The sequence below is a fragment of the Plecotus auritus genome (genome assembly GCF_963455305.1).
Source record: "Plecotus auritus genome assembly, chromosome: 8".
NCBI classification, from domain to species: Eukaryota; Metazoa; Chordata; class Mammalia; order Chiroptera; family Vespertilionidae; genus Plecotus; species Plecotus auritus.
In genome coordinates, this window is record NC_137782.1 from 42,251,977 (window position 1) to 42,478,511 (window position 226,535).

At 50.9% G+C, this 226,535-nt stretch overlaps 7 protein-coding genes across 25 annotated transcripts; 2 read left to right on the forward strand and 5 right to left on the reverse strand.

Annotated features, from left to right (window-relative positions):
• Positions 1–220: 220 nt before the first annotated feature.
• Positions 221–14,960, reverse strand: RBFA (ribosome binding factor A). 2 transcript variants are annotated; one of them, XM_080685876.1, is made up of 7 exons: positions 14,732–14,960; positions 10,771–10,813; positions 8,439–8,573; positions 7,699–7,811; positions 4,077–4,161; positions 1,787–1,860; positions 221–1,338 (listed from the first exon to the last, which is right to left on the reverse strand). In XM_080685876.1, the coding sequence occupies exons 1-7, from the start codon at positions 14,890–14,892 to the stop codon at positions 948–950; spliced, it is 1,002 nt and encodes a 333-aa protein (XP_080542002.1). In that variant the 5' UTR covers positions 14,893–14,960; the 3' UTR covers positions 221–947. The 2 variants fall into 2 exon arrangements, with proteins under 2 accessions (XP_080542002.1, XP_080542001.1); XM_080685875.1 differs by having other exon boundaries at positions 8,397–8,573.
• A 2,047-nt stretch (positions 14,961–17,007) lies between these two features.
• LOC308255464 (glyoxylate/hydroxypyruvate reductase B-like) lies at positions 17,008–25,665 on the reverse strand (the record flags this gene model as incomplete). The annotated part of the gene is made up of 5 exons (XM_080682915.1): positions 17,008–17,164; positions 20,522–20,618; positions 21,396–21,574; positions 23,686–23,857; positions 25,284–25,665. The coding sequence occupies 5 exons, from the start codon at positions 25,663–25,665 to the stop codon at positions 17,008–17,010; spliced, it is 987 nt and encodes a 328-aa protein (XP_080539041.1).
• A 6,128-nt stretch (positions 25,666–31,793) lies between these two features.
• Positions 31,794–41,886, forward strand: TXNL4A (thioredoxin like 4A). Of its 5 annotated transcripts, none has more exons than XR_013961346.1 (5): positions 31,801–31,872; positions 32,080–32,252; positions 34,564–34,633; positions 39,508–39,611; positions 41,507–41,886. XR_013961346.1 is itself a non-coding variant. In XM_080682923.1 (4 exons), the coding sequence occupies exons 2-4, from the start codon at positions 32,100–32,102 to the stop codon at positions 41,676–41,678; spliced, it is 429 nt and encodes a 142-aa protein (XP_080539049.1). In that variant the 5' UTR covers positions 31,794–31,872; positions 32,080–32,099; the 3' UTR covers positions 41,679–41,886. The 5 variants fall into 5 exon arrangements, 3 of the variants coding, with proteins under 3 accessions (XP_080539049.1, XP_080539050.1, XP_080539051.1); XR_013961347.1 differs by having other exon boundaries at positions 31,836–31,910; XM_080682923.1 differs by lacking the exon at positions 34,564–34,633 and having other exon boundaries at positions 31,794–31,872.
• Positions 41,887–46,259: 4,373 nt separating this feature from the next.
• Positions 46,260–51,914, reverse strand: HSBP1L1 (heat shock factor binding protein 1 like 1). The gene is made up of 4 exons (XM_080682926.1): positions 51,555–51,914; positions 50,678–50,744; positions 49,713–49,807; positions 46,260–47,726 (listed from the first exon to the last, which is right to left on the reverse strand). Exons 1-4 carry the CDS (start codon positions 51,600–51,602, stop codon positions 47,640–47,642), a joined length of 297 nt encoding a protein of 98 aa, XP_080539052.1. The 5' UTR covers positions 51,603–51,914; the 3' UTR covers positions 46,260–47,639.
• An 8,977-nt stretch (positions 51,915–60,891) lies between these two features.
• SLC66A2 (solute carrier family 66 member 2) lies at positions 60,892–88,179 on the forward strand. Of its 7 annotated transcripts, XM_080682916.1 has the most exons (7): positions 60,892–60,977; positions 61,284–61,603; positions 65,742–65,875; positions 69,973–70,026; positions 77,387–77,603; positions 86,371–86,473; positions 86,795–88,179. In XM_080682916.1, the coding sequence occupies exons 2-7, from the start codon at positions 61,401–61,403 to the stop codon at positions 86,903–86,905; spliced, it is 822 nt and encodes a 273-aa protein (XP_080539042.1). In that variant the 5' UTR covers positions 60,892–60,977; positions 61,284–61,400; the 3' UTR covers positions 86,906–88,179. The 7 variants fall into 7 exon arrangements, with proteins under 7 accessions (XP_080539042.1, XP_080539043.1, XP_080539045.1 ...); XM_080682917.1 differs by having other exon boundaries at positions 86,371–88,179; XM_080682919.1 differs by lacking the exon at positions 69,973–70,026 and having other exon boundaries at positions 60,897–60,977.
• A 1,217-nt stretch (positions 88,180–89,396) lies between these two features.
• KCNG2 (potassium voltage-gated channel modifier subfamily G member 2) lies at positions 89,397–124,575 on the reverse strand. Of its 4 annotated transcripts, none has more exons than XM_080682912.1 (4): positions 124,444–124,505; positions 111,060–111,129; positions 104,337–105,002; positions 89,397–90,553 (listed from the first exon to the last, which is right to left on the reverse strand). In XM_080682912.1, exons 3-4 carry the CDS (start codon positions 104,964–104,966, stop codon positions 89,744–89,746), a joined length of 1,440 nt encoding a protein of 479 aa, XP_080539038.1. In that variant the 5' UTR covers positions 104,967–105,002; positions 111,060–111,129; positions 124,444–124,505; the 3' UTR covers positions 89,397–89,743. The 4 variants fall into 4 exon arrangements, with proteins under 4 accessions (XP_080539038.1, XP_080539037.1, XP_080539039.1 ...); XM_080682913.1 differs by lacking the exon at positions 124,444–124,505 and adding an exon at positions 123,937–124,067 and having other exon boundaries at positions 89,410–90,553; XM_080682911.1 differs by lacking the exon at positions 111,060–111,129 and having other exon boundaries at positions 89,404–90,553; positions 124,444–124,575.
• A 13,038-nt stretch (positions 124,576–137,613) lies between these two features.
• CTDP1 (CTD phosphatase subunit 1) lies at positions 137,614–172,911 on the reverse strand. Of its 5 annotated transcripts, none has more exons than XM_080683702.1 (13): positions 172,840–172,911; positions 167,751–167,834; positions 167,228–167,321; positions 165,465–165,593; positions 162,323–162,473; positions 160,839–160,929; positions 158,929–159,095; positions 157,538–158,500; positions 157,081–157,222; positions 156,183–156,386; positions 149,153–149,315; positions 143,168–143,358; positions 137,614–138,399 (listed from the first exon to the last, which is right to left on the reverse strand). In XM_080683702.1, the coding sequence occupies exons 2-13, from the start codon at positions 167,789–167,791 to the stop codon at positions 138,261–138,263; spliced, it is 2,475 nt and encodes an 824-aa protein (XP_080539828.1). In that variant the 5' UTR covers positions 167,792–167,834; positions 172,840–172,911; the 3' UTR covers positions 137,614–138,260. The 5 variants fall into 5 exon arrangements, 4 of the variants coding, with proteins under 4 accessions (XP_080539828.1, XP_080539827.1, XP_080539830.1 ...); XM_080683701.1 differs by lacking the exon at positions 172,840–172,911 and adding an exon at positions 172,068–172,774; XM_080683704.1 differs by lacking the exon at positions 172,840–172,911 and adding an exon at positions 172,313–172,535.
• Between the last annotated feature and the right edge of the window lie 53,624 nt (positions 172,912–226,535).

Consider the following 226,535-nt stretch of genomic DNA (forward strand, 5'->3'; position numbering starts at 1 on the left):
AGTGCACCTGTCTCTGATTACCTAAATGATTACATAAAAATCATTTTACTTTCCCCAACAGCTCCTTAACTCGTGCCTGAACAATACTCATATGACCTCTTTTCTTTCTCTGAAAGGTCCATAATAGCCATCTTGCACTTAGGAAAACTAGACAGCACTTTACCACCCTACTTGGGGCCATTTTTAAACAGTGAAATCACCATCAAAAGACACAAAATCGTGAAAAATGTGGCACTAAGTGAACCACGAAAAGCAGTTGTTTACAGTATGAGAGAAAACAAGAAGGTAGAGCATTGCCTTGTCTGAATTTAACTAAGATGTGTGCATTGCATGATTCCAATTTTCATCTCTCTGGGCACATCTAAGAATGACTGTGAAAATGCTCCAAGTATTGATTTTGGGGTTACAAATAAATTTTAGTGAACTTTGACAGTGTGGCTCAAATGTTGGATGCTATCCCATGCACGAAAAGGTTGCCAGTTCGATTCCTGGTCAGGGCACATACCTGGGTTGCAGGCTCAATCCCGGTATGGGGTGTCCGGAGGCAGCCAATCAATGTTGCGCTCTCACATCAATGTTTCTCTCTCTTTTTTCCCTCTCTCTCTCTCTCTCCCTTCCTCTCACTGAAAATGAATTTAAAATCTTAAAAAAAAAAAAGAAATTTTAATGAGTAGGCAAATCTAAAAATATGGAGTCCACAAATAATGAGGATCAACCTTATTGTCAACAATCTGAAAGGTTTTTATGCACTTTCCACAGGCCATCTTACTTTCCACAGTACCAGTAAAAGCAGGGCTGAGAGCGATAACTGGTGTAACTCAGCTGCACATCCTACAAAGGCTTTCCTGTGAAAAACTAGAAATGACTGTGCTTCTCAAAGCAGAATTTCCATCAGGTGCAGAGGTGAAGCCTCACACCCACTCCCTTTGTGATCATTAACAGTCACCTCAGTCCTTTCTGTCACGTCCTCTCTCTGCCTTCAGTTCCTGCTCTGCTTCTCGGAGCTCCCACTCCTGTACTGGGGTGAACTCCTCCTGAAGGGCCCTGTCATCATCCAGGTCGTCTTCACTCACCAACCCCCACGGATAGTTCTTGGGGGAGAGATCATCGTCCACACGAGGCTTGGCCTTCTTCCTCCTTTTCATTTGCCTTGTCAGCTCAGCCACCTGCTCTGGCCCCAGCCATGCTGGGCTCTCGCCCCTGAGTCCTTTCTCTTTCCTCTTCTTGTACTCCATGATCTGCTTGTTGAGAGCCTCATGATCAATCCCACACAGACTTGAGTGCACGGCAGGGTCCAGGGCGTCACATGCCGATGGGGCATCTGGGGCCTCAGGGTCCCTGGAAGGGAGAAGCACAGATGAAGCGCCAGAGCAACTTCATGGGAGCTCCTGGGCTAGTGCTTCACCTTCCCACACCCATGGCCTCTGAACTGTCCTAAGGTCTATCTAATGGAAACTGCGGAAGATAGGACAGAGGGGTTTTGGTTTTGGCACTCTGCAGCCCAGGACCACTCAGCCAGCACTCTTGGTGCCTGTGTGTGGCACGGGCCTTGACAATTCTGATGCAGCCATTTGCATGGTCATTAGACACATTTTCATTCCCCCTCCCCCTATTTAAACATGCCCAACACACTAGGCCATATTTGGGGCAATTTCTTGATGCAAACTTAGTTCATTCTATTATTGGTCCAGTGGCACCTCGGCCTCACCAAGTGCCACGGGAGCTGCTGCAGGCCACTCACACCTTGCATCTGCCCGAGAACTGAGCACACGTCCACATGTATCACCTGAAGTCACTTTGTATAAGGTCTTCTTTTTCATCAGGGGGTCCAAAATCAGCAACTGCCAGTAACCGATCCACCTGAAAAAGAACGAGGGCAGTTCAGCAACCACACCCGCAGTGCTGCGTCAGAGCTGCGTGCACCCTACACTGGGCCATAGGCCTTCCGGGTGCACTTACGTCACTTTTTACAGCAATACTTTCCCAAAGACGAGACCATACAATAGCCAGTGCTTTCAAACACCTGTTATTTTAATAATCACATTTTCTTTGATGATGAGCAGTTTTTAAAAACCATTTAAATTTGCAAATGTTAGTCAAATTTACGAAACAACTGGATATTAATTGAATTATATAAGTAACTGCATTGAATTATATAAGTAACTACTGTTTTGTAAAATGCTTGTTTTGCCACAGGATTTGTGCTTGGGGGAAAAGCCGGCCAGCACCAAGTCAGCCTTCCTGGGGCAGTGTCCACTCCGGTGCAAGCCCAGACAGCCTGTCACTCTGGAGCAACAGAAAGCAGTGTCACCCAGGGACACCAATAAAAATTATAAATGTGCAAAGAAGCAGAACCAGGAGTTAAATTAGTGCACAGAAAACACCAGAAATAAGATTGACACAACAAAGACAAACTGGGAGAAAAGACTCCCAACACATGCTCTGACAGGAACTTGGACCAGACATATAACTAGTCTGCACAACCTGAAGATAAGCAGAAATAAAAACAAGCAGGATTGGCCCTGGCCAGTGTGGCTCAGTTGGTTAAGCATCATCCCATGCACCAAAAGGTCACTGGTTCGACTGCTGGTCAGGACACATGCCTGGGTTGTGGGTTGATCCCCGGTCGGGGTATGTATGGAAGGCAACCGGTTGATGTTTCTCTCTGTCTCTCCCCCTCCCTTCATCTCTCTCTCTCTCTGAAATCAATAAGAACATATCCTTGAGTGAGGATTAATAATAATCTCTCTATATAAAAACCTAAGTGACCGTTCGACTGGTAGCTATGATGAGCACTGTCCACCAGGGGGCAGATGCTCAATGCACAAACATGGAAACATGGGACAGCTCTAACCAGTTTGGCTCAGTGGATAGAGCATCGGCCTGTGGACTGAAAGGTCCCAGGTTCAATTCCTATCAAGGGCATGTACCTTGGTTGCGGGCACATCCCCAGTAGGAGGTGTACAGGAGGCAGCTGATCGATGTTTCTCTCTCATTGATGTTGCTAACTCTCTATCCCTCTCCCTTCCTCTCTGTAAAAAAATCAAAAAAATATATTAAAAAAAAAAAAGGAAACATGGTACAGACTGATGAATCTCAGGGAGGGGGAGGGGGAGAGGGCGGGGAGAGATTAACCAAAGATCTTATATGCATACTAGAGGCCTGGTGCACAGATTCATGCACCTGTGGGGTCCCTCGGCCTGGCCTGCGCCCTCTTGCAATCTGGGACCCCTTGGGGGATGTCCGACTGCTGGTTTCAGCCTGATCCCTGCAAGCCAAGCTGAGGGACCCCACTGGTGCACAAATCTGCAACAGTAATAATAATAACAACCATAGGTGGATTGCAATCCAGGAAATGAGAGAAGACGGTAAGCACGGGAGGGTAGCTCTGGCTGCCTCAAGTTTATAAATCAACAACTGGAGATTTGGTTCACTAGTCAAGAGATACAGAGATAAGCATTAAAAAAAAATTAAAGCCCAGGCCTGGATGGTGTTGTTCAGTGGTTGAGCATCAACCTATGAAACAGGAGGTCACGGTTCCATTCCTGGTCAAGGCACATGCCTGGGTTACAGGCTTGATCCCCAGTAGGGGCAGTGCAGGAGGCAGCCGATCAATGATTCTCTCTTATCACTGATGTTTCTATCCCTCTCTCCCTTTCCCTTCCTCTCTGAAATCAATAAAAACATATTTTTAAAAAATTAAAGCCGTAGGCAGGTGGCTCAGTTGGTTGAAGTGTCATCCAGTATACCAAAAGGCTGCGGGTTCAATTCCCAGTCAGAGTGCATAAAGGGGGCAACAGATCGATGTTTATCTCACATCAATGTTTTCTTATCTCCCCCTTCCTCTCTCTCTGAAATCAATAAAAACATATCCTGGAGTGAGGATTAAAAAGAAAAAAATTAGAATCAGAAAATGAAGTTACATCTGGTGGCTCAGGCTGAGAATTAGCATGGGAGTTTGTCTTTTCATTTGTACCCTTTCAAGTATTACTTTGGTAAACTGTAAGCATTATCTTTTTAGAAACCTCACCTATGTAAAAGTTTACTTCATAAAGTCTATGATTTAAAGGCCTCACCTCAGCTAGAGCTGCATGCTGTTTGTCCTGAACAAACACTATTGGTGGCACGTTCCTCAGAGTCTGCTGCGACATCAAAAGATGCCTGGAGAGAGACAGTGCAGGTTAGTGCTGTGGCAGGTGACATTTACAGGAGAGGTGTGAGAGTGCCAGAAACAAAAATATGTGATAATCTCACAAAGACATAAGAAATAAGATTTGCTTATCACATTATTCAAAAATGAAAATGTCAGCCCAGAAAGGTCTTTAGCCAACTGCATATTACAAAAGGGATAAGAAATGCATCACCACCACAACTGTTTTTAATTCTCTAGATGCAATTATTTATTGAGATCCCTGTAAATAAACTGACCTAAACTTAGAGGCCCTCGCCCTAGAGGTTTGGCTCAGTGGATAAAACATCAGCTTGCAGAACGAAGAGTCCTGGGTTTGATTCCGGTCAAAGGCACGTACCTTGGTTGCAGGTTCCGTGCAGGAGGCAACCAATCGATGTGTTTCTCTCACATCAAATGTTTCTCTCTGTCTTTCCCTCTCTCTTTCTAAAAAAAAAAAAAAAAAAAAAAGAAATCAATGGAAAAATATCCTCGGGTGAAGACTAATAAAAAAATAATAAACCTAGATGCCCTCCTGGGCATCACTTTGGCCTTGGCCTTGGCCTCCACGGTTGGTAACTAACTACCTGTCAATGTTTCACCCTCTATCCAATGGACATGCAATGGCAATGACACCAACACAGTCCCCAACCACCCAGATGTCACACAGAAGTGATCTCTGTATTATTCAGTCATGCAACAAGCAGATAAAAGGTAAATAAGGGTGCAAGTATCCAGTGAAAATGTCGCTGTGATGTGTAGTGTATTTACTCAGTGACAGCAGATCTAGGTACATGGTTAGAAAAAAACCTTTACACTAAACCCTGGCTGATCAGAGTTGGGAAAAGGGACATTATGCTTTAACTAAATTTTCTAACTACCTAAAAATCAATTAGAAAACAATACTGTTATCTAAACACTTATTGGAAATTTCTCATTTTCTTGTTTCTGTTAAATGTAAAAATCAAATTAACTGACCATTCTTTAGTACACACCTTTACAGACTCTTAGGGATCACTGTGACAGGTGTCAGGGATCACCATGCAAGAGAGCTACACAGATGATGTGAAAATACCAGCTCCTTGTACAACTCTGACTTCTCAACATCTGCCCCCTTCTCCTGGCAACACAAGATGATATACGGTGAGAGGTGAGAGCCACAGAGAAAGCAGAGGGAAGCAGGAAGGAGGGATTCCAACTCTGAGTGCTGGTTGGTTGGGTTTCTGAACTTTTTTTAAGCCAGAGAAGAAAACTGAATAACTTGTTTACTATCACCCAGCTCACCAGTTCTCAAAACTTCAGGATTCCTTTACACTAAAAACATCACTGAGGACCCCAAAGATCTTTTGCTTATATGAGTTATGTTCATCAATATTTACCATACTAGAAATTAAAATAAAAAAATTAAAAATATGTATTTATTAACTCATTTAAAGTAAACCCACTAGGCTCTGGCCAGTTTGGTTAGAGTCATCTGATAAGTCATGCAGGTTCGATCCCTGGTCAGGGCACATACAAGAATCAACCAATGAATGCATAAGTGGGACAACAAATAGATGTTTCTCTCTTTCTCTCCCTCTCTCTCAAAAGCAATAAATAAAAATAAAGTAAACCCACTAAACATTCACATAGACATTTTTAATGGAAAATAACTGTTATTTTCCAAAAATAATTACTGAAAAAAGTGGCACTGTATTACAGTTGCAAATTTCTTTAATGCCCCGCTTAATGAAAAACAGCTGGATTCTCATACTTGCATCTGCATTCAATCTGTTCTGATGTTATTTTGGTTGAAATATAAGAAGAAAATCTGGCCCCACATAGATTTGTTACTGAAAAATGGAGGACTATATGAACACCCTTAAGAAAAACGTGGATCTTTTTTCATACTAAACAAAAACTCAACACGTGATAGTTTTTTCAAGGTTAGTTGCAATGTGGAATCTGAAACCAATGAACATGCCTCACTGTCACATTAAACTCCCCAGTTTCTCTTGGAATCTGACCTTTCCCTATGGGTGATTCTGTAACCTCACACACTGGTCATCTGGAAACACTGGGTCAGCAAGTGATGCAGGTTTTTGGAAGGTTGACTGACACATTTCACCACACAACACTGCCTTTGTTGGCATCGCCACCAATCTCATCAGTACTTAATAGTACTTATTGGAAAGCTGTCAAACTTGCAGCAGCCGTGATGTTTTCTAAAATTCTGATTTTTACTCCAAAGCCTGAATTTTATCACTGGCAACAGGTATGGTCAGTTGATTTCCCTGAAGTGACAGGTTCACTTGGCCCATTTGCAGAAAGTGTCTGTTAAATACCCAAATCTGAAAAACTGTAGTTGGTTCTCTTGCTCCTTCAAGTGAAAAAGTCTCTACTTCATCACCTGCAGCGTTCTTCCCAGGGACAGCCACCCCAGCTCAGCATACAGCAGGGGCTCCACGCACACTTCCCACCACACACAATACTAAAAAGACAAGTATTCTTGCCTAACCAATGTTGCTCAGTGGTTGACTCATGCACCAAGAGTTCACCATTTGATTCCCAATCAGGGCACATGCCCAGGTTGCGGGCTCGATCCCCAATCAATGTTAATGTTTCTCTCTCATTGATGTTTCTTTCTATCTCTCTCCCTCTTCCCTCCTCTCTCTAAAATCAGTAAAAAATAACATTAAAAAGAAAAGACATGCACCCAAAGGTCAAAATAATATTAGTAACTTTTACTTATCCATCAAGGGAACCCTTATTTCTTTCTTTTTTTTAAATCCTCACCCGAGGGTATTTTTCCGTTGACTTTTAGAGAGAGTGGAAGGGAGAGGGAAAGACAGAGAGAGAGAAACATCGATGTTTCACTGATTGGTTGCCTCCTGCACGCACCCCAGACCGGTCGAGCTTGCAGCCAAGGCATGTGCCCTTGACCAGAATTGAACCCAGGACCCTTCAGCCTATAGGCTAGCACTCACGTGAGCATGTGGGATGAAGCTATGATGACTACAGGTCCTCTGGTGGCTTCAGTGCAAATGTCCACACAGTGAGAAAAGAAAATAACATCTTACTATGAAAATAGTTTTAACCTCATGAATCTCCCAAAAGATATTGGGGTCCCCTAGGGATTGAGGATGACACATTAAGAAACACTTGCCTAGATTATGGCTTATATGAAAATGTAAATTATACTCTGAAGTTGAAGACAATGCTTCCAGCCCTGCCTGGGTAGCTCAGTTGATTGGAATATCATCTGTACACCGAAGGGTTATGGGCTCAATTCCCGGTCAGGGCAACTACCTAGGTTGCAGGTTAGGTCCCCAGTTGGGGTGTGCACAGGAGAGAGATCGATATTTCTCTCTCTCTCTCTAAAATAAGTAAATAAATAAAAACCACCAACAAATCCTCGGGTGAGGAAAAAATAAATTAAAAAAGAAAATGCTTCCAAAATTTCCCTCAAAAGCAAAAATACATCATGAAACAGGCTGAGAAATTCCAGGTGCTGCAAAAGCAAACACACTTGGCAAGCAAAGCATCCTCACCTCATATGTGCTGAGAATCGCTTCAGAGTGACCTGGGTGTGTGCATTCTGCTCAGCAGAGCCAGTTGTCCTCCAGTACACACGGCAGGCGGAGAAGTCTGAGGTCAAAGACACCTGACACCCGCACCCCAGCAAATCCCTTTCAGTTTAAGTGGGTTTTCCGCAAACAATGCACAGGAGATGGAAACTAACGGGACAGCATGTCCACCTCCCCAGAGCTAGTGCTCCAGCTGCACTATCACAAGCCACCATCTCCTGTGCACTCTCAGCTGATGAAGCAGGGCCAGAAACCAAACCCTCACCTCCCCAACCCCAACCACTGAAAACATCTGAACTGCCACTATTCTCCTCACTACTTCCCTTTGGATAAACTCACTCTAAGTGGACAGATGGCATGAAGTCACCTCCTTCTTCTTTACTCTGAGACAAAGGCAGACATATCAACTTCTCATCTGACCCACAGGTCTTTGAATGCTCTATGTCATCAACACTTACTGGGCGTCTGACCACACACTTGGTGCTATCTGGTCAGATACCTCCCTTCCCTGATTTCGTACCACAATCATCCCCTCCATCTGTCTTCAGTACTTAAATGGCCACCCTTAGCATCACTTCTACAACCCAAATTAAAGACCTTGTGAGTAACGGTTAGGCCAGCAATCCTCAGTCCCATTTCTCGGTTTGGCCCCTGCAGTCTACCTTGGACAGCTCCACATTCAAGTCATAGATCTCTTGGCTCACTTCAGGGGTGCACAGCAAATCGCTGAGCGCTTTGTAGAGGAGGCCATTCAGGGCCCTCAGGCGCACGTGGTCTTCCTTCCTGGTTTTCTTTGACGTGCTCTTTGTTAGGAGTTCCAGCTTGGATGGCTTGTAAGTCTGCATTAGGAAGAATAGACACAAAAGGCTAACATTAGATTGTACATTAAACTTGTACTAACTTACAATAAAGGCAGCTGGGAAGAATTTGAACACCTTGATAAACAAGAAACAAATGTTACACTCAACCACCTTAGCTTTAAGATAAGTTTATTTTACAGAGTGGGATCCTTCCAGATTTTACCTAGCATTCCTCCAAGATAAAAATTACTGCCTGGTCCTAACCAGTTTGGCTCAGAGGATAGAGCGTCAGCCTGTGGACTGAAAGGTCCCAGGTTCGATTCCGGTCAAGGGCATGTACCTTGGTTGAGGGCACATCCCAGGTAGGAGGTGTGCAGGAAGCAGCTGATTGATGTTTCTCTCTCATCAATGTTTCTAACTCTATATCCCTCTCCCTTCCTCTCTGTAAAAAATCAATAAAATATATTTAAAAAATAAATAAATAAAATAAAAATTCCTGCCCGGCCGGAATGGCTCAATGGTTGAGCATTGACCTATGAACCAGGAGGTCAGGGTTCAATTCCCAGTCAGGGCACATGCCTGGGTTATGGACTTGATCCCCCAGTGTGGGGTGTGTAGGAGGCAGCCGATCAATGATTCTCTCTCATCATTGATGTTTCTATCTCTCTCTCTCCCTTTCCCTTCCTCTCTGAAATTAATAAAAATGTATTTTAAAGAAAAAATTACTGCCCTGGCTTGTTTGGCTCAGTGGATAGAGCGTTGGCCTCAGGACTGAAGGATCCTGGGTTCAATTCCAGTCAAGGGCACATGCCCAGTTTTCAGGCTCGATCCCAAGTAGGGGGCATGCAGGAGCAGCCGATGATTCTCTCTCATCATTAATGTTTCTATTTCTTTCTCCCTTCCTCTCTGAAATCAATAAAAATACATTTTAAAAAATTACTGCCAGTACATATTTTTCAAGAAAAATTTTTACTGAAATATAATCCACACATTATAAAATCCTCTCTCTTAACATGTACAATTCGGTGGTTTTTAGTATGCACAACTTACTTTTTCCTGTCAGTGTCCCCAGAGTCATTAATTACATAAACTTTTGCAATATATCTATATATATGTGTGTTTTATACACACACATTAAAAACTGAATGGCCCGCCAAAACCAGTTTGGCTCAGTGGATAGAGCGTCGGCCTGCGGACTGAAGGGTCCCGGGTTCGATTCCGGTCAAGGGCATGTGCCTTGGTTGCGGGCACATCTCCAGTGGGAGGTGTGCAGGAGGCAGCTGATCGATGTTTCTCTCTCATCGATGTTTCTGACTCTCTATCCCTCTCCCTTCCTCTCTGTAAAATATCAATAAAATATATTTTTTAAAAAAAACAAAAAACAAAAAAAAACTGAATGGCCCTTGCCAGTTTTGCTCAGTGGATAGTGTCAGCCTGTGGACTGAAGGGTCCCAGGTTTGATTCTAGTCAAGAGCACATGCCCTGGCCCCTGCTGGCCGAAAAGTGGGTCTCATTGCCGCCCCCCGGAATGAGCGTCTATGGAGAGCCAAGACTGTACAGGAGAAAGAGAACTAGGGCGGGGGGCTCAATAAAGTTTGTTTTCCTGCCAAAAAAAAAAAAAAAGAGCACATGCCCTGGTTGTGGACTTGGTTCCCAGTGGGGGGCGTGCAAGAGGCAGCCAATCAATGATTCTCTCTCATCGCTGATGTTTCTCTCTCTCTCTCCCTCTCCCTTCCTCTCTGAAATCAATAAAAATACATTTAAAAATTTGAAACTGAATGAACATTACTATGTCAGAATTTGATCACAGATATGACATTCTGGAAAATTTTAGTGTCAGTAATTTTTTTTTTTAAATATACTTTTATTGATTTCAGAGAGCAAGAGAGAGGGAGAGAGAAACATCAGTGATGAGAGAGAATCATTGATGGGCTGCCTCCTGCACGCCTTACACTGGGGTTCAAGCCTGCAACCCAGGCATATGCCCTGACCAGAATTGAACCCAGGACCGTTCAGTCCACAGGCCAGTGCTCTATCCTCTGAGCCAAACCAGCTAGGGCAGTAATTTTTTTTGAAGGTCCAAATTCCATGTTACCAATTCATCCAGTCCCACCCCTACAGACTCTGTCCTCTCCAATATGGAAATGGAAGTACTGCCAGGCTGGAGCTTTGCTGACTTCTGGAACCTCAAGCCCATCAAGGCTGTGAAGGTGCTCATTGCTGCCACTCTACTTACTATGTGAGATCCCAGGGAAGGGCCTTCATACCAAAACTTCTTTCTATGGAGAGAAAATAAGAATTATGTTAGACACTGATAGCAAATTAGAGAAAAGTTACATATGCTAACTTGAGCTTATGATACCAGAACTGTTTCTAAGGAGCTAAACTTAGACACTGATATTATGAGACTGGGAATCTACTGAATTGACATGGGCTGTGGGGGAGAGAGAGAAGACAGTTTCAATTCAATCTCATAATTTTTTGTAATGTTTTTATTAATTTGAGAGAGAGAGGAATGGAGAGGGCTATATGGAAACATCGATGAGAGAGACATAATTCAGCTGCCTCCTGCATGTCCCCCACTAGGGATCAAGCCCACAACCTGGGCATATGTCCTAACCAAGAATGGAACCAGGATCTCTTGGTTCATGGGTCAGATGCTCAACTGAACCACATCGGCTGGGCTCAACCTCATAATTTTTACTCACTGTCTACTTCTAGTCCCAAAGGTAGAGAAAGAGGGTCTTAACAATACACATCCCCAACTGCACAGGAGCACTGCACTCTACCTGATAAAACTATCTCCAGAAGGTATAGATGAATGACTCTGGGGTTGAACAACTAAGTAAACAGGTGCTTCTCAAAGGTGCAGGGGGAGGTTCCAGATGAGCAAGGAAAGGAAACTAGAAAGGTCCCTGTGATAGTGAATTAGATTTGGAGATTTATATGAACTCAAGTTTCACTTACAACAGATTCAGATGGTGACATACAGAAATGTTCACAGATAGTATATATACATGAGTTAACATAAACTCCTATTTTTTTGCTTTGTCAGCTGAAAGGGCCTAAAATACAGACACCCCAATAGCATGAACATATTCAGCTCTCAATCATGGCTTCTAAGGCCATTATCCATCAAGAGGAACTAGAACTCCTTGGAGAAATGGCTGATTCTAGAACTGAGGCTTCCAGTAGTGCCACAAAGTAAGGAAGTGCTAAAAATAACCGATTGGTGTGCTCAGTGGTTAGAGCATTGGCTGGCAGACCTAAGGGTTGCCATTTGAATTCCTGGTCAAGGGCATGTACCTGGGTTGTAGGACTGATCACCAGCCCATGCGGGAGGCAAGCAATCGATGTGTCCCTCTCACATCGATATTTCTCTCGCTCTCTACCTCTCCCCCACCCTCCCTCCCTTCTACTCTCTCTAAAAATCAATGGAAGAAATATCCTCGAGTGAGGATTACCAAAACCAAAAAAATAAAATCCTATATAATAAAAGGCTAATATGCAAATTGTCCCCACAGGCGGGAGTTCGACTGAATGGGAGACACACACTGACCACCAGGGAGTGGTGGTGGCAGGCAGCCAGGGGAAGGGAGGCCCCAGCCGGCAGCCGCTAGGGACCCTACCCGCGCATGAATTTCATGCACTAGGCCTCTAGGATGAAAATAAAAAATGTAAAAGCCACCACAAACCCCATAATGATGATACCCAGAGGGATATAGGATCCAACTGAAAGAATTCCCAATGGTCAAACTGGAACAAGTTGAGCAAAACAAAGGAGTACTGGATTATAACCTACTAGAGGCCCAGTGCATGAAATTCATGCACTTGGGGGAAGGGGGGGGTCCTTCAGCCGGGCCTGAGCCCTCTCACAGTCCAGGAGTCCTCGTTTGGGGGATGTCCGACTGCTGGCTTAGGGGAGCGGGCCTAAGCCGGAGTCGGACATCCTTAGCGCTACTGCGGAGGCTGGAGAGGCTCCTGCCACTGCTGCTGCACTCACCAGCTGTGAGCCCGGCTTCTGGCTGAGCAGCGCTGCCCCTGTGGGAGTGCACTGACCACCAGGGGGCAGCTCCTGCATTGAGTGTCTGCCCCCTGGTGGTCAGTGCACATCATAGCGACCAGCCATTCTGCTGTTCCGTTGATTTACATATTAGCCTTTTATTATATAGGATAAGCCTGTACTAAGAGGATTCATAAATGTGGAAGAAACGCATCACCCATACAGAATTCCAAATAATTTATGAGCATAACTCCCACTCACCAGTGGGCTGCACATGGTGACTTCCCCCCAAAGATGACAGTATATAATGGGTGGTAAGTACCTTTACAGTGGATACACCTGATAGAACAAGCTCAGTTAGTGATCAAAGCTAAAGTCAACAGTGATAAACCATGTGATAGCATGTGCCCCAGACAGGATGTTATGTAAATGGCCCTTAACCTCTATGGTCTTCCTCCCAAAAACCTATAACCCCAGTATAATCATGAGAAAGACATCACACAAACCACAACAGAGAGGCATCCTAAAAATATCTAACCAGTATTTCTTAAAACTGTCAAGGTCTTGCCGAAACCGGTTTGGCTCAGTGGATAGAGCATCGGCCTGCGGACTGAAGGGTCCCGGGTTCGATTCCAGTCAAGGGCACGTACCTTGGTTGCGGGCACATCCCCAGTAGGGGGTGTGCAGGAGGCAGCTGATCGATGTTTCTCTCTCATCGATGTTTCTAGCTCTCTATCCCTCTTCCTTCCTCTCTGTAAAATATCAATAAAATATATTTAAAAAAAAAACAAAAAACTGTCAAGGTCTTCAAAAACAGGGGCAGTTTAAAAATCTGCCACAGCTGCCCTAGCTCCGTGGTCGGCAAACTGCAGCTCGCGAGCCACATGCGGCTCTTTGGCCCCTTGAGTGTGGCTCTTCCACAAAATATCATGGCCTGGGAGAGTCTATTTTGAAGAAGTGGTGTTAGAAGAAGTTTAAGTTTAAAAAATTTGGCTCTCAAAAGAAATTTCAATCGTTGTACTGTTTATATTTTTGGCTCTGTTGACTAATGAGTTTGCCGACCATTGCCCTAGCTGGTTTGGCTCAGTGGATAGAGCGTTGGCCTGAGGACTGAAGGGTCCCAGGTTCGATTCCAGCCAAGGGCACATGCCAGGTTGCGGGCTCGATCCCCCGTGGGGGGCATGCAGGAGGCAGCCTATCGATGATTCTCTCTCATCATTGATGTTTTTATCTACCTCTCCCTCTCCCTTCCTCTTTGAAATCAATAAAAATATTCTTAAAAAAAAACCAAAAAACTGCCACAGTAAAGAGATGATGATGACCATGTTACCTGGTCCCTGAATGGGATACTGGAACAGAAAAAGGACACTAGATAAAACCTAAGGAAATGTAAATAATGCAAGGATTTTAGTTAATGATAACATGTCAATACTGGTTCATTAATTATAACAAATGTACCAGACTAATAATGTAAGATGTTAAAACAAGGTTATGGTTTTATGGAAACTCTGTACTATCTTTGCTAAATTTTCCATAAATCTAAAACTTTTAAAAAGTAGTCTATTAAAACAAAAAAAAATCTACCACTATATCTAAAAAGTGGTATAGGTATTAACATATTTCATTATCTCTATCTCTTACCATGAAAATCTATCCTGACAAACTTTCACATTTATTTATCAAATTAAGCCCACCCGCAAGGAAAGCATTAATATGGAAAGAAAATATTTCATGTTTTTCTAATTTTCTTCTCTGATGAAACTACTCTTCTGAAAAATGCTACTGGTAACAAGAATCAACATAAACGTATAATATACATAATTTTGCTTCAGACTACTGGCAATTTTTAGGAGACTATTATCTCAACTGTAAAAGAACAAGATAAAAGGTTGGGCAGGAAAAACGCACATGTTAACAAAATGGAATTGCTGGTGATCTTTCAATAATCATTAATTTAACGAGCAAGGCTGCACTTGCTAAAGGGGTGCCATGGACCCCGCCGTCCGCGGAACCCAGAGTAGTAGGCCCCATACCCGCCCCTTGGGCACCGCCGCCCCTCCGTGAATTCCAGCCCCCGCCTTGTGGACCCCCGCCCCATCCCTCCGCGGACCCCAGTCGGGTAGGCACCATCCCGGTTCCCTGCTCCTCCCTACCGTAAGTGAACCGCCCCCATCCCTTACCTCCCATCCCTTACTTGGTTTTCGAGGCAAATTTCTTGAGCAGGTTCTTGCCGCAGGAGACTGGGGAGCCATGAAGGTCTCGGACACCGCCAGGAAGAAGCCCCGCCTTGCGGCCGCCGAGCACCGTCCAGAGCCCCGCAGGGTGTCCCCACAGCCGGCGAGCCGCCACCCACATAGTCCCCGAGAGAGCCCTGGGGAAGAGTACCGTGAGGTGCAGCGACGCGGGACCGGTCGACGTGACGCGGGGCGGGGGCGACGTGACGCGGGGCGGGGCCCCGAGGTCGAGTAGGCGGAACTTGAAGCCGTGGTGCGGGAAACTTGAGGTGGAGCGACTCGGGCGGGGCGGAATGTAAAATGTGGGGTGGGGCTACGTGCACTGGGGAGACGTGCGTGCGGAGTGGGGCGGGGCGACGTGGGCGGGGCAGGGCCTGGAGGACGGGTAGGCGGGATGAGAAGCGGCGGGGCAGGGCGACGCGAGGTGTGGTGACGCGTGTACGGGGCGGAGTGACGTTGGGTGAGGCGTCGCGGGGCTGGGCGACGCGCGAGTAAAGCGGTTGGAGGGCGCGGGACGGGTGACGTGAGGGGCGGGGCCTAGAGAACGGGTGGGCGGGTCTGGAAGTGGCGGGCGGGGCCAGACGGCAAGGTGAATTTTTACCTCTTGGAAGCGCACAAGCCAGAAGACTGCTGGGAGTAGTTTATGTAAACGCACGAACCTAACAAACAAGGTCACATTGCAGCTCCGCTGACACAAAATAGCAAGGGAAGAAAGCAGGCGGGTAAGAGCTATTTGCTTGTGGTTGGGGTATCCTGGAGTGGAGCCCGTCATGTGTCTGCCTGTTTTCACTGCCCCTTCCTTTGCGTATGCCTAATGTTTTCACCAGGTTCAAAAACACTCCAGAAAGGAGGCACACGCCTCCCCAGTTCATCGGCACCGTCATACTTGACCTCCCTGTCTCGCCCGCGTTAGTCGCTGGCTCATGGAGATGCTGCACTGCTTGGTCTTGTCCCCTACTAGTCAGTAAGCCCGCCACAGTGGTGATTTGTTTCCTAAGGTAGCACCAGCTCTTACAACAGGTATGGCACCTAGATGGGGCTCAATGTGTTGTAGGTGGCTTGAACTGCATCAGGTATTAGACTGGTGGGGTCAGACCGGCCCTGGGTTCAGCAACATTGGTACTTGAGTTCTGGCTAGGAAAGAATTCAGAGCCAAGACTTAAACTATAAGAGGACATTTATTTGGAAAATCACAGAGGTAGAAGAAGCAATTTAAACAAGTTCTAGAGGTCAAGGAAGGACCTCTGGGGCTTAGAAGTGAGGAAGGTAAAGGTGTGCACATGGACGGTTGAGGGGGAGGGAAAGGTGCGGGAGTGCTCCCAGGAGGGAGAGCATGTTGAGTCCTCTGTCCTAAGGGTTTAAGGATGGAGTTCTTAGGGGAGGTCTCAGGGGAAGATCTCAATAGAATATTCAACAGCTTTCCAAGCATGTCCTTTCTGGGTCAGGGTCTCCACTGATTGGTCGGCATCAGGAGAGGAGGTCATTAGTCAATGTAGCTGGTCCTGAGGTCAGCCATCGTTAGTTTTGCTGCTTTTCTGGGCCTGGAGATGAACTACAACTAAGGCCTAGATATTACCTCTAGGGAAGAAAGGTCAGGGTTCCAAACCCATGACCAGCCATATGCTAGGGAGCAAAGGTCACTCTGGGGACAAGGTCACCCTGGGGAGGAGGTCCCACCCTGTAGTTGTCCTTTGCTAGGCATCCAGGGCTTTCCGTCCTACTGACCTTCTGTACCTGGCCCATCGTTCTTGCTCTTCTCACGTCTGCCTACTGCCTACCACAAATAGTCATTGCTTGAATGATTGAAAAAACAGATGAACAGTGATTAGAATATGAGGAAGGCTACCTAATCCAAGAAACTCTAGGAATTTAACAAAATGGAAAGCAACAGCCCACTGGAAAATGCACAGACCTAGCCCAGGGTTTTAATCCAAATTCAAGTATTTGCAACTTCTGGATGTTAAACACATAACTGTGCTCAATTTCATTATGAATGATGCTAACTTCCCTCATAGTGCTGCCTTGAGGATGAAGTGAGAATGCAATTAAGACACTTACCAGGCTCTCAATAGATGATCAGTATTGTTACTATTCTAAGTTTTTCAGATAAAATGATAGTAAACCAACTTACGTATTGGACTTGAACATAAATACAACACAGAAAATAATATTTTTCCCATTAGCCATATTATGGGAAAGCCATATTTCATCCCTCTGCATTCTCAGCCCACATAAATCATTTAAGTAGCACTTCATTAGGAATGGGAAGGCAGTTGAGAGAAGCCAGGATACTTCCAACCAAATTTTCCATCATCTGCCATCTGGCTTGATGAGTTGCACTTCCAATGTGAGGTGTCAGAGTGACATTCTTCAACTTCAACAAAGGATGGTCTCTGAAATACAGATGAGGAAGGCAATAGGAAGCTTATAGCATACTCTAAATTACACCTAGGTGTGACCACCATTCATCTAACCCTAGTATGAGGAACCTTACATTTTGTGGTGCAAAACACATATTCTAAATGCATCCAGGCCGTTAGCACATAACAGCACAACATGCATGGTGGATTAAACCCTGGCCCACAAGACAGAATAGGGCATTAGGGTCATAGGTGCTGGTCCAGGGTCATAGGACAAGCAGAATGCACCTTTGATAAGGAGTGGCATCCAGAGGGAAACTAGCAGATTAGAGGGAGTTCTCTCCCAGGAATAAGGCAAAGGAAGAGAGTCAGCCTGGAATTATGAGGTTTTTAGTGAAGTGGATCAGGCAGACTAAACATAACGATGGATAACACTAGAACCCAGCATCAGGAGAGGGCTGTAACCTGACCCACCAGGGCCTCCTGACTATTTTATAGACAGAGGCCACAGTAGCCATGTGACCAATCTAGCTATTGAGGTTCAAGGGGCACACACTTGGGATCTATGGACCCCAGAACCTATGGAAGTTCTTTGGAGGCACTTGTCACGATGACTGCCCCAGTCCCCAGGACTGATCCACTTAAGGCATATCCTGAAGTACAGCTGGCAGGGATAAGAACTCTTCTGAAAACACTTGTCCTCCCCACAGGCAGGCGGTGAGCCCTGCCATCTGACAGCACACGTTAGAAAATACAGAGTGACTGGCTTTATCCTAACTGATTTGGAACCCAGAGATAACTGAATCATGACCAATTGTAACACCTGTCCATAATAATATCTGGGGTAAAGGCCAGAGCCAATTTTTTGTTTGTTTTGCTAATCCTCATCCGAGGATATATTTATTCTATAGATTTTTAGAGAGAGTAGAATAGAGGGAGGGAGGGAGAGAGAGAGAGAGAGAGAAAGAAAAACATTAATGTGAGAGAGACACATTGATTGGTTGTCTCCCACATGTACCTCAACTAGGGCCGGGGATCAAGCCTGCAACCCAGGTTACTGCCCTTAACTAGGAATCAAACCCACAATCCTTCAGTGCATGAGCCGGTGCTCTACCACTGAGTCACACAATCCAGGGTGAGGCCAGAGCCAATTTTGTTGAGAAAGCATAGAAAATACCTCTGTAATTGTTATTGATTTGTTATGTGATGAAATTGAATTATGCCATAACCATATTGTGATATGGTGTAACACTAGCATTGTTGGTAAAATTTAACTACCTCATGCAAATAAGTCATGTGATAATACTGATATTATTGATCAATTGTATTGGGAGGTTGAGTTAAAGCCTCCTCAGAATATGATACCAATGGGAAATGACTGGCCAAAGAAAAACTAGATTTAGCTAAATAGCAGCTAATTTATTCACTGATAGTACCACATAAGTTCATCATAAGTTACAAATAGTGGTAGATCAATGGGCAAACAAACTAGTACAGAAATACAAAAATGCATGTAATGGCTTTATAGGATGGGTTAGTTGTTGCTTAAATCTATCCCTGCCCCAAACTGGCTCTTCCAAATGTTAGGCATAGTCACACTGATACTCTGGCTGTATCTGTCATATAAAAACTATAATAAATGTAGATGCTTCAATAAATATGATCATTTTGCTGTAAGACAGCCTAGGTCAAGGATCAGGGAATGGCCCGTGTAGTAAAGGATTAACTCAGCAAGCAGGCTTAGAGTGCTCAAATCTGCACACTTCGAAGATAGGCTTCTGGGAGATAACCTCTGAACGCTTGAGATATACTGCCTATATGAGTGTCATCTTATTCTTGGGACCTGGAGCACAGCAAGATAGTTTATGCTAACAGTGGTATATGTGGTGAATGCCTGTTTTTGCTCACTTGGTATCCTAGCCCACTCTATCCTGGTCATTGTAACCTCTGGAGAGGCTGGAGACTAAGTAACAAATGTCAGACATGTGGGCACTCCATGCCTATGTGACCCCTTGATACTGAGGCTTGGGCGTGCTGTCAAACACCATTGCTGAAGTAACTATCCATACAACTCCACTGAGAGAGGACAACTGGAAGCTCACGCCTCCTTTCTCCTGGACTCCACCTGATACTCTGGTTACTTTTGCTGATTTTAATCTGTATCCTTTCACTGCAATAAACTGTAAGTGTGAGTATTAAAGTGTTTCTGAGTTCTGTGAGTCTTTCTACCAAATCGTTAAGCCTGAAGATAATCTTGGGGGCTCCTTATACTATTGGTGAATGAATTTTTTCTTTTAAAAATAATCTTGTAGTAAATCCTTGTGTAAGCTAAGAATACTTATGCAGTATGATTAAAAAATCCTAAAAATCCCCTTTTTACAGTAAGCAACAACAAAATGTCTCCCTCCCAAATCAAGGTGAAACCTCAAGTCTGTCTTATACTATAAAGATTAGAAATTAATATGGATGTGTAAAGATTAAACTATTCATAAAATAATTGCTGAATCTCGTAGTCACAAAAATCATTTTACATGGGACACTGGGAGCACCACCTATTGGATTAAATTGAACTTTGGGATATAACCCTGGTAGTTGCCCTGTGACTTGTTAGTGAATCTAATAAAAAGCTCATTTTAGCAGACTACACAGTAGGGGTGATCACATGACTTCTAGGTTTCTGAGTAAGAGGACAGCTGTCTAAAATGTTCATGCTTCTTAATTTATATTGGAATTACTTTTTGTTCTGGATTAGTGGTGCTTAAACATTTGTTCTCAGGATATCTTTGTACTCTTAGAAATTGAGAACCCCAAAGAACATTTGTTTATGTGGGGCCTATCAACATTTACTGTATTATAAGTTAAAACTGGAAAACATTAATACAATAATACAGAAGCACACATTCCTTTAGCTGTCAGAGTGTCATTACATATCCACATGTCATTAATAGTACACTTGTGAAAAAATTTAAGTGGAAAGTAAATCACATTTGACAGCATTACGAATATAGTTTTGACTTCACAGCCCCCCTAAAAGGGTGTCAAGACCACCTTTTCAGAACCTATATAATGCCATTCAGCTGATAGGAATTTGCTTAGTGGATAGATACCAAAGTTGGAGGAATCAATGCGAGCTTAAAGACTAACAGCATCAAGTTTCAAAATAAATGACAGAATCAGGGCTGTAGTCCTAACGGCCTGTATCTTTGGAGGTGTGAAAGAAGAGGCCAGACCATCTGCAGAACTGGACAGGTCCCCAGAGGCCGGTAGGCCCCTCCAGCCAAGACCCTACAGTTCTGTGACAACACAGCTTCAAAAGCCAGGGCAGTGATTGTCAGAGGAACCCCACCCCTCCGTTTGGAAAGGACTGTAGATACTGTCTGGCTTCCTTACCTGGGCAGGGGCTCTGGGTGCGACACATCCAGCGCTGCTGCTCTAATGACTCCAGTCTGAAGAGCTTCCACCAGGGCATCCTGATCAACTAACAGACCTGAGTTAACGACACAAGTCCTCTGCGGTCACCACAGTGAGGCAGTGCTCAGGAAAGACACTCTGGTCACATTAGCTGCTATACCAAACACATCCTGACCCTGTCCAAGGTCTGACAAAGAGACCGTGAACTTCATTCTGCTAATTCCCTGTTGGACACTGTGAGTCTGCCAGGGGCCATGCAGTGTGCTAAGCCCACATCAGCAGAGTTGCACCAAACCCTCCAATAACCGGCAGAGTCGATATCCATTTGACAGGCAAGGAAGCCAAGTCTCCTGGATACCAACTGGCTTATTTCACCACACCACCTCCCCAAGCAGTCCCCAGATACCCGTTTTATACACACACTGAAAAAACTAAACAGCCACAAATGTGACCTATAACTGGCTACAAACACATACAGCACTACAAAAATGTCAAATAACTAAACTAGCACTAAGTTATTTTTTTAAAGTGAAGGCTCAGAAAATTCATCCTCCTACATTTTGCTTAATTACACCTAGAAGATCAAACTGTGATGTCCCCACCCCAAGTAGATGCCTGAACCTGGATTTGAAAACTCCCATACTGCTGTGTTCTCATTCTTTTTGATACTAATTTGAGGTTCAAAAAGATGTGAAGACAAAAATCAGAAACATTTCTAAATAGAAGCTCACCGCCCCACCAGTCTAAGTGGGTTTTTCAGCCACTCGGGAAAGGTTGACTAGAAATGCTGAGAGTCTAGCCTGGGGCTTCCCTCCTGCATGGTTTCCGAGCCACACAGACAGCAGGTGGGTACCTCTGCCAATGTTGACGAGGATGGCTGTAGGTTTCATCAGCCTCAGCTCCCTCCTCCCGATCAGCCGCTGGGTTTGGGGTGTCAGGCTCACGGCCAACATCACAAAGTCTGACCGCTGAAGCAGGTCATCCAGCCTCTCACAGTAAGTGGCCCCAACAGCTTCCTCCTCCTCTGATTTCCTATGAGGAGATCAAGGAAGGGAAATCACATTCTCTAGTGAGAAATTCATCAAGTTGTGTCAGAAAGGACTTTCTGAGGGGAGCGGGGGACTCAGCCCTGGAAACTCCCTGGGCACCTGGCTTCTCAGAGCCGAGCACTCAGTGTCTGCAGGATTTCACATCAGACCCACAGCTCCTTGAGACCAGGACCTTCCTCTCGTGCATCTTTGAACCCCCAGAGTCTGGTATAAGCCTGATTATGTGTCAGACGTGCTTTAAGTCACTGAATGTGGGCAAACACATGGCAGTTTCCAGAAAAACAAACAAAACAAAACAAAACAAAACAAAACAAAACAGGAGAGTGCCTGGGTGTGCTGTCTGTCAAACAGGAGCGAGGACCCAAGGGTCAGATATAGGCAGGATTGTATTTTGACTTCAGTCCAATCTGAATTCCTGCTTTGGCTACCCCAAACAGCTACTTAATTCCTCAACAGAAACGCCAAGCTTCAGGGGGTCACAGCATCCCAGGTAGCCACCACTGCTATACAAATATGAAATATAAAATTATACGAACCTGTCCTAACTTGTCTTAGCTGGGGACAGCTTGAGGAAAGATGAATGGCCAACACACCCAGCTCCCTCCTCAATGACTTGTCCACAGCACTCACCTTGTCCTGGGGAACTCTGGCCTCTGCCTTTGCCCTTTCATCACACTGAAAGTTGTCTCCATTTGTCTTGGTGCAATTCCCAGTCCATTGTGCAAACAGTGATTGAAAAAGAGGATGGGCTTGCCCTGGCTGGTGTGGCTCAGTTGGTTGGGCATCGTCCCATTCGATTGCCAGTTCGATTCCCAGCCAGGGCACATATGCCCAGGTTGCAGGCTTGATCCCCAGAGGGGACATGCAGTGGGCAGCCTATCAGTGTTTCTCTCATCAATGTTTCTCTCTCCCTCTCCCTTCCTTGCTAAAAAAAATATCCAGCCCTAGCCAGTTTGGCTCAGTGGATAGAGTGTCGGCCTGAGAACTGAAAGGTCTCAGGTTCGATTCCGGTCAAGGGCACATGCCAGGTTGTGGGCTTGATCCCCAATGGGGGACTTTCAGGAGGCAGCTGATACATGATTCTTTCTCATCATGGATGTTTTTATCTCTCTCTCCCCCTTCCTTCCTCTCTGAAATCAATAAAATTATATTTTTAAAAATCCATACAAATATTTTAAAATAAATAATATCAACTCCTTAAAAAAGGAAAGAGAAAGGGGATGGACTCTGACATGAAATCTCCCAGCTCACTGTGCCACCATGAATTTCTCATCAGCCAGAATTCCATTCCATGTGGAATTCCAGTCATGGGAAGCCACTGCGAGGTGGTGAACAATGGCCATCCTCTGGCTGATTTGCAGAGGGGACTGAGTATTCAAGAGCAGGCCATCATCTGCCGAAACCGGTTTGGCTCAGTGGATAGAGCATCGGTCTGTGGACTGAAAGGTCCCAGGTTCGATTCCGGTCAAGGGCATGTACCTTGGTTGCGGGCACGTCCCCAGTAGGGGGTGTGCAGGAGGCAGCTGATCGATGTTTCTAACTCTCTATCCCTCTCCCTTCCTTTCTGTAAAAAATCAATAAAATATGTTTTTTTAAAAAAAAAAAAAAGAAAAAAAAGAGCAGGCCATCAGCCCCTTAGGGTATGTGTTGCTGAAGTGAGAGACAACTTGGACTGTTTGGAGGCTTGTTTGAAGACAGCATCAATAGGACTGGGTGTTGGGCTGAATCACGAATGAGAGGGAATGGCTTTCAGATTGAATAAGTGAGTGGGTGAGCATATAGCTCAGTACTAATGGAACCAGTCAAATTGCTCAGGGGGTGTGGACTGCACCTCCCATGATAAAAAATCACTTGAGAAATAATAAAATAACATAGGTGAGTTAAAATCTCTTTCTGGTGAAATTTTTTAATGAAAAGTCACATTTCTAAGTAATCGTAATAATACCACAATCCTTTTCTGGACCATCAATCCCACTTTCTGGAAGAAAGAGTAGGGAGTCTTATGAAAAATGGGGAGTCATACATCCAAGGACATTCAAGGCAGTGATGGTGTAAGTTCTGCTCCGTTCACCTCAGGTTCACTCTGAATCTCACCTGCGTTTCCTGTTGTGGTACAGAATGTTCATTTCAAATGCCCGGGCCCGCTGAGCGACCTTGTAACCAATACTGCCCATGCCGATAATCCCCAGGGTGGACCCCGTCACTTCCTGGCCCAGCCAGTTGGTGGAAAAGTTCTTTGTATCTGGTGAGGTAGCCAACTGGTGACCTAAGAAACATGAGAATACAATGGAGAGTAGAGATGGTACCACACAGAAACCCACAACCCTTCCTGGGACCTTTTGCCAAGGTCACAAGGGTATAGGATGCTGGTGGCAGATCATGGCTGTCATGCATTTTTATGTGACAGCAAACAAATGTTGCTGCAGGGAATCAAGGGGAACAGATGGCAGTGTCCTCATAGCAAAACCAGCACTTCCTGATGGAATGCTTTAAAAGAGAAATTCCTTTCACATCGAGGAAGGATTTCTGGTTAAATTTGGTTTTGGGCCCAGTGGTTGAGCATCGACCTATGAACCAGGAGGTCACAGTTCAATTTCCCGGTCAGGGAACATGCCTGGGTTGCGGGCTCGATCCCCAGTGGGGCTATGCAGGAGACAGCCGATCAGTGATTCTCTCTCATCATTGATGTTTTTAGCTCTCTCTCTGTCTCCCTTCCTCTCTGAAATCAATAAAAAATATTTTAAAAATTGAAAAACTTGGTTGTGGGGTGTGTGTGTGTGTGTGTGTGTGTGTGTGTGTGACTGTATATGTGTGACTATATGTGTATGACTGTGTATATGTGTGATTGTGTGTACATGTGTAACTGTGTGTATGACTGTACATGTGTGAGTGTGTATGGTTGTGTGTACATGTGTGACTTTATATGTTTGTGACTGTGTGTGGGACTGTGAGTATGTTTGGATGACTGCATATGTATGTGTGTGAATCAGCAGTCAGAAACAAAAAGAGACTACATCGTGCTTCTCTCTCTTCAACCCCTTCACAACAAAGCTCCATCAGGAGGCTGGGCAAGTTTTGAGCTGCTACACTGCCTTTCCTGGGGATGCCTCCAGAGATGTCCAGTGTGTGGACAGATGGGATCCTGCCTACTCACATGTAGGCCTTCACTCTTTGGTGGCATGCTGACCAGTCAGTGCATGACCCCCTGGGCATTTCCCAGTGGCCCTGAATTAGCACACGCACACACTTCCCACCTGGTATGTGAGTGAGTAGCATTTGGTAGGGCTGCCACCAGACAGACGGCTGAACTACTTGTGCCTGGGACTGGGCTTGGGCACTAAGTGGGCTGCAAATGACCAGGAGGGGCTCCAAATACCAAGTGCCACCAAGTCCTGGATGTGGTGTTAAAGAAATCTGGGCCAGGAAAGGATTTGAAGTTTGAAGGTAAAATTGTATTTGTCATCTATAATAATAATAAAAGTGTAATATGCTAATTAGACCGGACGACCTTCCGGAAGAAGCCGGGGCTGCGAGGGAAGCCCAAGTCCCGGGTGCCAGAGGGAAGCTGGTGCCGGCAGCCGGGGGAAGGAAGGCCTACTCTTGCACGAATTTGGTGCATCGGGCCTCTAGTGTATTAATAAGTGTCTGCCATCTGATCTCTCAGAAAAACCAGCATCTCCAACATGGTTTACCTTCCACCACTCTCCGTGCTGCCGCCAGCAGTAAGGCCATCCCCATGTCTGCCGTGGGACTGGAAACAGCCTGCGGTGTGCTGGCCACCTTCACGCCAAAGCTGGCGATGAGCTTCAGGTCTAGGTGGTCTAAACCGGCTCCTGCGTTGGCAACAATCTTCAAGGCGGGCAGGCTCTGCAGGAGCTCCTGATCAACAACTGGCTTTCTGTTCCAGATATATACAGCCTGGATTTTTGGACCCACTTGTGTTTTATTTCCCAGGAAGTCTTGCATGGTAATGAGATTAAAGTGTTTCTGCAACTCTCCAACATGGTCTTTACATATACCAGATGGCCCTTCAAATCCAGACACCAAAACGCCTGGTAGGTCCTGATCCCCCATGGCCTGCAGAAAGACAACCATGATTTCTGCTATCAAAATAGAGTCTGTAAGAGAACAACCCATGTGCTCTCCTGCTACTCTTCAGGTTTTCTACATCACAACAAGGCTGCAATTCATTATGAAAGTCAACAGACCCAGAGCTCTGAAAGCACCAGTGTCTCCATCACACCCTCTGAGCTGCCTCCAATGACATCCTCCTGGTAACCATGCATTGGTGTAACCCCAGTCCTGGCGTGTGCTTCTAGTGAAGAGAAATGGCAGAGGGATGTGTTGGGAGATCACTGCCTGTCTCCCCTGCCCCTACGCTGGGAGGCAGCCTGTGCAGAGGCCGTGACTGAGCTTGGAAGCAGATCTAAGAGGCCTGTCAACAACGAGGTGAGCCTTGAGATGATTGCAGCCCTGGTCAATACCTTGTTTAAAGTTTCATGAAAGATCTTGGGCCAGAACCACTCAGGTAAGACACTCCCGGATTTCTGACCTGAACATCTGGTAGATAACAGATGTTTGTTATTTCCAGCCACTAAAATTTAGGATAATTAGTTATGTATGCAGCATTAGCTACTAAAATTGTCTGTGAACAAAAATGGGGTACTATAGCCCTGACCGGTTTGGCTCAGAGGACAGAGCGTCAGCCTGTGGACTGAAGGGTCCCAGGTTCGATTCCGGTCAAGGGCATGTACTTGGTTGCGGGCACATCCCCAGTGGGGGGTGTGCAGGAGGCAGCTGATCGATGTTTCTCTCTCATCGATGTTTCTGACTCTCTATCCCTCTCTCTTCCTCTCTGTGAAAAATCAATAAAATATATTTAAAAAAAAAATGGGGTACTATAGAAAGTAACCTCACAGAGTGATTGGATCATAAATTTCTAACTGGGCAGATCACTGCAGTAGTCATGGGAAGGCTTATAACTTTTTAAGTAAAAGGTTTATCTTTGCCTTACACAAACCCTGTCTATTGTTTTTATGTGTCTAAGTTAGCATACCTTTGAAATGCTAGATTAATCCTATTTTTGAGAACCCCTGAAGTGTGACCACCCTCAAGAGGGGCATGGTTTAGTCAACTCCCCTGTAATCCAATCCCCCACCTGCTTTCTCCCACCTTCACTGAATCTTCCTTACCTCCTTGGTTCCAAATGCAAAAAAGAAACTGAAAACTGTCATTTTTGGGGAGCACTTGAGATCCTGCCTCCAGCAACAGTCAGTTTTGTCTCAAATAAACTCTTGTAAATATTCTCTACAGGTTTGGAAGTTCTTATGTCAACATGACCTTTTTTTTTTTTTTTACTGTGACAATAAAAGATATTTGTTATCTGTCAAATGAATTAAATAGGGTTTTACATTCCTTGTTACTGCTAAAAATAAGATATTTCTGACATTTCATAGCTTTTCTACAGAAGTAAAACCTGTTGTGTTTCAAGAATTGGGTTAATGGAGAAGGAACCAAGATGGCGGCATAGGTAAACACCTGAACTTGCTGTCTCGCACAACCACATCAAAACTACAACTAAAAGAAAAAACGGATATCATCCAGAACCACGGGAAGGCTGGCTGTGTGGAAGTTCTACAACAAGAAGGAAAGAGAAAAGCGCATCTAGACTGGCAGGAGTTGCAGAGGTGAGGAAGAGCGAAGGTATGGAGGCGTGCGGAAATGGGCTGGCAACTGAGTACGCTGTGGTCTTTTTCAATTGGGAGGGAGATACAAACTCCTCACTGCTCTGAATTCCAGTACCGGGCGAGACTCTGGGGACTCAGACTCATACTGGGAGAAACTGGACTGTCTGGCATAGGGCCGGAACACGAGGGTGGCTTTCTCTCAGAGGTGGTCACAGCGTTCATTGTTCCTGCACAGGGCCACGGGACACAGAGACCCAGGGACCTATCTGGGGCAGGGCCAATGGGCAACCATTGCTGTGTGCACCGCCCCATGATTCCCTGAGAACACGCCCCACCCAATTTACAACCCCACCCAAGCTGTGCGCAGAGGCCTTTGCATATGAATGGCTTGGCCTTTTGCAACCTAACCTAACAAACTGCAGCTGGGTCAAAGAATCCCAGAGCTTCCAAAAGAAGGCCTAAGGTTCATCAGCAGCCTGCATTGCTTCACAGCTGTGTCTCATCTGGGCACCTCCAAACCCCAAACTAAGAGGAGGAGTCTGCAGATCTCGCTATAGCTCCTGCTGGGTGGCCTCAGGCAGGGGTTGACTTTGCACCTCCTTGGAGATCCAAGAGCCAGTTCTCCCAGTGGTCAAAGTGAGACCACACCAGACTACACTCTTCACATCCATAAGAGACACACTCAGGGGGCAGACTCAGTGAGCACCAAAGCCCCACTGAAGCAAGTCCTGCCCCATAAGGGTGTTTCCAACACAGCAGTTCTCCCATTGTAGACACAACTGGTCCTCACAGCCAATTGGTCTGGAGGTCAATTCCACCCAGTGATATCAACAGCAATCAAGGCTTAACTACAACAAGACTGTGCACACAGCCCACAAAGGGGTGCACCAAGGGCATCCACCTCAGGTGACTGGGGAGGCTGAGCCACTGGGCCTTATAGGACACCTAGCACACAAAGCCACTCTATCAACACAGGGAAGCAACTAAAATGCGGAGACAAAGAAACATGCCATAAATGAAAGAAATGGAGGAAATCAAAGTACAGGATATAGAGTTCAAAACCACGGTTATAAGTTTACTCAAGAATCTTCTAGAAACCTCTGAGCAATTTAGTGAGACCCTCAAAGATATGAAAAAGGACCAATTAGAAATTAAGCATACACTGACTGAAATAAATAATAATATACAGAGATCCAACAGCAGACTAAAGAATCTCAAGAATCAAGTCAAAGATTTGAAATATGAAGAAGCAAAAAACACCCACCTGGAAAAGAAAAAAGAAAAAAGAATCCAAAAATATGAAGATAGTGTAAGGAGCCTCTGGGACAACTTCAAGCATACCAAAATCCGAATTATGGGGGTGCCAGAAGAAGAGAGAGAGCAAGATTTTGAAAACCTATTTGAAGAAATAATGACAGAAAACTTCCCCTACCTGGTGAAAGAAATAGACTTACAAGTCCAGGAAGTGCAGAGAACCCCAAACAAAAGGAATCCAAAGAGGACCACACCAAGACACATCATCATTAAAATGCCAAAGGCAAAAGACAAAGAGAGAATCTTAAAAGCAGCAAGAGAAAAACAGTTAGTTACCTACAAGAAAGTACCCATACAACTGTCAGCGGATTTCTCAACAGAAACTATGCAGGCCAGATGGGAGTGGCAAGAAATATTCAAAGTGATGAATAGCAAGAAACTACAACCAAGATTACTCTACCCAGCAAAGCTATCATTTAGAATTGAAGGTGAGATAAAGAGCTTCACAGATAAGAAAAAGCTAAAGGAGTTCATCACTGCCAAACCAGTATTATATGAAATGCTGAAAGGTATTCTTTAAGAAGAGGAGGAAGAAGAAAAAGGTAAAGATAAAAATTATGAACAACAAAGTGACAACAAATACACATCTATCAACAAGTGAATCTAAAAATTGAGTGAATAAAAATATGATGAACAGAATAAACTGGTGAATATAATAGAATCAGGGGCATAGAAAGGGAGTGGACTGACAATTCTCAGGGGGAAGGGGGTGTGGGGGGTGCGGGAAGAGGCTGGACAAAAATCGAACACCTATGGATGAGGACAATGGGGTGGGTAAGGGCATAGGGTGGGGTGGGAACCGGGTGGAGGGGAGCTATGGGGAGAAAAAAGAGGAACAACTGTAATAATCTGAACAATAAAGACTTATTAAAAAAAGAATTGAGGTTAATGAATGCATCTTTGGGTCATGACTAAAAATGTTTAACATTTGTTTAAAGCTGGTTTAAAAAATTTTTGGACTTCAAGATAAGAAGATTTTAGTTTACTTTTGCAGAGAGGAAGCATGATTCCTGATCACTTTGTGTGCAACTTTCCATTAGCATTGGTTAAAGAGCAATGATGACATATATCCATCACACCATTATTGTCAGTGGTTTTATGTGGAAAAGACTCAAGATTCTCCAAGTGACTGATGGCTGCTCCAAATAAGAGGGGATGAGATTCCCAGTTGAGAGAAATGGAAGTAACAGTGATGGGAGCACCAGGCAGATGCAGGGCTCACACCTTGGTCTCTTTCTCTTGCACCGGACTTTAACCATCTCCAATCATGGGCCAGAGTCCAGCAAAGGAGCCTGAGATATTTTACTCAACGGACAATTATCTGATCAGCGCATGACTAGATAAGGGGACCCAAAAGATTAAAATATGCTGAACGGTTTACAGATTCCTTGACAATCGGTTTGCTAGTTCAAGATTAATGAAACCTGCACTGTTTGTACCTTTTATGTGAGGTTTCTTGAGTTACCAGGTATCAACAAATCCAATATAACTTAAAACCAATACTATCACAATATATCTCTGCAAAAACAGGCGCTAAGCTCCTAAAACACTGGATTCATGTAAGGGTGTAAACTATGAACTAAAATATGATGTGGGTACCACTAATTTTACCCATTTAAAGCTTAATGTGCCATTGCCTACAGCTTACAAAAATAATAAACACCTGTCCAAATTTACCTCTAAATTCTGGCAGAGTCCCTGAAGCCACCTTCATCCTGCCTCAAATGAGGCAACGTTGCATTTCTCCAGTTAAATGCTTTAGGGTCCTACTATGCAGGTCTGGATGGGTTTAGGATTCAAATGCCTGTCACAGGTGAGGTTTGAGGTTTGGGGTCAAAGCCACGCCCATGCTTCAGAGCTCCACCCAGTCTTCCGGCCTCGCCACAACAAACGAGGGGCACACTTACCTTTTCTTTCTTTCTTTCTTTCTTTCTTTCTTTCTTTCTTTCTTTCTTTCTTTCTTTCTTTCTTTCTTTCTTTTTAAAAATATTTTTATTGATTTTTTTACAGAGAGGAAGGGAGAGGGATAGAGAGCTAGAAACATCAGTCAGCTGCCTCCTGCACATCCCCCACTGGGTGTGCCGGCAACCAAGGTACATGCCCTTAACCGGAATGGAACCCGGGACCCTTCAGTCCGCAGGCTGACGCTCTATCCACTGAGCCAAACCGGTTTCGGCACCTTTTCTTTTTTTAAAAAATATATTTTTATTGATTTCCAAGAGGAAGGGAGATATAGAAACATCAAGGATGAGAATCATTGATTGGCTGCCTCCTGCACGCCACCTACTGGGGATCGAGCCTGCAACCCCAGGCATGCTCCCTTGACCGGAATGGAATCTGGGACCCTTTGGTCCACAGGCCAACGCTCTACCCACTGAGCCAAACCAGCTAGGGCACACATTTACCTTTTCAAAGGACTCAAGATCTCAGGGACGCTCAGGTAGAACCCAGTCTCCCAGGCAGGTTCCTCACAAAGTCAAAGATTACAGTGACTTTCAACCTGCCTAACACACCTTACCCGCGTCTCCGCCCCGCTACGTTTAGCCCAACCCCAGTCCCGCCTCTGCCTGGGAGAACACACACATCCTAAACAAGGGTGCCCATGCAATTTGATGGGGAAGGAATAATCTTTCCAAAACACCATGTGGGACAACTGGATATCCACATGTAAATGAATGAAATTGGACACCTAACAACATACACAACAATTAACTCAAAATTATCATAGATCTAAATGTAAGAATTAAAAGTATAAGACTCTTAAGAGTAAACAGGAGTAAATATTTATGAATTTCGTTTCTTAGATATGACACGAAAAGCACAAGCAACAAAAGAATAATATAGACACATTGGACTTAATCAAAATGTAATACTTTTGTACTGCAAAAGATACCAATAAAAAGTGAAAAGTTAATCCACAGAATGGGAGGAAATATTTTCATATATGTCTGGTAAGTCTTATGCGCGAGTTTTTCTGTTAATGAACTGCTTTTGACAAGTTTATGTCTGGAAAGCATAACTGCAAAATGACTAATTTGGGGCCCCGCAGTGAAGCTCGGCCCGGTCTGACACAGCACAGCCCCTCTGGACCGCGGGGCGGGGCGTCCCGCAGGCAACCAGACTCGAGGCAACTACCTGAGGCCACCCACCAGGCCCCACAGCCCCGGCAAGGACGAGCGCGCGCACGGCGGACGCACGCACGGCGGGCACGCGCACGCGCACGTCAGTGCGTTTGCACGCAGAGGGCAGTCGCTGCGCAGGAGGTCGGGTGTTCGAGGAGGTACGAGCGAGCCGGGTCGGAGAGCGGGGTCCCGGGAGGTAGCTGGGGATCCGGGCTGGGGGCGGGGGTCGGAGCCGGGGGTCCGGGCTGAGGGCGGGGGTCGGGCCGGGGAGGAGGGAAGCAGTGGTCGGTGGGCAGCTCCCCCGCCAGCGCCGCGTGCTGTGACTGAGCCGGAAGCAGCTCGTCCACCGAGTTCCTCTCCCGCAGAGGCCGCTAGAGTCGCCAACATGTCGTACATGCTCCCGCACTTGCACAACGGCTGGCAGGTGGACCAGGCCATCCTTTCGGAAGAAGACCGAGTGGTTGTCATTCGGTTCGGGCACGATTGGGACCCTACGTGCATGAAAATGGACGAGGTTCTGTACTGCATCGCGGAGAAGGTACCGCAGCTTCCGCTCCCGCTGCGCTGCGTGTCAGCTCGGTGTCTGCTTTCTTTTGCTTTGCCAGTTGACAGGAAAATTTAAAAGTGAGGTTAAAAGCTGGATTCCACACTCATTGTTCATGCCTTCAATTTTAATGCGCCAACAAATAAAGAGAAGATGTAGGATTGACCTGGTGATGTGAGGACGAGCTGCCTGAAATTGTACACAATAGGTTATGCCTTTTTCTTCTGGGAGAAGTTTCCATACATTACAAAAAAGTTCATGATCCCTCTCCCTAGATAAATCACTTAATATTTCCTAGTGATAGGGTGTTTTTTCAAAATTTGCATCTATGGTACCAAGAACACAACGTTTTTTCATACTTTGGCAAGTGTTGGAGCTCCTTTTAAATAGCTTAGCTTAAAAGAATTGTCCTTTTTTTGGTATGTTTATTTGTTGTATTTATAAAGCCGAACATGTATGTTAATAGCATAGTAGCTCTTCTTGTCGTTTGTTGTTTTGTTTTATAACAGATAATTTAAATGCAGGGACTTGTTTGCTGACAGTAAGGGTGCAGTTTTAGGGTGTTTCTGTGTAACCAGAGCTTTAATTCTTTTAAAATTTCCTCATGGTGATTTTAAGATAACTTTTAATTTGGATTTTTGCAATTTCAACAATAGGGCAAAAGGCACATATATTACGGTGTTAATGAAATTATTAAGGTCATTTGAAGAGTAAAAGTGGAAACACTGAAACCATCTTTTCTTTTTAAAAAAAATATATTTTATTGATTTTTTTACAGAGAGGAAGGGAGAGGGATAGAGAGAAACATCGATGAGGGAGAAACGTTCATTAGCTGCCTCCTGCACTCCCCTACTGGGGATGTGCCCGCAACCAAGGTACAATGCCCTTGACTGGAATGGAATCTGGGACCCTTCAGTCCGCAGGCCGATGCTCTATCCACTGAGCCAGACCGGTTAGGGCCCATCTTTTCTTTCATGGGAATAGGAGATGGTAATATTGGCTGGGTTAAAATAACACCTTTGAGTGAATAATAACAAGAGTATATACTTTGTATTTAGGAAAGAAAAGCTGATTTTTACTACCTCCTATTTGGATTGAGAGGCAGAGTGATGTAGGGGTTGTGACATTGTGGACCTTAGGGACTGTTCTTCAGTCATCTTATATCTGTCATCATAAGTACCAGTTGGCATACTTACCAAGTGCACTGCAGAAATTCTGATTTTATGTGTCTGGGTGAGGTTCAGAAACGGCTTCTTTGAGAAGCTTCTCTGGGAATTGTGGTGTGACTTTCAGAAACCTCTCAACAGAGGTCTGGGTCCAAGTATGAGTGCTGTACTTGTCAGACATTACAAGGACACTGCGGAGCTTGGGGACGTAGGTGACTGGGGAACCCAGGAGAGCCTTGAACCCAAGCACCTTTCTGATAAGCAAATCATTAGCATGTTGACTTCGAAATAACCTAGGGTGTGTGTTCTGGATTCTAGCTTGCAGGTGGTGGCATAATCACCAGGTGATGTCCAGATCCTGCTGCCCTCAGCGCCAGGCTAGGATGGCTAGAGACGTAAGGGTTGGTTGGCTCTTCATGTCTGAGCAAAACTTAGCAAGATGCTCTTAGCTAGGAGACATATTTTATGTGTTAACATAAGTTTTTAGGGACTTTCACCAGAGTGCTTCTTTTCTAATGCCTTTATGTCAGTTAGAGACCGAATTGCTGTGTCACTAGTGGACATACTCCTCTTGTATTGAACCTGTTAATAAGGGCAGTTTAATTAGGCTCACTTTGATGATTTTTCTTTTTTTTTTTTTTATAATATATTTTATTGATTTTTCACAGAGAGAAAGAGAGAGGGATAGAGAGCTAGAAACATCGATGAGAGAGAAACATCGATCAGCTGCCCCCTGCACACCCCGCACTGGGGATGTGCCCGCAACCAAGGTACATGCCCTTGACCGGAATCGAACCTGGGACTCTTTAGTCCACAGGCCGACGCTCTATCCACTGAGCCAAACTGGTGAGGGCATGACGATTTTTCTTTAGTCTTTAAGTTACCCTTTTTTCTCTTGTCCAAAAATGTGGATTTTTATTTTAATAAACTTTCAATATTGTATTATAATATAGCTATTCAAAATGCAAACTTGAAATGCATTATAAGACTACTAACATTTTACTTTCATCTTAGTATAAGGGCAAAATATGAATTTATAATTCTGGAAGTTCTTTTGGGGAAGCTCAACAGAAATTTTTGAGATTTAAGGTTTTAGCATAAAGAACAATTTAACTCTATTTAAAAATCTCCCTCTGCAGAAATGGCAGATAATGGGAGATCTTCCTCATCTTGTTACGAGCCCTGTTTGGATATCCCAGCTGTTTTAAAGTGAGTAAAAGTTCCTGGGTTGAGGCTGGAATGTGGTGTATTGACTTGATGCTCTGACAGTGCCAACCCCTCCTCGTGCTGGGTTAGTTTTGAGCGATACTGAAACAGAGAGATATGCTTACCGATTTTCAGCTGTCTGGAATTTGGTAGAGTGGTAATAGCAAAATTTCCTGCTTAGCAGCTGATTTTATGCACAGCTTTGAAGAGAGACTGTTTTGTGCCCCTCTGAGCTGTCTGCCATTCTGTAGGAACAGTTTGTCACAGCTCAGTTTCCTAAATTCCACGATAGTTAAGAATAAGTGGGACATTTAATTTTTGTGTTAAAAGCCCATACAAGTAGAGTTTAAAATATGTAGAACCTCAGTGATATTGACTGGTGTTCATACATTCTAGATGAAATTGTATGTAAGGCAAATATATTGATGGAACTTTTTAGGAATGACTATGGGGTCTTTCTGAAGCATCACATATAAAGTAAGTGAACCAGTGGAAGTTGGTGCTCAGTCTGAGAAATCGATAGGAACCAACAGAAGGCATGTTTTTGTATTCACTCTGGATTTGTGTCTCTGCATATAATCACCTTGCAGCAAGCAGCTATGAGAGGCAGGATTGAGCAGTAGTTATGGGCCCAGACTGAGCTGGATTCTGCCACTTACTGCCTGCATGACATTAAATAACTCGTCTGTAAGAAAGGGATACCAGTGCCAGACTCATAGGTGGTTGTGAGGACAGAGTTAACATCAAGTAGTATATTCAGTAATCATTAGCTACCATTATTATTACTATCTCACATCACAAAATTTGCAACAGTTATTGTAAATAGAGCTAATCAAGGCACATAGTTGTTTATTTATTTTAAAATATATATATTTTTATTGACTTCAGAGAGGAAGGGAGGTGGAGAGAGAGAGAAACATCAGTGATGAAAGAGAGTCATTGATCGGCTGCCTCCTGCATGCCTCCAACTGGGGATGGAGCCTGCAACCTGGGCAAATGTCCTGACTGGGAATCCTATGAACCATGAAATCCTGGTTCATAGGTCGATGCTCAGCAGCTGAGCAACACCAGCCAGGCAGGGCACATAGTTTCAGAAAATAAAGTTACCATGTAATCTTTTGATGGATTTGGAATGAATTAAGTAGCAATGTAATAATTACATTGACAGCCCAGAACATTTTTCTGGTGTATTAGATAGGCTCTCAACTTGGGGAGGACCACCATACAAAGGGCCAAGTGGTGGTTGATCACTGACTTGCTGAAGAAAAAGGTGTGCTCCTATAGTGTGTGGGCAACAGAGCTGGAAAGGATATTTACTATTGTTGATGACCAAAAGAATATGTATTTCAAAAATAACTTGATAATAGAAATGAATTTGTACATGCGATTCTTGGTTTAAAAAAATACTACTTAACCAGTTAAGATTACGAATAGTAGGCAAAATGTATTTTAAATACGGCAAATATGTTTATAGTACTGTTTAAAAAGATGGTTCTTGTGAGTAAACGGGAAAAGAACTTGAAAAAAATAAGAAATTCCAGTGGTTAAGTAAACTTCAAAGAAACATACCTTAAAACAGTTCACTGTCGTTTTTTAGGTATATCAGAGACAAAAAGTTAAAAAGGAGTTGAAGTATGGGGTGTGCTGGATGTTGTAATGTTCAGGTGGTAGAGCTGGCATCACCCTGAGGAACGTGGCTGGCATTGTGCAAAGAGCCTGATGAACGAATGTCAGATGGTCCTGCTATTCTCAGTAACTGACCCTTCGGGAGACCGTTGCTGTCATTTATAGCAAAAGTGGAAACAACCACAGTGTCCAGTGATAGGGGAACACTTAGGCCAGGCACAGTGCCAGGTAGGAAACTGACCCCTCACGTGGTCCTCATGACAGCTCCTGAGCAGGTGCTAGCAGTTACCTGTCTGGACTTGGAAATTGGGATTTAAACTGGAACATACACCCTACTGGATGGAATATTATTTGGCCATTAAAAAATGATCTTTATTTAATAACTAGAGGCCTGATGCACGAAATTGGTGCAAGAGTAGGCCTTCCTTCCCTTGGTTGCTGGCACCGGCTTCCCTCTGGCACCCAGAACCCGGGCTTCCCTCGCAGCCCTGGCTTTGTCCAGAAGGACGTCCAGAATGATGTCTGGTCTAATTAGCATATTATGCTTTTATTATTATAGATGTGGGAAAACAGTGATGTCAGCCGGAGAAAAGCAGACTAGAAGGTGTCCTCATCATGCTTTGGGTTGAGAAAGGGAAACATTAACTTTTCACTTTAAAACACTCATAGATTTATTATGACTGTCACGTTTTGTAAATTATATAACTTGTTTGAAAATTACTGGGCTGGATACAAAAGAGTGATTTTTTCATTTCATTTCTATATTTTCCAAGTGAACATTTTTTAAATGGAGAAAAGACCTAGCTTAATTTCAGTTGTATATTAAAAAAATGCACAGGGGTTTTAGTTACCTGTAGATTCATTAATGGATGTGAACTGTTTAGGCCAGTGGTTGCCAACTGGTGGTCTGTGGACCACTGGTGGTCCTTGAAGTCCAAAAGGTTGGCGACCACTGGTTTAGGCGACATAGTTCTCTATGTGGAAGGCATCACGACAATACAGGAATCCAAATCCACGTGAGGAGAAGCTTTGTCAGGTGAGAGCTTTTCCAGAGGAAAACCTGGGAGGGTTCAGAGTGAGGGGCAGCATGCTCACATAGCCACCCACCTGGATGAGCCACGTCTGTGGTGTGGCCCCTTCCTGCCAGTGTTGGGAGAGCCTTCTGTCAGGACCCCATCTCTGAGGAAGGGGGTTAGACCTGACACCTTCTAAGGCAGGTCTGAACTCAGGATTATGGAGTTAAGTCCATATTGTCCAAAACCATGGTTCTTAGTGACAATATGGGTTTCTTGAGTTTGGAAATATAAGTTTATTGTTAAAGTTCATTCATTCAACAAATATGTACTAGTGCCTTGAATGTGTCAGATGTTTGGCTCCGAGGACACATCAGTAAAGACTACAGACGTGTTTTCTGGCCTTATGTGGCTTGAAATTCATCTGAAAAATCCTAATGTGATTTTAGCCTTACTGGCATGGCTCAGTGGTTGACATCGATTTGGTCAGGGTGCATGATTGGGTTGCGGGCCGATGCCCAGTGTGGGGAATGCAGGAGGCAGCCAATCAATGATTCTCTCTCTTTCAAGGGAGAGGGGGAGAGAGGGAGAGAGAGAGAAACATGGATGTGAGAAACATCAACTGACTGCCTCCTGCATGCCCCGTACTAGGGATGAAGCCCAAAACTGGGTATGTGCCCTGACCAGGAATCAAACCGGCAACCTTTTGGTGCCTGAGACAGTGTTCAACTAACTGAGCCACACCAGCCAGGGCTTGAATTATTATTGTTGTACTAGAAGCCCGATGCACGGAAATTCGTGCAAGGGCCTTGGCCCTGGCCCCGGCCCCGGCCCCGCCCCCGCCCCCGCCCCCGCCCCCGCCCGCTGTGGTTATGTCAGGAAGGAAGGATGTCCGGTCTAATTAGCATATTACCCTTTTATTATTATAGATTTATTTGTATTGTAACTGTAAACCTACTTTTGCCCACCCTTGTATTTATAAGGAGCCTTTAAAATGTCATATTCTTTGTTCTAGAAATTCTATTTTAGGAATTTATCCTTAGAAAATAATGAATGTGTGCACAAATTTAAGGGTTAGAATGTTCACAAGGGAATAATGGATATTAATGAAAATGAATTATTTATATTCATGAAAAATCAGAAAGAAAGTAACAGAAGAAAGGTAAAGTAATGGCATAGACATTTGATGAACTAATTATTTAATACAGCCATAAAAGTTGTGTTTTTATAAAGTATATAAGAGAACTCTTGTAATTAAAGCAATGTAGTAAATATTGTGGAATGATCACTATATGAACACATTTTGTTAAAACGGTTTAAAAACATGTATGTGTGTGTGTGTGTAAATATATATATATTTTTATGTGTGTGTGTGTGTGTGTGTGTGTGTATATATATATATATATATATATATATATATATATATTACCAGGAGCCCTGGCAGTGTGACTCAGTTGGAGGAAAAATGGGAAAGAACATACTAAAAATACTTTTGCAGTAGTTAACTTTTTGTTGGGATTGAAGGTGATTTTATTTTTAGTTTTCTAAATCTTCTCTGATGAATTTGCATTTAAAGAAAATTTGTTATATACGATATTATTTGGAGTAGTAGTTTGTTACTATTTACAAGAGTTCAAACCCAAGTACATGGGGAATGTATGGCATTTTGGAAAGCAGTTGTTCAGTGCATGTGATTAAGTATTAGTAAAAGTATACATTTGGAAAAGATTGTATATGTCAGTGGTCGGCAAACCGAGGCTTGCGAGCCGCAGTTTGCCGCTCTGTTGACTAATGAGTTTGTTGACCACTGGGATAGGGGCTTAATCACAAGGAACAACAACAGCCTGTAATTATTGGAATGGAGAGTCTGGGTCAGTGGTCGGCAAACTCATTAGTCAACAGAGCGGCAAACCGTGGCTCGCGAGCCGCAGTTTGCCGACCAATGGTATAGATTATTGCTAGATCAGCATGAATAATATGTCTGGATATTTTTCTGAAGGTTCTTGTAACTTGCTATTCTAAAAAAATGTTAAAGGGAGGTGTAATAGCCAATTATTTGCTAGGTATCCTGAGCTTGTTGAATTATTTTTCTGTGTTAACTCTACTGGGAAAATGTTGGAAGAGCTTGAAAATTGTTCTGTTATACACAGATGATTGTTTTAGTTTTTAATGTGCTTTTACAGAATTAAAAAAATCGATTTTTATTTTAGTTTTTTTTTTAATGTTCTTTACTTTTAGGTTAAAAATTTTGCAGTTAATTATCTCGTGGATATTACAGAAGTACCTGACTTCAACAAAATGTATGAGTTATACGATCCTTGTACTGTCATGTTTTTCTTCAGGTACGTCCTCTTCTCTTAAACTTGTTATTTAAATTGTCCTCTTTATATTTTTATTGATTTCAGAGAGGAAGGGACAAAGAAATAGAAACATCAATAATGAGAGGAATCATTGATTGGCTGCCTCCTGCTCACCCCTCCACTGGGGATTGAGCCCACAGCCCCGGGCATGTGCCCTGACCGGGAATCGAACCAGTGGCCTCTTGTTTCCTGGGTCGATGCTCAACCACTGAGCCATGCTGGCTGGGCTCCTTTTCTCTTAAAGTTGTCGTTTAAATTGAAATTGTTGGTCTGGAAGTTTAATGTGATCAAGATGTCTTTAGATTCTCTAAATTGGAAGGAAGTCGTTACGTAGTCATATCACATACAGATTGTATCACCAGGCAATTAATGTGATCTTTTCAATAATTTTTAAACAGTTCTAGTTTTAGCATTTACTCAGTGATAAATTACCCTTTTGAAGTAACTTTGTCCATAAACCTAGGTGAAGTGTAATTAAATGGAAGACATTCTTCTTTTTTTTTTTTTTAATATATTTTATTGATTTTTTTACAGAGAGGAAGGGAGAAGGATAGAGAGTTAGAAACATCAATGAGAGAGGAACATTGATCAGCTGCCTCCTGCACACCCCCTACCGGGGATGTGCCTGCAACCAAGGTACATGCCCTTGACTGGAATCGAACCTGGGACCCTTCAGTCCACAGGCCGACGCTCTATCCACTGAGCCAAACCAGTCAGGGCTTATTAACATTTAAGGTACCTTTAATCTGTTGATGAAAAATGTCTGTTTTAAAATAACTCAATGTCTATTTTAAAATATGATATCATGACACTATTTAATGTTCTTTGTGATACCTAAGAGGAAAAACCAGTTCTTAATTTATTTGCTTATAACAGAAGATCATTTTATCAGCTAAAACATTCTGTGTGGACTCTAGTCAATGAGTTATTGGCATGAAGAATAGAATTTTCCTAATTGCCTCAGACAAATTTGTATCCACAATGTACGGGGTTTGCTTCAAAGGCAAACGTGGCAATGTACTGTCTGCGTACCCAGGGGTCTGATGCAGGTGCCACATATGTTTGATGGGATTTATGTAATTAAGTTAAGTAACATCATGAGTACAAAAATAACTGTTCTGGAAGGTTAATTAGGAAAGAAATAACCCTTTAATATTGCTATGCTTGCCAAAATTTCATAGTTATTGTTACTACAAAAGTTGGTGGATAGCAGTATTAATGTTCACTTCATAAGTAGAGCCCCTGTTGGTGAGGATGGTCCAGGTGGACTGTGTAGGGTGTGTATTAGCTTCATATTCTGTGGGACAAGTTAGCACAAGTTTTGTGGCTGAAAACACCATTTGTAAGCTCAGGGTTCTGCAGGTCCTAGTCCGGGCAGGTTCTGCAGGTTTCCTTGGGGTCTCGGCTCACCTAGGTAGTTGGCTGAATCCCGTTTTGTGGTCGTGAGCTGAGGCCTCTACTCGCTGGCTGTGGCTAGGGCTCCATCTGCTTCTAGACAGGCAACTTAGTGCATTTCTGGGCAGTGGAAACATGGGGGGGCTCAGACAGACTATGGCAGCTGCCCTGCTGGTTGCCACATGTCGGAGTCAAATCTGAGCCGAGTAACCAGAACTGTAACAATGGGAAACAGACATTTTTCATGGGGTCCCTTGTAGATGCTTTTAAAAAAAAAAAAAAATAGTGACTTTTAGAGAGAGAGAAAAGGGGAGAGAGAGCGAGCGAGAAAAACATTGATTTGTTGTTTCACTTATTCATGCATGTGCACTGACTGGGTATCAAACCTGCAACCTTGGCATACTGGGACAACTCTCTAACCTGAGCTACCCAACCAGGGCCCTTCTAGACGCTCTGATAAGCCTTGCCTATTTTCTCTGTAGGAACAAGCACATCATGATTGACCTGGGCACTGGCAACAACAACAAGATCAACTGGGCCATGGAAGACAAGCAGGAGATGATTGACATCATTGAGACCGTGTACCGGGGCGCCCGCAAAGGCCGTGGCCTGGTCGTGTCCCCGAAGGACTACTCCACGAAGTACCGATACTGAGTGCCTGTCCCCAGGTGTGGGGTTTGCCCAGGGAGTCACTTTCACGTGGAGACGCTGTGGACTCCGAAGCCTTTGAGGAGGAGTCTGGGGAGGGACAGGAGGGCTACACAGCCTCAAGCTGGAGTTGGCTTGGCTACTGTACTTTCATATTCACAAATATCTGTAAATATCTAGCTGAACTAAACAAATACACAATCATGGGAAAGTCCTGATGGTTTATTTTTTTATATGGATTACTGGTTTTGGAAGTAAAAACTTGATTCTTTACCATTGGAGTGAAGTTCAGGGGGTCTGTGGGCTGCTCTGTTTTTTGTGGGGTTTTTTTGTAATACGTTTTTTCAGAGAGAGGAAGGGAGAGGGGGAGAGAGAGAGAGAAACATAATGATGAGAGAGTCATTGATCGGCGGCTGCTGCTTGCATGCCGATCTGGGGATTGAGTCCACGTGCCCTGACTGGGAATCAGACCATGACCTCCTGGTTCATGGGTTGAAGCTCAACCACTGAACCACACTGGCCAGGCTGGGCTGCCCAGTTTTGCACACTTGGCAGTGGAAGCTATGTGTGTCCCGGGGCTGCTGGAACAGAAGACCTCAGCCCAGGGCACTTAGCAGAAATATGTGTCTCACCGGCCTGGAGATGGGACATCTGGGGACCCAGGTGCCTCTTCCCTAACCCTGTCCCCGCCCACCCCAACCTGAGCCTTCATATTCTCCAGGCCTTTTCCCTGAGTTGTGTCTGTGTCCAAGTGTCCCCTTTTTATAAGGACACCAGTCACTGGCTCAGGGCTGCTCGACTTCAGCATGACCTCATCTTAACTAATTACATCTACAACAGTCCTATCTCCACATAAGGTCATTCTGAGGCCTTATGGGGGGAGAAGGGGCACAATTCAACCCACAACAGAATCTAGTGGCTTAAGTTCAGAAGGAATACTGCAAAAATAAAGTGCAATAAAATAATAATTTGGGGGGCCTTCCTTTTAAATACAGAGTAAGCTGCTGCCCTGTCCTGTTTGGCTCCGTGGTTGGAGTGTTGGCCCACAGAACAAAGGGTTGAGGGTTTGATTCCTGGTCAAGGGCACGTATCTCAATTGCAGGTTTGATCCCCAGCTCTGGTTGAAGTGTGTATGGGAGGTAACCAATCAATGTTTCTCTCTCTCTCTCCCCGCCCCCCCTTCCAACTCTGTCTAAAAATCAATGGGGAAAAAGTATTCTTGGGTGAGGATTTTAAAAAAAGTAAGCTGCTTTTTATTCCTCTTGAAATTACATCTAATGTACTTTAAACATACTGTATTCTCCATGGAGTCCATGATCCATGACCCTTCAATCTTTTTTTTTTTTTTTAATATATTTTATTGATATTTTACAGAGAGGAAGGAAGAGGGATAGAGAGTTAGAAACATCGATTAGAGAGAAACATCGATCAGCTGCCTCTTGCACACCCCCTACTGGGGATGTGCCCGCAACCAAGGTACATGCCCTTGACCGGAATCGAACCTGGGACCTTTCAGTCCGCAGGCCGACGCTCTATCCATTGAGCCAAACCGGTTTTGGCAATGACCCTTCAATCTTATCAGTCTCAAGTTTCTCTTCTAATTCTATCCCAGGAGCATGCTGGTGGGTGGTTGGGATCATCCAAGCTTGTGTGAGGAGCACTGGTGCGTGTGTGGGGAGCACACCTGGAACAACTGCCCCCCCCCAAGGGTATTTTTCCATTGATTTTTAGAGAGGGAAAGACGGTGAGAAATACCGATATTGATTGCCTTCTGCACGAGCCCCAATGAGGGCCTAGGCCAGGGAGAAGCTCTTGACCGGAATTGAACCCGGAACCTTTCAGTTCAGGACCTCTCAGTCCACAGGGCAATGCTCTAGCCACTGAACCAAACTGGCTAGGGCCAACTGTAGTTGATTTTGACTTTTAAATGAAGATTTATATGCAGGAATAATGTTATTTTTTACAATAGAGCCTACAACTGACCCCTTTTGGGGGTGATCAGGTTTATTTTACTTTGGCTCAGAAGGAAGGGAATTGATAATTATTTGAAAGCGTTTCTCCATAACTTAAAAAGATCTAATTGCTAACTGCCTCCAGTGGGATGAGAGGTAAGGGCTACCTCGGGAATCAGCAACGCTTCCGGCTCACTGCCTTCTTGGTTTTCATTTAGTTTGGTTTGGAGAGTGTTGCTATCAGAGCCTGTCTGGACTAGACAGATAAACATTCGTCTTCCATAAACACTGTGACTGGAAATGTTGACTTGATACCATTGTAATAACCGCGTTATTACTTAACAGGAAAGGAGTAAAGGGAAGATAGATAATATAGGCATGCCATTTACACAGCTTTGCTAATTTAACACTCTCCAAGTCTGTTCCCACCTATTGATAGGGGAAGGAGATGGACAAAGGCAGTTTACACGCATGCCCAATAAAGTCTGAGTGACTTGGGAAGGTGCCTGTCAGTCAAATTAGTGTCCAGAATAGCCGTGGCCACTATGAGGGCATGAAACCTGAATATTTAAACTTCTGAACAAAGGAAGTTCCCTCTCTGGCCCTTGCTTCTTCTGCATGCCTGTGCTCCTGCCTCTCCTATTGCAGCGGGCACATTCCCCTGCATTCGCCCATGTGCCTAAGCATTGTGGGCTCCACACAGTGGACTGTTGGACTTGAATTAGCCTGATGCTGAACTGGGCCCAGCTACAACATGGATCAGAATCTCTGGACACTGACCTTGCTTTTGGTTTTGCTGAACTCCCAGCTTTACCTTTTCAGAATTAGGTTAAGGGACATGGGACTTTACAACCCAAGGAATATAACTCCATGCAAACACAGCTTTTTACCACATTTCATTCTCCCAGGGGGGCTTCTGAAAATGCTATTTCAGCAGTACTCCAAGAATCCCATGCCCACTAGTGTCTGGGAAATCTGGCCCACAGATTTTCTGGTAACTAAGTGATGCAGCCATTTAGAGAGCAACTTCTGGTCCTACCTGGTTTGGCTCAGTGGCTAAGAGCATCAGCCTGTGGACTGAAGGGTCCCAGGTTCAATTCCAGTCAAGGGCACATGCCTGGGTTGCAAGCTCAATCCCCAGTAGGAGGTGTGTAGGAGATGTTTCTCTCTCTCCCTCTTCCTTCCTCTCTGAAATCAATTAAAAAAAAAATACATATATATATCCTATCTAATAAAAGAGCAATATGCAAATTCACCATACCTCCGCTACACCCACAAGCCATGCCCACCAGCCAATCAGGAGTGAGTATGCAAATTAACCCAACCAAGATGGCTGCGGCCACAGAGGGAGCAGGAGGCTTGGGTTTCCCCGGCAATGGAGGAAGCCAAGCTTTCCACCTGCCCTGGCCGGCCTAGGCCTCCACTCAAGGCTACAAAGTTTCAATTATAGAAGATAAATTAATCCCAACAAAAATGGCTGTGGCCACTGAGCAAGCAGGAAGCTTGGCTCCGCTCAAGGTTAAAGTTTCAATTATAGAAGATAAATAAATCCCAGATACCAGGGCCTCCGCTTGGGTCGCCGGGGGGCGTGTCCAGCCTGCAAATCACCACAGGCCCCTCATCCAGGCTGTCCCACGCCCCAAGGGAACCCCCACGCTGATCTGGGACACCCTTCAGGGCAAACCAGCCGGCCCCCACCCGTTCACCAGGCCTCTATCCTATCTAATCCTATCTAATAAAAGAATAATATGCAAATTGACCATCACTCCAACACACAAGATGGCTGCCTGCATGTGGTCAAAGATGACTGCTGCCATGTGGACATAAGATGGCCGCCATGCCCTAACCGGTTTGGCTCAGTGGATAGAGCAGCCGTGGGCAAACTACGGCCTGCGGGCCGGATCCGGCTGTTCTATCCGGTTCTCTTGCTCTCCCCTCCGCTCCTTTACTTTGAATTTATATTAGTTCACACAAACACTCCATCCATGCTTTTGTTCCAGCCCTCCGGTCCAGTTTAAGAACCCATTGTGGCCCTCGAGTCAAAAAGTTTGCCCACCCCTGGGATAGAGCGTCGGCCTGTGAACTCAGGGGTCCCAGGTTCGATTCCTGTCAAGGATATGTACTGTGGTTGCGGGCACATCCCCAGTGGGGGGTGTGTGGGAGGCGGCTGATCAATGTTTCTCTCTCATCGATGTTTCTAGCTCTCTCTCCCTCTCCCTTCCTCTCTGTAAAAAGTCAGTGAAATATATTTAAAAAAAAAAATATGGCCGCCACAAGATGGCCAGCAGGGGAGGGCAGTTGGGAGGGACCAGGCCTGCAAGGGAGGGCAGTTGTGGGTGATCAGGCCAGCAGGGGAGAGCAGTTGGGGGTGATCAAGCCTGCAGGGGAGGGCAGTTAGGGGTGACCAGGCTGGCAGAGGAGGGAAGTTGGGGGTGACCGGGCCTGTAGGGAAGGGCAGTTGGGGGGGACCCAGGTCTGCAGGCGAGAGCAGTTGGGGGGGACCAGGCCTGCAGGGGAGTGCAGTTAGGGGCAAACAGGCTGGCAGGGGAGCAGTTAGGCATCAATCAGGCTGGCAGGGGAGTGGTTAGGGGGTGATTAGGCTGGCAGGCAGAAGCAGTTAGGGGCAATCAGGAAGGCAGGCAGGCGAGCAGTTGGGAGCCAGCAGTCCTGGATTGTGAGAGGGATGTCCCAGATTGGAGGGGGTGCAGGTTGGGCTGAGGGACACACCCTCCCCCCCCATGCATGAATTTTGTGCACCGAGCCTCTAGTATAAAATAAATAAAAAGCAACTTTTGCTCAGCTGGTCTGGCTCAGTGGTTGAGTGTCAACCCATGGCCCAAAGAGATCACTGGTTCGATTCCTGGTCAGGGCATATGCCCAGGTTGCAGGCTCAATCCCCAGTGGGTGGCATGCATGAGGCAGGCAGTCGATGTTGATGTTACTCTCTTGTCAATGTTTCTATTTCTCCCTATCCCTTCCTCTCTCTCTAAAAAAATCAATTAAAAAACATACACAAAATCAACTTATACCAGAAAACTACTTATGATCTTTAAAAAAAGAGATCTATATAGAATTTAATTCAGAGAAAAATTTCAATCACACAGCTTACGCTTTTCTTGTGTGATTTACAAAATGGTGTGGATGGATGGAGACGTATTCTGCCATTCAGCAAACATCTTTTTTTTTTTTTTATTGATGCTAAGTGAAAGAAGATGGATGCTGAAGTCCTTATATTGTCTGATTCCACTTATAGGAAACATCCAGAAAAGACAAATCTACAGAGATAGAAGGTAGATTAGTGGTTGGCCATGGTGGGAAGAGGTACTTACTGCAAACAGATAGGTTTGGGGTGGGTGGTTGCTGGAAATGTTCTAATATTAGATTGTGGTGAGGTTGTACAACTTTGTGAATGTGTTTAACAATCAATGAATTATGTACTTTATAAAATATGTTTTTATTGATTTTAGAGAGAGGAAGAGAGAGGGATAGAGAGAAGCATCGATGAGAGAGAATCATTGATCGGCTGCCTCCTACATGCCTCCTCTTGGGGATCAAGCTCAGAAACCTGGGCATGTGACCTGGTTCATGGGTCGATGCTCAACCACTGAGCCACACGGGCCAGGCAGCAAACATCTTTTGTTAAGTGTCAGTTACCTTTGGAATTACAATTACATTCTTATCACATTGCCTGTGTTTTTTTTAAATTTCTAATGTTACTAACATGATTTTTTAACTACTAAAATCAGAACTCAAGTTATGTAGATTATAACTCAAAAAGCAGTTTTTATTTGATCACATTTTCAAGTGTAAGTGCAGGTGTAAGAAAAAAGATTGGAAAGAGGTAAAGATTTACTTACATATGAATTAATGTACAGTTAAATAAACTGGAATCTAAGCTTTCAGTGAATGTACCTGTAATTACTAGAACATTTGTATAGGAAAAATTCAGTTTGTAGAAAAACATAATGTTAAGTGACTTTCATTTTAGTCATATGGAGTCAAGGGGGACTCACCATCAAGGTGAGTGAACAGTGTGCTTCGCATCAATTAGCATCGACATTCCATTACCCGGGTCACAGGTGTCCAGAGAGCTCACTCCTGTCTGTGTTGGAGTAAGCATGGGAAAAGTGTTACATTTAATGTGGAAACAGACAAAGAGCCAGATCTTTTAGAATACATAACAGTAGTTTTTAACATTTTGGGTCATGGACTCTCTTCCCAGTCACCACCCTACCCCCAACAGGAACTTAAGTTTAGGGGGTTTGCAGAATCCACTGAAACCCATGGCATGAGGCCTGACCTAGTGCCACCAACAAGCACAGAGTTAGCCAAGCAGATTACAATTTATTTAGGTATTTCTTTTAATGTAAAAGGCATTAACAGCTTTGAGCAAACATTTAGTTACCTGGCCTTCTATTTTGCTGCTTTAAATAATGACTATATGTGCATCCAAAAATGAAGTCTTGCCTGCCCTGGTAAGTGTGGCTCAGTTGGTTGGAACATTGTCCCTTATATTGAAAGGTGGTGGGTTCAATTCCTAGGCAGGGCACATACCTAGGTTACAGGTTTGATCACCAGCCCGGACACCTTTGGGAGGCAACTGATCAATGTTTCTCTCTCTCTCTCTCTCCCCCCCCCCCCCGCCTCCATCTCTATCTCTCTATCCTTTCCTCTCAAATCAATTTAAAAATATAAAAAAGAGTGAAGTCTTGATACTTAACCATTTAATTTGATGCCTCATATTTAGTGGGTTTGACCAAATTTAAAACCCTGCTGGAGTGCAGGTGATGAAGGGAAGGGACAAAGTTCTCAAACAGCCATCCTGTGCCTGGCGGTGTGCCAACTCAGGATCCTGCAGAAATTGGCCCACTGGTCCCTTCTTTCAGGCACTGGCTTATCACCAATTAGCCCTCAGATGTGGTGGGCTTAGCGTTAGCGTCCAGTAGGCCTAGACAGGACTGCTGGGCAGGTGGCCCTGTCTGATGCAACCTTAATAGGGAAAGGTGTATTTTCACCCTACAGGCAGAATTTCAGAGTGCTCATGAGTAGCAGGATATGGTATAACTATCTTTTCTACTGGAATTCCAGATGTAGATACGATAAGTGAACTAGCTCTGATTTAGCAGGATAGCTACAGATAATTTGCCAGATAATTTAGGATGACAATTGTCAAAGAAATGGGAAAACAAGAAAAACAAAGGCATCTAATTATTATATGCTCATATAGTCAGAATACTATGTCAGTAGAACATGCATACATATCTTAATAAAGTTCTGTATCTCCACATACATCACATGGATATAAATTCAGTCTGAAATCTGAAGCTAAGCATTTATTTGCATCTCAAGATTCAGTACAAAATTACACTGGAAAAGAAATGTTTGCATGGTGGGACTGGGTGGGATCCTCCAGACTCTGGCAATGGGTTGAGGGCTTAATGTAACATTTCTTTTTAAATGGTTCCATGAAATATGGTTTCAAACAGAAACTGGTAGTTATAATCTCCAATGTCTAAATCATGATTTGTGTTTTGATTAAAGATTAATTTGAGGGGTGAGGGTCAATAGATACTTGAGTAAAATTCACTATTATATATATATATATATTTTATTGATTTTTTACAGAGAGGAAGGGAAAGGGGGAGAGAGTTAGAAACATCGATGAGAGAGAAACATCGATCAGCTGCCTCCTGCACACCTCCTACTGGGGATGTGCCCGCAACCAAGGTACATGCCCTTGACCGGAATCGAACCTGGGACCCTTGAGTCCGCAGGCCGACACTCTATCCACTGAGCCAAACCAGTTAGGGCAAAATCCACTATTATATTTAAAATTTTTTTAATTCAAATTTTAAATAAAGTGTTTCATTGAAAATGTATACTTTTAAAGGAAGTATGACAGAGTGTTTGAGTTGGTCAATTTAGAAAGGAGCATTTGTGAAAGGCTTGTTATTCCTGAAGGTTTCTCACGTAGTACAGAGGCAGTAATTCCCACAGTGAACAAATATGGGATTGCATTTCTCAAGATGAAAGCAATCACAAGCTCTGCACAAAGTAAACTTATTTAGTTTCCTAATAATGATCTTACCATTTGTTCTTTAATAGCATCGTTGATCCCGGCTTGCACCATTAAGTCATTTACATTCCTCTGCAAGTCCTGGAGGCGGTTTCCCATTTCTTCCAGTTTCATGTTAAGGAGCCCAGAGCCCATGGCCAGAAAGCCCTGCTTCAACCTGCAGCCCAGCTGGGGGTCTGACACACACCCTGGCCATGCAACTTGTAAGACAGCTGGAGGTCAGTGCAGAGACTTTCCTAAGGTTTTTGTAGGATGTCTCTAGCCTCTGAATGTGAGCTCAGCTCTGAAACTTGGCTTCCCTGCGAGGACACAAAATCAGGGATGTGTGTTACTCTGGTATGTTTAACTATGTCTTAACTCTAATGAGGATGTAAATATAATGGAAATGAACTCAGTTTAACTTTATCATGTCTAAGAATCATTTTTTTCCCATCGGTGGGAACCCAGCTACAGAATCAGAAATTGCAAGTTCCATATGCAAATACTTAGTACACAGTTTTTAAGGAGCTCAAGCAGGGCAGATGTTATCCTTGTCTGAATTTGCTCTAACTGGAAACAAACATTCTATTCTAATTGTGTTTGGATTCATGTCTCAACAAAACAGTGAGCTGCTCAAGTTATAAAACCAAACCAAACAGGTAGGGGAGCCAGGTGTAACACCCTGTGTTGGAGGCCTTCCGTGTTCCGTCTGCCGGTTTCTGAATGCGTGTAGAGTATGACATTACCTAGCAGACCGCCGATTTTTATAGGGCTTGGTGGGAAAGCGCCGCTGGGGAGTCATGTGCAGTGTGTCCACATATTTTATTGCCACACAAAATGGCCCGTTTTGCCGGTCAAGCAGGAAGAAATTACCTGACTGGTAATTACATCAGAATGCAAGGAAATCCGAGGTCAACAATTCTCCACTAAAAAGAGATCCCATGATAATTTAATAGTTCAAAGCATCGCAGTATTTGCTATAAGATGGAAAAGGATATTTCTGAGGTTTAATGTTGCAGTCAGAGCTTGAAAATGTTCTTGAAGTTCCTGAAATAGATTTTCTGCCTGAAAAAAATGAACCATAGGGCAACTGACTGTGTTATAACATTTACTCTTGATATGGGGCATTTTAAGCATCATGGACTAGAACCATCCACATATATAGTTGATTTTTGACAAGGAAAGTCTTTTCAACTAGTAGTGAGGGACATTGAGGACCAAGTACATAACTGACTAAGCAGGCCAGCCCCTACCTCGCACCACACACAGAAACTAACCCAACACGTGAGCACCAGGACTACAGTGTCTGGAAGACAACAGGCAACACTTTAGTCACCCTGGGCTCCTCAGAGCCTTCTCACAGGAGCTGACAGCCTGGACACAGGCGGCCTCTGCCCCCTTACTAGGGGTCTTTAGCTGGGATCAGCATGGCAGGAGTGTCTCATAGAAATGCCACCACTGCCAGAAAGGCAGGCCACCTTTAAGATGTGGCTTCATAGTTTGCAAATGAAATCTCAAGGATTAACTCCACAGAGTAGGGAACCTGCAATCTAGAACCTGCATTTCTGTGTGAAGACTGCTGCCAGCTGCCAGCAGCTGTTTCCTTCCTTCAGAGGGTTTTGCCTTTCTGGGGGAAAAGGTTTAAGTACCAACATCTGACAAATTCTTTTAACAAGACGTAGGAATCAGCCTTTAAATGGTGCTTCCTGGTCTCTGCCAACAGGAGAGGGGTGGGGCACTGCAGGGCTTCAGGCGGGTGCTCTGGCTGCCCCCTACAGTAGAGCACCCGCACGTCCCCACCCCCATCCCTGGCCTGGGACGGGGTGGAGCACCGGGAGGGCCTGGAGGGAGGTGGGGGTCGGGGTCCCCACTCACCAGTTCCCGCAGCGTGCCCCCTGGGTCTTCGTGTCCCTGCGCCTCCATGTGGACTCGGGTGGGCCAGCGGTCTAGGCAGTTCAGGTGGCTCTGGTGGGTCAGCGCCGCCGTGATCCTCTCTGGTACCGGCAGTGGTGGCCTCTGGCAGGGCTCTGGCTGCAGAATGAACACCTGAGAGCCTGGACGAGCTGCAGCCGCCAGCAACTTAGGTGCCAGTGAGTGGTGAATTCCTGGGCGGGGCGCGCCTGCCCCAGTGGGAGACGCAGAAGCTGCAGGGCAGGTCCTGGGAGAAGGCCTGGGAGGGTGGTGGCTTCATCCTGAAGGTCATTGTCATCGTCCCTGGGGCGGAGCTGGGACCCTCTGCAGAGACAAGGCCTTTAGTCTGAGTGGTCTCACAGCTCTGGTTTGCTTTTTTTCATCACTTTGGCGATAAAGGTAGCCATAGATCTAGCACGAACAACTCCTCCCCCTCCTCCCCCTCCTCCTCCTCCTCCTCCTCCTCCTTCTCCTCCTCCTCCTCCTTCCCCTCCTCCTCCTCCTCCTCCTTCCCCTCCTCCTCCTCCAATAATAAAATATACACAACATAAAACGTACCATCTTAGCCATTGTCAAGTGCATAGGTCAGTGGCTTTAGGCACAATCGTTGTGCAGCACTCACCACCGTCCACCCACACAGTTCTTTCATCTTCCCAAACTGAACCTCTGTCCCATTAAACACTCACTCACTCTCCCCCAGGCCCTGGCACCCACTGTCTACTCTGTCTTCATGTGAATATACTTAATGCTACTGAACGGTGCACATAAAAATGGCTAGGATGGCCCTGGCCAGTTAGTGGTTAGAGAGCATCAGCCCTCGTACAAAAGGTCCTGGGTGTGATTCTAGGTCTAGGGCAGGTAACTGGGTGCAGGTTTGATCCCTGGCCCAGGTTGGGGCCTGTCAGTAGGCAACTAATTGATGTTTTTCTCTCACATCTATGTTTCTCTCTCCTTCCCTCTCTCTCTAAAAGTCAATGGAACATAAAAACCCCTACCTGAAACCTATATGTTCATGTTGACCAATGTAACCCCAATCAATTTAATAAATATTTTTAAAAGTCAATGGAAAACATATCCTCAGGTGAGGATTAACCAAAAAGTAAAAGTAAAAATAAATGGTTAAGATGATAAATCTGATGTTATGCATATTTTACTACAATATATCTTTTTAAAAGTACATCTTCCCAGCTAACCTTCTAAACCCTAGGCTAAGAATCCCAGTACCCATGATTCCTTCTCCCTCTCCCTTTGTGTTTTAAAATATTTTTCTCAACTAATCTCTCTCGTCAAATGGGAACCTACTCAAAAATTCTCTGATGACCCTGAGACCCAATCTCTACTGGAGAAATAGGATCTGTCATTTTACACCTAGCACCTGGATGGATGGGTTTTCACCTACGCTGCTAGTTAGGCATCAAATTCTTAGTCCTGCACCTGTAGGCGGCAAATTCATTAATATGGAAGTGAGAATCTCTCAACGGACACCCATTTTGTTAAGAATATTAAGTTTCAGGAACTAGGTTCAGGAACTAGGAACTAGGGAAAGTCCTCTAATGCAACTGCCCTTGGAAATCCACACTGTGAGAATGTTAAGGTGTGCTGTGACGCTGCAGAAAGTAAGTGGTGATTCACTGTGCAGGACATAGAGGGGGAGGAAAAGGGTCTGAGTGAGAAGTGCATATTTGTGGAAGCAAAGACACATAACAATAGCAGAAGCAAAATGTGAGACAAAAGAATTATCCCCACTAACAGCATGGAGGTGGGGGGGTGGGCGGAGGGGGGGCTGTTTCTTAGGATGACTGACTGCCTTTATGCCTCAGAAACATAACAGGGTCTGAACCAAAAGAGACTTTCTCAAGGCCGTGGCACCGGACTGCAGTGACGATCTCCAACTGTGGAGCCCTGCTGCCTGTATTGCTTTGGCCATTTTTGTTCTGCTGGTAACGGGAGGCTCCTTTAGTGCAGAAGTGATCCGGCTGGCTTGTAGCATGGTAAAAGCCCCGAATGCCCCTTCCAGGGCTATACAGGGGTTAAATCAAGAGCTGAGCCAGGTCAGGGAGGCAGTTCTAGAGAATCAGGCAGCAGTATATTATTTGCTGTTGCATCATAACCACGGTTGTGAGGACTTTAAAGGAATGTGCTGTTTTAATCTTTCTGACAATTCTCAGTTGATAGAACATATATCCATGATCCTGCATTTGGTGTATTCCATCCCTGGGAACTGCTTTCAAGGCAGAAGCAGATGTGGTCCAGCAGGATGAGACTCTTCATCTAAAACTAATCTCATAGATATGATATTTTAGAAATAGCAGTGGGGGAATGTTAGGGGCAAAAACAGAATATTGGGGACTTAGCTACTGATACGGAATTTTTGGACTGGAACCCGGATTCTTTGTCTGCCAGAATCGAAGATTGTATCCACGGACAGAAAGTGGTATAGCAAAGGTGGAGATTTATTGAGGAATAAGTACAGACTCCCACATGGGGAGAGGGAAAGAGTCCCACAGAATGGACTCGCAAGTAGGGAGGGGGAAAAGGGTTCCACTGAGTTTCTTTCCCCTATGGCTTATAATGGCTGCAGATCCTGGTGCCTTGATATCCCCTCTGATTGGTCACTAGTCCCTTAGACTGGTTACTATAGTAACTCCTGGGCTCAAAGGTCAAACCTCACATGGGACTTGTGAGGTTCTCCCCACACCCCTCCTTCCCTATTGTTTTCCTATTCCCTTTGGGCTTTTTTCTTCTTCTGAATGAATGGCTTCCTTCTCTTTATTTTGTGAATATAGACCTTTAGCTGTTCCCAGCTTCCTCATTCTATGGAAATATACCTTCTGCTGCTCTGCAGCCCTGTGCTTTCCTCCATGGTCCCCTTAATTTCCAAAATTTCTAATACTTCTTAAACCTGTCCTATTTTACCCCCAAAATTCCTATTTCACTATGGTTATGGGAAATATTTATCAGGCTCTGTTAACCATGACTGCCTTGTGTTGGTTAAAGAAAGGACATTCTGACCTGGCTGGGAATTGTACACCCCCAGAACCTGTGAGTCAACCTTGGACCTGGGAGTCAACCTTGGAATCATTCTCATTCAAGAACTGCCTATTATCATGGAAAGATTAACAACCTTGCTCCTCAAACAATGGAGTCCCACCCAGCCTCCTACTTCCCATGCCGGTAATCCCTACTTTCCGATGTAATCTTTGTCCTACCCTATATAAGCAGCTGGCTTATGGGGGGGCTGCAGAGCAGATTTTTGTGAATGACCTGCTGCTCTCCCATACAGCCAACAGTATTGGAATAAATGCTCATATATGATTTTTAAAAAAGTTTAAGAGATTAAAAGTTTAATGTTGATAGATGAGAACATCATAGTGTGACCAAATGTATGAGTGTCCAAGTAGAGTATATGGGGCATTATCCAAGGCGTCCCTTGAGATAAGCTTAACCTTGCAGGTGTTTGAACATTAAGTAGTTGCTAGCGAAGAGACTACTCTAAGCAAGCAGGATTGAGGGTAGGCATTATTATCTGACCTTATATTGATACTAGAGGCCCGGTGCATGAAATTCATGCAGGGGGGGGTGTGGTGTCCCTCAGCCCAGCTTACATCCTCTCCAATCTGGGACCCCTTGGGGGATGTCCAACTGCCGGTTTAGGCCCGATAGGGATTGGGCCTAAACCGGCAGTCGGATCCCTCTTACAACCCAGTACTGCTGGCTCCTAACCACTCGCCTGCCTGCCGGCCTGATTGCCCCTAACTGCTTCTGCCTGCCAGCCTGATTACCCCCTAACCACGCCCCTGCTGGCCTGATTGCCTGATTGACGCCTAACTGCTCCCCTGCCAGCCTGTTTGCCCCCAACTGCCCTCCCCTGCTGGCCTGATTGCCCCCAACTGCCCTCCCCCACTGGCCTGATCACGCCCCCAACTGCCTTCCCCTGCCAGCCAACTTGTGGCGGCCATCTTGTGATGATGTGAGGGCAGCCATCTTGTGGCGGCCATCTTGTGATGACATCATGCATGACACCACCTAGGCTTTTATTATACAGGATAATTAAGACTGCCGGGATTAGAAGTGACATTAAGGGAGAAACCAAGATGGTGGCATAGGTAAGCACCTAAACTGCTGCCCCGCACAACAATTTCAAAACTACAACTAAAAGATAGAACGGACACCATCCAGAACCACAGGAAAGCTGGCTGAGTGGAAATTCTACAACTAGAAGGAAAGAGGAAATCTCACGGAGAAGGAGCGGCAAAGAGCTGAGGTAGGGAGACACGCGCGCACAGAGATGAAGGGCGGCGGAGTGCCTGGCTGGCTTTCTCTGGAGAGGGAAAGAAGCCCCCAACTGCACTGAACCCCAGTTCCGACTGCAGTGAACCTCAGTTCCAGGCGAAACCCTGTGGACCCAGGCTCATACAGGGGGAGTTTGGACTGTCAGAGAGAAAGGCACATGGAGACTTGGAGACTCGGAGACTCAGGGGAGCCGCGGCGGCAGGTGTCTGGAGGTGTGAGTGCACACAAAGACTGACTGTGGAGGTTGCCACGGGCTGTCCCTGGCGGAGGGGAGTCAGAGGCTCCTGACTGCACTGAACCCCAGTTCCGACTGACTGAACCGCAGATCCGGGCGAGCCCCTGGGGACCCACGCTCTTACCGGGGAAATCTGGACTGTAAGGCGGAAACTCGGGAACTGCGGAAGGCAGAGGTCTGGAGACCCGCGCAAGGGCAGGGCTGACGGGAAGCCAAGACTGTCTGCCCCGCCCTGAGACTCCACCCCTTCCAAGCTGAGCACAAAGGCTTTTGCAATCTGGCAAGGCTAATCCTATAAGGCTGTCTCCAGCACCGAAAATCTCCCAGTGTAGACACAGCTGATCCTCACAGCCAACTGGCCTGCAGGTCAGTTCCTCCCAGTGATACCAACAACAACCAAGACTTAACTACAACAAGGCTGTACACACAGTCCACAAAGGGGTGCACCAAGAGTGTCCACCTCAGGTTAACTGGGGAGGCCGACCCACTGGGCCATATAGGAAACCTAGCACACAAAGCTACTCTACCAACTCAGCAAAGCAGTGAAAAATGGGGAGACGAAGAAACAGATCACAAACGAAAGAAATGGAGGAAAACAAATGAATGGATATAGAATTCAAAACCACTGTTATAAGGCTCTTCAAGAATATCCTAGAAAAGGCCGATAAATACAACGAGACCCTCGAAGATATGAAAAAGGACCAACTAGAAATTAAACATACACTGACTGAAATAAAAAATATTATACAGAGACCCAACAGCAAACTAGAGGAATGCAAGAATCAAGTCAAAGATTTGAAATACAAAGAAGCAAAAAACACTCAACCGGAAAAGCAAAAAAAAGAAAAAAGAATTCAAAAAGTTGAAGATAGTGTAAGAAGCCTCTGGGGACAACTTCAAGCGTACCAACATCAGAATTATGGGGGTGCCAGAAGAAGAGAGAGCGCAAGATACTGAAAACCTATTGGAAGAAATAATGACCGAAAACTTCCCCGACCTGGTGAAAGAAATAGACTTACAAGTCCAGAAAGCACACAGAACCCCAAATAAAAGGAATCCAAAGAGGACCACACCAAGACACATGATAATTAAAATGCCAAGAGCAAAAGACAAAGAGAGAATATTAAAAGCAGCAAGAGAAAAAACAGTTAATTACCTACAAGGGAGCACCCATACGACTGTCAGCTGATTTCTCAACAGAAACTATGCAGGCCAGAAGGGAGTGGCAAGAAATATTCAAAGTGATGAACAGCAAGAACCTACAACCAAGACTACTCTACCCAGCAAAGCTATTATTCAGAATGGAAGGTCAGATAAAGAGCTTCACAGATAAGAAAAAGCTAAAGGAGTTCATCACCACCAAACCAGTATTATATGAAATGCTGAAAGGTATTCTTTAAGAAGAGGAAGAAGAAAAAAGTAAAGATAAAAATTATGAACAACAAATACATATCTATCAACAAGTGAACCTAAAAATCAAGTGAATTAAAAATTTGAGGAAGAGAATAAACTGGTGAATATAATAGAATCAGGGACATAGAAAGGGAGTGGACTGATAATTCTCAGGGGGAAAGGGGTATGGGAGGTGCAAGAAGAGACTGGACAAAAGTTGTACACCTATGGATGAGGACAGTGTGGGGGGAGGTAAGGGCAAAGGGTGGGGTGGGAACCGGGTGGTGGGGAGCTATGGGGGGAAAAAGGAGAAACAATTGTAATAATCTGAACAATAAAGATTTATTAAAAAAAAAGACTGCCGGAGGAATTAGGCCACACAAAAATATGCAATTGCAAATCACACAGCACACTTTATTACTCACAAGGTTCCTGGTTCCGTGGGCTCAGACTTAATGGGGTCCCCAGGGAAGAGTGGTATCCTCTGCAGGCAGCGGCAGATCTGTCTTTGGTGGCTGTCCTTCTGGTTGGGTTGAGTCAGCGGGAGGAGGGCAACTGAAGTCTCACGATCAGAGGTTTGGCCGTTCTTCTGCCATCCAGCGTGGAGCAAGGCAGTGTGGAGCGTGGATCAAGAGAGGATGATCGTTTTTAAGCCTGTTCTGACCCACGGCAGTCCAGGTGGCTATCAGTAACATACCTCATCACACAAGTGTTAATCAGAGTACAAGCTGCTTATCAATCACAGTGTCACTCAGAAGGTGTCTATCAGGTTTACAAACATCATTCCTAAGAGTAGCATTCAGCTATGGTCTTATCTATATGGTGCAGCTAGGGCTTGGCCAGAGTGGTCATTCCCTGTGCTTTTTAATATTTCACACAAGTATTTCACACAAAATAATTTTTCTACATTTCCTATAACACTGTTTAATTATTTTCTATTGCTATTACATTGTAACACTCTCTACTTATTTCCTATCATTATCACTATTACTGTGACAATGAGGAAACTGTCCTGTGAAGAGTAAATGTCAGTGGAAGTGCCCCACGCTGGAGTCCATGTGATGGTCTTGTTTCTAAGGCCTTTTATGTAAGATGCTGTTGATCTTAAGATTCACTGTTATGGCTGTAAAAGGGAGAAATACTGTCAATTAAACTATCCTGTTCAATTTTTATTTTATATTCATCAAAAGCTCATTTATAGTTACTGATGTTGGTGAGGGACACCTGGGCTCGTGCTACAACCTCTACTTTTTCGTATGTTTGCAAATTCTCAAATGTTCTGTAATAAAAGAGGGGTTCTTTGGGGATATAGATCTGGGTATATAGACTTGAGTATAGAATTTTTTTTGCTTTTCTTTTTTAAAAAATATATTTTTATTGGATTTCAGAGAGGAAGGGAGAGGGAGAGAGAGATAGAAATATCAATGATGAGAGAGAATCATTGATCTGCTGGGGATCAAGCCCACAGCCCGAGCATGTGCCCTGACAGGGAATCAAGCCATGTCCTCCTTGTTCGTAGGTCGATGCTCAACCACTGAGCCATGCTGGCCGTTCTGCTTTTTATTTTAAAACAGTTGCAATATTTTCATAATTTTAGCTTTCATTTTTAATGCAATATTATCAACTGTTTTTATTTTTCAATTAAATTTATTTAATTTATTTATTTTGAGAGAGAGAGAGAGAGAGAAACATTGAGATCAGTTGCTGCCCTGACCAGGGATTGAACCTACAACCTGGGTATGGTGCCCTGACGGGAATCCAACTCACCACCTTTTGGACAACTCTCCAACCAACTGAGTCACACTGGCCAAGGCTTATTTTTAGACTAATTATTTACATTGCAATTCTGGCCGCATTGAAAGTAATGGCCTTTTTCCTGGAAGCAAATTATTCTGAGTCCTGAGGACTTCCTATATTGGGTTTTGTTTTTTAAAACAGTGGCTCTCAAACCTGGCTACCCCCGAGGCTTCCAAGGCTGCCCAGACTTGAGTGGACTCTGGTGGTGCTCCCTGGTGTGGGTGCCCCTCCCCCCAAAAAACCCTGATGGACTCAGAGTAGCAGGTGGCTGTGGGCTGGCCACCAATTTGCCTATATGTGCCAGGAAAACAGGGTCAGCAGCCTGACCCAGATGCTCCAGTGCCAGAAGGGCAGCCTGTGTCCTTCCTCTAACCTCCAGAATAGAGAGGTTACATAGAGTCTTTACAGCTGGGGGAGGAAGTGGCTAAGTAGGAACACGTCTAGTTTCTCTCCAGCCCAGTCTGGCTTCCTTCTCTGTGTTGTGTTTTTGTTTTCCTATTCATGCCCCGTGCTGTGCGCTCTGTCATTTCTCGTGGACACTGAATTGTGATAACCCAGAAATACACGACGGCTGCCTCAGAGGAGTGAGAGCAACCTGGGTTCTTTCCAGCCCCCCACCCCTCCCCATCACACCAGGCTTGTTGGGGAGCTGCTCTTAGCCAGGCTGTAACTGTTGTTAGGATTTCCCACAAAGCCTACCACGTAGGAAGCAAGCAGCCAGACCTGGGTGGAGGGGAAGATGGGGACCAGGTGTGTGCTCCTGGGGCCACCCGCTCATCCACCAGGCCTTTCCTTCTGGAGTGCTTAGGGTCTGCCGTGGTTGAGGGGAGACCTCACCGGGCTCCTCTACAGACAGAATCCTGGGGTCCCTGAGCCCCACCTGTTCAGGTCCCTGGCGCGCAGGGTTAGCTGGCTTCACACAGGGTTCTCCTGCCCTACCACCCACCTGGGCCCCGGCGCACTCCCAGCACCAGCGTCCTGGGCCCTGGAGCTCACCGTGGTCAGGCACGACTGTGGGGCAGAGCGGGAGCATTAACAGCGTATGTGATGCGGGAACACTGAGAACCCTGGGCGGCTGCGGGCTTTGTCCCTAGAAGAGTGGCCCACTCTACCCGGTGAGACTCCCGAACTTCTGATCCTACTCCGGGGTGTCCCCTGGGTCAGGATGGGGCCCCGACTCCGCCAGAGAATGATCGCGTGGGAGGACCCTGGAGTCACCTGGGGGCCGCTCCCCTGGTCCCCACGAAGGGTGATGTCCCCTGCCGACACACCCCCTATCCCCACTAAAGGGGTCCTCAGGCCACGCGCTGACTGCGGGGCGATGACAGGAGTCCCTCCTCCGCTCCCGGTGGCCGAGCGCCGAGTCTACATGGCCCTCGCCCGGGGACATGTGGGGACCGTCTACGCGGGAACCTGCCCCGGAAAAAGCGGCTCAGCCAGGCAGGCATCTCCTACCGCGGGCCTGGAAGGCGGCCGAGCTGTGTCCGCCCCCACCTTTCCGCTCCGGGTCCGCATCTCCCCGGCCCGATTTGCTCTCTAGGACCCGCCGGCGCCAGTCCCTGCAGCGGTAGGCGGGGCCCTGGTATTGTGACGTCACGAAGAGGCGGAGCTACGGGCTCGGACCGGCCGACTGACGGACGCTGGCCGGACGGGCGGAGCCGGCGCGGCTGGTGAGGCCCCGGGCGGGACCTGTGCTGCGCGTGGGACGGGGCGCGGGGCGGGAGCCACTGGACGGGTCCCCAGGACCGATCCCTCTGAGTTCCTCCAGACCGAGTCCGCCGTTCCCTGGGCCGTGCGTCCGCGCCTTGACCCGCAGCGATGCCTCTGCGCGCGCCCAGGGCGCCCTGAACGCGCGTGTCCGAGGCGGGAGTCGCGCCCCAGCTGGGAGTCCCGCGTGCCTCCGGGTGTCCCTGCGGAGCGCCGCCTCCCTCTGCTCGAGACCCGGCCGCAGTTCTTCCCCTCTTCTCTCCTGCCAGGCTCCGGCGGCGGCCATGTGGGGCTGATAGTCAGCGCGCGTTCCAGGAGTCCGTGGAGCAGAGGGGACGCGGCCAGGTGGACGCCAGCCCGCTGGCGGGGCGGCACGGGTGTTGGCGATGGACGTTCAAGGCTTGGATTGGCTTCTGGTCCCGCTGCACCAGCTGGTTTCCTGGGGGGCGGCTGGAGCCATGGTCTTCGGAGGGGTGGTGCCCTACATCCCGCAGTACCGGGACATCCGGAGGACTCAGAACGCCGAGGGCTTCTCTACCTACGTGTGCCTGGTGCTCCTGGTGGCCAATATTTTACGGATCCTCTTCTGGTAAGTCAGGGCTCTCTTACTGTGGGGCTCCCTGAGAGCTGGCTTCCTCCGAGGAGGCCAGGGGTGGAGGTGTTTGTACTTCGTGAGAGGGAGGTGGTGAAATGGATGAGGTGATTTCCCAGGGAAAATGGTGAGGTCGGAGTGGAGAATCTCACTGTGATCTCAGGTCTTAGTGTTCATGCCTTGTCACTCAGGTGTTTGTCAGTTGCTCAGCCCCAGCTCCCTGACCTCAAGGAATTTGCATGGGGGCCAGGGGAGAGTACACAACAGAGTAAATGAACGCGAGGAACAAAACGCAGTGACCAGTGGGAAGGACATTCGCTGGCCAGTGAAGCCCTCCGGAGGGGACATCTGAGCCTGATGGAGCTGTGCTGGGGCCGCTGTGGGAGGGGCCATCCCCTTCCGCTTTCTCTGTGGTGTGGGGTTTTGTTTATTTTTTGAATAGGAAGTCCACTTTCTGGCTAATACTTCAGAGGCTATTTTTTTTCTTGCTCCTCCCAGCCCAACTTCCTCTTTTTTTTTTTTTATCATTTGCATTTAGTAAGGAACTTGAAGTTAATTTTAATAGTTGCTGAAGCCAGTCATAGTTGGGAGGGTGAATGTTCAGAGGAAATGGGAAGAGGTCTCATAGCTTCATTCTAAGGTTTCCAAATCTGGAACGTTGCCTCCGTCGGGTGGCCCCAGATCCCTCTGTCAGCAGGAAGGCTGCTCAGGGGAGGCCTGGTGCCCAGGCGAGGAGGAGGACTTCAGGCCCCCCTTTTTTTTTTTACTTTTGGTCACTGTTCGAGTAATCATGCTCTTTTGCTAATTGATTTTAAGCCAATCGTATTGAGGTATGATTTTCATGAAATAAAATTGCCATTCCAAATGTACAGTTCGATGAGTTTTAGTGAACACCCCTCCCACCCCAAATCACCATCATAGCGAAGATATGAATGTCCTGAGCCTACAAGTTCTGTCTGCTCTGTGCATCTGTCCAGCCCAGGCCCGGCCTACTCGGATTCACTTTTCCTTGGTGCTAGCTTTGCTCCTGTCTGGGGTTTTTAAAAAGCCGTGAGTCAGACACATCTTGAGTCTGTCACATGCCAAGCCCACTTTTCAGGGAGGAGTAGCAGGGGCTTGTTTTTGTTTAGCACAAGTTGAAAACAGCATTTTGAAGATTTCTCCTTTCCCTTTGCTGAGGGGCCTCGAGGTGGCGGAACACCTTGCTTCCCTTTGCTAAATTGACCTGAAGGCTAAGCTTGAACAGGAGCAGATGAAACATATTGTCTGACACTGTTGTTGACTGAGCGCATTGGACCATGGGACGGGGTGCTGGGAGCCGGGCCCAGGCATGGTGTCAGATGGGGGGCAGTGTGCCCCTTATCGTGGAATAAGTTTTCTCCAACCGTGGCAGGAACTACCAGAGTTGGATTACCTTATGGGAAAATAGTTCCATTTGGAAGTCTTGCCCCTCGGTATGCTTGTCATTCAACACTGCGAAAAGAAAACAGACTATCTAATCTACATCCTAGTACATACCTGGTTTGGAGGAGTCAGAAATTAAACCAGCTTCTTGAAGGCTATCTTGTCAGTGCCTCTGGATGTAACTGGCATTTGATGTGTTTGGACCCCAGTGTTCTCTCTTCACCACAGGGCCTGAGCCTTTGAGAAAGTCTTGAGCTCTCTCCTCATGCTGCATAGGGTGCCTTTATGGAATTCTAACCTTGGTCCACTGGCAAGTCTATTTCTGTACATCCGATTGGTCCTTTCCCGTACAGTCAGCATTCTGAGCTGTCCTGGGTCACTTCAGAGGCCTTGGGTCACTGGCTACCATGTGAACATACACAGCTGCCTGCAGTCAGCATTCTGGAAGGCTGAGGAAACATGTGAGAAGAAGGGAGGGCTGGCAGAGGTGCTGGTCCCTCCTCAAGGAGGGGGTGCGTTGGCCTGGGGGTGCACTTTTCTGCATTTCACACCAGCAGAAGGGCAGGCCTCCATTTACAACTTGTCCTGCACCTCTCTGCCCACCTGAGACCCCACCGCTCTGAGGGCAAAGCAGTTGCTCCCTTATATTCCTCTCACTCCTGTGCCCCTCTCAGGCTTCATGGGTTAGTTAGCGTCCATTTAATTTAGTAGATTTCTTAGGGTTTCCCATGTGCCAGACACTGGGCTAGATGCTTCCGTTGCGCTTTGGTGGCAGCACTGTGTGGGTTGTACCATACACACATAGGTTGTAGGTGGTGGGGCGGGAGAGCACAGGTCAGGGACTGTGGCAGGCTCCAGGCGAGGCAGGAACTGGGTCCACACCAGGACAGTGCTGCAGTTAGCACCACTGGAGGGTGCGTTTCCCAAAGCAGACTGGGACCACAGTCCTCGGAGCTCCAGTCCTCCTGGGAAGACCTGAGAGATTTGTGGTGCCAGGATATGAGTGGCTCTACAGGAGGGGCTGACCACACTATGCAAACCCAGGTTTTTGAAACTTGGGGAACTCCTATGCTCTTATTTCTTACCATCCTTTTGCAAAACTAGCATTCAGCAGATTCTACTCCATAACATGCTGATGTACAGGATTTGGCCTTTGTGGTATTAGAAGTCAGGACAAGGACTAGCTGATATCTTGTACCTAATGTTTTTAGGCTGGTTATTTTGTAGAGATGAGGGGGAAGGAGGGGCCAGGGTGCGTGGATGGTGCTGCAGAGCCTCATGCGTTTATGGAGGTAGTTCTCAAGCCCCATCCCTATTGGATGAAAACACTGTATCAGAGATGCAGTAACATTGTTTTGAAAATACACTAACACTGTATTGAAGATTTAGTAACATTGTATCAGATATATGGTAACATTCTGCTACTAATGGCCATAGCACTCAGGCCACACAGAGAAGTAGAAACACAACTTCTCTTCCACTTGACATATATCTTTTGTTACTTTGAGAGGTAGAGAAGGTGTTCCCTTTAGAAACTTTCGCTTGGACTTGATAGAACATTGCACGTCCTCTGCAATGTGTATTTCCCTGGGGGTGAGACAAGTGTACGCAACAACCAAGGGAGAACTCGCTTCGACTGGCTTCTCTGTAATAGAAGAGGCTGTGCCAACCCACATTCTCTCGGCAGGAGAGACAGTGCTGTTGTGACATACCTGCCAGCACAGACTATTTAAGGAACAAAAAGCATTTAAGGAAGAAAAAGCTTAAGTAATTTCATAAGTAAGAAAGGTATCTTTCTATTTTGTTTAGCTTTAAAAAATTATTAGTGACGTTGAACTTTGTTTCATCTTTATTTTGTCCCTTGTGTATCATTTGTGGAAAGTTGCGCTTTTAGAAATTTTGTCTTGCTCAGCTATCCTACATCCTAAAATCATTTAAGTACTCACCTGTGCTCCATGTCACTCATATTAAATGGTCTCATTTTCACTGTGAACATTGAGTTCGTGTAGGTTTGATTCTTGGTGTGTCGTGTAAGGAGAAGCGCAAACTTGATATTTTCTCTGGTCACTCATTGTTTCTGCTGAACATTTGGAAAATGGAACTGGCCCCAAGTTGCACGTTGTCAGCCTTATAGCTGGAAACGAGCTTGGTGGGAGGGGTCCCTAGTCTGACTTACTTTATGTTGATGCCGCCTGCTCAGTCTAACATGGAACCTTCCCTGTCCCTCGTATTACCTTCACCTATGGGTGCGTGATCCTCTGGATCAACTCAGTAGCCCGTGGGGAACAGTTCTTAGAAATGACTAGAACTCTCCTCCAGCAGCCTTAGGGGTTATATCTGCAGCGTATAGAAGAGAGGGCTTGAGACCATGGCTCACTGAGGCCAGAAGGCCTGGGGCCTGTGGTGCGCAGGAACCAGCCCCTGGCAGACCTCCCGCTTCTGGCTGAGAAAGTCCCTCGGGCCACCCTTTTTCCGCAGCACCTTCTCCTCACCTGGGCGTGGCTCCTCAGCTCTTGCTTGTCTCTCCCCCCAACCCCCCCTCCAGTCAGTGCCCCAGCCCCTCTGCACCCAGCTCCGTCCTGTCCGTCCCACCATCCCACCATGGAGTCTGGAGCCCAGCACTCGGGGCTGCGGGGGAGGTGGCTGTCCGGCCCCGGTGGGACCTGGGCGGGAAGCGTGGACCAGGCCCCTGGCGTGGGCATCCTCCTGAGCCGCGGTGTCTCACCCCCAGGTTTGGAAGGCATTTCGAGTCCCCACTGCTCTGGCAGAGCATCGTCATGATCATCACCATGTTGCTGATGCTGAAGCTGTGCACCGAAGTCCGCGTGGCCAACGAGCTCAACGTCAAACGCCGTTTCTTTGCAGGTGGGTGATCGGCAACGTTGGCTTAAAGCCACTAAAACAACAGAACGTGGCTGTAGGTGGAATGAGAGCCCCTTCAGCTCAGCATCGCCCCAGCAGCTTGTCTCACCCCATGGCACTGTAACTGATGGTGTTTGCAGGATGGGACATGACTTTAGACATCATAATGTGAAACAATCCAAGATGATAATTCCTTCCCTCGAGTGTGGGCGAGCTATTACCTGGTCCGAATGTTCTACTCTTCACTGGGATCTCGCTGCCTGCGGAGCCTGAATGGGACAGAGGCCCGGTCAGCTGGGCTCCCCTCTGGCTGGACCAGGTCAGGAGGACATTTGTGAGAAGGCAGTTTTATCTCTGACTTTATTCTGTGAGGCTTGTGCGCAAAACCATTTCCCCCCAGCCAGGACTTTGTGGTGCAGGTGACTCACCGCCTGGGTGCACGTGCCTGGGCAGCACGGACTGCAGGCTCAGCCCACGCCGCCGCTGGACTCTTTGGCTCTCGGAGCGAAGACTCGCTTCCTGTTTCTGCCTTTTCCTTTGGAGAAGCGCCTTCCAGGCTGGCTGCCTCGTTTGAACGTCAGCCTGGTGGGCTTCTCGTGCACAAGAGGGTTAATGCTTGCTTCTGGGTTTCTTGAAATTACTAGAAGCATGACAGCTCGCACTTAGTTTGGGATGTCTGTGGACTGGGGGTCTTGCTCGTGTTTTTGTTCCTGGTGGTCATCTTTCCCTGTGAGTGGTTCCTCCCCTGGTGTAGCTCCTATTTTGTTTTTTTTTTTAAATGTATTTTTATTGATTTCAGGGAGGAAGGGAGAGGGACAGAGAGAGAAACATCACTGATGAGAGAGAATCATTGATCGGCTGTCTCCGGCATGCCCCCTGCTGGGGATCGAGCCCAAAACCCAGGCATGTGCCCTGACTGGAAATCGAACCATGACCTCCTGGTTCATAAGTCGATGTCCAACCAGTGAGCCACGCCGGCCAGGCTGGCCTTCTCCCATTTGTGCCATTCTCTCCTCTGCAGAGCTGTCCCCATCCCCCTGTTGTGACTCGGTAAGTCACCCCAGAGCCAGTGCTGGCTGTGTAGCTGGTCTTGCCTAGGAAGCAGGGCTCAGTGAACAGGCCCCTAAGGAGGAGAGGCACTGGGCCCCAAGTCTCTCTTGGACAAGGGCTTTCTGCTCCCATGGCTCCTGCCCCTTCTCTCTGTGATCTGTGTCCCTTGGAACCTCATCACCCCCTTGGCACTGACCTCCTGGCTGGCTGCAGAGGGGCAGTGTGGGGTATCTCAGGGCAGCCCAGCCTCACCCAGGAGGGCGGAGAGGCCGTGTGTGCCCAGGCTGTACGCCTCTGCTTCTGGTTCTGAAACCTGAGAGCAGGTTTGTGGCCTTGTCTGGAGTAGTGTGATATGTAGGCTGCCAGATGTAGCAGGTGTGCGTGCCCCCGGGCCATGCGGCCTTTGAGCTTGGACATTGTGTGACCTCGCTGAAATACAGGAGTGCCTCCTCAGCTGTGCACGCTCCCCTTCCCTTGGGCTTTGCCAGCAGGTCTTCACGTTGGCGAGGGTGAGGGCAGCGGGCACCGTGAGCAGGACGCTGTGCCTCGGGGGACCTCCCTTAGAAGGCTTCTTGATGAGTGAGAGGGATGGTGGCCATCTGATCACTCCTCTTGATTTCCAGTGTTCTATGTAGATTCTTCCAAAAGGGATATTTCTGTTCTGTTAACTGGGCTTGAGTTAAAACAGGCTGGAGTCTGACCTGTAACACGTGACCTCCTCTGGTGAGCAGATGGGAACCTGGGAGGTGTCACCTCCTGTGGCGAAGGGGCTTTGCAGATGTGGTTAAGGTGGGGCCTCGGAGGGGCTTGTCTGGGTTGTCGGGTGGGCCCGATGACATCACAGGAGAGGAAAGGGGAAGACCTGGTGGAGATGGATGGACAGATGGACGATGGAGAACTTGACCCTTGCTGGCTTTGAGAGTGGGGGAGGGGTGTGCTCTCGATGGGAATGGCCTTCACTTACAGCCAGCAGGACAGGAGCCCAGTCCTCCAGCCACAAGAAACTGAATTTTGCCAACAAGTTGAATGAGTGGAACCGAGTTTTCAGGAACCTGCATTTTGGGCAGAGCTTCGCAGGGGTGGCCCTGACACTCATTCTCTCTCTCTTTCTCTCTCTCCTTGCTCACATGTCTGGGTGGGTGCTGGCTGTCGCTGGGCCCTCAGTGGGCTCTCTGCTGGATCGTCCGCACGTGGCCTCTTCACGTAGCCTGGGCGTCCACACAACATAGCCCAGGTTTCAAGGGGCGCGTTGGAGAGAACTGGGTAGATACTGTGTCCTTTTAAAGATCTAGTTTTGGAAATCATACAGTGTCCCTTCTGCAGGGGTGTGGCCACACGCCCCCTCAATTGGGGACATGGACAGACACCCCTCCTGGTGGGGAGCAGTGAGGACGGAGGAGACTGTGGGCCTGGTCTGGAGTGGGTTTGGGGCAGATTTGTGGAAGGACAGCATTGTTGAAAACATTTTTAACCTCCGTCTCCTCCAGTCTGTTCCACACAAAGAGGTTTTTCTAAGACACAGATCTGATCATGTTGCTTTCCAGCCAAGAAACCTTAGGTAGCTTGATGCTGTGCAGGGAGGGGTCGAATGTGGGCTGTGCCTCTTCCCACCCTGAACCCCCACGTGCCCCGCACAGTCCTGCCCTGCTGCGCCCTGTTGTTCAGCACGCGCACAGCTCTGCTGGGCTTGAGCTGATCTGGCCTGGACATGGGAAGGGAAAAGACTGTTTGTATCTGAACTGCATGGGAGCTAAGTTGAGTTCTCACTTGTACCCACCCCTTCCCTGCCCTCCCGCCTCCCTTTCAATGGTGAACTTGGTTTAAATAAAAAAATTAGAAGAAAAAGCTGAGGAAATCCACGTGACTCTGGGTCGTCAGAGCCCGGAAGATCCAGGGGGCGGTGCTGGGGAGGGAGGCAGGTGAGGCAAGAGGCCGCAGCCTGTTCGGTGCTGTGAAACCCTCCTCCGCTGTCCCCAAGTCCTGGCAGCTGGGCTGGTGTTTGCTTTTAGCTGTTCACTTGCCAATTTCCATTTTCAGGTGAGTCCACTGCCTGGGGCAGATGACACAACCTTTGATCCACCTCTGCTTTGTGATCACAGTGACTCACTGGAGTCCTGCTCTTCTGTTTAACCACCTCCCACCTGCAGGGACCCCACCGGCTGCCTCTCTGCCCCCGCGGTGTCTTCCAGGGTCTTGGACGGCTGTCCCGGGCAGTGCACAGTCGGGAGGTCTCAGGTGGGAGGGGGCTGTTGGCAGGGGAGGAGCAGGAGCTGGGTGCCTCAGACTGGAATCATCACTCCTCTTTCAGGACCTGCTGGGATGGTCACCTTGGTGGGATGTAACATTTCTCCCTGCTTCTCACCGGCATGTGTTGAACCAGCTCTTGGGGAGTGTCTTCTGAAAACAGCTTTCTCTAGCAGCCCTCTCGATGGCGTTGTGATCCTGGGGCTGTGCGGCGGCCTCCCGCACATTGCTGAGTGTCTGGGGAGCAGAGGCCGAATCTGGTGACGGCAGACGCCACCTCCGACCTTAGCAGGCAAATGAGAGTGGGTGACTTTTCATTTTTGGCCCCAAATTTCCTCCCCCTTTTCCAAGCACTTATTTGGAAAGAGGGTAGGTTCAGAGAAAAATAGTCCAAAGGTAGATTTCCTGATGCACAGACACCCAAATCTATGGTCTTCTTGTCCCAGTGGTTTTATTTATTTATTATTTTTAAAAAAATTTTTAAATATATTTTATTGATATTTCACAGAGAGGAAGGGAGAGGGATAGAGAGCTAGAAACATCGATGAGAGAGAAACATCGATCAGCTGCCTCCCACTGAGGATGTGCCCGCAACCAAGGTACATGCCCTTGACCGGAATCGAACCTGGGACCTTTCAGTCCACAGGCCGACGCTCTATCCACTGAGCCAAACCGGTTTCGGCATTGTCCCAGTGGTTTTAAAAGAAAAGTGCAAAGAGGGCCAGAGACACAGCTGCTTATCTGTGCTAAACCCGTCTGTTTTGTCTTTCCTTCCTTTCTGTTTCTCTCTCTCTTTTTAAATGTAGCTGCAGATAATAAGGACGAGGAAGTCAAAGTGCCCCCCAGGCGGTCATATCTGGGTATGTACCACCCTGCATGAGGCCGCTCACACCCGTGTTTCATCTCATGGCAGCTTTGCCCCGCTCTGTCATGTCTGTCTTCTGTGCTTGCACCCTGACCATGCATGTGACTCATTTTACCAAGTGTGGCCATGACTCCCGTAAACTAACCAGCCCATAGCTGCTGCTGTCAAGCATGAAGCAGTTCCTAGAAGCCTCCGTTTTCTGTGTGTGGGTCTGTGAGAGAGAGAGAAGGAAGGAAGGAAAGAAAAAAAGAAATGATCAGAGCACAAGTTCTGGAGTTCTTTTGTTAAATTTATTCTAAATATTTTATTATTTTTGATGCCATGGTAAATGGATTTGTTTTCTTCACTTCACTTTGGACTGTTCATTGCTCCTTTGTAGAAATAAAATCGATTTTTGCATGTTGATCTTGTGTCCTACAGCTTTGATGAAATCATTTATTAGGTCTCATAGCTTTGTAGTGGATACGTGAGGATTTTCTATATATAAGATCATATCATCTGCAAATAGTTTTACTTCTTCTTTTCCAATCTGAATGCTTTTTATTTCTTTATCTTGCTTAGTTACCCTGGCTAGAAGTGATTTGGGTGGATGCCCTTGTCTTATTCCTGATTTTAGTGACAAAGCATTTAGTCTTTCTCCATTGAGTATGGTGGATTTCACATAGATGCCTTTTATTAGGTTAAGCAAGCACCTTCTGTTCTGAGTTTGTTGAGTGTTTTATCGTAAAAGGATGTTGAAGTTTGTTAAATGCTTTTCTGTATCTGTTGAGATGACCATGTGGTTTTTGTCCTTTATTCTATTATTATACTACTAGTGCCCCAGTACACAGATTCGTGCAGATGGAAAGGAAGTTAATTAGAAGGTGGCCGGTGGGGTGAGATGGGCCAGACACGCCCTGGAGCCAACCACCTGCAGTCCCTCCCTGGCCGGCCGCACCTGGGGCAGCGCCGCAGCTCGAAGGGTGTCTGTGGAGTGAGTGGGTCCCTCCTGCAGATGGGGTCCCTCAGCCTGGCCTGTGGGGATCAGGCCAAAACCAGCATTCCAACATCCCCCGAGGAGTCCTGGATTGCAAGAGGGTGGTTTTCGGGTGACACACCCCGGAATCGGGCTCCCTCCTTTCTGGTTCCAGGGTGTGTCACCCAAGAACCGCTGTTGCCAAGTTACTGCAGCTCGGCAGCTCCTGTGTTGAGCATCTGCCCCCTGGTGGTCATTGCATGTCATAGCTATCGGTTAGACAGTTGCTTAGCCTTTTATAATATATACTAGAGGCCCGATGCATGAAAATTTGTGCAAGAGTAGGCCTTCCTTTCCCCGGCTGCCAGCACTGGCTTCCCTCGGTCACCTGGGACCCGGGCTGGCTTCCCTCCGGTCCCAGCTTCATCAGGAAGGACATCTGGAATGACATCCGGTCTAATTAGCATATTACCCTTTTATTATTATAGATATCGATATTATATTGATTGATTTTTATATGTTGTACCAACCTGGCATTTTTGGGATAAATCCCATCAGATCAAGATGTATAATCTTTTTTAAAAAATTCCTAGATTCTGTTTGCTAGCAATATGTTGAGGATTTCTGTGTCCATGTTCATAAGAGATACTGATCTTTTTTCCTTGTGATGACTTTGGGTTTAGTATCAGGATGGAACTGGTCTTATACAATAAGTGGGGAATGGGAACTATTCCCTCTGCTTCTATTTTTTTTTTTTGAAGAGTTTGTGAAGGATTGGTATCAATTCTTTATTATTAAAAATTTTTAAATTGAAATATGACATATAACATTATGTAAATTTAAGGTGTACATGTAATTTTATACATTTATGTTTCGTGTTATGCTTGTCATCATAGTGATAATTAGCACCTCTATCACATTACATAATTATTTATTTTTAGTGGTTGGAGTAATTCATTTTAGTTTCTAAGCAAGTTTTATGATTATAATACAATATTGCTGTCTGTGTTTACTGTACTATACATTATATCTCCAGGGCTTATTTATTACTCATTGCAAGTTTATCAATTCTTTAAATGCTTGGTGGGTTACCCAGGGAAGCCATCTGGGTCTGGGCTTTTCTTTGTGGGAAGTGTTTAAATTACTAAGGCAATCTATTTATTATAAGTCTATTCAGTTTTTCAGATTTTTCCCCAGTTAGTTTTTAAAAAAATATATATTTTATTGATTTTAGAGAAGAAGGGAGAGGGAGAGATAGAAACATCAATGATGAGAGAGAATCATCGATTGGCTGCCCTCTGCACGCCCCCTTCTGGGGATCGAGCCCGCAACCCAGGCATGTGCCCTTGGCCGGAATCGAACCTGGGACCCTTCAGTCCACAGGCTGACGCTCTATCCACTGAGCCCAACGAGCCAGGGCTCCCCATTTAGTTTTAATAGTGTTTTTTTTCCCCCATTTAACCTGTTATCTAACCTGTTGGATTACAATTGTTCTTAGTGCTCCCTTGTAATTCTTTTTGTTTCTGTGATGTTGGTACTGATGTTTGTTGTTGACGGTAGTAATTTGAGTCTCCTCTCTCATTCTCTGTGTTCTTTTGGTCATCTAGCTATATGCTTGTCAATTTTATTGATTTTTTTCAAAGAACCAACTTTGGTGGTGTTGATTTTCTCAGTTGGTTTTCTGTTCTGACTCCATGCTGATGACATCCAAATACTTAGTGTCTGTTTCTTAAAAGTAGGGACTTGCACTCTGTAACCACACTGAATGTCCGACCAGAGCAGCCGGCGTCCGCTGTGCCCCGGCAGGTTCATGGCTTCTCCTACTTAGGAAAGGGTCCCGTCAAACCCGCCCTTGCACTTCCTCATTTACGGGTCCTGGATTTCCAGATGACCTGGGCAGAGCTCTGGGCTCGGCCGGTCGGTGCCTCATTAACGCTGGACAACACTGCCCAGTGGAGATGCAACGCCCGCCAGGAAGCCAGCCATGTGCGTGGTTTCCAGGTAGCACATTAGAAAAGTGAGAAGAAACTGGTGAATTACTGTTAATTTGCTTTTTACCAAAATACTTTCACGTGACCCTGTAACCACTCTAACAATTATTAACAGGATATTTTCTGTCTTTTCCCCATCAAGCCTTTGAGGTCAGGGGCGTTTTCTGTCCCCAGAGCACGTGTGCCCAGCAGCCTCGTCAGCACTCAGTGCCCTCACGGGTCAGCGCCCTGCGCTCTGCTGGTCGAGTCCGCCAGGGGAGGCAGGCGGCTGTCAGAGGCGCGTCTGGGCCTGGGGTTTGCACACACGAGATGTTTCCCTTAGTTCCAGGTGGGGAGACTTCCCTCGCTGTCACTTTGGAAGGTGATTTTTCAGGTTTCCAGGATCCCGGATGTTTTAGTTAATTTCTGCAGCTGAGGTGACCCTTTGCCAAGACCCTCCAGTGTCCTCCTTTTCCATTGCTGAACTGCCTAACTAGGGGGTTCACCTGTCTCTCCCTGCGGGTTTGAGCATACAGACAAAGGGAGCGTGGGAGTCCTTGCGGTTGACATGTGCCCGGGAGGGGTGGCTTACGTGGGGTCTGCCGTCCTGGCCACCAGGACTCAGGTGTGACGTGGCTTCCTCCTTAACCAGCCTGGGTTCCTCTGTGCCATCACTCTGGGCTTCCCGGTCCCTCTTCCCTGCTGGGCATTCCGTTCGGATTCCCCAGAGAAGTGGACTTGGGTTATTTTTTGCTGCTCCCACCTCAGCACCTGGAATTCCCTGTGGTTTTTATCGGGGTCGGAAGGTAGCTCCCACAGGTGGCTGCATGGCAGGTGTGTGTAGGTCCAGGGTGGGTGTGGGCACGCCTCTGTGAGGATCCAGGCACTCAGGACTGACGGGAGCTCTTTTTCCTCTGCATCCTTAGACTCACAGAGGAGACGTGGGGCAAGTTTCAGGAGGCGGGCTGGCTCACCCTGGCACAGCGGGGCCTTTCTTATCTCGTGTCACAGGTGTGAGCGTCACAGCTACCACAGGAGGCGTGGGGTCATGGGACAGTTATGGGAGGCCCTCTTGGAGCCAGTCCCTGTCCTCCTCCCTGGGGTGTGACCCTGATTAAGAGAGAGCTGCTGGCCATGTGGTTACCAGCTGGCCTGCCCTAATTATTGGTCCCAATCCTGAGAGGCGACTTTGAGCCGAGGACCTGGTGTGGGAGTCCCTCTCTGGTGGCCTTTTCAGGACAGCCCTCAGCACTTGCAGCTTCCCCCTAGTTTTCAGGCTCCTGGGGGCCAGCTGGGCTGGGAGGGCACAGGGACTCGGGGTCCACAGGCAGCTTCTGTGAGAGAGGAGGGGGCTGTGGGTGGCCTGAGCCCTCTGCACTCTCAGTGCCTATAGGGGCACGTGGGGTCTTGTGAGAGCAGGGACGCCCGAGGGGGTTCTTGCTGTGAAAGTGGGGCACATGGAGTCCCCACTGTCTCCAGCGGGTTTTTGTTGTTGCCATGGCCACTGAGAGCTGCCACTGTGGGAGAGCCACGCCTTTTCTGTCAGTGACCAGGGTTGGACCACCGGAGGGATGTCATTCTCTGAGCTGGAAAGACTTTGCCTGAACTGATGGGGACAGGCCACACGGGGGTGCTGGTGGGCTGCCTGGTCTGGAGCCCAGTGGTTGCATAACCTATGTCATCAGTGGGGTTTAAATCCTTAAGTTGTAACGAGGATGAGCCACTGGAAACCACCTGGGAGGCCAGGAGCTCCTGTGGACCGGGTTTTCTTCTGCCCCTGCCTCTCGGAGTGGCTGTGGCTCTGTCGCTCTCGTCAGCTTGGGGTGCATGTCGAGCAGACACACGCTGGCCCTCAGTTGACCAGTACTGACACCCAGCTGCTGCTCTGAGGGATGGGCTTATGCTCCGTGCTGTGTTATCCTCCCTGCCCCTTACACAGCGTCTGGGGGCCCCTCGGTCTGCAGGGTCACACTACTGCCTGGGGCCCAGCACCTGTCTGTGTGGCCCCTTCAGAGAGGCTGAGGTATGTGGGCAAGCATTGCTGTTGAGGGCTGTGTGAGGGTCCCAACCTCCATCTGAATTATGTGACAACACAGCCTCCACAGGGCCCCTGGGGGCGGGGCGGGCGCTGCCATCCTGAGGCTCAGGGCGGTCACACGCCTGGGGGTTGGGGGGCACCGTACACGGACCTCTCATCCTTGGATCTGCACAGGCAGTGCATCAGGGTTCAGGTTCAAATCCTGTGTGTCCCTTTTGGCCAGTGGCTCTGCCTCAGTGTCCCCCATATTTGGGTTGTTGGGGTTCCAGGTGCTGACATAGGAGCCCTCTGGAGAGGGGGCGCCCACCTGCAGATGGGCCTCCCAGATGGAGAGAGACACCGATGGCTCAGCTAAAGGGGCGGGACCGGGGGGCTCAGGAAGGAATGGTCCCCAGCTGTGCCCCTTTCCCACCCCATCCGGGTCTCGGCCCCCAAGGGGCATCAGGCCCAGCCAGCCCTGCCCCGCGGCCTCGTTGTCCATTTAGAGAGGTGGTCAGTGATGGTCTCAGATGGCATCCTGGGGTGGGGGGCCTATTGCCTGACCTTGAGGACCCCACTCTCCCTCTGTTAAAGGAGGGATGAGAGGCTAGGTGTGAGCGGCCTGCCCGATGATGGCACAGGGTCCGAGCCCGCGAGGGGCCGGCCATGGACCCAGGAGCCGGGCGTCTCATCCCCAGCCCACCTGTTCACTATGGGCTGCCACGTGGGGCTGGTTTTGTGCGACATGGCTGTCCCTTTGGGGATGGTCAGAGTAGATGCCCCCATGAGCCCTGGCCCAGGGGTCAGCTCTGCCAGCTGCACTGTCGTCAGGATGAGTGTCTGAGCTTCTGAGGGGACCTCTTCCTTCGTCGGGATGGAACAGTCTCTAATGCCGGAGCCCTTTGGTGTGGACAATCGCTCTGCGCCTTTAATGTCCCAGCTGCTGGGTAATGACAAATGTGTCCCTGAGAACCTTCTCCAACGAGACCTCCTTGTCCTGCTGGGGGTGGTGGAGCAGGCATCCTTAGACATGGGGTCCCAGGGCCCGAGGTCATCCTGAGGAAGAACAGATGCCCTTTCGGAGGCAGGGGAAGGGGGTGCCTTCAGTGAGGGATCCCTTCGCCCATCCTCCCTGCCCTGGAGGCGAGTGTCCGGATGGAAAGCTGTTTTCTCATGTGTAGAAATGGCCCCGCTGGTGTGGCTTGGAGCGTGTGGTTTATGGCGGACGTGGGTTCCACGTGTTTGTGATGCAGTTAGTGGTGAGACAACTTGGGTGTCGTTGGCTCCGTTTCTCCTGTCTCCCGGCTGAGTGCCTCCGGGGGCACATGGTACGTGTGCAGCTTACACGCCCTCTTCCAGCTCTTCCTAGCTTCCGGGACGGCCAGTCCTGGCACCTCCTGTCCTCGCCCACCCGTGCAGCCCTTGCTGGGCCTTTTTGCTGGTGAGGTTCCCTGGCTCCAGACTCTGCAAACCAAAGGGCCGGGTCAGGCTTGGGCGCATCACCCCTCCATTTCCCTGACAGTCCCTGAAGCTGCCTCTGTCCCCAGGACCTGCCACAGCCCATAAACTGAATGTAATTTGTTGATTTCTGTGAGTTCTTACACATTTGGTTTCTGCAGGACACATTTGTCATGCAAACGGTAATATTCTATCCACTCAGGATGTAGTGATAATAATTATATATCTTTGCAGGACCTTTATTATGGGCTGGACACTTTATAGGATTCAGAAGATTAACTACTTTAATCATTAAAACAACCTGAATTGCTCGGTAACATGATTCATCTTCTACATCTAAAGAAATGGAGACACATGATTAATCTAAAGTTGTGGAGGGGAAGAGCGGGTATTCTAACCCAGGAATGAGATTCCAGAGGTTCTGGAGTGACCCTGCACTATACGGATTATCAGTACTATTTTAGGATGAGTTGACAGGTTTAGCATCCTTTATGCTGAGTTAATATCTGTATGAAGTCTTCCTCAGAAGTTCCTTGGTCAAGAGCAGTTGGATCCTCATAGCTCACATTCATCTTCCTCATGGTGATGATGATCTTTTTTTTAAAAAATAATATATTTTTATTGATTTCAGAAAGGAAGGGAGAGGGAGAGAGGGATAGAAACATCAATGATGAGAGAGAATCATTGATCAGGCTACCTCCTGCAAGTCCCACACTGGGGATTGTGCCCGCAACCCAGGCATGTGCCCTGACTGAGAATTGAACCTGTGACCTTCTGGTTCATAGGTTGATGCTCAATCACTGAGCCACGCCGGCAGGGCCTCATGGTGATCTTGACTTCCTCACCTAGTTCACATCTTGCTGTTCACACTGACCTTCATCTCCTCATTCATTTCACATCCTTCCCCTCACACTGACCTTGACCTGAAGTCTGGTTCACATCTCTCTCCCTCTAGACTTCGATCCTCACCACTTCTGGCACTGGAGCAGCTTTGCGGACTACCTGCAGTGTGTCCTGGCCTTCACGGGCATTGCAGGCTACGTCACATACCTGTCCATCGACTCAGCCCTGTTCGTGGAGACCCTGGGCTTCCTGGCCGTGCTGACTGAGGCCATGCTGGGCGTGCCGCAGCTGTACCGCAACCACCGCTACCAGTCCACGGAGGGCATGAGGTGGGTGGGCACATGTCACTGTTGCTGTCCCCGTTGGCACGAGGTGCACATACATTCAGTAAAAGTCAAATGGGTACAAATCTGGTTGCTTTATGTTCAGTTACATTTGTAAAACAGCCAGTTGGAGAGCAGTTTAGGTTTAAACACATTGATCCACTGACCTCTTGATGTGTGAGCATTGTGCTTGTGTACGACAGGTGAGAAGCTGAGACCCTCTCCTGAGTAGGAAACAGGTCACGGGATCGGAGAGCTGCTCCTCCGGCATTGTTGAGCCTGAAGCTTCGGAGTGGGAGGGAGGGCTGAGTGTGGAATAGGGATGGAGGGCAGCAGACTCTGCTTACAGTGGCAGAGGTGTGCGGCCATTGGTGGGGTGTGTCATGAGACGCACTCTCAGGATCCAAGTCCAGAACATGTATTAAATTTACACCAAAGTATTTCATTTGCTTTAGAGCAACTGTAATTGGTATTGCATTTTAAATTTCATTTTCCATTTGCTTGCTAGTGTATAGAAATGCAGTTAATTTGTATGTTTCTTTTGTGTCATTCACCTTGCTGAACTCATTATTTTATGTATGTACTAGAGGCCCAGTGCACGAATTCGTGCACCAGTGGGGTCCCTCAGCCTGGCCTGCGGGATCAGGCCAAAACTGGCTCTCTGACATCCCCCAAGGGGTCCCAGATTGTGAAAGGGCGCATGCCAGGCCGAGGGATCCCACCGGTGCACGATCGGGGCTGGGGAGGGACGCAGGAGGTTGGCCAGCTGAGGAGGGACTGTGGGCGGGCTCCAGGGCATGTCCAGCTCATCTCTCTCAGTCCCGATCGGCCGGACCCCAGCAGCAAGCTAACCTACCTATCCCCTGGTGGTCAGTGCATGTCATAGCTACTGGTCTACTGGTCGACTGTCTGCCCCTGATGGTCAGTGCATGTAAAAGCAACTGATTGACCGGTTGACTGTCCCCTGGTGGTCAGTGCACATCATAGTGAGTGATTGAGCAGCCTTAGCATATCATTAGCATATTATGCTTTGATTGGTTGAACGGCTGACCGGACACTTAGGATATTAGGCTTTTATTATATAGGATGTATGTATATATATATTTATTTATATCCTCACCCAAGGACATGCTTATAATGCTTATTGCTTTTAGAGAGAGAGGAAGGGGAGAGGGAGAGAGAGAAACATATCAATGTGAGAGAGAAATATTCATTGATTGCCTCCCATATATGCCCTGAGTGGGTATCGAACCCACCACCTAGGTATGTGTCCTGATTGGGAATTGAACCCACAATCTTTTGGTGTCTGGGATGATGTTTCAATCAACTGAGCCATCCAGCCAGGGCTGAGCTCATTATTTTTAGGAGTTTTCTTGTAGATCTTGGATTTTCTGTGTAAACAATCTATATATATAAAAGGCTAAGTGACTGGCTGACCGGCTGACCTGCTGGTAGCTATGCTGTGCACTGACCACCAGTGGGCAGATGCTCAGCACAGGAGCTGCCAAGTGACAGCAACTTTGCAGAGTAACCTCTCACACTCTGGGACCCCTCAGGGGATGTCGGAGAGCTGATTTTGGCCTGATCCCCACAGGTCACGCCGAGGGACCCCACCTGCTGGAGGGACCCCGGTCACTCCGCTGATGCCCTTCGAGTCCTGGCACTGCCCCATGTGCAGCTTGCTGGGGAGGTTGGCTCCAGGGCATGTCCGGTCCATCTTGCCCAGTCCCGCCCTGCCGGCCACCTTCTAATTAATTTCCTTTCAATGTGCATGAATCTGTGCACCGAGCCTCTAGTTCAGCCGTGGGCAAACTACGGCCCGCGGGCCGGATCCGGCTTTCCGGTTCTCTTGCTCTCCCCTCCGCTCCTTTACTTTGAATTTATATTAGTTCACACAAACACTCCATCCATGCTTTTGTTCCAGCCCTCTGGTCCAGTTTAAGGACCCATTGTGGCCCTCGAGTCAAAAAGTTTGCCCACCCCTGCTCTAGTTATATATAAATGGGGATGATTTTATATCTACCTTTCTGGTCTGTATGCTTTTTATTTCCTTTTCTTGCCTTATTGCACTAAGTAGAATATCCAGCACTGTGTTTAACAAGAGCAATGATAGTGGGCAAGGTGTTTTTCCCGATCATAAGGAGAAAGCATTCAGTATTTCACCATTAGGTATAATGCTCTGTGTAGAAAGTTCTCTAGTCCTGTTTTTCTGCAAGTTTTTATGTTAAACTAGTGGCCCGGTGCACGAAATTCATGCACATTAAAAGGCTATTAATTAGAGGAAATAATTTAATATTGCTATTTGCCTATTCTCTATAATAGAAGTGTCAGAGATGAAAGAAAATTAGTAAAATGTCTATGAAAACCTTCTTCCTGTCAGAGTCTGGGGCACACCATGGGACCCAGAGTCAAGTTCCCACCCACCCACATGTGCCTCAAAATTGTGTGAGACCCAGACCTGGCCGGCCCCTGCCCCCATTGGGCTAGATCCAGACCTGGCCAGTCCCACCCTTGTCAAGCCCCGCCAGGCAGGGGACATAGCCTCAGGGGGGGACATAGCCAGGATGGGGGGCGTGGCCTGAGGTCCCCCAGCCCAGACCTGGGCGGGGGGCATGCCTTAAGGCCCCCCGTCAAGCCCCGCCAGAGTGGGGGACATGGCCTGAGATCCCCTATCAAGCCCCGCTGGGTGGGGGACATGGCCTGAGGTCCCCCGTCAAGCCCTGCCAGGTGGGGAGGCGCAGCCTCAGGTCCCCCGTCAAGCCCTGCTGGGCAGGGGGGCGCAGCCTCAGGTCGCCTGGCCCGGTACTGGGGTTGGGGGGTGTGGCCTAGGTCCCTCGGCCTGGTGCCTGGGTGGGGGGTGCGGCTTGAAGTCCCCTGTCAAGCCCCACATGGTGGGGATCACGGCCTGAGATCCCCCGGCCTGGCACTGGGGTGGGGGGAACAGCCAGAGGTCCCCTAGCCCACCACCAGGACGGGAAGTGCACCTTGAGGTCCCCTATCAAGCCCTGCCAGGCGGGGGCATGGCCTCAGGTCCCCTGGCCTGGCGCTGGGGCAAGGGGCGAGGCCTGAGGTCCCTGTCAAGCCCCGCTGGGTGGGGGGGCATGGCCTTAGGTCCCCCGGCCTGTTGCTAAGGCGGGAGGCGTGGCCTGAGGTCCCCTGTCTAGCCCCACCAGGTGGGGGGTTAGGTCTGAGGTCCTCTGTCAAGCCCTGCCGGGTGGGGGATGTGGCCTGAGGTCCTCTGTCAAGCCCTATGGGGGTGGGGGAGGGCCTCAGGTCCCTGCTGATTGCTTGTTAAGGCTCCTTATGGGAACTTGGCTTCAGCTGTGGGTGCAGTCATCTTTGTGAGGGAGTGATGGTCAATTAGCATATTCCCTCTTTAGGATGAGTGTTGAATTTTGTCAAATGCCTTTTCTGCATTGATTGATATGATCATGTGATTTTTCTTCTTTAGCTGATCATAATTATATTGATAGTTTTCAAATATTGAGTTAGCCTTGCATTCCTTGAATAAAGTTCCCTTAGTCATGATGTACAAACAAACAAATAATAAATAAATTGCTAATTTCTACTTGCTGATACTTCAAGGATTTTTGTGTCTACATTCATGAGGGATATTGGCCTGTAGTTTTTCTTTTTCTGGTACTTTTTTAGCTTTGTATTAAGAGAACACTATCTTCATAAAATGGATTAGCAAGTATTCTATTTTCTGGAAGAAATATTGCAAAATAGGTGTTAATCTTTTTAAGCGTGTACTCGAATTCTCCGATGAAATCATCAGGACCTGGATATTTCTTTTTGGGGAGGGTTTAAATTATGGATTCAATTTCTTTAAGAGTTACAGGGTTATTCAAATGATCTATTTCATATTGGGTGAGCTGTGGTAGTTTAGACTTGTTGAGGAATTGGTACATTTAGTCCATGTGGTCAAATTTAAATGTGTAGAGTTGGTCATAATATTCCCTTCTTGTCTTGATGTTTGCAGGTATGCCCCCGTTCCATTACTGGTAGTTTATAGAGGTTGGCAAACATAGGTTTATAGTTGTGAATATGTGAAACACAGACTTTATTCTCGTATTATTATTTATTAATTATTGTATTATTTACTTGTATTATTTGTAAACCTACTCCTGCCCACCCCTATATATATTCTCTCTTTCTAGAAGTTTGTCAATTTTATTGGTCTTTTCAAAGAATCAGCTGTTTTGTTGACTTTTCTGTTTTTACATTGCATGGGTATTTGTTCTTATCTTTATTTAATTTATTAATATAAGACTTTCTTTTTCCTAATGTAAGCATTAATGCTATAAATACCCTCTCGGTACTGCTTTAGCTGTGCCTCACAAACTTTGATGTTTTATTTTCATTCATAACTATGCATATGTTTATTTCAAGACTTTCCCTTTGACCTATTGATTATATAGAACTGTGTTGTAAAATATCCATGTGTTTAGAGGTATTTTTGTCTTTCCATTATTTATTTCTAATTTTATTCCATTTTGTTTAGAGAACACACTCTGTATGATTATAATTCTCTTAAATTTATTTTTAATTAATTTTTAAAAATATTCTTATTGATTTCAGAGAAGAAGGGAGAGGGAGAGAGAGAGAGAGAAACATCAGTGATTCTCTATCATTGATTGGCTGCCTCCTGGATGCCCTCTACTGGGTATCAAGCCTGCAGCCCAGGCATGTGCCCTGACAGGGAATCAAACTGTGACCTCCTGGTTCATAGGTCAATGCTCAACCACTGAGCCACGCTATCTGGGCTATTTGCTAAATTTTTATTAGATTATTTGTGTTGATGTTGTTAAGTTCTGATTGCTGCTTTCCTGCTTAGGTTTTCTATCACTTGTTGAGAGAGGGATGTTGAAGTCTCCAACTATAATTGTGGATTTGTCTATTTTTAGTTTTAGTTCTAGTATTTGGTTCACCTTCTAATTAATGAAATTTCCGGAAACCGGCTCACTTGGTCTTGCTCCGCATTGCCCTTGAACCCTGGAGCCAGCAGCTTGGAGTCTTGGCTGCCTGAGAAATGGAACAGGTCTCCCAGGGGCAGGGCCCTGTCTGCCTCACCTCTCTGCCCCCAGGCATATATCTTTATTCCTTCTTGACACATAATAGGCCAGGTGAGTAGAGATGCTCTACACACTTCTTGAGAGAGGGATGTGTGTGGTTAAGGGTGTGCACACACACATACACTACACGCACACACACTACACGCACGCACACACACACACACACACACACACAGTCCAGTCAGCAGCCCAATAAAGTGGAGGGCTGGAATAATTAGAGTTCCACAAAAGCCCTGGAACTCTTTAAAAATTATTGAGATATAACTCATCATACAATCACCCATTTAAAGTATACAATTTAATGGATTTTAGTATTTTCACAGAGTTGTGCAGCCATCCCCACAGTCTTAATTTTAGGACAGTTTCATCACCCCAGGAAGAAACATTGTATCCATTAGAAATCAAGCCTCATTTGCTCCCAAACCTCCCTCCCCCAGCCTAAGCCACCATGATCTGTTCTGGACACTTCATATGATCAGAATCACACCGTGCTCGGTCTTTGTGTCCGCAACCCCCCCACCCCCTCGCCCCCCGTTTGCGTAAGGACGATGTTTCAGTGCTGCAGTCCATTCTGAGGTTGAGTAATATTCCACTGCGTGGATGGACCACACTGTGCTTGTCCATCTTCAGTGATGGGCTTCTGGGTTGTGTCCATTTGCTGGCTGTTGTGAATAATGCTTCTGTGAGCCTTTGTGTACACGTTTTTGTGTGGACAAACGTGTTCCTTTCTCTTGGGATATGCCCAGGAGCGGGACTGCTGGGTCCCATGGTAACTCTGTGTAACATTCATTTGAGGATCTGCCGGACTGTTTTCCACAGTGGCTGTACCGTCTGACATCCCCGCCAGCTCAGCTACGGGTGTGGTTCTGGTCTCCCCGACCCTCACCACCTCATTCCCACTGACGTTTTCATTCTGGCCGTCCCAGTGCGTGGGGCTCATTGTGGTTATGCATTTTTCGTTTGCATTTCCCAAACGACTAAGGATGCCGAGAGCCTTTTCATGTGATTATTGGACATTATGCAACTTTGAAGAAAGGTCTGCTCAGATCCTTTGCCTATTTTAAAAGTTGGCTCTTTGTCTTTTTATTATTGAGTTGTAGAGTTCCTTAGATTTTTCTGCATACTAGAGCCTTGTCAGATACACAATTTGCAGATATTTTCTCTCATCCTGAAGATCATCTTTGCACTTTCTTGACGTTTTCCTTTGCAGCACCCAAGGTTTCAGTCCAAGAGCCCACTGTCTAACCCAGGGTCACACAGACCTCCTTTGGGACATGTGTTGGGCGGATTTTCAGTTTTGGGAGAGCTCTTGATGGGTGGCAAGGAGGGGAAGGCCTAGGCCCCTGGGAGGTGGGCATGAGCCGAAGGCTCCTGTGACGAAGCCGGGACAGGTGCAGGCGTCTGGCTTTCATCTCCTGGGCACTGGTCTGGGAGGCGCTATCTTGTCTGCCGGACAGGCCATGGATGAGGCGAGAGGTATTTTAGGAAGAGTGATCTGGCAGCCCAGCTGAAGAGGCAAAATGGGGGTCAAGAATGAGGTCATGGGAGCAGGGATTAAAATGGTGGGTGGGGGCGGGGAGGGTCAGCTACAGGATCCAGCAGCTGGAGTTGGGGACGTTATGAGGGGAACTAGACAAGAGTCCAGCTCCCAGGTCACCAGCCTGATCTGGGGAAACACATCCTGGGGCCTGGGAGGTGACAGTTTCCCCTCCCACTCCCACTGGCCCCGTCTGCAAGGTTCTCTGTGCCTGGGGTGGGCTTCCCGCACTGTCGGGACCCTGCAGTGGCTGAATTTCCTCCCTGGAGGGGGGCTTCCTTGGGTGGAACTCCCATGCCCAGGACAAGGCCAAACAGAACCGCTTGCAGTGGCCAGGTTCTGGACTTAGTGCCCATTAGGACATCCTTGGCATGCTGAGCAGTGACAGCAGAGCCTCTGAGGCTTGCCCACCCATCCATCCACCCATCCATCCATCCATCCATCCATCCATCCATCCATCCACACTATCACTGAGGGTAAGGGTACATAGCGCCCACATCAGAAAGAGCGGAATGCATGGCTTGGTGAAAGTCCCTGTTGAACAGATTCTCAGGGACCCCGGCAGGAGGAACTTCGTTAATATCTGACTGGCTGCTGTGCCCCTGTCCTTCCTGAGCCCTCGCGTGGGCAGCTGGTCGAGGGGCCTCTGCAAGGCTATTGGGTTCCCACGCAGTGGCTGACGGAGGGCTGAGGCCAGGTGAGGCGTCTGGGCAGCTAAAAATGTCCCTGTGTGTCAGACAGAGCTCAGCCCCAGCGATGACCTCACGTCTGCACTTGCCCGGGTGAGGAGTGCACCTGTGCGTTCAGGGCCCAGAGGCACCACCCGGCACCGGGCAGGCGGCCCCAGGACAGTGACAGGTGGTCCTGGGACCCCTCCAGCTTTGCTCTGCCCCCTCTATCCCTCCTGCCCCTCCAGAAGCACTAGCTGTGAACCGTTAGGCATGTCGCTAAACCTGCCTGTGCCTCAGTTTCCTCTGTGAAAAGGGAGCCATGTAGCTCATGTCATCTTGTTCAGGGCAGTGCTCGGCAGGTATGTGTGAGGGTGCCTGCCTTTTTCCTGGGAGCCTCAGTTCTAGTTGTTGAGCAAACCAGGCCCCAAGCTGCACCTGTCAGGTCTGGCTCAGGTCACAGCATGTCCCCTTTATGGCCCCTGACTGCCTGCCCAGGGCTGCGGCTCTTAGGAGCTGACAGCCCAGCACTTACTTTCATTTGCATTTCTGGGATGAGCTCCCCACCCCTCCCCGATGGTGCCCCAGCATCTGAGTGGCTCCAGTGTGAGCCCAACTTCGCCCAACTTCGGGAAGAGAATTAGAAGCCAGAGGTCGTTGGAGACCTAAGGAGAGAGAAATGCAGATGTGTCTTTGTACTGATGTTTCCAGAACACACTTCCCATAAAACTGAGCATGCTACCTGTGATTGCAGCAGTCAGCACACCTTAGATTGCGAAGGGGTGTAGCAGTGTCTGAGTCCATAAGGGGGAGTGTGTTTCTGTGGAGGAAAGTCCTGCATTAACAGTGTGCAGTGGGGACGGGGTGCTGTGCTCTTGTCCTCCACTTTGATTTCAGTGTGGACAATGCAGATGTGAAGGGTGGGGTGCTGTGCAGGTTCCTCCTGGGTGTCTGACACTGCACCTTTGGGATCGTTCCATCCATGGACTTCCTGCCACAGCTGTAGACCAGGTGCTGGCTGGGGGCTCCAGGGGCCAGGGTAGAGCAGCTCCAGGTAAGAGGGCCGCCCCCTCCCAGCCAGGTTCCCCCTGCAGCTCACAGGGTACAGCCAGACGGGAGTCATGACCTCTGATGCCAGTTCTGCGGGTCCCTGTGGCTGTGAGCCACTCTCCTGAAGTTCTTGGGTGCTGCTGCCCCTGCCAGGCTGGCCCCTGGAGCAGGTGGTGGTCTTCCCTCCCTCGTCTCCCCAGGGGCCCACAGCAGGTGCGTATGCAGCCAGGAAGGATAGACCTTTGTGAGGTTGTGGGCCTCCCCTGTGCCGGCCCAGTCCCTGCCCAGAGGTTGAGGGTCCTCCAGCTGAAGGGCCTTCCTGTTCTTGTGCCCACACACAGAGTGACCTCACAGCGAGGGCGGGAGGGCTGGGAGGGACAGGCTGGGGCCCGGGTGTCCCCTGACCCTGGCTTACCCCCTGACCCTGGCTTATGTCTCTACAGCATTAAGATGGTGCTCATGTGGACAAGTGGTGATACCTTCAAGATGGCATACTTCCTGCTGAACGGTGCCCCCCTGCAGTTCTCCGTGTGCGGCCTGCTGCAGGTGATGGTGGACCTGGCCATCCTGGCGCAGGCCTACGCATTCTCCCGCCACCCCCCGAAGCCTACCCCTCATGCAGTGCACTCCACCAGTGCCAAGGCCCTGTGAGGCAGCCAGGAGGACAAAGACATATGACCACTGGCTGCAGGCACCAGCTGGCCACCTGTCCTGCATGGGCCCCTGGGACGGTGGACAGGTGGGGCCCGAGTGCCGCGTCTGCACTCACTCGCTGGAGAACGGCCTGGCAGGTGTCACCCCTACGGGCGGGGCTGTGGATGTTTTCAAGGTGATGGAAAAGCAGGTCTCGCTCTCACTTGCTCTCAGGGCACCTGCGGAACCTGGGAGACGCTCGCAAACCCGGGAGACGGCGGAGCAGGCCTCCGCAGGACAGGTCGTGGGGAGGCTTCTGTGTCTCAGCCTGGACGTGTCCCGTAAACCCGGGCCCGGGGTGCAGAATGAGAAGCAGCACTGGGAGAGCTTGGGCCCCGGCACCTCAGGGCCCATGGTCAGAACAGCTGAGGATGGACGCGCTGTTGGACGGCACGCGGCGAGGGCACTCTGTGCCAGGATGGGCCGGACACAGAGCGTGTGGCCCGGATCCTGTGTCCACGTGGAAGGGAAGCCACACCAACACACATGACCTACGTCCTGGTCTACCTCGCTGGAGTGGCCTTGCCTGGGCACCTTCAGTGCGGCCTCCTCATAGGACTCGGGACTCAGCCCTTGCCCTGGGCTCAGTAGGGGGCCCAGAGGCCTTGTTGTTACACGGGCCTCCTCCCACTTGGGGCGAGGGGACAAGCCCATGTCCGTGCCAGCTGGGCACTGGCCAGAGCAAGCTCAGGGGTGTCGGAACCAGAGTCTGAGTTCTCTCCATGAGTCCTATAGGGTATGACAGGGTGCGAGTGGCCCATGTAGGCTCCCTGAGGGCCCAGGGCCAAGCGGGCTGTGAGTGGTTTTCCCCCTTTTCCTGGGAAGTGCGCACATCTGCAGCACAGCCTGTGCTGTCCATCTTCCAGGACGGGGACACGCTGAGCAGCCCCACACCGCACACGATGAGCTGGTGGGCCTGAAGTGACCTTCCAGGGTGGTGGGGTGGCCTGGCATGGGCATCCCTGCCCGCCGTCTCCCGTCCACATGGTTCTCCATGTTCGCTACATGTGGCGGTGGTGAGGTCACTGGTCTGACACTAGTCCCCACATTTGTTCCCCTTTCAGTATTACATGAGCATTTCAGCCAGGCCCGTCCTGCACCAGCTCCCAGGCTCCCAAAGGCAAGTGTTCCAGATGCTTCGGTGTGGCTCCCACAGGCATTGTTTTCCCTTCTGCTGGGTGGAGGGGCGCTCTTTTGCATTATCAGCACTGTGGCTGGTGCCAAAGCTCTTGAGGTGTCTGCGGTGCCCGGTGAGAAGCGTTTGAAGCTGTTTCCTCCTCCTGAGTTTTCCTCAAAAACTCCGAATGTTTGAGGATCCTGCTTAGTTCTTTGGCCTGTAAGATGCTTTAAAACACTTATTTTTAAAAAATGAAGGGAGATGTCTGTAGTAGTAGTTGCCTCTAAATTAAAGTATCAATGACTGTAGTGCTGACCAAATGTGCCATGTGTGGGGACGCTCAGGGTTCTTTCCATACAGCGACTTCAAATCAATAAACTGCTAAGGACCAAGCATGGCCTCGTGAATGGAGTCCGTGTGGGGCCCAAGGCACAGTGAATAATTGGTCTTGTGTTCTTATTTCACCTCTGGGGTCTCCAGGGAAGGTCCAGCCCTAAGCCCTGGCCTCTGCCCAGAAATGTCCATGTTCCCTGGGCTGGACTGACACCCCTCATAGCGCCCAGTGCTGGCCCCTATCTTGTGGGACAGGCTCCTCTGGAACAGACCAGCCTCAAGGACAGTGACCTGCAGGATCCAGGGTAGATGCCTGTCTAGGGAGTTGGGCATGTCTGGCTGTGCACACAGGTGGGGCAACAGGTGTCGGGCCAGGTGTCGAATCCACGTGGTCACCCTGGGCGGCTCCATTTCCCCACCTGGTATGAGCGAGCTGTGCAGGAGAGGTGGCACTTTTATTAGCTGGAGTAACATAGCAGGAACATTCTGCAGGAGGCCCCATCCTGGCCCTGGCCCTGCTCCCCACCTCCCCTGGCTCTGGTCTTCCACCAGGGGCTGTGCCCAAAGCTGGAAGGGATGGTGGTGGATGGATGCCCTGCATCAGTGGGGCCTCTTGAGTGATGCAGGTCCTCCTCCGGCAGGGTCTGTGGCAGCGATGTCCCAGGTGTCATGGCTCAACTGGTTAAAATGAAAAAGTGCAAAGCAGCATAATTGGGAGAGTTCCATTCCTCTGTCTCCAGAGGAGAAAAGGTTCACGCCTCCATGAAAACAGGCTTCTAGCACCTGCAGGCCCAGGCCTCCCCTCCTCCCCCTCCACCCCCCGCCTCTCTGAATCTCTTCCAGGGCTGGATCGCCAGAGAAGCGTTCCTATAGGAGTTGACCATCCCAGAGGATAGCACCTGGTCCCCAGGCAGCTGAGATGACAGAGGCGTTTCAGGAGAGAACTGTGTGGGTGGGGGGGTGAGACCTAGGAAGAGGCAGACAGGATAGTGCCAGGGAAAGAGGTCAAAGGTCAGGGCTGGACCCCCAAGGACCTGGGGGGCTGTGAGCCTCAATGGGAGACCTCCGTACCTGTCACATGGCAGGGATGTGGGCTTCTGCAGAGCTGGATGCATGGGGAAGGCCTTCCTCCGCTGGGGCACAGCCCACCTGGGTGAGATGGCAGGAGCAGGAAGGGGCTGTCCCCACTTCCCTAGAAACTCCTCCCCCAGGACTGTGCCCCACTGCACCCCCCTCCACTGCTATTCGGAATGAATAGCAGGGAAGCAGGGAAGGGTTAGGCTGAGGTCTGGGGACAGTGTGACCTTCTGGTATTGCTACAGGCTTGGAAGTTCTAGGACTTCTTGAATTTATTTTTAGCTAGCCATAGAGTCAGAACGCCAAAGGGAAATAAAAGGAAGGAGGACAGGATGGGGTGCCCTCTGGGAAATTTGCTCAAATTTAACATCACCTCTGACTCCTAGGCGAGTTCTAGGCCTCACTGGTCGCAGCAACATGCACTTGGACAGGAGAGAGGCCCTTTAGGGCTTTGGGAGCTGCTGCCCCTAAGGTCGGTTCCTCTCCCTCTGCGCGGTGGGAGGCTAGGGCTGTAGTTCTGTTTCTAAAGCTTGTGACGGGCAGCCTCCTGTGACGGACAGCCGCGGCCGCCCCTGAGCACAGGGTGTCCGCCCAGGTCAGGCTGGCCCTGTGCGCGCCCATGCGAGGTCCGCTTCCGCTGAGTCCCCAGTCTCGCTGGAGCCTTCGGGATCTTGCGAGCTGTCTTCCGTGGCGCTGGCGGAGTGCGTGCTGTCTTCGCGCAGGGCCGGCTCGGGGCTGGCGGTGCGCTGTTGCTGCTCTTTGAGCTCCGAGTAGGAGCGCGAGAAGGTGTGGAAGATGGAGGTGACCGGGAAGGCCATGAGCAGGATACCGCTGAGGATGCTGCTCAGCGCCACCACTTGCCCGGGCACGCTGCGGGGCACCATGTCGCCGTAGCCCACGGTGGTCATGGAGATGACCGCCCACCAGTAGCTGGCCGGCACGCTGGTGAAGTCACGGCGCGCGCCCAGCTCGCGCTCGGCCAGGTGCACGAGCGGGGCGAACAGGGCCATGGCCACGCAGAGGAAGAGCAGCAGCAGCCCGAATTCGCGCGCGCAGCGGCGCACGGTCAGGCCGAGCGAGCGCAGGCCAAGCGAGTGGCGCGCCAGGCGCATCACGTAGAGCACGCGCAGCGCGCGCAGCAGCCGCAGCACCAATCCCGCGCGCTCCAGCAGCTTGTTGCCACCCGCACTCGCGCCTGCCCGCGCCGTGCCGCCCGCCGCGAGGCCCACAAGCAGCGACACGTAGAAGGGCAGGATGGCCAGGATGTCGATGATATTGAGCGGCGTCCGCAGGAAGGCGCACTTGTTCTCGGCCTGCAGCGAGCGCAGCAGGAACTCCAAGGAGAACCAGGCCACGCACACCGTCTCCATCACGAAGAGGTTGTGGCATTTGCGGGAGCACTCGCCCTGGGGAGGAGAGGGACACGTGTTGGGGCAGGGAGGTTCCCCATGATGGAGGGATGTCAAACCCAGCTGCCCTGACTCCTGACCCCAACCCATGCAAGTGTGCTACTGCAGGAGGGCCAGGGGTAGCCAAAAAATGCCCAATTCCTGTAAAAAAGATTTAATGGAAGCCCTAGCCGGTGTGGGTCAGTGGTTAGAGTGCAACACGCGGCCAGCCCCCACCCCCACGAAGGGTCGTGGGTTCAATTCCTGGTCAAGGGCAGGCACCTGGGTTGCAGGTTCGATCCCGCCCAGGTCTGGGAAGCAACCAATCGATGTATCTCTCACATTGATGTTTCTCTCCCTCCCTCCCTCCCTCCCTCCCTTCCACTCTCTCTAAAAATCAATGGAACAAACATCCTCTGGTGAGGATTACCAACAAAAAAAGTTAATTGGGTATTGGCTTCCCACAGGAGCTCAGTTGACCTGATCCCCAGCAAAACTGGTAAAGATAATTAAAAAAAAACAGCCATTTAAAGACCGGAAACAATCCTAAGGGCAAGAAGGAAATGCAACATCTATTCAAGAAAATCTGAAAATCTGTGAAGGAAGGAAAGAGTTTGCTATTCGAACCAAGTGACCCCTTTCCCCCCACCTCTGGGAGGAGACTCCACTCCAGAGACTGCAGCCAAGGGTTCTGGGCTCCAGCTTGGGGGGAGGAGAGAGGTTCAACTGCTCAGCCTGCCCCTGCGTGAGCCCCAGGCCAGTGGGGTGGAGAAGAGGGGCTCAGCTGACACCATGTGCTCTGTGCTGAGTCTCGGGCCCACCTCACACTGGAGGTGAGACCCCCAGGGGCCAGGCCGGGGCCACTTGGCCTCCCTGCGTCTTGTAGTGTCCCCCACCTGGCTCATGACCCTCTGGGCACTGACGACAGACCCTCATGCCTGTCCAGCTTCCCGAGCCCTCTTGGCAGGCGATTAGCCCGGGGGCCACAGTGGTGACCTTCCACCACCCAGAGACAGCAACTTGAGGACCTGCCTGACGCCTTAAACGGAGAACAGGTTGGGGGTCAGCAATCAGTTTTTCAATACCTTGGTACTCAAGGGCACAGAAGTGGTAGGACCCCACACGGCTGCTCCCCAAGTCCTGTCTTGAATCTTCAGGGCCAGACACTGATGTATCACTGGTCTGCAAGGAACTGGGCAAATTGGGCTCCTGAAAACCTCCCTCCGACTGGCACTCAATATTGGGTGATTTGTGTATTGAGCAGAGCCCGGCCTTCCCATTAATGAGCTGTCAGAACCTAATACTTTGGCCTCTGTGTTAATCATTGTCCCTGTGGTGTGCCTGGAAACCCTGGCCACGGACTTGCTTCTGTGGCCTCCAGACACGAGGGTGGGCCGCGGAGCGTCCCACAGCTTCTGTCTCCCAGCTCTTCACTCTAGACCCCTCTGGGCTGGCAGAGGGCTGGGAACTCTCGTGGGGGTGGTGTTGAGTCTCCTAATCCACACCTTGGCATCATCCCTAAACAAGAACCCTTTCTGCATCCCTCCTGAGTTCAGCCAGTGAGCAGGGCTCAGAGGCAGGGTCTCCGTTTCCCTGGCCATGGGGAGGGGCATCTCCCTAGACCTGCACCAGGCCCACTGAGCTCACAGCCATGTGAGACCCGTTGCAGCTTGTTGCTTCTAGGTTTGGGGTGGGTTTTGTTCCAGCAATTTCTGGTGCTTGTTCATCCCCTGAGGGTGGTCAAGTTTTATCCAATATTTAGGGCTGGTTGCCCCATGCTGCCTGGGCCAGTGGGAAGGCTTTTGAGTCCAGTCCTGAGCCTCATGGGGCAGCAGGGAAGGGGGTGGGGGACTCTGAGCTTGAACCTGGGTGAAACACCCCTTGGGGGGCTCTAGTTGGGTGTAAGCTCAGAGAGGTTGAAAGGCATTCGTGATTACCTTGGCTTGGGGCATTGGTGAGAGCAGGGGGCCAGTAACTGGATTCGGGGAAAACCTGGATCCACAAGTTTTCAGTCAAGAGACAGCAGGCCCATGGGAACTGGGACAGACCTGGTTAGAAACCCACTCTCCACCTTGAGGAAGGGCTTAGGAGGGAAGCCGCCATCCTCAGGGACAGTGGGTGATGGGGAGGAGGGTGGATGGAGTCAGCCTCGACACCAGGTCAGAGCAGTGACGTATCTCTGCCGGGACGCCACCTGATCAGGAGCCTGATGACCACAAGGAACCTGTGGTGGTCTCGTGATCGGCAACCCCATACAATACCCCTTGTTGGGCTGACTGTGGGTAAAGCCCCAAATCTCAGCACAGGTGCCCAGCCAGGTTCTGTGTGAGCCCCCATGGGGGGGCTCAACCACTGTGTTTGGGGGGAGGAGGGCACAGACCCTGGGCAATGCAGGAGGAGAGACCCCATGTGCCAACCTGCAGCCAGACCCATCTGGTGGATTTGGGAGGACACAGGCCTGTGGATTCCCTGGTACCCCCTCCTCCAGCCCTTTCCTTAAGGACCAGCTGTGCAGGTTAATTGGAGGTAGCTATTTCTGGACATTTTAACCCAGAAAACAGACCCCGATTTATCATACTTTGACACATCTGGCCTATTTGGCCCAAATCGGGTCAGACATAAATCTCCCTTCAGCTGGCTCACCCGGTTTGAAGCCCCCACCCCCTATTTATTCGCCTGGCTTTCGCTTGTGTTTCACAGACATTTCGGGCTTTGGTGAATCAGGCCTCCGCCAGGTGCCCGCATGAGCTTATCATGGGTTTGAGCACCAGGTGCAGCTGCCCCAACACCCTGGTGGCCCGGCCCTGTCCAGCTGGGCGCCTTCTAAACTCCTCCTGCTCAGCCAGCTCAGCACTGTTTCTGCTCCCCGATCCCTCTGCTCCCATCCAACCGACCACTGGGATGGACAGGGCGACCTGCCGACTACTGCCGGGCCAGCCACTGTTGGGGGCGGGGGCTAGACGGGAGGGCTTGGTCCCAGGTCCTGGGTATTTGGAGAGGACACTGTCTCCAGCAGATGCTTCTGGAGGGAAAGAACGTGGGGCCTTGTGGGCCGTGGCAGGACCTCATTTCCATTCTTTCAGTGGTGGGGCCCGTCACCCCCACACCACCCTTCAGGTCCCCGTGGTGTTCCTCTGAGAACAGGTATGTGCTCATGCCTGCATGAACGCGGGGGACAACACCCTCCCGTCCTCACCAGCTTTCCTGGCAGGGCCTCTGGTCCCCATGCACTGGACACAGCCTTCCCTACAGGCGCCAGCTCCCCGCTGCGAGCACGACTACCACCCTCATCCCGCCTGACCCCTGGCTCCCAGACCTGCTCCCCAGGCTCCCCTGGGCTCCCCCGGCCAACGCTGTGTCCCCAGGGGATTGGGCCCTGGCCTGTGGTGAACATCTGGTCCAACGGGCAAACTTCCCTGCTTGGTGAAAGGCCACAAGACACCGTGCCCTCACAAGTGATCGCCCTGGATCTGGGTGCCCACCTGCAGAGTCTGCACAAGTATCCCCAGTGACTCAGCCCCTGCCTTTGGGTCCCAGCCCTTTTTTTATAATTTGTTTTCTTTCCAGGATCGGAACTGAGCCTCTTCCAATTACTTGTGGCTCAAGAACCAAAAGTCAGCTGCCCCCAAGGAAGCAGCTCACTGAATGTGAGAAGTCTGAGCTAATTACAGACATACTTAGGAGGCCGTGGGAGGGTGGCTGCCCAACAGCGGATGTGTGCGCGTCCCTAACCCTTATGTGGATGGCATCGTCCACTATTACAAAACCCAACCAAACAGCACAATGGCTTGGAATGTTCTCCATGCCCACACGGGGCGGGTGGGCTGGATGAGCGCCAGGAGACCCTGGAGGGCACCGTCCACGCCAGGCAGAGGCGGCCCCGGGGGACGGACCAGGCTGGTTCCAACACCAAGGATGGTGACAGCTGGTCCAAGCCAACTTTTGGAAAAGTGTTTCTGAAACTGTTGTTGGAAGGCATGGCCTCCCGCATGGTATTCACTTGGCACTGTCCCTGTTTTTATTTTCTAGTGAAAATGAACGGAAGCTCAGGGCCAAGGCTTTTCAGTAACTGAGGCTGTGGGGCGGTCACGGCTGACTCTTGGGAGAGGCCTGGCCCCGGCATGCGTCCACCGCCGGCTTTGTTCTCATTTCAGAGCATCAAAAATTCAGTGGCGTGAGCCCTGCCAAGGACAACGCTGGTTCTATTAAACCGGGAGATGGAGGGAGGCCAGTGGGGGGTCCTCTCTGTAAGCCAATCGGCGAGGCACCAGCTGAGCTCCCCGGAGCTGCAGCCTGGTCCGAGGTTCTGGCTCAGAGTTTCATCAAGGACCCCGAGCTTCACAGGCTCCCCTCTTCATCTCGTGCATAATTAATCCCCAAGTTGTTCACATCCTTTTACTGCCTCTGTATTTTCTGGACATTGTCTCCCTCAATCCATCAGGAATGTTGTGTAGCCAGCAAAATGGCTGTGCACTAGACATTGTGCAGATAAATCCTACAGACAGCACCTACTCCTATCGATCCGTTTCCTCTTCATCACTGTGTGCTGATCTGTGTTTAGCCCCCCATTAATACCCAGAAGAAAGTACTGAATTCACTTCACTAACTACGAACTTATAATAATTTGACTTTGAACTGCAGTGAGTTTATTTTTCCCAATTATCTATGGGAAAGGCTCCTGTAGTGCAAACATAAAAGTAGGAATATTCAATCGACTTTAGAGAACAGATTGTTTAAAAATAGCACCAGTCACTTACACAGCAGTAAGGCATGTGCTCTTTCAGTCACCTGTGCTGAAGCAGGCTGTCAATCGCTCTCCTGTCACCACCCTGCGGTTCTGTGCTGTCTCCGGAAAGAAGTAAATACAAGTGCCTTCGAGAGTGTCCCACACTCTCCCACAGCTGACCTAGCTGGTCTTCCATCCGCCCTGTCAGCCCACTCCTGTGGGAGACGTCCTGGACAGGGAACTGGGACCGCCAGCCCCACGGGATCGGGCCCTGCGAAGTGGCTGAGCCGGCCTGATGCTCACGGCTGCAAACCCGTCCTACTGGGCCGTCCATTCCTGCAGGAGTGACCGACTCTAGTCGCTACAGACACAGGTGAACAAGATGATTACAGGTGGCAGTGCCCCCGTGAATGCACGAAGAGGGCGTCCATCTCAGGAGAGAACGGCTCTAAACCACCGAGTTGATTCTGAGTCGCAGAGAACGGCACATTGGCAGCCACTGCTCTCCATTCAGTTCCTTCACTTTGGCCGCATTTCTGTGGGAAAGCGCGGTGCTTCCTCCAGTTCTCAAGACTGTCTGCCAGCGCACACGCACTGCTCCCCACTCCCGGCAGCCTGAGTCCCACCTGCCCCGCAGGGCGGAGCGTTTGCTTTTTGGGGGTTTCTGTCGTGGCTTCTCCATGGGGGCAGAGACGCCCAGGGCTGAGGGGTCCTCTGCTTGGTGCCCAGCCAGGAATTCAGTAACTGCCACACTCAGGCTCCCCTTGGCATGGCAAGGGTGGGCGCTTCCCCAGCCCCCACAACCACGGCATGAAACCGCCAGGGTGCCGACCCCGACACCCAGGCTTTCCGACTAGGTTCTGCAGGAAGTGATTTTTTCCAGGCAAGCAGCGCCTTTCCCTCCACCGCACTGAGCATTGGGCAGCCAGAGGCAGAGGGCACCCCACCAGCCAGTGCCCACGGGCCCACAAGACGAGCCAAGGTTTTCTGTAGGACTCTCAGTGTGGCCAGCTCTGAATGGATGTCCTAAGGGCAAGTTCCTGAGCAAATCCAGCCCTGCAAAGCCTGGCAGGCGGCCGTGGGCACAGCAGGCTTGCTGGCTGCCCCCTCCACGTTCCCCTGGGGAGAATTCTGTTCCAGAACCCTCTCCAGGAGCTCTGCCTCGCTGGTCCAGGCTGTGTGCTTACATTCGTCATTGGTGTCATCACGAATCTCACCGTATGGAGGACAACAGGTATAGTGGCTAAGTGTCCGGGCAGTGACGAAACAGAACCCATACTGGCTGACACCTGCAACCCCACCAGCCACGTATGGGAGGCTCACGAAATCCCTGCTGGGCCCTTGGATCTTGTTTGCTCTTGTGTTCTTCACTGGGGAGGAGATATGCCACAGTAATTTTCAGGCCTGGGAATTTTATTTTTGATTCTGTCAGCATCTACCCTGGGCTCTGCGCCCTGATGCTGCATCTGGGACAACACGCGCCCTCCACAGACCTGTCCCGAGACCAGAAGCTGCCTGCAACTTGGCCTGTCCCAAATTTCTGCTCCGTTTCCAGCAGCTGCTCAGGAATCACCTCTGAAGTGAGGACTTGCTCTCCTGTCCCAGGTCCACTGCCCTGGCTCAGGTCCATGCAGAGCCCTTGGGACACGGCTGGTGCCACGAGTCACAGGAAGTGGTGCACGTTGTGGCCTCCTGTTCTTGAGGACCAGATTCTCAAGTCGGTGACCTCCGAGCACTAACGGAGTGCCGGACACCTGAGCGCAGTGCCTGTGTGTCTGGGGACCCCTGGAGCCTGCCTGCACCTCCTCGTTCCCTTTTCTCAGGAGGATGCCCGAATGCAGAGCATCACCCAGACAATGGAATATTGTGACCTGGATTGAGAGCAGGCCAGAGGCGGAGCTTCCCTCGATGCGGTGACCACGAGCGATTTCCAGTTGGGAGGCTTTTAAAAACGGTTTTCTCCCCGTTTTCGGTAATTTCCCTCAAAGTGTTCAACTCCCGAGCACCTGGTCTGAAGGGGCTCTCATCCGGCTGAGTGGGCTCAGGGCTCCTGTCAGACCCATGTTCAGAGACTCCGCTTTCACCTTCTCCCCCACACTGTTCTGCTCCCTTTGGGTCCCCGGCAGGGCCACTGCGCCGGGAGCTTCCTGAAGGAGTGTGACTGGCTCCCTGTGCCCTCCAGATGGCTGTTGAGGAAAAGCAGGACTCAGGCCTGCTGGGCACACCGGCTCAGTCAGGGAGGCAGCAGGGAGGGAGCCCAGGCCGAGCCTTCCCAGATGCTCTGCTCTGCAGTGGCCTCTGCTCTGCGGAGGCTGTGCCTTCATCCAGAGGCCACAGGGGTGTTGGGAGCTGCCTGCAGCCCAAGGATCCCAAGGCCCCAGGAGGGAGGGTGAGGGAGAGACTCTGCTGCTCTGAGAATCGCCAAGACTTGGGAGCAGCCACGATGTCCCTCAGCAGGGGAATGGATAAATAAACCCTGGCCCTTCCAGACGATGGCATATTGTTCAGCAATAAAAAGAAATGGGCTGTCGAGCCATGAAAAGACCCGAAGGAACCCCAAATGCACATGACTAAGTGGAAGAAGTCAATCTGAAAAGGCTTCGTATTGTATTATGATGGCAACTACCTTCTGGAAAAGGCAAAGTGATGGAGACGGTGAACAGATCAGTGTTTGCCAGGGATTAGGGGAGGAGGGATGAACAGGTGAGCACAGGGGGTGTTTAGGGCGTGAAGCTACTCTGTGTGACACTGTGATGGTGGATACATGACTTTATACATCTGTCTACACCCACAGCTTGTACTCCAGAAGTGACCCTAAAGTAAACCATGGACTGTAGGTGACAAGGATGTCTCTGTGTACTAGTAGATCCATCAGTGTAACAAATTTCCCACGTGGCGTGAGACATGGATAATGGGGAGGCTGTGCAGGTGGGGGTAGGGGGATGTGGGGAATCTTAATACCTTTCTCTCAATTCTGCTGTGACCCTAAAACTGCTCTAAAAAATAGTCTTAGAAAATAGGGGGGGAAAAATCTCATAGCTTCTATTTTAGGCATTTGAGCATAGGTCTTTTATTTTTCAGATAAGCACAAATCCAAAACTCAAATCCCTTATTTTTTTGATGCCAAATTTGTGCAGAAAGTAGAGGGGGAAAATGTTCTGAGCTTCACGTTTATCCCTTGGCACATCGGCTGTTTTCAGCTCCTCTGAGTCCACAGTGGGGTCTCCATGAAAACAGGCAGCAGTTGCTCAGACGTGGGCGCTGATGGCCAGCTGGGGCCTTGGACTATGATTCTGGGCAGCGTGGCAGGGGCACAGGCATCAAGGACGGGGCTGATGCCTCAGAGGACATGGGCACCCCTGCCAGGTGCTTGCCTCCCCTCTCTCAGCAGCAGAAGAGGAAGGCGAGGCGAAAGGACCTGAGCCCAGGCAGTTCTGGCTCCCGACGAGGTCAGGCCATGGCTTGATATTGCCACTGGATTTTGCTGACTCCTGGTGCAGAACTTTGCCAAGAGGGCACTCCCGGACAGGCAGCTTACCCACCACATACTGTATTTAGTTCTCTTGGTTCCGGAAGTCCCAGAGCCCAGGGTCCGCAGATTCGGGGGCTGGTGAGGCTGCTTCCTGGGTCACAGACATGTCTGTTGTGTGTCCTTCCATGGCAGGAGGGGAGCAAGCTCTCTGGGGGCTCTTTAATGGGACTTACAATCCCAGTCATGGGGACTCCAACCTCATGACCAAATCACCTTCCAAAGGCCCGACCTCCTAATACTATCGGGGAGGGGGTTAGGTTTCAATGTACAAATTGGGGCAGCAGAACATTCAGTCCACTCTGGCTGCTCTTTCCCAAGAAATCGGCTCCTAATGCAGAAGCCCCTGCTCACCCAGGGCTCAGCCCACATCCCTGTTTTACGGGCCTGCGTTTAGGGCAGGTGATGACAGGCTTCATGCCACTGCTCTTAGGAGGCCCTTCAGAGGGTGCCCCACAGATCCCCAAATGCCATTTGTTATCTCTCAGGGCCTGGGCTTGAGGGGTGTGTTAGTGAACAGGACTTCCCACCCAAACCACAGACACATGGACCATGAGATAGTGAGGGCAATGGTTAATTTCATGTGTCGACTTGACTGGGCCATGGGTGCCCAGACTTTGGTCAGACATGAGTCTGGGTCTGTCTGGGAGGGTGCCTCTGAGTGAGGTAAATGTCTGAGTTACTAAGCTCCAAGAAAGCCAATCATCCTGCTGGTGTGGGTGGGCCTCGTCCCATCAGTCGAAGAACTGAACAGAACCAAAAGGCTGACCTCCCTTGCATGTGGGCCTCTAGCCCAAGTCCTGGACTGGAACATCTTCTTTGGGTCTTCCTGGGTCTCCAGCCTGCCAACCCCGGGTCTCAGGTGTTCTCAGCCTCCGTCCTGGTGCGAGCCAACACTTTATAAAATGTAAATATACAGGGAGGGGCAAAAGTAGGTTTACAATTGTTTGTACGTAAAATAATACAATACATAATAAAAAATAATACAAGAATAAGTTGTTTCGCCTACTCACAATGTAAACCCTCTTTTGCCCACCCTGTATACATCTCTCCTGTTGGTTCTGTTTTCTGAGAACCTAATACAGCTCAGAGACAGCAAAGCTCTCCCCCAGGAGGAGGCTGGCAAAGCTCGATGTGTGCCCACAGGCAGCAGAAACTTTGTCACCAGCTTCCCATACTGCTGCCAAATGTTCTCAGTGAATTCAATCACTGAAATCCCGGTCGTGAAATCTATAACTAATTATGCAGGACTTGATTTAATCACGTGGGTTTAAAGGAAGAAAATCGACTCACTGAGCCAGACATCAGCTGCAGTGAAAAGGGCTTGAGAGCTTCTGAGCAGCAGCCCCACCCTCAGACCCTGCCGTGGAGGGGCGGTCTCCGAAGGCTGGAGCACACAGCCCGCCCGCCACCCACCAGACCCCGGTCTCAGCACGGGAGCTCAGCATGGTCTCCAGGCAGCATCCCGGCCACCACCACACAGCAGAATCCCCGAGATGTCTACTGGGACACCAGCGTCTGTCCACACCCCCCACTCTTGGAAGGCCTCTCCTCTAGGTCATGCCACAACACCCACAACCGCCTACCCCTGGACTGGCCTTGACCTCTCCTGGCTGTGGAGAGAACGCTAGACCCAATGACTGTGCCATTGTCAACAATTTCACTCCAGACACACATTCTCAGGAGAATCAATACTCGCTTTCAGGCTATTCCACAGTAGGTGGGGTGCTCTGGTCAGACATGCATGCTCACCTGGTGCCCCGTCAAGGTGCCCAGGCCCTGAGCACAGCGTGTTAGCCCTGGCCGTGTGGCAGGCAGAGAAGCGCAGGCTGCAGACCCACTGGAGATGCCACAGAGGCAGTGGGAAGTGGGGGTCTCCCCTCTGGCTTGGGGCTTCTACAGTGACAGGGGCTGGGAGGTTTGGGGCAGCCCTGCCTCGCTGTCCACGGGCCCGGAGGAGCCCCTTCCCACTGAGCCTGGTGTCTGCTCAGTGACAGGGTGACAGACACCACCTCCAGCTCTGACCCCAGGGCCTCCAAGCACGTGGCATCAAAACATCGACTTGTCTGCCGGCTCCAGCCTGGGAGCCAGCGGCAGAAATGTCTCCGGGTATCACTGCTGGGACGGTTTCTCCTGAGAACAAAGCAAGGCTCCCGCTTCGAGGGTTTTGTTGTTAGAAGGTACATTTTTGGGTCAGAAGACCTAGGAGAACTTTCAGTGGATGTTTAGGGTTTTGGTATTTCTACCCCAAGGCCTGGGTCTGGGAACCCCCAAGCTTTTCCTTCCCCAGAAGCCATGAGCATGGCGTGGATGGTCCTGCTGAGGACTGGTGCTGAGGAGGGAGCCCCGCTCACGGTGCTGTGAGGTGAAGACCTTCTCGGACGGGGCAAGGTGGGTCCTGGGTACATGCCTTCCAGGTCCCGCAGGTAGAGGCCACGGCCCTGAGGGTCACATGCAGCTGGGGGACATGGGTGGGGTGGGGACGGGTTGGTGGCCTGCTCCCCTCTCTCTGGCTGGGGGTGCCCTGAGGAAGCACATTTAATTTTGTTGAAGATGCTTTGTTCTTAGTTCTGGGAGCTGTTGGTGACACATGGTGAATGTTTTGCTCAGAGATAATTTAGGATTGAGTGTTCCACAAGTTTTCTGGGCACTGTTCCCGTGCCTTCCCGTTATAGTCGGGCACATTATAGGTCTTCGCTCCTTAGACACTTCACCTTATTTCCAAGTGAAGCCACAGTTATTTCCAGAGACTCTGCAAAGGCCAACTCTGGTGTCACAGCACCGAGTATCCGCTCTAGGTTCCCATGCCCTCAGAGCCCCCAAACAGGAGATGGGACTCTGTGTGGAAGAAGAAACATCTCACGTCTGCTTAGTGTGAGATCATGAGCACAGCACAGGGTGTGTGGGCAGGGCTGCTGACCCAGACAGGGGTCTGGAGGACAAGCAGCAGAAACTGAGCCTTTACATGTCATCACAGCTGTGGGCAGCTCTATAAGCCAGGAAGACATCCATGTCCTGGGCCCTTGACCGTGGCTGTCACCTCCTGTGTCAGGAGGACCGTGCAGGTGGGATGAAGGTAAGGACCCTGAGCTGCAGGGAGTCCTGGCTACAGGGGGCCCAGTGCGGTCACAGGTCCTTCAGTCCGAGGCAGTGATGGAGAAGGACCAGAGTGATGGCTCTGAGGATGGAGGAGGGGCATGGGGACAAGCTGAAAAGGCATGGGGGATTCTCCCTGGAGTCTCCATAGGAACCAGCCCACCAACTCCTGCACCTCAGCTCCCCCAAACCCCAAAACTTGTCCTGACTGTGCAGAGCCAGGCGTTAAGAGGAATGTCCTCAGCACCAGGTCTGGAGCCTTCTATGGAGGCCGGGCCCCCTCAGTGTGGGAGGGGCTCTTTCTAGAAGCCCCTCAGTCCCACCCAGAGCCCTCTGTGCGGGTGAAGTGGTGCCTGGGATTGGCTGTGCTTGCTGCTCTCCAGGACAAGGCCCAGAGCACTTCATGTTCTTCAGGCTGCCTCCATCTCCCAGTCACGCTGGCAGCAGCACTTCACACAACAGCCACTCATGCCAGAGCAATGGACGCGCAGACCTCCCAAGGGCTGTGCCCCGGCCGTACCCATGTTAACAGCAGCATCTTCACAACAGCCAAGAGGAGGAAGCAACCCAGGGTCCCCTGGTGGAAAGGTGGATAAGCCCAATGTGGTCCAATTGCACTGCGGGATGCTGCCCAGGTTAGAAAGGAAGGAGACTCTGACACATGCTACATGGATGAACCGGGAGGATTTCATGCTGAGCGAAATAAGCCAGTCACCGTGGGACAAATACCATAGGATCTAGTTACGTGAGGTGCCTGGAGCGGCCAACATCACAGAGACAGAAAGTGGACGGTGGGTCCCGGGGGCTGGGGAGGGACACTGGGGAGTTGTTTCATGGGGACAGATGGTGGCGGCGGCTGCACACCACTGAGTGTACTGAGTACCACGAAACAGCATGCTTAAATATGGTAAAGTTGGTAAGTTTTGTGTATATTTTATCACACTCATACACACGTTGATGAAACATAAAACGTTTCCTTCCCACGGCAGTGACAACACTTACTTCTGACTCAGCACCTTGGAGGAGCAGTGGCCCAGGTGCTCCATCAAGTCCCCTCACAAGGTCGTGGACGGCACATGTGCTCACCAACACTGGGATAATGCCGTTTAATCTGATGCCTGGACTGGTAAGGCAGCACCCCAGTAGTGTGAAGTGGTGCTTTGAGAAATGGGGAAGGTTAGGGGGACAGACCAGAATGGTGGGCGACTTGAATACATATGCACACCCTAGAGGGATCTGCACGGGCCGGCTTGGCCTCAGTGCTGTCACTGGTTGAAGCAGGCCTAAGGCCTCCTGTTCTCTGACCCTCATCTAAATGGCTTCCATCCTGCATATTGTATGGTGTTATTGCTAATTCGAAAACCGAAATATAAGTGTCTTCTTAGCAGCATAATCCAATACTTGGGCCTGGTTAATGCAACTGGAAACAGACAGGAATCAGACAGGCAAACCGTGAAGGATGCCAAACCAATTTCCTAAAATTTACATTCAAATGTAATCTGCAGTCAGGGATGCCACAACTCATGCTCAAGCCAGATAACAGCTAATGTTCCAGGAGGACATGGGACAACTCCCTTCAGCTCCTCACTGTCTTAATAATGAGTGGACTCCCCGGCATTTGAGGCTCCCATGATGAGCTGCCCTGCCTGAGGTAGGGCTCAATTCAGAGCCAGTACCCAGCTCCTGGCGGGTGGGAGCTGGGGACTGCGGAGGGGTTGGGGCAGGCAGATCCCAAGCCCTGCCCACCGTAAGGAAATGCAGGGTCAGCTTTCAGGACAACACTCAGCAATGTCCTTCAAACACTGGTGCGCCCTCTTCCTGTAACCCACCCACTTGGACAACACACACCCAGGCTTCCCTGCCCATGTCCTGAACAACGCAGCCCTGGGTTCACAGATGCTGACATTTCCACCCATGCTGCCATTCTCAAAGGACAGAAGGGGGATGGGAAGTCCACCCGCTGTGCTCAGAAATGACCCCGGAGGCCTGGGCCGGACAGGGTGTGCAGGAAGCTTGGCCCTCAAAGAGGCCACATCCTTTAAGTCCAGGATGATGGCACATGAGCACACAACTCCCCAGACCTTAAGATACTGAATGTGCTTAGCCCCTTGTTGACCAAGCTCCAGGGCCTGGCTGAATTCTTGGAGATGGCTGTAATGGGAGTGCCTCCCGTCAGCGCACAGCCTAGCAGAGATGTCAGCCTGGGAGAAGGGATCGCCCAGGGCACACTACTGAGCAGGCCAAGGTGGGCCCAGCGCTGTGGGTGCAACCACCAGCGACAGAGGGGTTTCCTAGACCCCGTTCACTCGGCAGAACTCCCTCCACCCAGCTGCCTCCAGGCCCCGGTCCCTGTCCCAGACCCAGACCTAGGCCTTGCCCCCGCTGCCCCATCCTTTGCCAGAGCACCCCAGCCCGGCTCCGGCTCCCAGCCCGGCCTCGGCCCCACTCACCCGCTCCTCCTCCGCGCGGATGTCCGGCATGGTGCTCAGGCAGAGGCCGACCGCCGTGACGGCCACGAAGGCCACAGACACGCAGGCGAAGAGCTTGCCGGCCAGCCCCGAATGCGGGTTGTCCACCACGTCGCGCAGTCGCCGACGGCCGCGCGCCAGACGCCCGTGGGGCGCCAGGGCGCAGCCGGGACTCCCTGGTACTGCGCGCTCCGCCGGCCCCGCGCGCGCCTCGGCCGCCTCCTCCTCCCGGCGGCGCAGTCGGCGCAGGCAGCAGCGCTCCAGCCGCGCCTCGTCGATGCCCCAGTAGGCCAGCTCGTCGCGGAAGGCCAGCGCGCACGGGCCGCGCAGCAACCGCAGCTTGCCGGCGCGCAGCAGCGCCACGATGGCGCGGAAGGCGCACGGGCTGCGGTCGAAGAAGAACTCGTCGCGGCTCACGTCGTAGTCGTCGCACACACGCAGCAGCTCGTCGTGGCCGCGGCAGGCGCTCAGGCGCTCGAGGCGCGCGAGGGGACAGCGTGCCAGCGCGGCCCAGGCCAGGCGCACCCTGCAGCCGCCTACATTGATGATGACGTGCCGGGCGCGGGCCCCGCCGCCACCAGGGGGCTCCGCGGGCCCGGGGAGCAGGGCCATGGCCCCATGCGCAGCGCTGGGGTCAGGAGGCTGGGCCTGCGGAAGGAATATGTTCACGTTAGGGTTGGGGACACCTGACCACGCATGAGACCCCAAGGACTCCCTCTTCGCCCAGTTGGTTCTTCCCTCCTGCATACCTGCCGTCTGCAGGTGGCCCAAACAGAGGACCACAGCCTTTCCTTCAGACCCAGGTTAAGTGGCGGCCTGCCTCAATTTATCTCCTAGACTGAGACTAGCTAACCAGGCTAGCTAGTCTCTAGGAGATCCGCCCTGCAGAGGAAGCCCGCCCTGCAGAGGCTGCCTCAGGAGATCTGGGCGGGGGCCAGACACCAGCTTGTTACCTGATCACCATCCAATAAAGGTCAAGGGGGAAAGAGGGCGGTTTTAAATCTGAAAGAGACTTTACCATCCCAGCCTGGGTGCACGCGGCTTTGACTCCAATTTTCATGTCCCCACGGAGCCCCATACTAAATTGTAGAACAGGCTGGCTGACTCCTCTTGTAGCCAAATCAAATGTGTGCTCTTTACAGGTAGGAATATTTACCAAAATAATCATTAAAAGATCTGGATAATCAGGGGAAAATAAAACATCTCAAATTCCCACAAGGTATTACAGATGAAAGTGCCAACGGTGTGGGGTCTCTCAAACGCATTCATTTCTGCCAGGTAGTAAGTCGTACAACCCTGTGACAGGAGGAGGAGGTTCGGACCTTGTTGGGCTGCACCCTCCGTGAAAGAATGTGTAGGGGAAAATTTATCTACTGCTATAGAAAGGTTTAAGATTTCTCTGCCTGGTTTTAGGTAAAATAGAACCAGAGTATATATATTTGAGAGTATGTGTCTAATTCCTACCTGCGCAATGGGTTTGAGGTTGGAATTTTGGTCTATGAAACTAAAAACTAAGAAATTACCCCCATAAAAAGTAGTCTCAGGTGGGCGACATCTCTGCCGTGTGCATTAGAGCCAAACTCATACGCTGTCTGGAGCAGTGCTTCTCAACCGGGTGACGCTGTCCCCAGAGCTGTTTGGCGAGGCCTAGGCACATACTGATAGTCATGACTGGGTGTGACTTGTGTTTAGAGGGTAGAAACCAGAGTTCTGTTAAAACCCACAGTGTACAGGACAAAGGGCTGGGACCCAGCCCAAAATGTCAACAGTGCCACTGTCTAGAGGGACATGCTCTCAATTCAAGCCTCACAGGATTCCCACAGGTGAAGCCCCAACTAAGATGAATTTACAAACCAAAATTAAAAACAACAACACTCAAGGCAACAACCCACATGGGCAAATATCAGCAGACACATGACTAATAGGAGTAAGCTCCTAGGAACTTGAGATGATCCTAATAAAAGAGTAATATGCAAATTGACCATACCTCCGTTACACCCACAAGCCACACCCACCAGCCAATCAGGAGTGAGTATGCAAATTAACCCAAGCAAGATGGCTGCGGCCACAGAGAGAGCAGGAGGCTTGGGTTTCCCCGGCAATGGAGGAAGCCAAACTTCCTGGCTGGCCCTGGCCTCTGCTCAAGGCTACAAAGTTTCAATTGTAGAAGATAAATAAATTCCAGATACCAGGGCCTCTGCTTGGGTCGCTGGGGTGTGTGGCCAGCCTGCAAACCACCACAGGCCCCTCGCCCAGGCCACCCTATGCCCCAAGGGAACCCCCACCCTGATCTGGGACACCCTTCAGGGCAAACCAGCCGGTCCCCACTTGTACACCAGGCCTCTATCCTATCTAATAAAAGAATAATATGCAAATTGACAGTCACTCCAACACACAAGATGGCCGCCCCCATGTGGTCAAAGATGGCTGTCCCCATGTGGACACAAGATGGCTGCCACAAGATGGCCAGCAGGGAAGGGCAGTTGGAAGGGATCAGGCCTGCAAGGAAGGGCAGTTGGGGGCGATCAAGCCTGCAGAGGAGGGGAGTTAGGGGTGACCAGGCCAGCAGAGGAGGGAAGTTGGGGGCAACCAGGCCTGCAGGGAAGGGCAGTTGGGGGGACCCAGGCCTGCAGGGGAGGGCAGTTAGGGGTAACCAGACCTGCAGGGGAGGGCAATTAGGGGCAATCAGGCTGGCAGGGGAGTGGTTAGGGGGTGATCAGGCTGGCAGGCAGAAGCGGTTAGGGGCAATCAGGAAGGCAGGCAGGCGAGCAGTTGGGAGCCAGCAGTCCTGGATTGTGAGAGGGATGTCCGACTGCCCATTTAGGCCCGATCCCTGTAGGATCGGGCCTAAATGGGCAGTCGGACATCCCTCAAGGGGCCCCAGATTGGAGAGGGTGCAGGCTGGGCTGAGGGACACCCCCACCCCCATGCACGAATCTCGTGCACCGGGCCTCTAGTAGAATTATAAAAAATAAAGATATGACAGAAGGAATTAAAAGCACAGAGGAAAAAAGACATCATGAAATACACGAGGAGGATCTAAATAAGTAACTAAGCTTCTAGAAAGAACAAATACAGCCCGGAGATAAGACCCAGTCCGGAGGTGAGGCTGGGCTTGGGTGGTGCTCTCTCCCAGGTCTCCACAGGAGTCAATAGGAGACAGACATCATGGAAAGGCCACACATGTGGAGGAGAAAGCAAACGTATCTGTTACCAGGAATCCCAGAAGAAGAGGCAACACTCAACCAAGGGAAGAAACGTGTCAGGATTTAGAATTTCCAATGTTAGGGATGGTGCCAGACAGGATGAGGAAAATTCCACGCCTGGTGCATTACAGGGGGAGCCAGCGAGCTTTAATCCCTAAAATAAATGCGTGCAGTGGGACCTGATGGGAAGTAAGACAGCTTTTTTTTTTTTTTTTTTACTGGTGGGGAAAGATGGGTTTGAGTGCTGGCGGCCACAGGCCCTCCTTGGCTGTCTTGGCTGAGCTATTTCCAGCTTGAATCCTCAGAATGCTTGGTTATTGGGGCTGGGACACACTCAGCTGGTCACAGCAGAAGGCCTGGGTCCACTCCTTCCCAAAGCAAATGCCCTCAGAGGCCAGGAGAGGCATCTTCCCCATCACCCTGATGTTTGCATCCTAGAGTCCTGCCTGAGGCAGGCTCACCACCCAGTCCCTGGAGCGGCTGAGCCCACCGCCCACGCAGGCCTAAGGAAACCAGCACCTGGCAGGGAGCCAGTACCCTCAGCACCAGCACCTGCAGCACCAGGGGCTCCCAGAGAACAGAGCAAACAAACAGAGGAAGGAGGCGCCAGTTAGGGATGGCCTTTCCTGGGGAGACTTCGGAGGCAGAGCTGGCAGAGTGAGTGAGTGTGTGTGTGGGTGTGAGTGAGTGTGTGAGTGTGAGCTGCATGCAGGGCTTCCTCGTCTAGGCAAAAGGAGAGAGAGTGAAAAGGGGAACACACAGAATTGGAATGGGATCTCAAGTACCAGAAGGCTAGCCCCCAGTTGAAGAAATACTCTGTAACTGAATTTCCTGTTCTGAATTTAGTCTTAAAAACATTGACTGGAATGGACGAAAACCTCTGTAGTAGAACAGGAAGTTTTAGATTTCAAAAGAAGTGAAGTATTCTTTTCTAGGAGACCCGAATAACCCGTGGAGGGCCCTCTGGGAAAGGCTAGGGGCATCACCACAGGCTCCAGGGTCTGTTTCTCACCTAATCTCAGCTCCCAGGCAGCTTGTGGAGAGAGACCACACAGCCCCCAGCACCAGAGAGGGGGCTGAGAGGAGCAGAGGGTTGCTGGAGGCCCCGCTCAGCTTACCAATGAGCAGAGTGGGGTGGAGGAGAGAGATGGCGGGGAGAGGCAGCCTGCCCCTCACGGCCTTGGACTTCCTAACCTTTGGGGCAGGCGTGGCAGCGGGAGCTGGAGGGAGGTGGGGAGATGGCGGGGAGAAGCTCCCGTCACACACTTGGCCTTGCTTTTGAGGTGAAGCAGCTGAGTCCAAGGACAGTGACAGCAGCTTCGGCTGCCTTCTGAGGGCCTGCCCTGTGGTAGGCCTCTCATGAATCTGTTGTTATTTAATGTGCACATGGACCCTAGGCAGCAATGTGAGAATTTTTTAGGAAAGATCACCAAGAGCAAAGATGTGTCCTTAGAGACCGAGGCTAAGACCATCCACACCCCGTATTCCAATGACCATGTGTGGATGCTAACGTTGGACCGTGAAGAAGGCTGATAGGAAGGAATGGATTCATTTGAAATGTGGTGCTGGAGGTGTGCTCCACAGAGACCCGGGACCAACAGAAAGATGGACAGGTGGGTCCTAGAGAGAATTAAGGCTGAAACATCGCTGGAGGCAAAAATGACAAAACCGAAGCTATCCTACTTTGGACACATCAGAAGAAGGCAGGTTCTTTGGAAAAGACAATAATGCTGGAAAAACAGAAGGCGGCAGGACACAAGGAGACCAAATATGAGATGGATTGACTCCATGAAAGAAGCCACGGGCTGAGTCTATAGGAGCTGAGCAGGGCTGTGAGGACAGGACACTGTGAATGTAACCCATTCATGGGGTCCCCAGGAGTCAACCCAATGGCATGTAACACAGGACCCTAAGAAACAGATTCTGTTGGCTGCATCTTACAGATTGGTAAACCGACGCTCAGAGAGGTTAAACTGGGATTCCATGCCCCGTTATCTTCCTCTCTGCCTCACGGAGGTTAATCCAGGAAATAATATGGCCGAGTCACTGCCTGCATCTACTTTTGCCTGATCAGTTACTATGCGAGGGAGTTTGGTTCAGCCGATTGTTCTTAATAATAATTGTTCTTAATAATTAGAATGGCTGTTCACAAACTGGGTGATGAGTCTTCTTTTTAAAAAATGTATATTCCTGAATGTATTTAAAATTTTTATTTATTGACTGATTTTAGAGAGAAAAAGGGAAAGAGAGAGAGAAACATTGATTTGTTGTTCCACTTATCTATGCATTCATTGGTTGATTCTTGTATGTGCCCTGACCAGGGATTAAACCCATAACCTTGATACATCAGGACAACGCTCTAACCAACTGAGCTACTCAACCAGGGCTGGGTGATGAATCCTAAAGCCGAGCCAAACTGCCCCAAATTACCATCTCAATGGAAAAAAAGAGTTTATCTTGTATATTTTGCTCATTCTCTGTGACGACATCTCTGTAAAGAGTTTACTGCTCAGAGGGGTTGGCACCTCCCTCTCATGGTGGGCCATCGCCTTGCAGAACTGGGACAGTCCTGACAGCTAGCAGAAATCTCCTGAGCGGAGACTGCGATGTGGCCAGGCTGAGCTGTGGTCCTGCTCTGACTCCTCAGTGATGACTGTCACCAGGTCTGGATCTCAACGGGGGTCCATTGTGTCCCCTCCCTGCTGCAGGGGACATGTGGCCCCATCTGCTGACACTGCTTGTCCTGACGAGGGGCTGCCAGCATTGAGTGGACAGGGCACAGGACACCCACTGTAGAGTCATCCAGCCCAGATGTCAGTGTGCTGAGGGTGCCCTGTTCAAACGCATCTGTCTCACTAAGTAAACAACGCAATAAAGAAACCATTCAAGGAAAGAAGTGACAAAATGCTAGATATCCCTTTAGAGGCTGGTAGGCATCAGGAGGCTGTTGGGGGCGCCATTCGCCCCAACCTGCAAGGAGGCGGGTGGGCTGCCACAGCGAGGGCGTCACAGCGATGGGGAAGCTCAGTGGCTTGGTCTCAGCTTCAAGCCCACTGTTCTAAGATGTAAAAGGTTTCGCACTATGGATGATGCAAGATCCTTAATCCAGCACTGCAGCTTTGATACGCTGTTCTCTGCCTCCATTTTGGTTTCAAGCCTTTGCAAATTTGGTCACACTCATTTACCTTTCCCCTCACCTCCTCTCTCCATCAGCCACCCCAGGACCAGAAGTGTTGGTTTGTGGGAAAGGGGCCATGGGACTGGCACAAAGACGATTCCTCACCCCGACCCACTGGCTGGTGTGTTCTTCCTCCAGGTGCTCACTTCACTTTGAAGTTGAAACGCTCGCCCTCGGACATGACACAGGCTCACAAGGAAAAGCGCAGGAAGCAGGCCGTGCGACCATCGATAAGAACATGTGACCTAAGTCAGACATGCTTTTCTTCCACACCCACCAGCACTGGCCGCGGCCGAGAGGTTAAAATGAAGACACACCCACCTCTGCTGGCTGTTTTCACTTCTTACGGTCCTCCCAGGACCAACGTCATATGACGTACAGATAAAATCACCTGTGGGGTAAACAATAAAATAAAATAAAGAGCCAAGGTAAAGAACTACTTTTAAATAAACCATGACTCTGTAGGAGGTTTTCAGAGTCTTAAAATAAAGGTAAGGACTCTTAGGTCATTTCTATAATTTCTTTCTGATTGTTAAACATAGCGCTGTTCAATTATTTTGCTTTGAAATGGACTTATTTTCTATATGTCAAGGTTACAAAGATTACAAAAGACTTCTGGAGTGTATATATGAACAGAACTGAAAACTTGCTAATTAGATCTATTTTTAGCCATGTTGTGGAGAGAAATTGATGATTTCTTTTCAGTTATGATTTATGAGAACCATGTATAATCCCCAAATCTATAAGACACATAGAAATTTGGTAACTAGCCGAAACCGGTTTGGCTCAGTGGATAGAGCGTCGGCCTGTGGACTGAAGGGTCCCGGGTTCGATTCCGGTCAAGGGCATGTACCTTGGTTGCAGGCACATCCCCAGTGGGAGGTGTGCAGGAGGCAGCTGATCGATGTTTCTAGCTCTCTATCCCTCTCCCTTCCTCTCTGTAAAATATCAATAAAATATATTTTTTTAGAAAAAGAAATTTGGTAACTAATAACTTATCTACAAAGCAAGGTGCACACAGCCCAGCTACATATAATAGCTCTAAAGATTTTTTAAATTAAACTTTTAATTTTGAGACTGTAGAGATTCTTGTACCCTTTACGCAGTTTGCCCGATAGTGGTATCTTGCAAACTGCAGCCCAACCTCACAGCCAGGAGGCCACACTGACACGGTCCAGACATGCTGCTGTCCGGTCTAAAACCACGCATCTGGCCTCCATCTCTGTACTCTGTCGATTCAAGAAAGGTATAGAATGGACTCACATGTTATGTACCCTTTCAGGACTGGCTTTTCTCACTCAGCATAATTCTCTGGAGAGTCACCAGGTGCCTGCTGTATCGACACCTCCCCTCCCCGCCCCAATGATGCCTCCAATATGGATGTGCTGGGTTTGCTGAACACTGCACAAGCTGAGGGACAGCTGGGCTATTTCCAGGATTGGGGTATTATGAACAAAGCTGCTACAAACACTTCCATAAAGGGTTTTCTTCCTTCTGGGATAAATGCCCAGTGAAGTAGGAGGTTTTTTTTTTATTTTTGATAAAGTCCAATTTATCATTTCCTCTTTTATTGACTGTACTTTTGGTGTCAAGAATAATTCACCAAGTCAGACATCCCAAAGGTTTTCTACAATTTTACTTCTAAAATGTGCAGTTTTACATTTAACTATAAACCATTTTGAGTTGGTTTTTGTATAAGGTCTGGGACTTAGGATTTTTAGTGTATGAGTGTCTGTCTAATTGTTCCAACACTGTATGTTGAAAAGACTATCTTTCCTTTATGGAATCACCTTTGAACCTTTGTCAAAAATCAGCTGGGCACGTTTGTGGGCATACATGTTCTTTTCTGTTCTAGTGATCTATGTAAAACTCTTTCCACCAATGACACAGTCTTGATAAATATAGCAATATAGCAAGTCCCGAAACTGGGGGGGACTGATTCCTCTGACGTTATTCTTCTTTTCAAAGCAGTTTGACTCCTCCAGTTCCTTTCCGTTTCATACAAATAAACCTTAGAATATTTAGTCTATATTTATAAAAATAATCTCACCGGTCTCCTCACATACAATCCTGTTACAGTGGTCTGGGTCTCCTCACCCACAATCGGGTAGAGTCTGTAGAATCTCAACATGCATACTCTCATGGACTAAGTGTGTCTCTCCGTGCCTGTACTCCAGTATAATACTAGCTGCTAAATCTGTTTTAATGTATAAGTAAGAGAAATATAATTAGTACGTGTGTTTGCAGATGTACTGTTAAACCCATTTTTGTCTGAAGTAACTATTTGCATGTGCAGTTTTGCTTCTAGAGCCCAGAACAGAAATTCCGTCCACCCACCAGCACCAGCTCCCAGCTGCGGGCATGGCCGGTGGGTGATGGAGTCACCCATCTGCTTACTGGTGGGCCCCGCCAGCAGTTTGGAGGAGAGGTGATCCCAGAAGGAGGGTTAACACTCCTGGGAGTTCTGTCCTTCCTTCCAGCAACCCCCAAATCCATACTGAGCGTCTCTCCTATCAGACGGTCTTGGGGACAGTGGATGGACCCTCTGTGTGTCAAGGGACCCCAGGCCTGGGCCCTCAACGGCTTGTCCCGCTCCCATCATTTCTCACATGGCTGTGCATACAACACACACAACAGCTCCTTTATGTCCTCAATAGTCTTAAGACTGGGAAGTTTGAGAGCTGCTGTCCTAAACGACGGAGTCCCCAGCCTTCCCAGCGGTGGGGCCTGAGCCCCTCTGGGCGTGGACAACTTCCCTCCCAAGAAGTCTTGGAACATAAAGGAGAAATTATCATGGATCCAGCGGTCCCTCTCCTGCCCTCTGTGCACCACGAAGAAGGTGGAGGGAGTGCGCCCCTTTGTGACCCCAGTGTCCTGGCCCCTGAGGGGTGGGCTGCACTGAGGAGGGAAGTCTGGAGCAGTGCTACCCAGGATTCCCTTATGTGAGGGTCCCCAGGAGGGGCCCGAGACCTCCCCTGTGTCCCGATGAAAGACCAGCAGGCGCCCTCCCACCCCAGGAAGAACAGGCTGCCCTCCAAGGCACCAAATAGCCCCTCTCAGAGACCTGAACTCCAAGTGAGGGTCTGCCAAAGCAAATGTTCCAGATACTGAGTTTTTACCTTGGAATCATAACAATTCTGAATTGGTCACTTCCTTTCAAATCCGTTTTATTAAGCCAGTGTCCCGCAGGGCTGCGGTGAACGGCAGGCACATTGGAGGTCACGGCACCGCCGTCCCCAGCACAGCTGTGGGACAAGCAGCAGAGCAGCCCGACAGCAGGCTGGTCTCTGCGTAGCCGTGACTTCGGCAGAGATGCAGCCACTGACTTTCTGTCGAAGTCAGTCTTGTGTCGAGGCCTGAAGCAGCTCCCTGCACGTGAAGACCTCCTGCTGCGGAAACCGTCTTTCCATTTGACTGCAGCGTTCTTGACTCACCCACAGAACAGAATCCCTGACACTCCTGCTCCCGGCACGAGGGCACTCCCTCCCGGCGCTGTGCCAGGCTTGGGTGGGAGCAGACCCATCGGTCTGGTGATTTCCTTACAAATCCCCCGCTTCTCCCGCAGGGCCTGCGTCTTCTGCGCGCGTCCTCTTCAAGTCTGGGGCACGATGCCCGTGACGTGGTGCTTGACAGAAAAAGCAAGTACAGCACAGACGTGTGACTGTGTGTGTACACATTGTTTCTCTCTGTGGGCGGGCAGGTGTTTAAAGCAGCTTCCGGATGGAGTAGGTGTGGGCAGTGACATTTTAGGTAATTTCTATGTTTTTGTTACGCTTTTCTCTCCATTTTTTTTAAACAAAGATACAAGTAATTGTAGTATCTATAAAGAATAAAATTATTCTAACTTTAGAGGGGAAATGACATCGTATAGTTTTTATATAATGAGACTGAAGTTCCATGAAATGACAGTATGATAAATGTACCTTTGTGTTAAATCCTTATTGGCTTTAATATCCTGAGAATTAAGCTCCAAGATTCAAATTGATGTCAACCGGCCGTAGGGGAGCTGGTTGAAGCCTCTTTGGCAGGAAGCCTGAACCCTTTCCACACGGGGCAGCTCTCTGAGCAGCAGCCCAGATGGACAGAAGAGATACTTTTGTATCCACACACCAGCCGCCTTTAAAACCAGCGCCAGTAATACTCTGTAACATATTGCTTTGTAAACAAGAAGGCTCAGGATTCTAGGATAAGATTTTCCAGTCACTCAGATGTTTTCCTTTTCCTTTTTGTAACCACATGGTTATATTAAAGAAATGTAACTTTTGAAACAGAAGGAATGTAAAAAATCTGTGAAGTCAGGTAGTGAGAGCGACCCGTGTCCCTGTGTAAGGACAGGTGAGACCTGCCTGTGAAGTGCCGTCCTTCATTCCATACAGTCCTAGGAACCGAACGCAGACTATTTCCACCATGACAACAAAATGCTACTTTTACATTCTGGTGAACACACGTCTCTGAGTCCGCCCTGTCAGGAGACGCTAGCAGGGGTGGGGACACGGGCTTGGGAATGCAGAGGGTCCAGGAGTTTGAGACCCTTCTTACCAATCCCATGTGTCTGGGCAGAAAGAAACGCAGTCTTGAAAGAGCAGCTTCCGGTTAGGCTGAGCTTGTGTGGGAGCTCAGCAGGAACTTGGGTTCATTGGGGAGACAATCTACTTAGAGTGAACCGGGGATCATTTAATTTTTATATAATTTGACTGTAACTGCCAGAGTTCCAAAAATAAATAGTTGTATCACTTGTTTCAGGAACATCTTCTCTTCAGTTCAAATAGTTTCTAACTTGAAATGCATATTTGTTAGGAAAAGCGCGGAGACCTGGCTCAGGGTGATGAGGGGGAAGGAGGGGTGGGGGAGCAGCAGCCTCGGCCGCTCGCCAAGGCCGCATCGTGGGGGAGGACGCTCTTCCTGCCGCACTGCACCCCCTCACCCGCGGCGTCCTCACCCATGGGTCCCGCCTGCAGTTTCCGCCTGCACTTCCGTGGGGATGACAGAGAGCTGCTGTCAAGTCCTCTTTCAGGGTGCCCGTCACGTGGCTCCTGGGTGGGAGAGCAAACTGGTTTGCAGACACTAAATTCCCGCTGGGATGAGCCCGGAGCCTCTGTCCTCGGCCCAGTGACCCGCCCCTCTGACTGACTCACGGTCAGTCTGTCCTTCGGGGTGGTGGCCAGCAGGGTCACGGGGCAGGCACCGCAGGAAGGAGGTGAGGTGGGGACCTGCTTCTGTCCCACAACCTTCTCTCCTGGGAGGACCCACTGTCCTGCCCCCATAGCTTCATGGCACCCTCCCCAGGCCCGGGCCCTTTAAAGGTTCAAAACTGTGAACAAAAGAAGGAGTCTCCCGGGCCAAGGTGGAGGAGATGTGTGGGGAAAGGTGATGGGACCCAGGGCCCTGGGCGGGGAGACTGTGGGCAGCTGTCCTGTGTTCACTGTGGGGTCAGTGGAGTGCTGAGGGGACGACAGACAACAAGACGTCTCAGTGAGCTCAGTGTGACCACTGACATGACACCACTGAACACCTGCTGACCATTCAACCGCGTGTGACGGCCTGTGTGACAGCCGTGATGGCCATGTGACAATTACGTGTGACAGATGCGTGACAACTGCGTTTGAACACTGTGATATGTGTGTCAGCGTGTGTGACAACTGCATGTGACAACATGGCTTTAAGGCCATAAACAGCCGACGAACACTGGAGCTTGGGAGTGCCCACCTGCCTGCATAGGTATTTGCTTTGCTCGAGGGCAGAACCAGCGACTCCTGCACTAGTGAGCGTGTCCTGTGGTCCTGGCTTTCTCCCCACAGAGCCCAGGCCACCTCCCGCTCCCCCAACGTGCCCTCAGAGGTGTGCACGGCTTCACGCAAGCTCAGCCACCCCTCCCAACGTCTTCTCCACAGGCCCAGGAGAATGTCTTTACGGGCGATTTAACGTTCATGAGCAAGAGCAAATGACACATTGTTCATACCATGTGCACGTGCATTAGCATCCGCTTAACTCAACTTTAAAGGGCCCTTCAGCTACTTCTGGAAAGAAAACAGTGAACTGGGATAACCGGAAGGTCTCGTTCCCACGCCATCGGCATGATAAGCAATAATGAGCACAGCACACGACAGAGGAGAGCAGAGGCCACGGACCTGGGGCCCCGCGGCTGGGCCCACGGCAGAGGGAGGAAGGGCCACCCAGTGGGCAGGTAGGAGGCCCCGCCTGGTTCCCACAGGGCAGCTGCTCCGCTGTCTCTCAGGTCTCGGGCACTTCACCCCGCCCCCCCCCGCCCCAAGCTCATTCATGTGTCTGAGCTGGGTGTCCAATGAGGTCTAGAGCTTTTCAGGTGCGGGATAAATGTAAGTGATTCCCAGTATCCCGGTCATCAGACTACAGCTGCGGGCTCTGCCTCGACTTTCTTATCAGCACTTTGGTCCTCCCCAAACCTGTCCCCTGAGCCCCCACAGCGCACCCCACGGAGACAGCTGTCTCACCAGGACCAGTGGGTTAATTCAGCCAAAACGCATCATCATACAAACCCCTGAGATTCAGCCTCTACCAACAGAGGAAGTCTGCACGTGTCCATTCGGCAAAAACCCCACGAGTTACGTCAGCAGCCGGGCACCAGAGGAGGGCCTCCCAGGACGGACATGAACTTCTGTCGGATCCTGTTAGACCTCAGAAGCGAATGTATGGATGTTTCGTATTCTTCTCTACATTAATTTGCTTAAATGAGCCTTAGAAATCCATTGCCATAAAAAATAATGTCTCGTTTATAAAACTAACACATGGGAAGAATGGACAGTTGGACAGTACAACAAAAAGTAAAATAGAAGGAAAAAATACCTTTAATCCCATCACCACTGACAACCACCATCAATGCTGGTCTGTGCGTAGTTTGACTTGCTGGGCCAGGGCACAGGGTGGGGGGAGATGGACAGGGTGGGTGCGGGAGGAAGGGCACCCACATCAGGGAGGCAGGGAGCTGTCCCGGGGCAGAGCTCACACTCAGCTCTGCAGTCTCCATTTCCAAAGTCCTGCTCTCTGCTCCCTCCCATGAAGTCATCAGTAAAACAGGCTTAGCAAGACCAACAATGGGGAGAGTTTGGGGAGTGCACTGTCTGATTGGATGGCATTAGAGTGTATGTGTATGCAAACCTGTGTGTAATTTGTATATAAACATTGACAGTGGTTAGAGCATCAGCTCTCACACCGAAGGGTCTCAGGTTCGATCCCAGTCAAGGGCACATGCCTGGGTTGCAGGCCCAGTTGGGACGAATGCAGGAGGCAACTAACTGATGTATCTCTCTCGCATCTCTCCCCCGCCCCCACACACCTCCCTCCCTCCCTCCCTCCCTCCCTCCCTCCCTCCCTCCCTCCCTCTCTCTAAAAATCAGTAGAAAAAATATTCTCAGATGAGGATGAACAACAACAACAAAAAAAACACTGAAAGAGACAGAAGGAAATACCACGAAAAATTAGGATCCATTACCTTGGCACATAGCACTGCACAAGATTAAAAAAACACACATATGCTTTTCCTTAATTGATATTTCCAAGTCTCCTGTGATGAAAGGCACTTCTCTTATACAGAGGACAAGCTAGCACCGCTGGTTAAAACCACAGCTGTTGCATCTGGAAAACATGACACACTCTCTTTCCACGTGTCCCTGGGGCTGGGCGCTGTTTTTCGCTGGCACATTCCCTTGCTGTGACAGTCTCCTCACAGCTCACACAGGGACCCATGTTTCCTGGCAGGAAGGAGCCCCGAGGAAGCCCCCCATCGTTACAGGTTTCTCAGAAAAACAACACGTCAGGTTTCCCAGAGAGAAAACCCAAGTTGTTTGTCCTGCGTGTTGCCCGCCGGCTCCCACACGTCTGCATTTCCCGAGACTCTCGAATTTTCTACTTCTAATTTGCTGCGTATTAAAGAAGCCAAGGATATATATTTCCTATCATTCCTCATCTAAAAGATGTATTTTTTTTTCTTTTAGTGGAAACAATTTCAAGGAAATTTGTGCACAGTCAGAAACTGTCATTTTCTCGAAGCAACTGTGAACCAGCTAAACACTCCAGAAAGGAGATGAGTGACATCAAATCCCACTTCACCGAGGCTCATGCGAGATGGCTCCGTCCTGTGACTAAGCAGCTAATCCGGATAACGGGCAGTAATTGTAATGCATTTTATTTCACCTAAGCATTTCAGCCCGTTGCATTAATTGCTACGGTGTGAAATGAGATATCCAGATGTAAAACTTGTCCTGCACTCTTTTTCCTGTTATTCTCCAGAGACACTTCCCCCGACACCCAAAAAAGAAAGAAAACAGGAGGGGAATTCTCTTCCTGGCTGTTACCAGCTTCCTTTGACCCCCGTAAATCCAAGGAGATGACCAGAATCTGCTGGGCAGGAAGGCTGCGGCTCAGCAGAGCACACACTTGGATTCTGCCACAGGGGCTGGAGGCAAGACTAAGTTCTCTTGGAAATTTCTAGATCTCGCTAAGCTGAACTCAGAGGGAAGGCGATCTGAGTGCCTCTGCACATACTTAGTGGGGTCCCGGGAGCCTGGGCAGCTGGAGGCAGACCCCCTGTCGCCCACACCCTTCTCAGGCCAGAGAGAACGGAGCCAGGAACGACTCCTTTACAGGAATAAATGCACCTCTTCAAGCTAGAACTTAACCGAAACGGCTGCATGGGTTCAGATTAGCCTGAGGGTTTTGAGGCTCTGCTGGCCCCACAGTTCCAGCCTTTGATTTTCATGTGCTTAGTACTCCTGGAGTCTAAGATAAGACTTGAACGCCACCGTTTAAATACCTGGGATGGTTAAAAATATCCAGGAAGGTCACTGCATTCTGGGAATGCTGCCCGGGGCTTGGTCCACTCCTGCGCTAGGCGGCCGTCCTCACCTAGCCCGGTTGTCCTGTGGGGCTGAGCCCAGGTTGGGGACAGAGGAGGAGTGGCCTGGAGGGTGTGCCAGTGAGGCAAGGGGAGGTACCCCTAAGTCAAGAGATGCCCTGGTTTCCAGGAGGAGAAGTGGAGGAAGCAGAGCACAGGGACCCTCCCTTCCCCCGCCCACAGAGCACAGGGGACCTCAGAGCAGTGCTGGGAGTGGGCCAGTGAGCCCTTGGCCTGTACAGTTTTGCTCTGTGAATTGTCAGGGTCTTTCTGCATTAATTTAATAAAGTGACACAGAAGTCTTCTGAACCATTTGTACATCACACTTCAATTAGTCTTTTTCTGAACACACAATCCAATAAAAATCTTGGGTGGTTGCATTTAGAACTAATGTATCCCTGACTTGTTTTTTTTCAGGTTTATCCTCTGCAAGTCAGAGGTCTGGGGTGGCAGTCAGTCCTCGTCCTACTCAGGAGGAATTAACGGATGTGCGGCAACAGAGCGGCCCATGTCTCATGGGGCCCAGGACATTCACACCTGCCTCACAGGAACACACTCATTGGCTCCGAGGGCACATTAACAACAAGGCCCCCAGTTTGTGTATCGCTGGTCAGTCTGACCTCACCCATCACATGGAGAGGCTGAGCTGGACCATTTATGTGTATTTTTTAAAACTGATTTTAGAGCAGTGGTTTCCAACTTATTTTTGGCCATGCCCCACCTAAGCATCTCTAAAATTCTGATGCCCATCCTGTGACATGTGATTCTTATTATTCAAAAAGTGAACTCCTATTCACACGGAGGAAGCCTAAAAGGCCATTAACTTGGTCTAAACAAGCTTCCAAAGATCATGGCATCCATGAAAGAGAAAAATAAAAGAACGAAGGGACAGTTGAAGTACTGAGGAAGAAATCACTAAGAAATTGTTAAAAATAATAATACTATGAAGTGATATTTAAAAATAGCAAATAGCCAAAACCGGTTTGGCTCAGTGGATAGAGCGTCGGCCTGCGGACTGAAAGGTTCCCAGGTTCGATTCCGGTCAAGGGCACGTAACTTGGTTGCGGGCACATCCCCAGTAGGAGGTGTGCAAGAGGCAGCTGATCGATGTTTCTCTCTCATCGATGTTTCTAACTCTCTATCCCTCTTCCTTCCTCTCTGTAAAAAATCAATAAAATATATTTAAAAAAAAAAAATAAAAATAGCAAATAAAGTTTCAGAACATATAACAGAGAACTGAAATGCATAAATATGTCAAAATATATATTTATGTACTATATATGAAGCCCCTAGAACCATAAGAAATGCAAAAAATTCAGTTAATAACTCATTCTCAAATTGCCCCCCTTAAAAATAAAATTGTCCCCCTGTGGGGCATGTGCCCCACATTGGGAACCAACGTTTAAGAGCGAGAGAGAAACATTGATCAGCTGCCTCCTGCACCCCCCTACTGGGGTTTGAGCCCGAAACCCGAGCATGTGCCCTGACTGGGAATTGAACCTGCAATCTCTTGGTGCCTGGGACAACGCTCAACCAACTGAGCCACACCAGCCAGGGCTGGGCTGTGTATGAATTCCTCCTAGAACTTCTTGACTGAGTGGACCCCGTGGCTTCTGTTTTCACCTGGCATTTGGTTTGGTTGCTCCTCAAAGTTTCTGATTTAGGTTTGTTCTTACAAACAAACCAGCTGGGTAAAGGGAGGCCAAGGAGGGCTGCAGGCACACGCAGGTGAGATCCCAGAGGAGGGGGCTGAAGAGCCACTGGGGCTGCCTGTCTCTCTCTGCTTCACTTCAGCTCACTTTGAGAGAACCGCTGAAGCTCTCAGGAAAGTGCCGGGTGGCAAAGGTGATGTGGCCCAGGTGAACCCTGAGTGGCCCTCACCGTGGTGTGCAGATCACAGTTGAAAGGCAGGTACCATTCAGCCAGCCACGTGGACCAAGTGCCCACATCCGCAACCAGCTCCAGAGGCTGTCCCTTGGTACCCTAAGCTGGCTTGGTACCCTAAGCTGGTGATGAGGTGTGCAATGTGATGGTGAGAGATCTCGCAGCAGTGGGGCCCTAAATTGTTCCTATCCCCCATGAAACTGCCATCAGTACATGCATTCAGATGTTCAGACATGTGTGCCATTCTTCTCAGACCCCCGAGACCCCTATTGTCCTCATCACACAGTTCTTGGGCGCCCCTTCCGTTCATTCTGACCCTCAGCACCCACACACCCTGGCGCTGCCTCCTGCACCCCCCTTCCCTGTCGCCCCCACACATCCGAAATCTGCAGAAGCCAGAACATCCTCCCACCGCACCACTCTCGCCCGCAGTGGTCCTGCCCTCCTGGTGCCTGAGTAAGAGGAGCTTCCTCAGAAGAGCAGCCAAACGCCGGACAGGAAGAGGACCAGGCTGCACAGCCCAGGCTGCCAAAACGCCCGAGAGGCTCAGACCCACCTGCCTGGAAACCCAATATTTTGTCATTTCCTATCCACCTATATGCTCTGTCCGACCTATTAATTACGGCACGCACACCTGTAATTATGGTAATGCAGTGCAAGCCACACACTGGGTAGGAACTCTTTGTTATAAGTCAATTAATCCACCAGTACATATTTCTGAGCATCTGGCTTGCGCGGGACTCTGTGCCAGGCATTGAAAAGAAAAACTGCACAGCCTCCCGCTCCGTACCAGCTAAGAACTTGCTTCCCTCTTTTCCCTCCGTGCTACAAAAACACCCATTTTTTTTCTTAAATTATGGAAATCTCAAGGTATAAAAAAAACTACTGCAAAATGGAATATAGAAATTGAAGAGGAATCAGAACACTATTTGGCACTGGCCTCAGAAAGAATCTGAAAGTTGTTCTCACAATGTGTCCCTACTTAAGGTGCAGATATAACCGTCTTTCCTTGGCAACACTGTATAATCCCGAGTGTGTGCACTGGTCTGCACCCAGCACCCGCAGCCAAGTGGACTTCACCCCCCAATGCGGCGCGCAATGCCTCCAAAATCCACGGTTTAAGAGAAACCAGAGCGATTCCGCCCATCGACTGAGAGGGAATTATGAATGAAGTGGAGCCTTGGAGGCCCGCTGTATATGCTGCACATCCTGGAGATGGCGGGGGGGGGGGGGCGGGGGGCTTCCTTTTGCTTAAACCTGCCTGGAGTCTGTGGGACCTAGCCTACATTTCTCAGCAGAAATGAAAACTCGGCTTGGTCTGCATGCTTCCATGTCCCGGTAGACAGGATGACCTTGGGGAGCTCACTTACGGGACATCCCCCTTTAGCAGCTGCCCCTGAGCAGGGCTGAGGAGGAAACCAGCATGCGGGCACTTGGGGCTCCTCTGAGGCCACCTCCCAGAAAGTCATCTGGATACAGCAACAGCGTCAAAATCCACTCACAGCCACCTGCTCCAAACACTGGCCTTGAGCACAGGCCGCAGGAAGCAGGGGTTTGCAGCCCCAGGAAGGAGAAAGGAGGCTCCGGGGGGAAGAGGATTTCTGTAAAGATCAAGTGGAACCCACCCAACCCAAACTGACTCTGGGCTGTGGTTTTGACAGACGTGACAAAGACGTGAAAAGGGAGTCACAGTCCACGACCGTGGCCCTGCTCCAAGAGCCAGAAGCCAGAACCAGAAACTGAACCTGCTGAACCGAGGCAGGCTGGGAGGGGGCTGCACAAGTTACCCCGAAACCACTGGAGCACAAACACTTGGGGGTGCACAGATGCCACGGATCCCCGGAAATTATGCGGGCTTGGAGGAGTTTCAGGGGTGCAGAGAGAGCCCAACTCACCCTGCCCGTTGTCCCTGCCATCGTGCCAAGATCTGAGACCTACTCAGCCTCGCCCTCCTCGCCCCCGGGGGCCACTGTCCGAAGCCTGGTCTGTTCTCTGCGCCCGCAGCCCCAGCACCGGCTCGGCGGGCCAGTGTGGAAGCCCCTACTCTTTCTTGGCCGGCCAGGCTCAGGCTGCGAGTTTGTAGAATTCGCGGTTCCCTCAGCCTAATTCAGGTCCGCACCCTGGCCAGAGAAGGCAGGGCTGGGAGGGCGCCTTGCGCGTGTGCGCGTGTGTGCATGTGTATGTGTGTGCACGCGCGTGTGTGCGTGTGTACGCATGGGGGCGACGTTCACTACCACAGGGGCGGCAGGAATCGGTGAGGAGCCGGCCCCAGCGCGCGGAGGACTCGCCCACGTTCCGCCTCCTCTTCGCGGAGCCGGTGCGCCCACCAACCCAGCCAGGACGCGCGCCTGGAGAGCCCACGCGGGTACCCCCCACCGACCTTCCCCCCAGGTCCCCTACCCCACGTCGCAGACGCCGCTTTGCCCCTCCTGTCCGTGCTCTCACCTGGGCTTAGGCAGATCCGACGCGGACCGACGGGGCGGCTGCAGGAACCGGTCTGGAGCCGCGGACGCTGGGACCTCCATGAAAGCGCACGGAGTGGCCGGAGCCCGCGCCTCGCTGACGCGGCTGCTTGGGGGCGGCGCCCAGCACAGCCCCAACCCCAGCTCCAGTGACCGGGGTGGAGGGGGTTGGGGGTTGGGGGTTGGAGGGGGGAGGAAGGCTCTTCTAATGTCTCTCCCCAATCTTCTTGCCCCCACCCTACCGCACAGCCCGGTAGAACTGCGGCGCCTGACCATCGCTCTTGGGACAGGTGCCTGAGCCTCCTCCCCCACCACCCCCTCTGCTCAAACCCGGACCCTGCGGTGTAGACCCCCGACCACTTCCACAGCCCACGCTTCACCCCCCCCCCTCCCGGGACCCTGCGGTGTAGACCCTCCCCGCCTCTGACCCTGCTCCGGCCCCAGGACCCTCCGGTGTAGACCCCCGGCCCCATCGCGCGCGCAACTTTACCTCAGGACCAGACTCCGCGGGCTGCCGCTCGGCTAGCCCGGCCGGCGGCCTCTACGGGGCGGAGCGCGGCGTCTCCAGAGCCCGCTGCCCCCGGAGTCCGGCACCGCCCCGCGCGCCGCCCCCGGCCCGGCCCGGCCTCGGTGATCCACTCCGCTGCGGTGGCGCGGCGCCCCCTCGCGCCCGGCCGCGGGTTGCGAGGGCCAGAGGACCCCGGCGCGGCTGCCAGGAGTCCACGAGTCCAAGAGTCCACCGCCGCGTCCACTGGGAGCGAACGCCCGGGGCGCACCGCGCCCACCAACGCGCCAGGCACACGCGCTCCCACACTCAGTGGCGTGGGGGGCACAGAGCCTCCTCTCACACGGCTGAGCAACCCTGGGGAAAGGGCAGCGGAGGGCTCTCCACGTGGCGCTGCCCCAGGGCCCTGGGGAGTCCGCTGGAGGGTCTGGAGACGCTGCCGCCACCAGAGGAGCCTGCTTGGGCCAGCGCTGCCGGGTGGATCCCGATGACCAAGCTCGCTCATTTCATTTACCAGAAGGAAATGTTCTCTGCAGCTTGAGCCTGAACACCCAGGCCCGGAAAGACCGCTTTCTCCATAGAAACACTAATTGAATTTAGAGCTAGAGAGGCCTGGCCATCCCGGCCCTAAAAGGCCACCTCCCTGGGGGCGTTTCTGGGTAGTGTCTGTCCCATGTGCCACCGCCCAGTGGACATATAGGTAGGTGCCCGGGGACTAGGGGAGATTCCCTTCAACACAGAAGCCCTCCACCCGGAGGATCGCTCGCTGACACACACGCAAGCGAGCAAGACACTCCAGGGAAAGCGCTCAGCAGTGGCTGGCACAGTGGGTGCCCAGTCACCGTAGCTTTATTTACCTAGGTTGGGTGTGCATGATTTCTCCGCTAAACAGTCCCCAGTCCCTGACTGTTCTCCCGGGAGGAAATTTCCAGAGCTAACTCCATCCTGGCTGCCTCTTGCAGTCCCTGTACCCTGAATCAAGTCCCTGGGTTGCTGTGACCATGCAGAATGGACCCAGTCCATCCATCAACCCCCAGTCTGGCACCATATCACATTTTCCATAAATCCTGGCTTTTTCGTCACCAAAAAATCTGGAGATCACTGTCTCTACTCGTGCAGTTGCTTTTAGGTTTTTCCTGATCTATAATTTTCAGTTATTTGGTTCTTTAAACTCTAGGTGCAGTATATTACAGTTTGTTCCTATTCAAATATTTTTGTATTTTATTATTTATTTTTAAAATTAAATTTATTGGTGTGACATTGGTTAAAAGGATCATATTGTTCCTATTCGATTTTTGGTGAGCCTGTCAGGAGTTTCAGAATCTTAATCCTACCATGCAACCTAGCAGTGCTTTCTCACCTGGAGCCGTTGAACCACCTGTCAATCTAAGTCATCCATAAAGCCGGTGTTCTCAAAGAAAGGCCACTCCTGGGGCCGGGGTGGCGCTCTCCTCGGATTAGTGTTGACTATCCATCAACCTGCCTTGGGCCAGATGGTCTGTCTCTGTCCGGCTGCTCTAGCAACTCACATTTTCCATTTTGTCTCAGAGGTGTCCATGGAGACAATCAAAAGGCCTTTCTGAAATCGAATATATCCAATCAGGCGTCTGAACTGGGAAGTCCACCAGTGTTACCCCTTCACCCTCCCAAAAAGACAGCCAATGGGATCTGTTTCATGACTTTTTTGTAGCATTGGACTAATATTCAGCCCTTTCTTTCTGAAACAGTGTGGTGTAACCCTGTTGGCCCCGACGGGGGCAAATCCTGGGCCATTACTGAAGTTTTGTGTCTCCTTAACCTCTCTGTGCTTCGGTCTCCTAGTCTATAAAATGGGAATAATAGTAGAACCCACTTCACTGTTTGTTTTCATAATGCAGTGAGTTAATACTAGGACACATTTGGCTCATAGTAAACAAACCAAATACCATAGTTATTTTAGGTGCTTACAAAACAGTAATGATCTAGAATGTTTCAGGAATGACTGAACATGTCTGCAAAACAAGGAGTTTTGAAATATTGAACTCAGGTGACTCTTGGAGAGGTCACCCAGTCCAGCTTCCCACCCAAGGGCTCACCCTGGTCCCTGCAGATGATGCTGTCGGCATTCATATAACCCTAACCCATAACCAAGGGCACACACGCCCAGTGTCTCGGTGATGGATGGGCCCTGCGTGCACATCCTTTTAAATTACTCTTTGTATCTGTGTGCATTCCTCGTCTCTCTAAACCTCTTATTTCCCCTCACTAGGTGCGTCTTACTGCCCCCTTTGCAACTTTGGTTGCTGCATTTCTGGACTTCTGAATGTTTTACTCAACATTTCTGATTGTTGTTGATATCACAGTTACATGGCGTCAGTAAGGGGCTAATGCTGAGGGCCTGGCAGCCATGTGTCCTGGGATCCCAGGCCAGGTCACAGGGAGAGGGCAACCCGGGGACAAGATTGCAGAAGATGGCATTCGTCACTCCCAGGAGACTCTTTATTGCTTCTTCTAAATGGTGTTAAATCCGTGTCTGGTGGCTGCAGCTGCACTGTATGTAGCTTCTATTTTAGGATAGGAGCAAACACTTACACAATGTTTTCTGTATGTAATAAATGGTCATTGTGAAAAATTAGTAAGCTTCCTGTGAAAAATACAAAGGAGAAAATAAGAAACTCCCTCTATCTCCCATTTCCATCATTCAAACTTTTTCACTGTTACTGTTTTGGTACCAAACACTTTGGTCTTTTTATTGTTTATTTTTAAAAAATCTTTTTTGTTGGAAGTATTACATATGTGCCCCTTTCCCCCCACTGACCCCTTCCAGTCCACCCCATGGTTTTTTTTTTAACATAAAAATATGTTTTTGGTTATTTATGTACAAAAATACCATCATACTATATACTGGATTTTTATCACTTAACAAGAAGTGAACATTTTCAACATTTTCCAGGCTCCAACATAATTTTAAATGATTGCATAGAATTCTGTCCTATGGCTAGTTACTGAAACTATTATTTGACACATTTTCTCCAATTTTCACTATTATAATATGCTCTGCCTTGAACACCTTACAGGTGTAGTGTGTGTATCTATATCTATATCTATATCTATATCTATATCTGTATCTATCTATATTTATTTATTTCAGAGAGGAAGGGAAAGGGAGAGAGAGATAGAAACATCAATGATGAGAGAGAATCATTGATTGGCTGCCTCCTACATGTCCCCTACTGGGGATTAAGCCCACAACCCAGGCATATGCCCTGACTGGGAATCGAACAGTGACCTCCTGGTTCATAGGTCGATGCTCAATCACTGAGCCATGCCAGCTGGGCCCTTTCGGGTGTATCTTGACCCACTGTCCTGACCACAGTGACATGTTGGTGCTGGTGTGTCAGTGGCCCGGCCTGGTGCAGGGCAGGCTATGCTTTGCTTCCTCGTCCGGCACCTACCAGTAAGTGTGTGTCTGTGAGCATTCACCGAGGGTGTGCAAGCAAGGAAGAGGACAGACACAGTTACTACGCAGATGTCTAATCACTTCCTTTACCAATGTTTTCCAAATTAGTAATTTTCTTCTCAATATTGAACTATGATTTTCATTTCTTGGCTGAATTTCAAAACAAGATGACACATTCTCTCTGTTTTTTTGTGTGTGATAGCTTTAATGAGAGGGAATTCAGACACCATACCGCTTATCCATTTCACCTGTGCAGGTTAGTGAGTTTTAGGATGTTCCGAGTTGTACCGCCATCACCACAATAGGTTAAAGAACATTCACCACTCCATAAAGCAGCCCTGAGCCCTTTATCACTCCCAGTCCTCCCCAGTCTCTGCAACTCGGACCGACTTCTGTCCACCTGTCTCCTCTGGGCTTGCTAATTGACTTCAGAGCGGGCAGGAACAGGCTTCCTCTCCCCCAGGGGCAATGCTCTCAGGGTCCCCACAGACTCAGCTCCTGACTCCTCAGCCCTTCGGACACGTGCTTCCTTTCGTTCGTCTCCCTGCCTGGATCTTAGCTCTCTTGTTTGTTCTTTCTTCTTCTTCACGGAGGAGTCACTTCCGGCTCTGTCACCGGCCCTCTCTGCATGTGCTGGCCCGCCAGCCTCTCTCCTCTTCCATGGGTCCTTCCCACGCATCACACCCCTTCTCCGCGGCTTCCCCAGCCGCTCCTGGGAACAGCACCTTCCTGCGTTTCTCTCCTCCGTTTCCTTTCTCTTGGAGGCTCGCAGCATTTTCTGTCTTCAGGTCACTTTGCGGTCCCTCAGATGTCCATCGGTCCCTCTCGTCTGAGTTGTTCTCGTCTGCTCTGCCATCCACTTTGATGGATCAAACACCTCTCATTACAAAGGCGACCACTCCGTCTGAGCTTTCTCTAATTTCCTCCTGAAAAAGCTCACTACTTTTCATCCTCTGCCCTTCGTTCCCTAGGCCCACATGTCTGTTATTCTGTTTCCTCATCGTATTTTGAACTTCAAATAGGGAAGCAGTCACTCAAGTGCAGACGCTTTTATTTCGGTCGTCTTCCTGGCTGCTACACCCGCTCCTGGCAGAGCACAGCTCGCTCTGGGCCTTTGCCTCGTGCCTGTGGTTGCTGCAAAAGAGGACGGTGCCCGCTCAGGAAACAGGTGTGCAGTGAGTCTGTGCACACTGTGCGTTCAAATGGAGAGATTTCAGGTGAGCTCTGATTAAAAGCACTCCTGGTGAGTTCTCTTGCAGCTGTTGGCAAGGGAGGGGTGTCACAATCGCATTTCATACCCCCAGTGCGTGAGGCCCACCTTCCGCACCCACATCCTTCCATCTTCCTGGCCAGCACCCGGTGCATGCGGCCGAGGCCAATGAGCACTCAGAGTCCATGCCCTAGTGGGCAATCTACATAGCACTTCTCAGTATTGCTTTGTTCTTACGTCCTGATCTAATAAGCAGCGGGGGATTTCTTCAGCAGTGCCTCTTATCACTTAATTAACTCGTCAGCGGAACATTCGCATCTTTTACTACCCCTGCGGATTCTGTGCTTATGAATTTAACATTCGATTTTGCTTGTGTCGTGCTTCTCAGGATCTCAAATCAGATGCAACATTTTAAATTAATCGAATTGCTTCATACTGAGCAAGGCTTTGGATGACTGGGCCTTGTTTTCCTTCTGAATTATTTGGCACCAACGACATTCTGAAGAGACACATTTCTCTTGCCTTTGTGAATAGCATGGGACCTTCAGCTGTCGTCTTGGGGACGGATCACTTGCCTCTATTCAGTTCAGTCACATGTGTTCACACTGACAAGTAGGCTCCCATCCGGTGCCTGGCGTGCTGGGCGCCCCCACCTAAAGGACGCGTCAAACCTGCTGCTCTCGAGAGGCTGGGAAGCGCATTGGAGGAGAAAACGCCCCATGCAGTTGGCTCCACCAGCATCCAAACCTGGGGGTGATTAAGCAGAAAACCCAAGATGGGAGAGGCTGAACAGCCTTAGACAGATGGCGGACGGCTCATCCGTCCCCGCTCAGCCTTTAAGTGAGCTTTAAGTTCTTCCTCCCCAAACACGAGCCACCCCACCCCCCACCCCCACTTCAGTCTCCACAGAAAAAGGGTGGCTCAGACCTAGCTGGTTTGGCTCAGTGGATAGAACCTGCGGACTGAAGGGTCGTGGGTTGAATTCCAGTCAAGGGCATGCACCTTGGTTGCAGGCTTGACCCCTAGTCCCAGAGGCAACCAATCAATGCATCTCTCTCACATTGATGTTTCTCTCTCTCTCTCCGCCTTCCTTCCACTCCCTCTTAAAAAAATATCAATGGAAAAATATCCTTGGGTGAAGATTAACAAAAAGAAAAAAAAATGGGTGGTTCAGATCACAGAGGCAGGAGACAGTAGTGAGAAAAAGACAAAGACACAGAGAGAGGCTATCGTCCCTTGCACACAACAAAGGCAGAAATCTTCAGTATGTGACAGTGTGCATGCCTACAAATGCTGCTGTCAGTGCTCGCTCTCCTGCAGTCCACCACCGTGCAGAGGTCCATGGTCTTTGCTTGCTACTCTGGCTCCCTCCTTCACACGACTGACTGTAACCTGGCCATGCCAGTCATATCTCACTTAGTGTCATTATTCTTGTCCTTACCTTTTAAAAAACAGGCTCCATCTCCCCAAATAAACAGCAAGACTATTGCTTGTACAAATGGGTAGTATTTTAGGTGGAAATGCCCTTTTGTTAGAATTTTCCCTGGATAAATTTTCACTTTGCACCCTTCCTGACGGTTCCCTTGCTCAGTCTTAACCTTACAGCATGGGGGGGGAGGGGAAAAAAGTGGGGGGCCGCATGAGGCCTCTGCCTTAGGTCTGCCAGGTCTGTCATTATTGCATTAGTGAAGGGCGCCCAGGGCTTCCGCCAAGGCGCTCACGTGGGCGTGAGCTTCGTGCTCCACATGTCAGCTTTGGTTTTTCTTTGCTGAGGAATAACATTCACAGCCCCCAAGGCCTGATTTTAATTACAAGGCGTTCCCGGAGTTCTGACAACACTTCAATCTGTGGCCGTCCTGCTGGCATCTGCCACGACGCACACGGCTCCCCACGCGGCTGCCTGCCAGCCAGGCTCAGGACTCACTGCGGGCGGCTCCTTTCCTCGGACACAGAGCACGTCTGAGCCAGAGACTGGAAGGCGTATGGTCACCCTGACTTGGAAGATTGAGGACAAGATGAGGAAGAGGACAGTGTGGGGACAGGGGTGCCAGGGACGTCCCTGCAGGGCCTCCTCGTGGGGGCGGCGCTCCCTGAGCCAGGTGGGGACAGGACATGACTTATCAGTTCTTTCTGCCAAAGAGCTCTACTCACGCTGTCCTGGACCTGAGACCTCAGCCTCCCGGGTGTGGCCCGAGCTCTGCAACCACATGTACTCTCTGCTGTTTGTCCATCTCTCCATGCGTGCCACCCTCACCGTGCACGTGCGTGACCTACAGCCCCTGGACTCATCAGCTGTAAAACTCGACTCCCCCGTTGGTGGGTGGCTGAGGACTCAGGGTTCTGCTTTGCTTCCGCACTTGGACAGTCACATTGGCTCTGATGGGGGTGTGCAGGTGGGGGCCGCCTGTGTCTGAGGCCAGTGGTCGGCTGAAGCAGGCGGTCGGCTGGAGCAGGCGTGTGGATACTCCTGGTCCAGGCAATGCAGGCAGTTCCATCTGTGGTCACCTGCTGCCTTTCGTGTGGTGTTTCCACGAAGTCCTTTTTCTTCAGATAAATGAAAATGTCCTGAAACTGTTCCTGGCCATTTTCTCTCTCCCTGGACTTGGGAAGCCATCTCATCATGTCTTTGAACCTCCACCTGTCCCATCACTGCCACCAAAGTCCACACTGAGACCAAGCACAACTAGAAAAACCCAAGAGCGCAGAGACGCCAAGGTGCTGCCAGGGAGGGAAAGCAGACACCAGGTCTCCATCTCGGCTCCCTGGCATTTGGGTGGATCACTACTGGAGGGTCTTGTATTTGGCAGTCATTTGCTGGGACAGAGGTGGGGCTGCTTATGGGAGGCACTGGCATCTCATGGGTGGGACCAGGATGCTGCCAAATAACGACCCCCCAACAGTGAACTGCCCCATCCTCCACGAAGTCCCAGACTTTTACAGTGGGAGTTGTGGAGCTAAAAACAGGGTGTTTGGGTAATGAATGCAGCCTGTCTGCTCCCTTCTCCAGGCTAAATTATTCCAATCCTGTCAGCAGTTTTCCATAAGCGGTGTCTGCCAGGATCTCCCTCATCTGTGCACACGGAGGATTAATCGTCTTGAGTCCTCCCTCTGGTGCTCAGCGTCCAGAGCTGAGCCCACACTTATACCAGCACAGAGTCAGCGCTGAGGCCCCGGGAGAGTGGCGTGGCTGCTGTAGAGGGAGCATGTGTTGGGATGCATTCAGGCCACAGCTCTCAGACAACACATGCTCATCTCAGGGCAGACGGGACACGAGGCCATGCACTGTTTGCGGGTACTGAAATCGACAGCTGAATTCTTATCACCAGCTGAATCGTCTTACTCAGACGTCACATCTCATCCCAAATCCACCATCTTGGTCCACAAGGGCAGGAGCCAGCAACTGGATCTCCCATCCCTGTGAAATACTTTCTTCTCACTGGCCCGGGAGCTTTCCCGGATCACCTTCTCAGTGCGAGGTCTGTGCCAGGCACTTGCAGGGCAAAGGGTTCCTGTCGTTGAGGAGCTTCTGCTCTTACGGGGGACACAGGCCAGTAGACAGGTGCAGATGTGATGTGCAGGTAGGCAGGTGTGATGGTCAGGTAGACAGGGGCGGCGTGCTAAAGGTAGAGGGAACAAACGGAGCCTTGGGGACACCTTACTTTATGCAAAGGCATGTGCCTGGCTGCACGGGGACCTGTCCTGCTGGCAGGAGGCCAGTGGACCCTGGGTGACGTTGGATAGGTGGAAGAGCAGTGACTGAAACTGAGCCATCCAGCCTATCACCGTGTTAGAGAGGGGAGACTTCTAGGAAAGCTCTGCTTTCTCAGATGGGCCATGAACATGTCACCTGTCTGCTGCTCTCTGGTCCTCTAGCCGGGCATTGTCAGGGACCGACACTGTGCCGGGAGCCATGGCCACTTGCCGAGACAGTCAGTGCTAAAATACAGACTGGCCCCCGCCCCCAGGGGCCTGCAGCAGCGGGGATGTCCCATAGCTTGTAGGGACCAGGCCCTGGTTAGCCCTCCCCTGGTTAGTATGCAGTTTCCGGAGCAAACGCAACACGGCAGAGGCCCACATTTGAATGGTGTCCCTCTCACTTGTTTTCCTAGAACTGCTGTGGATTGACTGGAAAACTCCCCGTCTCAACACCCACGAAACAGAGTTACCAGAACCAGGAATAGAAAGACACCCACGGCTTTTTAAGCAGGTCAGCGGGGTGGCTGAAAGCCCCAACTTCCCTCAGACTCACTCGCGGGACACTGGGACGGCAGAGCAATTAGACACACAGTTGCTACTGAGAAAAAAAAGTAGCAAATGCTGCTAGATTTAAATTTTTCTTGTTTGTTAAACTGGACTCTGGCCAAGTTATAAAACGGAAGATTTAGATTTTAGAAGGAAATGCAATAGCCTGCTGGTTCGAGAGTGACAGCAGGTCTTGCAGAAACCAATGTTGTTATGCAACACTGACTGAGGGCAAAGAGTCCCTTGTGCAAATCTGTGCCCTGTGCTCTGATCAGATACAACCAGGATGAGATCTGAAAGCTTCCTGGCGTTGTTATTGTCATCACCACAGTACATGTGCCCCTGGGTCCACTCCCCCAATGAGACAGAACTTGGTGGGTTCGTCCTGTATGCTCCCAGAGACCCCTAAGTATTTCCCTCCAGGATGAAACATCTTTAGCTAAAATTGCTGCAAGTGAGATTGCAGGTGACCAGTTCTGTTTGCATCTCCCCACAGAAGGGCAGGGCGGTCCCTGCTTCCTCCCCATGGGTGGAACAGATCTCACCTCTGTGGGGACCTGCATGACCAAAGGAACCACTGCTGTGCCCAGAAAAGGCAGGTGTCTGCTCCAGTGAAGAGTGCTTAGACACACAGGGGCCTGCACTGGGGAGGCACCCACTGAGGAGACTCACAGGGGAGGGTCCTGAGCCTGGATGGTCAGTTGGATGTAGCTGGACCATCAGCCCAGCAGCATGGCTTACTCTGCAAATGAGCCTTGCAGCAGCTCACCTGTGCCGTGTGGTGCTGTGTTGTGTTGCAGCGGCTCACCTGTGCCGTGTGGTGCTGTGTTGTGTTGCAGCGGCTCACCTGTGCCGTGTGGTGCTGTGTCCTGTTCACCTGGGTGGCTGTTTGCTTAGTTCTGAAACCAGGGATGTTAGCTAATTTGATAAAACACAGGTAGGGAACTGCCTGGGGCGGTGCTGTCAGAAATGATTCCACCACAGCCCACAGATTCAGGCCTGATCACGGCCAGCCTGAACCTGGAGCAGCGGTGTAGCTGCGACGAGTTTGCTAAGACGCTGCACCGAGGACGCAGCCCAGAGAAACACGGGTGTTGCTGGTTTGGAGCTGCGGGCAGCAGATTTCGTGTTGTCAATGAACAGCTGGATATTATGGGGCAATTCTCTTCACAGGGATTTCTCACCAGTCTGATGGTTTGCTGTGTAGGTGCCTGTGTGCATGTGTGTGAGTGTGGCCACAGTAAGTGTGTATAGGTGACTGTGTGTGAGCGTGTGTGCATGTGTGGGTGCATGTGTTTCCAGGTGAATGTGTGTGTAGGTGAGTGCAAGTGTGCACACATAGGTGTGTAGCTGAGTGTGTGCATGTAGGTGAGTGTACTGAAATAGCTGAGTCTGTAATGTTCAGTGAGAAGAGAGGTGAAGGCCAGTTGACAGAGCAGGTGGCAGGAGGTTGGGATAATAGTGGAGTCTAACCAGCGAGTGACAGGATTTGGGGGAGTTCTGAGGCCTCTCTGGGCAGTGAGTCCCTCACCTCAAATGAAGGGAGGTGGATGGGGCTCTGCTGCCAGAACCTGTTGGAAACTCGGGCTCAGGCCCCACCCCCACTCCACCCCCTTTACAAGATGCCTGGGATCCATCCTAGAGAAAGTTCCAGAAGCTGCCCCCGCCCCATGTCTGTCTCTCCTGCTCTACATTTATTGGATTCTATGAAAAGAACAGAGGCTCTTAAAAGGCTATAAAGGGACTGGCTGAGCAAGTGAGCATCGCACAAATGTTAACGTTTGCTCACCTAGTGATTGCTGGGGGCCAGTGCAGGTGGGGGCGGCAGGGTGTCTGGGGCTGCTTCTGGGCTGAGAGAGCAAGGCAGCTGTTAAACAGCCATTATTAAAGGTTAACTTTCATAAACCTACCGTGACAGAAACACATTAAAGAACAAAGCTCATCAACTCCCATGTCCTGCATGTTCTTATTCTCTTTGCTGGTGAGGTCACTGTGTCGGTCTGAAACTGGCCCAGGTGGGGGTTCACTCCATAGAGGTCAGCAGATGTGACAAGTCAGCCCCTGCCGATGGCGGGGGCCTCACCTGCGGCCGCCTGTCTACCTGTCCACCTGCCTGTCCACCCACGCTCCCTCCGGCCTGAGTGCCTCCCTCTCCCAGGAACCTGCTGGGCACCCTGCTTCCCCCTGGCTTTCCACAGGGCCAGGCTCAGCTAGGCAGCCCCAGAAAGCTAGGTCAGTGGGAGGTTCAGGGTCTCAGGCCATCTGCACATCTGGCTGCCAACAGGAGGCCACTTACTATTCCCACCCCAGAGGGGAGGCAGCTCCTCAGCAATGATGCTCACGGCTGTGAACTGGGCAGCAGGTGTCGCTGCTCTGCTCCGCTCCACCCCAAAGACACGCAGCTGGGCAGGGCCGCTCCACCCCAAAGACACACAGCTGGGCAGGGCCGCTCCACTCCAAAGACACACAGCTGGGCAGGACCGGCCTCCGTGGTCTCTCCCTGGCCTCTCCCTACCCTGTGTACCCGGGTGGGGCACGCCTTCCAGGGACCCAGCGCCTGGCTCAGTGCTCAGTGAATGTGTGCACGCTTGGTCCTCACAGGGCGGCTGCCTTGTCTGGGATTGAGACCATCCACAGAGAAGGGGAGAGGCAGCTGCCCCCACTCACCTCGATATGGCCCTCCACCGGGTGGGTGCTCACAGCACTCTCCGCAGGGTTGATGGGGCATGTCGGGTGATTGCCAGGGTGGGGGTCCCTGAGGCCCCAAGGTCCCTGGTCTAAGGTGGCAGGAGCCACGGCCTCCACCCTCCAGTGGGCTAAGCTCCTGTCTGCCCCAAGCTTGCTGAGGGCAGGGCTCCAGAGGGTGAGCGCTTGCCGTCCTTCTGCTGAGGCTGCTGGAACTCACCAGGCTCCCATGGAAGCTCACATGCTCTGTACTGCAGGGACAGCCTGAGCCCCAGCTGTCCCCTGGGTGTGCATGCATGTGTGTACATGTGTGTGCATGTGCACGAGGTGGGAAAGAGGCTTACCCCCACCTCCTCTCCGCTGGTGTGTCCCAGAGGGTCTGGAGCCACATCCGGGGTGGTTTGTCTCTGCGGCTGAGACGCAGGACAGCAGACAGTATCCTGCCTGGGGTGGAACAGCTCCACCCAGTCACATCAACAGGTCACAAAACTGAAAACAGAAGACCCTCCGAGAAGGACCAGCTGCTCCACCCCAAAGCGCTGGGACCTGCTCTCCTGCTTGGGCTCCTTCCCGGCTCTCGGCCTGCGTTTGAGCACGGGCAGCATTGCTGGGGTTTGCCTGAGCCCCTCAGGAACAGGGGCTTGTCCAGAGACACGCCCAGAACAGGGACAAGGACACCCTGAGGTTGGGCCAGTTGCCTGGAAATTGTCACAGTGAGACCTATACTTGGCCTCCAAGAATGGCACAGGAGCCACCAGGCCTGCCATGTCCTCCCCCAAGTGTGGGAGAAAGGAAATGACCTTTATGCAGAGTGGAGGGATTCTCCGGATGAGGACAGTCTGGAAGTGCCACGGTCACACCTGTGGAGGGGAGAGTTCTGCATGGTGTCCGGGGGCACGATGCTCACAAATGCCGACAGCCTGACAGCTTAGGGAAGGAGCCTCGTAGGCTCTTAGGTGGGAGAGCAGCCTGGTCACGCTCCCTCCTGCATCTCCTGGGACGTCACACCCAGCAACCGCCTTGCCACCTCGCGAGGCAGGCACATCGCAGGTCACACACTCCTGGTCTCTGGTGTCCTCCACCGTAGCCGACGTCTGGCAGGGATCACAGAGGAGGACACCAAGGGGCTGCCTCAAAGGAGGCGAGAGGGTTCACCCCAGAACCACCGGTCGTGCTGACCGGATCAGCCCAGAGGTCTGGGAACAACGGGATTTGAGGACAGGCCATCCTATGACCCACATAGCTGGCTGCTATGTGTGCATGACGAACCCCGTTCCACATGCCATTGAGGGGTGCAGTGCTGCCCTCTGCTTCCGTAGGTCCGCACATCTAGTTCCTTAAGCCAAATAACCTTCCACATTCTTAGTGCTTTGCTGCACACTTCTGAAAAATGTCCCCATAACGGGGACCCACAGCCGTGGCTGGCTGACAAAAAACTCCCAAGGCTGGGACCCCTCAGCACCTCCCGGCACACCGAGTCCCCTGCTCTACAAGCTGTGACAGGGACAGGCTCAGGGGTGGGCGGGCGCCCCACGAGGTACGGAGAGCCCACTTGCTGCCGCAACACACCAGACAGAAGAGCTTACAAAAAGGACTTTTATTAAATGGAGGAGAGACCTGTTTGGTGGGTCAGATATGAAATATACAAAACTTTACATCAGATCTGAGGAGCAGGAGCGGACGCCGGACTGTGTTGGAACCTGGTCCCGGAAACATAGGGACACAAGTTCCAGGGACCCGGGCGTCGCTCAGAATCGAGCCCTGAGGGTCACAGAGGGGCTCTCAGGCCTGTCCACGTGTGAACACGGCCTCTCAGAAATCCCTGCACATCTGGTAACTTCAGTGTGAAAAGCACAGGGCGCCAGGTTCCTGCCACGCCTGTCTCGTCGGAGCCCCGCCTTCGCCCTGAATGGTATGCCATGGAATTTAAAGGAAAACACCCTCCAGGCCCCTACACATGACAGGAACCACAGTCCTGCGCGGCCGAGCTCCACAAGATCTTTGGCATGGCCCACGCTTCCTGTCATGGTTACGAAAAAAGTAGACTTTCCGGTAGTAAAACTTCTCAAAACACCCATTTCTGCAAAATGTTTCTGTATGTGGAGCTTTGCGAAAGAGACACGTCTTCCTGGAGAGAAGGAACCCCCACGTGAGGGCCAGCACGGGACGTCTAGGTGTCGCAGGAGGGGAGATGACATGTGCGCCCACCCTGGGGAGCTGTGCAGGTCACATGAGGTCGAGCTCCGCCTCCAGCGCCGCCGCCATTTCGTCTGCCTCCGAGCTGCTCCCCTCCTCGTCCTCACAGCTGGACTCCCTGCTGGACTCGCTGGCCGCGTCCTCATCGTTCAGCTTCCTCTTGTGGCCCCTGAAAGAGAAGCACTTGCTATGAGATGCTCCCACACAGCACCTGTCCCTGTGAGGCGGTCTGTATGCCAGGGGCTTGCAAATGCCAAGGGGCTTCCAGTCTCAAAATGGGAGCAAACCACAGTTCTGAGGTGGAGGACACAGCCAGGGCCACCCGACCCAGGACCACAACACAGGCTCTCTCTGCTTCCTTCACTGCGCATTTCAAAGGACTGCGACGTGGTTGGACGACAGAAGAAACAACGCTGGCGTCAGTGATGCACCAGAAGTCATGAAACCACTACAACAAAAGGCCCATTGGAACCCCAGAGAACATAAAGGACAGAAAGAAAAGCGGCAGAGGAGTGAGAAGCCCGTGCTCCCTGTCAGCTCCAAGGCCTTGGCTGCCGTTGAACAAACAGGCTGGAAAAGGGCTTAGGACAGGCCAGCACCTGCCCCCGCAGGAGCTCAGGCGTGAGCGGGGCCTCCAGTCACTCTAGGTGGCTTCAGGCCTCAATCGGCCCACACGGAGCGGGTCCAGTTGCAGACGGGTGGATTGTAGGCAGGCCAGGTGCTGGGCCAGGACGAGTGATGCGCTTGTCCAGCCCACCTTGGAGCTGCCGCCTCTCTTCCTAACACATGGCAGGCGCTGTGCATGGCCATGGGACCCCGCACTACCTTCCACCTAAGAGCCAGGACAAAGCGCTCTCCACAGGGCTCCAGATGGTGTCGGCTCTGATAATACAAAGAGCCACCACACACGCGCAGGCCCCAGGCCCCAGGGAAGATGGGTGAGCCTTGCAGACTCGGAGACAGGCCCATCCCAGGGGGCGCCCTGGCAGCCCACTGTTTCCTCAGGCAGCTGTCACAATTACTTGGATAAACAATAAACTGCAACCACACCGGCACATTACATTACCAGCCGATGCCATCACCCTTCTTTTCAAAAATTGTTATTTTTTGCTAATCTTCACCCGAGGATGTTTTTTCCATTGACTTTTAGAGAGAAGGGAAGGACGGAGGGCGGGAGGGAGAGATTGGTTGCCTCCCACACTCGCCAACCAATGAGCAACACCGGCAAGGGCGCTAATCACCCTTGCTATGGCCCTGCAGACCACTCAGTTCCCTGATGAACCTGCAGACTTGAAGAGAGGATGCGGTGAGATCCCGCCAGCCCGTGAACAGCTCATGGCTCTCCCTCTGCGCCGAGACGGATACTCAGCCACAGCTTGAAAACGGTACCTGAGGAACCCACCTTGTCCTGCCTTTACCCTGACACGGGACCGCGCAGTGCCGCTCGTGTCACAGGCCTGAAAGATCTCTTGGAGAGACTGCTCAGATGGTAATTACCTGTGACAGGCACTGTATAGAGCTAGGCAAACACAGCATGTGTGCAAGAACAGCATACATGTAACACAACAATGTAACATGTTTCAATCACACGTAACTATATACAGCACACATGTGCAGTGTAAGCGAACACACAAACTGCAGCAGACCCACCATATGAAACCACAACTGCTGATGTTAGGAAAGCCGTGTAATTTATTTACGTAACAGAAGAAACACTATCAGCAAGGTCAGGAGGCCTTTGCCGAGGGCTCTGCACCTGCAGAGAAAAGAACATGCCCTGGGTGGACGAGGAACTCAGGCATCTGTCCCCATCATAGATCTCGTTTCAAGTCCTGGCCCGCCCACCTGCGGGCGGGGACACGGGACCCATGAGGTCACTCTATAGTGTGATGCGTGGACATGTGGTCTGTCTCCCATCTCTGGGAGGCCACGTCTGGGACAGAGGAAGGACCATCTGAATCTGATTGGCAGGCTCTGCTCCCGAGGTGGCACTGGGCAGCGTGTTTGCGTCTGTGGATTTTGGATCCTGGTCAACTCCATGTGCCCACACCTGAGTCTGTGCCTTTTGATCATGTGATCTCTATCACTCCATCTCCAAGTCTGCTAATTCTTCTGCAGGTTCAAATCAACTCTGGGGCCCTCTGGTGGATTTCCATTTAGGTATTACACTTTTTAGCTGCAGCGTTCCTGTCTGATAGCGTCTGCTAGATGAGGCCTTGTCAATAATTCATTCCGTCTATACTGGCTTCTCTGAAGCCTCAGTCTGTGACCTCCGACACCTGCTTGCCTGCGGCTGTCTTCCTGTGTGGGTCAGACTCTGCTGTCTCTACGTAATGTTTTTGCTAGAAAGTGGACATTTTAGTTCCCATGTTGTAGCAGCCCTGGGTCCTGGCCTCCTCTCCCTCCAGACTTGTTACTGTTGCTGTTTAGTGACTGGCTGGACTGTTTTGGTGAAATCGCTGTCCCCAAAGTGTGGGCTCTCTGGGCTCAGCCTCGGGCATGGGCACAGCCCTTAGACAAAGGCAGGAAAACAATGACACCACTTTTGATCTGTCGTGTGCTGAGGCAGGTGTGGAAAATGAGCACTGTCATTTGTTCTGAGGGGAGTCTGAATTGGCACCACCTTCCACAGAGGACAACCGTCAGCAGCTGCAGGTTAAAAGTGCAAACACCTTTTGACTGGCAATTCTGCTTTCAGAAATCCACCGAGTGATACACTCTAGTGCATGGGGCAGTCCCCATAGCACTGACTGTGGCAGAAGAGACTGGACACGGTGCAACTGTGTACACAGATGTGATGAATGCCCAGGGGTCCACTGAAGACAACAGGGCACGGCAGTAGCAGGCATGACGGTGCGTAACCACGGCTCCAGTGGGGAAGCGAGTGAGGAACTGACAATCCTCAGTGAAGTTCTGCATTTCCTCCATTTTAGAGATGACAAACCCCCAGTGTATTAAGGCGAAACTGCCAGGTCAATCCACCACCATTAGAAACACCTTCCACACCCATGTCCACATGGAAACATGGGGTCGATGCTTGAGCACAGGTGGGTGGGCCGGATGCATGCCAGGAATTCAGCCCCTGAGAATGGGGTAGTTTTCCTGGTTTACCACCGGCCAGATGGGACGGCCACAGTGCCAAGACTGACATTCTTGGCACTCGGAGAACAGTCTTTGGTGAGGGAAACGGCTGAGACCACTGTCAACCGGGCATGAAGGAAACTGCTCCTTTCCACCCTTCTGACCTGTCGTCTTCACTCGGCCACCGACTCTACAAAGAATCTGAAGGAAGTCTTACGTGACTTTCAGGTCACCCTGAAGCCATGCCTCCAGGCAAAGGCAAGCGCAGTGCCCTCTGGGAAAGCTCTGGTTTGGGCAAATGCTTTCCAAATGCACTGACTTATCTCAGGGACTGACCTCCGAGAGCCGAAGCCCGGCTGCCGTGCACACAGAACAGGCATGTGGTGGCTGTTGATCTGAAGGAGAACGAGTCAGTTCTTGGCACAGAAGCAAAAACACACCCTTTCTGCTTCCGACAAAACACACTGCTAAGTTCAGTGGCATTCAGATTCCTCAGAACAGCTTGGCCCGCGGGAGTGGCACAATGTACTGCCAACCGCACGTGTGGCATCAGCACGGGCCGTGCCATCACACACGGAAGTCGTCACGAACCGAAACAATCCACACATGAACAACAAAAACCCCAATAGCACTTTTTACTGAATTTCAAATAAAACAGTGTGTTCAGCTCAGCAGCACTTAGCCCAGCTGGAGCACCCGTGGTCCACCTCCGCCCCAAAGGACAGAGCCTGCAGGCTGTGGCCAGTCCTCTTGGGGTCTTTGAGAAAACACTTCGTTTCTCTTTCTGAGAGAAGACAGTGCCAGGTTAAAAACTCCTAACCAGAGCACATGCCACAGATCAATGAGATAACAACTCACGTTAGGACACCACTCGGCAAGGCCCCGTCCTCATGTCCCTCCCCCAGAAACGCAGGGGATGCTCGCAGAAATGAAGACGCAGCGAGCAGTGACTGTGTGCGGCTCGTCATCTCCCAGCACAGACTGAACACGTTAGCTGGGCAGCTCGGCCTCAGAGCCGCTCAGCTGAGTGGCCATCTCGAGGGAGGTGTGTGTGTGTGTCTGAGAAACTCCTGAAGCTGGAACAGGGACAATCTGTCCCCACTTGTGGCTGGAATTCCTGCCCAGCCGTGGCTGTCACTCACCCGGGCACACAACAGCATAGGGGTCAGACCTGAAGGGCGTGAAGGGCCTCAGCCAATAAAAGGCCCGCAGAATCAAATTCAGTTCTGGGTGAGCTCATGGGACGGTGGGGGCGCCATGAAAAACAGGAAGTGTCACATGTCAACCATGCCATCGGCCCAGGCCCGCTACCTGCATAGCAAGGTGTTCCTTCCAGGGCTCGGGGAAGGCTCCTGCGGTTGACACACGGGCCAGGCGCCCTTCAGGCGAGACCAGGACTGAGGGGCGGGCTGCCTGGATCACACTTGTAAACGCAGCAGCATGTGGGATAGACACAGCCCCTCCTGAAGGACAAACAGCTGCCTGAGCAACAACCGAAACCATAGTCTGGATAAAAACCACATCATCACGATGTAATACTCAGAAAATGTTCGCGTTTAAAAAAGCTGTATGTGAGTTGTTTCAGAAAGAAGAGAGTGACCCTGGCCCTCTCAGGACCACACAGCACCTTCGGGTCCCTTGCCCTCGACTGCAGCGGGTGACAACGATCCAGCCATCTGGTCTGTGAGCCCGGCGGAGACCTGCCTGTGATTGTGGAGCATCATGTCTGAGCAGAGGTGCCGCCACTCCGGGAGACAGTGTGGGGGCCTGGGCCCTGCTCCTGCCGAGCCCTCCCCCAGGGCAGCCCTCCTCATCCAACCCTCACTCTCACCACCCTCCCCGGGGCCCACCCTCACCTGGGCCCCCGGGTCTCTGGTGCACTCCTCTCGCTGGGTGACTTTGACTGGAGTGTGTGCTCCCTCTGGGCTGCTGGAGCCTTGGGCTCCCTGTGCTGAGGTGGTGCCCCATCCTGCTCCTCCTCCTGCTCCTCCGGCTTCTTCTTCTCGCTGTCGCTGTCATCGCTGCCTTCTCCTAAGATGTCGTCCACCTGCCAAAGAGCCAGGAGTCAGCTTACAGATCAGCTCGCTAAAGAACCGCACACACGTTCCCCTGGGGGAATGCGTTACCTAGCAGACACACTTTCAGCACACCCTGGGGCCACGTGTTCCATGCTACTTTATGCTTCCACGCTGGGCTGTGGTAAGCTTGGTCCAACACCAGCACTGAGGAACGTGGCGAGGCTCATGGGGGTGGGGGTGGGGGCACAGCCTGGGGGTCACTTCTGGGTGCATGACTCTGACAGGGATCTCATGTCTAGCGCACTGACTTCACGGTGAACGACTGGGTGTCCAGACGGCGGAGTCAGTGGAACCTGTGCCTGTTTTTTCCAAGAGGCCCCAGGTTGAACCATTTATGGACTTGCTGGGTGAGGCTGACGAGAGCAAACAGCCTCTGGCTGGCAGAGCTGGCCCGAGTGACTCGCCGACACCAGCACAGGCAGCGGGGAGAGAGGCCAGAGGCCGATGTCTGCAGCATTCACACCGCTTCGCCAGCACTGCCAGGACCCCACAAGTCATCACCCCAAGGCTAGGGCAGAGCATGCGAGGGCAGAGCCAGGCACCCCCGAACTGCATTGTTGGCACCATTGGTGCCAGTAACCAAGGGGCTGCTGGGCTCACTTCCCAGCTCAGCTCTGCTCCCAAGCACATGGAACTGGCTGATTCCAGTAATGCAGGGGTGGGGAACCCTTTTTTGCCAAGGGCCATCTGGATGTTTATAGCATCATTCATGGGCCATACAAAATTATCAACTTAAAAATTAGTCTGCTAGGATTCACCTGCTTGACCTTGGGAATGACCTGCGAGTTCTCCAAGTCCTTTAACTGGGAAGACAGGAGTAACAAGCGCAGATTCTAGCCAGCGCTCTGCTCTCCAGTGACGACTGGGACACTGTCATGGGCTCAACAAGTCTGCACCAGTACCTGTTTTCTCTGTCCCAAGTTAACCCTCGACAGAAAAGTGTGTGCCCTCTGCACGGAGCCTGCCACGGCGCGATTCCAGCTGAGCCCTGAGCCAGGGAGGATCCCCTAGTGCTCCCTCCTCACTCAGGGTCATGTGCACTCCCTCCCTCCCACCCCACACACCTGCCCTGAGGGGGTCAGGAGGCATTCTGAGGGCCCGGGAGCTTCTCTGAATGAAGTAGGACAATGGGCTGCAGGGCCTGCAGGGATACCACCAAGTAAAGCACCCCAGATGGTCAGGAAGCTAAAAATTCTGATTAAAGAGAGAGCTCCCAACACAGAGCAGCCTCGACCAGGAAGCAGCTCGCATCAATGTCAACACCTTCAGGCTCTCATCTCCAGCTTCCAACAGACCGACTGCAGACCCAGAAACAGCAGCAGAGCCCCCAGACTCACTGACGTTGTTACACACAGTGGAGGCTTTGCTCACAGGTTCTTAAGCATCACCCATGGTGCCGCTTGCAGACTCACCCGAGACGTCACTGACACTTACGTCCTGGTATATTTAATGGGTATATTTACTCTGTTTTGATAAAGCAAACCTCCTATTAGAATGTTCTATTAATTCTGTATCCTGAGAAGAGCCATCATTTGAGCAAAGGATCATGAATGTATTATGAACAATCCTAACCTATGACACAACTGGAACGAGGCCATGAGTGTGTGGCATCCCACCGTCCCCAAAGCTGCTCGTCTCAGCATTCTAAGGCCAGTGGAAAATGTGCTGTTTTATTCAGAGTTAACGACAGCCCAGCATTCTGCCAGCGCAGGGCAGACCTGCCGGCAAGCTGGGGAAGCAGCTCTTTGAGGAGTTCCCAGGTGTGCCAGCCCCGCACCCAACAGGGCTGTGTGGTGTGACGCCGTCAGGCTGAAATCATCTTCCGGGTCCCCAGGACCTCAGGAAGGCCCGGAGCCAACAACACCGGTGAAGCTGCACACGGACAGACTCTGGCCCATGCTGGCCTCTTGGGGCCGGGTGGCCACTTCAGGACACTTTGATTGGCTCGTCCCAAATGGCCCTTTAACTAACCAGATAGCAAATCCATGTATCACTTTCTCCAAGGACACGTATTAACACATGCGGACAGACCAGAGGCACGAGCTCACGGTGCTCACAGAAAGAAACAAGTTCAGCAGAGTGCCCATCTTATAAAATACAGGCCCTGGTCTCAGGACGGCAGAAAGCCCTCTGCTGAGCTGGAAGGGCTGCCTCTGCACAGCATGGGGCCGGGCGCCTCCCGATGCTGAGCCCCACAAACACCGATGACACAACTGGCCCTGGTTTGGCAAAAAGCTCTTTTTCTGAGTGAAGCACTATACACAACTCCCGGTTATACACACAGTATAACCACTTGGCACCAAAATGACTAATAGGAAATCACACTATACGTGCATATGCTTTATAATTTTTAAACAAAAGTAGAGATTCTGTCTCAGACCTGGGTTTGCAAGGACGCGGCTCTAAAATGCTGGTGTGCTGCCGGGTGCACTATGAGGACAAGTGTCTAAAACAGCTCTGGGGTCAGAAGGAAGTGGGCACGGAAATAATGGGACCGGGCTGCTGGGGCTGGAAGAGGCGTCTGAGCTCTGCACCCGGACTCAGGAGATACCAGATGTGGTGTGGAGTTCACAGCAGGCGAGTACACTGCAATCTCAACATAATCCCAGCCCAAGAGCCCCCTCTGGTGGCCTAACAATACAACAAGCCGAGTCATGGCATAGGTGAGCACTTCAGGACAATGCACAGGTGTGAGCACAGGTGAGCACCGGGACCTCAGAGCAAGGCACAGGTGAGCATAGGGACCTCAGGACATGGCACAGGTGAGCAAGCTCATGTTCACAGTCACACTTCCCAGGATTATCCATTTACTGAAAGGGATAGAGTACCACCACGTAACTAAACAAAACCATGCCAGGTGACCTGGGTAGATTCCTAGAACTTAACTGTATTTGCCACGAATGTTTTTCAGAGAGTCAACATAAGGAATTCATGCAAAAGACGCTGTGTTGACTAAGAGGTCACTGGTGGCTAAATCAGGATGGAATGTGCCCGCAGTGGTGAAGCTGAAGCAGCAGGTATCCTGACTCACCTCCAAGAACAGAATCTTATCTGAAAAAGGACGCTGGCAATAGGGGGGACACAACGGCTCTGATCCCGGTTTCTACTTGTTTCAACCTGTCCTCCCCTAGTGACAGGTGCTGGGGAGCAGCGTCACTGCCTCTGGGTCAGGACACGCCCCGCAGTCTGCATGCAGAGCGGTAGTTCGTGTTTATGCATCCCCCCGCATCTCACAGGACTGTTGCGACTCCTCTCCTATCTGAGGCTACCAGTGTGCGCGCAGAGCCCTCGTGTGATGCAGGAGGCGGCCGGCAGACCTCAGGCTGCACCTTTATGACCAGCACTTGCCGAGACGACGCGACAGAGGAGAGGTCCAGCCTGGTGTGGAGGCACCACTGGGTCTATGGTTCTCCTCGCTGGCCAGGCGACACCTACACTTGCGGGGGTTCTCTGAAACGCCCTGAGTGCTGGGTGGTCAGGAAAGGAGTGCAAATCCCCAGGAGGCTGTCTCATGGTGACAAATAGCAGACACACCCACTGGAAGGTGAGAGGGTTTCCTGACACCCTGGAGTCTCACGCGTGTCTCCTCCCAGGGAACAGACTCTGAAGGATGGGCCCCTCTGATGGAGCCACTGGCTGCCATAGATCCAGGGTGACCAGAGAGCCAGGAGCAGCTCTGCCCTCACTGCCCCTGCACAAGAGCCACATGTCCCTTCAGTGGATGCCAGCTGGGGCACGGGCCATCATGTTTGACTAAATTTTAAGGAAGAGCAGACTTCTCTCTGCTCAGCTGCTTGGGGCGGCTCTACGGGGCCTTCCCTATGGATGCAGCCTAGGGACAGCAGCCCAGAACAGCACCGCCTGCCACTCCCAGCACGCTCACGCCCCCACTTTTCCCAGACCTCTCGCCATGCCGTGGGGGAGGATGAGGACACGCCCCAGGCTCCCCAGGACCGAGGAGCCCCAGAAGAGGAGGAGCGTCAGCTCCCACTCAGTCAGGAAGTGCGGACCACACCCCCCACTTCCCAGGTCACCTGCCGCCCACAACACTGGCGTGGTTTCGTGGTGGAGATGAAACAGAACCCCCAGCCTCCTGACACACCCTCTATTCTCACTCCTGTGCTCTTTGGGAGAGTCCAGGATGTCTCTCGCCTTCAATTCCTCCTGTTCCCAACAGCAATGTTTAAGGTTTTAAGGCTAATTTTTATTTCTGTAAGAAAGATTAGTTTCAGAGTGAGTCATATGTAACGCTTTTATTTGACATTAAAATTTCAATCCCTTTGATATGAAACAAACAAGAGTTAAAAATGTTGTCACTGCCTGACAAACTGGGCAGTGTGTCTGTACGTCACAGCAGTGACTGACTGGGGGGATGGCCAGGAGGAGAACAGCGAGGGTCCCAGGTGTCCTCCTCCTAAGTGGACAGCATGCCTGTGGAAGGGACATCTAGACCTGGGCTTAGAGAAGTAGTGTTGAGGAAATTTTTTTTTTAATCTTCACCCAAGGACATTTTTCCCATTGATTTTCAGAGAGAGGGAAAGACAGAGAGAAATATCGATTTGAGAGAAACATATCTATTGGTTGCCTCCTGCAACCCTGACTAGGGACCGGGCTGGGGAGGAGCCTGCAACCAAAGTACGTGCCCCTGACCGGAATCAAACCCGGTACCCTTTGGTCCGCAGGCCGACGCTCTATCCACTAAGCCAAACTGGCTAGGGCAATGGTCAGCAAACTCATTAGTCAACAGAGCGGCAAACCGCGGCTCACGAGCCGCATGTGGCTCATGAGCCGCAGTTTGCCGACCACTGGGTTAGGGTGAGGAAATTCTTTTATTAGAGAAAACATCTTTATGAAACAATAGCTTGTGTACAGGCTCAATGTTCTCAGAGGCAGGTGATGGAAATTGAGGAATTGGGCCCGTAAAAACTGGGTTTAATGGTCACAAAAAAACTATCTCTGAGGATGGTAATCTGAGGCTCTGATGAGGTTCTATATGGAATAGACCATTTACATTTTCCTGCTGTTGTTGAAAATAAACTGAAATTCTGTATTCCTCCTCAGCACTCTGCCCAGCACTCCCAGTGAAACCGAGTGATCTGTCTGCATGGCACCATCGTGCCAGGCGGTGAGCACTGAGGCCAATGATCTGTCTCAGCACCTGTCCCACCCGGGGGCCTGCTAGGAGTCAATCGCTGCTCTGTTTACTGGATGTGTGACGTGGTTCTCTACATTGGCCCTTCAAAAAAACCAGCGCATGCTGTGCTAACAATGTACAAACGGAGACCCTGCTTGGCATGACCCTTCCCCCAAGGGACCTGGCCCGTGACAGGGTGTGGGGCATAAGGGCCAGGGGAGGACCCCAGGCCAGATGGGACCAAGGACAGGCTGATGTGAGAGCTGTGGTTTTTAGAGATGAACCAGGAGACAGACAATACTGACTTAACATGGCTGTTAGGCAGTATCCCTGGCCTCCACCTGCTCGATGCCAGGAGCACCCCCTTATCAATGACAAGCCCAGATGCTGTCAGGTTCCCTGGGGAAGGAGGGACTGGGAGGACCCACCATGGAATCACAAACCGATGGAATCACAAACCCGAGGTAGTGTTCTTATTGCTGAATGCTGCCGACACACTGATACATCACTTGATACTGTTGCCCATTTCGTTTCCTAGAAACAAAGTGCTAGTCCCAACCCACAGGCAGGATGCTGGGCCCCAGTGGAGCCGGCTGAGGGCACAGGCCCTGGCACGCTGAGGGTCTCACCTCTTTGTCCATACTCTCTAAATCCTCCTTACACAGAGTGTACAGCGGCATGGTCTCTGACATGCTGGGCTGTCGCTTTCTTCTAGAAGGACCAGGCTGTTCTCCATCAGGATTATCTGGCAGCTCTTCACCAAACATCTGCTGCTGATGAGGCTGAACAGCTCTGAAATGAACATTTTAGGTCCCACATGAGGGAAGGCACTTTTCCAGCACTGAATCAGATTCCTGACTCGGGACAGGTAAGTACACACACACACACACACACACACACACACACACACACACGCACAAGCACACGCACACACAAAGACCATCCTAGTTATGAACATGCTGCCTCATCTCACTAGCTCGAGGCTGCTGGTTTCCTCCTGTGAAGGCCAACACCCACCGCCACCCCAGAGCATCCACTGGGCTTCACTGGTTTTAGAACAAAGGGCAAATAGGAAGAGTGATGATGAAAAACGTCCTAGAGACCAGCAGGAACTGTTATTTACCCTCAAAATAAAGTTGAACAAGCTATAAGATTTAACAAAACAAAACTAACTACTTCTATACTATCCAGGCTATAAAAACAGGAAATGTGATGAAGTGAAGAAACAGATGCATCTGTCCACAGAGAACAGGAAAAGGTACCATGAATTCTGTATCCAAAGTTGGGTTAAACTATTAAATATTAATACAATAAACCAACCAGCAAAGACCAAGAGGCTCCACCCAAGAGCCGACATCACGCTCGTGTCAGAGATGTCCCACTACATTACAATTAGTTCTGTCTGAACCTGTTTCTGAAGCTTCCCTCTACACACACTCGTCTCAACGGTCAGATCTCATGGACACACTCTCACACCTGTCACGGCCATGGGAATTTCAGGGGCTCGTGAAAGCTGCAGTTACTCTCCTCTGGGCAGTTTTTGGAGTCAGCTGCTCTGTGGGGGCCTGGAACCAGACAGACACCACAGGTCCAATCACTGGGACACTGACAACATTGTAGTAAAACCTCATTCTTTTGAAGAAAAATGGAGGTATTAAGTCTAAACCACAAAATCAAAAAGCAGCAATTGTATTAGGCTAATCAAATATTATCTAAGGAAAGGAAGATTTTTTTAAACCTGGAAACATAAAGGACAACCTAAAGAATGCTGATCTTGGCTTTTTCAAGTCAGACTAAGCTGACCCTTTAATAACACTGGTGTGACCTGTGCGGGTCCACCTACACTCAGACTTCCTTCAATGAACACCTGCTGTTTCTGACCTGAGGTGGGAATCGTGGATGCAGAGGGGCCGACTGTGTGCACTGATCTAGGCTGTTCTATAGAGGGGACTTGAGCACCCCTGGATTTTGGTGTCAGCCCTGGAACTGATCCCCTGTAGGTACCCAGGGACAACTATGTTCTGGGGAGTCAAAAGTTACATGTGGATTTTCAACTGTGCAGGTCGGCGCCCAATTCCCCCCACGGTTCAAGGGTCAGCTGCATATTCCCAGCCTTGTCAGCGGCCTACCCACCAACTTGAGTGCTTGATACTTATTCTCTGATGTAGACACCAGGCCACACTTCAGTTCATACCCACTTACTGTCAGTTCCAAACACTCAGAGTCCAACATGAATATGGAAAAGCAGCAAAGGAATCTTTTTACTAAAAATAAAGATATAGTTTCCCTTCAGAAAAACGGTTCCAGAGTTTTAATAAAAACTTGAAAGGTTGAGAACAAGCGCAAAGAAAGCAGGGGGCCCCCAGACCTAGGGGTGCGTGGAGCTGAGCTGAGCTGGGGCTCTAAGGTGTGTAAGACCTTGCACATCAGTCACCAAACAGGGTCCCGAGGCCCTCAGGACACCTGTAACATTCCAACCCCGTATCCTGAGAGGCAGTGAGGGTAGGGGGCGTATTTCTTCCTGCTTTTCCACCCAAGAGTAGATCACAACAGGTTGACACACAGGCGGTGGGACCACTGTCCTTGCTAAGCCAAAGATTCACAAAATGCAAACAAGCCACTCTTCTCGTTCTATTTCTTTTTCAATTTGGAGAGCAGTTATCCTTCAACCAGCAGCTACAAGGACACTTAGATAAAACTAACAACAGTCTCAGTAAGGAAAGAGAAGACATCAACCAAACAACAAGATGCACTGGGTGGGTTCAACGTCACCACGGAGGGGATGGAGGGAACAAAACCAGTGAGTGACCTTGAAGATGGAACAGAAACCATTCAATCTGAACAAGACAGAAAGGAGACTGAAAATGGAAAAATGAACACAGCTTTGGGGACAGTTGAGACGGTAACAAAGGAGTCGACATCCTGTCACTGGGCACAGCCTTCAGGTCAGGGGTTGAATGAGTCCCAGACAGGACAAAGCCCCACAGCCACATCACAAACTTCAGACTCAAGACAAGTAAAGGTCATGAAAGCAGTGAGGGAAAATGTTCCTTCACCCACGGAAACCACAGTTGGAAGGACAGGCAGGGAGGAAGCACAGGGTCTGTCGATGCGGACAGCATGCAGGAAGCTGCCCTGGGACAAGGAAATGGACTTCCTCAACTGCAGACCAAACGTTTGCCCCAAAGATTCAGAAAGAGCAAAACTGCACAGTTCAATAGACGACAGGGAACCAGAACAGCCCCTCTGGTTCTGACTGGTCCCTGAATTCCAGTGTGCGGCTAGGCATGACCCACACCCTTCCAACTCCCCATCCCCCGCAACCCTCGGAACTCTTGTGGACCACACACTAGACCTAAAACCTCAGGACCTGGGATGAGGCAGAGCTGACAAGTTGACACCAAAAGCATAACTCATGAAAGGAAAATCGACAGATAACCTCATCAAAGTAGAAACTTGTGTCAACGACTGTAAGATGGCAGGAACAAGGGCCAGAGTGCGACAGTCTCTTGTAGCCACAGAAGTGACGAAGGGCTTGTAACCAACTCTGAAACTTGGCGGTAGAAACGAGCAATTCAGTCAGAAATGGGCAAAAGAGAGAGAGCTGCTCCTGCCAAGGGCGCACGGAGGGCTCCACACACCGACCTCGAGGAAATGCCAGTGAAACAAGGGACACGCCTCATGCTGGGCGATGCTGAGAAGGGAGAAGCAGTGTCACTGCTGGGGCACGAGAAGGTCCCGCCACCTGAGAGCTGGGGCTGGGCAGGTCCTGACAGGACCAACACACACTGAGCACCCAACCCGGCAGCCACAGCCCGCAGTCATTCCGGAAAAACACAGGGCACACCCCGACATCCACATGGGTGATGGTCACCAGGAAGCAGGGAGGGCACAGTGATGGCGCAGAAGACTCTTGGAATCCCAGGGATGGCGACCGGATCTTGGCAGCCGGTGGGTGGGGACGTGCCTATGGCCACAAAGAGCGTCAGGAGGCCCCGGGCGAGGAGCACCCCATGTATGCACTATGTCCCTGTCCCCATCCTGGCTGTGAGGTTGGGCTGCAGTTTGCAAGATGCTACCGTTGGTGTCAGCTGGATCTTTCTATATTATTTCCTACAACTGCGTGGGATTCTATAACTGTCTTAAAAGAAAACCTTGCCCTAGCTGGTTTGGCTCAGTGGATAGAGCATCGGCATGTGGACTGAAGAGTCGGGGTTCAATTCCGGTCAAGGGCACATGCCCGGGTTACAGGCTCAATCCCCAGTGGGGGGCGTGCAGGAGACAGCCTATCACTGGTTCTCTCTCATCATTGATGTTTCTGTCTATCTCTCCTTCTCCCTTCCTCTCGTAAATGAATAAACATATTAAAAAAGAGAAAACCTTCAATTAAAAAAAATAAAATGTTCACAATGAACTACACACAGTAATGATTGATAAATAAAAAGGAATTCAGAATTTCAGAGGATTTGCAATGCCGAGAACTTGGGGTTCCTCCTGGTCCTGGTGTCTCCACACCCCAGGCTGGGACCTCTCACCATCCCTAAGTTTTGCCCATCACATGGCAACTCTTATTGGCCCTGGCCTCAGCACAAGGAGAGCTGTGCACTGTGCTGGCTGTGATGGAGGCTGGCTGCGTGGACCGCTCTTACTCCCATTCCCACACACAGATCTCGTAGGTGAGACGGAAGGTTCTCACACACGCTGCCAGCAGCCAGGAGAGTGCCACCTATACTCACCCAGGACCTGACTCCAAGCTTCCTGGATGGACCAGCCTCCGAGCCCAGAACCAACACATCTCAGGGAGAGCTACAGACATTCAGTTCTCAGAGCCTCCAGGGAGATGAGTTCCAGGTGCCTTAGGGTTCTGGGTACAGAACAGGCCACGTCACCATTCTTGGGATGAGAAGGGGCTCCCTCTCCACAGCCCTCAACACACAGGAACTACAGGACCAGTAGGAGCTAAGAACTGGCGAGTGCCCTGACGGGCGGTGGCACGGGCTCTTGAGGTCCACAGGCCTCAGTTTCCGGACGTGGCAGTCTGCACACCTTGCATCTGAGGTGCTAACCAGACAGGGACAAGCTCTAAGTGCCAGGCAGCCACGTGTGGACAGGCCCAGGTACTTACTCGCCAGGACTCCATTCTCTCTCCTTATCTAGACCACCCCCCAAGGTGCCATGGCATCCCCACTGGGTCCAGGGGATGCCCACATGGGACCACCACTCAGCCACTCTTGGGCTCAGCCACCATGGCCACTGGGCTTTACCTGTCCCATCACAACAGCAGCCGCCTTACCTGTCCCATCACAACAGCAGCCAAGTTCACACAGAGGGTCACCCCTCCCTGTTCTTGTGAAAGTAGGGAGAAATCAGAGAGCATCAGTGACTTCCTGAAGGAATGCTGTCCTTGACCTGGCCCCGCCCTGTCTGCTGCTCAGGAAGCCTCTGCTGGTACAGCCCTTTCTCAACCACCTCCCCACCCCTTGACCGAGAGGCTACCAGGGCGGGGCTGCAGTGTCCCCGGTCCCGGGTCAAAGCAGAGCTGGATGCCTGGAAGGGGCAGAAACACATAGCTGAGGTGTACCTGGCACTCCGTCTGGTTCTCCTCTTGAATGGGGAGCTTCAGAAAGGAAGGCAGCCTCGCCACTTAAGAATGATTCAGCAATAAAAAAACACACACACCACACTCTATGTGGTAGCGGATAAACACAGGGCCCATCCTGAACACCTGAAAGTCCATGCACATCAGAACCTAAGCAAGAAACCACGCCCCTCTGAACCTCTCTGGGACAGTAAAATACAGAGCTAGAAACCCACACTTAATTTTTTTGCAGGATAACTTGAACGAGAGTTACTCTGAAATACCAAAGAAGCCTTTCTGCCTTAAGTACACGTCCTCCACGAACGCGGAGGTGAAGTCCATCACTGCTTTAGCTGAACCTTTAATTGAGTAGCAACCGTCTACCTGCTGCTCTGGCGACAGAGAGGATGCCAAACATTTGCTCACCTGGGTGCTAAGGAAAGGCTATACTTTAAAAAACATATATACCCGAAATGATATTGTTCACCACAGAATTTTTAAAGAGAGGGTGGAATACAGATGAAATCCATCGTGAGAAATATGTTAAGAAAGGTCTGAGAGTGAATACTACACATTATAAACGTTTGAGCCCTAAGTGCTGACGACAAAGGAAAATACCCTGCATTCCATATATCCACAAAGGGCGAGGGATGCAGTCCACCTGGGAAGAATTCTGGCCTCCTTCATTGCAATGGCAGCAACTACAGGATGCTTTTCTAACTCAACGAACATTTCCCAGAAATTCACAAAAACCCAGGAAGGAAAAAAAGGGCAAGTTAAGGCTACAAAGGGCAGCTTGCTGAAGTGAGATCCCAATGGTGAGTCGAGATGAGAGAAGACAACAGCCTGGTGACACGACAGATGTGACCTGACACCTGCACCTGCTGGTGGGACTGCAAGTCCCAGCAAACTTGGCCAATCACTGGCACCATTTATTAAAGGGACGCACGACCTTTCCTGGATATTATCATGACTAGAGGTCACAGGAACGCAAGTAGCAGCATAGAGATCAAATATAACTCCTTAACTGGTGGGATTTAATAGTGATGATGCTTTTAGTTACAAACAACCAATCACCAAACAAAAGCCCAACCCAGGTGTGTGTCACACCTGGGGCCCCACAGTAGGGTCAGCGGACACTTTACCTGGCCTTCAGGGGTGGCTCTATGTCCACTCTGAGTGGCTCAATTGGGCTCTGAAGTGTCACCATGTCCAGGGGAAGGCCAGAGGGAGGCATCAATGGCCACTTCCAGCGTGGACAGCTGCTGGGGGCAGGGGGAGGGGCGCGGCGCTTTCTAGAGGGAGAGGGGACATGATGCAGGGCCACATGTCTACCACAATGCCACACCAATGGCAGCTCTTTGAAATGCCAACCTCAGACCCCTCATTTAAATCTCAGACACCATCCCAAGACTGTTTACACAGTGGGGTGTATGATCCTCAAACTCAGGATCCTGTCAGCACAGAGGAAATGGAGGGTGCACCTGAGACTCAGAGGGGCGGTTTGCTCCGCAAGTGCCCTGCCCCCTTGGGAAGCACAGGTGCGGGTCCACTTGGGCGTCTCTCCTGCATGCCCTGCTCACCCCATCGCCATCACCAGCCCATCTGGGCTGTGTGGAAGTGGGCAGGCGACCAGGGAAGCTGTGCTGCTGAACTAGGGGGGGGGGGGGGCGTAGCCCAGCACAGGCCCAAAGCTGCCCTTCTCCCTCACGACAACTATCTGTCCTGTGGAAGGGACAGACCTGGTGGGCCTGAGGCATCAGGGTCAGGCCCAGCGCCCCGCCCCCCCGACCCCTCAGCCCATCATCTGCTGTGATATGGCCAACAACGGCCCACGTGTGGTTAGCAAATGAAATGGCTCATGGAGGGCGACACTGAGCCAGTGTGAGCAAGCCAGTGCACGGCAGCTGACACAAACAAAAACGTATGCAGAGGCCCGAAGTGGAAGTGGGGGAGGCTTTTCCACACCAGCAGTCAGAGCCTTCAGTGGCAGCCAAGTCCAACTCAGCACTGGATACACCCAGCCCACCCAAGGGAAGCCCTGCCAGCAGGTGTGCTCCGCGGTGCGGCGCGGCAGATACCTGAAAGAGGAGTGTCCCGTGTGGATCTGCAGGGAGCCGGGGGGCCCGGGGCTGGTAGTGCCCTTCCGGATGAGCTTGCCTGTGCTGGCGTCGTAGATCCGGACATCAGGGCCGGGCTGGGCCTTGGGGTGCACAGGTGTTGGATGGAACAAGGCAGCTGGCAGCGCACCCTGCCTGTCGGGAAAGGCTGCGGGACTGTCCTCCCTGCGGGTGAGAACAGGCCATGAGGAGCCAGGACTCACCGGGGGATGCAAGACGCCCTACACAGGCCCACGAACTGAGGTCTCCCTCCTCTGACGCTCAGAGCCTGTGCAGATGAAGACGTGGACACCACTCATCTTAACTTCTAGGGCAGAGCCCTGGGCAGGACATCACACAGCACGGGCCAGAGGTGCGCCCACCCGGGACCTAAGTGCAGGCTGCGTTTGTTGTTTCCTCATGTCTGTCCCAGGATTTCCCTCTAAATACAACATTCAAACTCCTTAAGAACAGGAAGCATTTTTCAAACTTTTATGGAAAAAAACAACGAAACTAGGCTCTCTTACATATTCCTCGCCACGGCTGAGCCTCTCCCAATGACTCTACAGCAGTTGTGTGGCTCATGTAACTTCTAGCAGTTGTGAAAGAAACACACAAACTAGATTCACTGCTGACAGCCCTACTGCAGTCACAGGAAAAAACCTGTACTTCTTCCCTAGGCAGTAACGGTCACCTTTTCCGGATAACCTGTTCGTGATGGAGCCTGGAGGAGCCACAGTGGGGCAGGCAGGGCACAGGTGGGAGGGCCGAGGAAGCCACGCACCTAACATTGGGGATGCCGTGTGGGTCTGCGAGCAGTAAGGCTGGTGGCCAGGGGTGGGCTCTCGAGGAGATGGGGCCGAGTCTGCTGGCAGCTCACCTCTGCACTTTGCCGTAGTCCTCGCTCAGAGGGAAGAGCTGCTCCTCCACCTTGTCCCACCGCTCCAGGCAGCTCCACAGCCAGTCGGGGTTCACCACGTGCAGCTGTCCGCACGCCTGGGCCTGCCGCACCTTCTCTGTGCCTACAAGAGGGGAGCAATGGCCTGGCTATTCAGGGACCCAGTACAGAGCAGAGGCATGCACCCAGGACACGCCCACATGCATACCTAGGCCCAAGATGGGCAGACAGAGAACCAGTCCAAATAGGACTTAGCCATTATGTAATTACCAGAAAGATGCTTCTGAAAATTCCACATGAAACAGGAGCCCTGCTAGTTTCAAAGAATGATTGCAGAGGCCAATGTAGATGCATTCTACTCCATGAACTCCCTCGGTTGTCCTCGCCCCCACCCCGGGGGCAGGACCTAGCAAGGCCTAGCAGCTGGCTGGCCACTTACCTGCCTTTGCAGCAATCAGGTGGGTGGCCCTGTCAGGGGCGTCAGGGTCTAACACCAACTGGGTGAGGATCTTGGCTCCGAGGGCCGTGGCATGGTAGTGCTCTCGCGTCTTTTCCACCGGGAAGTTGGTGGGGTACAGCCCACTGAATATTATGGCCACGTCTGCCAGTACTCGGCTCTTGAGCTCAGGGACGATCTTCCGTATGTCGGGTGCTTCCTGGGTCTCCCCGCGCAGGTAGCGGTCGTATCTGGCATAGTAGTCAGAGTGCACGCGGGCGAGGATTTCCTCCAGGTGGACCAGGTGGTCATCGCCATCATCGTCCTCCTCCTCGTCCTCCTCCTCCTCCTCTACGCTCTGGTCCAGGGATTCGCCCACCGTGATGCCTGACTGCTCACTGTTCTGGGACTCCGTCTCAGCCTCCTTCTTGTCGGCAGAGCCACCCGCCAGCCCACAGAAGCTGTCTCGCTCGCCCTCCTCCTGCAGATCAGGTTGGACTCCGGGCACAGACTCTCCGCAGTGATTCGGCCGTGTGGGCCGCTCCCCACCCGGGCCAGGGGCCCCGCCCTGCTGCATGGCTCTCCTGGTGTCCTGCGCAGCCTTAGGCTTCTTCTGGCTCTTCTTCTCCCCACTTTCGCCATCAGAGGTGGTGGAGGACTGACCCTCCGACTCACTGCTGCTCTCACTGTCACTGGATAAGTCAAAGTCCAGGTCACTGCCTGATGTGCCCTGAGCGGGCTGCTTCTCCACTGAGGTCCGACCCTGCTGCTGAACACACACTGGGGGCCCCCTACCGTCCACCAAAGGGGATCGGGCAGCAGGCGAGGCCCAGTCCCCGTTGAGTTCCCTCATGGGCTTCCCAAGGCCGTTACTCTGCTCGATTGCAGAAACTGGCCTTCCCTCCTCAGGGTCCTTAATGGACGGAGCTTGATCTGCGATGTCAGCACCTTTGGGAGGATAATTCACTGCAGGTGCACACAAAAGGAGAGGTTACCATGATTTCCAAGAAATGGGAAAATGCAGGACGCATCCGCTACACCCTGCTTCAGACAGGCCATCGAGCTGTCCACTGCAGGGACGCTGCTGGGTCCCACTTTCTCCCAGCCCAGACCTCTCAGTCCTATTTTAGTGGCTGCAGCAATAATTGCATACCTCAAAACATTTTATTTAATCCTACTCAATTGGAAAAATGTTCAAACTGTACGATTAAGAAACAAAATAATGTCATGCCTTTTAGTATAACATAAACACAACGGCCTCTGTAATACTGAAATACAACAAGCAGCAACAAAGTGAGTCCTGAATTCAGAGCAGTCACAAGGCAGGTGAGAGGCGGAGGAGACAGTGAAGCAAATGCTAATACTTCTCTGAGGACTAGAAGGGAGTTGCCCACCTTTCTTTCTCGCTGGAGGCTCCCGGGACCCTGGGGGAGCATTGATGTCCCCTGTGCCCTGAAAGTAGACGTATTTCTTTACGGTGATCAGATTGGGGGCGAACTTCCAGACATCTTCTCGGTCATCAATAATGCAAACCATTGAGTCTCCACAAGGGAAGAGATTTCTAGAAGTAAAAATGTATCAGAACTACTAGCATGATTTACAAAAAAGAATCATCAAATAAGAGTCTTAACTATCTTACACATAACCACTAGACAGCAGACTAATGCGAAACAGATGCAAAGTACAGAAGGGCTTTTGTTTAGTTTGTGTTTAAATTGTTTCTAGAGAAGGTAACATTAAAACAGTCACAGTTTCCTCCACTGTCTCTGCTACTTCTCAAGGCAGGAGTCAGCACTCTCCTTAGAAGACAAGAGAGGAAGGAGAAAGCTTCAGTCCCAACAAAGCCTCACGGACAAACTTAAATCAGTGGCCACGTCCCAGTACAACTTCATTTACAAACATAGGTTATCTGCCTACAGGCCAGAATCTGCCCCCACCTGTTCCCAGGTGAGGGCTTTCAGAGAGAGAGAGAGAGGCAGGAAGGCTCAGCCTTGTTCAAACTCAGCTGTTTGAAAAAGCTGTTCCCTGAAGTTCCCAAAAGGTGACTTGTATTCCCCAAAACTACTAGTGTGTGGGGGGTGAGCAGAAATATTAACAAGGGTCTAAAGGCCATCCCTGGGTGCAGACATGCTCTGCTACCTCACATGGTCTCCTTAAATTTCATTTTTGTCCACACCCCTGAGATTCAGAGAGCTGGCTCATAGCACTCAATACTCAGAATGATGACTGCTTCTCGCCTGTCTCCAAGATCGGGGATAAACCCAGTAGAGATGCCTACCACTGTTCAGGTTCTCTACTGCTAATAAATAATAAAGGCTACACTACCCAGGAAAAAATGTTCATGTGTCCAAAATTAATATTATTTTTCTGAGTCCATTTTCCAGAAGAACATAAGGTAGCTAAAACACCTGTGGCAAAAGCCTTCCAGCACATTTAATTCCAGATGGGGGACTGCCGTGTCCACTGTGGAGCAGGCTCCTTGGTCACTGACACACTTATTTCCTTGTCCACATCAACCTGCTCACTCTGATGCTAAGGAGCAAACACACAAGGTCTGTTTCTGAAACAAGTGCTTTCAGACTTTTCCTAGTGCACGTTGACTTGAATGGGTCTCAGTCGTGTGGATACCCCAAATCTGAACACGACATGTTAGATGCAGGTGGCAGACACCAGCCAGGAGGTCACTGAGGCCACAGCTGTTACTGCCTTACTATCCAGTCTCGTTAGTTCTACCTGACACTGGGTAGAAAGGGGGACATTGCTCATATAGAGAAGACATTTCTGAGAATATCAAAGAGCACTGTGATTGGGTGGGATGGCCCAGTCGCAGAGGGATAGACAGGACAAGACAGGAAGGGGAGTGGTGACAGGAAGGGTGGGAATAGCAGAGGGGCAGATGAAAATGTGACCTAGGCTCTCCTAACACTCCCAGCGTTAACAGCAAGCCAGCTCTCGAGGGATTGTGAACCTGAGATGCCAACATCTTCTTTAAACTTGTGACTTGACGGACAGCCCACCTTGTACTTGGGGAAGCTCTGGGAGCTTTCTACCGACACTGTCACCTGAATTTCCTGTGCCCCCCAGCCCTGCTCTCAGCTCCTTCTCTCCACACCCCCATCCTCCCAGGCTCCCACCACTGTCTGGACATTCAGGGAGAGGCAGGAAGTAGGGGTCTGGTTAGAAGACAGTAACAGAGACAGTGGCAGAAATGCAAGAATAAACACAATTACTGCTCGATGCTCCCAATGCATCTTCACAATGGGAACCGACAGCAAGCTTTGTGATGAACAGAGCAGGTACGTACCTGAGGTTCCCTGTTTTAGAAAACGGGTCAATACACTCGTCCCTTGATAATATTCGGTGAGAAAAAAGCTTCTTCTCAGGGTCTAAAAAGCCTTTGAAAAGAAAGCAGGATAAAGGTCATGTGTGTCTAAGATGCACGGACGATCCACTGTGCATACGGCGAAGATCTTACTGTTTCTTTAGAATCAGAGACACAGAGCATCACAGAGAATTCTATGAAGTAGTTACATTAACCTTCACATGTCCCAATCACTTATCCCAATAGCCACAGCAACCACACGCTAATGGCAAATATGTTGAATTTTAGTTACAAAATGAGTTACTTTAATATGTTGCCTACATGTTCATGATTAAAATTTCCTACAAAGGCACTAAATGTAAAGAGGGGAAGAGAAATTCATTTCTCTAGCAACAACAAAGGACCAAGACCAACCAATAAAGAGAATTTCAAGGTGCTGAATCTAACCATCGCACATCTAATACCGAGCTGCGACCATGTCATATTGCAGGTACTAGGTCTACCTGCAGTCAGTGGGGCTGGATCCCAGCCGTTCCCAGGGAGGTAAAGCCCACACCCTACACTGCCCCCAGCCGTGGTCACCACGGGCAATGCTGCATGACCCAAGGGCTGCTGCCTCCATGCACTGAGCTCAGCCAGCACAGCCCGACGTCTGCACCAAGACAACAGGTCAGTGCTGAACTGCCACACTGTGTGCTCCTAGTAAGATCGCCTGTCTGCACCTCAAGTGTTAAGTGCAGACAGACGTAAGCAATGTGGCCCCACAAGTGTTTCCAAACCAATCAGTAAAACATTTAAGTTCACTTATATATAAGACTAGAAGCCCGATGGATGAAATTCGTGCAAGAGTAGGCCTTCTTTCCCCTGGCTGCCGGCACCAGCTTCCCTCTGGCACTCAGGACCCGGGGTTCCCTCACAGCCTTGGCTTCATCCGGAAGGATGTCGGGGCTAATTAGCATATTACGCTTTTATTATTATAGATGTTTACTTTTCCAGGTATCTGTGGTCCCGACCAACTCCCAAACTGGCCCATGACAGCAGCCAGTCCATCTAGATGCAGGCAGGTGGGGAGGGGCTGCAGTGGCTCAACTTTAGAGATTTAACGCTGCCTGGCCACCCCAACTGCCAGCTCCCAGGGAGGCTGACAGGGAGCTTCCTTCACCTTCAAGAAAGCATGGTAGGAATGGCTGCGGTGGCTCAGTGATTGAACATCAACCTGTGAGCCAGGAGGTCACAGTTCGATTCTTGGTTGGGGCACATGCCCAGGTTGTGGGCTCGATCCCCAGTGTGGGGCATGTAGGAGCAGCCGATTAATGATTCTCTCTCATCAACGTTTTTATCTCTCCTTCTCCCTTCCCCTCTCTGAAATAAAAAAAAAAAAAAAAGCAAGCAAGCATGGCGGACAGTAAGAAATAACCCAGTTTCAATGTTCACCACACACAGCTCATCCAGAGTCGCACGCTCACCTGCGATCGTGTGTGCATATAGCCGGCTGCCAAAGGTGAAGACGTGCAGCTCGTACAGCCGGGCGACCTTCTCCAGGAACTCCCTGCAGTGCGGACGCAGGCGGGTGTGCAGCATCGGCTCACCCCGGCCCAGCTGGAAGTGCAGGATGCCCTGCGGAGAGCGAACGCCCAGTCAGCAGAGGACCTGAGGGCATGGACTCCACCGTCAGGACAGGGGTCCAGGTATCGTGCCAACTTACCTGGCACACACGATTTCCTTATACATGCTCCACGGGAGTGAGCTCAGCCCCCTCTGCTGTGGCCACTCACACAGCAACTACCGATGACAACACGTAACTGCCTACAAAACCACCGCAAGTACCTATAGTAACTACCTATGACGAGGACAACTATCCTATATAATAAAAGACTAATATGCAAATAGACTGAACGGTGGAACAACCAGTCGCTATGATGTGTGCTGACCACTGGGGGCGTGTGTGGAACATGGTGGGCGTTGGCCGTGGCAGGATGGTGGAGCAGGTGAGTGGAGGTGCCAGATGAAGGCGGGGCACCAGTCGCTGTCATCAGGGCAAGCCTCTGGTGATTACTGACAATTCTTTGCTCCTGCGTGCTGCAGTCCCACCTGGTGTTCATACCTGCTGCCGGCGCCAGTCCTGCTCACACCCACTTCCAGCGCCACCCAAACTTGCACCTGAAGCCGGCGCCAGAGCCATGGCTTGCACCCACTGCCAATGCTGGTCCTGGTCCTAATCACTTGGTGCCATCAGCGGGTGCGAGCGGCGGCGGCTTCTGGCCCTGATCGCCCCTGAGGACTTCTCCACCTCACCCTGCTTCTGAGGGGTGGTTAGGGCAGGAGCTGCCGCTCGCACCCATTGACAGTGCCGGCCCCACTCACACCTGCTGCTGGAGCTGGCCCGAAACACTCCACGCTGTCAGCGGGTGCAAGCAGGGCCAGCGCCATCAGTGCGTGGGAGTGGCGGTGGGAGCGGGGCTGCTGGCAGACAGGGGACTGGGGGCTGTGGTGTGGAGGAGGAGTTGAGACCTGCCCCTGTGCCCACCACAGCCTCATGGCCCACAGTTCAAGGTGCATAATTTGTGCACTGGGCCCCTAGTCTGTTATAAGTAAGCAGGATAAAGGTCATGTGTGTCTTTTTTTTTTTTTTTTTAATATATTTTATTGATATTTTACAGAGAGGAAGGGAGAGGGATAGAGAGTTAGAAACATCGATGAGAGAGAAACATCGATCAGCTGCCTCCTGCACACCTCCCACTGGGAATGTGCCCGCAACCAAGGTACATGCCCTTGACCAGAATCGAACCCGGGACCCTTCAGTCCGCAGGCCGACGCTCTATCCACTGAGCCAAACCGGTTTCGGCGGTCATGTGTGTCTAAGATGCACGGACGATCCACTGTGCATACGGCGAAGATCTTACTGTTTCTTTAGAATCAGAGACACAGAGCATCACAGAGAATTCTATGAAGTAGTTACATTAACCTTCACATGTCCCGTGTGGGGACCTGCCTGTGGCACAGGCCGTGGAGGAGCCCCGCCGCACTCACTTTATTTGTCACTACCTGTGACAAACACCCACAGGAACCAGCTATCACAACTAAGACAACTACCCAAGTCACTGCAGTGTCACTGAAGGGCTGCGAGGACACCAGCAGACCCTCATACATCCTGACTACTGTGCCCACTCTTGTTAATGATGCATAAAGCAAAGTAATGTCACTCGTCTTTGTTCCTTCAAATACTGACGTTTGTCAAATAGCAGAACCACAGTCGGCTTAGAACAGGTTCCCATTAATCTGCTGACAGTATCTTCCCCAGTTATCAATGAAAGCAAGCCACAGGTTCCCACATAAGCTAGTCTACCTCACAGACAATTTTAAGACACAGCTTTATTAACTTACAGACACATCACAGAAGCTGAAACAGCATTCTAAACCACCTAAGCAGACAGGTAAAATTAGTAATACCAACCTGCTTATACACAATTAATAGGCAAATAGGCTCCCTCTCCTCAGGAAGTAAACTCTGATCTTTTTAATCCTATTTATCATTAATTTTCTCAGTAAAAATGCTCTAAACAACTATAAAGGAAAAGTAACCAATCTTAGGCTTAGTTAACTTTTCCCAGTTCTAAGTCAGTCAAAGCCCTCGTAATCAGGTTGTTAGAAGACTAATAAGAATGAAACCTTATAAACAACTTGCACCCCACTCAACAGTTAAATAGTCCATGAATTGCAATAAACATCCTTAAAGGCACACGTTAAGAAGTAAATATGTCTGAAGTCGTCAGCAGCGTCCCGGGTCAGCAGCAGCATGTGTGTGGGTGGGGGGGTGGGGGGGCTCTGGGTGGCCGGCAAAGCCCTGTCATCACGCTGTTACTGAGCCCAGCAGAGGGATGGGCCCATGGGCAGGGTGTGGCAGCACTGAAGCCCTAGCAGTAGCAGAGGACTGGCCATGCAGATGCTGACATTTGCCTTTTGGACCACATTAGCTGAGAAACTGGCATGTTACAACCAGTTCAACTGTCTTATAAATGCCTGACTTCAAAGGCACGATAAACCCGTGTGCCAGCCTGGCCTGGCCCCTCTGTCAAGGACACCTTCCCACAGTGCTGTCCTAACCAGACTGCTGAGCTCTGTGGACACGAAAATCCGAGCACTAACAAGAGGGCTACACAGCAACAAAGAAGTGAAAGGTGACGATATCGGTGATGCTGGTCTCTAGGTAATGACAGCAGGAGCTGACACCTGCCTGGGAACAGCCACCTGCAACAGGCACGCAGCCTTCTGAAAGGTCCAGAAGTTCAACTTCTCGGCTCCACAACTTCTGAGCACAAAGTTGAAGTAGCATTCCTTCCTTGGCCCATTCTCTGTATTTTGCTGGAGAATTCATGCAGGGTGATGTCCAGCCTCACCTACAGTCCGGGTGCACCTGCACTGCCCCCCATTGCAGACATTCCTGAAGAGCACACAAACCTCCTCCTCTCCCCCAAGACCGCCCCCTTTGCTGTCCACTCTGCCTGCCCCCTGGGCCTTCCAGGCCTGCAGTTCACAGTGCTGAGGACCGTGTCGGGGACCTGCCTGTGGCACAGGCCGTGGAGGAGCCCCGAGGGCCGCCGCACTCACTTTGTTTGACATCTGCTGGCACTGCTGCTCGGTGGTGTGGATCAGGGTCTGGTCCAAGTCGACCATGAGCACCAGCTTCCTGTTCCGATGCAGTCGCTGCTGGTCTTCCCTCCCTAGCTGCTCTGCTTGCTGAAGTTAAAACGAAAAAGGAAAAATGACAATGCAAGTATATCCGGATCCAAAATAAAATTCAATTTCATTAAGAAAAATAGGTGGAAGCTGAGCATATTCTTCACTGCCCTCTGCACTGCCTGCCAGTGGACCCACTTTTGTTCAGACCACGTGGGGCCACAGGGCTACTCCTCTGCTGCCTGGAGCCTGCAGTGTGTACCACACCCCGCAAGGCACTCTGCCTTATGATCCTAATTCTGTCATTTCACGAAAGGTGTAAACCAATGAAAAAGGAGGTAAAAGGAAGTGGTGGTTCCTATAAAAATTAGTTGGATGCTGTGGAGCAACTCAACACTGTGAACTGCAGAAGAAATGGGGAAAGTGGGACGGTAGGCAGGGACAGGGACAACTAGGACATGAGGTGCAGCAGCAGACATGTGGGATGCATTCTCAGGTGCCCGCTGCTCGGCGCTGGGCTTCACCTTGGAAGAGGCCCAGGTGGGTCCTGGAGACGGCGTGGCCCAGATGTTGCCCTTGCGGGCCAGCAGGGACACTGCTCTTGGAAGGGCCTGGTACTACCACACTCAGCCGATGAGGGGACTGATGTGGGCCCATGACAAAGACTTTGGGGCCTGCATCACTACCATTTCTCACTGTAACTCAGTTATACTGTCAACAAACACTGGCTCTCATTAGGTTGCACAGAATTCTAACCTCTGTTCCTGAAGGGATTGAAGCCAACAGTGGTTCCGTGATGGCAGGAAACGGGGGACACTCTTCTCTTTAATCCTCCAGTTCCCTAGTTCTCTCTCTCTCTCCCCCCTCCCACATACCCCCCCCCCCCACGTATTTACATTTGTTTAAAGTCCAGTAATTCAGAAAAACTTGAATCATGTACCTGGTATTTTGTCTTTCTCATAAAAAATAAAGTAGGTTATCACTTAAAAGCACAAATCTAAAAAAAAACCCTGTAACAATGTATCACCTACTCACACAGATGCAGAACTCTGAAAATGCTTTATAACTGAGTTTTTATACAACCCCAATAGACCTGTTCCTGTGCTCTGTCCTGGCAATGCTCACTCAGCCCATTAGACTCAGACCATAGAAACATGAGGTGTCAGGTGTTCTTGGAATGCATAAAAGGAGCAGATATGGTAAAACTCCAAACTTCCTATCTGTGCAGACACCTTCAATTCCTGGGCAGCTGGGCCTGCTGGTACACAAATGCACAGGGGCCCCCCTAGGAGCTCTGAGGCCTCTTCGGGGTCCCTGCACCCCTGTCTGCTCCACCAGCACTGTCGATGCCCTCGACTCTACCCAGGTCACCTCTTGCACAGCCACCTGTCCTGGCGGCAGCTGCTCATGGGCTCTAACCCTGGCCCTTAGCATCCCCGACCAGATCCGCTGGTCATAGCATGTGTTCACATGTCTAATCCCTCCAGCCCAGACCTGGCTCCAGGGTACCGGATCCAAAGCCCTAGAAAGCAGAGAGCCAGGTGCCTCCCAGGTGGAATCATTTGGGAAAGAGACAAATGCAGTCCACATACTCATCGTCCTCCCAGAGGTCACGTCAGAGATAAAGGTGATCAAAGCCCTGCACGTTCTCCGGCTGCCCTCTCCCTGCTCTGGAACCCAGGAGTGGCACTCACCTCGGAGCTCACCATCAGCTCCGGGACACTGTGCACCATCGACACGGTGGCTGTGGACAGTGGCATCTGCTGCCTCCCGTTCTTGCTCTGCAGCCTGCGGAAGCAAGAAGGCTGTAAGGTGGCTGCCTTCGGCTGCTGACCAATGCAGTGAGCACTTTCATTTCCATTGTGGTAGATGTGCTGCTGGCAACTGCAGAATGTTGTCCACTTAAAACACACGGGAGACTGGCCAAACAATTACGTTCCAGTCCCTCACAGAGCTCTGCTGAAAACACACTGATGTCACCCTGACACAGGCACTCCATGAGGAAACAGCCAGGCACAGCACCCCCTACGCACACCGTAGGATCAGAAACGCATCTCTACTCACTAGTGCTTCCCTCTCACAGTGGGTGACTGGGCGAGCTGACCTTAGAGCAGTCAGGTTCCCAGCCCCTACCCGTGCCCTCCACCCTTCACCTCTGTACCCATGGTCCCCCTTCCAACATGAAAGGCACTATGCTCACGCCGGGCCAGTACTTACTGAGTCAGGTCTTGGCCACACTCGGCGCACAAACCCTTCATGACGACTGGGTGGCTGCATCCTTCGACTCGCACCAGAACCGCTCTAGAAATGAGGGGGGGGCAAAAAGCAGAAATCAGGAAGGGAGACACTGGGACTCTGGTTTCTCACTACTCTCCCTGAGTGGGAGGAAGACCTGGCTGCTGCACGCCTCGCGGGGACTCCTGTGCTCTGGCTGTAAAATGGAGGACAGATGTCTCACTTGTGGACTCCACTCACCTACAACAAAACAAACCACATAGAACAGGTGCAGGAACTGAAAATGTCCTGTCAGGAGAGGAAACTATCTCAAATACTCTTACATTTATGATAAACAATCTACAAAAACTGAAACTTTGTTAATACAACAAGGAACAATAATACCAACAATAAGTGGCTGCCTTCCCCGTGTTCCCAGTGCAGAGAGAGGCTGCGATGCATCTGCACTTCTGATAAGACTATTGCAATAGTTCCAGTTTCTACAAACACAGAAATTACTATTTTCTTTGCATGGGTGGGACCCAGGGCGAGGGCCTCGCTGTCCCGTGTCTGCAGCCTCTAACCTCAGCGCTGATTTGTCCCCATCACCTTATTCCTCACCCTGGAGCATGCTCTCCCCTGCTATTAATGCCATCTAAACCTCTAGCCAAAAATCTGCTTGTTTCCTGTCTGGAACAGACCAGCCGCTGTACTGGACCCCACACAGCCCCTCACAGAGATCTTCCCAGAAGCCTTTGCACCTGTCCCCAGCTTACTGTCCACCACTCTGGGCACCCTGCATTCTTCATCTCTCACCAATGGTCTTCTGCCTCTGCTTTCCAGAGCTGGGGCGCTGCCACTCCACCCCCATTCTCGCCCCTCCCCCTTCATATGGCTCCTCAGCACCCCATCCATACTCAAACCCCACCCCCACGTGGGCACCCCTTCTTCCAGTTATTCAGGCTCAGTGACCCTCACAGGAGCACCAGAACCCTCTTCTCCAATCCCACCCACCTCTCCCAGTCCCTCTGGGTCAGCCCTCAGAGGACACTTGCCCAGCTGCCACAATAAGGTCCCACCCACTTTCCCAGACCCCCTTCAGTGCTAATTCAGGTTCCATTCCTACTGGGGCCCTCCCTCACCTGAGAACACGTAGCAGAGTTTAGCAAAGGGACTTGAGGCCTTTCCCAAAAGTCAAAGGTGCATTTTGATCCCTGGCTAATGGGTCTTTTGAAGGAAACTTGTGGGGCCCTGGAACCTGATGTTTGCCCCTGGGAACACTGGTGGTAGGTTTTGTGAGAAACTGAGCAAACGGGTTTGTTCACCCGTCTACAAGGTTTAAAAGTGCCGATGCTGCTTACGTTTACTACAGGTTCTGCAGTCCTGCTACCCCGTGAGAACACGTGGGCCACACACCACCAGTGAGGAAGGGCACTGAAGTCTGCATTTATTCACTTTCCTTACTTTTAAACTAAAACTTATGACTTGGAGAATATTTTTTCAGGAATTCCCCAAAAAATGTACCAGGATTTCATCAATTGCCCCTAATAACATTAACCCAAAGACATACTTGGTGTGTCTCTAGTTCAACCAATAAACAGGTCAAAATGCTTTACAAGGTATAGGTTTCCAGTCTGTAGCCTGCCTTTTCGTTTTCTTAACTGTTTTTTGAAGACCGAGTTCTTAGTTTTGATAAAGTCTAATTTATCTGTATATTTATTAAGAAGACTATCTTGCCCAGGATCACTAAGATTGGATGGGAACCCAGAGTAAGACCACTAACTTATAGACCAGTAGTTTTCAACTTTTTTCATCTCACGGCACACATAAGCTAATTACTAAAATTCTGCGGCACACCAAAAAAATACCAGATGGCTATCGGTGGTGGCTGTCATTTTTTTGTTAGACAATCTAAGGGAAAAGAGGTCAGTGCCTCTGACTAAACAGTCAGGTATTGCATGTTTTAAAAATTCTTGGGGCACACCAGTTGAAAATCGCTGCTAGAGGATTAACTCTAAGGTGGAAGGAAGCTTCCAGTACAGCCCCGGAGAGAACATTTGGGTCTTAACAGATGATAAGGTAGCAGGTGAGAGGCTTGAGGCTCCCAAGGTCAGAGTAGGAAGAGCATAGAGCGGTGGCTTTGAGACCAGAGGGTCCAGCTGAAGGGCACTGGGCACAGAGTGAGTAGGCAGGTAGACAAGCCCCATGGCACCAGAGTAGGTGCTACTTGACAAGGGAGCTGGCAGAACACACATAGTGCCACACGCCCCAGAGCAAACCTGCCTTCTGAAGACCGACTGGACCCAGGGAACATGGAAGGAGAGAAACAGGAGGGAGATAGAAACAAGAACAGGAGATTCTCCTGGGAACCAGCAAGTGAGGGACAGGGGCCATTGGCAGAGGGCACAGGGGAATGCAAGCCAGGAAGTGGACGGGGCCAGGGTGTCACCACCAACAAGGAAACAGACAATGATGGGCCTTTGGGGAGCCCCAATGATTAAGGATGGGTGGGGAAAAGAATGACAATTAAAAAGAAATCAGTGTCACAGAGGCTGCACAGCCAGGCCCATGACAGACATCAGGGAGGTACCATCTCAGAGAAAGAGTGTCAATGTTAAATGCCCCTAAGAGGAACCAGATGAAGTTAAAATACATGCCTGGACGAGGGAGATGTCCTTATCCTGACTAAGTGGTTGTTTCCAAGACTCACCAAACTGCACCCAAAACACATGCGCTGTACTTGCTGGTCACAAACACACAGACCTAGGCCACTGGATATATCGATAGTTATCGGTGTTCTTTCAGAAAGACCCTCCGGCAGACCACAGCAGGACAGAGAGAAGGGCCCAGACTGCTCCCAAAGGACTCATGCCGGCAGCCCTCAGGTCCCCTCCCATCTTCCCCCCACACCTAGACGGCCCTGCCCCCTAGCCAGCTTCTAACTTGTCCCCTTATGACCAAGGGAAGCCCACACAAAAGCCACTTTCCTGTCACCCTGCAGACCCCTGGACCTCACCATACCACTCCACAGCCTGTGACCCAATGACGTGCCTGGCTAACGATGTGCCCCCAAGCACGGCTATAGGTCCCCTTTGGCATAGGACTCACTCCACCTGGACAACCCCTGCCTCACCCTTCTGTGCGAAAAGACCCGGTAACATGCCCCCCACATCCATAGCTGCACAGAGGACAGAACGTCACGGAGAACGGCTCTTCACTGGCATTGAGCTTACCCTCCATCATGCACAGGCTGGTAGGTTTACAGGCTCATTAGGCCCCAAGAGGTCAGGTAAAATAACTTCAAAGTAGTGATGACAGCAGGCAACAGTTTGTCAAACAGACAACAGTGAGCCTCTCCCTCTAAAGGAAGGCAGGCAGCTGACTTCAGTGGAGGATGCCATCCTGAGGAAACATCCATTCCCCACCCTCCCCTCCCACCTGCATCCAGGTGGCAGGCATAGGCACCAGAGCTGAAGGAGGAGTGAGGAGAGTAGACGCAGGCTGAGACTCCCCGGGATGGGATAAAGGATGGCCTTATCCCATCCTGTCCTCATTAGCTTCCAGGAGGGGGCACAGACCAGAAGCTGAGGGTCAGTGCAGCCCCAGGGGGAGGGGAGGAGACCAGAGTGAGCAGCACCACCAGAGGAAGGCAGGAGTGGACAGAAAGCTGACTGTGGGGGGGGGGGGGGGTACACTGTGGCCCCCAGAGGGAAGCTGTACACTAACCACTCCAGCAGGAGGCAGGAATGTTCACCTGCCCCCTTTCTGTTCTTGACAATGAAAACCATCAAGAGTCATGTGCACACACACCTGTGTCCACTTCAACCTGATCTCAAGACCACACAAACTATGCACTGACAGGTTCACACACCTCAATAGAGGAAACCAGTCCCTTAAGAAGGTTAAAACTAAGGACCCGCAGCTGAGTCAATCCTAGGAGGGAGCCCAGCTGCACCTCCTTCCTGAACTATGATGCAGAACCGCACCAGGTTTTACAACCGCGTTCAGCAAAGTTTATGAGAATCTGAAGTGCACACCCCCAGGAGTTTATAGCACGATGACAAGCGTGGAGCACGCTGATTCGTTCCATACTCACTGTCGCCCCCAGTTTTCCTACTTACAAATAAAGCGTCTTAGGGACAGGCACCTATTGCAGAAGAGGGAACACAACCGAGTTCTAGAGAAAAACCACAAATAGTGGCTTACCCTGCAAAGTTCTCCCCAAGCGCAGCCCCCTAGACCCTCTCCTGCCTAGTGCCCGGCTCCGGCCCTGGCCCCTCTCCCAACCTGAGACACTCGCTCTCATCCCGACTCACTCACCCGGGAGCCACCACCTGGCCCGGCTGTGCGCACAGCTCCCGCACCACGCCGGCGCGCTCCGACCTCAGCCTGCGCTCGGCGCGCACACAGCCCCCGGAGCCGGCGCGGACAGGGGGGAGCCCGGAGGGCTGCGCGGAGGCGGCGGCGGCCTCGAACACAGCCAACACCGAGCCGATGCGCACGGTCTCGCCCGCCGCCACCCTCCACTCGAGCAGGCGTAGCGGACCGGGACCCGGGCAGCGCACCTCCGCCACGGCCGCCGGCGGGGTGCCTTCGGCGGGAACGCGGTCGGCGGGAGGAACCTCCATCGCGGCCAACAGGTTCGCTGCGGAGATGCGGCGGGAGGGCGCTCAGGGCCCGGTGCCCATCGCGGACCGGCGGGCGGGCGGGCGACCCTGGCCCAGGCGGCGGCGGTGGCTGCGCTGCGATTCCCACTCTTGCACCGGCTTCCACCCGCCGCCCAGGTCCGCGCCGACTTCCGGGACAGCGTGTGGCGTCACACTACGCCACGTGCGTGCGCCAGGGAGCCCGCGTGTAAACACTAGCCCACGCGGGGCCCGAGAGGCGCTGCACCAGCAACGGGTACCGAGGTGTTCCGGGACCAAACCCGTGGAGCTGGGCCCGGCGGAAACAGTGTTGCTACGCCCCGTTTACTCGGTGAACACCGGCCCCAGCATGCAGTGCGCGCCGCTGTCCCACAGGTCCCTTTAGGCACTGAGGCACAGGGGGTCTTTAAACCCTGAGTCCCGGCATGCACCGAGCGCTGCCTTACCGCGGATCCCCATAAGGCTTTGCGAGTTCCGGCACGCAACGCCAGCCGCCGTCCAAACGTTCGCGCTAAGGCGGGCGTCCTGTGAACTACGAATCCCGGCATCCCACGCGGACTGCCGTTCTACTGTCCCCTCGCGCGCTAAGGCGGGCGTCTTGATAACTACAAGTACCGGCATGCAACTCGGGCCGCTGAGCCGCTTTCCCGTGTGCCAGGGCGGGGTCAGGGTCAGAGGGATTGTGTATGTACCGAGTTGTCTGCGCCGCTCGCTCACGTGGGGAGGCCTCGGCTTCGTCGCGGCTTCCTAGTACGGAGAGATAGTGGAAGTCGTCGTGGTGACCTTGAAGGGCATTCCTCAGAACGGGGTGACTACACACCTGCTGTTCTCGGGAGCTGTGGACGGAAGCACCTTTCCTCGCCGCCTCAGAGGTTGGGTCCCCAGCCCAAGGACGTGCGGGCTGGACTCCCGGTACAGGCAGCGTGACTGGCGCGTCCCCTGGCCTCAGGCAGGACAAAAAACAGTTCTCAGAGTTTGGAGGAGCCACACTGAGCTTGTTTTGTGTCTACCATAAAGTTAAAATTATACATCAACGTGGAAAACTCACAGTTAGCTGGAAATTAACAATACTGAGTAACCAGTGTTTCAAAGAAGAAGTCACACAGCAGTAAGAAAATGTGAGTGAAAAGAAGAACAAATAGACTAAAACTTGGGTGCTGCAGTGCTTTAGAATGTAAGGCTAAAATGTCTGTTTAAAGAAGAAATATATCAAGAACCTAGCTTTTGACCGTAAGAAATCAGAAAAAGAAGAGCAAACGAAACCCCAAGCAAAAAGGCAAGAAATAATTATTAGAGCAGGAATAAAGGAAATATAAAAACAGTAGAAATCTAAAAAAATGGACAAAACTAGCTGGGTTGACAGGGGCGAGGGGAATGAAAGAAAATAGCACTGCCAACCACACAGAAATACAAAGGATTCTAAGGGAATAACACGAACACCAAGTTAGATAAGTTAGATGAAATAGATAAATCCCTAGAAGAACAAAAATACAGAAATTGAAGTAGAAATAGGAGCAGCAAAATTCTAGCAAATCGGATCCAGCAGTACATCAGAAAGATCATACACCATGACCAAGTAGGGTTTATCCCAGGAACGCAAGGATGGTTCAATATCCGCAAATCAATAAATGTGATACATCACATAAACAAATTGAGAGATAAAAATCACATAGTCATATCAATTGATGCAGAAAAAGCATTTGACAAAATCCAACACCCTTTCTTGATAAAAACTCTCAACAAGGTGGGAATAGAAGGATCATACCTCAACATCATAAAAGCTATATATGATAAACCCACAGCTAACATCATACTCAATGGGCAAAAACTAAAACCATTTCCCCTAAGAACAGGAACAAGACAGGGATGCCCACTCTCACCACTCCTGTTTGACATAGTACTGGAAGTATTAGCCACTGCAATTAGACAAGAAGAAGAAATAAAAGGCATCCAATTTGGAAAAGAAGAAGTAAAGCTGTCCTTATTTGCAGATGACATGATATTGTACATAAAAAACCCGAAAGACTCCATCAAAAAACTAACAGACTTAATAAATGAATTCGGCAATGTAGCAGGATACAAAATTAACACCAAGAAATCTATGGCATTTCTATACACCAACAATGAACTTACAGAAAGAGAGACTAAAAAAGCAATCCCATTTTCCATCGCACCAAAAAAATTAAGATACTTAGGAATAAACCTAACCAAGGAGGTAAAAGACCTATATGCGGAAAACTACAGGACACTGAAAAAAGAGATAGAGGAAGATGTAAACAGATGGAAGAACATACCATGTTCATGGATTGGTAGAATCAACATCATTAAAATGTCCATACTACCCAAAGCAATCTATAGATTCAATGCACTCCCCATTAAAATACCAACGGCGTATTTCACAGACCTAGAAAGAACTCTCCAAAAATTCATCTGGAATAAAAAAAGACCCCGAATAGCCACAGCAATCCTGAGAAAGAAGAATAAAGTAGGAGGGATCTCAATACCAGATTTCAAGCTGTATTACAAAGCCACTGTCATCAAAACAGCCTGGTACTGGCACAAGAACAGACATATAGATCAATGGAACAGAATAGAGAATCCAGATATCGACCCAAACCAATATGCGCATTTAATATTTGACAAAGGAGGCATGAGCATACAATGGAGTCAAGACAGTCTCTTTAATAAATGGTGTTGGGAAAATTGGACAGATACATGCAAAAAAATGAAACTAGATCACCAACTTACACCATACACAAAAATAAACTCAAAATGGGTACAGGACTTAAATATAAGACGGGAAACCATAAAAATACTAGAGGAATCCACAGGCAGCAAAATCTCAGACATATGCCAAAAGAACTTTTTCAGTGATACTGCCCCTAGGGCAATGGAAGCCAAACAGAAAATAAACAAATGGGACTACATCAAAATAAAAAGCTTTTGCACAGCAAAAGAAACCATCAACAAAACAACAAGAAACCCCACTGTATGGGAGAACATATTTGCAAATGGTATCACTGATAAAGGTTTAATTTCCAACATCTACAGGCAGCTTATACAACTTAATAAAAGGAAGATAAATGATCCAATAAAAAAATGGGCAACGGACCTAAATAGAAGCTTTTCGAAAGAAGACAGAAGGAAGGCCAAGAGACACATGAAAACATGCTCAAAGTCACTAATTATCCGAGAGATGCAAATCAAAACAACAATGCGATACCATCTCACACCTGTCAGAATGGCTATCATCAACAAATCAACAAACGACAAGTGTTGGCGAGGATGCGGAGAAAAAGGAACCCTCGTGCACTGCTGGTGGGAATGCAGACTGGTGCAGCCACTGTGGAGAACAGTATGGAGTTTCCTCAAAAAACTGAAAATGGAACTCCCATTTGACCCAGTAATCCCACTCCTAGGAATATATCCTAAGAAACCAGAAACACCAATCAGAAAGGATATATGCACCCCTATGTTCATAGCAGCACAATTTACAATAGCTAAGATTTGGAAACAGCCTAGGTGCCCATCAGCAGATGACTGGATCAGAAAACTATGGTACATCTACACAATGGAATACTATGCTGTCGTAAAAAAGAAGGAATTACTACCATTTGTAGGCACTTGGATGGAATTAGAGAACATTATGCTAAGTGAAATAAGCCAGTCAATGAAAGAAAAATACCACATGATCCCACTCATTTGGGGATAATGAAAAACATTATAAACTGATGAACAAAAAGATAGTTACAGAGGCAGTAAAGCATCAAACAGACTGTCAAATTACAGTGGTAAGGTTAGGGAGAGGTGGGGGAAATAAGAGATCAACAGAAGGACTTATATGCATGTATATAAGAGTAACCAATGGATGCAAAACATTGGGGGGTGAGGGCATGTATGGGAGTGGGGTGGGGGTGGGGGGCAATGGTAAGATATGTACACATATAATACCTTAATAAAAATTTGAAAAAAAAAAAAAAAAAAAGAAATAGGAGCAGGCCTGCAACACGTAGTTAGCACTAATCTCATTGTCTCTGAATGTTCCAAAAGTCTTCACCTCCACACCTTTTACTTCCCACCTGTGTCCCACCTCTGGTCCCCCAGAGTTTTCTCTAGAACAAGCATGTCAAACTTGCAGCCTGCGGGCCGCATGCCTCGTTTATTTGGTCCCTGTTAGCCTTTGAGTTTGACATGCTAGAAGCTCCTCCAAAGCCCAGGTCCTCAGGTGTGGCCAGGTGTTGAAAGAAGCCACCCCAGCAGCAGCTGTTGCTGATTTTTCTTTCCCTGGTTACCCAAGAAGCACATCTCACTAAAAGAAGCATTGCTTTTCTAGAATTAACACAGAAGCATATATTATTTCCTATTAAAGCTCCTTAAAAAAACAACAACACAATTTTCACGTTACTGCCATGAGGGACAATGGCCTCTTCCCCATCCTAATATTCAGGATGGGGCAAAAGTGAGTTTACAGTTGTTCATACGGAAAATGATACAAGAATTAATAAAAATAATACAAGAATAAACTTTTGTGTACTCACAACTGTTAACCTACTTTTGCCCCACACAGCAAGTGAGGGGAGCATGTTGGGAAAGGAGCTGCAGAGATGTGGGCAGTGAGCAGGAGTGGTCAGTGTGTCCAATGCTGTGCAGAGTTCAAGTTAGACAAAGGGCTGGCTTTCCAGTGTGAGGACTGAGTACAGGCAAGAGTGGAGCTTGTCTGGGAGGGGGGTGGGGCAACTTTGTGAAACAAGTGATGGGAGAGGAGCACAGACCAGGGTTGCCAATTCATTTTTGCCCCAGCAGTGACATCTAACAGCTTTTAGCTGGATCTCCATCTCTCTTTGTTCTTCTCTCCCCATTTAAAAATTACATAAATTATGAATGTACCAAAGATCACATGCAATCCTAAAATGAACCCATCAGCCAATCTAAAACCTAGCACATTTCCAATATTGTTACAGCTGCCAATGGGCTCCTCACCATCTCATCCTATCCCCTCAATTCCACACCAGAGGGGTCCACCATCTCAATGTCATGTTTGTCATTCTTTCATGTTCTGTTTGCTGCGTATGAACATTGTATAGGAAGTCCTCACCTAGTATCCTTGATGGGTTCTGTGACTTTAAGCAACATTGAATAGAATGATGCTATTTGAGGACCTGCTATTTACACAAATACATTGTTTAGTTTGCTTTTTTATGAAAATACATCATATATGTGTTCTATGTGACTGTAACAGGATGATGCATCTACCCATTCTCTTGTGGGTGGACGCTGAATTGTGTTCCAGTTCTGGTGTGTGGAAGGTGCTACAGCAAATCCACTCTGCTGGTCTCTCTTGAGGGCAAGAACCAAGGGGTGGACTTGCTAAGTCATAGAAGGTGCATGAGCTGATGTTTTCACAAATGGTCCTATACTCCCACCACACCCTGGGCAATTTCTTAATCTCTGCCAATCTAGATGAAATGTGTGATTGTAATTTGTATTCATCTAATGACCATTTGGCTTAGCATCTTTTCATATCCTTTTTTTATTTTTTTTTTAGTAACAGATAATTTACATATTAGGAAAGCTACGGTCCAACGAAAAGAAGGTGGTTCTACTAAAATAATGCATACTTAATCCTATATAATAAAAGCCCAATATGCTAAGTGTCTAGTTGTCCAGTTGTCAGTTCAACCAATCAAAGAGTAATATGCTAATGGTATGCTAAGGCTGCTCAACTGCTTGCTATGATGTGCACTGACCACCAGGGGGCAGATGCTCTGGTAGGTTAGCTTGCTGCTGGGTTCTGGTCAATTGGGTGGGACTGAGTGAGATGGGCCAGACATGCCCTGGAGCCCTCCCACGGTCCCTCCTTGGCTGGCCAACCTCCTGCATCCCTTCCTGGTCCTGATCATGCACCTGTGTGGTTCCTCGGCCTGGCCTGTGCCCTCTCGCAATCCGGGACCCCTCGGGATGTCGGAGAGCCAGTTTTGGCCTGATTCCACAGACCAGACCAAGGGACCCCACTGGTGCACGAATTCATGCACCGGCCTCTAGTATTTATATAAGCGTGATAGGTACTAATAGTACGCACTTGTTGTTTGACTATCCTTCTTATGGGAATGAGTGTTCACCTTTGAGCAGCACATTCTATGGAATTCCTTCAGTCAATCTCTGTTAGAGTTAAGCTCATTCCCTGTTTATCAGAGAATGCTTTATTTTGCTCTCATTGTGGAAAGATAGTTTTGAGTTTTGGGAGGGATACTGACAGATGGCAGTGACTTTTTTCATTTAGAAGATGTTATTCCATTGGATTCTGGTCTCCATTGTTGAAACCGCGTGTGTCTGAGTGTTGTGGCTTCATGGGTTAGTTGTCCTTTCTTCTTCCTTTTAGTCCCTGGAGTGCTGAGTAGTTATTTGTTAAATCTGTTTTTATAATTTTCTTCTTATTTCTTTGTTCAGTGTTCTGGAACAGCAGTCACCAGCCAGTGGTCCGCAGACCACTGGTGATCTGTGAGGTTCGAAAGGTTGGCGACTGCTGTTCTGGAGGATTTCTTCAGATGTAGCCTCTGGTTTATTAATCTCTCTTCACCTATGTGTAATCTGATAACTCATCTTTTGAGGCTTTACTTCAAAAATTATAATTTTTACGTATGAAAGTTCTATTTGGATATTTTTCAAATATGTATGTTTATTTATAGTCTGTTATTACTCATTTTTTTGGTAATTTACTTCTTTCTCTCATAGTTCATACCTATTTTCTGAGATTCTGAATCTGATCATTTGAATAATTGCTGTCTTTGTGGTTATAAATCTGTTTTATGTTTCTTCCTACTGACTCTTATTCATAGAAGTGCATTTCCTTTTGTGGCTGGGGCCCTTTGGGAGCTCACATTGGGTTGATGTTCATCTGTGGGACTCCTGGTGACATTTGCTATGACAAGAGCCAGAGGGCCAAGGTGGGGGCACTTGTGAATCCTTGCAGGGTAGGAGCCCTCAGCTCTGATACTGGCAAGTTCTCCGAGGCAGCCCCACTTTGAGTTTTTCTGACTAGTTTCAACTCATCAGGGTTTCCCTGGTTTGGGAGCCTTTAAGATGTCCCTTCTCTCCTCCAAGCCCATGCTGGCATGGAAATTAATTTGAAAACGGAATTATTTGCAGTGTGAAAAATCTAGAGCATCTAGATGCCCATTGCCCAAAGTGGAAATTCTTGTCTTTGATTTTTTTGTTTGTTTTTAAGTGGATTAAGTAGATCAAAGAGGACACCCCCCCCCCTTCCTGCTTTTTCTTGGGCCTGTTTTTCAAGATATAGCACTGATCTTAGAGGAGCCGTGTGCTCAGGGTCCTCTTTATTTTGATGAGGGGGCAGCGGAAAAGCTAGAGATAGGGAAGTTCCTGTGAGTGGAAGAGCCTTGCTGACATGTCTGGTAACAAGAGGCACTTCTGACATGAGAATTTAAAGTCGCTTGGAGCGGGGAGCTCCATGAGATAAGATGTGTGCAGGCGCATTACATGTGTGTGTACAGGATGTTATTACATGATAGGTCAGGTCCACAACAGCTGTACTGTGTGCAGTTGTACAGAGCAATCCCTTCTGTTCTGCATGGTGCCGTGTGAGTGCCGGAGCACTCTGGCTCACTCAGGAGCTCACTGCCTCTGCTACTGCCCCCTGGGCTTGGCTGACAGCCCTTTATGCAGCAAAATGGCTCTGAGGGAAGAGAGGAATAATGAAAGCAAAGGTGTTTTGGCTGAAAGGAACATGCTACTTCTTTTTTTGTTACTTATTCATTTATTTATATATTTTTTTACTTTTTAAAATGAAATTTATTGGGCTGACATTGGTTAAGAAGATTATATAGATTTCCATTGTACATTTCTATGATACATGATTCCTATGTTTTTATCCCACATTATACACACAATATCAGGTTACAATGCTGTTATTACCACCACCAATTATGATTACTGAAAACAGTTAATAATTTTGCATATCCTGTGCCCTTCCTCTCCTCCCTCCAATTTGAATTTCATAGTTGTATAATAGTTACAGTATTAGGTTATATATATATCAATTCATTACATATGATACCCTCTCTTTAACCGCCATTTATTTCTACAAGTGACTATATATTTAATACTACTAGTCCTAATGTTAATATCTTCTAGTTGTTTTAGCTGTCTGCCGCTTGTTCTCTAGGCAACTTATGTTTTTTATTTATTTTTATTTTTTAATTTAATTTAATTTTTAAAATTTAATAAATCTTTATTGTTCAGATTATTGCAATTGTTAATCTTCCCCCCCCATAGCTCCCCTCCACCCAGTTCCCACCCCACCCTCTGCCCTTACCTCCCCCCCACTGTCCTCATCCATAGGTATATGCTTTTTGTCCAGTCTCTTCCCGCACCCCCACACCCCTTTCCCCCCGAGAATTGTCAGTCCACTCCCTTTCTATGCCCCTGATTCTATTATATTCACCAGTTTATTCTGTTCATCAGATTTTTTTATTCACTTGATTTTTAGATTCACTTGTTGATAGATATGTATTTGTTGTTCATAGTTTTTATCTTTACCTTTTTCTTCTTTTTCCTCTTTTTAAAGAATACCTTTCAGCATTTCATATAATACTGGTTTGGTGTTGATGAACTCCTTTAGCTTTTTCTTATCTGTGAAGCTCTTTATCTGCCCTTCAATCCTGAATGATAGCTTTGCTGGGTAGAGTAATCTTGGTTGTAGGTTCTTGCTATTCATCACTTTGAATATTTCTTGCCACTCCCATCTGGCCTGCATAGTTTCTGTTGAGAAATCAGCTGATAATCCTATGGGTGCTCCCTTGTAGGTAACTATTTTTCTCTCGCTGCTTTTAATATTCTCTCTTTGTCTTTTGCTCTTGGCATTTTAATGATGATGTGTCTTGGTGTGGTCCTCCCTCTTTGGATTTATTTTGTTTGGGGTTCTGTGTGCTTCCTAGACTTGTAAGTCTATTTCTTTCACCAGGTGGGGGAAGTTTTTGGTCATTATTTCTTCAAATAGGTTTTCAGTATCTTGCTCTCTCTCTTCTTCTGGCACCCCCATAATTCTGATGTTGGTATGCTTGAAGTTGTCCCAGAGGCTCCTTACACTATCTTCATATTTTTGGGTTCTTTTTTCTTTTTGCTTTTCCGGTTGAGTGTTTTTTGCTTCTTTGTATTTCAAATCTTTGACTTGATTCTTGCAATCCTCTAGTCTGCTGTTAGATCTCTGTATAATATTTTTTATTTCAGTCAGTGTATGCTTAATTTCTAGTTGGTCCTTTTTCATATTCTTGAGGGTCTCGCTAAATTTATTGGCCTTTTCTAGGAAATTCTTGAAAAACCTTATAACCGTGGTTTTGAACTCTATATCCAGTCGTTTGCTTTCTTCCATTTCTTTCATTTGTGATCTGTTTCTTTGTCTCCGCATTTTGGCTGCTTCACTGAGTTGATAGAGTGGCTTTGTGTGCTAGGTGTCCTATAGGGTCCAGTGGCTCAGCCTCCCCAGTTACCTGAGGTGGACACTCTTGGTGCACCCCTTTGTGGGCTGTGTGTACATTCTTGTTGTAGTTAAGCCTTGATTGTTGTTGGTATCACTGGGAGGAATTGACCTCCAGGCCAATTGGCTGTGAGGATCTGCTGTGTCTATGCTGGGAGAACTTCTGTGCTGGAGACACCCTTACGGGAGAAGACTTGCAAAAGCCTCTGCGCACAGCTTGGATGGGGCAGAGTCTAAGGGCAGAGCAAACAGCAATGGCTTCCCATCAGCCCTGCCCTAAGAGGCCCCAGGGTCTCAGTGTCCCGTGGTAATCGCTGCAAGCACCTCTGAGAGAAAGCCACCCTTGAGTTCTGCCCACTGCCAGACAGTCCAGTTTCTCCCAAAATGAGTCTGGGTCCCCAGAGTCTCTCCCGTAACTGGAGTTCAGTGCAGTCGGGGGCTTTTGTCTCCCTCCCGCTTGAGAAAGCCAGCCGAGTACTCAGTTGCCCGCCCACTCCGCACGCGCGCCTCGCTACCTCTGCCTTCCACAGTTCCTCTGAGTCTCAGTGTGCTTTTCTCTTTCCTGACAGTCCAGTTTCACCCCGTATGAGTCTGCGTCCCCAGAGTCTCACCCGGAACTGGAGTTCAAAGCCATTGGAAGCTTTTGTCTCCCTCCCGCTTGAGAAAGCCAGCCGCGCACTCAGTTGCCAGTCCTCTCTGCACGTGTATCTCAGTACCTCTGCCTCCTGCAGCTCCTCTGAATCTCAGTGTGCTTTTCTCTTTCTTTCTAGTTGTAGAATTTCCACTCAGCCAGCCTTCCTGTGGTTCTGGATGATGTCCGTTTTGTCTTTTGGTTGTAGTTTTGAAATTGTTGTGCAAGGCAGCAGTTTATGTGTTTACCTATGCCGCCATCTTGGTTTCTCCCCATGCTACTTCTTTTTAAAGGTGGCAGTAGTACACGTTGTGTGAATTTTGGATGAAAAAGACAATGGGAACCTGAAACAGGTGGTGTGCTCTCTGGGAGGAGGCAGCGTCCTAGGGGTGAGGACACCTGTGCTTGTTCCCCTGAGAGCAGCTGCTGGCTGTGTGGGGCTGATTTGAATAAAGAATGGAACGTGCTGATTTCCAACCATCAATCAGAAACAGCCCCTTTAAATAATCCCACAGATTGACCAGGATAGAGATGTTCCAATGAGAAAACTGACATTTAGAACAGTTAGGCTTTGTTTTCTACTTTCGACACCTGTGGCTGTGTGTGGCTGAGGCTGCAGCTCAGCTGAAAAATCAGTGCTTGACTCCTAAACAATAATAATGACTGTTTCTGGGTGTTTAGCCTCCAATGACAAAGACCGTCAGAGTAATAGCAGTGATCCACCCCTGAGAGTCACGGGAGATTCTGTGCTGGTGCCTGATGGGACGTTGGGGGCTCAGCGCTGGTTTCTGGTAGGGAGTGTAGCCACATGACTGACGCAGTGGCTTGTCACAACACATGGCTCCACCGAGCACAGATGTTCCTCAGCCTCCCCTTCGAAGACAACATCACAATCTCACCCACTGGCTCCATTGCAGACAGGAGCGAGCGAACGCTGCACAGTCAGGTCTGTGCAGTTGCTGCTCAAAGCTCTTTTTAGGGAGAAATGGCCTTAAAAAGATACCACTTTCTAGAATATCAGATAAATGAATCTTGGGGAAATTGTGTTTAATAGGAACTGTAGTCATGGCTTACACATGAGAGAATCAGTTTCCATTTTTAGGACTTCTGGTCTCTGGATGTAAATTTCCTGTCCGCAACATAAAGGAGAGAAAAAGGTGCCCTCACCATGGCTTAGGAAGGTAATTTCACCGTAAGAAGGCGAGAACAGTGTTTTCTCTTTCTATTCATTTAGAACCCTGTCACAATAGTGCCTTTATAAAAATTGAGATATAAATTCTAAATGTAAGTTATTCCTTCCAAGTGCACAATTTAAATTTAGAAAGGGCCTTCCCATTCCCCTTCTCCCCAACAGGCCTGCATCTCCTAAACTCTAGGGACCCCACGAGACTTGCAACCAAGGGAGCAATGGAGCAATGGGTAGTGGCAGCTTGTCCCAGGCAAACCCCCTGAACCTTTCTCCAGGACCCCCTTTCCTCTAACTTCCCAGTGAGCAAAAGCAGCCCTACCTAGGCTCTCTCCTGTTACTTCTTATATCATAAGTCCTTCCTTGTTTCACTGTCCCCAGCTCTAATAAATGTACTCTCAAAAAATAAAGTGCACAATTCAGTGGTTTTTAGTATATTCACAAAGTTATGCAACCATCACCACTCTAATTCCAGGACATTTTTATCCCCCTAAACGGAAACTCCATAGCAGGAGCTTGCTTCTCGGTGTAATGAGAGTGATAGCCACTAGATGGAGACATTCTACCAGTGACTTTCTCTGCACAAGCCTTGTCCTAAGGGGTGTAAGGATGGGCCCCTGAGCAACAGGTGGGAGGGGAGAGGCTTTGTACTGGGCTGATGTCAGAGGTGTATGTAACTCACAGTACTTTTCCAAAGGCAAACACTTATCCCAGTTTCCCAAAATTGCTACATTGAATCCTTTAGAACAGACTCTACAGCAGTGACCTACAGGTTGAGAACCGCTAGCAGGGTCACCTAAGACCATCGGAAAACACAGATATTTACATTACGATTCATAACAGTAGCAAAATTACAGTTATGAAGTAGCAACGAAAATAATTTTATGGTTGGGGGTCACCACAACATGAGGAACTGTATTAAAGGGTCGCAGCATTAGAAAGGTTGAGAACCACTGCCAAGAGAGGCTTTTGGTGGCATATGGACATTTTCATCTTACTTGTTATCTATAGACTAGAGGCCCGGTGCATGAAATTTACGCATGGGTGCGGTCCCTAGGCCTGGCTGGCAATCGAAGTGCAAATGTCTGTCGTGGAAGGACAGGTCCCAACTGACCTCTGGGCCCTGGGCAGCACCTGGGCCCCTGCGCACCCCCCTCTGCCTGAGTCATTGGGCCCCCGCCCAGCTCCCTCAGTGCCTGGGAGCCAGGCGGTGCCCCCCCCCCCACCACCGTTGGTTGCTGCCTGTGGGGCGGTTGGTGGGGCCATTGGGCGCCACTCACACCTGTCTTGGCCTGGTGCCGCCTGCTCACCTCCACCATCCCACCGCGGTCCGGTTCTCTTCTGAGCCCATGGGGGCGGCAGCGCCTCCACTGCTACTTGCTGCCAGCGCTGCATCGCTGACGCCTGCTGTGTTCCACGCCGCCTCCTGGTGGTCAGCACACGTCATAGCGAGCAGCGAACTCCCAGTCAAACTCCTGGTCAAGGGGGCAATTTGCATATTAGGCTTTTATTACATAGGAGGATTAGGGGTGCCCCCCCAAATGTATACACACTTTGAATAATTATAAGTTTAGAGTTTATTAACATACAGTTTATTTTCAAAATTTAAAACAATCTAAATGATTGAATAATTTTTATTGTCAAGGACTGTTTTCAAACTGATAAGCGTTCTGGTCCAGGCACTGCTGATAACATGAAGCAATGGAATGGCAAACATCAAGAATCATTTCATTCAGGATTTGTGTGCCCTCAACTCCTCAACTGTTGCTTGAGTTTACAAAACTATAAACTATCTTTTGTGTGTTCCCATAAAAAAGCCTAGTGGATAAATTTTCTTTGTTCAAAGCTTAGTCTGGCTTCACCCATTATTTCAAATCAAACCTGAAAAGGAGTTAGAATTAAGTCAGTTATCAGCTGTTTAAGTGTATATACGTTATTGGGGACATTGTACACACTTTGAATAATTATAAAGGCAATGCTTATACTTCAACTGTGTTTTCAAACTTCCAGTAGCATTTTAGGATGAGTTTTCTTTGTTCAGAGCTTAGTCTGGCTGAAAAGAAAGAAATACCAATTGAGCTATCAGCTGTCAAAGTACGTATACATGTTTTTGGGACACCCTGTAGTCATATTTGTTTGAATGTGTAATAGAACAAATATATTAAGCCATGATGTCATTTGTTTTACTTAGGATAAGGCTAAGTAAAAACAAAGGATTACATTTAAAGTTAATTTAAAGAAAAATATTAAGTATCTGTTGTACCAGTGACGTGGATATAGTGTAAGTCGTGTGGGGCCGTAAGCGTCGAGGTTTGGGACCAGTGCCGAAAGAATGATTACGGGAGGTGTCAGAACACCCACCACCGCCTCAGTGAGAATGAGACACAGACACTGCGACTCACATGTGGTTTGGGATCCTCCGCTGGCTGATCAGCAGGGAAGAATTCCAGCTCCTTTGCTCTTCCCCAGCCTCTGACGCAAGAGCCCTGGGGTTTATTTTATTTTACAGCCATGGCGGGGGGGTGGGGTGGAGAAGAGGCCCTCAGTAATTTGGAGCTTCCTCATGCCAGATAATGCAGTCATGGAACTAGCGGTCCAGGGGCCTTGGGAGTCAGTCTGTCCTCGTGCGCACAGTAGCAACGGGGAGGATATTGGGGCGCTGATAACAATTGGTGAGGCTGAATCCCGAGGGGTGGGTTTGGAAGGGGCTCCAGCAGGGTGAGTCACCGTGTCCTCCAGCCTCTGTTTGCTCCATCCCATCTTCCCCAGCGAGCCCCTGGCCCTTCCGCTGTCAGCCCTCAAGGAGGTCCGCCTCACCCTTACTGTGTGGTGGTGACCGCCTGGGAGGTCAGAGCTCTTCTCTCCCTCTGCTCCTGATGCGGAGACTGACATTCAGGGCAGTTAGGTGACGTAACTGAGTAACTCTGGTCCCTGGAGAGATGGCATTTGGGTTTTGGTCTCTAACTCCAGGTTTTCTTTCCCTAAATTACACTTTCTCAGACTTATTTTTACCACAGCAAGATAATGACCTTGCTTGCGCAAATACACTTTGCCTCCTCCTGTCATAGTAAGTGCTAGCTCGTTCATGGGGGAAAATTGGAGTGAAGAAATTCAAGACATCGTGTGGCTTCTTTTTATAAGGAGTGGCAATGTTTCGGGAGGGAATTCATGTACTAATTGACTTTGTGAGGACAAAGTGTTGTCTGGTACAATCATATTGCATTAAGGGGTGCTATTTCTTAAGCATCTGCTTAAAATGCTTGGGGGATAAGAAAGGTCTTAAGAAATATTTGTTGAGGAAATGAATTAATGAGCAAATCTGAAAATAAACATAGTACCTGGCCTTAAAGAATTAAGAAGCTGTTAAGGTCTACCAGGCATTACAAGAACCAGAGTTCTGCAGAGCAATTAGACTGGCAGCCCATCCCCCCGCCTCCCCAGTTCCTGGAGCTGCCCGGGACAATATGCTCATGGATCTGAGGTTCCCTGGTCTGCATTCTCGTCTGTCACCACACGGGGGCGCAGTTGGACCTTTAAATATTACTAGTACGTGTTGAAGATGAAACTTATTTTTCCGTTTTTATAGCATCCTCCAAACAAAAATGGCAAAGCCCATTTTAGGAAGCAGGGGAAGAATGGGCCAGGCTTTCCTGTGAGTGGGGTAGCACCACTTTATCCAGAAATGAAGTGGAAAGAGGTCCGGCAGGAGCTGGAATGCAGAGTTGAAGTGTGACGATTTTGTGTTCTTTATCTGAATGGGAAGTGGAGTGGTGACTGTGCCAGAAGTGACCGAGGAGCAGTGTCCCGTGCACTGAGGCCGTGCAGGGCGCCAGGTTTTCAGGTGAGGATCTTGGAGACCTCACTGAGGTCTGTCACGTTGACCTCAATGAGGTCCCCAAGATCCTCACCTAACTGCCGGTGGCAGGGTTGAGTGACAGCACCTGAGTGACACCACAAGGTGAAAGTTTTGGAAGGTCTTCTAAAGATTACAGGTGCCCAAGCGCGTAAAAGGCTCCTATGAAGTCCACTATTTTCAAATCTCTATAGGAACTTGGTTATAATCAGTTGTTACTGATGAAGAACCAGAATTCAGGTGGCATCAGTGAGACTCAAGGACAGGGTCTGCAGGTCACGGAGGACTCAGCTAAGGAAATGCGAAACCAGACCAAAAGCATGGCCCTGGGAAGCTGGAGAAGACAGTCTACGCTGCCCTGCCTTGCCCTTCTCTCTCTCGCCCTCTCTGGTCTCTCTCCAATCACAGATGTTTATTAGCACAAAAATTATTTGGAGGTGACAATGGTTATCAAGGTCAAAAAAGGATACTTACAGGTATGTCTCGAATGAGTTAAATTTACAAACTTGTGTAAAAAGAGGCTTAGAGGGAGATAAAGTCATATATTAAAATGCAGTGAAGGCTGGGTATATACCCAAAAGAATTGACAGCAGGACCTCAAAGAGATAGTTGTATACCATGTTCACAGCACATTATTCAGAAACAGCAAAAGGTGGATGCAAATCAGGTGTCCACCCACGAGTGAACAGATTAGCAATATATGGCAATGGGATGTTATCTATAATAATAAAAGCCACATATATAAATATGCTAATTAGACCAGACGTCCTTCTGGATGTCCTTTCTGACGACCTTCTGGATGAAGCTGCGGCAGAGGCGGCCGCGGCGGTGGGCCTCTAGTTTAGTATTAAAAGGCAGGAGATTCTGACACCTGCTACAATGTGTGCTGAGGGAAAGAAACCAAATGCTGTGAGATTCCACTTACGCGAGGTGCTGGAGACCACCACGGGACATGCACTCGGCCACTGCTGACCCTGGTCCTTTCTGTTCATTTTACTCCATGGTCATTGGCAGACCACCTCCCATTCATCCCATGAAAGGAACCTAGGGCGTGTTTGAAGTGGGGCATTCTTTTTTGTCAGATCCAATGAACCCTGCTCTCGTGGTCCATGGACTCCCAGTGGAGAGGTCCCCGACAGGCAGGAGTGTCTGCGTGTGGACCTGTCCCTGCAGACTCTGGCTCCTCCAAGGGCATCTGGCCCTTCAGACAACACGCTTCTCTTGGGAGGGAGGCAGGGTCCTCACTGGCCCGTCACTGGGTTTGAGATTCAGAAAGCACACAGCCCAGGAGGTCCAGCTGCTGTTTAAGCAAAATAAATGCTCTTTCCTTACACCAGAGATCTCAAGATGCTACCACCCAAGTGTTTTCACAGACACTATCCAACTTATAACATTTTTAGGTCAGAGTTCCTTATTTACAGAGTCTGAACATTGGCAAAGTTTGTCTCGGTACAGACGCCAACGAGTAGGATCAGAAGTGAGCTGAACTTACTCACTTTAAAACAGAGACTTACATTTTCAATTTGGTTGGTAACAATTCCAGGTGGAGACGGGCTTCCAGTTCACAGCCCTTTTCTCCCTTCTGGCCCAGAAAGAACAAGGAGGCTTTCGGAGAGGCCACCCCAGAAACCTCTCGAGAAAAATCTGACACTCCCCTGCCCCAAATTTCAGAGCCTTTGGAAACCTCACTCAGAAGTTAGGCTTCTCATCTAAGCGCCTCTCCAGACTTGGGTGTGATGTCAATGTGGTTCATTCTGATTGGGGACTGGAGCCTGGGCTCTTCTGGGGTCCCTTGGGGACCCTCTCCTGAGCCCCTCCCTGGCATCTGGCGACTAGGGTGGACCTCAGTCCTGCCAGAGGACGTGGCAGCCCTGGGCCTCTGGCCAAGGCCCACCACCACAGGCCCGGGGCAGCCATTCCTCATCCCTGAGGGCTCGTGGAAGAATAGAAGGCTAGTGGGCCTGCGTCTCGTCCTCAGCTTGGTCACTCCTCCCAGCTGTCAGGATCTGCCAGCCCAGCGCCTTCTCCTGGCTTTTCCAGACCAAACTTCCAAGAGTCCAGCCCCATTGTCTCAGGCTCTGTCTCCCCTCGCCCACGGGAGGCCTTGCAGGGTGTGTGTCCAGGCTGATCGGTGTGGGGGAGTGTGCTGTGCATTTTCACAGAATGTTAGACCAGTAATGCTCATTCCAGATTATGAAGAGCAGTCTGAGGGTGACTCCTGTGCTGCTGGTCCTGACTGTCCTGGGCTTAACCGTGTGCCAGCGTGACCCCAGGTCCTGGCTGACCCCAGGCCTGGCTCTGGGTGGGCTCTGTGTCTGTCCAGTCTTTACTAGGTATCAGTTCTCCAGGTCCAGAGGCCTCAGGACTATCCTTGAGACATTAGAGTGGGAGCCCTGAATCAGACGTAGGTGCCTCAGAGCAGGTTTCGGCGCAGCGCTGGGAGTCTCGCTGGGTCCTCGCCGAATGGCAATGGTCAGCCATGTTTGTCTCCACTTCCCAGGCGAGTTTCTGCCAGCTCAGTCCTTGTTTTCATCAGCTCGTCTTCTATGGGCATCACCTCACCTGAACTTGTGGGCCGTTGCACGTCAAGCAGAAGAGAGACGGTTCCAGCTAGATTTAGAATTCCAGCGCGAAGACTGACACCTGCTTATTTGGGTGTTAGAGACGAGTGTCAACTGGATGGTCACTGCACCCGCCTCCCCCGAGTTCCTGGAGCTGCTTCTGTGTGGCCAGATGGCCAGTGCGGACCCGCTGGGCCTGTCAAACTGGCCTCATGTCAGGCCAGCTCCGGCCGAGTGGGCATCACACTACCACCCGTCTGTTCAGAGCCTTTAAACACAGGCTTCTCCCAAATGCAGATTCCGAAAGTGGGTGGAAAACTCCAGTGACTTCCTGATGGCTGTGGCCACAAACCGTGGTGCGGTTATTCTTAGCACGGCATGACAGCGCCCTCTCGGAGGACACTGTGGGCGCTAATGGGTACCAGCTGTTGCATCTGAACCTCTCTTCTGGTGATGCGGCTCAGGACCTTTCGTATACCCTGGGAGTCACAAAACAGAAATAAGCCACCTACTGCCTGTGAGGCGCTAACCCGGCAGCCTATCCTGGCGTCCCGAGGTGACTTCAGAACTTGAAGGGGTTAACAGAGCTAAATCTAGCCTATTTCCAGAGAGGGTTAGAGAGCGATCATGGGCCCAATGGGGAACATGGCACTGAGGTTTTAGGCCCCAGGTGCGTGTGGTGGGTGAGACCAGGAGCAGGGCTCACAGCCAGTGTGTGCTCACAGAGGAGAGCATGTCCCCTCATCCTGGGCTTCGCTGCCCTCCACATGCACCTCGTCCTCACAAGCACCCAGCAAACTCGGGGCTGCGCCTCCAGTCAGCTGAACACCCTGAGAACAGAAGGCAGACCCCAGCGCCCACCCAGGAAGGTGCTCCTGCAGGGGTGGAGGACTCCTTGCAGAGCCCAGAGTCCAGGGTGGAGAGTGGGATCCTCTGCTGGCTGTCCTGCATTGTGTAGCAGGTGAGGCAACGAGCACCTGCAGGGGCAGGATGTTTGGGCTCAGTGTTCCACCTTATGAGAACGCCAGGTTCTCATGTGAAGCCTGGAGGTGGGTCAGGAGCAGAGTACACTGCACCCGCTGGCCTGCAGGCAGACCTTCAGCACGCCCAGCTTGATTCTGGTTGAAATTTATTTTGACAAATGCTGTTTTCTAAATTAATTTTTCAAAATGGTCTCTATGCCATTTATTGGAAAACCCGTATTTTTTTGCTGGTGATTGGGGATGGTACTGTGTAATATTCGAGCATTCACAGCAATCCTCAGGTCTGACAGTAGCCCTCCTGACCCGCACCTTCGTCTGTCTGCCTCGGGCTAGTCCCTCAGTTTCTGTGGCAGTGTCTTTGCAAATCTTTAAATGTGTTGATAGTGTAAATCCTTCCTATAACTGGAGGTTGTTTGTTTTATTCAGCTTTTCTTCTCTTGTACTTTCCTAAGAAGAAACATGGATTTTTTTTCCCAAGTTCCAGTGCAAAGGAAGGAACCCACTCAGGTTTTAATCACCGTCTCCAGCTGTGAGTATGCAGCACCCTGTGCCCAGTAACCAAAACGTGACTGCAAATCATTCGTTGGCAGGGCCCCGCCTGTGAGTCAGTGGACAGCAGGGTCCCGGGGGCCTCGTGTCCCAGCACCTGGTGGGTTCCCAGCAGAATGCAGAAGGGCAAACTTCCGAGTTTTCTGTGAAAGAGGAAGCTTGGATCGATCATGAGTATCGTCAGTGAGCTGGCTGTTTCTGCTTTCCCCAGAAATAGCTCTGTTGGTGAGACACGTTAGCGCTGCAGACTGGACACTCACTCGGAAAGCCCCGTCCATCCCGGCCGTCCCGCTAGTTCTACATTTGCACCTAAAACTCCTTCACAAGGTCATTGGCCTCTCCAATTGGGGTTGGAGCCACTGTGTGCTCTCAAAAGCATAGTTTATTATTATTTTAAATATTCTCTTCTATGTGGAGAGGTAGGCTTTAGAAAGAACTGACTTTCCTGTGCAGGATATATAGGGTGTCCCCCAAAATGTACATACACACTCTGAGTAATTATAAAGGCGGTGTTTATGAAAATACATTTCATTTCCAAAATTGAGCTGTCAATTAAAGTGTTATACATTTTAAAGTGTGTATACATTTATGTGAGCACTGGGGCCACAAGAGTGAGGGTCTCCCTGGGGGCCAGGTCAGGAGGGGCACTCTGAATGGGCCAGCTTCGCCCTCACCCAGAACCTAGACAGCACCCCCTGGGCTGGGGGGCGGGTCAGGCTCTCTCCACCCCCGCGCGCCCCCCCCCCCCCCCCCCCGTCCCAACACTGCTCTGTGTTGCCCATCCCCCCTCTTTCCCTAACACAGCTCGGCTAGGTGCATCCACAGAAGTCAGCTTAATATCATTCCCCAGGGTTATGGAAAAGTGTTTGACATATCACCAGATGATTCGGGCTCAGGACAAGTCTTGTCAGCTGAGATGTCATCATAAAACCTTGCTGGCAGCCGGAGTGGAGAATGCTGGGTCCCTGTCCTGTTCCCCCACTGATCTGAATAAGATTTTCCACATTACACAGACCCAAAGTGGAGTGCCTTCGAGGCCACTGTGATGTCTCCGTTACAAAGGTAACGGGCACGGAGCTAATCGCTGTGCACTCTGTGTCCCACCCGGTGACACGGAGCCTTTGTAACCAGCATCCCAAGCCAGGCCACCCCTTTAAAGAACACACGGGGCCCCTGAGTGTGGTGGCAGGATGGCGGGCAGGACCGGCACTGAATTACATGGGCTCTGTGGCCGACCTTGGTGTCCAGAAGGGCTGCACCCTAGTGACACTCTGGTCTCCCTGTGGCTTTGGTCCCTGTGCTGTGTCACCTCAGTGTCCCTGCAGAAACTTTGCCCCCAGAAGGAGGGGGATGCGCTTGGTGATCAAGACCTGCTTCTGTTGACAGAGGGAGAAACAGTAAATTGTTTATTTTGACCCATTGGGGAAGTTATTCTCCCTCAGACCCAGCAGCCTCCCATGGCGTCTCTTCCACCATCAAAATTGAATGCAAGCCCATCGTTTACTTCAAATCGATCCCTAAACCGTCATTCCAGCCTTGTCTTCATTACTCTGCACATGTACCACCCTTGGGTCAAATCATTCATTCATGCATTTAGAAACATGGACTTGGTGCTGTGATGGTGCGTGCTGGGGGCCCCGCGGGCGCCAAGGAGCTATTCCCCGTTCCTCTGGGGTCTGTTCGCCACCACTGGGTGCCGGAGCCACCTGAGTCGAGGTGTCCTTGGGGGACGAGCGGGAAGACGCAGACAAGGAACTTGCTCACCACCCATCAGGCCCAACGCAGGTGTGGGCACATCTTCCTCCTCTTGTCGCTCCGTCCGTCAGGGTCTCATTAAGAAGACATGTTTGGTGTGTGATGTAAAGACTCTTGGCAGGTACAAGGAAGAACCGGGGCGCACAGCTGCGCTTTCCTGTCGACAGCGCTCGTTTCCGAGTGAAGGGCCTGCTGTATCTTCCCTCTGAGAGCACTCTGCACGAGGAGGCGTCTGTCAGGCTGCCACTGGCCTCGCCTCGGCTCCTGTGCTCCGGCTCCTGGACTCCAGGATCTGCCTCCAGATTCGAGGTTGCTCAGCTCCTGGCCAGATGCTTCTCCTCGGGTTCCTCACGGCACACCGCTCGGTGCACAAGGGCAACTCCGAGGGGCTTGCTTCCCTCTTCCTGTGGCTTCCCATCCTTTCCATGGTGAGAGCATGCTCAACAGGCAGACAGGCGTAGGGGCATCCCCCGCTCCCCCCACACCTTGGTCGTGTGGGGTTGCCCTGCAGCTGGGTCCCAGATGTTCTCCTTCCCTGGGTGATGATGCGGCAGCCACATGAACTGCAGTCTCTGAACTGGATTACGGCTTTTGTTCCTCCTTTAAAAATGTGTTTTGACCTAAATATTAATGGCAATACATTTCCATTGCCAAAAATTTTGGAAATGCAGAAAAAGTATTCTAACTTACGATGCTTAAAAAGAAGTAAATTCTGAATGAGTATTATGTCAGTTTTAAGTCTTTAATGTGAGAAAATAGAGCAGCCCGAAGTCATCATAATCCCAGAAAAATCACAAAGTACGTCTGGTGCCACCCCCAGAAGGCACTGCATGAACCTGAGTGGCCAACGTGCTCCCAGGTGGGGCGGGACAAGGCACCGCTCAGAATGTAAACACGTGTTCTTTCTGTCTATATAGTGCCACGTTCTTCACATTGTGTCCCTGAGCTCAAGGAGGCTGCGAGGTGCCTCCCGGAAAAAACACCTGGGCAGGTGAGCTTGGTGCAGGCGGGAGTCAGAGCTGCTGGCCATGAGTTCAGTGTTAACAAATCCACGATACGCATCAGATGATGCATCTTTAAACAGAAACACACGTGCATCGAGGTTGATGAAATCATGAACATGTGAGCAGAGGCTCCTGGCACCTCACCTGTGTTACCCCCGGAGCCTGGGTTCAGTGTTTGTAACTTGGGGTTCACGGTGACCTTGTAGAGCAGGACCTCCCTGAATACGGATGATCGACTGGAGACCTGCCCTGGAAGAAAGCGAATTCACACACGGCGCAATTACTTCCTAATGTATGTGCATAATGTATGTTGTTATATGTAAGTTATATAGTGGTATAAATACACGTGAATAAAATGTGTATTCTCTATGAAAATGACTACGTGTATCTGTGGGCGTACATTCACGTAGACGTATTTTAGAGCAGTTCTTTATGTTTTTTCACACAACAGATACATTTCTCTGCTGGCTTGCAGGCAAGAGGCTGGCAAGACCTGTAACAAGATCTAGGGCCCGAGTCTCTGCCCTGACCACCCCTGGGAGACCCGAGTGGGCGGTGAGTGTCCAGAGAGCCGGCTGAGGTCGGGTCTGAGTTCCTGAGTGGCCGTGACTTCATTCAGCCCTGACCCTGTTCTAGCCAGTCTGGCAAGCTGAGGGCTCGGGCGCTCAGGCGCCGGGCGTCGGTAGTCAGCAGTATGTTAGCCTAGAAATAGAAGGCCTTTCAAAGTGAGAGGCAACAAGCATTTCTTTGGCATCAATCGGAACAGCTGTTCAGGAAGCACTGATTCAGGCAGAAGCACAGGTGATGTCCCAGTGAGGAGACACAGGTGATGGACATTCATGAGAAAGGGGAGGGGACAGTGACATCCATGGCAGGAAGGCATCGCTATTGGTGCAGACAACAGTGACGCTGATTCCAAGCAATATGGTAGTTTTCAGTCGTGTGGTCGTCAGTACAGTAGCCACCATATCTGCATTCTCGTCATCTGCACAAACAGCTCTCGGGGCACAATGTTGCCGTGAGCCCTGGGCGAAGGCTGCACGATCCTGTTTTGACATCCAGAGGTTTGAGGACCAGACGTGCAGGGCAGTCCCTCTGCGACAGCAGCTCCGGCTCCATGTTGAAGGGACTCCAGTTATTACTTATTCATTTTTTTGACACTTGAGCAAATGTTGTGAGCTGACCTGGGAGAAGAAACTTCATGTCGTTCTGGAGTCGACACAGGTGCACAGGAACCACAGCCCATGCCTCCCGGGGCCCCGTCTCCCACCCCCATTGTATCCCCAGTGGGCCCGGAACATCCTCCAAGCTTAACAACTGTTGGCTCCCTTTGAAAAAAATCAAGCAACCTGCAAATGCATTCTCAGAGCTCACTGTGAGTTCATTAATGCGGTTCTTGCTGTCTTATTATTCTCAGATTCAAAGCTAATTTGGAAAGCTCCACGTTCCTTTAAAGTTGCTGGTTAAAGGATCTGGCAGCTGAGTAAATAAGGGAGAGCGGCTTCGCGTGCGATCCTGTAGTCAGAGGCAGATATTAGATTATGGTCTGGGCCCTCCACCCACAGCTGCTCCCGGATACCGAGGGGATGTGCGTTGACCCCTCGTGAACTTGTTGAGGCTGCTGCGGGCCCCAGGTCCTGACGGATGTCCACCATGCACCACTCTGTGGAGGGCACTGAAGGAGCCCTTGGTCCCAGGAGTCTGGTCATCAAGGTGAAGGTCTGTAGTGATGACAGATTGCTCTGGGTCAACAACATGAGGAGAGTCTGAGGAGCTGCCACAGCCCAGAGGAGCCTGAGGGGACGTGCCACCAAGTGCCACCTGGGGTCCTGGCCCAGGCCCTGGGGCCGAGGAGAACATCAGGGGAGGAAACTGCGGAGTTTAGTTAATGATCAGGACAGCCTCAGCGGTTCTAACATGGAGGTAACGTGAGGAGTTGGCGACGGGCCGCTACCTGTGGGTGTGAGCACTCTGCATCTCACACCGCTCTACTATAAACGCTTATCAAAGTTTACAAGTGAATCAAAATAATGGCATAAAGAGAGAATAAAGTCTCTTCCTTCAGGTAGATTTAAAGAGAAAAACATTCCCCTCCTTGGGCTCCTGGGCGCTGGCCCTGATGGTCCCAATGAGAGGTTTGTGTCTAGTAAGGAGGATGCTTGATGGACTTGAGGGCTTTCCTGCCTCAGGCCCGGAAAAAGGGAGTGACTCTCTCGTGGCTGGGAGTGGCTGACAGGGGGGCCTGGGAGGCTCCCTGCTGACCCACTTGGACCATTAGCCCCACAGAATGGGCCTCATTTGGAAACAGGGTCTTTGTAGATGTGGTCAAGAGGAGGTCACCCTGGATGGGGGGGACCCCAGTCCCCTGGCTTTGTCCTCGCAAGGAGAGGGAGGGTGCTGTGAAGACAGAGAGGCCACGGGACCAAAGCAGAGGTTGGCGTGCCACAGCCACAAGCTGGGCTGCCGGCACCCCCAGAGGCTGGAAGCATCAGGAGGACCCTCCCTATATTCTCCAGGAGCCCTGATCCCAGACTCTGCTCTAGATGGTGGAGAGTGAATGGGAATCAGGCTGAGGGAGGGTGGGCCAGGACCTCACCTGGTAGGTTGTGGGGCTGGGGCTCCAGTCTGCCTCCTGGAGGGTTAGGGTTAGGGTTAGGGACCCCTCCCCCCTCAGGCCCTGGGAGGTGAGATAGCAGCTCCAAAGCTGGGCCTAGGGACCCCACCCAGGACGCTGGGCAAACATCTGACGGGTGTGCCCAGGACTGGAGCTTTCCAGGCCGTGGGACCCACCGTGCCCAAACCAGCCAAGTCCCAGGGAAACCAGGTGCTTGGTGGCCCTCTGGGGGCTCCAGCGAGGGGGCAGCCTGTGAGACGGGGCCAGCCCCCATTCCTCACTGGTCTCAGGAGGATCTTGGGCTGCTGCCTTCGGTGAAACCTGTGCTGAAACATGGTGGGGCGGGTGTTGGGGCGGAGGCCCTGCTCACACGCCCAGGCCAGGACACCTGGAGGACGCCACCACCTGGTGGGCCTGCCCGGGGTGGAGCTGGGCCCGGCACTCAGGGTGGCCTCCCGGTGATGTGCTGAGATATCAGGTCTGTGCTCGATGGCCCTCCTCCCCCTCTCACTGCAGGAGGGCGTGGCCTGGGCCTCTTGGTGACTTTGTGTCTCAGCACCAAAGCTCCTGAGGGGCCTCTCTGTCCCCCGTGGGGGTGGAGCTGGGGTGCCTGAGGGGTCTGGGGTTTGGGTTAGGGATGGAGCCTCCTCTATAGGCCCTGGTCAGGCTGCTGGGGACAGGGCAGGAGCATGTGACTGTGGTCAGGGATGGGGTGGGGAGGCCACAGTGCCCCTGCTGAGCGTTCCTCCTGTAAGGCCCCCGGGACCCCACACGGCTGAGAGCAGGGGCTCAGCCACTGGGGTCGGAGATGAGAGAGGAACCTGGAGTCTCCAGTGCTGTGAATTAAGGCCATGTGCATGTGCATCCAGCTGTGCAGGTACCCGAATCCCGTCCACCTGGCATCACTATGTCAGGACTGATGTGTGACTGTGAAAGGACACAGTACCATCTCATGGCTGTGTTTTTATTTTTATTTATTTATTTATTTATTATTTAAATATATTTTTATTGATTTTAGAGAGGAAGGGAGAGGGAGAGAGAGATAGAAACATCAATGATGAGAGAGAATCATCAATGGGCTGCCTCCTGCAGGCCCCCTACTGGGGATCGAGCTCACAACCTGGGCATGTGCCCTTGACCGGAATTGAACCCAGGACCCTTCAGTCCCCAGGCTGATGCTCTATCCACTGAGCCAAACTGGCCAGGGCTCATGGCTGTGTTTTTAGAGAACTATCTGTGCATCTGTGTCTTGGTGTGTGTGGCTCCATCACCGTTATCCCACGTGTTGAAGCCACACATTTGCAATCACTTCCCTGAGGAGACCCGTGGGCACAGAGGTCAGCAGGTCTGTGTGTGGAGGCACAGGGTGCAGGGTGTGTGCGGGGAGGGGCGTCTTCTTGGAGGCTCCAGGGCTTTCTCCCTCCAAATGCTCCGTTATTGCCCATCTGCTTCCAAAAGGAATCCGAGGTTGTTTACAAGAAAGAAAACACAGTCCATGGGAGGGTGACACATGGCAGAGAGAAATGCTACGTAATTCAGAGAGGAGGTAATTATGCCGTTGGCTCTGAGCTTCCCAGCAGACAAGGCAAAAAGGACCCTTAGCCATGAAAGGAGACAGCACTCCTGGGGGCCAGCTGCTCTCAGCACAGGTGCGTCTGCAGGAGGCTCTTTCTGATGTCAGATAGAGAACGTTCTTCCAGATGGCCTCTAGCTGGGTGCTCTTCCCCCCCTCCACTCACAGTCTCCCCCCCATCCCCTTGAGAGCAGGGTCCCTCTCACAGAGAAGACTCCTCAGGGCAGTGGCTTCTCCATAGGCACCTACTGGCTCTGAGTCCACCCCACCCCCAGCCTCGCTCTACCCCTCAGCCCCAGCTTTCAATTCCAAGCCCATTTTGAAACCTTTTTTGTATTAAAAAAAATCTATAAATTCATATATCTTAGAATAATTGTATTGGGGCCAAAGTATCCCTACCAGTGCAAGGTAATGGGAGGGTTTCAGGTTCCAGTAACACCGTTGATTGAAACACACTCACACACAGCAGAAGCCATTCCAGTATTCGTTTCTCTTTTCTTTCTGGAAGTTTGTACTGTCTGACCAGCCCATCACCAGCCCACCTGCCGCTGCAGCCACCAAGCTGCCCTGTGTCCTGAGTTCGGTTGTGTGTTTTGGGTTTTTAGATTCCACACATAAATGAGCTCATACGGTATGTACTTCTGTTGAAGAAGATAAAAGGCAGATTAGATGAGATTTAGCCACATTAGATTCGAATTATCCAGTTTTACCTGCATTTGGAAAAGATCCGTTCATACGAAGGCCTGGGAAGTTTTCCGGAACGTGCTCCACCTGTTCTCCGAGGGGTCCTGGGCTGGCCGTGGGCGGCTGCAGGGTCAGGGTGAGCCCAGGGCTGAGGCCTCTGTGGAAGGCAGGCCTGGACAGACAGACTGTCCCTGAACATAGAGCGTCCTGGACAGAGCGTCCTGGACAGACAGGGGGACCTGGGCAGGCCCGTGGGCTGGGCCCTGCAGGGCCAGCCTTGCAGGAGCTGTCACTATTGTGACACTTGCCCTGGAGGATGATGAAGATTGTAACCCCACAAAGGTGTTGGACTGGAGCCCTAAATCACACGCTGACATGCTGCCTCCTGCAGCTGTTTTGTTTACTTGAAGCAATTTCACAGCACAGACCTCGAGGTGAGGAATGCGTGCATGTTGCTGGGTGTTTAGAAGAAGATTAATAGATTATTTGTAACTCCTTAATGAAAACATTACGCACGCCTCGCAGTCGGCTCTGTCCTGCTCATTTCCAGGCTGCTAATTGCTGGGGCATATACGCTCTATTGAGAAATGCAGGGCCATCCATGCTCTCAGCCACATTCATTAAAATATAATTGCTCTAATGAAATTCTTATGGAATAAGGCATAGTTCAAACAAAGCATTGCCTTCCTAAGGGTTGATTTTCCTGGCCAATTACGGAAATGACTGCGGAATCTCTAGCGTTACTTCAATGGGTTTCTCCTGGTAAATCCATCAGAGGGAACATTCCAGAATCTTGTGGGCTCACTTGGGCTGTTGGGACCTCCCAGTTTCATCTTAGAAACTCTCCACTGGTTAAAAACTCCACAAAATAGCCTGGCAGGCGTTGCTCAGTGGTTAGTGCATTGGCCTGCAGACGGAAGGGTCTCAGGTTTGATTCCTGGTCAAGGGTATGTACCTGGGTTGCAGGTTCGTTCCCTGGGCTCCTATGGGAGGCAACCAGTCGACGTGTCTCTCTCACATTGATGTTTCTCTCTCTCTCTCTCCCCCCCCCCCATTCCTTCCTCCCTTCCACTCACTCTCTTAAAAAAATAAAAAAAAAAGTGGAAAAATATCCTCAGGTGAGGATTAACAAAAAAAAACTCCACAAAATAATGCAAACCCCAGTGGCTCTCTGGCTCCCCCTGGAGGTGAGAGCTGGGGAGGCTCTGCTTGCTGTGAGGGTGTGTCCCGGACAGGGATGGGTACCCTGGAAGGAGTCCCCAAGCCCCTGCCCAGACCCCCTGGCCTAAGGAGGCCGGAAGCTGGGTCGCCTCAGGTGAGCTGGTTTGGGATGCAGCCAGGAGGCCAGAGAACAGCTGCCTCCTCTCCACAGTGGACCTATTTTAAAAAATATGTTAAAAAAATTGATTTCAGAGGAAGGGAGAAGGAGAGACAGAGACATCAATGATGAGAGAGAACCATCCACTGGCTGACTCCTGCACGACCCCCACTGGGGGATTGAGCCCGCAACCCTGGCATCTGCCCTGACCTGGAATTGAACCTTGACCTCCTGGTTCATGGGTCGACCCTCAACCACTAAACCACACTGACTGGGTTCCCCAGTGGACTTTTTAAAGCAAATGAATGAGAAAGGAGCCGGACAACTGCATGGTGTTAAAAGTGACCTTTCACACTGGGATGGAGCCCTCTTCTCGCCTCAGCAAGGCCCTTGGCTCCTCTGGGACTGTCTCCCGCCTGTAAAGAGGGGGACAGCACACACTGTGAACGGGGGTCAGCCTTAGGTGCCCCCTTCCTTGCTGGGACAGATTTGATCATATTTGTTATGGGATTCCCATTTTTGAAAAAAACTGATTGAAACGATTTGGCAAATGGGCGGGTTATCCTTTGTCCCTGTTCCTGCCGTACACCGTGCCCCATGGCCCCAGGCTGTCCCCCCAGAGCTAAAACACAGCCCAGCCACCCCAACCGTCCGTTCACGGGGTGCCCTGTGAGCCCACTGGGCAGGTCCCGCTCCCTTGGTGACAGGCCAGCGTCACAGGACAGGAGCACTGTCTTCAGCTCTGTCCAAGCCAACAGGTGAGAAGTTAGATGTGACCATCTCCTGCTGGTCTGAATCTTGTCTGAGGCCAGGCAGCCGGCAAGCGGCAGGAAGAGGGTCGGCCATGCCGTCTGCAGGTGAGGCTGGTGGTCCTGGCTGTGGTCATGCTGGCTGGAACCCCTGAAGGTCCTGGCTGTGGTCATGCTGGCTGGGACCCCTGAAGGTCCTGGCTGTGGTCATGCTGGCTGGGACCCCGAAGGTCCTGGCTGTGGTCATGCTGGCTGGGACCCCTGAAGGCAGGCCTCTGGCTTACTCCTTACGGTGCCCTGTACTCAGCCAACTGATGGTCTGAGGCCAGGAGGTGTGAGGTCCCCTTGCAAGGTCACCTCTTTATCCGGCTGCCTCGCCCTCGAAGGCTCCCTTGCTGGTCGCCGTGTGCAGCTGGGCTCTAGGAACTGCAGCTTGGCGGCCTCCTTGGAGGACAAGCCCAGAGACTATTTGAGTGTGAGCTCAGTGCTCAGGCTCCGAGATGACCATGGGTTAAGCACACAGCACGGGACGTGCTTCCGAACGGTGAGCCCAGGTTTTACCTGGGAGGTGCCAGCGGCCGTCCCCACGCCCCACGCCTGCCCCCTTTGGAGTCTGACACCACACTGAGCGCACACTGGGGCCAGGCCCTCAGGGATGGAGCCCTGGCCGCTGTCTCCTGGCAGAATCTGACCGAGAGCCCAGTACCTGTAGAAGCTCGGACGCGACAGCCCGAGGGGCCTGCCGGCATCTGCCGGATCTGACCCTGCAACGGGGCTGGGTGCCCCCACAGGCTCCCGAGGGCTTTCCCCCACAGAGGGCTCCTGGGGCACCTGGACAGGAGGGAGGGAGGATAGGAGGGAACTGACAGGAGTAGCAGGCGGTCCCAGTCAGGTGACAGGTTGATGGTTTCCTCTGCTCCCCTGACAGGGCCTGGGCTGGTGCCTGTCCTGGAGGCCTGCAGCCAGGCTCTGGTCTGTGGGTGGATGGACGACGGCTGACCCGCAACCTGTGCCCAGCCCTACCTGCCAGGGAATGCTCCCGACCTGCACTCCACCCTGGTGACAGCGATGTGCATGGGCTACACCATCCCACAGAGATTCAAACAAGGCTTTGGCGGCAAGGTCTGCAAAAGTCTGCCCCTCTCCAGCCTGTGGCATTATATCCTGGGCCAAAGAAGGGGTGTTGAGGGCAGTTCTGGGCTGGAATCCCACCTCATATCAGGGAGCCATTGATCGGGGCAGCGTCAAAACAAGGCTCCCCAGGCTGATTGTGGAGCGCGGAGGTCCAGCTCTGGTGTAGCTCTGGGGTCCAGTGGGGTGTTGGCAGCCTCCCCAGACCCCGGGCCAGGGGCTGGTCTGGGGCCACAGTGCACACAGGCTGAGGTCTGTCTGGAGTTTGCTGAGCAAACACGTCACTGTCTCAGGTTTCTGTTTCTCTGGGTGGTGATGCCCTGCCCTGGGGCCAGCCCCCAGCCCGCCGCCCCACGCCTTGGCTTCTCCCTCAGCCAGTCATCACCTCCCCCGCCCCTCCTTTTATGGAAGGAAACTGAGGCCCAGGGACATTGCCAAGGTCACTGCTAATTAGTGGCAGAGCTGCTGTGGTTCCATTACGACACCGCCTCCCACGGCAGAGGCAGGGCTGGGACGCAAGCCGAGGGCCTGTGCCGACGTCTCTGCAGATCCCACACTCCTCAACGTCTGTCTCCCACCTCAGGATCCCCCAGCCAGGCGTGGGTCCCCGGAGCCTGCCTCTGCAGGGAGCCCTGCCCACCCCTTTGCCCCCTCAGTGGGAAATGGTTGGGGGGCTCCAGGGGCTCCTGTGTCCTGGCGGAAGAGCCTGTGGGGTGTGGGGCAGGGGTCAATGCGGGAAGCCCCGAGGGTCTTAGGGCTCCCTGGGGAAGGGGTGCATGCCTGCTTGGGGGGGTTGTCCCGCAGGGAACTGGATGGAGGCGAGGGCCGTGCCTGGCTGCATTCTCAGCCTGAACGATGTGCCGGCAGCCCCTTCCTGGGGGACCAGAGCTGTGGGGTCTTGGGGTGAGGTGCTCCATGGGCACCCGCGGGGTGGGGTGGCTGCTGGGCTGAGTGGGCCAGACCCCTGCAGGGCCAGCGGCCCACAGAGTGGCCTTTGTGCTGGGTGGGGTGGGCAGGAGCCCTGCAGGGCGTGTGCACCTGGTGGGCAGGCCCCTGGTGCTCCGTGTTTCTCTGCTGCATCCACCCCACCCATCTCTCCTCACCCCGTTTCTTCTGGAAATGGTTTAAAGTGAGAACCTGCGTCTTTTCACCAGAGCTGAGCGGGCAGGCTTAGGTGGGGGCTCCCCACCCTCACTGGTGAGGGGTCGAGGCAGTCCATCCCTCTGTCCCTCAGGCAGCCTTCCTGCAGCTGGGCTGTGAACCTTCCCCCTTCTCCTGACTCAGGGGACGTGCACTAATCCAGGCTGTGAGTGCGTCACCGGACAAACCGGCAGGGGGTTCACCAGGAGTGGGCTGGGGGCAGGCGGCTTGGCCTCGAAGGAGAATCCATACGTATAGGGACCCGGTCTCTGCCCCTCAAAGATGGGCGAATTTCAGAGCCAGGTGCTGGGCCTCGACCTCCTGCAGCCAAGGAGGAGCAGGAGGTTCCCAGGGCCCGTCTCTGTCGGTGCTGCCACCGCCTTTGTTTATTTATGCCCCACCTTATTCCAAATAGGGATGGCATGCTCTCAACAATGTAGGCCCAAAATCAGCCTGACAAGGTGGCTGAGCCCGTTTCTGCTCCTCCCTGCTCAATAAGGCTCCGGACCCTGGGCCAGAGCGGGAAGCACCAGAGGAATGCGGGAGGGACAAGAGGTCTGAGCCCAGGACTCGGAACACGAGGATGAAATACCAGCTGGGCCCTCACAACCCACAGGCCACGAGGAGAGCGACCAGCCCTGCCTTCTCCAGCCCAGGGGGGCTCTTCCTCCCTGACTGACCTGCCTGCAGAGAGATGCCTGGAGCCAGGCCAGGAGAGGGACGGGCCGTGGGGCCCCGGCACAGGCTGGGCGAGGGACCCATCACAGGCGGGTTACCAATAGGTTCTGCTTGGGTGCAGACAAGACGGGGCATGGGGAGCGGAATATGGGGTGCCTTGGAGACACCCCAGAGGAGGATCCAGGTGAGCAATTGGACGCACGGTGTGGGTTAGCTGCATCTAGATGGTGGGTGAGCCCTGGACATGAGTAAGACCTGCTGGGGACCAGACAGGCAGAGGGATGGAAAGGACAGGCCTGGGCCTGGGCGAAGCCAGCGTCAGGACCAGGGGGAAAGCCACAGGTTCCGGGGCTGGACCCCTCCAGTGCCCGGGCCTGCAGGTCAGCTGTCCCTGCGACCGACGAGGGAGAGGCAAACTGAGTCAGGACACGGGGAGCATCCCTCCGCAGCTGGGAGGCCTCCTCCGGGTGCTTTCCCCCAGAGTAAGGAGAAAACAAAAAATTTTCAAAACCAGCGTTCGTTCTTTGTCTGCCATTTGTTTCTCCATTTCATTTTCCCTTTTCTTCAAAATCTTCACCCAAGGATATTGTCCATGGATTTTTTTTTTTTTTTTTTTTTCGAGAGAGAGAGAGAGAGAGAGAGAGACATTGATCAATTGTCTCCCGCATGTGCCCCAACTAGGGCCAGGGATTGAACCCGAAACCTAGGTACGTGCCCTGACTGGGCATTGAACCCCAGACCTTTCGGTGTATGGGACACACTCCCATCTACTAAGCCACACTGCCAGGGCCTTGTAGTATCTTCGTGTGGACGCTTTCTGATTATCAATCATCGCTGAACATGGCAAGTTCTCTTTGGACCTTCCATTTGCCAGGAGTTCACGCGCGTGATGGCCAAAGAGTGTTCCAGAACCAAGGGAGGGCTCCGGGGTCAGCAAAGCCCCTCACATGCACCTCTGAGCACCTGGTGGGACTGCTCACCTGGACTTCTCCCCAGCCACAGAGGTCAGCCCTGCAGGGGTCACAGTGGGAACCCTCCCCTCCCCGCCTCACCGACAGGCCACTGTGGGGGTTTCCATGTCATCTGTGACCCCCCAGAGCAGCCATGTCCCCGATCCCTGCCCGAGCCCTCCCTCAGCAGCCCTCCCTGGCGGGGTCCCATCCCAGCGCAGTCTGTGACCTGTGGGCTCTCTTCCCTGTGTCTCCAACTCTGGTAAAAAACCATGTTCGTATTTTCACTTCTCCGAGCCCTTGTTGTTCCCAAGTGGTTTCAGTGAGGACAAAGGACAGAGGCAGCTGCTCACTATTTTAAGGTCCAAGTCTGCATACGTTTTTTTCAACCTTTATCAAATTATATCTAACTCACCTGTGGCACGAGATCAGTGGTTGTCAAGGGCACATACCCGGTCGTTACCACTGCTAGTGAGAGAGGACCTGTTTGGTCCTGGCAGCAGACGCAGGACCCAGACATCACCAGCTACGGGGCCAGGTGCGTCCCAGCCCCTCCTGTGAGCGCCCGACACCGCCGGAGCTCACTGCTGCCTCCTGAGCTGCTGTGTGGGCAAAGCTCTGCCCCACGCTGGTCACCTACTTGAGAAGCGGTGTTTTGTGGGGTTGTTTCCCACACGGACCTTGATTCAAACCTCAGTCTCGGGGTTCCTTCCGTGGGGTCCAGACTCAGTCAGGCATGTTGTGGTCTCATTCCCGATGTGCGCAGACCCCCGGTCCAGGCTCACAGAGAGAGCAGCCCTGGCCACCTCCTTCCTAGAGCGTGGGGCCCAGCTCAGCCGCCTCTGCTCCCGCGGTCCCGGCGCTGCTGACGAGTGAGCTCGTTCTCCCGGCTCCATGGCCCAGGGCTGAGCCGACTGCCGGCTCACCCACCCAGGCCGCGCCCTGCGGAGGGTCACAGGGCTCCTAAGGTCCGGCACCTTCTTGGTTTCCACAGTGAGAAGGACTTCATTCTGCATCCCGGCCTGGGCGTGTCCTGAGATAGCCCAAGGTGCTTCTGCAGAACGGCTCCGCCGCGGCCAGGCCCAGGTGTACAGGGAGCCCTGGGTGTGAGGAGGGACAGTAAGTGAGGGGACCCAGGTCCCTGAGCCCTGCCAGCTCCGAGCACAGGGAGTGCGGACGGAGCCCTGCCCCTGTCGTCGGTGCTCCCCGGGGTGGCGCGCAGACCTTTTCCTAAATGACCCACACACGTGTCCACAGGGCCCGCTTGCGCGTTGGGGCAGTGGGGCGGGCGACGCCTTCGGAGTTGGCAGGTGGCGAGCCCGGCAGACCTCCTCAGGCGGCCGCAGGAAGGCGTCCCAGCAGGCCGGTTTGGATGGCGTCCGAGTGGGGTGAGGAGAGAAGGGAGTCTGGTAGCAGTAAAAACAATAATAATGAAAATGTCAGAAATGCAGCCAGCCCTTCAGGACCGTTTCACTTGTCAGGTTGTTTTTCTCTTTTATTACTTGGCCCGATTCTCTAGAGCAGGTCGCACCCCGACTCGCCGACATTCGGGCCGGACGGCTCGGCAGTGGGCGTCCCGTGTCCTGGGCCCTGTGGGTGCTGAGCAGCACCCTGACCCCTGCCCACCTGAAGCCAGCAGCCCCCAGACGTGCAGAGCCCCGGGAAGGCGTTTTTAGATTCCGGTAACCTCAGGCAGGAGACCGAGAGGCCTGGGGGCCCGCCCCCTGTTCTGCTCCTGGCCCCCACTCCTCTCCACCCTCCCGTGTCCTTCAGTTCCCGACACCTCAGTCACACGTGTGATATCCCCTCCTCAGTTCTCAGAAGGTCTGCTTCAAACCCAGGAGAAATGACTAAGGGACGGGCCATAAACCAGCCTTCCCATTAGGCCCGGAGGAAAAATAAGCCACTTGTACTTCTGGGCACGCTTCCCGAGGACCTTGGACGAGCTTCGCGAAGGCCTGTCCTCCTCCCACTCCAGCGTCCTTCCCAGGGCTGGGCGTCGCCAGAGCGGCCACGGGGACGGCCTCCCGAAGGGTCTCCCGCCACCTCCAGATGGGGCCTCGGCAGCAGGCACTGAGGGTGAACAGGGTCAGTGGGCAGAGCAGCTCCAGAGAACGGCGCTTTTTACACTATTGCTAAAATATCGGTGTTTGCGAGGGTTGCTACAGAAACACCAAGTGTAGAATCCAAAATAGGGCGTCTAGACAAACTCCTACTGTCTGACCTTTGCTGTGTTTCCTCATCCACCCAACCTGGCCCAGCAAGCGGGTGACTAAGCAGTGAGTCACTCGACACCCTGTCACAGGCCCGACGAGGCCCAGGTCACGGCCGTAAATTTCAGCCTGTCTGCGCTGGCGACGCGCTGCTCCCTACCGCCAGCACGGTCTCGTGTGGCTTCTGAGCTGCGATGTCTGGATCGTCAGGAACTAATGTCAAGTCTCTTAAGTCCAGAAGCCGAGGGGCTGCCACAGAGCAGAGCTTGCGTTCGGCTGGAGGACCAGAGGTCACGTGAGCCGTGAGAAGGAAGGCGGCGACAGGCAGCTGGTTGGAGAGAGGTGCGATCTGCAGGCCTGTACTGCGGGCCTGGGGCACGGGTGCTGGCCTGCGGGCAATCCCCTCGGCCTTGCACTGAGCACCTCCCCACAGCTGGCAGCTGTGTCTCACAGTGGCCTGTGGGGCGGCCCTGACGCCAGGAGACACATCTGTGATCTGAATAAACGCAACATGCAAACACTTGACTTTGTAGAACTGGGGACTGGTTTATTTCCCCCAAACCCAGTGCCCCGAGTGTCAGGAACATGGGGCCCACGCAGCCCGGGGCATGGGTGGCTCTGCTGGGCATGATCACAGCCACGGTATGCGTGTGAGAAGGCAAGAGCCCTGGCAGAGGGACTGACAGTCCGGGGACCACAGGGAAACACAGCTGAGCCATGGACGTGGCTGAAGGACCCATGAGCATTGGGATTGGGGCTGTGCCATTGGGACGTATCTGTGGTTTTAAAAACGGAAACAAGTAAGATAGGTCTTGTTTCATTGGACAAGAGGCCCCTTTGCCAGGACAGTGTTGGTGCCATGGAGCAAGGGGACCCTGTGCCTTCGAACGGGCACCAATTGGCCAGATGCTGTGAGCTGTCCCAAAAGAAGAAGACAGCTCTCACCAGGTAGCATCACTCTTGGGCCCGAAGGTGTCCCAGAGCCACTCTAAAGCTGTGGCGGGGGCCTGCGGGAGCCATGCATGGCACTCAATGGTGGGCAAGTCCCAGTGGCCACAGCTGTTCTGGGACGAGTGGTCTTGACCCCTGGCCTCTCTGGGCTTCAGCTCCCAGAAAGAAAGGCTCAAAAATGTACTCGCCACCCAACGTTTCTTTTCAAGGTTTTTATTTGCTCCCCTCTGTCCGCCGCCCCCGCTGCCCAGATTCTGTTGCTCCAGGTTTCTTGAGAGATGATGTAAAGGGTTGGCCACAAATAGCAGGTGAGACGCGTCCCGGAGGTGTCACAGCATTAACTGCTCCGACCGTGTGCGGCCGGGGAGCTGGGCAGGCAGGCGATGACTGACTGCAGGCACAGAGCATGGTGTGGGCGCCAGCACCACAGCCACACGGAGGATTTAGTCAGTTACTGCTTAGTGCTCTCAATTAACTTCCTTTTAAAAAAGAGCATTCGCCGAGGAAAAGGATGGAGGCTGAAAACAAGCCTGCATCCACAATCAAATCAAAGTGAAAAGGGGCCAGGGCTTCCTCAGCTCCCAGGCTCCACCAAGACGAAGGCTGGAACGAGGGTCTGGAAGGAAGGGCATGGATTAGCATGGGGCCAGGAGGGTGGGCGGAGCCTGCACCAGCAGTGGAGCGCGTGCGCGTGCGCCTGTGCGTGCGCGCTCACATGTGGGTGTGCTTTGTCAGAGCCTGCGTGTGCACCCGCTGCTCGCATTGTGCCCTTTGGAGAGACGGTCCTTGAATTCAGTCCTCCGCTGCAGATTCTTCGACAGCCATGTCTTGCAGATGCTATTTTTATTTAAGTGTTTGGATTTTGAAGGATGCTTTCCAAAAACGAACAGGAAGTTCTCCAACTACAAGTTACTTGTTTCCAAAAAAAAAAAAAAAAAAAAAAGCCACCTCATTTGTACTCAGAACTCTGGTCTACCTCAGAGAGCATGCTGCACCAGGTGGGCTTCCTCCGGTCACCTCGCCGGGCGTGTCCTCTTCAGAGCCTCATCGGAGCTCAGACCTGCACTTCAGCTGCCATAGTAAAGGCTGGAATAGAAGAAGCAGGGGCTTGTTTATACTAATGTGTGAATGACTGATGGCTTTTTTAAAAAAATCCTTACCCAAGGATATTTTTCCATTGATTTTTAGAGAGTGGAAGAGAGAGAGAGAAAGACAGAGAGAAATATCGATGTGAGAGAAACGTATCGATTGGTTGCCTCCTGCAAAAGCCCGGACCAGGGCCCAGGCTGAGGAGGAGCCTAAGACCAAGGTATGTGCCCTTGACTGGAATCGAACCCGGGACCCTTTAGTTCGCAGGCCGACACTCTATCCACGGAGCCCAACCGGCCAGGACTGACTGATGGCTTTTTAATAGTGCTTGTACATGTGCATTTTTAGACTAGGATCCTATTTAAACCAAATCTCTAATTGGTTGCATTCCCTGGGGTTTAAGTGAAAATTCAGGGAGAGATTTTGGGGAGAACAGAGTCAGCCTCCATCAGCCCTTGAGATAGCCCAGCTCCCACCCACACCTGCTCCCTACTTCCGAACCCACCACAGGCTGCACAACCGGAGCCATGGTGGCAGGACCCACAGACGGGCTCCTGAAGGCTGTCAGAGACGTGGGCATGACGAGGCTCAGGGAACGTGTTGGGGAAGATGGGAAATATGGTGCCTCCCTGCCCCTCCTTCCAAATCCATGCCTGGAACTCCCCCCCAGGGCAGGGTCCTGTCCTGTCCCCTCTGCTGCCTCTGGCCAGCCCTGCACAGCCAAGGGCTCCCAGGACTCCATGCCCGGCCTGGGCTGGCTGCTTCCTCCACAGCACGTCCTCCACCACGGCTGTCTCAGGCCAGAAATGCCACAGCTCCGCTCAGCCGAGGGGGCGTCGTGGAGGGAGTCAGGTGAGAGGGGGCCTCGGGTCTGCGCAGTGTTGGGCACCCAGTTCTTTCAGTGTCTGCCCGTGGACTGCAGGAGAGGTGACGGTGGGTGGGCAGGGAGGAGCCGCCTTCTCTCCACATTGTGACCTAGGAGGGCCAGGAGGCCCCTGACCGGGACAGAAACGGTGGGGCCGCCTCCTTCTGCCCCTGTGCCCTTTGGGGTGCCCCAGCTCATGCTGCCATGATGCGTGTGGTCCATATCCCTGTGTGGTCTCCCTCTCGCAGCGCAGGTCATGGTGAGATGTACGTGCTGAAGTAATAAATTCATCTGAAAGGACTTAGTGCAGGACCAGCAGTTGGCTCTGCCCTCCGCCATCTCGTCCCCAGCCCCATGGCCCCTGTCACCCCCTCCCTGTGAGCCGGTGTCTGTGCCCTGTTCTCCCAGGTCCTGTGTTGGGGCACCTGGTGCTCTTCCCGCCTGGTGTTGAGGGACAGAGTGGGTTGGTGGATGTGGGGAGCACGTGGGCCGGCTCGCTGGTCTGACAAGGACAAAAACTGGGGGAGACATGCTTTGTTGATCAGTGAGCCCCTCTGGGCCCCTGTGACATCGGGGGTGTAGGCTGTTCCCCCAAGACGAGCTTGGCCATGTGATCCTCTCTGGTCAACAGAAGGGTGGAGGGAGGGAACGGAGGCCCTAACTGCAGTAAATGGGACGGGCCTGGGCCTGGAGGTGAGAAGCCACCAGGCGGGAGGTCTGTTAGGGGTCAGCCCACCAGCCGACTGTACACAAGCTGCCCTGCGCCTGAGGCTGGAACCCAGGTGTCTTCACCCGCCTCACCTCCCGGCCTCCCCCTCAATGGCTGACCTTTCTCTGTGGCCCTGGCTGATTTTCGTCACTTCCTCTTTTGACAACTCACTAACCAGGCCCCGCACACCCTCAGTCTGTGCTCTGCTGTGTCCCACGTGTGCACACGCATATACACACGTGTCCCATGGGCCTCTGTTGTCACTAAGAAGGCACTCAGCCCCGAATCTGGGTAGAAAAATAATTCTAGGCCATGAGCTACCGCAAAGTCTTTCTCTACTAAATTATTTTTAAATATGAAAACAAAAGGAAAATAAGAAAACAAAAATCAAACCCATTTCCCCCAAATCCTAATTGTGACAACTACGGAGAGTTCCCTTGGCCACGTGTTCACGTGTGGATTATACATGATTCTAATAAAATCGGCAGGAGGTGGAAAATTTTATAGTGATTTCTAGACATGCACTGTCGGATAGAAATCTAATGGGAACCACATGTGAGATGTTAGGTCTTCTGGTGGCCACATTAAAAAAGTAAAAATAAGGAGGTATAGTTTTCATATTATATGTAACCCCATCCATCAGAATATTACCATTTCAATCTGTAATCAGTGTAAGAAATTAGTAGATGCGTCATTCTCCTTTTCTCATAAACTCTTCAAAACCCAGTGCCCAAGTCAGACTCCCATCTCTGCTAGTGCAGATGCCCCGAGTTCTGTCTGCAGGGAGGCAGGGCGAGGGGGCCGCTGGGCGCCGCGTGGGTCCCCATGGGAGGAGGAGGAGTTGGACAGGCGTGTGACACTCCATGTTTCTCCAGGTTTCAGGTAGGAACCCTGTTCATGGCGTCGGCCAAGGGTCGTTCTCATGAGAAACCTGGTGAGTGGTTCTGAATGCTTCTCGGCCAGGGCAGGGAGTGGGTCGGCCTCACTGCGCCTGCCGTCTGCTGTAGCGGCAGCGGTCCCAGGAGGGGACTTGCCTGGCTGCTGAGCTGGGCCTTTGCCGTTGGGGGGCAGAGCGGGGGGGGGGGGGGGATGGTGGTTGGCAGCTCGGTGCCCTCTGGTGGGCGGGGCAGTGAGAGGGAGTCATGGCAGTGACAGGGGCCCCAGGAGGAGGGCAGGAGGCAGGTGCAGAGGCGGGAACCTCAGTCCTACAGCTGGGATCTTGGAATGGGGACCTTCCCGGAGCCTCCAGCAGGAAAGTGGCTCTGGGAGACCTTGGCTTCAGGCGTGTGAGGCCCTGAACAGAGGGTGCAGCCACGTCAGCTTGGACGCCTGACCCATGGAGAGCGAGGGAACAAACCCCTCATCTCAGGTCTTAACTTGTTATGCAGCCAGCACAGCTGCAGGCCAGAGCTGTTGAGCTGTGCCACTTGGACAAGGTACTACATCTCTGTGTGCCTCGGTCTCCTGGCCCATAAAACAGAATGCAGTCCTTGGGGCTGCTGGGGACTGAGCAGGACAGTGAGGGCCCAACAGGAGGTGTGCTGCGAGCTCGGGGCCCTTCACGACTGCAGGGCCCTCCTTGTGTTTCTGTAGAGGATCTGGGGCTGTGCTGGGGGCTGGGGCAGGGGGCAGGCTGGAGGCTAACAGCGCCATCGGCCTCTTCTGATTAGTGGTTGCTTGGCCAGTGCCATCCCCAAGCCGGACTGGGAGTGTCCCGCCTCCCCCAGGTCCACAGCTTTCTCAGTCTCCCCGTCCCAGGCCACCCTGTCTTGGTCCATCTGCAGGCTGCCCCAGAGTGGAGACTGTTCCTCTTCTTCACTCAGCAAATGTGCATTGAGCACCTACTATGTGTCCAGCAGCGTCCTCCACACATATGAATGACTATGGCCCCAGCTTCTCATCTGGTCCCTCCCCCCACAGAAGAGCCTAGTGCTTGGGGCTAAGTCTCAAGCAAAATCACTAACAATTTTCAGCAGAAAGTGAAAACAGGGAAGTTAGTGCCGACAGAATTCCTGGGAAATCTCCCCCTTGGCTGTGGCTGCCCTGGGAGTTCTGGGTTGTCACTTCACCTGGACATCTTGGCCACCAGAGCTCCCTCCCCTCCCCCGATTCCTGCCTGGCTGCCTCTTACTGTGGTGAGAACCTGCCTCAGCAGTCATGTGGTGGGATGCTGCAGTCCCTGTGGGAGTGCCCTGGTGCCCGGCCTCGGGGCTGGGTGCTGGCCACCTGGGTCTGTGGTGCACAGTCAAGCTGGTGCTGGGGCCTGGGCTCCCGTGACCAAGCCCTCTCCTGGCCACACTTCCCTCAGGGGCAGCTGGAGAGTCCAGCCTCTGGCTGCAGCTCGCCCACTAGGACGTAAATCTGGGGACGTGGCTGCCAGGAGCGCCTGCCAGCTGGAGGTGTTGCTGGCGCCCTCGTCCTCCTCCCCCGCCGGCCTCCAGCTCACAAAATACCTGGGGCTTACAGTAATCTCTCCCTTCTCCTCTGTCAGCCGGCCAGGCCCAGGGAGGTGCTGTGTTTGGGCGGCTGTGTGAGCACAGCTGGGTCTCCCCCCTCGTCTGTGCTCGGTTTATACACCCAACGCCTTGCAGCTGCTTGGAGGGACCCCCACCCCCATCGTGGGCACAGCTGGAGCAGATTAACCCACCTAGTCCGCCTGGCGGCTGGAGTGGAGGGTCCCTGCCCTGCACCCAGACGCACACAGAGAGACGGAGACCGCCTTTTCATGGCCAGGCAGCAGGCAAGCAGCCGAATCAGAAGCTGTCCAGTTTTGGCTGGATCCCTGCGAATCTAACCCATAGACAGCGCGTCCCACACAGCACGTCTCCCTGGAGAACAAGGAGCCGCATCCAAACCTGGAGCCCACCCCCTTCTCATTGCCCAAGGGCACCCTGCTATCTGTCATTTTCTTATGCTTCTCACTCGAGCTCAAGGGAAACATTCCACCCATTGTTCCTTGTACAGAGGCTTTCCTGCCGGAGCCCCAGGCAGCGTTTGGGGAGAACCCCGAGTGCAGGTGACTTGGCATAGTCACCCCCAGGGAGGGGATGCCCGCTCAGTTTAGGGATGAGGGGCCTTGAGGCGATCGGCTGTGAACCAGGATGTGTTCTCCTGGATCCAAAAAGGACTTTTTTTTTTTTTTTTAACTTTTGCATTTATCATTATTTCTCTATCCTCACAGAGGTAGCCTGGAATGTATAAGAAAGTCTTTTTCCAAACTGAAAATCTGAAATAGAAACACCAATAAAAACAGATCCCAGATTTATGGCCATGTGTTTTCATCTCTCTCCCTGTCTCATATTTTTTTTCTCTCCCAGTTGGGACTCCTGAAAAAAGTGAGGGAGTACCCTGCGTGATGTCCCTCTGTCCCCTCCGCCCCTCCCCCCCGCGGAGCCGGCCACTGCAGCTTCTCGGTGGGCGGGCGATGGGGCCAGGAGAGGGCTCCGGCCCCTAGAGTCCCACCCTCGCCTGCCTGCCATGTGAACAGCTGTTTTGGCAACTCTGAGCAAAGATCAATCGGAGCGTGAACTCAGAACCTGGAAACTGGTGGGAGCGGATCGAGCTGCGTCCTTCACTGTTTTTCTCTTCTAGCTCCTTCCAAGGCGGCCCACGCGGCTGCTCGAATCCGTGGCCTTGGGTTCTTCCAGAGGCTTTTCCTTCTTGACTGCCGGGCCCAGCACAGCTGCTGCTTTCCAGAAGCTCCGCGGCTTGAGTCCTGGGGTCCACTCTGTGCCCACTGCCCGCAAACGCACACACACCCCCCCCGGCCGCCCGCAGGCCTGTGCAGTGTGCCTGTGCTGGTGGCGACTGCCCCAGGCTCCGAGAGGCCCTGCTGCCGGCACCTGGAACAGGGCCCAGCGGCTGGAGGCCCCTCTGAGTCACCGTTTCCATCTCACACCCGGGCCTCCGGGCCCCACAGCCCAGTCAGGGCCGGAGCCCTTCAGGGACCCTGATTCCACAGCCCAAGTGGCATTTGACCACTTCGACAAAAGTGCGGGCACCCCTCACTCTTCTCTCCGTCGGCGGGGTTGTCTGCTTTTGGGACTGAAGGCAGAAATAGGGGTGAACAATTCCCCAAAGTAGGTATTTGCTCCATTTAAAAATGCGCCCTAACTTCCCAGACACCAAGGACTTCATTTCACAGTATTTTTGCACAAGCGATCTGCAGGGGAGAGCCCTCCCTTGTGAAAAATCAGAACAGAATTGTGTTGCTAAAGGTACTGTTTCTCCAAGTTAAACACAAGATCACATTTGCTTTAATATTATTTTAAGTGAAAGCAATTAGGTCTGCAATTCAGTTTAATCATTTGCCAGATCCCATTTTACAATCGTAAGCATTTAGGGGTTAAAGCTTTCAGCCTCCTTTCAGCTCCGTATCGAATGTCCAGGAGCCCGGCGCTGAGGGGTCCAGGAACGGCTGCCCGGCAGAGCAGCCCTGGCGGCTCCAGAGACCAGGAAGGAGGGGCCGGGCACCGGGCCGGGCGGGAGGCCTGGCGGTGCCCGGCGCTCACGTGTCCCTGGCTTCTGTTCAGTTCTCGGCCGTATACATACATTAGGACACCCTTACTTTAGCAAGACTTTTTTCCCCATCACTTTGTTGTTTCCTTAGTTTTTATTTTGATTAAAACAACACTTTTCATAAACTTAGACATATTTTTATACTCAAAACAACCACCACCAAAACAAGACAGCATTCTTTTGTTTTGTTTTGTTAATCCTCACCTGAGGATATTTCCTCCTCCCCACCCCCTTAATTTTCAGAGAGAGTGGAAGGGAGAGAGAAAGAGACAGAGAGGGAGAGAGAGAAACATCAATGTGAGAGACACATATTGAGTGATTGCCTCCCACACATGCCCCAACCAGGGCTGGGGAATCGAACTCGCCACCAGGTGCATGCCCTTGACTGGGAATCAAATCTGAGACCGTTCAGTGTGTGGGCTGACGCTCTAACCACTGAGCAACAGCCCGGGCACAAAACCAGAGGCATCTGTCCTCCTTCAGATGGAAGAACAGAAATTTTTTGACTTTTTTAACTTAGTTTTTAACTGCACAGGTAACACATGCTATTTCACCCACAAATACTTCAGCTTGCACCTCTTACGATGAGGGCCCCTTTCTTATGATCACACACTATCATCACCATGCCCTCACCATCTCTCATCCCCACTTCCTCCAGCTTTTGTAACAATCAAAGTGCTGGGCACGGGGTTAAATTTCCCAGGCTCCTTTGCACCAGGACCCATGCATGCAAGTGGGCATGAGGCGTGCAACTCCTGGTGGGACTCAAGAGGGGAGTGTGGGCTTGATGGCAAGTGTTGAAGCAGCCGTACTGGGCCTCGAGGTGAGCAGCACATGCGAGGATGGCCGAGCACCAACCTCTCACCCACCTCATCGAAGGAATAGAAACCAGGCGTCCACTGGCTTCAGGTTTGGGGGACCCCCATCTGCAGCCCTCAGCTCTCACATGCGAGTATGGCTGCTGCAAAGCTGTCCCCCGGGACGCCCTTCATCGTGGTTCCCAGGCCACTAGCCCCTGTCCTGTGTCAGGCTCCAGGTCCTTCTGACGAGTCAGGCTGTCACCCGACACACCTGAGTCCAGCTTTCCCTCACCCACCTGCTTCCATCCTATCAACGGCACTTCCTCCCCGGGTTTCCTGGTCATTGTGGTCATTTTAGTGGCGTTTCAGAAGGAAGTAATAAAGAACATGCACGCCCCACAACAGTTCTTACAGGCCTGGGCCTTCCCAGTTGTTCCTGTCACTCTGTTGCTGCAGAGACGCCGCTGAGGAGTCGGAATGAAATCATGTCCATCCGTTTCTGCGGGACTTTCCTGACATCTCAGAGCCTTTTCCTGACGCGGCTCCTGGGACTGGGAGCACAGGGACAGCCTCCTTCCCCACATGTCCCTCCTTTTCTCCTTAGAGGCGACTGTCTTCTTCAGCTCAGATGGGTTGAGATTCATGCTGGTTCCCGCCTGCCCGATGTCCCTGCACAGGACGGGGCAGCAGCCTGGATGGAAGGAAAGGCTGAGTCAATGCAGCTGACATGTGGGCAGTCCCTGATGGTGAGGACGAGGTGACAGGGACAGCGCTCTCTGAGGGTCCACACGGGCACCCGCTGTGCGAGAAGTGCTCCCTCGGGTCAGCGCCTTGAGGTCAGAGGCCCCGGTCCCTGTCAGACCACTGAGGCTGGTGGAAGGAAGTCAGTGAGACTGAGATGGCAGACGCAGTGATAAGAGAGACTAGGAGCAGGAGGTGGGCAGGCGTCCCCAGGGAGTGAGGGGCTGAGTCATTCCCGAGGGTCCGGGGAGGACTCAGGCAAAGAACATCCAGTCTTGGGGTGCTCAGAATTGCACGTTCATTTTTGCTCAAGGCATTCTAATGCCAACTATGGAACAAGTCAGAGCCGTCAAGGATGGGGCTGGCGGCCAAGTGGCGTTTTTGAAATAAAGTCATTTCTCGGGTGCCACCTTTCCCAGGACTCCATCCTTCCCCCACCCCCCCCGGGCGGCCAAGAGCACATTTGGACCGGACATCCCCAGGCCCCTGCCCCCAGAGCATGGGTGCTCTGGTCCTTGTGTCGTCTCCACGTGCCACTCTGCCCTGTACCCTGGACGAGGGGCGGGAGGTCTTTGAAGCCCACCTCTGGGAAGTCACGATGTTCAGCTGGATGTTAACAGCAGAGCACAGCCGTGGGCAGTGCCAAGCTGGCAGCAATGTTTACGCACTATCGGCGGCAGCAGCTAAGGCTCCACTTCCTGGGACCTGGTTTTGGATTTAGGAAGAAAGCCATGGCTGCATGATGGGGAAGACAGAGCAACTGGGTGGGGATGGTGCCAGCCCCTGGCAAGTGGGTCTGACCACCTGGGAGAATGAGTAACCAGGGACTGAAGCTGTGAGCCGTGAGCTGGTCAGGACTCTGAGCCCTTGATTATATATCTTAATCCTCACCTGAGGATATGTTTTTTCATTGATTTTAGAGACAGTGGAAGGGAGAGAAAGAGAGAGAAACATTGATCAGTTGCCTCTTGCAATGTCCTAGCCAGGGATTGAACCTGAAACCTTTCTGGTGCACGGGACGACGTCCAGCCAACTGAGACACCTGGCCAGGGCCACCGAGCCCTGGATTAGTAGTAACTGACTGAATTTCCACAACAGCATCTGCGATGGGAGCTGCTGTCATCCCACTTCCCTGGGAGAGAAGACCGACGCACAGAGAGGTCAAGCGGCTCGATTAATGTCACACAGGAACTCAGCAATGGCCGAGCTCACTTCAAACCTAAGTTTGCCTGGCTCCAGGGCTTAATTTGGCACAATGAATGCACCTCCAGGTACACAGACAATGCGTGTGTAGCTTGGAGGATGTTTGCATAAGTGTCTACACCTGCCAGTGATCCCAACCCCCAAACATGCTGAGACACGATGCCCCTGACCCCACGGGGCCCAGCCCAAGTTCTCACTGCGCCTGGGAGCCTTGGAACAACCCTGAGGGCACCCCACTCTCACCAGGAGGCTTCCCTGCCGTGGGATGGGGCTGCCCAGTGCCAGCCACGCCCCTCATAGGCCAGGGCAGCAACGGTTTGACATGGGGGAGGAAGGATGAGGAAAACAGAGGAGACCTTGCACCATGGTTTGGGAGGAAGGAATGATTACCCAGGAGAACTCTAGGTTCAAAACTGGGCTTTCAGGTGGTTTTGAGGCATATTCAGGTGGGAGGAGGAAAGATACTTTGTACATTTTGTTTGCTGATTGTGAAGGGTGTGTGCTCAAATATTTAAGCACAGGGTATATGGGCCCCTCCAATGTTGGGGCACCTTCCTCACCCAGCATCCTGACCTCCCACAAATGCCCATCGGCACAGCCACATCTCCCTGGCACTGTGTGAACATCTGAGAACAGTAGCCTGGGTCACAGGGACCGTCTTCCTGGGCAGTCACGTGTCCCAGGAACTGACCGTGCTGCTTCGGGCGTGGCTGAGGCGAATGCCACATGAAGGGGCTGAGGGCACGGAAGGGCAGATGCAGGAAGAGCAGGACTGAGCGTCTGGGTGAGGCTCTTGCAAAGGGGCAGGGGCGGGGCCGAGGTGACAGAGAGGGATGCCGCAGGAAGCGCCAGTTGTCTGTTAGGGTGTGAGGCCAGGAAATGTGGAAAATACAGCAGGACCTGTGCACAGTGGAACAGAGTTCCAGTCATAGGCAGGGAGAGTGACAAGGTGGGTGGGAGCTGGGCCGCGGAAGTTCAGCCAGAGCTGGATGGGAAGGAAACAGGAGGTGATATAGGCTTCCACGGCCGGTCCACAGATGAGAACTGGCATCCTTCCACAAAGGAGGCGGGGGAAGAAAAGTTGTCGGGAGGAGCCGGTTGATCAGAGGGTGTGTGGTGTACAGAGGCGATGGCCGTGCAGGTACAGAAGCAGAGGCGCTCTGGGGAGCTGTGGGTGCTGGCACAGCCGTGCTGTAGCACCTGCTGAGGACCAGGCTGGGCATGGGGCCTGCAGGGCCCTGGGCTGGACCGGCAGCACTCAGTTTAGGGCGAGGACCCGAGAGTCTCCAGTGTGGACCAACTCCAGTCCTGACTGCACCTGTGGCTCAGCCCTCTTGCCTGCTGCCTGCCTGGGCCTCTCTGAAACCACAGCAGGGTGTGCCTGGGACGCACAGGCCCAGGCACCGTCCTGACCAGCGGCTGGGAGCGATGGGCACATGTCCCTCATGTATTTGCCGAGTGAGCAGCTCTGACTCGTGTTGCAGGAGGCTCCTCACCTTGCAGGTGGCCAGCCTATTAAGCAGGGCAGCAGCCCTGAGATGGCCCCTGTGGTCCCACCTTCTAATGAATACAACAGAGCAAAAGGGTCAGGATGTCACCTCAGAGCTTAGGTGACAAAAGGTGGCCCACTCTCTCCCTCTTGCTCAACCTCCACTCTTGCCAGCTGCCCCCCTGTGATCTGCCTTCTGGAAAGACCCAGATGGCAAGAAACCAAGGCCTCTGTCCACCGGCCGCAGGGACGGGAGGCCTGCCATGCCATCGGAGTGGCCTGGACATGGTTCTGCCCCGTCGAGCCTGGAGGTGTCGGAAGCAGCCCGGGCACACCTTGCTCGCAGCCTGTGAGGAACCCACTGAGCCATGTATATTCCTCTTTTACAGAAATGGTGCAAGAAAACAGATTTGCTGTTTGGAGCTGTTGAGTTTTGGGTTGATTTGTTACACAGCCATTGTTAACTAACTGATGCATTAAGGCATCTTTCAGCGTTTGCAGCCCCAGAACATCCCACCTGCTCTCGGGTCACAGTCCTAACAAACTCCCTTTGTCCCAGGCTCTGCTCTGGGAGATCCAGGCTAAGATATCCAGCAATCTAGAAGTAAGCATTTCTGTTCGTTTGCTTTCATCTAGTTACTAAGAAGGACAATAGATATAATTTTAGTAAAAATTTAAAACAAGATTGAAAAGAAATAGGGTTTTTTAGTCAATTATGGTTAATCAGAAACTTCAATTGGACCAAACACCTGACCCCACTGCTTTGAATCAAGGTCACGCTCTATTTCTAATTGCACTTTGATTCTCTAAATAATTTTAGTTAACTTTTTAGGGAGCTCCAAGATGTTTACAGTTTTTCTCTTGAGTTTTAAAAAGGCCCTGAGTGATGATATATGCAGGAGAGGCCCTGCCCATCACTGAGGACAGCCAAGGCTGAGAGAATGGAGCACCAAGGTCAGTCAAGGCTGAGCCACATCAACCCTATAAGAATGGCAGCAGGGAAGAGCTGTGGCCTCAAGTGCCATCTGGCAGAGAAAAGGCATCTAGAAGTCACTTGCCACAGCACCCGGCGGTCACATTAGCCTGCCTCCCGCTTGTACAGTATTGGGAGGAACAGACCCAAGGAACCCACTAACCTCCTCTCCAGTCCCAGCTGCCCCTGCTTCTAGGACCAGTGACATCCTTTTTGTGGTTAGCAGCTTGTCACCACCCATGAGTCCTTAGGTCCCCAAGACCTGTCCTCTGTAGCAGGAAGGCTGCTGTCAGTTGTCTGGCCATCCCGCATCTGTGGCCTCCTTGCCCACCTCTCTCTGGACCTGTTTCCACTGGGATGATGTGAAGGGTGTGGGCCGTCCTCCCAGGAGCTGGCCCTGAAGGGCAGGCCTCTGAGCAGCTCCCGGAGGGTCTCTCCCGCCAGGTGCAGAGCTGTCACAGTGGGTGGGGTCACGCCCAGGCTCCGTGAAGCCGCCCTGGCATGGTAGACCCGAGCCAGGCTCTGCTGGTCTGCATCCTGCACAACCACATCACTATGACCTCCTGAAACCACGCCCCGAACCAGGCGGTGAGACTCACCCTGCAGACCACACTCTGATGACTGGGCTGGGTGACCTCCCTCCACCTTGGACCAAGTGGAAATAATACAGCTTTTTTTTTTTTTTTTTTTTTTTTTTTTTCCAAAAAAGGACGAGGAGGAGGCAGAGGGGGAGGCGAGGGAGGGACAGGAAGGCACAAGGCTGATAGCCAAGTGCTGGGTGGCAGGGCTTGTGTGGAAGCCCCCATCCTTGGTGTAACCCCATCTCACAGTGACTTAAAAGAGACCGTTGATTCAAATGCAGGGAACAGGTCAGGAAACGTGGCTGAGTCTGTATGAGAACCAAACGCCTGAAATGTGCTTCCCATCTACTACTTAGCATTCAGGAAGATAAACAAGGTGTGGTTTAAATAGCAATTTTTAATACCCCTGGGGATCTCAGAGAACTTCAGAGGGTTGAGTTAGATACCATTGGGCAGGAACTTTTCAGGGAGCGGAGGTCTTGGCAAAGCTCGGTCAGACATCAGGCCTTTACAGGGAGAACTTGGCCAGCCTTCCAAGCTACCCCAGTGGCCTTCTGAAAGTGCTGTAAAGACTTTACCGAACGCCTGGCCGGCCATCTGGGCTCAGAACGTAAATATGGCTATGCTCTGGGACTCACTGGGTGTCTGAAGCCAAACCGTACAGAATGAAACTGCCTGCGAACCTCTGGAGACGAAATGGCCTTGTGTTCTCTGTTGCCCTCTGACAACAAACGAGCAGCATCTCTCACTCAGCGAGGAGGCCGATGCCGCGCATGGGAATAAGAAGACAGGTTATAATCTGGAGAACCATGGCCTGAGTCCATGGATTGGAGAGCTGGGTTTCTCTGGGCTCAGTGGGCGAGTGCACTGTGATCCTAATTGATCAGTGATGTCTGCTGTGGGTGCAGGTGTGGGAGCAGGTGGCAGGATTCTGCAGGTCTGCAGGCTGTGGAAATCCAATTATTCTTCCTGGTAGTGGCATTTGAGGAGCTATGAGTCACATGCACCTTAGTGTGGCCCAGAGGTCTTGGTCCAGAGGGAACAGAATAAGAGCTCACGGGCACCTGAAGGAACAGGGATGAGAAGTGGCCTGAGCATATGGGCCCTGACTCAGGTTTAGGACCAGACCTGATGCAGAGTCAGGATGTCAACTCCTATAAGGATGAGACACCGGAATGGAACTTGACTGCCAGTGAACATGGAGACCATGGTCACATGGTCCATGCCAAGGGCTTAGCAGGGCTGACCCAGCCCCTCAGATGTGAGCTGAGGCCAGGGCCGCTGTTCCCCGTCCTTTCTCAGGCCAGACCCTAATAAGGCTCGTTGTGCAGATTCATTCACCTGTTGGTTTATTCATCTATTCATCCCCTCACTCGGCGATCAGGAACACCTGATGGCTTGTTGAATTAGACATTGAGCCCTCACCATGGAAGGCAAAAACCATGGCCAACTTCTGTGGGTTCTTTGTGTCTCCGTGGGACAATGGTCAGGCTGGATTGGCTTAGGAGAGTGGCTTCCCAGGCTGGGCAGGTGCGGACGCAGATGCAGTGACTCAGTAGGTGGTGCCCTCCCATGAGTCACCACGACAACACCCAGGTGTGCTGGGCTCCGCTGCTGGTGTCTCCTAGGTGTGTGGCCCATAGAAACGAGGCCCCAACAATCAGGCGGCAGCTTGAGGGCTTCATTCTCCTAACTTCCCGGTGAATTTACCATGAATGTCCACATCTTGCTCCCACTTCCCAGGTGCTGCTAAAGCTGTAAAAGCATCTCCTCCACACGCCCTCGAGGACCAAGGTCCTGGGCTCACCTGGGGCCCGCCTGCTGTTCTCGACTCCTAGGCGAGGCTCCGGGTCGCTCCTCCCTGCTCACCACCCTCTGCTCAGAGCCAGAGGACAGCAGCAGGGCCTGCCCGGCCACAGCGCACGCACGCAGGACTCGATGCCAGCTTTGCTCTCGGGAGCAAATGCCAAACAACACATTCCTACCCACTGAGTCACGGGCACTGCTCTTCAGGACTCGTGACCTGGGTGGGCGCTGAGGGGCTCTGTGGGCAGACAGGCAGGGTTATTGGCCTGTGCCAGGCGTGGCAACACTGCGGGCGATGCTGTGACCTGCACGAATAGTTACTGCCCAGCATCGCAGTTGAATCCGGTCTGAGGTGTTGAAGTCTTCGCTGCGGGACTCCGGCAGCCGGGGCAGAAGCCATGTTCTCAGGCTGTCGCCTCCACCCGGCCCTGAGCCCCCAGGGAAGCTGAGGGCGGCAGGTCTGCCCGGGGTTGTGGACACATTGGGTGGGTGGCATCTTCCAGGGGAAGCACGAGAGAGGGCTTAAAACCACAGAGCAGGGCCTGTGCCTCTGCTGTGCCTCAGGCTATCGGGGAAGGGCTGGCTGCCGGGAACAGAGCCGGAGACTCGAGCTGCAGGGTCTCAGCACAGAGCGGCCAGTGCTGGACACGGACAGCCGGTCCCCAAACAGGCTCTGCCTCCACACCCTCTGACCCCATGAGTGGCAGGGGGTGCAGGCCCAGCTCAGGGGGCATCCGGGGACCAATAGCAGGCCAGCTTTCGTTTTCATAATTTCCTACAGAAGTGCTGCCTAACTGCTCACTTTTCCAAGATTAAATGAGGATTTTAAAGGAAGATCATGCCATGTAAATTGGAGTGGTTTCAATCTATCGTTGTTAATTAAGTCTTGATGGTCACCAAGAAAAGTGTAAATAGATCTGGTCTGGATGATTCAGAGAGAAAGGAAGGAAGGTGGGTGGGAGAGGAGGCCGCAGGGAAGCTGGGACTGCCCTGCACAGAGAGGTCAGCGGGCTCGGCTCGCAGGCGAAGTTCCCGGCCAGGAGGGACAGTGGGGAAGCCACAGTCAAATCTCCGGGAGGGGCAGGGGGTCAGCCTGGGATTTTGCGTTTGACTGACTGGCATCAGCGTGGGGATCAGGCCCAGCAAGCCAATCTCAGACCACTGACAAGGGTTGAATTGTGTTCCCCAAAAGCAAATCCTGAAGTCCTACCCCAGGGCCTCAGAAGTGCAGGCAGGTTGCTGCAGGTGTGATTCGGAGTCCTGGGCCCTCCTCCAATGCAACACTGTCCTTATAAAAGGGGGAGGTTTGCAGACAGGCACACAGGGGGCCACCTGGAGGTAGAGGCAGAGCTCAGGGGACCCCGAGATCTGAGGCAGCCACTGGCCCAGGTTCTCCCCACGGCTTCGGGTGGGCTTCCAGCCCAGAGCCGTGAGAGGACCCATTTCTGTTGCTCAAGCCGCCAGGGTGGGGGTCTTCCCTCCAGCATCCCCAGCAACTTGGAGAATGCATCCGTCCATCTTCGCCTCTTTTCTCTGCCACTTTCCTTCTTTTTTTTCTTCTGCCTTTCACAGCCCTACAAGGCACCTGGCTGTGAGGTAAGACAGGGAAGTGGGGGCCTCGTGTGCCTACAGGGGTTACAATCGTGCTAATTGGAACCAATTTGCCAAAGTTCCTGGGCAGGTCCCAACAGGAGGTGCTGAGGAATAGCAGGAAATTCAGGCGACCAGCAACAGGCAGAGCAGAGCCAACACTCAGTGAAATAAATGATGCCCCCTCCTCCAGGTGGGCATCGGGACTTGGGCCAGAGGTGGCAAGGACCCAGGGTCAAGGAGGACACCATGAATTGGGAGCCCAGAGCCCAGGCCGGGGCTTGGGGTGTGAGGACGAGGTGGGCAGAAATCGAGGTCAGTGCCACGACCACGGCTATGACCCTTGGTGCCCCCAAGGTCTGCTCCTCTCCCCCTCCCCCCAGGAGCCCATCTGACCCTTAGCTGGGTTGTGAGTAAACTGCCCTTGTGAGGGGACCACATCAGGGGTGAGTGGCTGGAGGGTGATGATGAGGTCCTGGGCCCCGGCTGCGAGGCCGTCTTGCGAGGTGGAGGAGCAGAGCTGGCTCGGAGGGTGGGGTAGGGGGACACAGTGCTCCCACTGCTCTGTCCTCACACACTGCTCCCCCCGTGCGGCCCCAAGCACCCTGACCCCAGCGTCCCCCCTCTCTCCACTGTGGCTTCAGGAAAGTCTGGCTCCCACTCCTGACCATCCCAGGCGGCCACCTCCACAGGCCCAGTGCCTGAGAAACGCTCCCCTGTCTCGACTGGAGGTCCCTCCCCAGCCCCAGCACAGGGACAGCCTGTAACACACCCATCACCCATCATGGCACAGCTGTCGGTTTGGGACCCACCCACCGACATGGCTTCTGGGCATTGCAGTGTCACACCTGACAACAAAGAAAACTTAGGAAGTAGTTAAAGGGCCACAGCTGGGAACTCGGGCTGAAACCCCGGATGTGGGACAACGGGAGTTTGATTTACTCAGTTTCCTTCCGTGTCACCCGTATCCCCTGCACAAGCAGAGCACGTGTCCTGCGTGTGCAGCGTGATGGAATCACCCAGTGCCACACCTGTGCGCCCCTCCCGCAGGCCCCGGCATCTGGCCAGCTCCGGCCGCACAGAAGTTCCAGGCAGGGGCACCGAGGTCAGAGGGACCCAAAGGTGTTGCCTCCATCATCCGCTTTGCTCTGAATCCAAGAATAATCAGGAAACCCATGCCAAGGGGAATACCAGGCCATCTGTCATCAACATCCAGGATGGGAGGGATGGCCCGGCGAGGGGCCTGACGAAAGGGAACAGATGGGGGACACAGAGACAGAAATGGGTCCAACTGGGGTCAGCTGCCCCAGCTGGGATTCTCTTCTGCCAGGAAACTACAACCAACAGATGCAAAGGAGCTTGAATCCAGGCCCCACAGGAGGGTAGCAGGAGGGGCCCTGACTCCCAGCAAAGAGGGTCATGGAGCCTGGGAGGGAGGTAGTGTGGAGGGGTGCAGAGCAAACTCTGGGGGCCCTGCAGCCAGGGCAGCCTGCAGGGACAGGGAGAGGGACGAGGGCTTCCCGAGACAGCCAAACCCTGCCTCTCCATCCCGGGCTGTCCAGGTCCCTCCCCTCCCAGTCTCAGGTCCCACCTTCAGTGCTGCCTCTATTTACTGACTGTGCCTCAGGCAGGATGTGGGTACCTGAGATTAATGGAGCTGTCAGGACAGAGGTGAGCACCGAGCAGAACTGCTCCCGGGTCGCCTGCCCAAAGCCTGTGCTCCAAGGTCTTGCTGGGCCACACACACTCCGCTGTAAAATGG

Coding starts and splice junctions, on each gene's coding strand:
- RBFA (XM_080685875.1), bottom strand. CDS start 14,892: ATGTGGGTGGCGGCTCGCCGGCTGTGGGGACACCCTGCGGGGCTCTGG. Junction 7,812..8,396: donor TGAATGTGGAGCTGTCCAAG/GTAGACTGCAGG, acceptor TGCGGGTGTCAG/GTGTCTTTGACCTCAGACTT. Junction 4,162..7,698: donor CGATTCTCAGCACATATGAG/GTGAGGATGCTT, acceptor GTCTCTCTCCAG/GCATCTTTTGATGTCGCAGC.
- TXNL4A (XM_080682923.1), top strand. CDS start 32,100: ATGTCGTACATGCTCCCGCACTTGCACAACGGCTGGCAGGTGGACCAG. Junction 32,253..39,507: donor TGTACTGCATCGCGGAGAAG/GTACCGCAGCTT, acceptor CTTTACTTTTAG/GTTAAAAATTTTGCAGTTAA. Junction 39,612..41,506: donor ACTGTCATGTTTTTCTTCAG/GTACGTCCTCTT, acceptor TTTTCTCTGTAG/GAACAAGCACATCATGATTG.
- HSBP1L1 (XM_080682926.1), bottom strand. CDS start 51,602: ATGGAGGCGCAGGGACACGAAGACCCAGGGGGCACGCTGCGGGAACTG. Junction 50,745..51,554: donor GGGGCACGCTGCGGGAACTG/GTGAGTGGGGAC, acceptor CATTTTTTTCAG/GCAGAAAATCTATTTCAGGA. Junction 49,808..50,677: donor TGCAACATTAAACCTCAGAA/ATATCCTTTTCC, acceptor TTAACATGAAAC/TGGAAGAAATGGGAAACCGC.
- SLC66A2 (XM_080682916.1), top strand. CDS start 61,401: ATGGACGTTCAAGGCTTGGATTGGCTTCTGGTCCCGCTGCACCAGCTG. Junction 65,876..69,972: donor CAAACGCCGTTTCTTTGCAG/GTGGGTGATCGG, acceptor TTTTAAATGTAG/CTGCAGATAATAAGGACGAG. Junction 77,604..86,370: donor CAGTCCACGGAGGGCATGAG/GTGGGTGGGCAC, acceptor ATGTCTCTACAG/CATTAAGATGGTGCTCATGT.
- KCNG2 (XM_080682912.1), bottom strand. CDS start 104,966: ATGGCCCTGCTCCCCGGGCCCGCGGAGCCCCCTGGTGGCGGCGGGGCC. Junction 90,554..104,336: donor TCCGCGCGGAGGAGGAGCGG/GTGAGTGGGGCC, acceptor TCTCCTCCCCAG/GGCGAGTGCTCCCGCAAATG.
- CTDP1 (XM_080683701.1), bottom strand. CDS start 172,375: ATGGAGGTTCCTCCCGCCGACCGCGTTCCCGCCGAAGGCACCCCGCCG. Junction 165,594..167,227: donor AGCTGATGGTGAGCTCCGAG/GTGAGTGCCACT, acceptor TTTTAACTTCAG/CAAGCAGAGCAGCTAGGGAG. Junction 138,400..143,167: donor CCAGAGACCCGGGGGCCCAG/GTGAGGGTGGGC, acceptor CTTCTCTTTCAG/GGGCCACAAGAGGAAGCTGA.